This window comes from Chanos chanos, chromosome 2 (genome assembly GCF_902362185.1).
Source record: "Chanos chanos chromosome 2, fChaCha1.1, whole genome shotgun sequence".
NCBI classification, from domain to species: domain Eukaryota; kingdom Metazoa; phylum Chordata; class Actinopteri; order Gonorynchiformes; family Chanidae; genus Chanos; species Chanos chanos.
The window spans coordinates 31734082-31990811 of NC_044496.1; the positions used below are offsets into that span (position 1 = coordinate 31734082).

General features: G+C 40.8%; 8 protein-coding genes, 1 long non-coding RNA gene and 1 pseudogene across 11 annotated transcripts; 8 read left to right on the forward strand and 2 right to left on the reverse strand.

The window, feature by feature from the left end:
* The first annotated feature begins 6567 nt into the window (after positions 1-6567).
* On the forward strand, positions 6568-17179 carry gnaia (guanine nucleotide binding protein (G protein), alpha inhibiting activity polypeptide a). Its single transcript, XM_030766754.1, has 9 exons — positions 6568-6944; positions 11445-11487; positions 11702-11843; positions 14255-14412; positions 15055-15183; positions 15278-15407; positions 15520-15673; positions 15891-16097; positions 17121-17179. The coding sequence occupies exons 1-8, from the start codon at positions 6827-6829 to the stop codon at positions 16079-16081; spliced, it is 1065 nt and encodes a 354-aa protein (XP_030622614.1). The 5' UTR covers positions 6568-6826; the 3' UTR covers positions 16082-16097; positions 17121-17179.
* A 10057-nt stretch (positions 17180-27236) lies between these two features.
* On the forward strand, positions 27237-144970 carry magi2b (membrane associated guanylate kinase, WW and PDZ domain containing 2b). Its single transcript, XM_030794276.1, has 24 exons — positions 27237-27534; positions 45940-46056; positions 66916-67035; positions 85196-85411; positions 91621-91840; positions 94087-94166; positions 118212-118269; positions 118833-118954; positions 119262-119444; positions 120766-121274; positions 121363-121528; positions 129744-129775; positions 134194-134371; positions 135301-135342; positions 136037-136152; positions 136449-136641; positions 136767-136943; positions 139732-139917; positions 140058-140424; positions 141154-141319; positions 143216-143359; positions 143960-144098; positions 144348-144436; positions 144914-144970. Exons 1-24 carry the CDS (start codon positions 27237-27239, stop codon positions 144968-144970), a joined length of 3975 nt encoding a protein of 1324 aa, XP_030650136.1.
* Positions 144971-148873: 3903 nt separating this feature from the next.
* On the forward strand, positions 148874-151186 carry LOC115830199 (uncharacterized). Its single transcript, XR_004026022.1, has 3 exons — positions 148874-149025; positions 149133-149214; positions 149856-151186. It is a non-coding gene; the product is annotated as an uncharacterized LOC115830199 (long non-coding RNA).
* Positions 151187-153671: 2485 nt separating this feature from the next.
* Positions 153672-153938, reverse strand: mllt11 (MLLT11 transcription factor 7 cofactor). The gene has a single exon (XM_030766916.1). It carries the CDS (start codon positions 153936-153938, stop codon positions 153672-153674), a length of 267 nt encoding a protein of 88 aa, XP_030622776.1.
* A 17253-nt stretch (positions 153939-171191) lies between these two features.
* On the reverse strand, positions 171192-172166 carry LOC115804741 (protein ANTAGONIST OF LIKE HETEROCHROMATIN PROTEIN 1). Its single transcript, XM_030765243.1, has one exon. It carries the CDS (start codon positions 172164-172166, stop codon positions 171192-171194), a length of 975 nt encoding a protein of 324 aa, XP_030621103.1.
* A 21447-nt stretch (positions 172167-193613) lies between these two features.
* LOC115804742 (uncharacterized) lies at positions 193614-195182 on the forward strand. The gene is made up of 4 exons (XM_030765244.1): positions 193614-193653; positions 193783-193876; positions 194222-194309; positions 194436-195182. The coding sequence occupies exons 1-4, from the start codon at positions 193614-193616 to the stop codon at positions 195180-195182; spliced, it is 969 nt and encodes a 322-aa protein (XP_030621104.1).
* Positions 195183-204740: 9558 nt separating this feature from the next.
* Positions 204741-208377, forward strand: LOC115805268 (E3 ubiquitin-protein ligase Hakai). Of its 3 annotated transcripts, none has more exons than XM_030765804.1 (6): positions 204741-204767; positions 205521-205694; positions 205887-205987; positions 206339-206422; positions 206754-206827; positions 207230-208377. In XM_030765804.1, the coding sequence occupies exons 1-6, from the start codon at positions 204755-204757 to the stop codon at positions 208233-208235; spliced, it is 1452 nt and encodes a 483-aa protein (XP_030621664.1). In that variant the 5' UTR covers positions 204741-204754; the 3' UTR covers positions 208236-208377. The 3 variants fall into 3 exon arrangements, with proteins under 3 accessions (XP_030621664.1, XP_030621666.1, XP_030621667.1); XM_030765806.1 differs by having other exon boundaries at positions 207245-208377; XM_030765807.1 differs by having other exon boundaries at positions 204755-204767; positions 205524-205682.
* Positions 208378-221356: 12979 nt separating this feature from the next.
* On the forward strand, positions 221357-225609 carry actr6 (actin related protein 6). The gene is made up of 11 exons (XM_030766333.1): positions 221357-221591; positions 221678-221795; positions 221897-221965; positions 222245-222368; positions 222465-222600; positions 222784-222840; positions 222999-223097; positions 223319-223397; positions 223625-223796; positions 225118-225256; positions 225349-225609. The coding sequence occupies exons 1-11, from the start codon at positions 221524-221526 to the stop codon at positions 225476-225478; spliced, it is 1191 nt and encodes a 396-aa protein (XP_030622193.1). The 5' UTR covers positions 221357-221523; the 3' UTR covers positions 225479-225609.
* A 1612-nt stretch (positions 225610-227221) lies between these two features.
* LOC115804743 (synaptonemal complex protein 3-like) lies at positions 227222-229618 on the forward strand (annotated as a pseudogene).
* A 1717-nt stretch (positions 229619-231335) lies between these two features.
* LOC115804744 (E3 ubiquitin-protein ligase RLIM) lies at positions 231336-234046 on the forward strand. Its single transcript, XM_030765246.1, has 10 exons — positions 231336-231534; positions 231647-231701; positions 231779-232265; positions 232484-232644; positions 232765-232851; positions 233016-233130; positions 233236-233342; positions 233441-233562; positions 233785-233884; positions 233987-234046. The coding sequence occupies exons 1-10, from the start codon at positions 231362-231364 to the stop codon at positions 234044-234046; spliced, it is 1467 nt and encodes a 488-aa protein (XP_030621106.1). The 5' UTR covers positions 231336-231361.
* The last annotated feature ends 22684 nt before the right edge of the window (positions 234047-256730 follow it).

Below are 256730 nucleotides of genomic sequence, written 5' to 3' on the forward strand. Positions count from 1 at the left end.
CCTTTCTCCCCAGTATTTTGGATGGTGGCAGGTTAACTTAGCTCCTTTGATTTCTGCTCTCTGACTGTGGTTAGAATTAAACCAACAGACAACAAAGACCTATACAATTCTCTTCCCATCATAATCCAGACTCCATCAGTGAGGTGCCTGCATGGCTGGTTGGTATAGAATATAGACATTGGTCTTCAAATGTATTCTCTGTTCAAGCATTCTCTGTTCCACTTCACAAAGTCATCATCAACCTCTTTCCTTCCTCTGTATTGACACTGGTGGTGGGTTTATGATTCATAAAGCCTTAAGTAAATCAAATGTTGTTTTAACATTTTTTTTATTATGAGAGCTGTTATCTGAACTCTTACACATCTGTTCACAATATTGAACATTTTGAAGAGTACTGAAACTTTTTATCCAAGACAGGATTGTTTCTTAGCACACTGGTCAGTGAAGGCCAAAGTAACATTTCTGGTGAACCCAGGCGAGTTCATCAGAAGAGGGCAAATGCCCATAATGACACAATGACATTTTATCAGTCAGATAGAGATCAGTTAAGTAGTGGATATAGCGTCTAACAATTCACACTCCTATTAGTCCTCATCTTATTGTTCTTTTGAAGAGGAACAGTTAGACTAACATAACCAAATTAAAGCTGCAACTGAAATGCAATGTATTTTCCCAAAAATCTTAAACAAGCATGACAGCAAAAGCAGCTCTATCATAGAGACACAACTTAGAGGCACAGACTCTGTCCAGTTATATCCCATATATTCTTCTTTCAAGCTGGAGGTGTTTGTCTCCATAAGATTCCAAACCCAGGTCATCTGAGAGAATAGATTCAGTCACAGAGTATGCACAGGCAGTCTGACAGGGTATTCTCAACAAGGCACCAAGGAGATCAACATGGAAGCAGACATAGTCTACTGATGTATGCTTTGGAAAACTGCATCTCTAAGTGAGTTGTGTAACCAGTTCACTGGAACCAGTGCCATTTCAGGCAGGAGAGTGGTTCAAGAGTCTGCCACTTTTCTTGAGAGAACTGTCAAAGCCACCAGGACTTTCTGTGTTAAAAGTTACACATCATTGTTCTTAACATATTTCTCCCATTCGACAGAGGTTCGCTGCATTTTACATTTTGCTTTAATATAATTCACCTCCAACAAGTGGCCTCAGAGCAGAACACAGCTATCTAAGCCACATTCCACCACAGAGGAAATGTGTCTTAGACAGGAACATCATATTATCAAATTATCGTAGTATTATTTTCTCAGCCAGTACTAATGTCACAACAAAACAACCAGCATTTGTATACTTTCACTGGTATGGAAAGTTTTTGTAATGCTGGGCAAAATTTTTGATCAGTTTAATTTAACTGTATTTGCACTTCACAGTGTTTAGTGATAGCAACCCCTGCCCTCCCCATAAAAAAGCTCATTTATTGTGATAGTTCAATTCTGACAAAATGCAGGTGGCACATAGTTATTTTAAGCTACAGTGTAGGATGTGTAAACATGTACAGAACTTAGTTATGTAATGAAAATCACAAAAATCACAAATCGTGTCATAGAGGCTGCAATGGACTGGTGATCTATCCAGGGTGTTACCCTGCTTTTTGCACTATGAGCGCTGGGATAGGCCTCAGCATCCCCCGCGACCCTATGTAGGATAAGCGGCCTAAATAATGAGTGAGTGAGAGTGACTGTCATGGAGGTATGTGAAAATGCTCCTGCCATGACCAAAGGAAAAACTATGCAAACTTGCACACATTGTAATCTTCAAAGCTTAGAAATATTTGAAGGACAAGTCAGATACAAAACTATGTGCCGTTGGATCTGTTATTTAATGTCTAAATAAATAGATAAAATTTTGGAGGATGAATACAATTTCCTTTTTGTCTGTAGCCATTCTCCCTGTAGTGGCTACCAAACTTATCAACTATGACTACCAACAACTCTGTGCCGGCCAGATGAGGATAGCTCCCTCTCTATGAGTCCTGGTTCCTCTCCAGGTGTCCTCCTGTTTTGCCCAAAGGGAATGTTTGCCTGTGTAAGATTATAGTGACATCTGAACAGACATTGTTCAGGATAAGAGAACTGTTTAACCTGATGGTCGTATTACCATAGATACAAAGAAAGCTTCACACCTTTGGTGCCATGCTACAGTTGGAGCAAAGGGCAACTGATTAAGGCAAAATACAACCGGTAATGGGCAAATGGTAGCCATCACAGACAAAAGGGGACTTTAGCATTAACACCTAGATTCTGATTTGCATCAAGCAACGTTGTACACCTATTGTCTGTTTGCTTCATGGTATAAAAGGCCGATCACGGTAACAGTATTCTGAGTTAAGCTTCAGTGCAAGCAGATGTGCTGCCAGATTCCACCACCACCATATAAAGCTTTTCTCCAAGCACACTTTTGGTCCGGTTCGTTTACTTGTAAAATCGCAAGAAAATCCAACACCTGCCATTGTCACCTTTTGCTTGCTCTTGGTGTTCCTAGTATCCTGTAAAGCTGATTTGTGATGATATCTAAAAGAATTATGAAAATAAAACTGAATTGAGCTGAATTGAGAATGATCAGACTAACTCTTTGTTTCCGTTAGTTCTAATGGAGAGCTGTCCTTTACTGTCATCCTTTTCAGTCGTGTAAAAAAAGTGCATGGGATTAAAAATGTTTTGTCTTGCTAAATACCTGCACTGTCCTAGTTACTTTTCATAAACAAAAATATTTAGATATTTAAATGTACATTTGAGCAAAGTAAGATTGATAAGATGGTAAGAAGATTATACACTCTAGACAATGGGAATAATACAGGAATGCAGGCTCTTTTAAGTCACACATACATCTGCATTCCTACAGAGCTGAGAACACAGACTGTAAATCTCTCTGTGAAATGGACAGGCTCAAGACACACTGAAGAATGCCAGCTACACAGTGGAGAATTTATGAAAGTGTACTGTCCAGGCAGCTCTTCACTATCACAGAGACACAAAACAGAGACCTGTTTTCCTTCATTAAGTTCTGCAGTGCGACCTTGAGCAGTTGCTTTGCTATAGGCCACACAGGATTTCAGTGGCTTTGTCTCCTTCTTAATAGGTACATTAAACTAATGAAGAGTGTTTCATTCAACAGTGCATGCTCATTTTTCATATCCTAATTATCTGGGCATGTCCTTAGAGGAGCGGTTTGTTAATATAGTAATTCATGCACTTTTCTAGCTTCTGGGTGACATTAAACACCCATAATAAATGGCAGTAAATGACATATCTCAGATCTCTGTTATAAGTAAGTCTGTATTAGGTCTGACTTCACCAGGGTGTACTCACTCTCCTAGCCACTGAGTGGAGCTGTTGCACAGTGGATTGGTTATCAATGAGTCAGCGCTGTAGGAACAAACCTCATTATAAAAACACTACATTTTTGAAACGTCAACAATATTCAGTTACAGAAAAAGTCACACGATCCTGCAGATTCGCCCTATACAACATCAGGAGAATCCGCCCTTTCCTCACGCAACAGGCAACCCAACTCCTAGTCCAAGCGCTTGTCATCTCCCGCCTGGACTACTGCAACGTTCTACTGACTGGCTTGCCGGCCTGCGCCATCAGGCCGCTCCAGCTCGTGCAGAACGCCGCTGCACGCCTAGTATTCAACCTCCCTAAGCACTCTCATGTCACTCCGCTGCTTACTGCACTCCACTGGCTTCCGGTAGCAGCCCGCATCCAGTTCAAGACACTGGTGCTGGCCTACCAGGCCACAAGAGGCTCTGCCCCATCATACCTTCAGTCTCTTATAACGCCTTACACCCCAACTAGGACCCTCCGCTCCACGTCCTCCGGACAACTGACGGTCCCCTCACTCCGGGAACCCGGCAGCCGCTCCTCCCGACCACGCCTCTTCTCTGCCATTGCCCCGAGGTGGTGGAACGACCTCCCCCATGCAGTCAAGACTGCGGAGTCTCTTACCATCTTCCGCAGGAAACTGAAAACCCACCTCTTTAGAACACACCTGTCCCCCAATGCCTAACCTCCCTTCCCCCAATGCCTAACCTCCCTCCCTAGAGAAAAAAAAAAAAAAAAAAAAAAAAAAAAAAAAATTTACCTTTGTCTTGTATTTCTGTTTGTAAAGGTATCCCAGGGGCGCAATGCGAAAGGGCAATTTGACGCTCAGTCTTATTATGATCTCTGTTGAAGGTATTAGAAATCCGACTGATGCACCAATTGTAAGTCGCTTTGGAAAAAAGCGTCTGCCAAATAACTAAATTGTAAATTGTAAATTGTAAGTGATTAAATTCATTAGTCATTCGCGGTACCAAAAACCCTGACATTTGGCTCTCTCTGGCTCTTTAAGCAAGGAATGACTGCAGCAGGCAAAGGCATTGTGTGAAGTATGGGTGAGCAGCATAAGTGAGAGAGATGTGTGTTTATGCACAACACACACACGCACACACACACACACACACACACAAAATTGCACCCCTGTGGCTCCTGGTTCAGCAAGCAATGCTGTTCAAGCAGTGTACCAAGCAATCAGCTTCTCTAGCTAACAAGCCCAAGCATGTTAATGAGACACTGATTAAACCACTCTCCCAAAACTCAAGAGTATACGAACTTACACACAAACAAAACATACACAAACACACACTAACTTGCGCGCAAACAAACATACACAAATGGACACTAACTTGTGCACAAACATACACAAACAGACACTAACACATAAACAAATGTACACTAATACACACACGCACACTAACACATACACACACGCACACTAACTCACTCACAAATGCATATACACGAACACACACACAAGGTATCACACCATATGAATGAGAAATCACCGTAACAGATTGAATCATTGTTGATTCAGTTTTTGGGTGTGTGGAGAGAGTGTTATAACGCGAGCTGGTGAACTGAACAGATTTTCTAATGAGCACAGTGAGAATACAGGTAAACCAACTGATGTTCTGTGTCAATCAAACTTACGAAATCAGCAAAACCATATGAATGGAAATCCATCATTGCCAGGCTTGGCTTCTGCTGAAATGTACTTCAGATGATTCCATTTTTTGCTTATTCAAAACGAGGGGAAATTATTGGGATCTCATTTTTAAATGTTTCATAAATGGCTAACCCACAATCAGTGTAACACCATCTTACCCCACATTAGCACTCACTGGGGCTGGGCAGCACTCGCTCCCCTGTGGTTCCTTAGGAAAATACCTCACAATGGAGGAACTGGAAAATTTTGCCCTGTGCTTTGCATTTTAACTCCATTTGAAATGGAAATATATGTAAATTAATGGGATAGACTATGGCAACATGTCCAGTGCCAGTGTATGACTGCATAATCTTTGACTAGAGTACATGTTATTGTCATTGGGTGATTACTTGTAAACTTCTGAGTCAGTTTTTAGTCAGGCGTGTGCTTCATCTGTCTGTCATGATCTCAAACTGAATGATCATTTGCATAACATTTCTAATTTTGAAAAGATTTAAAAACTGAATATGATATCATATGCTGAAGTGGGGCATTGAAAACCTTTTGGGATGAAAATGTAGCTGTGCTTTTACTGAATGTTTAATTCCTGATTCTAGATTATGTGTCACTTTCTAAATCCTTCAGAGGCTAACATGGTGTTTCAAAGATACATAAGTCACATTGATAAAGTGTTTAACAAATGTTTCACATATATGAAAACAGAGAACTCAAATGGTTCTCACATGGCTGAGCATGAGGAAATCTTGATCAGCTGCTTTGCCATTCATTTACAGTGTGGAGTTACATTGTAAGATCAGATAAGATAAGATCAGATAAGATAAGATAAGATAAGATAAGATAAGATAAGATAAGATAAGATGAGGGCGGCAGTTGCTCCAGGGGTAGTAATACACAAAATAAATATTTAAATAATAGCACATCGCACATGTAGTACATAAATAGTAGGCTATGGAAACCTATACGATGAAACTGTCAGATGCCTATAGGAAATAGCGTTGCTCACTTAGAGAAAGAGATTACACTGCCTGAATAGGCATCATTATATCGTTCCAGCAGCCTGTCTGTGCATTTCAAGTTATTAAGTATGACATAACTCCTATAGACTCAAAAAGCTTTGTTAGAAGCCAGACTGGGATAGTTGTGTAGTCTAGTACGTTTGTTTGCCAAATTTCCTAAGTTACAAGATGCTGTTATAGCTTTTGCAGCACGTGAATACAATGAATGCACTGACTTTATTAATGATCTGTCCTCAGGCTTCAGTGCCATTCATTTGACCAGTTTTACAGACTTTGGTGAACAATCATAACTTCACAGATGTTACTGAGCTCTTTCACGAAGGCTTTGCCCTTCTTGGAATCCAGTTGTAAATTGTGGCAAATTAGGTTCTAGACTGCTGCCCTGGTAAGAACGGAAGTTGAGGATGGGGATGCCGAAAGCGCTAGGTCATAGTATGGGTGTGAATGCGCGTGGCCGAGAGAAGTATTTGCCTATGAACAGAACAGGAAGCTGCGTAGAATCATTAGCAGACAAGGAAGAGTCGACAGCTGAGGAGTAACCTGAATCGGCAGATGCCCTGATCCCTTCTCTGTGTTTCAAATTAAATATGAATCATGCAGGCGCTTGCTTGATTTTGAAATAATCGCTGTCAGCGTGAGAAACCCCAACAAATCTGGGTTTATTTAAAGAATAACTTTATCTCTACAAACAAGAGCGTGTATTGAAGTAGAAAAGTTGGGGAGAAATTTGGGGGCGCCTCCTTCGTTTTGCTTTCGTATGCTGTACTGCATGTTTTAATTTCTACATCGTCTGGAGTATACATTCGATAATGGGATGCACATTGAGCTCGGAGGACAAGGTCGCTCAGGAGAGGAGTAAAATGATCGACAGGAATTTGCAGTCTGACGGAGAGAAAGCAGCGAGGGAGGTCAAACTACTTCTCCTCGGTAAACCGATACACTGTAACGAACGTTTGTGTGTTTGTGTGGCTGTGACGGTCTTGAACATTTTAAATGAGAGTTTATGTTAGTCATAGAAAGAAAGTTAGTTATACAAAATAAAGACAATTGCGTTTCAAAGTCAAGTACTAAACAATTAACGTCATTCGGATGAGCTAACTTAGGTATCGGTTTACAACGCCCATTCTCATCGAAGGGGGAAATCAACTGGAAACTTTTTGTTAGCTGACTTGCTAACGATGGTAGCATTAGTTAATTAGAGGTTTATAGTTGTACACTTTTAACCGTTGTCCATTTGGCAGCTTCTTTTTAACGTCCACGGTTAACAAGATTACATGTCATATGTTGCTTTGAGTGACCAATTTTGTAGAAATAGCCTCGCGGCCAAAAGTGGCAATTTTTACCAGTTGAAATACGTTCACCAGAGATTTGGGTCAGCTTTTGGCTAGTTAGCATAATTGGGTGGTTTACGAATATGCCACTAAGCCTTTAGCCACACTAGGGTGAATCCGAACAAAGGGGTTTATCTTGACTTCAGTTACTGGCATCCGTATACGGTGGTAAGACCAAGATTTTGATGAACTAAAAATTTTCTCTTGTGCTTTAATGATAAGCGGCTTCCACTGTTTAAAGCGACACATCCCCGCATTTCCCCTGACTGGTTGAATTTCGCTGTCGCTACCTCAAATGCATTATAAGAGAGTGACATGCAAGACCATCATGTCAGTATCCCCCACGCCTCACTGCTGTAAATAATAATCTTGATCGTATTAAATTCCTAAATACTGATTTAAGCAAATATGGTTGTACTGGCTGAGTGAATTTACCGCAATTCCCTCGCCCTATTATTAGCCTACAGTTTGGGCACTGTTTCAGTGGATGGTATCTGTTATGTTTCACCTACATATCAGGTATCACACCTGAGATCCGTGTAATGTCTTGTGCTATTTTCCCTTCATTGACCTGATATCCTACTAACACAGAGTCTGTAAATCCTAGTTTGTTATTAGGCATAATGAATTATTTATCCCAGCCTCAGACTAAACAGATTATGTCATATGTTTGGTGAGCACAACTTTGCCCCCCTGAACACAGGCAGTGGATGGCATGTTTACCTGTCCAGTCTGACGTTACAGGTGAAGTGACACAGACTGACACTGTGACAGAGACCCCAGCTCTGCCAGAGAGCAGAATGAATGAAGAACCATTGACTCTTCCCAAGGGGTTGAAAGAACCGTCTGTTGAGGAAGTTGGGATCTTACGCCCTTCCTCCAGATGAAGACTCCTTTAACTCCATGTTGTTTTGCATAGCTCATGTTTGACTCTGGCCCTCTTTATCACCAGCTCTCTGATGTACTTGATTCAGGTGTGCTGTTGACATAAGCAAACAAGATTTGTCTAAATGATGTAATACTAGGTATCAGACAGACATAACTAATAACCTTGTATGTGTGTGCTATTATTCTGGAAAGAAGTTTTTTAATGCCTTTTCAAGGTAGGTATTCCTTCTTCTTCTAATAGGCCAAACTGGTGTGAACAGCCAGGAAATGTTTTTCTGGTGCATGTAAGGTTACCATACAGTATGGGAATGGACTAATTCTACAGGGCATTTCTTTCTGTCATAAGGGTATGATCAGCAGAAAAAGCACTTTTATTGTGCCAGCGTAGTGTAGTTTTGGAAGCTGTGTCACTTCGAGAATGATTTAGCCCCAGGAGTACATTTATCTCTTTACTGTGTATGTTTGTTTGCACGCCAGTGGTTGCTTGGTAACCAGATACAGTTCAGATCACCTAACCATAAAGACAGGAGGTAGGACCAAACAAAAGAAATAGTAGCATAAGTCCAGAGAACAGCATCAGTGGGTGGATCCCTGACTGACCCTGATGATATAACTGCTCTGAGTGTGGTATTTGGTGGAGTAGTGGCACTGTGTTCACAGCATGTGCTCTTTCTCTTCTTCTCTCCCCCCTCTCTGCCTATTCTGTGGAAGTGACCAATAAACGCTCTTACCCATACAGTGTCTCAAAGCACGTCATTAAATCGCTTGACAGGTTGCATCGACCAGTCATTTCATATTCTGCTTTTCCCCAGTAACAGTTGCTATGTCACTAATGATTTTCTTTGGTTTGCTCATATATGAGTAGCATGTTTTAGGCTTGGGGTGAGTACAGCAGAAGCTGTCTGGGGTTCAGTTTACAACAGGATTGGACTATTGGTGGAGGTGTGTTTTTTTCTGCTTAACATTTGATGAATAGGGAGTCAAAGCTTTTCTAATCGTGTTCAAATCAATTTAAATCATGTTCAAACTTTAAGCCATAGTGAGGAGGTGCTATTGGTTTGTTAGTTTCCAGTCCACTCATACTGACGCTGCTCTGGTTATAGTTTATGGGGTGAATTTGCTAGAACATTCTTATTTCATTTACAGTGCAGTTTACCCTCTGCCAAAGCAGGGCTTGATATGGTAATGAGGCCCTGTGTGAGTGTGAACCCATGCTGTTCATGAGTTGGGTGTGTATGGGGTGTATGTAACAGAACAGGGGCTGGAGTCTGTTGTTAAACCCCTGGTGACTCTTTTACCCCTTTTCCAGTGCAGCGGTGCCGGTGCCTAATCGAACACCGGGGCCACGCTTTTCCACTGACAAAATACTGGTGCCGGTGCCGAAAAGCTGGCACCGGCACTGCACCACAGAATTGCTGGTCTTAAAAGTTGGAACCGCTGACGCCAGAGGCTATGCAAATAAAAACCACGCGAGAACCAATCAGTTCAGCGTTTGATGTGTTTGGCACGTGACGTTCTCTAGAGAGGCAGGAGTAACAAAAAAAAGTCTGACCAAGATAGCGGTGGGCTAAAGGCTATATGTTGCATGAAAATATGTATACGATTAAAAGATGTATGGGCAATAATTTGTGTCTGTATCAACACGGGCTGTTGTTTACATGTTACATGAATGTAGTCGGACCCACTCACTCTCTTGGCTCTGGCTGGTGCAAATAGACCACTGCAGACCATCATTTGAACACTCTTTTAAACTTTTGAGCTAGGTGACAAGCTTACTATTTTCATGAATTTCGCCCCAGAGCAAGTTTTTGGGCAAAATTCGTGAGGTGTTTCACTGTGTGGAAGCCTAGCATAAAAGTAAAAAGCAAGCAGATGCGTTCTGTCCGACATTATTTTTTCCCCACGGAATTTACTCAAACTTTTGCTACGTAGCGTTCGGTTCCCAAACCTGTGGAAATGCAGGCCGGTTCTCAAAAGGCATCAAGGCAGCACTGGCTCCGCACCGGCACCGGCACCAGCACCAGCACCGTCCTAGTGGAAAAGTGCTATTTGAGGAGGAAGCACTTTGCTAAGAGACTGGTTTTCCTAGAGGGGTGTTTGGCACATGCTGAGGCTGTGTATGGAAGCATTGGTGCCATGTGTACCTTGCTGAAGAATGCTAATTGCTCAGTGTTTGTCCACTGAGACAGAGTGTGATCCAGCAGAGAGAGGTGTGGTCACAGAGGGAATACCTAATTAAAACTACAGCAACTCAGCCTAGAGCCACTGAGAGAGCTGGAGAGTCAGAGAGCCGGATAGTCATAGCTCTCGCAGTATGACACACTGTGTCCTCTCTTCACAAACAAAGCTCTCATGCTCACACAGGATGTGTGTTCGTCAGTGGCACCATAAACACAGACATATGTAATGGGTTTATATAGATCTCAGTCTGAACCCATTATACTGAATTTAGAGAGTGCTAATCCAGCCAGGTTGATGCTCCCATTGGCCCCGGGCACACTAAACCTTTGGCAGCCTGCACAGAGATATTTTCAACAGAGACCTGACTAATATGCCTGTAAAATCTGATGGTGAAATTCATCCATTTGAGATGATCTTGGGGTTCCCTGTGCAGTTCTTTAGCTATGGAGAGTCAGTGCTGGCCAGCGCACGACATATTGGATGAAGGATTGTCTTTTGACTGTTCACTGACATTCCTAAATTGGACTAATGTGTTTGTGTAACAAATGATATCGTCATATAGTGATATAGTATAAGTGTGACAGCCCTGCACAAGGTGCTCAAGTCAGGTAAGACTCTGGAATGTAGTGACTGTGCATCCCTCCATGGTTTAGATAGATGGGCTTAGATCCAATTGTCAGCTACCACAGAGGAATTTTTTTGTGTTTTATTGTCAGTTAGTACAGTACTGATTTTTGGTTTGTTGTCAGCAAGCACAGTGGAGTTCTTTGTTTTATTATTAGTTGATACTGCAGGGATTTTTTTATTTGGTCTCAAACCTTTAGTCACATGGAGGAAGACAAAACAGAGAAATAGAAGTTCTCTTTTGGAGGATCCACATGAAAGAGTGGGACGTTCCAATGGGACGGCCTGCACCAACACAGCCAACCACACACCCTCTGCACCGCTTTCAAAACATCTCCTTATCCTGTATGTCATCCTCATCCTGACATCCTGATCACTCTCCTGTTCTTTCACTCTTTTTCAGGTGCTGGAGAGTCAGGCAAGAGTACCATTGTTAAACAGATGAAGTAAGTTTCCTTTTTCATCTGCCCATAAAATTAACAGTGTGTTAGGAATTACAGAAATGTAGCTTGTACACAAAGGGTGCTAGAACAGAAAAGTTGCATTATTCCTGCTGTGTCATAATGGCTGAGATATTTCTGTGGTGTTCTCCATCATTACAGCCCATGTGACACTGTGTGAGGAGAACTCTGACATGCCCCTGTATTTCTGTCCCATTAGAATCATCCATGAAGCTGGTTACTCAGAAGATGAGTGTAAGCAGTACAAGGCTGTAGTGTACAGTAACACCATCCAGTCCATCATCGCCATCATCAGGGCCATGGGACGGCTGAAGATCGACTTCTCTGACCCTACCCGGGCGGTAAGGAACCATAGTCACATGTCTCATTTCAGCTGACACATACACAACAGCCACCGCTCTTCTATCACGCCACTACTGCATGTTGGGTTATAATTTTTTGTGTGTGTGATCATCAGTTGAACCTCATTTTAATGGCCTGTGTACGGGTGGCAGTGGTTTGCATAAGTGGAGTCAGTGCTATCTGTCACGGTTCTGTGACCATCCTCCATTATGTGAGCTGTTTTGGACTTCACAATGCAAGTGAAGGAGCAAAGACAAAGTTGTAAGAGTATATATCTAGTTCACCCTATATTGTACTATGCTGAGATATGGAAACGAATACAGACCAGTCAGGGTGGTGTTATGGTTGAACACATGTAAGTGGTCAGTGCACATTTTTTTCAGTCTTCTGAAAGCTGGAATTTCCACTTCATCCACATGGATTTATACGTAGTTTTTAGGCCTAAATCATTACATTTTCCCCACAGAGGCAAGAATTGTCATCCAGAGAAATAAATTATATTACTCACGGTTTTAAGGTGGTAAAGAGAGTTGTGATGCCTATGTGATAACATATTCATGAGAGTTTGAAGCCTCAGAAAACTGAGGAGCTCTAACAGGGCTGGGCTGACTGGTTAGCACTGAGTGTAAAGGACTGAGGAGTTGGTACTGACTGGTTAGTACTGAGGGTAAAGGACTGAGGGGTTGGTACTGACTGGTTAGTACTGAGGGTAAAGGACTGAGGGGTTGGTACTGACTGGTTAGTACTGAGGGTAAGGGACTGAGGGTTAGGTACTGACTGGTTAGGACTGAGAGGTAGGTACGGACTGGTTAGTACTGAGGGTAAAGGACTGATCAGGACCAAGTGTAAAGGACTGAGGAGTTGGTACTGACTGGTTAGTACTGAGGGTAAAGGACTGATCAGGACCGAGTGTAAAGGACTGAGGAGTTGGTACTGACTGGTTAGTACTGAGGGTAAAGGACTGAGGAGTTGGTACTCACTGGTTAATACTGAGGGTAAAGGACTGAGGAGTTGGTACTGACTGGTTAGTACTGAGAGTAAAGGACTGAGGAGTTGGTACTGACTGGTTAGTACTGAGGGTAAAGGACTGAGGAGTTGGTACTGACTGGTTGGTACTGAGGGTAAAGGACTGAGGAGTTGGTACTGACTGGTTAATACTGAGGGTAAAGGACTGAGGAGTTGGTACTGACTGGTTAGTACTGAGGGTAAAGGACTGAGGAGTTGGTACTGACTGGTTAGTACTGAGGGTAAAGGACTGAGGAGTTGGTACTGACTGGTTAGTACTGAGGGTAAAGGACTGAGGAGTTGGTACTGACTGGTTAGTACTGAGGGTAAAGGACTGAGGGGTTGGTACTGACTGGTTAGTACTGAGGGTAAAGGACTGAGGAGTTGGTACTGACTGGTTAGTACTGAGGGTAAAGGACTGAGGGGTTGGTACTGACTGGTTAGTACTGAGGGTAAAGGACTGAGGGGTTGGTACTGACTGGTTAGTACTGAGGGTAAGGGACTGAGGGGTAGGTACTGACTGGTTAGGACTGAGAGGTAGGTACGGACTGGTTAGTACTGAGGGTAAAGGACTGATCAGGACCAAGTGTAAAGGACTGAGGAGTTGGTACTGACTGGTTAGTACTGAGGGTAAAGGACTGATCAGGACCGAGTGTAAAGGACTGAGGAGTTGGTACTGACTGGTTAGTACTGAGGGTAAAGGACTGAGGAGTTGGTACTCACTGGTTGGTACTGAGGGTAAAGGACTGAGGAGTTGGTACTGACTGGTTAATACTGAGGGTAAAGGACTGAGGAGTTGGTACTGACTGGTTAGTACTGAGGGTAAAGGACTGAGGAGTTGGTACTGACTGGTTAGTACTGAGGGTAAAGGACTGAGGAGTTGGTACTGACTGGTTAGTACTGAGGGTAAAGGACTGAGGGGTAGGTACTGACTGGTTAGTACTGAGGGTAAAGGACTGAGGAGTTGGTACTGACTGGTTAGTACTTAGGGTAAAGGACTGTGTGCTGTGTGAATGCAGTCACCGGAATGATGACAGTTCTCATTATCCTGACACTGACAGGAACCATAGCTGCAGTGACAACAGGAAACATATTTGATTTAGACCAATGAGGAAATGATATGGGTGGGGTTATGCAGGGTGACATAGTGGAGAATAGGAAGAACGTGCCCAATTCTCGCTGGTGTTACTCCAGCGTTTGCACTATTTTCATTACACTCTCATTTTTTTCCCCCGTGCTGTCGCTCGCTCACTCACTCTGGTATGAATTCACATGGACTCACTCTAAACCTGACTGCCAATGAGGCCTTGTATGAAGACACTGTGTAGTGTGATTATGGTGGATGAGTAAGACTGTGATGTTGAGGCAGTTGTGTTCTAAGAGTGACAGAGACTGTATGTTGTAGGATGATGCGAGGCAGCTGTTTGTGTTAGCTGGCTCAGCAGAAGAAGGCTACATGACTGGAGAGCTGGCGGGAATTATCCAACGTCTGTGGAACGATGGAGGAGTACAGGCCTGCTTCAGCCGCTCCAGAGAGTACCAGCTCAACGATTCTGCTTCATAGTGAGTTTCTCACTCTCTCTCTCTCTCTCTCTCCCTGCTTGTCCCTCTTTCTCATTTGCTCCGTGCGGTTGTTCCCTGTGTCTCCTTGACTGAGTGGAATTCCTGTCCTCCAGTTAAAATGTATTTATTTGTTTTGTCTTTGTCACTGCTCAGGATTCAAATACGTATTATTCAAATTTTCCAAAAATGCAAATCCTTATGTGAGTGTTGGAAGTATGATGTTGTAAAGCCCTTTGCTTTGCATGAAATATAGATGAGAGATCCACCCCAGGCAACAGGTCTGTTCCATGACAGCCCCAAAATAGCCTTCACTCCAAATTCTTCAAAATAGACTTTTTAAATGACACATCGTTCCACTGGCGTTCAAATGGACTAACTGACCTCTCTGGTAAATAGACCACAAACATAGATAAAAAACAAAACAGAATGTAGAGATCAATTAAAATAGAGTAATATGTTTATAGCTGAGTTACTTGAAACCTACAGTCTGACAGCAGTCAAAAAGCATTCAGCGAACATAAGCTTTTTTCATACGCTGCAGAAAGGTTTCAGTAATTGAGCCTCTGGTGTTTCCTCCTACTCTTTCTTCTAATATTCATTCATTCATTCATTCTTACTCTTGGCCTCTCTCTCTTTGTTCAGTTATCTGAATGATTTAGACAGGATATCCAGTGGCTCGTATGTGCCCACACAGCAGGATGTCCTCAGAACCAGAGTGAAGACCACGGGCATTGTGGAAACCCACTTTACATTCAAAGACCTATACTTCAAGTGAGCACCTCCATCTGCATAAACAAATGCTGGGGCGCTGGGGGCGGGTGTTTGTATATGAAGCTCACTGTCTTCCTGTGTCTGTTTGTCTCAGAATGTTTGATGTCGGAGGTCAGAGGTCGGAGAGGAAGAAGTGGATTCACTGCTTTGAGGGTGTGACCGCCATCATCTTCTGTGTGTCCCTGAGTGACTATGACCTGGTCTTAGCTGAAGACGAGGAGATGGTGAGCAGGGCCTTTTCTTCCTATGTCTACAGACTTTATATCAGTGTTATATCAGTTGGTTCTGTTCAGCATGTTCTGACTTGTCTGAGTACCTGGGTTTGTCCCTCATCAGAACCGCATGCACGAGAGCATGAAGCTGTTTGACAGCATCTGCAACAACAAGTGGTTCACAGAGACCTCTATCATCCTCTTCCTCAATAAGAAGGACCTGTTTGAAGAGAAGATCAAGAGAAGTCCCCTGACCACCTGCTACCCGGAGTATGCAGGTAGGATACCCCATCACTTCAGGCCAGCACAGTGTACAGACAAAGGGACACTCTGTGAGTCAGCGCAGTGTACAGACAAAGGGTCACTCTGTGAGTCAGGGCAGTGCACCGACACAGGGACACTCTGTGAGTCAGTGCAGTGTATAGACACAAGGACATTTTCTAGGCCAGCACAGTGTATTGGACGGTGCTAACACTTTGTTGGTCTCTGTGTAAGGTTCTGACTCGTACGAGGAGGCAGCAGCCTACATCCAGTGTCAATTTGAAGACCTGAACAAGAGGAAGGACACCAAAGAGATCTATACCCACTTCACCTGTGCCACCGACACCAAGAACGTGCAGTTTGTCTTCGACGCCGTCACTGATGTCATCATCAAAAACAACCTGAAGGACTGTGGACTTTTCTAGAATGTTCCAGCCCTTGGTGAGTACAAGAATGTGTTAATGTGTGTTTGTGCACAGTGAGAGAGTGTGTGAGTGTGTGTTTGTACACAGTAGAGATGCTGTTCTATCACAGGAACTTTGCTGGCTTTTCCTTTGGAGGAATCCTGGATGATTCTGATTCCTGAACCATTTTTTAGTGGGGTTCAGGAAATATTGGGGTGACGCTTGCAGTAATGAATGTTGTTGATTCGCAAGATTCACAGAACAACCTAGGAGACTAAGCCCCATTTTTAAATGCCCATATGTAGCAAGCAAGAAATAGTAATAAACACCAGCCTTTTTAGAAGTGAGTCATCACAGCGTGGAACAGCAGAGGACATGAAAAGTGGTGGCAAATGAACCAGTGAGGACATGCAAACCTTACTTGGCATCTGTTTAGAGGAGAAGAAATGAAAAGGTGTATCAGCAAGTTTAGCTGAACTGGGCATACACCATACTTCAACACAGTGCCAGGAAAATTTTAAAGAAATGAAACAGAATAACAAGAAAAAAAGAAAAGAAATTGAAGACCAAAACTCTCTTTACCACTTACTTCTGATTGACATAATCTTCATGGTTGTTGTGGTGTGTTGGGAAAGTAAACAATGCATTTCGGTACTGTATAGATCCTCTTCTGGACAGTTCTGGAATGTTTTAGTTTTTAAAAAATTCCTGAACCTCACTGGAAAAGCACCTTAAGAAAGTGTTTGTGTTTGTGCTCAGTAAGTGTGTGTGTGTGTGTGTGTTTGTACACTGTGAGTGTGTGTGTATACAGTAAGAGTTTGTGTGTGTACAGTAAGACCGTGTATGAATGTGTGTTTGTATACGGTAAGAGTTTGTGTGAATGTGTGTTTGTTTACAGTCAGAGTGTGTGTGAATATGTGTGTGTGTATATACAGTAAGAGTGTGTGAATGTGTGTTTGTACGCAGTTATAATTACGAATGCATGTGTTTACTCCTCAGTTTGTGAGCAGTGTTGATTTCCATGTCTCTGAGCTGTGTGTTGTTTGGTTTCATTTGACAGGTTGAGATGCTGTGGCCTGATCCGGAGTTCAGCCACAAACAAAATGTAGTGTGTTACTTATCTCTTTTATTTATGTTCTCTCACCAATTTAAAAGGATGTTTTAGGAAAAAAGCTCTGTGTAAAATATTTGTACAACTGTAATTGTTGCTGGACTGTTTCCCACTGTTTTTATAATATTTTTACATTTTAACTAATTTTTTTTATTTCCCCATTCTTACGGTTTTTGGAATCATTGTCTTATGCCTATTGCAAATTTGCAGGTACCAGAGCTTTGAGTGTGTCTTTGCATTCCCTGTTGTATTGCTTGATCTGTGTCATCTGGGCTGTTGGATTGTACCTATAGATGTTGATTTTTAATCAGCTACCCTTAATGAAACCAAATCAGACCGTAAGATCTGATCGGCTAAACAAAAAGACAGAAACAAAAGAAAGTAATGTGACCTTTAACCTTTATCACTGGACATTGCCAATCCTCAGCAATTTTTGGGCATAATAACAGGACATAAATGAATCTTGTTAGCCTATAAATATGTTTGATGTTGTTTGGCACCCGGGAAACATGTTACAAACACGCTGTTCAAAAATCATGTGTAATTTTTCAAATATTAAAAACCTTCATTTTAGAAGTGAGAACGTGGTTGAGCCACACTTTGACTCTGATTGGCTGTGGTGCTTTGGCATGCAAAGCTCATCTGCTAAGCATGCAGAAGTACTGGTTCACACTGTGCTAAAGCTGTGCTTTGTCTCAATGCTGCAGCATTTACTATGGGCGTTTTAACAATGTAAAGGGAGGCTTTTTTTTATTTTTAAAAGGGTCCAAAGGATTTCACTCTTTAACTGTGTTCCCAGAGATAACCTTGAAGCTCATGTAGATTCTTGTCATGAATTCCCATGATATCCAAAGTTTTTACTCTTTCCAAAACCCAAACATTTTGATAGAGGAGGGCATAGTTGGTGTGTAAAACCTGTGCCAGACGTCTGTCTAGAAATGATACCTCATGTGAAACGGTTTCAGGAACTACCCCCCCCCCCCCCCATACTTTCATTGGATAAGAACAAATAATGTAATATCCACTATTTTGCTAATAAAAATATTGAAACAGAATCAAGCTGTATTTGTTTACATTTGTGTGTGTGTGTGTGTGTGTGTGTACATGTGTAACCGAGGCCTTGCATCACTGAGAATGTAATCAGGAGTCCATGTGGAGAAGTTTGTTTTATCCACAGGTATGTTTGTTGTGTATTTTATTTGTCAGATCAGTAATTAAATGATTGCATTGCCCCAGATTAATAGAAACAAGAGAAAGTGACTATGGCTTCATTTCACCTTTCCTACAGACCCTAAAAAACCCTCCCATCAAAATGGGTCTACATGATCCCAGTTGTTTCCCAGAATGTTTCCCTGGCTTGGATGTGAAGTTTTATTTGTATAGCAGTTTTTCATCTTGCATTGTCACAAAGCAGCTCTACAGGGTGTCAGACCTGACACCCCCGGTGAACAAGCCCGGGGCGCCAGTGGCTAAGAAAAACACCCTTTAGACAGAGATGAGAAGAAATATTGGGAGGAACCAAGATTCAACAGGGGGAACTCATTCTCCTCTGGCTGGCCTGAGGTGGTTAAGCCACTCGACAGAATATTCCAGAGATGAGAAGAAATATTGGGAGGAACCAAGATTCAACAGGGGGAACCCATTCTCCTCTGGCTGGCCTGAGGTGGTTAAGCCACTCGACAGAATATTCCAAAAAAGCAATAGAAGACAAAATGATCTATGAATGCTAGTGTCCTTAAAAACTAAAAATGTTAGAAATAATCTTAAAAGACAGTTCTGTTTAAGATTGTGGCGTGTCATTCTTAGTCGATGGAGTGCCCATTGTTACGCAGGTGCCAGCCACCACATGGCAGAGCTGGCAGACAAACATAAAGTAAGAGACGTGTGCATCATGCCTGTCCTCAGCTGAGCATGCAGGGAGAGTTTTTTCACTTACTTTCTGAGAGGTGGAAAGGAGAAAAAGAATGCTCCCTGAGACAACAAAACTCTATCAACACACAGTCAACTATCATGAGTGAACAAATCTCAGGTTATTATTCTCTTCTCTCAAACAAGAAGAACTGAAAATGAGGCAGTTCTGGAAAGTGATTCTAGTAGATGTTAAGGTAACCCATGAGAACAAGTACAAGATTTAAAGTATTTGACATTATATGTACTTCAGTATCAACGGTGCAAGTAAATGAAAAATGAAAAAAAAACCCAGTAGGACTTTTCCTTTTGTATTTTCTGTTTTATGTGTGCCTGTGAGTGGAAGTGAATGACTTTTCCTTGTTTCTGTTTTTATATGTGTGTACATGTGGAAGTGAATGACTTTTCCTTGTTTTCTGTTTTATATGTGTGTATCTGTGGAAGTGAATGACTTTTCCTTGTTGTTTTCTGTTTTATATGTGTGTATGTGTGGAACTGAATGACCTTTCCTTGTTGTTTTCTGTTTCATATGTGCCTATGTTTGGATGTGAATGAGCTGCATGACTGTCACTAAACATTAGGACAGAATCAAGTTCACCCAGGAAGTGTTTGAGGGCACATGGGAAGTGGGGAATAATGACCAGGGAGGTAACGGTTATGTCATTAAATGTGTAATATGGTAGTATTTGTCTCCCCTTAATGAACAGCACAATAGCCAGAACGATAGGTGATTAAGTGGCCATGACACGAGATAAGGCTACGAAATACTACACAGTAACTCAACAACTACTGCAGACAGACAGAAGAGTACTCAACTGATCCAACAAAAACAAAGGAGTCTGCAGTACTGATGACCCTTTGTCTGGCTATTCACAGATATTACAGCTAAGACTGTTGATCAGATGAAAAAAAAAGAAAAAAAAGAAATGCAATAACTGACTCGCTGCTCCCTTTTGTGGCAAAAAGAGAGAGGAACAAAGGAAATGCCATGACTGTTCTGTGACTGGTTGTTTGCCACAGGGCTCGTTAATTCTTCTTTTGCCTTTGTCCCTCTTAATTAAAAATTAATTTAACTTTAACTAACTCCACCAACACAAACACACACACACACACACACATTACAATCTCTCTACGAAATCTTACTTCCTCCCTTTCATCATCTTGCACTCGGATCTCGTACCTCCCACATCCACACATATACTTCCCCATTACTTCCACACAACCCATTGTATGCAATACTTGGTCTTGTCTTGTCTTGTTATGTCAGTCTGTCTGTCTGTCTGTCCGTCCACCTGCTTGGTTTTGTCATGTCCCATTATGGCCAGTGATGTCAGTCTGTTAGTCTGTTTGTCTGTCTGTCTGCCAACTTAGTCTTGTCATGCTTGTGTTTTTATGTGCCTGTCTGTCCTTTTGCTTGTTGTTGTTATGTCCCATCATTCCTCTATCTGTAGTTCTGTCCTGTCTGTCTGTCCGTCTATGAATTATGAGGGAGGGAGGAAGGGTGGGTGGGTAGGTGTGTTGCGGAGCGACTTCACTGAACGTACTGAATTTGCACTTGTTTAAAATAAATAAATAAAGTTGTCCTCCGAAGAGGGGGGGTGGTGGAGGGCCAAAAAAAAAAAAAAAATTAATTTAACATATTTAAAATATATTAAAAATATATGAATGCATTGCAAACATATAGTTTGCAGTCCTAAAAGGAGCCCACACACTTTGTGTAATACCTTTTCTAACAGGCTGTCGGCCATCTCATAAATGAAAAACTGTCAAAATAAGACTAGATGTATCAGAAAGTCACACACACACACACACCCATCATCATCATTTTCGGCTGCTTATCTGGGACCAGGTTGTGATGGTAGCAGGCTGAGGAGGGCAGCCCAGGCGTTTCTTTGCCCAGCCACATCCACCAGCTCCTCCTGGGGGATTCCAAGGCATTTCCAGGCCAGCCAGGATATATAATCCTCCCAGCGTGTTCTGGGTCTGGCCCAGGGTCTCCTCCCAGTTGGTCGTGCATGGAACACCTGCACAGGGGCGCACCTAGGAGGCATCCTGACTAGATGCCCAACACACACACGCACACCCACTAATATGTGTACATATATATATATATATATATATATATATATATATACACACACACATACATGCACACACACGGGCCAAAAAATTACATATAACACACGCACACATGCGTTGTGTTGTATATTGTGTATAATAAGACGACAACCACTGGTTAACCAACCAAGGGGCAGGATTTATTCTCTCCTGATCACAGCGTCCAGTCGACTGTGTGACACACAAAAACAGCAATACAAAAACTTCATAAAAGTGTTTGTCTATATATATATATATATATATACGCATGTAGATAATATGTGTGTGTGTGTGTGTATACATACATACATACATACATACACACACACACACACACACACACACACACACACATATATATATATATATATATATATATATATATATATATATATATATATATATATATGAGATGAACTGGTTTTGTTTTGTTTTTCTTATTTGCATTTTCTAAGAATTGTCTGGAAGAAGCTTGTGTCTGTGTATGAGGATCCACTCAGGTGCAGCGGTGTGTATCCACAGAATAATTCCACAGTCTGACTTCATCTAGGTCTTCATCTGAGTAACTTCTCAGATGAAGACCTAGACACTTCTCAGTCCACATAGGGTCTGGCTCACATGTGCAGTCTGAGTCACTGCGCTGGATCTTGGACAGCTGCGTATCTCTGAGCTTTGTCTAATGGAGTCCCACCATTAGGAGAAGTTAGCATAGAGAACAGATCAGTACTGGATCAAACACAGCTAGCTCTTGTATTGGTGGACCAAGACCCCAAGGACCACAGAGATCCCAATCACATGACATCAAAATCTAGGCCATTAAGAGCTGTTCCATCAGCCTTTTGCCATGAGAAATGTCTGGTCAGACACAGTGGTGTGCCTCATATGTCCTTGACAGGGACAGAGACAGAGATTGTGTCAATTAACTGCTCACATCTGCAGAGTGATGCATCCAATCACACTGTGCAGGCCACTATTCCATTGTTCAATGTTTCCTCTCTCTATCTCCGTCTCTCTCTTAGATGTATGATGTATGTGTGTTAGGGTTTAGAGCTGGTCCTCTGGAAAATGTTTAGTTTAGTATTAGATCGACATGTTGTGCCATATACATGTTGTAAATGCCAAGAAAAGTAAAAACAGGGGAGTTGAGCCTACAGGCAGAAACTGAAGTGTGAGCAGCCCGTGACACACACAGTGCAACATTGGACAGACCAATCAGACGCCGTCCTGCGGCACTGCTTCCGCACCACGGACTGGGATGTTTTCCAGATCGCGTCTAACAGCAATATCAACGAGTGCACTGAGCACGTAACAAGCTACAAATGCATTGACGACGTTGTACCGCGGATAACTGTTCGGACATATCCCAATCAAAAGCCGTGGGTTAACGGCGAAGTTTGTTCGGCGCTCAGAGCATAGACAGCAGCCTTCTACTCCGGAGACCCAGATGAATACAGGAAAGCCCGGTACATGCTCAAGAAGACAATAAAAACGGCAAAATGTCAATACAGGGAAAAGGTGGAGACATGTTACAGTGGCTCCAACACCAAACACATGTGGAGTGGACTAAGAACCATCACAGACTTCAAAGGAAAGGGCTGTAGCATGTTTCTCTTCCAGAATTCCTTCTATGCTCGCTTTGAGAACAACACCAAACCGGTCCTACTGCTAGAACAGGACAACTGCCCACTCCAGCTATCTCAGGCAGACGTATGTAAATCTTTCAGAAGGGTAAACATACGTGAAGCTCCTGGTCCTGACAGTATCCCGGGCCGCGCTCTCAAAGCATGTGCATACAAACTGGCAGATGTCTTCATGAACATTTTCAACCTTTCCCTGAAACAATCTGTAGTCCCCTTATGGTTCAAGAAGACCACCATCACTCCAGTCCCAAAGAAAACAAACGTGAGTTGCCTTAACGACTACCGCCCAATAGCACTCACCTCCATGGTGATGAAGTGTTTTGAACGCGGTCAAAACTCACATCACATCCACCCTGCCCACCACACTGGACCCACTCCAGTTTGCCTACAGGCCAAACAGGTCCACAGATGATGCGATAGCACTCGCACTGCACACCACCCTCTAAGACCTCGATCGGAAAAACACCTATGTGCGAATGCTGTTCATTGACTACAGCTCCGCCTTTAACACTGTAGTGCTGTCCAGACTCGTCACGAAGCTCCAAGACCTGCGCATCAGCCCCTCCCTGTGCAGCTGGATCATAGACTTCCTGACAGGCAGACCCCAGGCAGTAAGGATCGGCAGCGTCACCTCCTCCACATTAACAATCAGCACTGGTGCCCCGCAAGGATGTGTGCTCAGCCCCCTGCTGTTCTCCCTGTTCACCCACGACTGCACGGCCTCACAAAGCTCCAACACTGTCATCAAGTTCGCCGATGACACCACCATCATCGGCTGCATCACTGACGGTGACGAGTCTGCTTACAGAGCTGTGGTGAGAGCCCTGACATCGTGGTGTCCGGACAACAACCTCCTGCTCAATGTCAGCAAGACCAAGGAGCTGATCGTGGACTACAGGAGACTGCAGGGAGAGGGACACACCTCCATCCACATCGGGGGTACAGCAGTGGAGAGGGTCAACAGCTTCAGATTCCTGGGGATTAACATCAGCGAGGATTTAAGATGGTCACACCACACAGGAGTGGTCGTGAAAGCAGCAAGACAGCGGCTCTTCTTCCTCCGATGACTGAAAAAGGTTCGGGATGGACCCCAGGATACTCACCAACTTCTACAGGTGCACCATAGAGAGTATCCTGACTGGCAGCATCACGGCCTGGTATGGCAGCTGCACCGCTCACCACCGCAAAGCTCTGCAGAGGGTGGTCAGATCAGCGCAGTGCATCACCAGGACTGAGCTGCCAGCCATCCAGGACCTCTACAGCCAGCGCTGCAGGAGGAAGGCAAAGCGGATCCTTGCTGACCCCAGCCATCCCAGCCATAGACTATTCACGCCCCTGTCATCCGGCAAACGGTACAGGAGCATCTGGACCCGTACCAGCAGGTTCAGAGACAGCTTTTCCCCCAAGCAATCAGACTTCTGGATCACTGACACCACACATGCACACATTGCTTGGACCCTTAGACTGAAAGAGGTCTACATTACATTGCACTGCATACTCACTCAATACTGCACTGTTCATCTACCCAATCCGATACTGTGTACACCACAACTCTCTATGCTGCTGCACATGCTGTTGCACATGCACTTTAAGACTGTTCCACTCAGGACTGTTCATTCACTACGCACTCTTATACTCCTACTCTTATATCTCTTATATTTTTATATTTCTACGGTTCTGTACATTCTATTTATTGCACATGTACATATATATTCCCTTATATATCTCCCTATATTACCCCTATAATTACCGTTATTGTTCTTTCATTATTATTATTTTTATTTAACTGCTACACTTTGCAAGTTGAGCTGGCCCCGAGCCCAAGAATTTCATTGCTGATAATGATGTCCACATTGTTATCTAGTAAATGACAATAAAACTTGAAACTTGAGTATAGCTTAGATTTTGGGGAATATGTCTGACATTTTGATGAATGAAAATGCAAATGAAATCAAATTTTAATGTAAATCGCACACACACTGTGAACAATGAATTTGTCCTCTGCATTTAACCCATCCAACACACAAGTAGTGAACACACATACCAGACGCGGGAGCAGTATTCCTTGCGCCCAGGGAGCATTAAGGTTAAGCACCTTGTTCAAGCGCACACAGCCATGGGAATCAAACCAGCAACCCTCTGGTCATGAGCCCGATTCTCTAACCTTTAGACCACAGCTGCCCGTAAATCAGAGTTATGCCGGTGAAACACGATGTCTGGTTGAGCTTTTAAGTTTTTAAGTGACCTGTGAAATCAGAGGAAAAACATAGCTGTATCATCCATGAACACCAGTTTCTTGTCTGAATCTTTTAAGTGTCTGTCTCTGTGTGTCTGTCTCCACTCCCTCCCTCAGGTCACAGGTATCAGGCCTTCTCCTTCTTCTGTTTACCCACACCCATCTTCTCGCCACAGTCACAGCTACCTACATTTCTATTCATCACTACACTCTGCCTTTCTCTCCCTTGAGTCAGATATATTCATTTTTTGGAAGTGAGGCCACTTGGGAGTGGGAGAAACTCAGATCAATAATAAGAGTGAAGCGATTTTTAAAGTGTTTCACATAATATGAAATACTATAAAGCGCTTAAGATATATGCTCCAAATGCATTAGCATTTATGTGACTGTATTATTAACATGTGTGAGAATTGGTCACTGGAACTTCACTGTGATTACGTTTTTTTGGCCATGACTGATAATCTGTTATTACAATAACAAATACAGCAATAGATAATTGAAATACAGTGATTATAGTTATTATTCATGAAACTTCTGTGGGTGATAGGTAATAACTACTGGTCAAAAACAGATTTTGCTACGTGGCTGTAATAAGAAGGTCTTATGGTGTTTGAATGAAAATGATTGGTGACATCGGGAATGACCACTACGCACTGGCTTGTTTCAGATTTGACTGTGGTAATAAACAGTGTTGCCCAGTCTGGTAATCCAAATCTACCCAATTTTGAGATTAAAGTCCTACATCTACTTTTAAATCATGTCTAATCTACATTTAATACATATGGTCTAATAACATCTAATCTGTCATGTGTCATGTCCAAATTCATGTCCAATAAATGCCATTCTGTAATAGTCCAGAGGAAGAGAATGCTGGATTGTGTACACAGATATGCCTCTCACTCAGTGTTTCATGATGGATCATGAAGACATACGTCAGAGCAGAGGCAGGCACACCGGGCACCAGCACCATCCTAGTGGAAAAGAGCTAAGAGACATTGTGTTCCACAAACTTGAGGAAACCACTGGGCAGACAGCATGGCTGGAGCAGGAATCTTCCCTGTAACCTTATGTGACAAACACATAGCAATATAAAAGCCATTCCAATGCTGACCATCATTAACCTGTCCATTATCTCTCTGGTCAGGAGCCTTGTTCTGCATGCCCATAACAGCAGAATGAATGGTCAAAACCAATATTTCTGAGCTGGTAAAACACAAACTTCATTTGCAAGAGAGGTATCACTGAGAGAGTGTGTCTGGACGTGAAAGTGCTGCCTGTTTGCATTTTGTCATTCACGGGGTAAGTGTGGAAACTGGTTTCAACACCCTGTTTAATATTGTATGAAAAATCACCGCAGGCACTTGACAACGCTACACTGCGATTAAAAAGTAATGATAGCTAAAGATTTTCACTTCTTTTCTTCAGTTCAGATTTATGTCATGTTGAAAACAAACAAACCAATTAAGTCCTTCTTCACGTTTAAAATCTTTTGCGGAGCGCCGCTTTAGACCTTGAACTTTTTCCCTCTTCATTCGCAGTCGCGTATCCTCCTGAAGGACGCCTATTTTTGTCCTTGGATAAAAATATGAACATGAATTGCGAACACCACATGGACTTTCAAATAATATACTAAAACATACATTCTACAAATCGACTTTAGTTTGTCATGTCTATCACCGATGTCCTTATGATGTGTAAGTTTTTGATCACGTAACATCTATCACGCAATTCCTCCTGGTGTTTTTGTAGAGAGAGATACGGATTTTCGGCTCCTGCAGGACAGCCTGATTATGTGACATGCATCGGTAGTAAGCGCAGGAGACTGATCCATTCAGCGCGACCCAGCCGTGTATATATATTTTTAAATATATATGTATATACTTGCAAACGGACACCCTACCATCTCCTGATTTTTCATTCTTGGTTTAACCATCATCCCCCCTCCTCCAGACATCACATCCGGGTCAGCCGCCAGTCATTGCTCGTGTGAGAGACTGGTCCTCCGTACAATCGTTTACTGCAGCCCTCTATCAGCTGTGCTGCGTGCTACATGGATACTATACCCGCCGTCCAGCCATAGTGCCATCACGGGCGACTGGAACTGGTGTGCGACGCAACCATCCACACATCGGGATGAAGTTCGACCATTCAGGCACATTTTGGTAGGCTGGTTATTTGTCAGCGATGTCAAAGAGCTTGAAGAAGAAAAACCACTGGACCAACAAAGTCCACGAAACGGTCCTCTCCAGGAATAAAGAGGGGGAGCTGGGGTTCGAGCTGAAAGGAGGCGCTGAGAATGGCAATTTTCCCTATGTTGGGGAAGTGAGACAGGGCAAGATAGCCATTCAAAGCGGCAAGCTGTCCCAAGACGAGCTTCTGTTAGAGGTCAACGACACTCCAGTGGCCGGTCTCACAATCAGGGATGTGCTGGCCGTTATCAAGCACTGCAAAGACCCTTTCCGTCTGAAGTGTGTGAAGCAAGGTGAGGTTGTACTACAGCGTAAACATCATTGCGCTGCCGCTCGGCGAAGGCAATGTCTGGTAGAGCGACCCCGCTGTGCACTCCTCTGCTTGTCTAGGGCAGGCTACAGCAACACCAGTAATTAATTTATCATGCGATCACAGCGTCAGATGAATGTTGACGTTGACTTGATCTATGCAGAAGACCAAGTTTTTCGCGCTGCCCTGAGCTGTGTTTTAATTGTCGTAATAATTACAAGGTGGCTGCCGGGGTTGCAGTCGTAGTTTTTGTGTTAGTTACAGAGCAGTTTTATCTGACAGTGTCAGATAAAATGAAATGTGTAGCTTGTTGCTGAATTGCTGGGTTTATGTTATCGCACGCTAGAGGGTGTGCGCTCTACTGTATTCCGAGATGTCTAATTTATGCCCTTAAAACATGCCGGAAACATGCACATAATTTTGTGTGTTACTCTCCATTTGGTAAATTGTAGCTGCTGCCACCGTGAAAGCTGTGCTGTTAAACTGAATATGGAACAATGAGACGCATGTGCACAGATAAATCTATTGTCTGAAACAGCCTATTGCAAAAGGCGTAGTGGTAGGTACGTTTACTGCTGGGTACAATCCCATTTTATATGAAAATCAAATACTTCATGAAACCGTCCCCAGATCGAGACCTCATCTGTATGTCGGCCACACGTTTTAAATTGGTCAGATTCGGTTCAGCTCATAGTTTATGCGAGTATGTAGCGTGTAGTGAGAACGTGCATACATAAATGTCTGTGTGTCCAATGTATGGAGGAGAGGAGGGTGAAACACTGGAGGCAAGTGAATTACACGGAGACTAATTGTTGTGTACACACAGAGGCTGGGGGGCCTCAGAGGATCTTCCATTAATAACAGCTCTTCTGATTTTGCTATCTTCTGTAACCATTCAGAGCAGTTTGACAGCTCTGTAGAGAAGCTCAGTGTGTGTTCTGTTGTACTGGAGACTTGAGGCAGTTGTTTTGGATATGGACTGGGCCCATGACCACGGCACATGCTCCCAGCTCAGAGAGTGGAAATGCTGGAGTTATCATAATGACCGATTTATGTCAGTCGTTAAAGAAGTATCATCATCAGAAATGTCATCAGCTGGCTTCAGCACATATTTATTTGTGTGTTTGTCAGTCAGCATTCACAGTGCAATACAGTACAATACATCTCAATACATCACAGTAAAATACAGTACAATACATCTCAGGTCTTCGTCTGAAATACAGCACCATGGTGCCTAATGTCGGCAAATAACAACTGTTTCAGCGTAGCCTTAATGAAATGCAGCACAACCCTAATGATGACAGAGAGCACATAGATGGCTGGGACACTACACATTTCTTTTTTTTAAATCAAGTTTTATTATGTTTTCTTTGAATTCACTGGTTCCCTTATGCCAGTCATACACTCTGAATGATCCTAACTGTAGCATTCTAAACACACACTTGGGTATATGGATTCAAAGCCCATTTTTCATTCTTAATGTGCTTTGTTAAGTGTGGCATATGGATGCGGATGTAGGGACTGACATGGCATTAACTGCATTTGACGGTTCTGAACATATTTCCATAGGCCTATCTATAATTTCATATGTGATTGAGAGGCCTCTGGTCTGCTTCCCTGTGATTGATGGCTGTGGCATATGTTAACGGGGATTATGGGAATGAATATCAATGTGAGATAAGAAATGTGTGTCGCAGTAGAGTGTTGGACTCTTTAAATCTGATAAAAGAGGATGTGGACAGACATACTGTCAAAAAGACAAATGTTTCATAAGCAATCCCCGCCATTAAACCTGTGAAGTCAGATAACGTTTAAATGATAAACTCTGTTTTATATCCTACTCCATCTGCTGGGAAATGACAGATGTGTATTTTAATGGGATGAACATGATGCCTGTGTCAGTGATTTTGAGTGTGTTTCTCCACATGTCTTTGTTCAGCAGATCACAATGTCATCGTCACACTCTAAAACAAGCCTGTTTTTCAGAGAATCCTCAGAACTGGACTTTAAAGAGCACTAATCAGATTGATTTATGCTGATTTATTCAGTCTGTCTTTTGAACGCCTGGATTTGATGGACACCCCACATAACCAATACAATGCATTTGAACATGACTGTAAGTCGGGGACGTGAGTTGAAGTCTGGCCTCTTCCAGAATACAAGGGACAGGAAAGTGTGTGTTATTTACTCTCATGCTGTGGGCTCTCAATCTTCTCTCTCCTTCTTCTCCCTTCTCTTTTAAATTCTCTCTCTCTCTCTCTTGCTCTCTGTTAATTTTTATGATGTTCATTCTTTGTAGAAACATGTGCATGATGCTGTAGTGCAGGCTTGTCATTCAGGTTGACATTTTAATCTATAAGCAGTAGAGCGAAGCACAGGGCAGAGCACCAGAGAAAGAGACTGTGTCTCTGCTGTCAGAGCATTGCTTTTAATGACTGACAACAGTCCTCACTGGTCCTCATGGACCTCTTCTTTATTCACACCCCAGTACACTGCTGATTAGTTAGAGAAGCTCAGAACGCTGCTGATTGGTTAGAAAACCTCAGAACATTACTGGTTGGTTAGAGAACCTGAGAACATCACAGATTGATAAGAGAACTTTAGAACATCACAGATTGATAATAATAATAATAATAATAATAATAATAATAATAATAATACGTTTATTTAGAACCCAATAGGTTTATTTAGAGCCCAATATCACTATTTATAGTCTCAAAGGGCTTTACATGTCTATAACAAAGTAAAATCAAAATTATATTATGCATAAGTTCGAGAAAATAGATAAGAACTTGAGAACATCACATACTGATTAGAGAACTTGAGAACATTGCAGATTGATTAGAGAACTTGAGAACATCATTCTGGGAGCAAAAGTTGTATCAGTCCTCAGAGTACACTTTACATCATGAAATGGCATTGAATGGAAGGGAGGATTTCAAGAACACTGAACTTTCTTTAAATTTCAAACAGCTATTACTTGCACTATCTGTGTTACATTGGAGATGAAAATGTAGTTTCCCTAAATCTTACTGTGATGGAAATGAAGCAGAAAGTGAGAAGGTGGGATGTTATCATTTTGTGTTTTTGTGTAACATAGAGAGTAAACACACAGAGACATTACTGACAATGCCTGCAGCAAGGTCGGGAAAAACAGGCTTGGTTTCTGCAATTAATCACTGGTTGCTGTTGGGAGACATACCATGTTTAGTCTCCTGGAGCAAATGTCGTGTCAGCTGGTCAGTTGATCAGTTGTGTCAGTTGGTTAGTTGTGCCAGTTGGTCAGTTGGTCTTGTGTACGTGTTTTCACTGCAGTACAAACTGCTGTGCCTGTTGTCATTCTTTGTTCATTTCCTCAATAGGAAATCTATTTGAATTTGTGGACATCATTAAACATTTTACATTTTTTTTACACACACATAGTATCACTGACTCAGGTATGACTTGTGTCCCAATTAGTTTCTGTTTGTCATGAAAGTGAGCAGAGGGGGACATTTGAAATTAAACAGTTTACTTGCACTTTCAAACAGCAACATTATATCCAAATTTGACATGACCCTGCTGAAACAGATGATGGGAGGTGGTGACATGTGTTAGAATCGACTTGAATCCAGTGATCGCACACACACACTGTGAACAGTGAGCAGCAAATTTATCCTCTGCATGTCACCCATCCTTACACACCGGTAGTGAACACACACACCAAGCGCAGCAGAAGTGGGCAGCAGACCTGCGCCCGGGGAGCAATTATGGGTTAGGTGCCTTGCTCAAGGGCCGGTCCTGGGAATCGAACCGGCGACCCTTTGGTCACAAGCCCAATTCTCTAACCGGGTGGGGGAGTAGAGGACAGTAGATAACAGAGACAGACTCATATCAAATCACCAGTCAGCACCAGATCAGTGTGATACAGTCTCTTTGGTACCACTGAATGGAGTCTATAGGCGCTTTCACACCGGAGGAACTTTTCCATAGTTCTTAGAACTGTTGGAGAAAGTACCCCCTTTTTTGCGTGTTCGCACCGCAGGAACTTTGAACGATCATAGTTCTTAGAACGCTGTTTTGAGGGGCTTTTTTAGCTCCTACTTCAGGGTAGGTACTTTCGCGGCGCAATAGGAACCTTGTGACGTAGGTGTACAGCCATTGGTCCAGACGCAGGTATACGATGATTGCAACCGCCATTTTTAAAGATCCGTGCAAAATATAAAGTCTTAGAACGTATTTCATTTAGCTTTTGATATTCATGTCTCAAAATGTCTGGAATTGTAGGAGGGGGCACATAGTTTTATGTTTTATTTTACTGGTATTTTATATCCCCCAACAATGACCATTTTGCAACGTCCAATGTATATTTGTACATTGAAGAGGTAGCGTACACTCCGCTTCGGTAGGTGCTTGTGTGTCCGCTTGTGTGGCTGTGACCCGCATTTTAACCTAAAATACGAATGTGTTTATCCAGCTTACGATTTTAGGGCTGCGGCGGGGAAAAAGGAAAAAAAAAAAACCCAAAAAAACACGATGCCGCGAGCAAGGGTCAGGCACAAGCGCTATGCTAGCACCCGAAAAGTACTATGCCCATCATGTCATTCACTGCTACTGCGGTGGTAAATGCATAAATGCATTGGGAAATTATTTTTTCCATTGGACTGGGTCTATCGCCATACAGTTTTGTTTTCGTTAATGAGAAGGCAGTTATAGGTTATCTAATGTGCAATCAATATTTCTGTCATTCAAATTCAATAAAACTCATTAATTGTGTATACTGTAGTCTACTTTGTCGATTTCTTTTGCCGCAGTAATGGTTCTTTTTTTCCTTTTGGAGGTGTTTAAAAGGTCTTAAAAGTCATTAAATTTGTACTTCAAAATGTGCAGCTATCCTGGTTAGTCGTAAACAACAGCTCTTAGCTGCTGTACCGTCGGCCGGCTTACGTCACTTCAGCGTTCCTACTGGCGGTGCGAAAGCAAACAGAAAAAAGGCCCTAGAACGAATGTAGTTCTAGGGGAAGCTCCACAGGGGGTAGTTCCTATCGAATTAGACCCTAGAACTGTTTGGTCCGAAAGCACCTATGCAGAACCTTACTCTGGCTTTGAATGGTTCCTTACGGTACTGCTTAAGAACTGAACTTCCAGATCAGCTCTCCATATTATCTAGCATCTCATTGTTTGGTACAGGTTATAATGTATGATGTTGTATATTTGAAAATAAGACAAAATCAATGTGTTACACATCTATCATAACACAATCACACACACTGTTCATATATTTTATGGTTAGTGTTGGGGTAGTTACTCAAAAAAAGTAATTAGGTATGTTACCAATTACTTCTTTAAATTGTAATGGGATTACTTTACTCATTACTCCTCTTAAAAAGTAATTACACTACTCATACCTTTACTTTTGAGTTACTCTCTAAAACTACAAATTCTACTAAGAACACCCTTAACATTGGTAACACACAAGCTTAGCCATCTAACGATAACTAACATTGTACAGCGTAGCTAGCTACATTAATCATGATGTTATCATTTAGCTTCAGTGGTTACCTACAGGTAGTTTCTAAGGTAGCTAGTAATATGTTTGGTATCATCACTTGCCGACAGCGGCATTACCTGTATTTTTTGATTAAAAGTAACATTAAAGCTTTCCATAGTATTGCTTTGGTTGGCTACACCATATTTTCGGGTTCTCTCAAATGTAGCAGACATTGTCAGCTAGCTAACTAACCAGTCGTTGGTCTTGTCCCATTTGCAGTGAACTGAACGGTACTGGCCAAGGAATGATTAGCTTTGCTCAACACCACAGCCAGCGCGTCACGTAATGAACTATCATTTGCTATTTTATTTGCATCTGATACTGAAAGAGTTTTTAAGGTAAGTTTAAACTAGAATGTGTTTATTATTTATGTGTTTCAGAGAAGCTCCATGAGTGTATGGTATGTTATCTGTGCCTTACGGGTAGTATTGTGTGTCGAAGAGGAAGTAAAACTAATGAATCTGCGATTAATTATTTTACAGGAGCATGAGGTCATGACAGTTCTCTGATGTTTATGCCAGATTTTACATTCCAGAACATTCCCTATGCCACCAAGACTTGATTCGTGTGAATGTGATGTTGAGTGAAAGCATGCTTGTGTGTGTGTGTGTGTGTGTGTAGGTCTTTGCATTTTCTTAAGATAACTGGTTCACTTGAGACAAGGCAAAATAAGATAATAAATTATTCATTCATTCATTCATTAACAGAGTGAATCACATAGGGTAGTCCATGCTGAGAGACAAGATGACTTCCTTTGACTCAGTCAGTTTTGATTATGACTATCAATCACTTTGTTTTCTGATCTGAGTGATCTAATGAGGGGGATGTAGACATCCAGCCCAGAGCTGAATGGATAATTTCATCTCAGCGTTCACAGAACGGTAATCTGCCATTACCTTACACTGTGTTAAAACTCAAAACTGACTCAACTTCACCGTTAGAAAGGACGTAACAATGTTTTTGTCTGCTTTAGTACATTGCCAAAAATGTTTAAATGTTTTTTTTTTATACCAAAGCCCTCATGACCTGGCTCCTTAGTACTGGGTCTTGGGTCTGTTAACCTGGTACTACTGATCTGGACATGGGTGTAAGGACTTTCAGTGATCAAGTTAATGTCACAACTGATATGTTTAAAAATCTGTTTCTTTCACCAGAGATGCTACTGCACTGATAAACATACTGTACCACACAGAGCATGTAAGTCAAAGGAACACATCTGTGAACAGAGAGTTTGAACATAAGTGACTCCATCCCATTTCAAAACACCTGATTAATCTCTCTTAGACCAGATGTAGTGTTTACACTGTGAAAATATTGAATTGAAAATATGGTCTGAGAGGAACAATGATAATTCCAAACAAGGTCCAGAAATAGTCCGGATTCCAGGGAGAACCATAAGGCAAGACACACTACGTTCATTCCTAATATTTCATCAGAACTAACCAACACCCTGACAGCTTCCCACATCAAAAGGCCAACAAGACAAACCAACCATTGGTATATCATCATGTAGTGTTTCAACAGGCAGAGAAAAAACACATGCAGCTAGTTGTTCGGCATTGATGCCATGACCAATTCAGCCAGCGAGTGACTCACGAAGTGTAATATCAACACACTGAGGGAAATATTATCCAGAAAAAGGTAATGCAACTGGCATAGCCTCATTCATACTTTATATCACCATATGTTCCTTATGAAAGCACTCTCAAAGAAAAAAGAGAGAGAGAGAAAGATAGAGAGAGAAAGATGGAGGAGAGAGAGAGACAGAGAGAGAACCATATCATGAAGTTAGTAGTAATTCATGGTTATGCCTTTGAGAAAAGTGATAGTGAAGTGGCCTGGTGAGATACAGCTGTGTTACCACCCCCAGCCACCGGGGAGTGCTGTCAGTTTTAATTTAAACATGCTCATTACCCAGTTAATAAGCTTGCCTATAGTAGCCTGTTGTGTGTCCCATGTGTGCTGGAGAAGACTGCTGAGCCGGCAGAAGGCAGCGTCCATACTTTAACTCCAATATCTCAAGAGAAAGATCTTAACTGATCTGGTTTTCCATGATCTTTACTGGATCTGACAAAGAGTGTGGGGACAGTTGAAAGATTATGTTTTAGTGAAGTACTCTGCAGCAGGACATGGTTTTAAGACCCATACTGTCATCACCACATGACTCTGTCAAAACCTACAGCCACAAAGAGAAAGCAGTCTGACTTAATGAACTGCCTTTTTTAATGAATGAAAAGAGTGTTATTTTCCTAATTTGAAAAAGAATTCTTTCATCTTTTAAAAACAGTCCACGGTCGTCATGTTTAGGTGGAGCTGAATGACTCTGAATATTTAAAGGACTTACTGTCCCAATACCAGATGTGTCATTCTTTGTATCTGTGATACTTTGGAGAGACAAGGATTTCATAAGCAAATCCTTTCCCTAAAAATCTCTATTTCTAGGATCTGGGCAAATGCTTGAGTGCAAAACTGACACAGACAAGAAAAGATAACTAATTCAAAACTGACACAGGCAGGAAAAGATAACTAATTCACAGCTGACAGAAAGCTACGAAATACAGTGAAGCTACAATCTATAGAAGCTATAGACCCCAAAGCTCCATGACTTACCAGGTTAAGACATCGCAAGTATGTGGAAAATCATAGAGCTGTCCAAACTGGAGATTTCTCACTTTCACAGCCAGAATACTGAGCAGTTATACTGTGTTTATGTCAAAGAACGGCAGTGAATACACTGTTTAATTCATTTCTTTCACATTTATCAAGCATGTGAGTAAGTCCAGGCAGTGTCATTCATTCATTCTGACTTCATTCGTCTCAATTTATAAAAGGTGTGAACATACTCACAGACCAAGTGAGAACCATGCAGTGGTAACAAATAAGGCGCTTTCGCACCGAACAGTTCTAGGGTCTAATTCGATAGGAACTACCCCCTGTGGAGCTTCCCCTAGAACTACATTCGTTCTAGGGCCTTTTTTCTGTTTGCTTTCGCACCGCCAGTAGGAACGCTGAAGTGACGTAAGCCGGCCGACGGTACAGCAGCTAAGAGCTGTTGTTTACGACTAACCAGGATAGCTGCACATTTTGAAGTACAAATTTAATGACTTTTAAGACCTTTTAAACACCTCCAAAAGGAAAAAAAGAACCATTACTGCGGCAAAAGAAATCGACAAAGTAGACTACAGTATACACAATTAATGAGTTTTATTGAATTTGAATGACAGAAATATTGATTGCACATTAGATAACCTATAACTGCCTTCTCATTAACGAAAACAAAACTGTATGGCGATAGACCCAGTCCAATGGAAAAAATAATTTCCCAATGCATTTATGCATTTACCACCGCAGTAGCAGTGAATGACTTGATGGGCATAGTACTTTTCGGGTGCTAGCATAGCGCTTGTGCCTGACCCTTGCTCGCGGCATCGTGTTTTTTTGGGGTTTTTTTTTTTCCTTTTTCCCCACCGCAGCCCTAAAATCGTAAGCTGGATAAACACATTCGTATTTTAGGTTAAAATGCGGGTCACAGCCACACAAGCGGACACACAAGCACCTACCGAAGCGGAGTGTACGCTACCTCTTCAATGTACAAATATACATTGGACGTTGCAAAATGGTCATTGTTGGGGGATATAAAATACCAGTAAAATAAAACATAAAACTATGTGCCCCCTCCTACAATTCCAGACATTTTGAGACATGAATATCAAAAGCTAAATGAAATACGTTCTAAGACTTTATATTTTGCACGGATCTTTAAAAATGGCGGTTGCAATCATCGTATACCTGCGTCTGGACCAATGGCTGTACACCTACGTCACAAGGTTCCTATTGCGCCGCGAAAGTACCTACCCTGAAGTAGGAGCTAAAAAAGCCCCTCAAAACAGCGTTCTAAGAACTATGATCGTTCTAAGTTCCTGCGGTGCGAACACGCAAAAAAGGGGGTACTTTCTCCAACAGTTCTAAGAATACCGCAGATTTCCATCAAATGGGTCTGTTCTATCCATCATAATACAGGGATTCAGCGACAGTACAGCTTCCTGGGCTAGGTCAAGTGGTTAAGAAGTTCTAATCAAAAATGTCCTCTAGAGTTTGGCCTGTGGGTGGCACTAGAGACAATGATGGAATTACACCAAATTTGGTGACGGGACACCTTGGGCCATGCTCTATGATGTTGCCAAATTTCTCCATGATCAATTGACTACTTCTATGGGATCCTATTGAAAACAAGTGAAATTAGTTAAAAGCAAGATGGCCAACAAACAAAATGACTGACGGGTTAGGGTCATAATATTCCAGGTGGAGCTTGATACTGTCATGATGCACAAGAAGTTTGGTTGAAATATCTGCTCTTGTCAATGAGTTTTGGGTATTTGAGTACATTTCTAATGCTTGTCTGCTATAGCACCACCGTGTGGCCAAATATCATGAAACTTGGTGGGGTCCCAGGATGCACCGTCTCAATGATGTGTACCAAGTTTGGGATCAATTCACCCTAGCATTACTGAGATATGCTCACTTCCTGTTTGGGAGCCTTCGCCATCGAAATTCATTGGACAACAGCGGCCATATCCTTTGACCTAGCAAAATTCTTTTAACAACTTTTGGTCAGGATCCTCTATAGACGATGCGTACCAAATTTGGTGTTGATAGGATCAACGGTCTAGGACTAGTTCGCAAAAGTAGGATTTTGGAAAAATTCAAAATGGCGGAAAATCTGATCAGGCAGATATTGATGGGAATGGGCGTGTTTGGCATGAGCCAAGGATTCAGGGAAAAAAAGATCACAACTCACAACTCTAGATGGTCAAAAATGTACCTTGAAATTTTGCCTGTTGGTGGAGCTAGAGGGATGCATGGATTTACCCCAAATTTGGTGCCTGGATACCTTGGACTATCCTCTATCAGTGTGCCAAATTTCACAAAAATCCCCCAAAGGGTTATAGGGGCTGCCATAGACTCTCATTGCGGAAAGTATAATAACAATAAATATAGCGGCAAGCAGCAATGCCGGTACCAAGCAGCTGAGCGCCAGCGGGTAGAGGACTGATCAGAAGAAGCCCTGAGGAAGACAGCAGTCCATCAGAGTGTGAGCACACATCCCTTGGTGGGACTTTGGGGGAAGCCGGGACCCGGGCCCAGTCCGGAAGCTCCCCCCTTTAGGGTGCCTGAAATTCGGGGAAGAGCGCTGGCTTCCCTGGGGCCTGGAGGTTAGCTCCTGGGACTGAGTCCCATTGGGGAAGAAGGGCCCCGGTCCGGTCCGGAAGCTCCACCCATTAGGGTGCCTGGAAGTCAGGGAAGAGCGCTGGCTTCCCTGGGGCCTGGAGCTGAACCGGGGCCTGGAGCCACCCTCCGGAAGCAACGTCCCAGTTGGGAAGCAGGGAGTCAGGGTTGGTTGAAAAGCTCCCCTTGTCAGGGTGCTCGGAAGTCGGGGAAAATGGCTGGCTTCCCTGGGCCTGGAGCTGAGCCGGGGCCTGGAGCCACGTTCCGGAAGCGACGTCCCATTTGGGAAGCAGGGAGCCAGGGTCGGGTGAAAGCTCCCATCATCAGGGTGCCTGGAAGTCGGAGAAAACGGCCAGATTCCCTGGGGCCTGGAGCTGAGCCGGAGCCTGGAGCTTCCCTCCGGGAGCCAAGTCCCACTGGGGAAGTCGGGACCCAGGCCCGGGCCTGGAGCTCCCCCCAGCGGGGCCGCTCCGGATGGGCCAAGAGGTCACTTGGCCTGCCTCTCCGGAGCCCCAGGGCGCAGTACCCAGCGCTCCGTTGGTCCCCGAGCACCCGCTCTGAAGCAGGGGCCACGCTGCCTCCAGCATACGCCCGCTCAAATAAGCCCGACCCCCTGGAGCTCCAGGGAGCGAGGCAGGTGCCCAAGTCTCCCCTCACTTGGGTTAAGGTCAGTGGGCATGGATATCCTGGAGTAATGAATACTTCAGAACCTTTTGATGTGTTTTTCTGCTACAGTGCCCCCATGTGGCCAAATTGCATGAAACTTGGTGGATACCCAGTAGTCCCCCTCTTAATGAAGTGGACCAAGTTTGGGATCCATGCAAGTGTTGCTGAGATAGGCTCACTTCCTCTTGTAGAGGCTTTGCCATCAAAGTTCAATGGATGATAGCAGCCATGTCGTTTGTCCTAGCAAAATTCTTTATACAACTTTGGTCAGGCTGCTTCGGAGATGATGTGTACCAAATCTGGTGGTGGTCGCATCAACGGTCTAGGACTAGTTCGCAAAAGTAGGTTTTTGGAAAAATTCAAAATGGTGGACAATCCAATATGGCAGATGTTCAAGAAATGGATCCATTCTCTTCAGCATGACCCAGGCCATAAGGTGACACAAAGATCACCACTCTAGGTCAATTGGTTCAAAAGTTATAAGCAAAAATATATTGTGGAGTTTGGCCTCTTGGTGGCGCTAGAGCCAATGATGGAATGACACCAAATTTGGTGACTGGATATCTTTTACTGTGCTCTATGAAGGTGCCAAATTTCATTATGATCCATGAAGGGCTTCTATGGTGTGCCATTGAAAATGACTTATTCCAAGATGGCCGACAAAGAAAATGGTTGACGGCTAGGAGTCATAGTATTCCTGGTAGGGCTTGATACTGTGATGATGCACAAGAAGTTTGCCTGAAATATCTGCTTTTGTCTTGGAGTTATGGGCATTTGAATGCAATTTTTTATGTTTGTGTGCTATAGCGCTACCATGTGGCCAAATTTCATGAAACTTGGTGGGGACCCAATATTCATCATGTCAATGAATTGCACCAAGTTTTGCATCAATCCATCCAAGCATTGCTGAGATAGGCTCACGTCCTGTTTGGAGCCTTCGCCATCAAAATCATTGGACGACAGTGACCACACCCTTTGGCCAAGCAAAATTCTTTATACAACTTTTGATGAGGATGGTCTGTAGATGGTGTGTACCAAATTTGGTGGTGATTAGATCAACGGTCTAGGACTAGTTTGCAAAAGTAGGTTTTTGGAAAAATTCAAAATGGCGGAAAATCTAGTTATGCGGAAATTGACGACAATGGGTGCATTTGACTCGCCATGACCCAAGGATTCACCATGACCCAAGATTACGACTCTAGGTCAAGCGGTTGAAAAGTTATGAGCAAATATGTACCAAAAAAGTACCTTGATTTTTGGCCTGTTGGTGGCGCTACAGGGATCAATCCATGCAAGTGCTGCTGAGATAAACTCACTTCCTCTTTTAGAGGCTTCACCATCAAAGTTCAATGGACGACAGCAGCCATATGGTTTGTCTTAGCAAAATTCTTTATACAACTTTTGATCAGATCCCTCTCTAGATGAAACACACTCACTGTATTTAAAGTGTATTAGCCATGCATTCACACTAACACTAACTAGCGGAGATTGTTTATAAGGAGAAAATTTGTTGCCATATTGATTTTCTGCTAGAGCAGAATGGATTCACCAACATTTCACCTTACTCTTTTCTTTGGCATAATTGTAGCTAACACTCATGCTCTCAGTGAAGAGGACCAGGCTTTGAAACATATTATTGATTGCCTCGAAGTTTTACTCCACACAAAGTTGCTTGAAAGGCAGGAGAATTTCTCGCCCAAGGAGACTCCGGGGAGGGAGAGATGAAGTGCTAGACAAATGGAGGAAAAAGATGTGTGATGCACTAGTCTGTTACTGTAATAAATTACCTTTACTCCCACTGGAGGTCAGTGTAGTTTTTTTTAAAAAATAGCATACATACACTGAGAGAGCTCTTTCTTCACACACACACACACACACACACACACAGAGTGTAAAAGTGTAAAAGAGCTCAGAACAGTAAACTAAACTATGACAGTGTAAAAGAGTTTAGTTCTTTATTAAAGGTAATGCGGATGTGCATTTTGGCTGGTGGTTTGGGCACTGTTGACACTTGTTTTCAGACACATCATATAATCCAAGAGTGTTCCTGTTCTTTCAGGAGGCCTTAGATATGCCTCACAGATATTCACAGAACTCAGAGAGAGAGAGAGAGCACTAAATATATACAGTTAAATGACATGAGTGTTTTATTTAGACTCATGATGTCTGTCTGCCTTCTTGTGAGATCACCAGCATATGCTATGTTCATCTCAGTGCAGATGTCCTTGCAAGGTCAGGGAGTTCGCACGGTGTTGGCCTGCAGGAGGTGTGTGGCCTTAACCAGTACTGCTATTTGCCAATGTGTCCAAAAGCATCTAGATCATATGCTATCTTTGAAAGACACACTCTCACACACAAACCAACACACAGACACTCATAGACACAGGCACATGTTGTTCTTTTAGTAACAAGTAGGGGGAGCTGTAGTACCTTAGTATCCCTCAGACCAATAAGAAGGCAGGTTTCTCTGTGAACGGCTTCTCACTGGCAGAACCTTTTTCCTCGCGGTTGTCTCCTGGCTGTCAGCAACTCTCCGTCTCTCCTTCTCCCTCTCTTTCTCTTCTGGATTAAATTAGCAGCAGAGGGGAAGTCTCCATGACTGCTCCGTCCAGTCATATCCAGATACTGAACTGGAGCGTCTGTGACGAGGTTGGAACAAAGAGAGGACTGGTGATGTTTTCACAGGAAATAGCGTGGAAAAAAAAGACTGAGAGCTACTGCTGTTTGGATCACTGAGTCAGAAACGAGTTGCTGTTTTTGGTGGAAAGGAGGCAGGGGACAAGAAGGAGGGGGCTCTCTGCTGATTGGTGATATATTTTCTGGTTTGTCTTATTGAAACAGCTGCACAAGTTTGATTGATGTGCTTTTGTTCATGATGTTGTTGTGTGTACAGTGTGAAAACACATGGATGTTTGCTTTTCTGTGTGTCAGTGAATGGAGAGATGTGAGGATACATCTGTGTGAGGTGACAGCATTTTTTTTACAAGACATTGGTGTGATTGTACAATATTTTCAGTAAACGAGTATGTCAGCATGTTTATCCTCTTCTTGCGTATGAGAAAATGTGAATGTGTCTTTGCCTTGAATTAAATGGAATTGGGAATGTCAGTGTGTGTGTATGTGCATGTGTGCAGTGTGTATGTGTGTGTGTGTGTGTGTGTGCGCGTGCGCGCATGTGTGTCTGTGTTTCAGTCGTGGATCAGTGTAAGAAAGCCTCGTGAAGACTAAGTTTGTAATGGATTCCTCTGTGTGGTGGACTTTTGCTCTGTTTGTTGATGACAGGCATAGAGACAGAGGTGGTAGAAAAAAGGCAGGAGTGATGAAGGGATTTTTCCTGCCTCACAGATGTGTCCTCTAAAAGCCTCATCAATATGACTTATGGAGGTGAAAATGGTGGAGCTCTTTGTGGGTTGGTTTTTTAAACGTTCTTTGGGTTGTTCATGAATCTCTCTTTGTTTTTCATGAATCTCTGGTCATAATCTCTGAGGTCCTTGAAAAGAGCAGAATTGATCTACATATTTCTGACCTATCAGAGGCTGACGTTGGTCTAGAGTGGGATTGTCATGTGCGGATTGTCCATGAACGAATGATCTTATGTACTGACCATCCAGCTCCACTCTAAGAACCTTCATCAGCTTTTTACCCATGAGGGATTATGAACCAACCACTCTTTTGAAAAAATTTAAGGCATTTACTAAGATTATTTAAAAAACACACACACACACACACACACACTCACACAGTAAGTAGGTTTGAATTTAAACAGCATCTCCAGTTAAAATGGGACTTGACTGTTTAGTGATGATGCACAAAGAGTAAAAGTGTGGAACCTTTTGTCATTATGTAAGGTAAGGAAAGACCAGTGAAATTCTAGGTTAAGAACTGTCATACTGATGTCTGGATGGTCATACCAGTGGTATGAGGAAAATCTGGTTAATGGTCCTCTGTGAATATTAGACTTAATACTAATATCACTTAGCTGTGACCATAACCTTATTTCAGAACCTGAATCCAGTGAAATTACAGTTATCCTGAAAAACTCTATTTATAGCTCAGCGGTCTGAACAGTGAACCTAGAAATTATTCAGAATAACTCCTCATTAACCGTACATATAATAAATAACAGCATTAACGTAGCAAGTACAATAATACTCTTCGAATTCAATACCTCTAACTTCCTGGATTACCACATTCAGTAATTTGGGAATAATTCATCACGTACTCAAAGAGTAGGAATACGAACGTACAAGTTTATTACAACGATCAAATTCAAGCGATACAGAATGAATCTAATGTTGAATAAATTTGAAATCAGGTGGAATTTAGGCACATCCGCTATACACACACATACAACAGAATCTAAACTACTCACAAGACAACAAACAACTAACGGTAGACACTAACAACATCCTCAATGTATGAATGAACAGACCTTGAATGAGACTTCGTGTCGGTGCCGGGAAGGTCTTGCGTCGCGGATCTTCCGTAGCAGTGAGCCTGGGCCAACCCAGCTGGCACGTGACCGACCTTCAACGTTGAAATGTGGTTACAATAATGTCAGCTGTTGTTTTAACGTTGAATAAACGTTGAAACAACGTTTAATGCTAATGGTTGTAAAAATGTTAACACAATACTTAAAAGTCAACGTCGAAATTTCGACGTTGAAAGATCTGTATGTTGAATCGACATGTCTTCAACATCAAGCAAAAGAAAACTGTAACAGCTGCTTTCCCTCATATTTATTCAGGAAAGTGCCGTAATATTCTTTTCCAGGGAGTCTCATTTGATGACACTCAAGCTTTACTATTGACTTATTTAGATTTGTTTATTTTTGTGTTTATAGTATAGGGATAATAGTATTGCAAGTTATACACAAGTTGTATTACATATAACAATTGCATTGAAAACATATGACATGTACAGTAAATTCCTGATTCAGACAGTATTGTCATGTTGATCTAATTGCAAACTAGGTTATAATATTGTAGCGTCGGAGAGTGGTCGTTGGCCCCGCCCATTTTGCTCTGTTGGGCAAGTTTCACTGTTTGTTTGTTGTTAGACAACGTGTTTGAAGTAGATGTGTGTTGGGGGATGTTTACTGGTGTTTTGGGGATATCTGTCTCTATGTTTTAAGTTTTTATGTTACAGATAGTAATTTGGCACGACACCATTTTGGTGAAGTGTAGCCAGAGGTATCAGGCTGGTTGTTCTGTGTTAAACTAATTCAACTGACCTATACTAATAACATCATGTTTAGAGTATTTTAGTGTAATATATTATTTCTCTGAGTATGTATTCTTATTGTGCAGCATCTCACTGCAATGCAGTTAAATATACATAAAAATTAGATTCATGATGGAAACAATATTCATATTCTAGTATCATTAATTCTTTATAGAAAGACGTTGGAACAATGTTGCGTTATCTATGTTGATTCTGTTCTCAATGTTGACTCATTACCTTCACCGATGTTGAAAAGTAAGACGATGAAACACTGTCGCGATATCAACGTTGGTACAATTTTCAAAATCGAAACAAAATTCAGCGGTGATTCAACCTTGGTCCATGACTTTGACTCAGCTTTGAGTAAATGTCGAAATGCCGGCTGGGAATTCTTTGTGGAGACGAGCAGGACAGAATGGACGGACTAACATTACAGCTGATATAACCGGAACCCAACTGACACTAAGCCGAACTTTAGCGTATCGGAACTGAAAGCTGAACTGTAGCGAACTGTAGGATAGCATGAGGTCTGCTTTATACTACTTGCAGACGGGGGGTGCTACTATCCTTTTGGGGGTGTTTCTGCTTGAAAGGAGGAGACACTCCTTGGAATTTGGAAAGTATTAATTTGAGCTCAGTTGAAATAAGTTTACATAACTTTTCCCATTACAGTATACTAAAATTAATTTAGCTTACTTGTATCTGCTGCATTTTATGCTTCCGAACAAGACCAAATATGGTTTCTTTATCATTAAGAGCTGCACCGTTTCACTGATGGCCAGAAAATAAGCTGCTCGTGACTTGGCTCCTGGTTATTTTTAATTCTTAATGCGTGTTTATGACTATAGGAACGGTTATGACTCGATATGCGTATTTAGTTGAATATATCGTATGGTTAGTTTCATTTTTCTGTTGTTCTACATAGTTTGTGCCCGAGTGAAGCGATGCAGATGGTGCCTGTGGCATGGTCTGAATTCCATTCTCATAGGGAAACTATCCTCCCGAGGTGATCTAGTCTCCCTCGCAATCAAACATTATCAGCATTTGACCAAATGGGCTGGGGGTTGCTGCGCTAAAATGTCGAGCCTGGTGTCTGTTAGGTGTTACAGTGTGGGGTTTCTGTTTTGATGTGTACTGGTCCTGAATGCAGGGAGGCCTGGGCCATAAAAGAGAGAACTGGGATCAAAGGGGATAGGGATAGAGAGGCTGAGTGAGAACGATAGAAAGAGATAAGGAAGGGTGAAAAGAGGGAGAGAGTTTACACAACTGTAACTGTTGTTACTAAGGAACACTAAAGGTTTACAAATGTCCTTTTCTTTCTGAAAGCTGCACAGTATCTGCCCATCAGGGTGTAAAGAACCACAAAAAGAGTTTCAGTGGATTTGACTTTATTGAATCAATGAATCACTGATTCAGTTAATGACTCTCTCCTTGTACACTCTCTGATCACACCCAGTTCAGCTGACTGATTGGTTTTAAGACTTTTAAGTGTGCTGAATAGTAACTTCCCCAAGCTATGTGAGTGAGTTAGTTGGTTAGTAGGTCTGATTTTGGGAGATATGTTAGTGAGTTAGTTGGTTAGTAGGTCTGTTTGTGGGGGATGATGTGGATCCTCCTGCCCAGTGAGAGCCTCCACACTCCTCACAGAAATGGGGAGGAAGTGAATGCTTCTTGCAGGGAGAACATCTTCCTGTTACTTAACTGAAAAAGCTTTGCGTTGAATTGTTTTTGTTTTTTTCACAGGTGGCGTAGTTGACAAGGACCTCCGTCACTATCTGAACCTGCGTTTTCAGAAGGGCTCTGTAGACCATGAGCTTCAGCAGGTGATAAGAGACAACCTCTACCTCCGCACTGTGCCCTGTGAGTAACACGTGTAATCAGCTTGATGCAAAGCTAAGGTGTCATGTGTGACTCACGGGCTCTTTTTTCTTACTCTACACCTCAGTGCTGCTTTTAAGAGATGAAGGGCATTCATCATCCCCTGGTTCTGACCTGCTCCTGTCAGTACCTCGGTGATGTCATACGATTAGTCAGGTTCTGCCCTAACACATCGAACTCACCATGACCTCTCATCATCTGGCCATTCATTACCTCAGTCAGCTGTGCTATCACTGAACAGGACTAAATATACACAGTGGCTGGAACTTGATGGGGAACAAGTGGTCCAGTAAGGATGTTATGTGGTTGTTCATATTTCAAGTCATTAGGCATAAAACTAATTATTTTTTTCTCCCTCTGAATGTCCTTGTTACAACATCCAGTTAGCTGGTAATTGTTTAGCTAGCTTGGATCCCCTGTGTCTGAGCTGTATGTCTGGTTAAGCATTCAGCGCTAACAGAGCTAGCCAGCAGCACTGAGCTCACAAAGGTGGTAAGTGTTTTGATGGAAGACAGAGAGAAGATGTTGGTGGTAATGTTTTTGATGGGAGACAGAAAGAAGACATTGCTTGAAGTGGTTTGCTTTGTCAGTATATTATATAACCTCTGAAAAGCCATTCACTCTCCACCATTAAATTGCTTATGACTGAGTATGTTTTTGGCTGTTTATATTGAAGGTTTTGGACCTCTGTGCTGGTTACATCCTGAGGTTTCTTAGTGTTCTTTCCTTTTACAGTTTTTACCGAAGCTACAGTTTCACCTCTTTAGTATTAGCTTTGCATAAAGCAATGTCATAATTAGTTACTATAGAGGAAAATAGTCAAACCCACTCTGGATCCGTTCTCCAAAGCACCAGAAAAGAGCCCTCCCTGTTTGAGTGCTTTTACTCTGGCCAATCATGTTAACATATTCATTATTACTGACCATGTAATTATTGGCATATTCATCAGCAGCCTCTTCATAATCAGCAGTGATGCCTGGTCCACATCTGCTGTGACAGTATGTGACTTTGGTACTAACATGTGAATAATTTTCTCTTCTCTACATGCTCTCTTCCCCCTCTTTTTCCAGCCTCAGATGTTGCTTTGTTTCACTCTCTGCTTTACTCTCCTAACCTTTCTAATGCTTTCTCTTTATCTCTCCTTTTTTCATTCACTACATCACCCTTCTACTGACTCAGTCTCTCTCTCTCTCTCTCTGTCTGTCTCTCCCCCTCTCTGTCTCTCTCAGCTGCATTCCCTTTTCCTATTGTTTTCTCCTGTCAACCTGCCATCTTCCTTTGTCTTTCCGCATCTCTCGCTCCCTCTCTCGCTCTCTCTTTCTCTCTCTCTCGTTCTCTCTCTCTTTCCCTCTCGCGCTTATTTCCTTCTTCCCTCATATTGTGGTTTGCTCTATCTTTCATGTGGCTGGGAGGCCAGGACTCCAGCACTGTTCATCTCTCTCTGTTCACTCTCTTTCCCTTAGCTAGCCGTCTCACTCGCTTACTTTGTGTGCGCTCTCATTCTCAGGCAAGGGTTTCCAAGGCAACCAACATCTCCTCTCTGGCTCTGCCTTGTGTCGTTTCCCCTCCCCCTCAGTCATCAGGCACAAACACACCACAATTACCCAACGGCTGGATAAGATGATGGCTCTGAGTTATGCCTGTGCTGTGCGCTCCCAAATGCCTATGTCTGTACATCTATGTTTTTTCAATGTAGTGATAGGGAAGGTGAAGGAGAAAGAAAAAGACATGCAGTATGAGGTTTTACTCTAATTGTTCAGACCACTGTTCCTATTTATAGGAGTAAATCACAGGTCTGTGAATACACAGGCCAGTCTGAGAGCAGATTTCTGTTGTTGTTTGTGTTGATCCACTGTCTGATGTCCCTGAGGAAAAGCTTTTTTAACACATTGGCTATTTCAACCTAAAAATACTGCACTGTGGATTCCATGGGTATTTTTGGGTTGAAATCCCATAATGAGAATCAGGCTTTCTGTGTCACTCTGGGAGGGCTGTGATGTGATGGGTTGTACTGTCACCAGGCTGTCCTTGCTAAGAGTGTAGAAGGTGACCTGAGGGACAAGGAGGGAATTTGGTTGTGAGTTTCAGGTCTGGAGAGGAGCATGCTTTTGTTCTGCCAGCTGTGTGTTCCTGACATTCCCTATGGGAGCAGTAAGGTTTAACACATATGGGCAATATGCAGGTTTTCAGCTTCAGTTTACTTACTTCAGTGTATGGTTTTATGACGTACTGATTTCAAAGAATGCCATGGTAATGGAACACAATCTTAATTTCATCACTGTCACAGTCATTGTTTGATTTGTTGAGCATTGGACATACAGCCATGTATGTGTGTGTGAACCATGTGTGTATCCTCAGATATATCATCAACCAAAGTCTACATCGGAGCTTTGGCCGTTTAACCCTTCTATTATACCTATTTTCACTTCACAGCCTAAAAGCAGGACCGTGACAGTGTTGAGGAGTATTGGATGTACCCTGTTGGCATGGCATTTTGCTGAGATGTATTGTGCCATGTGTGAGGGTTAGAGCAGGGCCGAAGTGCTTATTATTCTCTGAAGTCAGAACTGACATATACCCTTTTTCCACTGACTGGTGCTGGAATTGCTGGTCTTAAAAGTTGGATGTTGTCACAGCCTGCTCCTCCATTTTGTTTTGTTCTGTCTTTGTGCTCCTGTTCTGTCTGTCTCCGCCCCTCACCTGTTCCCGTTTGTCTCATTATTAACCTTGTTAGTTTGAACCAATCCTGTTTTGCCCTGTTTAGTTTCCCTCTGTATTTAAGTCCTAGTGTTTGCCTTGTCCTTTGTCTATCGTTGTTTGTGTTTTTAGCACACTGTTACGCTGCACCTTTTTGTCATCGGTTTTTATTCCAGTTTGTACTTGTATTTTGATCTTCATTTTAAGTAAAGTCCTCCGTTTTGTCACCTTCATCATCGTGTCTCTGCACTTGGGGCCTGCACCACACCACCAGCGTGACAGATGTATGGGCAACCATTTGTGTCTACATCAACACGGGCTGTTGTTTACATGTTATACGAACGTAGTCGGACCCAGAGCGGTAGAAAAAACTCTCTCTCTCTCGGCTCTGGCTGGTGCAAATAGACTACTGCAGACCTTCATTTAAACACTCATTTAAACTTTTGAGCTAGGTGACAGACATACTATTTTTATGAATTTCGCCCACAGAGCGAAAAGTTTTAGGGCAAAATTTGTGAGTTGTTTTGCTGTGTGGAAGCCTAGTGTAAAAGTAAATTTATAAAAAGCAAGCAGATGCGTTCTGTCTGACATTATTTTTCCCCGAATTACCCAAACTTTTGCTACGTAGCGTTCGGTTCTCAAACCTGTGGAAATGCAGGTCGGTTCTCAAAAGGCAGCACTGGCTCAGCACTGGCACTGGCACCGGCACCAGCACCATCCTAGTGGAAAGGAGCTATCAGTGACATAGCACTCATCTCTGTGCCCTTCTCCCACACCTCTGACCTCAAAACTGTCTGACTCAGTGACTCGCACTCCCATCTCTTAGCTCTTTTTTGAGTGGTTTAGTGGTTTAGCTCTCGCTGACACAGAACTAAAAAGCATCAGACTCCAGCCGTATGTCCATAACTGCCCTCTCTTATAGAACTACCTATGAGCTCAGTTTCTCATGTGAGTGCGCATGTGTTTGCGTGTGTGATGGCATGTCAGTTTACTCTGTTTTCCTGGCTCGATTTTACATATAACTATACAGTCCTATCGGAAGTTGCCTTAGCAGTGTGCTAAATGTTTGAGTCCAACATTTATGGATTCAGTTTTATGGATTCAGTTTGTCTCCTGACTCTCAAATCATAAGAAGACTGTTTGTGTGGTTGAACACTGTGACTTTGTCTCTGAGTCATGTTGTCTGCTGATGCTTTCCTGTATGTGGACCACCTCAGATGGCACAGGCCAGACCATGACTGTGCATAGAGAAGTTGTGCTCCCAGCCCACGGCTGCAGTGTGTCAGCTTCTGTCCATCAACATGAGGAGTGACCATCAGACAAGATTAGGAATGCTATTCAGACTGCAGAGTGATGGAGCCATGGTGCACTGTGTGTTTCTCTCCGTCACACATTGTGGAGAAGACATAAGTAAAGAGCCCTTACAGCGGACATGGTGTTTCTTTGGCACTGACCTGGTCTCGATTAGGGTTTCACTTTAAGCAGTGATACTGTATTTGTTCTGAATCAGTGTGTTATAGAGTACATGGAATGTCAGAGAATGTGTCTGTGTCTGGAAAGGGAAGGTAGGACACAAAGGTGTTGTGAAGATTCACATTATGAGGGCCACACATACTGTGATCCGAATATGACAATAAGGAATAAGAAGGCAAACTGAACATGTTAGTACCTCAGTGTGAATGTATGAGCATCAGATAAAAAGAGTAGTGCATTCCTGTGTGCTCTATAGTTATATACTGTTGAAAACATTTTATGTACAACCAAAGATGAACTCTCTGTCACTGCTGTTTGATATTCGTATGAAAATTGCTAGTGTAGTTTGAAAAAAAAACCCCATGATTTTTAGATGGATTTCTCAAAGCCCTGAGGTTGTAGACTTTTTTTTAGCATAGGTTTTATTTGACTTCATTGTAAATGTTGTGTGTTAAGGCAAGGCATCTCAGTTACAGGGGAAAGTGTTTAGAGAAGGTTTGGCCAGGGGACATTATTTATGCTGTGGCATTGCTCTGTAAGGTGGTGAAAATGTGCTCCCCACAGGAGCTCACATATTCTGTCTTCAGGTCACACACGACATACTCCGTCTCCAAGTCACACACGCTAACATTCTCCATCTCCAGGTCACACACGCCTGCTGAGCTCTATGCATCACACTCTGGTACAAAACCCAGCACTGAGCTGTGCAGTGTTTAGTGTCAGTGCAAGATGGAAACACACACATCGCAGTCTTTATTTAGACCTGTCAGTCTTTATTTAGCTGTTAAAGGTGACACTTTGTGATTCATTTATGTAAATGTCTTGTTGAGGATAGCCAATCCAAATCGTAGCACATATGTTTAGCACAAAATGCTCCTGCAGTCAGAGGCTACAACTGCAGTAATGTCCTTCAGGTCAGTTCTTTTCCTCTGTGTGTTAAATCAAGGGAAAATCACACATATGGCTGCACGTCCTCCTTGATCATTGTCTTTCTGTCTGAAGCTTTGACTGACAGGATTCTCTGTGTTAAATGTGAACCTGATGGCCTCATTAAGGCAAAGTCTCAGTCTCTGTACAACCACTCTCCTCTGCATGTCACACAAAGATTTAAGGGGCAGGGGAGGAGAAAGACAGAGAGAAGTGTTGAATCGATAAGTGTAGAGACTGAATGAGAGAGAAGTGGATTTGTGAAGGCTTTGAGTGACTGACAGCTTGTTTGAGTTATGGCTGTATATCGTCTGATATATAGCTGTGTCTGAGATTATAAACATTATAACTAGTGTCAGACATATGCATATATTTTATACATTTTGTAGTCCTCTGTAAACTGTCTGCCTCCCTCTCCAGATTATATATTAACAAGGCATAAATCCTGTTACATTCTTTCCTCTCTTTCATAAAGAACATTTAAAATTTACTGTTACATTGTTTCCTCTTTCATGAAGAATATTAAGACAGCTGTACTGTTACATTGTTTCATTTCCATCATAAAGAACATTAGGACTGTTGTACTGTTACATTGTTTCATTTCCATCATAAAGAACATTAGGACTGTTATACTGTTACATTGTTTCCTCTCCATCATAAAGGAGGTCTGAGCCACTTTGTCCATTATGACTATCCTGTTTGCTCTAAATGAGAATATGATAAAATATTACTATATTTTCTCCATTGACTACATGTGCTATATTATGCATACTGTTACATGTTCCCCATGCTTGTTTCATACTACCACTAAACTCAGGCATCTTTCTACCCTAACATACATTAGCTGGGTGTTATTTCAACTCGCACTTTATATTTGAATTTATAGTTGAAATTTTGGATTGTGTATAGATACCAATCATTATTTAAATAATGGTAAACAGTCCTGAGAGTTTTTTTCCAGCTATTGGGGAGAGATCAGCCTTTCCTCTCTGGTCTGAGAGACAGAGAAGTCTTCAGAAAGGAGTGGATTTGATCCGAGAAAGAGACATGTCATATTGATTATTCTGTTTGTGCTCAGGCTTATTTAGTTCGCTGTCTTAAAAAATGAATGATGAGGATGTGTGGAAAGCTGTCTCCACGGACGCAGCAGTGCTATCATGTGACCGTAAGCGCCAGCTGTTTGATCGACAAGCGCTGTCCACTTTTAGTCCTCAGAAAGAAATTGTGTATATTTTGCATTGTTATTGTATAAAGTTTTCACTCTTATCTCCATGCACAGGATTATCCCATCTCTGTGCTATGTTTTTATCTAAATCCACCCCCCCACGCTTTCACATTCGTATGGTTAAAAGTATAGGACTGTCCAGTATTAGGGGAGGGGGGCACTGAAACCCACTGGGCTTTTGTGGACCTCCTCTCTGCAGTCAGAGTGTGTTTGGCAGGGTTGAGCAGGCTTATTGTAATGGCCCACTGGGTCGGCACCTATTGCACACCTGTCTGGCCAAGGAGGGGTCTCCTCTCTATGTGGTCCTTCTCAAGATTTCTCCCATTTTCCCATTTCCCTTTTGGGTTTTTGGGGAGTTTTTTCTTGCCCGCTATGAGGATTAAGTCAGGGTGTGCCGTCCTGTTTTGATTTTGACTGTTGTGGCCTGTAAAGCCCTTTGAGACTGTAAACAGTGATATTGGGCTCTAAATAAACTTGAAACTTGAAACTTACACGCAGCTTGCTGGCACAATGAAACTCTTTAATGGCCTTTCAGTTGGGCCGAACCGGGCTCCCTCAGCCCCTGGCTCTGTCAGCATCACTGTCATGGTGAGCTGGCCTGTCCTGGTGGACAACCACACAGCACACTCAGTTATACACTTTACTGTCATATACACAGTGTTTCCAGTCAACACACTCACAGAAATTATGAACATGTCATCTGCTTTACCTTCACTCAGCAGTCTGCAAGCCCAGACTGCTGTAGGTAATCAATGCTTCAGATGATCCTCTTGATAAACAAAAGGGGTATCATCTGAAGCTATTTTTGGGTTTGTTTATTTTGTATTTGTGTTACATGAATTTCAGCTTTATTGTGTGAACGTCACTGTCGTGGCTGAAAGCTCTTTTCTTGTCAAAAAAAAGCAATGTCACAACACCAAGCTGAAAGGGTGAGGAGGAGATGTAACCATATACAGTGTTCAGTAACAACGTTCGATTACCATATACAGCGTTTGATTACCGTATATGGCGTTCGATTACTATATACAGCGTTTGGTTAGCTGATAGTTGTTCTGTATTGCTTTGTTTCAAAAGTTTTACTTTTTCTAAAGCATCATGATGGAACATTTTTTCTAGTCTTTAACTAGAATGCTCTCTCTGAACGAGCTGTCTGTGACAGGCTCACAGAGCTCAGATGAGATGGTCTTTTTTTGCTATGTTAGGGTTAGCATGATGGATCTCATGTGGAAGCTGCAGACACATTAGTGAGTGAATTGGTGGAACATGAGTTCTCTCGGCGCAGTCATTACTGATTACTGATGAAAAAGGTCAAAGGAGGGAGGAGATGAGAAGACAAGGACCTTGAAACAGTTAGAAAGAAAGCGAGAGAGAGAGAGAGAGAGAGAGAGAAAGCTAGCGTAAGAGACAGAATTATTGAAGTGAAAAGTAAGTAATTTTGTTTGAGAGTGATGGATAAAGGTCTCTGTTATGTCCATGTTGTTCTCTGATCCTTTGTGTTTATTTTGCTGTTGTTCTCTTGTCTTGTGTAGTTGTTGTGGCTTTTTGATCACGTGTGGTTAATTGGTTGTTTTCTGATTGTGTGAGAGGTGTTTTATTGTGCAGGTGACAGCTGATGCATCTTCCCCATATTCAGATCAGTATGATTGTGTGTGTGTGTGGGGTATTAAGCTAGTCTGTGCCTTCTGGCTCTGTATCCATTTACTTCCACTCACCTCTCCCAGTAGTCAGCGATAGCAAAATCATTTAACTGCAACAAATGTCCAGTCAACATGGTTGGATTTTTCCTTTTTTGCTAATCAGTTTTTTTCTTTTGCAAAATAAGCCTTCCAGTGTTTCCAGGTGATGCTGACACCCCTGTCAGCCATTTTTCTTTGGACAGTTTAATTATGTTGATTAATAGATGTGTTCCTGTGAAAATAATCAATTATACCTTTAGTTCATTTAATAGTGCCCATTTAAGAGTCACCCTCCCATCTATACTAAAACACACATTTCACAGTCATCTGTACCAAACACACATTTCATAGACCTTGCACTCAAAAATGATTATTTGAGTGGCAGCCAAAAAAAAAAAAACTGATGTTTTTGACTTTTACTTTGGAAAAACTGTTTTGAGCAATTTAGCGAGTTGTGAGTGCTAATTTTGGACCCTATTCCAACAACAAAGAAGACACTAAGGAGATTGACAGGAGCCATGCCGTTTGCAAAATGTGCCATGCCAAAATCAAATACTTGGGGAACACAACGAATCTGAGAGCATACTTAGCAAGACACCATCTAAACTCTATCTAAAATTAGATTTAAAAAATTGCAATATATCACCTTGCTTACAGTATCGCAATTATATATATATAATTTATTGTATCGTAACCCCCGTATCAGGATACATATTGTATCATGAGATTCTTTCCGATACACAACCCTAGTCTTTCCGATACACAACCCTAGTGAGTTAGAAATCACACCTCAGTCTTTTATGATATTCAGACTTACCACAGCTTGTGGCTCTGACTATATCTGTTTTTTTTTCATTATTAAGACATTTCTCTCTATTAAGAGAATCGACATTTCTTCTGGGGATTTTCCTTCTGGAGAAGAAAGCATTTTTCATGGATTGTCCATATTTAGGTCTATTCATACACCTTAGGTAAATGACATTTTCAGCCTGAAACTTCTAAACCCCAATATGTCATGTTCTGTCTTACATAAGCCGAGCATGATCTCTCTCTCTCTCTCTCACTCTCTGTCTCTCACTTCTTTATCTGTGTATCTCTCCCCCTCATTTAATTTGGATATGTTCAGCGGCGGATTAGGTATGGGTGACATGGGCAGCTGCCAAGGGCGGCATCTTGCCAGGTGCGGCACGGGGCGCCTGCACAAAAAAATTTGGAATGGTGACATTGCACGATCGGTTTTCTATCACTTATTTGCATTTCATGTCAATGATATCATGACACCGTGTGGGTCAATAAACCTTGTCGGTGTATGGGCCCTGATTCTAGTTTGTGAGTTAGGCAGGCTACTGCCTGGGAAGGTCTCCCACTCAGAAGTACGAGATGGGGAAGGGGGCAGGGGTAGGTTGACCTGAGGTCTCTCCGTAGGAAGCCCAAGGTAAGGGGAGTGGGGACATCTATCAAATAGCGCACCTCTAACTTTGTACAGTGCTACTGCAATTAGTAAAATTAGTCACACTATGAAATGCTACCAAATAAACCACAATTCATGCATAATACTGTGAATATATAGTTTCACAGACATACTGTTGCATTTCTCTCTGGTTCTGAATAAGAATTACAGTTGGTGCAGAATGGTGGTTTCTTTTTTTTGGGGGGGGGGGGGGGGGGCGTCCGTCCAGGGCACCATAGAAGCTACAACTGTTACCGGATACATTTTCAGTTCGTAGTTCATTTGATTTGGGTATGTTTTCAGTTCATTTGTCAAGTCTTGCATCCTCAGTGCTTAACACACACTAAATGTCATTTTAGCCAAGAAAAATCAAAATTAAATGGACTTTTCTTGTTTTTCTTGTCCTCATGTTCACAGAAAGAAGATCTTGAATGGTGAGAGTGCTATAAAGTAGAGGACTGTCTCCAGTCAAAAGGCTCAGTTAATGTGATCGTAGGCTTGTACAGACCATCGGGCTGGTAGTATATCCTGATAAACTCTGCCATGGCATGATGAATATAATGAAATGGAATTGTTTTTCTGTTTATATTCATGTAATCCTCCAGTGCAGAGGTGAAATCTGTTTGTTACTCAACAGTTCTCAACAGTTCTGTTCTGCAGTGTGAGAATCTGGCTCTCACTACTGCTGGATTTCATTGGGCACAAATTATGGTCCATTCAATATTTCAATAGCTTTTTACAAATATTTTTTTAAAAAAAGGAAAGAAAAAACACCACCTAAATGTTCTCTGGTTTGTAATGTAGTGGCTCTGTGATAAAATTGATTGAGCATAGCTTTGACCTAAAGGAGAACTGTTGTCAAACTGCAGTAGCAGCTGTAAGTGACAGCTGAGGCAAAGAATGCAGGTTTCACAGACTCTCAGCCGCTGGGAAACATTCAGTCATCTGTGACGTCTGCTTGCTTTTAATGACAATTTACAGCCAAATGTTGTCATCTGTTGCTAAATGATATAATTTGGTATAAATGGTTTTGACAGGTGTCATGGAAAATGTATGATGCAGTCAGGCCTCCATTTACAATATGAGGATTTTTTTAGGATTATTGTTGAAGATACTGTTATTACAGCAGCATGTAAGGATACACCTCACACTCCACTTGCTAATCTGATACAATGGCAACATGACATTGTTAGAATAAACACCATCAAACATATCAGTTTAACAGAAAATATAACCAGAAACACTTTTCGCATGATTTTCCGATTGTTTAACTTTTCCCATGCCTCACGCAGATGAAAGTTTGCATTAGTACCTGATGTTTTATTTGGAGTTATATTAATGAGAATTAATGTAAGGAGGACTTCAGACCTCTGTCACACCTCGAGAGAGGGTCAAATACATGACATGATCTCACCTAGACCTCTGCAATACATGTCATCCTTTGTGCAGTTAGCACAAAGATGGAAAGATGGCTAGATGTTTCAGGAATTCTATGTATTTTTGGAAATATTTGGCAAATGGAACGTTTGCTGTGGCAGTCTTTGAGTCTCAGTAAGTGGCATGGTATTGTAGAGGTCCATCTAATGTGTACAGGGGCACCATCTTTCTGGGCTTTCAATACTTGTTTAATTACTGTATAGCCGTGTAACTACAGTTACTTTGTCTTTCTTTGGTTGGGGGTGTCATCAGTGGGAATTGCCTCTCTGGGAATCTGGGGGCAGTTAATGTAGTTGTTATGGGCAACTGGGGATGTGGAGGATGCGTGGCTTTGTAGGGTGCTAGTCTCAGGGCTTCTAGGCAGGTGATTGGTAGTGTGACTGTTCCTAGAGCTAATGGTCCTGGTCTGTGGTTAATTGCAGCGATTTAGTTTAGCAGCCTTTTCCTGCAATATTCCTGGGTCCAGTAGGTTGCTCCAGTCCCTGTTGCTTTTCAAGGCCTCGGTGAGGGTGCCCTGATGGTGCCTCTGTAGGATCTGTGGAGAAGTGTAGACCCACATCCTTACATTGCTGGTCTGATGAGAGTGGCTTACTCTTGTGTCTTCTTTTCACCTGGCTGGCTCCTGGTTGTTTCCTTCACTTATGGAGAGTCTTTGAAGGTGGTGCATAGTCTGGATCATCTTTTATATGGACCTGACAATTAGGCATGGGTGGTGTCTATTTTTTCATACCATCATACCTACCCATTTTACTGGGGTACACGGTATATGATGGTATTTGTGTTATTTAAAAAAAAAACCCAATACGGCTGCTAGTGATGGAAGTTGTTGCATGTACGACATTGTTTAGCCTACAATGCTGTGAGTCTAATATGTAGTTAGCCTACTTAGACAGGTCTTGTTGGGTTTAAATACTTATGGCACATAGAATAATGAATAGATAGGAAATAAGCGCCCTTGACCCAATGAGACTGCCGCGGCGGATACTGATCGGTGGACTAAGCAAAGATGATGTGCAGGTGGTGGTGGCAGACTGGCAGTTGAATAAAATCATGTGGCTAATAAACTGGTTTTGTAGTTGGAAGAAGTCATCTGATGATAAAGTTGTATTTGTCGATATTTTCATGATTCCACATCTAGTCATATTTAATTGATAAGGTAGGAGGATTTTGAGCGAAACTACGTTAACCATCATGCACTGTTAACTCAGGAATCATCAAAGTGTAAACAGGGTCACCAGTGTGAAAGCTGAGCGATAGGGAATTGCGGAGACAACTCCTTTTTGAAGAGTTAAAAAACCTTCCGTTCAACGGCACTGCACATCCTCATTGTTGCAGAACATACAACGTAATCACCCGCTATGGTGTATGGGAAACATAGTTAACCAATCTACTAACAGTAGCGTGAATGTAAACACATAAAATCATGGGCGAGATCACCGTGACTTGTATTAAATATCAGTCCTGTGCGTGAGTGGTCATCACAAATAATTTTTGTATTGGCTAATATCCCTGTTCATTTCATTGTAGATTTTTATAAAAATAAAAAATAGTACACGCAGCTTTGTCCAGATCAGCTGGCTCACCTTTATGATCAGGACGAAACCCAAAATACTCCCAAACAGGGGCAGAAGCATTTTTTTCACTAGCCCTACGTTATCTCCACCACTCAAAGTCGCCATCTTTATTACCAATAGACTAACCTCTGGTGGCGCCTACTGTGCACTACAATACCTCACCTCAATATGATCTCCATATCAGGATATAGAAAAAGAGAAGCATCTGTATTTTTGATGGTACTGACACTCATACCTTCGGTATTTTGAAATACCCCGGTATACCGTAATACGTTGATACCGCCCAACGCTACTGACCATCCTCTGGAAGGTGTTCTTGATGTGGTGTGTATATGTGTTTGTGTGTGTGTGTGTCTGTATGTGTAGTATGGCTGACTGTTCAATAGTGTGGATTGTCAACTCAACGATGTTGCAGACATTCAGGATCTAGGCCCATACCTACCAGTAAGGGACCTTAAAACTCATTGGTGCTATTGGGTTTCCGCAACCTTATTCCTGTACTATGGGTGATTCTCTTCTCTGGGGTCTTCTAGATGATGTGGCATACTGGATGATGTTGTGGGAGGTATTTGGTGGTAATTGGCCAGGGGTTTGTATTACATTTATGTATTGGGTAGAAAGTAGGTAAACACACAGTGGTTTTGTGAAAAAGATTAGGGTTTTGTGAAGGTTTAGCGTTTAGGGTTAGTTGAGGTTAGGGTTAGAGTTGACTTTAGGGTTAGGATTTCTTTCTGTACTTCATCTTATATCTGTGTTGTGCCAGTCTGGTGGTTGTTTTTCTTGTAGTGATCTTTGATTGCTTTGTACTAAGAGATCTTGTTAATTCTGATTTATTTTGTAGGCTGAGATGATTTTGTAGTTTTGCAGGATATTCATGTGTTATTCATGTGGAAGTTGTTTTTGAACCTTTGGTGTTGAGGCTTGAGAGGGTCCTTATGAGGGGCGGTATTTGCTCCATACGTCGGGTTCTTTTGTGCCCGGGTAATTTTCCCTGATTGTCCAATTCTCTTTACTTCAGAGGCTCACAGTAGTGTGTTTGTTGCCTCTTCAAAACCCTGCTGTCACATGCAGATCCTGTGAAATGTTAACAGCTGGGATTTCACAAGGCCCTTGAATATATGTTTTTGGTGGAAGCTGTGTTTGTGTAAGAGAGCGTGTGTGTCAGTCTCCTTGAAAAATGTTCAGCCTCATGTAAGTTACAGTTAGATTTGGGTTGGGGTAATGGTTTGGGATAAGACTGGTTAGGTTTAGGGGTAGCTTTCGGGTTGTTGTTGGGGTTGGGTTAGGTTTAGGTTTTGGGGGTACAATAGGATTTTTATGATGGTAGCAATCTCATAGGCAGGGGTGTGCGATATGTATCATCTATGATGATGTCTTAATTGTTGTTTTAACGATGTGTGAGCTGACATTATCGAGTATGTCACTCAGTTTTCAAAAACCAATCAAAAACACACCTTGAGAGTCCACGCATTCACTGCGCCATGTAGCCTAGTAAGATAGAAGCAGCATTGTAATAGTAGCGGGGGCATGCCAAGATGGTCGAGTGAGCATACGCTTTCCAACGAGCTCTGCAAACTATAGTTTTGAAAACAGTAAAAAACACTTGAATTTCTTATTTGCCAAACACTTGATATTTTACCTCGAAAACCAAATACAGCCAATGTAAAAGAGAAGTGGTAAAATGCTGAACCAACGTGAAAAAAGAAGAATTTCTGAAGATGCCAGGACTAAGCTAGACAAAGTTAATGTTGCTAAGGTTGGCAATGTACTAATAGACAGTTGTCAAGATTGTACCACTGCCTCCTTAACTCTTCCTGTAGTAGAAGACGAAATGGATGAGTTTCCACCACTGCCTATCACTTCAAGTAAACCCTGAAGAAAGTAATGTATGCACACAGCAGCTCTGAGCAAGCCAACTCAAGTGACATAATTGCCTCTCTTTTTGCGCTGATAAATACAAGGTCTGACAACATTGAGAGCATGGTCTGTGCAAATGCGCCGAAAATCAAGGGATTAAAAAAGACGATTGATTTTGCGTGTGCAGAAATTAAGGATATGAAAGGGAAAGTGAGAATGCTTGAGAAAAGAGCAGTAAGGGAGGAGGGACGAGTGGACAAATGTCAGTAAATGATCTCTGATTTGGAAAGATACTCCAGGAGATGTAACTTAAGGTTTTTTGGAGTTGAAGAATAAGAGAAGGAAAATATATGGCGAAAAGCTATTGGGATCTGTCAGGTTGTCCTGCCAGAGCAGAGGAACAGGCTTGCTGACACCATCGACACTGTGCACTGTCTCCAGTTCACCTCTTGAGTCTGCAGAGATGCTATATGGACAACTGCAAAGTCATCCCCCTTCCTGCGGGACAACAGCCTAAGATTTGCGGAGGATCTTCCAAAAGAGGATAGGGAACGTAGGAACAAGCTGTGGCCGTTGATAGAGAATGCTTGGAGGTGGGGAAAATAGCCTACTTTGTCAGAGGCTGTGCATTTATCAACGGATCCGAAGTCCCCTTCCCTCCCCGATGGCAATCTCATTCACTGAGTAATTCAAATAATGAAATAAGTTGGGTAGATTTGGCTTTTTCTTTTAATTGCTTTATAGCCTATATCTGGTATTAGGTTTTTTTTTTCCTTCCTTCTTAAACTATAAACTATAGACAAGACTCAACAGAGGCATTACTTCTATTGCTCTTTAATTTACAAAGCTATTACCTTTTTTTGATAGGCTTTTAAAGGCAGCAGGTGAAGAATACTGTATTTTCGTTTGGTTTATCATACTCTCATACCAATTTTACTGGTATTTTATTTAAATGATGCAGTACTCGGTCCCCCTATCTATTGATATACTTCTAGTTAACTGGTTGGTGACCACCACTACTTAATTTTTCTCTCGTTCATGAATAACCATGTCTTTGTCTATAGTTTCTCGTCATGTTAGGGGGTTAAGACAGAATTGTAAACGTAAAGCCTTGTTTTTATTTGGTAAACAACTTAAATCTGATTTTTGTTTCTTACAAGAATCTCATTCCACATCTGCCGATGTCAACTTTTGGAAATCACAATGGGCTATCGAAATTTCGTTTTCTCATGGCTCTGAGCGTTCTGCTGCAGTCACTACACTTAAGAACACTTTCAGTAGAGATGTTTTATGTTCGGATTGTGACTCTTTGGGACACTATATTTGTCTTGTGATTAGGTATAATAATATTACTGTCATTACTGTTAACGTATATGGATATAATACTAAACTTGGGAATGACAATTTACTTGAATCCTTAGAAAATAGAATTCTTCTTTGGCTTTCCAAATACCCTAATTCTTTTCTTTTAACTGGTGGGGATTTTAATATAACCTTTAAGAACGCAGTTGATAGATGGCCTCCAGGGTGGCTCACCTCTTTTCACACAAGCTTGAAAATGTTTATGAGGAAGCTTGACATTGTTGATGTGTGGAAAGAAAAATTTCCTAATGACAGATCCTTCACGTGGAGCAACAGGGCAGGGTCCAGGCAATTCTGCATTGATTTCTGGTTAATATCCAGTTCCCTCAATGAAGATAATATTACAATTAATTTCCTTACCAGACCCCTTACTGACCATAGAACAATTCATATTAACATCCAATTATTTGTACCTGATAATACCCTTGGTAGATCTGCTTACTCGAAACTAAATAACTCCCTATTACAACATGAAGTAGTTAAAGTGGAGGTCAGTAAATTAATTGCTCAGTGTTTGAATAAGGCTAAAATGGAGAAATCTCATAGTATTAACTGGGAGCTCTTTAAATTTGAGACAAGTAAATTTCTAAGAAGGTATGGGAGTTTTATTGCCAAATCTAGAAGAGCTGAGGAAGAAATCACCTCATTTTATCAACAGCCCCCGGACGCCATCTCAGAGGAGGATAAGCTAAATCTTTTAGACTTTCAGAATAAGTTAGATGACTTTTATCAGCAAAAGGCAGAGGGAGCCTTTGTAAGATCCAGGAAGAGATGACTTGAGGAAGGAGCACAAAATTCTGCATACTTTTTTAGGCTTGAAAAATATTCCAAAAACAACTCTATTCATCAGCTGAATATTAATGGTGTCGTCACTGATAATGCCAAGTTAATTTCAAATTTTGCTGTAACCTCTATAGTAACTTGTATAGCTCAAAAAAATAATTAAGAGGCCATGACTTTTTTTCTAAATTCAGTAAAGGGTTTGAAATCTATTTACATAATTTATAAAAATCACTGTGACGCCCTCTTGGCATATAGGAGGTGTTTGACTCTATTAACCTACTTAAGAACAATAAATCTCCTGGTACCGATGGCATAACTGCAGAGTTTTATAAATCTTTCTCAAGCCAGCTAGTCCCATTTCTGTTGCAGGTTCTCTCAGAAAGCATAGAAAATAATGCCCTAGCCTCACTCAAGGTCTGATTACACTGGTTCCCAAGCCTAAAAAAGATGTACTTCTCATTGAGAATTGGAGACCTATCTGTCTGCTCAATAATGATTATAAAACTATTGCTCTGATGTTTGCCAAGAGAATCAAAGCATCCTGGACACAATCATCGATGAGACGCAGTCAGGCTTTATGAAAAATAGACATATTTCTAATAATAGACTTTTCTAGGACATACTTGACTATCCTGAATTGGTATCTGCAGATAGTTTTATCCTCTTACTAGATTTCTATAAGGCCTTTGATACAGTAGAACATCAATTCATTTTTCACTCCCTAGAAAAATTTGGCTTTGGCGATTTCTTCTGTGAGGCTATTAAAACTTTATATGCTAATGGAAATAGCTCAATCAAAATGAAACATGGTATGACCCCTAGATTTGAACTGAAACATGGCATTCGTCAGGGGTGTCTGATCTCACCATATTTATTTTTACTTTGTACACAAATTCTCACAACCTACATTATCAACAGTGATGTACATCAGGGGAATTTCCATAGCTGGAATTTCCATAGCTGTTAGAGATGTCATTATTAGTCAGCTGGCAGATGATACCGCACTTTTTTTGAAAGATGTAAGTCAGATACCTGTTGCCCTTCATATAATTAATGCTTTTTCTCAGGCTTCTGGTCTACGCCTGAATATAAATAAATGTGAGCTGTTAGCTGTTAAGGACTGTGATGTACACACTATTTGTAATATCCCTGTAAAGGAAGAAGTTACATATTTGGGGCGATCTATTTCTAAAGACCAAAAATCAAGATGCTCTTTAAATTTTACTCCCATTATTCAAAAAAACTCAAAAGAAATTGATTCAGTGGTTGCTGAATCACAAAGAGATTTTTCCCTGAAAGGTAGAGTCTTAATTACTAAGGCTGAAGGAATATCTTAGCTCATTTATGCAGCTCTCTTTTTACATCTGGACTGTAAAATCAATAAAGCTATTGATTGGATGCTCTTTAACTTTATCTGGAAAAATCGCACACACTATATCAAAAAGAGTTATGAATGATTATGAATCTGGAGGGCTTAATTTCCTGGATTTTAAAGCCCTAAATAATACCTTTAAAATGAACTGGGCTTAGCATTTTCTGAAAAATCCTACTTCAATTTGGAGCTTTATTCCCCATTTTAAGTTGTAATTATAATGTAGATAGACTCTGTGTAAAATTATCTGTATTCCATAAGCAGGTCCTTCTAGCCTGGTCTTTGATATATAAGCACAAATTCTCAACACACAGGTTTCTTATTTGGAATAACAGAGACATTCTATTTAAAAACAAGTCAGTTTTCTTTGAGAGATGGGTTCAGAATCAGATTCTGCTGGTGGGTCAGTTTTCCAATGGGGAGGGACTATTACTCACTTGCAGAGAATTCTTATCTACATACAATTTCCCAGTAACCCCTAAGGAATTTGCTATAGTTTTTGATGCCATTCCAGCAGGCATCTTAATGCTTTTTAAGGATAAAACTAGGCTTGCACCCAGGTACGTAGCTTTCCCAACCCAGCTGACTCCCCAGTAGGAAAAATTTGTTTCTCACTACATCCCCCAAGTAATAATAGAGCCATATGTGCCCTGTTTCAAAGAGATGTCTCTATTCCATAACTCACAGCATATTGGAATCAGTTTGTAAATGATATATATTGGAAGAAAGTCCGGATGCTTCCTCATAAATACCTAATCGTAAATAAGGTTAAGGAGGTATCTTTCAAAATTATTCATAAATACTACCCCGCCCATCACTACATGCAGAAAATTAAAAGAGACACAAACTGCTCTTTTTGTGATGAATATCCAAAAAAAGTTTTACACCTATTTTGGCATTGTTGTCACACCAAGAAATTCTAACAAGACCTTTGCAGATTTATCCTTAATCATATTTTAAAGAATTTACATTATTATGGGAAAATGTGGTATTTGGTTTCTTCAGTAACCCAAGAAAAGAAGACAATTTTTAAAATAAATTTGATAATGATACTGGCAAAAATTTTCATTCATAAATGTAAATTTAGCAATAAAAAAACTTTTGTTGTTTTCCTGAAGGATGTTGAGCATTATGTGAAACTACTTCCTAACTCGACTAACAAAAAGGCTATCAAAACACTTAATATCTGTATGTTTTATTATATTTTGTCTAGTATGATATATCCCTGGCTCTTTTGTTATTGTTCTACTTGTACACTATCACTGTATACTGAATCTATTTTTTGTTCTTTGGTTAAAGAGAGAGAGAGAGAGAGAGAAAGAGAGTCCATGTAGAACAGAGCTATGTACACAGCTCTGGTGTAAAAGAAATAAAAGAGAGTAGGCTACAGAGGTTGAAAAAAGCATTGTAGTAGTAGTATAGTAGCATTGAAAGTGTATGCAGTGTGGGGGTATAAGTGCATATAGTCACTGCACCACAAATTAAGCTAGCGTAGCTGCATAAAAATAAAAAAAATGAGTGAACAAGCTGTTAAAGACAGCTCGATTAACTTGTTTCACCATCTGCAGACTGTTTGATCTCAGTAATACTTGCACTGGTGATTTCAATGTTTTTGTATTGTTTTTACTTGAATGCTTCAGTTTTAAGTAAACAGATAAGGACCTGTTTTCCTTAGGTCCTGTTTTCCTTAAATATGTTGATTCCATTAATATCATTAGTAAGCAACAATTAATATCCATTAACAAGAGTGAGCTAGTACAATATAAGACTTTTACAAACACATTTTGAAGGATGCAAAATGTCGTCTACATATCGTTAGACAAAATCCCCAGAAAATATCAAGATTTCATTTTTTGTCATTATCGCACACCCCTACTGATGACCAAATAAAGACAAACATTGGTATTAATGTTGAATAAGTTGACATGGAAATGACAGTAACTATTATATGTGCTTGATCCCTGTCCTGCACCTGCCACAAGACATCATCACACACCATTAACACTTTTTTACCTCAAAAATAACTAGCCGCATTCATTTATTGTGGTCCCTGAGTTTTATGTGAGCACTCAGACACATTGCTGACTCTGGCCAGCTTGAATGTCTGTGAGTGTGGTAAGGAGTGGGCAGAGCTAAGGCACTTAAATGTTGTCCTGACGTCAGTAAAGGCTCTCGTTTGTCTATCATTGCCTTACCTCAAGACGATGCATCTCCCTATACTGGACTAAACCTGTGGCAAACTGTTAAATGAGCAGGTGTTTACGAAAGAACAAGACCATTGAGGAGTGTTCAGTGAAGCACAAGGGTTTACTTCGATTAGGCCATGGTAAAGATGTTTTTGTCTTTTCCTGTTAGAAAGTAATAGCAGTTGTTTCTGCTCAGTGTAATACATATTCACATGTAAGTAGACGTACTGTGGTCATTGTGTGTGTGTGTGTGTGTGTGAGACTGACGTGAGCCGTACACATGTTGTGTGAGATATGTTGTTTTAAATGACTGAGACGAACAGGTTATAAAAATACTGAAATGTGAGGGCCTGGGTATTGAATTCAAAGCCTTGACTCTATCACAATTCAGCAGAACTATTTAATTCTGACGTTACATTTACCCATTTAGTCCAGAATTTTATCATTCACAACATATTCAAAGTGTTATTTATGAATGGCAATTCATGCATCTGAAGACCTATTTATTACTATAATATAATGATTATAACCTCACCTGTTACTCACAGTCACAATGGCACGGCTGTCTAATTATGGGTTGTGGCTTGAGAGCAACACATCACTGTTCATTTTGGACCAGTGGCTGTTCTGCATACAGAGTTTGTTCATAATTAAATCTGTTTGGTCAGGGGAAGAAGGAAGAGGTCCTCTTCACTAAAAATTGAGCTATCCAGTTTGTGGTTCCTATTCTTATTCACAAATTGCTTTTAACTATCTCAAACAATGACATGTTCGGACTCTTTTCCAAAGGCAATTCCTGACTCTTTTCTTTCTGTTCCCCAGGCACTACCAGGCAGCCCAAGGAAGGGGAAGTACCTGGGGTGGATTACAACTTTGTTAGTGTTGAGCGGTTTATGGAACTGGAGAAAAGTGGAGCTTTGTTAGAGAGTGGAACATATGAAGGTGAGCTCACACTCTCTTCTTAAAACTGGCATATAAAATGTCTTTCTGTTTAAGACTGAAGCTGTTGATCATACTCCTCAACAGCTAATCATATTGTTCTCCTCTTTGTCAAACATGGGATTATTTTATTTATTTTCATCTGTGGCATATACTTCGTTGGCTTGAATTAATAATAAACAAATGAATGTGTATAACACTTAGGTCAGTATAATTTCCCAGAAATTTTAAACAGTTTCAAACAATTTCATATAACACTTTGTGTCTTTGGCAGTCTTTGCACTACTGCAATGTTTGATATGTGATACTAGGGAGCACTAAAGGTTAACAAATGTCCTTTTCTTTCTGAAAGCTGCACAGTGTCCGCCTGACATTAGTATCATTTTAAAAAAAGAAGTTTCATACCAGTTATGTTTGTAGTTTAAACACATTATTCTGCTTGCCTTTAAAACAAACAATTTAATTAGTTTAAAAAAAAAAAAGAAAAAAATGAAGTGCTCAAAGCATATTTTCATTAACATAAGCTCTGACTAGCTCTTTGTAGAATTACACAATAACTCTCAATCCAGTCCAGTAGTAACGGATGCTGCAGTGCAGTAATGACTATGGTGACTACACTTCTGCGGTGATCTGTAATAACCTGTATTTATCAGTAATGACTACGGTGATCAGTTTTAACTAGGGTGATCAGTAATAACAATTAATCATAGTGAGCAGTGATAACTGTCCTGATTGGTAATAACACTGGTCACTAGTTTCATTTAAGACAAATACCGATTTTGATATTTTAGGATTTTAAAAATCTGGTAATGATATGTCAGCTGATACTCTTTTTTTTTCCTTTTCCCAAAACACATAACATAAACAAAGATTTCCCAAAGATTTTTTTTGTTATGTGAAGTTATTTAAGAGTCCTAGGTAACATGATATAATGCAGTTTAAAAATACACTTGTTTTATTGTCATGAACAAAACCACAACAAAATATATTAAAGTTTTGATAAATAATGCAGTAAACTCATACAGTGACCTAGAGTAAACGCTGCTGTTGAATGCCTCATATACTACATGTCTGCAACTGAGTCTTGCGACTTGGGGGTTTCACACTACACGTTTGAGAGAGAAGCCAGATAACTTTGTTTGGCTACCACCAAGCCATGTTGAGATGTCTCCCCTGGTTTAATAATTTCCAATGCATGGACTGTAACTACAGACATGGGAGTCGCAGATATATTTACCATTGCTTCATTTAGGCAGAATAAGTTAAACTTAATAGTTTAACTGCTCATTAATGTTAGCGTCTTCCACTGATAATCATGGCATTAGCTAGCTTTGTTTGTAACCTAATTTAGCAATGGGCAGCGTTACAAGCTGCTGTAAGCGATGTTCCTAGAGAATTTTTAGAGGTGAAAAGGGAGAAATGGTAGGACGGCTGCTTGTTTACTTGCTAGAGCTACCACACTGTTTCTTCAATAAATATACAGTCAACTTTGTCAACAGTGCCTACACCACTCAACTACTGTGATGTTATGGTACTGGCGTTCACGTTACTGCAGCAAAACCAGGCATGGCTGACATGAATGTCATAACATGGTTGGAGGATCCATTTCTAATATTCACATAGAATATATTGGTAAGACCAGTGTTAATTTTTACACATTTTTTAAATTTAGTCATAGTCTTAGTCTTTTGACAAAAATGTCCCTTAAATTCAGCTAGATATTAGTCATGTCATACTGGTTCAATTTAGTCAATTACTCACTGACTAAAATGGCATATCATTTTAGTCAACGAAAATCATGTTATTTTAGTTGACGAAATTACATTTGTCAAACTATAACACTTTAACTGTAGATTCTTTAACTTTATATGTACAGTCAGGTTCAGACTACACGATTTTAGCTTCGAGTTTCAGTCGCAGACAAAATTTTGAGATCGGAGACAAAAAACCCCAGTCCAACGCAAATCGCTGAGCCCTCCAAGACGCCCCGACATTTTCAAACATGTTTGAAATTATCGGCACAAAATCAGACCTACTCTTGTAGTTTGAGTGGTCTATGTCAACAAGACTCTAAAACAGCAATGAGCAATAGCCAGTTAGAGCATGAGAGGAAGCCAGGAGGATGTGGCAGAAGTAGGTACAAAACAAGGTACTGTGTACAGTTCTGCACATGCGCGAAATTGCATAATCAGAAACACAATTTATTGCCGCCCCATTTGTACCATGTGTTACACACTTGACTAAATGATGCTCGGGACAAGTGTTGTTTTTTTGGTAAGTTTTTCCGTTTATTCCGTAACGTCCAATAAATCGATATTCTCTCAACAATCTCCTCTCACCGGTTCGCACTCTACTCACTCGACAGTTTTTTCCAACGGATTCTACTACTCCAGCAGGTAAGTATAGCGCATGTGCGCTTGTCCGTAACCCTAAGCAACGGGTATGTGTTCAAGAACCGAAACATTTCTCATTCCCTTTACTCACAATCCCTTATACCCAAACTGTCCGTATTTTAAACAGTTGAACACAGCATGAAACAGGCAATAACTAAAATATCAGAATGCAACAACAAAGAGAAGGTCTACAAAATCCTGGTGGGGATACAAAAAAAATACAAATGGGAATACAAAATTACTATTAATGGGGGGGTGTGCCACACATGCATGTGTGAACATTTTAACGGAAACTGAACACTTGACGGATGTCAGTGAGATTACGTAACCAGAAACAGCGGGCAGTTCACAGCGAAAGTCTGTTTAAAGATATTTAATGCTTGTTGTAGCACAGACATGGAAACATTTCTATATCTATGTATATCTACTGAGTATGCAAGTGACAGTCGTCATTTTGTATGCTGCAGAGTATCATTTTTTCAAGTTCAGGTTTGTTGAATAAATCCCTGTGAGTAAGAGTATTTTGGAAAATCGACAAACTAATGACCGTGGTAGTAAAATAACTGCTTTACTCGCATTCGATTCAGTTTAGTAAAATGCATGTGTATGTGGTCTCTGTACAGACTTCAGACCCATTATATCTCTAAAATATGTCTGTTGCCACCCCTCTACTTACAGTGAAAAATAACAGGACTACATAGCAAGCCAATTTCACAAGGTGAGTAGAAGCTAACCTTGCTAGCTGTAGAAGCTAGCGTTACTGTTCAGGAAACTTAAGCAAACATCGATTACCTAAAGATTTTTTTTCTTAATACATTATCAAAGACAAATGTGATCATACACCAACACAGTGCTTAAACACACACAACAGTTCACCTAATTACACCATATCCCATAATTAAAGTGATGTAAAAAATCACACATGCATGGAACAGATCAGGCAGTGTCGTAAAAGAGATTAAATTCTGTGCATATGCTGATTTTAGCGCATGTGCAGACCTGATTGTGCTTCCGGGTACGGATGGGGCACTTACAGAGCCCCTACAAGTCCACGATTCATACCCGTTCTGCACATGCGCGTACTGATGTAATCGGAAACACAACTTCTTCCTGCACGATTTGTACCATGCATGTGTGAACATTTTACGGCGTTTAACCTGAACACTTGACGGGTGGCAGAAGGTGAGTCCCGTTCTGTACATGCACGTAACTACTTAATTGGAAAACCAGTTTGTTCCTGCACGATTTGTACCATGCATGTGTGAACATTTTAATCGAAACAACTGGCAGTTCCCAGCAAGAGTTTGTTTAAAGATATTTTTATTGGTTGTTATAGCACAGATATGGAAATGTTTCCTTATCTATGTGTTATAGAGTGAGCAAGCGACGGTTCTCATTTTGTATGCTTAGGATTAGCATTTTTGCGAGTTCCGGTTTGTTAAAAAAATCCCTATGTATAATGGGTATTTTGGAAAATAGACAGAATAACGCCTGTGGTAGTTAAAATAACCGCTTGACCCACATTCGATTCTGTTCAGTAAAATGCATGTCTATGTCATCTCTGTATAGACCTTAGACCCATTATATCTCCAAAATATGTCTGTTGGTATCCCTCTGCTAACAGCAAAAAATAACAGGACCACAAAGCAAGACACTTGGCTAATTTGTCACCAATTTCACAAGGTGAGCAGAAGCTAATCATAGCTTTACAGACTGGGGATCAGAAGTGTTCCGAACAACCTCACAGTTAATGTAATCAAACACATCGATTACCTAAGGATTTGATAGCTGCAGTGGTGTAGAATTAATCAGAAGTTTTAGCCGTATTTTCATACACTTTCAAAGACAATGTGATCATACATCAACACTGTGCATAAACGATATACATTTATTGACACTCAAAGTTATTGTTTATTAGATTAGATTACATTAGCCTCAACTTAATTATGCAGAGTACAAATACACAGCCTCACTTAACCACCGTCCAGCCAAAAGGGAGTGTGAAGTAAAGTCAGTGTCAAAAAAAGTAAAAAAGTTAAAGCATTTACTGCTGTATACACAGTTAAAACAACAATGTAAAAAATCACACATGCGTAGAAGGGATCGGGCAGTGTTGTAAAAGAGATTATGCGCTGACTTTAGCGCATTCGCAGAACGGATTGTGCTGCCGGGTACCGATTGTGGACTTACAGAGCCGTTTCTCAATATGCATTCTTCTCTGTACATGTGTTCTCGTGGACTTGTGAAACGTCATCAGTCACAGCCGAAGTACTGCTCCATTTCAAAATTCACTGTCACGGCCTGTGAGGCATGGGATACAGAATCTGGACCCAAAAGCAGACTCTTGAGAGATTGTATTGAAAAAGGTGATTTTAATGATCAAAAATTCCAGCAAAAACAGAAAACAGCAGGCAGTGTTAGCAGTAAATTCATAAACAGGCAAAAATGGGGATCAGGCAAAAGCGTGGTTTGAGTCCAGGCAGAGTTCAAAATAACAAAAGGCAGAGGTACAGAGGAGGGCAAAGCAGTAATCAAAAGCGAGCAGGCACAGGTCACAGACGAGGAGGGCAAAAACAGTCCAGGCAATCACAGAAACCAAAAGGGCAAGACAAGAGCAAAAATCCAGGAAACAGGCAGAAGTCAAAAACATGAGCAAGAGTCAGAAAAACATACATGAAAACGTAAGAGATCCTTCCAAAAAGTGGCAAGGATAATCTGGCAAGAAGTGAATGGTGAGACAAGGCTTTTTAAAACACAGACTAATGAGAGAATGGTGAACAGGTGAGTAGGGGGAAGGCAGGTGATTGGTGCAAAAACAAAAATGTGGAGTGGAACCCAGGAAACAGAACACAAAATGGGAGAGAGGGAAATTGTGGCTAAACAGTGGAAGGACCAGGCTGGATTGTGACATTCACATCTAGCCAAGAACAGATCAAATACCTGGATGTGTTCTCGATTCATGGGTTTTATCAAGGATGCATCAGGAAGTGTCCCTGGACATCGCTGAGTATCTTCCTAATACGGTGGACATTGCGCATAGGCTCGGTCCACAGGATGACAAGCAAACCCAACACATCATCACGCTCTCACAGGGATACGGTGTGGAGAGACGCCTGAACATCTGCCGTGCTTACACAGAACAACATAAAGATCTTCAGAGATTTGCCCCAGAAACCACAGGTGCCAGGAATAAACTGTGGCTGCTGGTGGTGAAAGCAAGAGCTGGTTTCAAAGGGGCGATTGCAGTAATTGATGGTAAAAAAGTCTCAATCAGCGCCTTGTCTAATGTAACCTGGAATGCATAGCAGATGATTTTTTTGTGCTGTTTTAAATGAAAGGCTAAGATTAATATTCCTCCCAGATTCAGGGCTGAATTTTGAAAATGATCAATGGCTCTGAAATATTTGGCTCATTTCTACTCTTCTTTTTGGCTCATTTTCTTCATGGAAATAAGAGAGTTGGGTAGTTATTCTGGTTTATAAAGAACTGTTAATTTAATGCTACCACACGTTTTTTGGTGTAACTTTGGAGTATTTGGCAAGTATTTATTTTCCTTATGATGTCTTTGTTCAGACCTACAGACCTAGTACAATCAATATATATGGATATGATTCCTGTATAGATAATGATATTCTACTTGACAAGCTGGAAGAAAGACTTTAACATTAAATAAAATATTACTTTGGATGATGCTGTTGATAGTTGGTCTCCATGCCAACCTACTTCTTCCAACTACAAATTGAGAACATTCATGGACAGATTTGATATAACTGATATTTGGAGAGAAAAAAGTCCCCAGAGTTGTATATATTCATGGAGCAACAAAGACACCTCCACACAGTCCAGGATAGATTATTGGCTCGTATCAAAGTCTGTGACTCACAATGACATTTCAATATATATACAGAATTACCCATTAACTGATCACAAGGTGATACATATAACACTCAACCTTTCCCCTGACTCAGATACCAATATAAAAAAAGCCACAAACTAAACAACTTCCTCTTAAAGTATGCTTTTGTGAAGGAAAAGATTAAATCCTTAATTGCTGATTACTGGTTAAAAGCTTTAATAGAGAATTTTTATTGCCGGAACTGGGAATTGTGTGAGTATGACCGTGGCGTCCTCTTAAGGAAAACTGGAGAAGAGAACATGAGGACTATGTAATCTCCCCACTCACTCACCTCTCTGGCCACCAGCACTTATCTGATCAGGACAAAAAGAATATTTAAACTTACAAAATGACTTAAATGATATCAATTGCATAAAAGCTGAAGGAGCCTTTGTTAGGTCCAGAAGGAAATGGATGGAGGAAGGAGAACAGAATTCAGCGTACTTCTTTAGATTAGAAAAAAATAATTCTAGGATGTCTTCTGTAACACAGCTGGACATTAAAGGTAAAAAAAAACACTGATGCTAAAAAGATATCCTTATTCTGTACTGAATTCTTTAGCAATGTATATAAATCTAGATACTCAGAAGATTCTGCATCCCTATTTCTTCAATCAACTGAGCAGTGCAATAAAATATCAGATAATGACAAACAAGATTATGACAATGACATTTTCCTAGGTGAAGTTAAGAAATGTACTAAGAACTTAAAAAATAACAAGTGACCCGGCAACGATGGTCTTACAGCTGAGTATTATAAAATGTTTAGTGAAGATATTGCCCCCTTCCTACTCTGTGTTTATCAGGAAAGTATTCATAATGAGGCCCTGCCCCCATCTATGACACAAAGTATCATTACCTTAATTCCCAAACCCAATAAGGACTTAAATTCTCTTGACAGTTGGCACCCTGTTAGTTTCTTAAATAATCATTATAAAATATTAGCTTCAGTTTTTGCTAATAGGCTAAAAAATGTATTAGCATTAGAGATGAAACTCGATCGGGATCGAGAAATTAACACATTACCAATAACTTCCGCTTAGTATTAGATTTACTACTTAGATTAGATTTACTAGATTTACTATAACAAGCTCATTGATAATAACAGGTTCATTCTTTTTTTAGATTTTTACAAAGCCTTTGATTCTGTAGAACACCCATTCATTTTTAAAGTGCTAGACATGTTTGGCTTTGGTGCATGATTCCCTAGCGCCATTAAGATGTTATACAAAAATGGTAACAGCTGCGTTAAACTAAAATATGGTACATCTAAATGATTCTGTTTATCGCGCAGTGTTAGACAAGGGTGCCCAGTCTCGCCATATCTGTTTCTCCTTGCTTCTCAATTGCTTGCGACCTTTATACATCAGAGTAACCTACAAGGCATATCAATTGCTGGCTGTCAAATTTTCATCAGTCAGCTAGCAGACAACATCACACTTCTTAGGGATGCTTCCCAGGTTCCTCAAGCTATTTCTCTTATAGAAAAATTTTCCAGAGCATCAGGACTATTTGTAACCATTTGTTTGTGAACTATTGGTGGTAAAAGATAATTCAGTGTCCAGTATTTGTGGTATTCTAGTCAAAGATCAAGTCAAGCACTTAGCGTTAACAGTCCTTAAGAGTGACAGTTTAAGATGCCTCATTAACACTAGAAGCGCCAAGCACCGGTCATTTGACCGCTGTGACGTCTTATTAGAAGCGCCGTGCTGGTTTGACCTACTTATACCTAGAAGCGCCGAGCAGCGGTCATCTGACTGCAGTGGCCCCAAAAAAAATAAAATCTTTGCACTCGGTCAAATTTCAGGACCCTCCTTTCATGACTTTTCCTAGATTTGTGCGTTTTATCACCCAGCATCCTTAAATTTTCAAAATCACCCCGGTACAAGCTAATTTAAAGCTATTTTTCTCCTATTTGTGTGAAACTGCTGCCAGCCTTGTGTTCGGCCATGTTGTTCCCTGCCTTTCAAGGCTGCGATTCTCTTTTCTCTCGCACTGCGTGAAAAGAGGTGTATTCGGCCTGGAATACTCCTGTATATTCCCGGATACTCCACAGATTATCGGCTGTATCCAGCAGTTTGCAGCTCTGTTACGCGGCATGGAATACTCCTGAATATGTACCGTGTTTTGGGGTCTGCCTAGAGCCCCTAGTTGCCATGGTGAATAATCCCTTGGGGGTGCTTGGAAGGGAACATTTGCACTTCACACCTTGGGCCACCAGGTATCCTGCAATTGGTCAAAAGTCTTTCTTTGGATTGGTGGAGCAATGTCTTGTCCCTCCTCTAAAACCCTTCCCCATTGGTCCATTGTGGGTCCCCAGAAATGAATTCATATGGTTTATATAATAATAATAATAATTATTATTATTATTGGTGGTGGTGTTGTTTTATGTTCATAGGTAGATTGTATAGATAGTCTGGCAAACAAAAATGAATTACACAAATTTTATTATAAATAAAGCAAATACAGTATGATATAAGACATATAAATTGACATATATATATATATATATATAATCAATGTACAATATATAACAGAATAGAATACATTAGAACAGAATATACTGTAATATCATAGTATATAATACAAATGCTTTTGGGAGCATAAATGAAACTCTAAATGTTGAGCATTCCCAAGAACAACCCAGCTTCCGCGGTCTCTATTCTGTAGCACCCCACACAGTGCAGACAACTCTGTGCTAGGCGGGAGGACCCACGCTGGCCTTCCATCCAAGATGGCGGCGTCCCCTTCAGAAATTATATCTACTGATGCGGTCCTCCATATGGCAGCCTCCTCCTCAGTTTAAAGAACACTAGCTCTGGCCTTGAGCAGATGCAAAACACAGTGAAAACAGAAATTAGATCACTGAAAATAGCAAATGGTGAAAAAGTCTAAGAACTACTAGGGAAATGATGTTTGGACTTACTCTTCTCCTCCTTTGCCTCGTTCGAGTGGCGATCCTGCCCCCCTCTTTGTTCTCTGGATTCACCCGGTAACTCTTTCGAATAGTCTCAATCGGTCTTTCAGGATGCTAGAGAGAAAAAAAAGCGGAGAAGAAAGGAAGATTGATTAAAAGTTCGTTTAGAATTCCAAGCACTGCTATGAAACAATCGCGACGATATAGTCTACCAACAAAACACGCTGTCCTACCTTGTCCGTGGATCATATCTGTGCGTGTCGTTTTCAGCATTATGCATTATCCGCACAGCTTCCTGTAGAAGCAAAATTAATACAAGAGTTAAACTCAACCACATTAAGGGATAAAGCAGATAAAGAAATGTGAACGTATCAGAATGCGCGGCAGTCAAAGACGAAAGCCAGAAGGCTACAGAAATAAACTTACCGAAACAGAGTTATTCCCCGCTCGTCTTCTTTTTTCGGGCAGACTGCTCTTGCGCCCCTTTGATGAGACTCCATCCTGTCCAACCGCCGAATAACATTCTCCATGAACGTTTACTGCTGTTCAGACATCTTCTTAAAAATGCATTTAACGGGGACACCAGTTGTTTGTTTTCGTTCGGACTCGCGTTGAAAAATTGGATATTCCCGGCGCACGAGTAGCCTCTCCACTCCGCTGTCCGTTCGAAAACTTAAGTGTTCTTTTGCAAGCCATCTTCAAAATACACACTATCGACAGAATACGGAGTACAACTTCTGTAATCCTTCAGTGACTCGCCTCTCCTTACCTTACTACAGGTAACCCCTTCACCAAAGCAAATTTCGCGCTGCAGTTGCACACAATGCTATTGGTTACTGTCACTCTACGCCATGCACGCACAGAAAACTGATTGGACAGGACTCAACCTTAGATTCTAAGTGGGTGGTTTGAAAACGGGGCGCGTCCTCGTACTGAGGAGAAACATTCCGAACAAACAAGCGAGAATCAACAACAAAAACTCCTATGCCCTGTAAACTTTTTTTTTTTTTTTTTTAAAGTCCTGTATCCTTTGTCCCGCATCCCTCATACTGAGATAATGTCCCGCATTTTCGCTGGTCGTTTGATTTTTAACTGTCAGAAATAAAAAATATATGGATCCATTATTTTACCCGCCCGCACATGAGCATAGTTTCTAATCTATTTTAATAGCGCTATGCCAAAAGCAGTAAAAATGCAACATAGGCGAGTTTTTTTAAAAGCCTTGCTTTCACCAAATGGCTGAGAGGAGAGCGTTGAGGGCGGTCGTCAAGAGTCTGTGGCGGCCGTCAATCAAACTGTGCAGCTGTGGGGCCGACGAATTTCTTTGCTATGACACAAAAACCAAAATTAGTAAAACTTTACAGATATGAAGATAAACGCTGTCAGCCGAAGTCATGGTCAAAAAGAAAGGAAAAAGTTCTTTTATCCCTTCTGACCATGCTTCTCATCCAGTAGAGATTTTGGCTTGATATAAAGATTTGCGTTGAAATTGTTTTATTTTATGTAATATTTTATTTTGAGCCTTATTTATTCTTATAGTTGGATTTGGTCAGGGGTTTAACTTGAAAGACTTGAGCTGTATGATGCCTGCTGCTTTGCTTAAGTACAGTTGCCTTTGATGGGCCTGTAATGGCCAATGCATGTTGGATGTCTATCAATGCAAGTGTATACAAGTGTTTCTTATACAGTTAGACTGACATTATATCTAAGTTTTACATCATCTCTCAGCATTAGTAACATGTCCCATATTGTCCCACACAAACTTACTACTTGTCCCCCATTTGGTCTGTCTGCATCTGGTCACCCTGTACCTTTGACCCCAAGTAAAGGACAGTTGCATAGCCATCAAATATGTAATTAATGAACCTCTCATTTAGACTTTTTTAAATTATGTTTTCAGTGTGTTTTTGTATGCTCCATTTGAAGAGTCCATCATAATTTAGCTGCATGACAGTACAGTGACATTAAAGGCTACATGGGCCTACCACTGCTATATTATACACCATGCAACACCTAAGAAGTTTGTGTGGTTATCAAAATATCGGCTAAATATTACATATAGGCTAACTGATAGAAAGTTACAGTCAGGAAGGGGGGCAGGCTTCTATGCCCAGTCCCACCTAGACCACTGACTGTTATTAGCATTTGAAAGGCCAAGCCATCAGCTAACGACTGTGGTCACGCGGATGCCTGAAAACTGCCGTCTAACAGCTGTATTCAGACATTTGCGGGAGTTTTCAGGTCCGCATGACAAAGTTCTGCGGGCATCCGAATACCTCCGGAAAACAGCAGGTTTAGCGGAAGTTTACTTTGTCCGGATATTTCTGAATACACCACTTTTCACGCAGTGTCAGCAGATGTCGCAAGGGTTCGCTCATACTAGTTTTCTGTCTTTTATATATACATATATATATATATATATATCAGGGTTTTATATATATCGATCCAGAGTTATAAGAGTTGTAAATTAATATTACATAATGTACAAAAATGACAACAATAATTTAATAATCACTAATTTTTGCACTAGCCTACTTGAACCGTGCGTAATTAGTCATCATATGACTGATAGTTTGTGTGTAGACTATGGTAAGCTTTATTCTCATGTCATGACATTACATTATTTTAGAGCTGCAACAATAATTTACATTATTAAAATACAAATATTTAGTAAAGCGGATAAACATATAATAAACGCATTTTTGTTTCATGTACAGGACCATAACTAATTATTATATGACTTAGATAGTTGGCAGGAATTTTGCGAATGCTAATTCATCCAATATAATACCCTATGCAAGAGACGGCACAGTATGGGTTGAACAAACTGCTGGCAACCCTCGGGGTAGAGCGTGAGAGTACAATATCATGAGAGAAACCCCAGGGCCCACATGTTATGCCAAGGACAATATTACAAGTCCATTGAGCAGTTCAGTGTGTTTGGTTGACACAGAAATGTGGTGAAAGATTCAGAAATACTCTGAAGCAGAAACTGATCGAAATGATGCTGATAAGTTCAAACTGCGGGTCTCCTTTGTTTGAGAGGTATTATGGGCGGTAAAAGCATGAACCCAGACGACTACTGGTCTGCTAACTTGGGAAATCCCATTTTCAGAGACAGATGTCTCGACAGAGATTCCAAGATATCGTGCGCTATCTGCGCTTTGATGACAAGAATACAAGGGCTGCCCACCTTGTGACAGATAAATTTTCCATATTAGATTTTCGATTAAGTATTGCTTCTTACACACCTAGTGAGAACATAACTGTAGACGAACAACTGTTCCCTATCAAGTCGTTACTGTGTCGTTTCACACAGTACATGGCCATTAAACCGGGCTAATTTGCTATTAAATTCTGGGTGGCCGCTGACATTGAAACAAAATACATGTTGAACGCAATTCCCTATCTAGTGAAAGATGACAGTAGGCCGGCAGTAGGCCGAAAATTTCTTCACCTCGTTGGTACTGGCAAACAATCTTTTGGTCTACATTCAAGGGAACTTCGAGTTGGTTGACAAAGTGATTCATGACACGGTTGTTAGGAGGGGGTTGGGATCACACCTAGGCTATTGTTCTAGGCTGTCGGTCGAATATCTCTCCACTTGAAATGGGAACACAAAACAGCGAGGTACAACCTTCCCTGATTGAACAGGCTGTGTAAAAGTGGTTACAGCATCCCGACACATAGGATACTAAAGAGCTCGAAAAGTACTTTGTTATCTATTTATTTACTTAGTACATTTTTCACTGTATACACGATCGCGTGTATCTATCTTGTATGATGTATAATTAATTCTTTCTAAGTATTGAAAAGACACAAAAGAAATTTAACTGCTGGTTGCAAGGAGATCTGTCATTAACAGGAAGAATCTTATTGACAAAAGCAGAGGGAATCTCTAGACTTATGTACTCAGTGCTTTCCCTACATATTGACGACTCCGTTGCAAAAAACAATCGATAAGACGTTACTTGAATTTCTTTGGAGGAACAGAACGCGCTATATTCAAAAATCTGTTATAATGAATACCAATTCACGTGGAGGTAAGAACTTTCTTGATTTTACATTTCTTAACAGCACATTTAAAATAAATTGGCTTGGGCAATTCATAAACACCCCATCATCTATTTGGAACTTTATCCTGCAACAAATTTTCTCCAAAGTTGGCGGTCTCAAGTTTCCTCTAATGAGTAACTACAGTATTCATAAAATCCCCATTATTTTGGCCAACTTTCATAAACAAGTGGTTTTAGCCTGGCCCTTAATTTGCAAGCATAAAATTTCTCCACATAAGTATTTAATTTGGAATAACAAAGACATTCTATACAAAAACAAGTCTCTTTACCTAGAAAATTGAGTGAACCATGGTATTCTGTTGGTTTCTGAACTACTAAATCAAAATGGTCTTCTCCTTAATTCTTATCTAAATTCAACTTACCAGTGAAACCCAAAGAATTTGCCACCATTGTTGATGGTATACCTCAAGGGGTTGTGATGTTGTTGAAGAGCCAACAATCATTTGTCGCTTCGCCAAATGTACCAAACTTGGACCCATGTAACTCAAGTATAAGGCAGATTTGCCTCTCACCCAGGATTAGTAAGAACAATAGAGCCATCGGGACCTAGGTCCAGGAAGATATTATGACAGTTCCTTATGTGATTTCCTACTGGACCGATTTCATTGGTGGCATGTCAGTGTTTGGACCCTGCCTTTAAAATATCTTCTAATAAATAAAGTGAGAGAGGTCTCTTATAAACTTATACATGGATATTACCCTGCTAAAAAATTTATTCTTAGAATGAAAAAAGATGTACATGATAAATATTCTTTCTGTGAGTGGCCTCCTGAAACATCAGCACACTTATTTTGGTTCTGCTACCACACTGAAAATTCTGGTCAGATCTACTAACATTATTATGTACCAGCATAATTAAGCATAATTTTGAATTTTCCTATAAGCATATTCTATTTGGCTTCCATGACTTCAATCCTAAGGAAAAAGATATATTTTATATTGTCAATTTAATCTTTTTATTAGCAAAATACTTTATACACAAATGTAAATATACTAATAGCAAGCCACTCCTCCCTGTACTCCTCTATGATATAAAAAGATATGAGAACACAATTCAAACCCAGACAAACCCTAAAGCTTGAAAAACTGTCCTCATCTTGAACTCTTTTCACCTCTGTGAATGACTTCCTTTCTATCTCTGCGTATTTTTCTTTCTTTTGTTATCTGTTTGATTGTTTACTATTTACTGTGCCAATGCGTGATGCATGTCCATACATTCTGACTATGGATGTACTGGTTATACAATAAAGTATTTAAAAAGATAGAATAAGCATAAACAAGAAAGTAAAATAACATGTAAGATAAAATAAACCCCAAGTAAAAGTTGCAAGAAAATAAACACTTTTCGTGTGTCTTCACTTCTTGCATGTTGTTTTGTGAGTATAGGGATAGAATACTCTGTCGGGGATCCCTCCAAGGTGACAGATCTTGTAAGTTGTGAACCCTTGTCTGCACTCAGTTGTGTAGTGTGAGCCCCAAGGTTGACAAGACATCAGATCACAAGAAAGAATGTTGCGTAATTTAAGCGGTTCTGTGATTTTAGAATTTTTAAAGTCGTGTAGTCTATGTTGTGTTCTTCCCAGACAATGCATGTGTGCATTCCTTGATTGTGCAGTTAGTTTTTGATGATTTCTTGTCAAATGTAAAGAACTGCCATTTGACCTTTTCCTCCCCCGGCCTGGTGGATTGTCTGTCATACCACACGACGATGAAATGGAAGAGCTGAGTGCAGATGATTCCTTAATGATAGCTCCCTGTATGCTGATAATGATCATGTGTTTTCCAGTGCTCCTTTGCGACAGTGAATGCATACCTGCGATTGGCCTACTTAAATCATCCATGTCCTTTCTAAAATGTTTAAAGGTGTAATAAGCGTCTCGCGATGTTTTCGTTTAGTCATATTTTTGTCAATAATATGATGAAATCAAATCTATCTCTTATATCATCATGGTGCAGTGTTTCATCTAGTCATCATAAATTGAAAATACCTTCGTCAACGAATATTTTTGTCATTAATTTCATTGACGAAATTAACACTGGGTATTGTTTAATGGCGATATTATGAAAATGAGATGCTAACAAATATCCCTACAGGATGCTGAAGTACGCATATGAAGCATATGAAGACTTATTACACCAAAATACGCAACTGATACATTTATATTTGGAACTGCAGATGAAGTTGGAGCCGCTTCTGTCACTGTCCACCATGTTTTTTGAAATTTTTGGCAGTTGGAAATCACCGTGTTGCATCATTGGATGCAGCACCTGACGAAGTGAGTTCTGGTTGTACACTGTAAATGTTCGCCAGAGTCGTACATTATAAGAGTAACTGTCGTGTACTGCAAAATTTTTATTTTTTGTGTACTGCATACTGCTTACTACTTTTATGTCTAGATTAGTATGTGAGTAGTATGTGGTATGCCATTTCGGACACAGCCTTGGAGTTGTAGCAAGTCGATGTCTGGAATTAATCTAGACACATATATTGTATGAAACAAGACACCATCTTCCGTCTCTCCTTTTCCTTTTTAATTGTCATTTATCAGCCATTTTAAACACCAGTATCAATTTATCTACAATTAGCTCATATTGGTCGATAATATCGGCACGCCAATTTATCGGTCGGGTTCTAATTTTCATTTATGCTTATGTCATTTTTTTACTTGCTCAGATACACTTAAGTGATTTTCGAAAGTGAATTCTAGTTAGTTTTTAGTAATTTTCCCAGATGCAATCAACAGAACAGTATGGACAGTTACAGGTCGGTCTTTGTGGGTTATGTTAATATCAGACATTGTCACAATCATGTTACTGTATGGTACTGCAGAAATGACTGATGTACTGCCTCACCATAGGGTTATGGCTTTCCTTTCTCCTTGACATTCAGCTAAAATATTCAAAACTAGCGCAGTTCAGCTTCCCAAGAGGCTATTGTCAGAGGTATGGACTACTTTCTGAGACAGGTGAAGGTTTTTTTGTATCTGTAAGAGGAAAGAAAAGATTGCACTCTGCGTTTTTGACTGAGGATTGAGGCCCTGCATCATGGTGATGTGTGTGTTATGTTCTGAGTTCTGTGTGTTTGTGTGTTCACATAGAGCTTTGTATGTTTTCTGTAAGAGCTTGTTGTGTTCAGTTAGAGCAGTCTTATGTTCATTTACAGTGGTGTTATGTTCATTTAAAGCCGTGTGTGTTCAATCAGAGATTTTTGTGTGTTCAATTAGAGCTTTGTGTGTGTTCAGTTAGAGCAGTAATATATTCGTTTAGAGTATTGTGTGCTCAGTTAGAGTGGTGTTATATTCTTAGAATAGTTTGTGTTCAGTTGGAGCAGTGTGTGTTCAATTGGAGCAGTGTCTGCTTAGTTAGAGCTCTGTGTGTGTTCAGATAGTGTGTGTTCTGTAAGAGCTTTGTGTGCAATCAGTTAGGGTAGTGTGTGGAAATTCCTGCTCTGTTGCTATAATTTAGGTCTGTTAGCAGAGCCCAGTTAGGACACTTACATTTTATTTATTAATTTATTTTATTTTAGTAACTTTATTTATGGCATGTAGAACATAAGTACAATACAAGTACAATGACAACCTCAATACTGTGCAATTCAAGTAAGGTTTCCTGTCCAAAATAGAGACACACCTATGAAGGTTGTTTACAATTTTTACTTAGTCTTAAACCATCAATTTCTTATAGAAAAAAAGTTATAGGTGAAGAGAAAAGGTAACAAAGCAACCGGGATTGAAATATTGAAGTAACATATGACACAATAGCATGAGGAGAGTATACAGGTAGATGAGGTTGAGGTATAAGGATAATAATTTAGTAAGAATGAAAATAGGAGATTGAGGAAAGGGCTAGAAAAGGTTGTATTTAGATAGAAGTATATAGAGTTTGTTGGCATGGGCATTTTTGACCTTTTTTATAAATTTTTTTTTAATAGAGAAAGTTCATTTTAAGTGCATTCCACAATGGGGGGGATTTGGCAGAGCCACATTTATGTATATATCATATGATAATATTATTAACTAGAAATTCAATATGTTTGTTCTTCAAGATGACTCCTAACTGGACAGTCTGGAAGGAAAAGAAATCTATATTTATGGATTTAGAGTTCAGTCAATCATGCAAGGACTTCCATAACTTTTGATCATATCACAATCGTAAAACAGGTGCTCTGTTGTTTCTGGATTTGTGTTGCATAGATGACAATTATCTACATCAACTTTAAATGTTCTGATTAATTCATTTGAAGGATGAATTCCGTTTATAGTTTTAAAATGTATCTCTTTGTGTTTAGGGGGAATTGGAAATCTTAAGAATTTTGTTCTAATAGCCAGTATTTCAGTTTTTTCATAGTTTTTAAGATTAAGCGTCCTCCTCGAACAAATCTCCATTTTGGATGTTCCATTAAAAGAACAAAATCTGAAAAAAAAAAAAACCTATATGTTGTGAACAGGTGCCTTGGACCAAACAACATTCAAGAAAGAAATTCCTGAAACATGCAATTTCTCAGCATTAAAGCACACGCCAGTTTTCTTTTATGTTTTTTTTTCATTTTTTTTTTTTTTTATTATTATTTTGGGACACCCAGAGAAGAGTATGAAGGGTGGGGAAGTTCAGTACATTAACAGCTCAACCAATGTCCCCCATACTCTTCTCAAGGCATTTTTTCAGTCTGTTAAACTACTGCATCTCAGAAATGGCCACTAAGTGTCTTTCTGAAAGGGAACATTAGCATTAACTATGTGCATTGTTTCTTTCTCTGTCTCTCTTCAGCTGTGGTACTGGTTGGTAATGATTAAGGTGAAGTGGTAACTTGGACTTAGACATGTTCTTCCAGAGAAGCAGTATGGAGACTGTGAGTGCATAACAAGGCTTTCTGCTGTCTGTAGATAACTTCTATGGCACGCCCAAGCCCCCTGCAGAGCCCACACACATGCTTCTCAATGTGACGGACCAGCTCCTGCCCGGTGCCCGACCCAGTGCCGAGGGGAAGAGGAAGAGAAACAAGTCCGTCAGCAACATGGAGAAGGACAGCATTGAACCTCCTGAGGAAGAGGAGGAGGAGAGTCCCATTGTCAATGGCAATGGCATTGCCATAACGCCAGGTCAAGCCAAAGCATCTGTTTTCTCAAACTCATCTTAACGTGTATATTTACTGTAACATGTGTATGTGTATTTGTGTGTGTGTGTGTGTGTGTGTGCTAAACAGAGACAGTCTTTTATGATACTGTATATTTTTCATTCTTCAGAGAGTACATTTTTGAGAAACTGTGGAAAAATATTTCTTTGTATCTGCAGTGTGGAGTAACGGATAAATCCTGTGAAGACATGAAAGAATTTATCACACTGGGCAGAGTTGTGTTTTACTTGTTGTCTTTGGCATGACGAAGTGGTGACTAGAGTCACAGTGGCCATAAATTTAGAGATAGCTCTTAAGTACTTTCAGCATTGTGTTTCCTTTGTGTTCAGGCAGATCCTTTTCCTTTGGTGAGAACATTAGAAGAACATTTTGAAAGGTTGGCTTTTCAGACTGACAAAAAGAGTCAAAGCATTTTACTGTCCTAAGCAATACAGATAATGCACATTTTGAGCTTGTAACATGTAACCTTATAATACTGTAAGAGATCTGTGAAGAGGACTTTGAGAATCTATTCAGTTTAGCCGTGTCCAGGTTTGCATGTCATTTTCACGTGACTCTGATGATAGCACACCCATTATGAAAAGAGCTAAACTGGTATTTCAGTCCCATCCCGCTGAAAGTCAAATGTTGCTTGACAAGTCTTGTTTATTTTCCATATTGATTTTGTTGGACACTGAGGAAAAGTATGCAGCATGTTTAGGCAATGTGGATGAGGGTTCATAAAGTGAAATTTCTGTCTTGGTTTATTCAGATCATAAAGATGTATGGTAAAGATGTGTAAGGACTGAGCAGCATGCCTCCTCAAAAACTTCAACCAACTACTGCACAGGTTTTTGCAGTAGAGACTCACAGTCACAAGAGTCTAATACCCCTTTTCCACTGCCGCGGTGCCGGTGCCTGTTCGAGCACCGGGGCCGCGCTTTTCCACTGACAAAATACTGGTGCCGGAGCCGAAAAGCTGGCACCGGCACGGCACCACAGAATTGCTGGCCCCAAAAGTTGGAACCGCTGACGTCAGAGGCTATGCAAATAAAAACCACGCGAGAACCAATCAGTTCAGCGTTTGATGTGTTTGGTATGTGACGTTCTCTAGAGAGGCGGGAGTAACAAAAAACGTCTGACCAAGTAGCGGTAGGCTAAAGGATATTTGTAGCATGAAAATATGTATATGATTAAAAGATGTATGAGCAACAATTTGTGTCTGCATCAATACGGGCTGTTGTTTAAATGTTACATGAACGTAGTCGGACCCAGAGTGGTAGAAAAAGACATTGGCTGTGTCCGAAATGGCATACTAACGTACTGCATACTGCATACTAGCCTAGTATACACTGCGTACTGCACACTACTCCACACGCTAGTATGCAGTATGGTACAATTACGAGACGTTTCGTGTAGTGCACTACACTACATTGCCATTGTCGCCGTCCGCCATGTTTTTTGAAAATTTTCGGAAAGTTAGAGGTTACCGCGTTGCATCATGGGATGCAGTAGTCGGCGAAGTGAGCTCGGGATGTATACTAGAAATTTTCGCCAGAGTAGTACATCATCCGGGTAACTGTAGTGTACTGCAAAATTTTTATTTTTCACGTACTGCATACTACTTACTACTTTTACGTCATAATTAGTATGCGAGTAGTATGTAGTATGCCATTTCGGACACAGCCATTCTCTCTCTCAGCTCTAGCTGGTGCAAATAAACCACTGCAGACCTTCATTTAAACACTCGTTTTAAACTTTTGAGCTAGGTGACAGACTTACTATTTTCATGAATTTTGCCCTCCAAGCGAAAAGTTATAGGACAAAATTCGTGAGGTGTTTCGCTGTGTGGAAGCCTAGCGTAAAAGTAAATTTATAAAAAGCAAGCAGATACGTTCTGTCCGACATTATTTTTTTCCCCACGGAAAAGCGTGGTAAAGTTGGTTTTAGATTGGGATATTCGCTGGATATTCGGTTTTAAGCTTTCCTAAATTCGGACACGACAAAGCACTCCAGCTTAATTACATGTTCGAGGGCATGGACTGTACACTATAATGTGGTGTGTGAGAAGCAAATAACAATTTTTGTTGTCACTATCGATTTTTATCCAAAAACAGCTTCACGACACGTTCATTATACCTCCAGTCGCTACGTCTGTGTAAGGGACCGTCTACAAATTACACATTTCATGGATGTTCGCCTTCTGACATAACAGTAGGTTTTAAAATATTCACTACAAATGAGAATTTCTTGAAAAGTCAAATTACATGGAACTCAGAGGGATTCTTTTCCTTCCAGAAAAATATTCACAAAATCAACTAAATGACCAATACACCTTTTCTCATTCTGATTGCTTACAGTGCGTAACATACTACAAGTGAAAATTTGAGGAAGGTCAACTTATATGGAGGCAGGAGTCGTTTATTCTTGAAAAATATTCACTAAAAATCAACTACAATACTTTTTCTCATTCTGATTGCTGTAGTAGTTTCCAATTACAGTGTCTTGCTTACTACAGTTGAGGTTTTTGAGAAAGGTCAACATACATGGAAGCAGGAGTCATTTATTCTTGAAAAATATTCACTAAAAATCAACGACATGACTTTTTCTCATTCTGATTGCTGTAGTACTTCACAATAACAGTGTCTTGCTTACTACAGGTGAGATTTTTCAGAAAGGTCAACATGCATGGAAACAGGAGTCATTTATTTCTGAAAAATATTCACTAAAAATCAACGACATGACTTTTTCTCATTCTGATTGCTGTAGTACTTCACAATAACAGTGTCTTGCTTACTACAGGTGAGATTTTTCAGAAAGGTCAATGTATATGAAAGCAGGGGTCATTTATTTTTGAAAAATATTCACTAAAAATCAACGACATGACTTTTTCTCATTCTGATTGCTGTAGTACTTCACAATAACAGTGTCTTGCTTACTACAGGTGAGGTTTTTGAGAAAGGTCAACATGCATGGAAGCAGGAGTCATTTATTCTTGAAAAATATTCACTAAAAATCAACTAAACGACTTTTTCTCATTGTGACTGGTGAAGTACTTCACAATTACATTGTGTAACTTACTACAATTGAAGTTTTTGTGAAATGTCAATTTACATGGAAACAGGAGTCAATTATTTCTGAAAATTATTCACTAAAAATCAACGACATGTCCTTTTCTCATTCTGATTGCTGTAGCAGATCCACTTTAGAGTGTCCTGCTTACTGCATGTGAATTTTTGTGAAATGGGAGCTGAACAGGGAGATGAAGTCAAGGACTTGAGGGTTTTTTCAGCCTGCAACCTGCACTGGCAGCCACCTCAAGCATAGGATCAAGAAGTGACTGTCTACTTTCAGGAATATGGCAAAGCTCTCCTGTTTCACAGGTGGCCTAGACAGGAAAACAGCAGTAGTTCGGTTCAATCAGTGGAACAGGAGTGAATTATTTCTTTTAAACACATTCAAAAAAGTAAATGACATTACTGAATTCCAAAGGCTGTAGTAGTCACTAGTTAGAGCATGAACCTTTCTCAAAAACCCCATCCATGGTAACTTACACACTCTCATTGTGAAGTACTACAGCCATCAGAATGAGAAAAAGTCATGTCTTTGTTTGTTACTGAATATTTTTCAGACATAATTGACCCCTCCTTCCATATAAGATGACATTTCACAAAGTTTTCACTTGTAGTAAGTTACGCACTATAGTTGGGAATTACTACAGCAATCAGGATGAGAAAATGTCTATTGGTTGATTTGTAGTGAATATTTTTCATAAATAATCGACCCCTGATTCCATATAAGTTGACATGTCACAAAAAATTGACTTGTAGGAAGTTACACACTGTAGTTGGGAAATGTTACAGCAATCATAATGAGAAAAGGTCATTAAGTTGAATTTTAGTGAATATTTTTCTGAAATAATTGACCCCTGCTTCCAGATAAGTTGACATTTCATAAAAATTTCACTTGTAGTAAGTTTTGCACTGTAACTGGGAGCTACTACAGCAATCAGAATGAGAAAAAGTCATGTCGTTGATTTTTAGTGAATAATTTTCAGAAATAATTGACTCCTGTTTCCATGTAAATTGACATTTCACAAAATCTTCAATTGTAGTAAGTTACACAATGTAATTGTGAAGTACTTCACCAGTCACAATGAGAAAAAGTCGTTTAGTTGATTTTTAGTGAATATTTTTCAAGAATAAATGACTCCTGCTTCCATGCATGTTGACCTTTCTCAAAAACCTCACCTGTAGTAAGCAAGACACTGTTATTGTGAAGTACTACAGCAATCAGAATGAGAAAAAGTCATGTCGTTGATTTTTAGTGAATATTTTTCAAAAATAAATGACCCCTGCTTTCATATACATTGACCTTTCTGAAAAATCTCACCTGTAGTAAGCAAGACACTGTTATTGTGAAGTACTACAGCAATCAGAATGAGAAAAAGTCATGTCGTTGATTTTTAGTGAATATTTTTCAAAAATAAATGACCCCTGCTTTCATATACATTGACCTTTCTGAAAAATCTCACCTGTAGTAAGCAAGACACTGTTATTGTGAAGTACTACAGCAATCAGAATGAGAAAAAGTCATGTCGTTGATTTTTAGTGAATATTTTTCAGAAATAAATGACTCCTGCTTCCATGCATGTTGACCTTTCTGAAAAATCTCACCTGTAGTAAGCAAGACACTGTTATTGTGAAGTACTACAGCAATCAGAATGAGAAAAGGTCATGTCGTTGATTTTTAGTGAATATTTTTCAGAAGTAAATCCTCTTTAGTTACTAGTAATTTCACTTTTTAGACAAATTCTCACCTGTAGTAAGTGATACACTCTAATGTAGAATGAGAAAAGGTAATTTTATGTATTTTTAGTGTTTATTTCTCTAAGAAACCTCCTGAAACAGAGAATTTCTTCTAAATATGCGTTGTGGGAAGTCAGTTACTTAATTTTGGAATCACTAGAATGTTGAAGAGGTGTACAGTTGATTTTATTAATTTTCAGTGAATATTCTTTTAATACCAACGAGCATGTGAAAAGGCAAACATCCATAAAATGTGTAATTTGCAGACGGTCCCTTACAAGGCCGCCGAATATCAAGCGAATATGCGAATATAAAACCAACTTTACCACGCTCCATGGAAATTACTCAAACTTTCGCTATGTAGCGTTCGGTTCCCAAACCAGTGGAAATGCGGGCCGGTTCTCAAAAGGCATCAAGGCAGCACTGGCTCCGCACCGGCACGGGCACGGGCACGGGCACGGGCACGGGCACCAGCACCGTCCTAGTGGAAAAGAGCTATAAGTTAGAAGCTCTGTAGATACAGATGCATGCTCATGGATTAAATTCTGCTAACAGGTTACATTCAAGCCTATACGTTACATTCACGCTAATAGGTTACATTCATGTTAATGTGTCATATTCATGCTAGTAGTTTACATTCATGCTAATAGGTTACATTCATGTCATGGGAAAAAATATATGCCTTCTAGTACTATAGACTTGGAGAAAGTGTGTTGGGTGTATACACCACTGTGGACCAACAGAAATATATCTGTATGTGGGCTGAAACAGGATATGTATTGGACTCAGAAATTGAAATTTATTTCAACACTACTGTGTGACCAGGGCCTTTCATAGCAGCCTGTGAAAAGTGGCACACATGTTGGGATCCTAATCCTGTTATGGGCCACATCACACAGGGCCCCTGTAGGATTCTCCCTCTGTCTAGAGACTCACATTTATTTTTAAAGAGCATATCACCTTCAATTCATCAGTGGGGTTGTTTGCTTCTCCTTCTCGCTCCCTCTATTTCTCTCTCTCTTAATATATATATATATATATATATATATATATATATATATATATATATATATATATATATATATATATATATATGTATGTATATATACACACACACACACCCCCTCTCTGTATGAATCAGAGGTCAGATTAGCCTTTCAATATATATATATATTGTGTGTGTGTGTGTATATATATATATATATATATATATATATATATATATATATATATATATACACCCCCCCCTCTCTCTGTATGACTCAGAGGTCAGATTAGCCCTTCAGATGGAAGGCTGACTCACAGCACTGCCTCGCACACTCACACACTCTCTCTCTCTCTCTCTCTCTCGCCCTTTCTCTCTCTCACATGCTTTATTCTCCCACAGAGTCGAGCGAGCATGAGGATAAGAGCACAGACGGCTCAGGGGAGGTGCCCCTCCAGCCATGCCTACCTGAAACTCCGACTCTCACCACCACCGATGCCCCAGAGGAAGATGGCGAGGCCCCAAAATCTCCCCAGGACCCCCAGGCAAATGATGACCTGGGGCCCCTGCCTGATAACTGGGAAATGGCCTACACAGACAAAGGAGAAGTTTACTTCATTGAGTAAGTCAGCTTCACAGTGTCCTCTGCCTGATGGACCGTACAGATCTTGAGGGTTATGTTCAGTGTGAAGGGCCGAGCTGATACTGGGAGTTATGGGCAAGTGGGTGTGGTACGTGAGAAAAGAGCAGCATTTTGTCTGGGCACCAGTAGTGAATATTTCCTTAGGCTAAGGAAATGCTTCATAAAGCTGTAAAAGCACAATTGTTCATTTGCACATATGGCCATGAGCAATCAGATTCTATGTTAGAGAGGGACTTGTGACTTTTTTTTTGCATGATATGGTTGTGATATTTCCTGCGCCAGTTATTCAGTTTTTTCCAGTGTATTAGTGATCAGCTCTTCACCTACTACATCTGTCAGGGTGGACATGTTAAATTTTGGCATGAATATCCAGAACAAACTGAAGTTGGTTGCTATTACATTTCTAAGTGAAACTGTTTTTTGTGTGGCATGCAATTTTCCTACACACACACACAAACACAAAATTTATTTTAACTGAATGCCGCAGACTGTTGAGAGTTCTGTTTGGCAGTGTTGGTATAGTAACCATACAACAATGCCCAATAAGAATTCTCTCCCCAATAATCAGCCACTTAAACATAAACAGCCCATACAAACATACCTACAGTACACACACCTCCATCTGTGTGATACCCACAGTCTTTCTCTCACACACACACACACACCCCTAACATAAACAACGTCTAAACACACTCCACCAACACAACATACACTAAATGCAGTCACATATGCACCAGTCACATAGACATCCACACAAAAACTCACACCCATCTACACTAAGACCTACACACAAACACCTACACATTAACACCCACACATAGTGTTGTATAAAATTGCCACTTTAGAGTGACACCATGGTAACCATCCGTCAGTCCTTGAACCCAATCATGTAAGTGATTAGTGAATTACACAGTCGTCTGACAGATACTGAACATACTGCAGGCAAACGCGCACACACACACACACACACACACACACACACACACACACACACGTCTGCCCCTTAATCAAATGTCTGCCCCAAAAACATTAGGTATACTCCATGCTCACACATAACTGTGGATCCATTTTACAATGCCGCCATAGTAACCATTCAGCAATGTCCAAACTTAGTCAAACAACTGTCCTGTAATCAAACAACTGTCCTGTAATCAGACAACTATCCCATGATCAAACTAATGTTCTTATCTGCTGTAAACAGTGATCTATGCCACTGGTATGCTATATACAACAGAGCATGTCTTTGATGTGATGGAATGGACTGTTGACAGACCAACATCCCAAACCTTGTATGATCCATGCCAAAAAAATAGACATAAAATCAACATAGTCACTCATGAGATGATGGCTCATATATATCGTAATATTTAATAATAGACAGGAGCCAGCTTGTATGGAACAGTAAAGTAAATCCTTTTACTTCCTCTTAGTGCTGAGTACATTTCTCCTTATGGTTAGTACATTAGTGTTGTGTGAGTGTAGTGGAATGTGGTATTAGTATATTGTTAGTGTTGTGTGAGTGTAGTGTTAACATAACATTAGTGGCATGAGTGTAGTGGAGTGCAGTATTAGCATATAATTAGTATTGTGTGAGTGTAGTGTTAATATAACATTAGTGGTCTGAGTGTAGTGGAGTGTAGTATTAGCACATTATTAGTGTTGTGTGAGTGTAGTGTTAATAAAGTGTTAGTGTTGTGAGTGTAGTGAAGTGTAGTATTAGCATATAATTAGTGCAGTGTGAGTCTAGTGTTAATATAACATTAGTGGTGTGAGTGTAGTGGAATATAGTATTAGTATATTATTAGTGTTGTGTTAATATAGTGTTAATATAACATTAGTGTTGTGCAAGTGTAGTGTTAATATAACACTAGTGTTGTGCATGTAGTGGAATGCAGCATAAGTATTTTATTAGTGTTGTGTGAATATAGTGTTAATATAACATTAGTGTTGTGAGTGTAGTGGAGTATCGTATTGGTATTTCCTTTGGATAAAAGCATCTGCTATGAATAAATGTAAATTTTGTATAATATTAGGGTTGTATGAGTACAGTAGTGTGTAGTATTAGTTACTGGTATTAGTTACTGGTATATTAGTGGTGCTGTGTGAATATTGTATGAGTATACTAGAGTGGGGTATTTCTCAGACTGCAGGTTTTTTCCAGGCTAGTGCTGTGTCATGTAGATAAAGCAGTATAATGTGTTTGTGTTACTGTCTTTTGTCCCCAGTCACAACACCAAAACCACCTCATGGCTCGATCCTCGTCTGGCTAAGAGGGCCAAGCCCCCGGAGGAGTGTGAAGACGATGGTAAGTCTGTTCTACTGCTTATTCCATTTGCTCTGCTGTCACAGATACTAACAGTGGTCAGTTTGTCGTTTGGGGCCCTCCTGAGCTTGTTCTAGGTTACTCAGGGAGTATGTGATTGTGTGAGTTTGATATGGATACTCAGGGAACAGGTGTCCAAGTGCAGGTGTGAAGAGTTACTCACAAAATGCAAGAGTGCACATTCAGCACCTGGCAAGCATAGGTGACGTTGATAAAGTCTCTTAATCCACGCTAATGGCTTGTCATAATAATTATCAAGTTTTCTGCAAAACACTCTGTGCAGTTTGTACTGAGAGAGCAGGACTGAAAATAGTGTTACTAGGCATATAAAATGTTCAAAATTTCACCCACTCTTGTCTTCTTTGTAAGATCTTTAGTATTTATAGAGTTAATTGTTAATGCACATTTGCATTCAATGTAAATTTGTATTCATTCGTATATTCTTTCATTCATTAGTTCCTTCCTTCATTCATTTTTTAATTTCATTCATTCATTCATTCGTTCATTGATCTTATGTAGTTCTGTAAAATGTTTGATTGTGGGTGTTTGAATGTGTGGTTATGGATGTGAAATATTATGATTTGATGCATTCCCTGTATTGTGCGAAACAGCCCTGTATTGCTCTCTAATCAAATTCTTCATCCTCATAGTCTTCTGCCAAGGGGGAATGTAATCTAATGGCAAACTTAAAATCAATATCTCTTTTTGCAGGCTATTTAAGTGGCTTTTTGTGAGATGAATACTAATATTGCTGTACCTGAGGATTTTCAGGTCTGTTTATAGTCACTGTAAACTGGACTGACCTGTATTTCTCTCATATGTAAATTTTAGTCATTAGACTTTACACTAATAATGACGATGAAGGAGGAATGATAGAGAGGTTCATCTGATTTGTAGCTTTAGGAATACCCCATTTGTCACTACAGCAATAAAACGTGTGAATTGGTGCATGTGTGTGTGCGTCTATGTGTATTAGATTTGACCAGATGTTTCCCTAGACCTCTCAAATGTTTTCCCATCTCTCTGGAGAACTTCGGAGACTGTTGTCAGATGTTTGGTGTCTTTGCTCTCTCAGGACACTCAGTCTGAACGATATCTGCTTCAGCTGTTGAGTCAAGACACAGAATTGTAACATGCATGAATGTGGTCACCAGATTACACACATACAACATACATTCACGCTGTTTCTGCTCACTCACATTCCAGACACACATACACATTCAGTCAAACATAGATAACCACGCAGACTGAAGAACAGAAAAGAACTAGAAAAAGAGACTTCTCCTGTGGTTGCCATAGAAACTGGAGGAGGAGGGTTGTGGATTTAAGGAGGGATGTTTAAGGTGGTCCAAACACTGAAAAAGAATAAGAAGAAACGTGAGAGCTTTTACTGTGCTTTGGCAGATGCATTCATTAATTGAAAGGATAGATGTCAGGTGCACAGTACTAGGGCTGTACCTGAATTCTGTCAATCGAATCGAATATGGTTGTTCAATACAAAGATTCGACTATACGTTCTTTTTTTTTCCACTGACAATCACTGACAATCAGAAAATCTGCTGGCATGAGTATCAGTGATAATTTTGACCACATTAACATAGTCAAATGCAACAGAGCCATGGGAACATATTTTTGCGCATTTAAAGATCAATAAAAGACAGCTGCATATGACGCAAGATTTGAATTGGCGTCAATTTGAATTGCCGACATAACGTCGGGCTACCATATGGATATGTCGGAATAATGAGACGGCCAGCGCACATGCATTTCTGTTTCAAGCTCTTATAGCCTAATTTTTATTTTACTTTAAACTTTAAAAACAATGTGTAGCCTAAATGAATAAACAAATCAAACAGTTTAAAATAAAGTCATGGCATTGCTAGCTATAAAATAATAATTTCTCGTCATCAACAGGATAGACTTATTAGGCTACTGTATTTTTCTTTCAGCATAATAAATAAATCTTAAGTGTAAATGAATAAATAAACAAATTAAACACTTGCTATTTAAGATTTGAAATCTTTAAGATGAAAAGGCAAACGTTTGTTTTAGGGTTGGTGCTAGATTGGATCAGCCGGAGGGACTCTCTGCTCTAAACTCTACACTGCTGTGATTGGTTGTTTCGTTGTAAGGCAACCAGAGCCATGTAGAGAGAGCTGCTGTGTCCAGAATCACTCCCTACTCACTACTCCCTACTCACTATACAGTGTTTGTTACATAGAACACTCACTAGGGGATACGGGCAGACAGCTGTTGATACATTTCGGACACTATTTGGATGTTACGCTACTACATAATTATGCACTGGATATTCTTAATGTTTTATCTCTGTCGCATAAACAAACGCCAGAACATCTGCACCTGATTGGTCTGTAAAGACTTGCCTGCAATGCATGATGGTCTTAGTGAGTCGATGTAGGGTACATCGATTGTACCCTACTTTTCACGATGTATTGTGGGATACTTTGAGTGAACTAAATAGGGTTCACTACACATTCGGACAGCACTACAAAGTGGCTGACTCACTATATAGTGCCCTATATAATGAGTAGTGAGTGGTTTTGTTTACAGGGAGAGTCGTGTCAGCGGAAGTTCAAAATGCTTGATTGTCATGTGGCTCACGTAGACTTCAGATAGTTCCAGGAAGTTCTTGGTGGGCAATATTAATGCGTAAATACAGAGAGACAGAACTGCGATTTTTGGTAATTAGTAGTCAATAAATGCATTGATTTTCAATATTTATATAGCATGCTGACATGTGTATGTAGTTACATCAATATATTTTTTTTAAAAAGTACAATTCGGTACTATTTGAGGATTAGTGTGATTTACAGTGGCAGCGGATGAGCTGGAAATAGGGGAAGCACAAACCATACCTTTAAATCTATCATTAATTTCAACCTGTCCCGTTATCCACCTAGATTAGCCATAAAAAGAACAATTCACAGGATAATTAACACCAGTTGCGTAAATAGAGTAAATGATCTGTTCCAGAGCCAGTGTGATCTGTTCCGGAGCCAGTGTGGAGTCAGTTTGCTATCTGGGTATCAATGTCATTTTGTGATAATATTATTTCTCTTTAATAAGTAGTCTAGCGTTTAATATACCACGTTCTTGTAATTGGTGGATAATTGTACCTTCTGCTCTCTGCCCGATGTCAGGGAATATTAATGGAAAATGCACTTGTCTGATTTGCAAGATTCTGCTGTTTAAATGCTCACGAAACACTGTGGATTGCCTGAGGCTTGTGTGCTATAGCAAGCTACAGCGTGAAATTGTTTAACAAAAATGGCGGTTATCAGAACAGTTACTGATAAAGTAATCCCTTAATGTCTATCACATGGTAGCTTTCTTGTGTTTCGAAATTAAAAAGAAAAAAATGGAACTAAAGGTATTGCAATTGATCTCAATTTCTCAGAAGAAAGTTTTAGGTTAGAAAAACTGAGTACAGTGAACTTAACTATGATGTTCCCCCGGGGTCAGTCCTTGGCCCTCTCTTTTTCCCTATTTACATGCTCCCCCTTGGCGACATTATTTGTAGTTATAACACTGACTTCCATTGATATGCTGATGATACTTAGTTTTTCTTACCTATCCAACACAATGACTGCTCTGACTTGGCTAACCTTGAAGCATGTCTTTGTGCTATTAAGGGTTGGATGTCTTCAAATTTCTTGATGCTTAATGCAGGCAAAACTGAAATGCTGGTCCTTGGTCCCCCTACGCATAAGCATCTTTTTAGTGATCTTACCCTAAGTTTTAACAACTGCATCATCTCTTAAAACTCTACAGCTAAAAACCTTGGTGTGATTTTTGACTCTAGTCTCTCGCTTGTCACTCATATCAAACTCTACCAAATCCTTTTATCACCTCTGTAATACCGCTAAAATTAGGCCCATGCTAAGTATGGCCAACACAGAAACTATTTTTCACGCATTTGTCACGTCTCGCCTCGATTATTTCCATGTTCTGTACTCTGGTCCACCTACATCTAGTATCAAAAGTCTTCAGCTTGTCCAGAATGCTGCTGCCAGAATCCTGACCCAAACAAAGAAGTTTGACCTTCATTGGCTCCCAATTCATTAAAGGGCAGATTTTAAGGTCCTCTTGTTGGTATACAAAATTCTACATGGGCTTGCGTCGGCCTACCTTCAGACTTAATTACAACCTATAACCTTCCTCGTACCCTGCGCTCTCAAGATACTGGAGTATTAGTCATTCCAAGAGTTAAAAAGAAGTCAGCTGGCTACCGAGCCTTTACCTTCCTCCGAAATAGTCTACCTTTAGAAATTAGGTAGGCTGAATAACTTTGAAACTGAATACCTTTAAAAACAAACTAAAGACTTATCTATTTTTCTGAAATTATGGATAATATAATTTCAATTTGACTATTATGTAGTCTCAGACTATCCCTGTAGGCTCTCCTGTCATAGTTTAGTTTAATTCCTACCCGTTCAGATGTAAAGCCCTTTGAAACTTTAAAACTGATATTGGGCTCTAAATAAATTTTGTTGTTGTTGCTGTTGTTGCAGCGGTCACTGGCCAACAGAATCACACAGCCCAAAAACACTCAACCCATAAGTTACATTTTTGTTTACGGTTAAGAAGTCTCGAATATGCACTCTATATCCATATAAATAACAATATATCAGAGAAATAGCTCTCTTCCTCATCATTGTGTAACGTTAGCTCGTACTCCAAAATGGATATCCTCATTTCACCACCTCCATTCACATTTTTCTTTTATGTACAGTGTGGGCCAAAAAAAGTGTTGTAGAGTTTAGACACAATTTTGGAACAGCCTTGTGATGTATTTGCTAAGTAAAATGGTTCTAAAATACAGTTTTTATAAGTTTCTTTTGTATTTCTCCTTTTTATTTCCTGATAGAAGTGGTGTCTCATTTGTAAGTATTTGTAGAAGTCCCTTTGTTCCAATTCAAAATTTTCTTTTAAGGTTTGGAAATCTTGTTGTTCGGCATTGGTCATGATAGCTCAGTAGGCAGAAAGTCCTTTGTTAGCCCATAGTTTAAATCTGTTTTTTAAAGTATTAGGAACAAACTCTGTATCAAAAGAGCACCATCTTAGAGTCTTTACAAGGCTCTTTAAGTTATAAGTTTTAATGACATCATCCCATATCTTCAGGGGTAAGCCAATCCATGGGTTAACTTCTTATCTGCTATCATTGCTTGCATTGGGACACCATTTGACAGTGAACTTTAAATGCCCTTCCAACGTGCTGAGTAACTGGGATTACACCAGCATATAAATGCTCTCAGCTGAGCGGCAAAATTATAATCTTTTAGAGAGGGCAGAGCCATTCCTCCCTTATTTTTTCTCAGTTTGAGTGTTTTATACAGTATCCTCTGTTTTTTACCTTGCCACAGATATCTTGAACTGATTTTGTCCCATTCAGGAAATTGTGTTTCAGGGATTTCTACTGGAAGTGTCTGAAAGAGGTACAGGAGTCTAGGTAATGCACTCATTTTCACTGATGCTACTCTTGTTTCTAAGCCTAAAAAAGAACTAGATTCCATCTAGCGATGTCTGCTTTTATTTTGGAATTCAGTGTTATTATTTATAGACCTAAGCTTATCTAAGTCTTTAGATAAATGTACACCTAAGTATTTCATTGAATTTGCCTGGCAGTCAAATCTCTGTTGTTTTCTAATGACATGTGGGGGATCATAGTTGTAGGAGAGTACTTGTGTTTTTTGTACATTTATTGTGTAGCCTGAGAATGACCCAAAAGTTTGGAGTGATGTCATCACAGTAGGAAGGGAAGAAGACTTGTAACCCTTTTTACTAGAAGTTATAAAATATAATAAAGGTTTTATGAATTACTAGGTGTGATATCTACTTTGGGCCAGGTTATCAGAAGTCACCAGGATTGACTATGGAGCCAGGAAAGACCAGACAATACACTGGAATCAACACTGATACAATATCTCTTTCTGGAAGTACAATGCTTCCTTTTAATGAAAGGATGTAAAGAAAACAATAAACATTTGTAAAAACACAATTAAGCTATTACCCGGGTAACTGGAAAAATAAACACAATTCTAATTCACACATAAGTCTCTAGATCCAAGATTCATTCAAGGTCCCAATTTCCCTCAGTCACAGATATGAGTATCATCCACAACTATCCAGTCGTTCTGTTACCACCGTGGAAGTAGTAAGTGTTCATCCTACCGCACTGCAGAGTGAGTTGGCTGTGTGTGAGTATGGACAAAGTCCTTGGAACCCGAGGTTTTGATCTTCTGCATGCAATTTGGATTTCTACTCCGTGGGGCTGTAGCTCACCATCAAACATCCAATCCAACGGTATCCAGGCTCAACTCCAGGGGGTTACAAAAAACCTGACCTATAGTGATTAAGGTCAGAACTCATATTCAAACATCTCTCATTATACTCTATATTACCTAAAGAATAAACAATTACAACTAATGAAACGTTAGTCATTGTAAAATCCAATTACTAACAAGAACACAGCATTTTCAAGTTTTGTAGAACAGCGGTTACTAAAATAACCTCTAAATCACAGTTAAAAAGAATATCAAAATGTTCTGTCCTTCTCAGGAAAATTGGCATGAAATGGCTACACCAACTTCAGGGAGAAAATGCGTGCCTTAAGGGTCTGAAAATCGCTAAACGTACTCCTCCTCTGTTATTTCGGATTTAAGCATCTCATTTTGGTCCATAGTGACTGAGGGAATATTAATAGACTGTAAGAAGGAATCAGTTTTACAGTCACTCTGATCGTGCGGCGTAGAGCACAAATGTTTGTAGTGGGATTCAAATTTACTTTGAATTTCAGGTAGTGTTGGATGGGCGGTGAATGGATGGACTTTATAAGGCGTAGTATGACTGAAGTGGGTGTCTTCCTGGGGTGTCGGTCAGAACACACAGTAGTCCGTCAAATGCAATTCAAACTTTACTTGATCATCCAAGCACAGCAAACACAGCAGGATAAGATTGTATGTATCAGTGTGGTCTGTAACAGGAGTAAACAGCAAAACCACATTTACGTTAACGTGACAGACAGGTGTTTACAAACAATAATTTATATTATTTACATTAATAATAGTCATATAAATATTGTGTTGTTAAAACAGGGAAGTTGCGTTGACGTTACAGTACATTAAGGAACGAATCCAGTCCAACAATGCCATCTAGTGGCGCTTTACGAATTAACAACAAGGCGAACGTGAAGCTCCAGGAGACCAAACAAATATAGCTACCAGGCTAGTTTCAATTCGCAACAAGCGAACATTTCACACACACAATAACGGCAGCAGCTGTGGCATGCCAAGTCTAAACAATGTACATTTGTACAACGGATAAGGAATTAACCGACGGCGATATGACATAAACTTGACCGCATCAGTTTCAGCGAACAGGCAGTAAACTCTATTTACAGCGACATAATGCGAGGTAGACAAGCTTTGCTACAAACCCCATGAACTATAGCAATACTAAATATATTGGGAAAGGGCCAAACTAACAATGAATATATCAATTAAAAGGGTAGAACTCATTTTTACGGCAATGACGCACACTTAACACGCGGGGCTTCTCCCGAGTACTTCGCTTTGGTATTCAATTCTCAGGGACTCACTGGAAAGTTCTGCGTGACGCACGCGCGGAGGAGCGGCCTTTCCAACAGGTAGTTTATTGTGGGCTGTGTCCGAAATGGCATACTAGCCTAGTATACACTGCGTACTGCACACTACTCCACACGCTAGTATACAGTATGGTACGCAATTATGAGAACTTCTGTGTAGTGTACTACACGTTTGCTATTGGTTGGGCTATCTGTTAAAATCGAACAACACATGACTACAACAAATATCTATCAAAAGTAGCCCTGTAAGAAAGCGTATGAAGACTTATTACACCAAAATATGCAACTGATACATTTATATTCGAAACTGCAACTACAGTTGAAGTTGAAGCCGCTTCTGTCAGTGTCCGCCATGTTTTTAAAATTTTTTGTCAGTTGAAAATCACCGCGTTGCTTCATGGGATGCAGTACCCGACGAAGTGAGCTCCGGTTGTACACTAAATTTTCGCCAGAGTAGTACATCATCCGGGTAACTGTCGTGTACTGCAAAATTTTTATTTTTCACGTACTGCATACTACTTAGGCTACTAATTTTACGTCAAAATTAGTATGCGAGTAGTATGTAGTATGCCTGTCGGACACGGCCGTGGATTGCTTTGGTTACAGGATCTAGTATTTTGTATATAGTTAAGTCTGCTTCTTGTTTTCGTAATTTTCTTTCTAATAATTTCATTGATTTGCTTCCAGCTGCATAATATTTCTGTTTCAGGAACACGAGCTTCCTCTGTATTTCTTGGGTGTACAGGTTATCAATCTCATGTTTTAATTTTTTAATTTCTTGGCTAATATTTTGTCCGCCCCGCTGATTATGTTGCTGTTGTAGTTCTTTTAATTGTGACTGTAGTACACTGAGCTTCTGTTGCCTTGTTTTTTTCATTAAAGAAGAAACTGCAATAATCTTCCCCCTCCACACTGCTTTACCTGCATCCCAAAGAATAGGCAGAGACACCTCACCATTATCATTCTGTTCCGTGTACAACTTAATCTCTGTCTTAATGTTTTCCTTAACTTGGGGGTTATTCAGTAAATCTGAGTTAAATCTGAGTGGATTTCAGTCCGCGATTTAAACGAAAGGAAATAAATATTGGGGCATGATTTGAAAGATCTACCACAATCAGCTATTCTATGCCTATCTCTTTTAAAGACGAAAAATAATCTTTTCAAGAGTAAACCACATGTGAGTGGGAATAATGAGTGTAGTCCATGCCTGTGGGAAAAATTCCCTCCATACATCTATATAATCCCATTATCCTGCATCAAATACTTAATTTGTTTAACTAAATACAGTAGGTATTGGTTATCTGGTTTTGAAGAGTCTAATTTAGGGTTAAGATGTACATTCAGATCGCCTCCACAAATAAGTATGCCCTGGGTTTCAGGTGCCATCAAATTAAAGATTTTTTTGAAAACACTGCAGTCACTTCCATGTGGGGCATATATATTTTAAAATACTCTTCAGTCCCCTCTATTTTACCCCTTATCAAAATAAACCTCCCTTCTTTATCTTTGATATCTGACATATGTTCATAATTTACAATACTAGAAATTAAAATGGCCACTCCTTGTCTATGGCCTGATTTATGTGATGAATTTTTTTTTTAAAACCTAACTTATTCAATTTAACATGCTCTACATCAGAGAGATGAGTTTCCTGTAAAGATGCTATATGGGCTTTATCTCTTTTCAATTTAGTAAGAATTTGAGTTTGTTTGACAGGACTGAGAACTCTGTTTACATTTCGAGATATTATTTTGAATTGATCTAGTCTACTCCGTTGCATAACCGTGATGTCTGTTGTTGATTCACACCTCAAATAAATTATATTTATCAGTATCTCCCTTGTTGCTTTACAGAACTGCGACTTGTAACATTTAAATGAACGAAAAAAACTTAACAAGAAAAGATAATATCCAAATGAACTTGTGACTTCCACATTGGTCCCCTGGTTGCGGAGCATAACAGAATTCGGATGACAAAAGAGCTCTGGAGGGTATGCCTCCCTCTCTCACTGGAGAAAGCGTAGTGGAGGGCCCTCAGAAAGCAACATTGCTTGCAAAACCAGTCCCTGTTTCCATTTCCATTTGAACCAAAATATTGCACTTTATAGTTTGTGGAACTTTTCCTCATTTATAATCAAAACAACATACCTGACCTAAAGTTCTCAAGTACATCAGTTACAACGGTTCATTATTTCAGTCAGGATTCATCTGAAAGAGGCAGTCTTCTAAAGGATTGCAGTCTCTCTTTGTAAGTTGATCGCATGTGCAATTTTCCACATCCGATCTATCCGCTTAACGTCTTCCAAGTCAGTCGCTGTATTCTGATAGTGAGTCTGCTTCCTCCACAGAGTTATACGTCTACATTCCATCACTGTAACTCACTCTGAGTCTTGTAGGGAAGAGAGACCTGAAGGGAATTTGGTTAACTTTCAAAATGCTCTTTGCCTCTGTATATTTTTTGCGGCCCCTTAGGTTATCCGGCGCACAATCATGGTCAATGCTGATTTTTTTCCCTTGCCAGTTAAGGCTTTTTTTGCCCATGCCAACCTCAGAGTTTCTTCCTTCGTTTTATAGCTCATGAATTTGATGACTATTGATCTGGGTCTCTTGATGCCTGTCGGTTTAGGGACTAAGGCTCGGTGTGCTCGTTCTATTTGGAGGTAGATAGAACACTCGAGTTCAAGTTGTGACTTCAGTAGCTCCTCTAGAAATCTCGACATTGTATTGTCCTCTGAGCCCTCCGGTACCCCAAAGATCCTGATACTCTGGCGCCTAGACCGGCTCTCTTGGTCATTCAGCCTGCTACTGAGTTGCTCCTGAATCTGTACCAACTCTGTGATTACGGCCTCCACATTCTGAACCTGTGTTTCTTCCCCTTCGATACGTCCTTCTGCTTCTTCAAGTCTCCTGTTAGATTTATTTATTTCAGCGTTTATGTCGTTGAATTGCCTCTGGTTGTCTTGTCTAAACTCTCTAATTTCACTTAGAATATTTTTGAGGCTAGCTTTCCCCATGTCAATCAGACCTATGTCTTTGATACTAACACTAGTTTCTTGTGAGTTAGCATTACTATTTTGGTCTTCTGTTTCGTTAAAATCAGGTCAGTTTGTGCTTTTCTTCTGTTTTCCCCTTGTTTCCATAATCATCCCATGGCTACTCATGTCAAAATTTAACCAATTAAAAAGACTATTAAAAGTTTCGGGGATATACTTCAAATCTTGTTGGGAGAGAGCCTCGCTTATACCGCCATTCGCTGGTCTGCTCAACCGGAAGTCCCAGATCTGTTTTTCTTGCACGTCTGCGTGGGGGCAAACCACAGTCTGAGGTCACATGGTACCATTCTCTCATTGATTTTGCACTTTGTGATGCATACCCCCTGAAACAATTAAGATTGATTAACATTTTAATGATTACGCAGGCTTAGACATTAATCTTCATAAAAATATGTTCTAATGCTTAAGTCCTTCATTTATGTTACACATTACTAATCAGACAGCTTACCCTCACAAGTGACTGGCTGGCTGACAACCTCTGTGCCCCACTCATCTCCTGAGACTGGGGGTCATAGAGAAACACGTTGCATCCAGGTTAATAAGTGGATGTTCCCTGTATTTTGGGGATTATTGCTGCCATGTCCAGCCAGGGACATACTGGAAGACGGCACAGAAGTTTTTGCATAGTAACTTGTACTGTTTCCAGTGATCACACTGGCATGATGACAAGTTGTCCTCTATCCCAAATGCCCATTGATAAGACTTGCCCTCATGTGTCTCCTTCCTCACACTGAAAATGCTGTCACTCAGATGAACCACATGTCTCTCAGAGAGAGAGCTGTCCATGCGACTCATGATGTGCTGCACAAGGTTTGTGGGTCTATCCCACAGGAATGGAGGGACATTGGCATTATATCGTCTGTACAACGATGATGACCTCACGTTACCTTCAGTGCACCTGAGTGTGAAACAATGTTGTTATGCTAACATATGAATTGTATACTGAAGCGCATTGTCTACAGATTAACACTTAGAAATAACATTAATAACATAACAAATGGTTAACTTACTTCCGTTGCAGTTCTGGGATATATGTGTGCACCACAATCTCCAGCATTTCTGACAATATACTGTCCTTGTAGCTCTCCAGGTACTTGTGCTTGAACGACTCATTCTGACGTTCAATGCCGTTGTTTGTTGTGATGGCTATATTCAGTATCTCTGCCTTAAAGACAGCAACCCATTTATTGAATAAATAAAACAAGTAAATTAAATAAAAATCAACAATTAATACAATTTATTACCAAGCAATTCAGTACAATTACACCATCATGAGATCACAAAGTGCTATGGATGAATTCCTGACTCTTACCAATCCTTGCCTTTCCCTGTCCTTGCAGGAGCTTGCTATGCTTACCCTTACCTCTGACAACCAGGTGTCTAAAAACCAGTTCTGAAAAGCATGGTCTTCTTTCCAGTTTGGGCTGTCCATCAGGGCTTTCACTGCCTCCTCATACTGCTCAGTGGTGTCTGCTCTGGCAGTTGCCCTCATCTTTGCAAGAGCATCCTCTTTGTTCGACACTTGATTGTCCTGCTTCCGTATCCCTTCTCCCCATGCCTTCTCTCTATGAAAGTTGCATAGCAGTGCGTTGGTCCTTGCAGAGAGAAAGAAAAAAAAAAAAGATATTTATATTTATATTTATATACGAGCACTACATTAAGGTAGATAAAAAGAATAAAAAATATGCAACACCATACCCTCAAACACAGATTCAACAGCCTTGATTTCAACAATGCTGTCATCAACCACAAAGTGGGCTGGCTTCCAGTCTGTGTTCCAACATTTGAACACCTCCAAACCCTCTTTGATGGCAAACCCACTCAGATGGAACTTGTGTAGCAGCACGCCATTTTTGAAGCAAGGCCCGCAACAGATACAAGTAGATGCTGTCATTCAGTTTTTACATTTTCACAATAACAATTCATGAAGTACAACAGTGCCTCCCACCTCCAGGTTCACCCAATCAATTTTGGAGTACTGAGTCTGGTCCCTGGCCCTAGCCGTTATATTTCTCAGATCCTCCTGTGGGGGGAAATAATGGCATCTGGAGAGGGGAGGTGGGCTGGTTCCCCTAAAAAGCTTAGCTCTTAGAAACTGAGCAAGATGCTGCTTCACATCACTGACCTTCCTCAGACCCTGCTTTGTGGGCTCTGCTACTCGCTGCTCTACTCTTACATCCACAGGCTTGCGAATTGATGCTTCATTTAAAAGTATCATAGTTGAAGCTTCATATCAAAGTATCATGTTTCACACTCCATAATATTGTATTTTAATAAATGTGCATTATGTTTTAGTACTTTATAAGCAGATTATTGTGTGGTGATTGTTTTATTACCGTTTCTCCCATTGCATGCCCAGCATGCGCACTTGGCTATGTGACAGCATAGCCAGTATCCCATACAATTGGATCTCTCTCCAAGGCCCTTCTCAGCATCTTGGAGCCTATCTTTTTACTCCTTTCCCTATTGTCAATCACCTAGCATGTATGTATATAGAAATCATAATAGTGATCATGTACAGAAATCCATGCTAAGACAATTTAACATTAGATGATATCCCGCACTGCATGTGGTTGAGTCTGGGTAATCTCTTGATCCCACGCCCAATCTTTCTACTTTTAATTTTCTGTTTACTCTTGACTATCCTAGCTCAATAAAATATCTAAAAAAGAGGGAAAACTAAGTATGTCCAGATTATTTTGTAGGCCCTATCACATCACTGCAGCAGTACAATTTATTAGACCAACCTTGAATTTAGGGAATGTTGCAATCTTATTGATTGATCTGGTGGCTGGGCATCCCACCTTTTTTGTGTCTTGCCAAAGAGATCTCTAGCTGCCAAAACTGTGGTCCACCATCTGCATAATGTAAGGGAAATTGTAAAGGAATTGAAGAATTGTTTGTGCTTAATTCATTTACATTTACGTTCTGTGCATACAGTCTTTACTAAGATCAGTTAACGTTGGTAGACTGTCTATGAACACTCAAGGCTGACATTGGAAAGTATGTGAAGGTGTAGGCAACACAGGTAAAGGAGACAAATGGATACTGCACAGAGGCTGACGTATTCCCATTTTATGAGTACCAGTTGTTCATTGTTGTCCATGTTTTCTATGTGAAAATATAGGACGAATCAGTACATTTCTAAATTAATTACATAGACCTAGATATTTCATAGTGCCTCGGAATGTGCTTACTCTCGTGCATGTCAAGTCTGTGTGTGTGTCATGCGTACACAGAGTAAACTCACCATCGTTTTAGCCTTTTCCTCGGCATACTTCTGCTTCTGGGTTAAGGCGAGGTCCTTGCCTTGATGGCAGGCAAGCCTTTTAGATCCCACAAACATAAATAGGATCCGAGTGAATTCAGTGGCTGGCATCCCAGAACCGCCACCCCATTGCCAGTAGACCCGGTTCGTGGGTAAAGGTTGCCAATCTGTATAACGAAGTGTTGGGGTAGTTACTCAGAGTAATTAGTTATGTTACAAATTACTTCTTTAAACTGTAATGGAATTACTTTACTTGTTACTCCTTTTGAAAAGTAATTACATTACACTGCTCATTACTTTGTATTTTATGTGGTAAATTGGGGAGTTTGTAGTTATAGACAGTAACTCAGAATCAAAGACAAACATCATAGTCGTTTCATTACTTTATATCCAATGCAACAGCCAGGTGCAAAGTATTAACACAGTTAAAGGCATAACTTCTCAGCCTTTAATTAGACAACAGTGTAGTCAATACTGGTTGGAATAGTCTACACAGTAAAAATGATACATCATACAGTGCCCAACTATGGGTAGTCTCTGAGGTAGCTAGTAATACGTTTCAGTATCATCATCAGCTGACAGCTGCGTTATCTGTATTTTGTGATTAAACGTAATATTAATGCTCTCCATATTATTGTCCTGCTTGGCTACACTGTTTTTTTTTGGGTTTCCGCAAATGTAGCAGACCTTGCTAGCTAGCTAACTAACCAGTTGTCGGTCTTGTCCCATTTAACAGGAGCTCCTGTTGATTATTTCCTTAATCAACTATCTCTCCTTAGTGACAGTGGGTAGTCATAGTATATCAACACAATTGAGGTGAACAGGTGCATTGTGTCACAGCTGCTTCTATGATCATGTATACACTGATAATAAATAACACCACTTGACCTTGTGACAAGCAAATTTATCAATTTTTTCTCATCACATTTTCCTTAATCAACTTATTCACTGATTCACCCACAACAGTAACGTTAGTTACCTCACTTTTAGCCAATTCTCCTCAGAAACCCTTTGGTTGGCTTTGCTTTCTAGCTAGCAATCATTTGTTCACTGTTAATTTCTTTACCTTTATCATTGTAATTGCGGTCCACAGAAAAAATAATAAACTTTGTCTGCGACTCCTCTGCCACTCCTTTAATAAAAGAGTGTAGATCGATGGAGTTGTTTAATTGTGCCTTTTTGACATTTGAGTTGCCATTCGCATGAGTATTTTAAAATCTCTGTCAGATACGGTGAGAATATCAGCTGTGATACAGATACAGCTGGAGCGTCAGCAGTTGCCTAACAACGTAACAACTAATCACAGCAGAGTGTCCCTCCTGCCGATCCAATCTAACACCAACTTTATTTCAGTGTCTTTGTGAGTGTCCGCATTGCTATGCAACTAACACGTTTCAAGTGGTTTACCATATTCGATGTTGTTGAATGATAAGTGAATTCTTGCATATAGAGTTTGGATTTAACTTTGTCAGATTTGCCCTTCAAAAGTTTGAAATGCCGCCATACGTGAGACTTCTTCTGAGACATGGTTATAGCCAGTGGGGTCTCTGGCGCGGAAAGTCTGGTGGGGCACAATAAAGTCTGTATTGGCAGCACCCGACTTGTCAGTGAAACTACACACAAACCTGCTCACTCAATGAATCCAAACAAACACACATATTAACGTAATACAGCACAGGACTTAGTGGAAGTGGACACAGGGATGTCAGTGGCCAGAGTATCAACGGCACTTGGTCTCATACAACCAGTTTTCTTGTAATACTACATCACGGTACAAATCTTAAGTTACCAAGCTATATGCCGTGGCAGAAACTTTCTTTCAAGTAATGACACTCCGTTCATTCTTTTTTGGTAACCCAACATTTATTGAACAATAGCAATACTCAAGCAGTAACATATTTAAGTTAATGATAGGGCAGAAGGGAGGTACATCATTCACGCAGACAATTACATTCACGGTACATGGATGACATTACACTAGCACAAGAATTAACAACACTACACAAAGATGAAGATGAACAATACACATACACTTCTGCTGTATGTGTATTCCTACAAGAGGGAAATATAATTGAACAATACACATACACTTCTGCTGTATGTGTATTCCTACAAGAGGGAAATATAATTGAACAATTACGAACTGGGGCTAACAACAGTCCATCGCACCAAGGCTGGGAAGCCCCGTCCATCTACTCCCGACACTCTACAATCATTGTGGTCTGCAACTGTAACACATCCAAAGCAACATTTCAGAGCAGGGAAACTCACTGCTTTCCTTAACCTACAGCCAAAATAACACGCCACGTAATAATGCAAAATGGACTCACCAGTGACTTTCGCTGCTTGAAAAGAAAAGATGCACGACAACCTTTCATCTGGGCAAACTTGTCAATAACTTTTCTGTCGAAGTCCACCAATCCATGAATGAATTCATTTTCAATTGATAGCATTGAGCAGTGGTGTAGTGTGTAGTAATTATGATTTTTAGCAGCAACACTGTTTCGTGTAAGGCATCCTGAAGGTTGTTTTCGTGAATTAACTGAAGCAGAGACAGTGTATTTCCCACAGGCAACTCAGAGTGATCGTACAGGGACTTCAACTCAGTTTCTAGCTTAACTTTATTTGCTACTGGCCAAATTTTGATTGCACATTCAGGTTCAGCACTGGGAAATGATTTGACAAACTTGCTGAAGAGTGTACAGTTGAAGTTGTAGAAGTTGTGCAGCGATAAGGTGGTCGCTTTGGCAAAATCTCTCCTCTACCTGCGCTACCACAGTGTCACAAGCCTCCTTTATTACAGCAGCAGTATTTAGTTTTCTCCATTTAGTCCCAGTGTTTGCTCTCTCCTCAGCTATTACATCCGCTCTCTCTCTCAGTCAACCCACGCTGTTTTTGAAGCTTTCCATTGCACGGTTGATTGTGGTTGCATCTACATCTCGTTTTTGCAGTATGTTATACAGAATGTCAACTTCTGGCATAAGCTTGTAGAAAAACTGCAAAACTGTGGAAATTTCTCATCCTCCAGATGCATGGAGAGGCCGTAGGCTTAACGTATGGTAACACTGCCCCATCCCGGTTCAGTACGTATCTTATCTAGACAGTCTTTGATATCCACACAGTTCTCTCAAACAGCATTCACTGTTCTGCTTTTGAAATTCCATCGAGTAGTCTCTGCTAGTGTGGCTGTTCTCTTTGGTGAACTGGAAAAAAAATGGCGAAAAGCAGATAAATCTACAAAGAACACTTTCAAATCAGATTTTCTTGCTGAGCACACCTGCTGCAGGGTGAGGTTTAGCTGGTGTGTGTAACAATGCACAAGTTGTGTATTCGGATAAAACTCTTTCATCAGTGTCTGAACTCCACTGATGCGCCCACTCATCACCGCCGCACCATCATAGGTTTGCGCTATTAATTTATCCATACGGCATAATGGCTCGAGGGTGTCTTTTATAGCATTGGCAAGACCAGAAGCTGTTTTGTCCCTCACCTCACTGAATCTCCAAAATCTCTCTTTCACTGTCGTTCCATTCATGTAGCGTAGCACAATTACCATCTGCGATTTGCAGAACACGTCTGTTGTCTCGTCTGCTTGAACAGCAACGAAAGGAGCCTCTGACACCTGCTTGGCAACCTCCTTCTGGTATACAATGAACATGCACTATAGAAATTCATTTTGAATAGTGGCTGAGGTGCCTTTTAAGTATCACTGTGAATCGTAATGTTGTCTAAGTCTAGAATTCCCCTCACACATTGTCTCAAAAATGCTCTGCTAGAATATAAAAATATATTTATTATTCCGCTTATTTATAATTCCCCAACTGAGCTGTTATCCCTGTGTATTTTTGTAAGTTTCTATCTGTTCTATCCTGTTGTTAAAACAACAACGACTGCTTTACTTGAAGAATCTTAGACTGATGGGTCTCCCACCGATGATTCGACTGGTCGACTTTCAGAGGGCAGCCCCACATAGTACTATAATGTTTAGTCATTTTTAAAGATCAGTTTTATCCTTCTTTATCTGTGCTTCCTATCCTGGCATGTTGTGTGTTATCTTTCTGGATTTATGACATCCTTTCAGAAGTAAAGACTCACCTCCCTTTACTATCTCACACACACAGGCCTTGCCATCTGCACACACTCATGGCCTGCACTGGAGCACTGGGCTCATCTCTCTGTCTCTTTGTCTCCTGTGCATTGTCATAATCCTGAGGGGTTTCTTTACATATAAGCACATATCTCCTGATATTGTCACACTGTGTGTGTATGTGTGCGTGTGTGTGCGCATGTGTGACGGAGCGGTCTTAGGCAAAGAGGCAGCAGGAGTCAAGTTGGTGGTTAGTGGCTGATCACCCAGTGAATTTATTTATGTGCCAACAAACAGGGAAAATTGAAGAAAAAGGAAAAACCAAACCAAATTAATAAAGTATATACACCATTGACAGAATTCCTGCAGGGGGAAACAAGACATAAATACTGCATCGGCTTTCTCAATTATTTCCTTACTCAAGTATAGAATTCACACACCTACTCACAACCCAAGTCTAAACCAAAATGGAAGGCTTTTATAGTTTAAAACAGGATATGATGTAAGTGCACTTTGCGGGACTTTTATAGTAAAATGCCTAAGCCTGTGACATACGGGTTTCCTTTTCATCATTTTGGCGATTTTCACACCGGGAAACATCAAACAGTTAGACAACAGAACTTACATTTAACAATCACACAGCTTACATTCAACATTTATGTAAGGACAACACAACATAACATAGTAGTTTAAACAGTAACATGGAGATAGTGGAATATGACAAAGTGAATTGTTGGCCAACTTAATCAATAGAGTTATGGAATATTTTGACTGCTAACGTTAATCTCTCTTTCTGATTCTTTTCACAACAGTAAACGGAGACATCGGACTAGACATGTTAATAATTAACCGTTAACTGACAACATTAACGGACCATTAACCGACAACAAGGATTTTGACCGATTAATACAGTTAAACGGTTTTAAAAAACATGTGTACACACACACACACACACACACACAAAAATATATATATAAATATATATATATATATATATTATATTATATATTCTTCTTCTTATTATTATTATGTTATATTATATTATTATATTATTATATATCTATTTTTTTTCTATATTCCCCCCCCCCCCCCCCTTGGACATCGGTGGGGACATGTGAGTTGGTATTCTCCACCACGAGTCTCACAGTCAACAGACTGCGCACCAGACTAACCCCACAGAATGTCAACCTATTGCTATTTCTGACTAAAAACTAGTAGACAAGCTGTCCGCTATGCTGAGGACTGGGGTATGCCTGGCTTGTTTATTTTATTTTGAGGTCTGAAAATGTGACCACCAGTTTCTGTTTTGTTAACCTGTTGGTTGTTTTCATTAATTAGCTGAGAGCGGAGGAGGAGGTTTTTGTTATAGTGCTCTCAGCGCTGGAGGATTAAACGTGTGTTTTCGTTTTGTTGAACTGTTTATACATTAGAAAGTCTGGCTATTATCTGCTACTTATTTTAAGTTATAGGCTATTATGCCGGTGACACACATGTAAAAATAAAACCCATCTTATGAAAAAAACAAACAGACAAACTAAAAAACATTCGTTTTACTGATATTTTTAATGGGTCACTGACAATCGTCCATTCTAAATAGTACATCTTGTCGGTTATGGCTGTTAATGGTCGGTTAACGAGCGTGGGTTATCGGTCAGAAAAAAATGTCAAAATAAGCATCCCTACATCGGACATCACATACACAACAAAATCACAATGACAGTGATCAGTAAAGATTTGGCATTTAATCTGATAAGAGTTTGTACTTAGTCCATGTTATGGTCTGAATATGTATGCTTGTGTGTGTTAACCCGTCCTTATGTGCAAACAGTTTATTCGTACAAACAGTCAATACATGACGGAGAATAAATCTGTCAAAGCGTGTGTGTGCGTGTGCGCATGTGCGTGTGCGGGGGCAATGATTTCTTCCATCCTTCTGGAGAGTGCAAAGGCCCTAGGAGCTATCACGCCTGCTTCTTCCATCACTAAAACTCTGTCCCATCTGTGTTACATGTCACTGAGTGACATTCAGTTCTATTAGTGTAACATGTCACTGAGTGACATTCTGTTCCATCAGTGTAACATGTCACTGAGTGGCATTCCGATCTATCACCGTAACCTGTCCCTGAGAGACATTCTGTTCTATCACTGTGACATTTCACTGTGTGGTATTCAGTCCCATCATTGTGACATCATCAGGCATTCAGTCCCATCACAGTGACATATCACTAAGTGACATTCAGTTCTATCACTGTAATGTAGACCAGGAGTGTGCATGTGCCCTATTAGACTGCACTAGGAATGAGGAGAACATGAGAAGTATGTGACTGTTTCAGCCTGTGCTGACCGGTGACTCTATCGCCTCTCTGTCACTGCTCTATCATTGCTCCGTCACTGCTGTGCTCTCGCTAGGATTTTGAAAGAGGTTTAAAGCTTGTTCTAGGTTACTCAGGGAGTGTGTGATTGTGTGAGTTTGATATATATGTATATATATAGTTTAACGGTAACGCGCCATCAAGATGGCTGTCGTTCTCTGAGCTCTTCCTTAAATTTAACTTGTTCATTTATTCACACTATTTTATGCAAGAACACTATAATTTTGAACGTTATGATCACCTACAATAGGCAGACTTTGGTCGACATCAGATCTACAAAGAATACGCATTTTATAGCCAAAAATTATTCAACAGACTCAGCGGGCTTCCATTTGTTTAGATTTAAATTGTTTAGCCTACCTGCTACACCTTGTAAACGGAGCTGGAGAAGGAAGCGGGGCAAAAGAGCTGGAGCACTTGTCAGGCAGAGACAACAGTAACAACGAGAAAACCCGTCGCCCTCTTCGAAGTATCCTTCTAACGGTTCATTTTCATTATAATGAACATCATAATGTTAAGAGTATATATATATAGATAATGTTAAGAGTATGTACTATGTATATAGCTGGTAGTGACATTTTTCCCATTAGTGTACTTTCACGCCCACGTAGCTCATTTCAGTCTAGAGTCAAACAGACCATATTTTGTTGCAATTTAGTTCCGATTCAACTGACTCCCTCCTCCTATATGATTACTGTAAGTCCGGTGATGCTGAAGTTTGGTTTTATCAATATCAGATCGCTTTCACCAAAGGCGTTGCTTGTTAGCGGCCTGATCAGCCTTGGCATGATGGGTTTGTGTGAAACTTGGTTAAAGCCAGACGTTTTTCTCCCTTTAAATGAAGCTTCACTCCCTAACTATTCCTGTTCCTATTCTGCTAGGGCAGCAAAGCAAGGTGGGGGTGTAGCTCTAATCTATAATACTAAATTTTCTCCTAACACCCTCATTTTCCCTTATTTTGACTCTTTTGAGTTGCTCTTCGTGAAGCAATCCGGTACTGCCTCATCTTTTCTCATAGCAGTGCTCTATCGTCCCCTCGGGCCCTCAATTACTAGATGAGTTTTCTGAATTTATCTCTGTTATTCTTACTTGAGTGGATAAAATCCTGATACTGGGGGACTTAAATATGCACATCAATAACAATTCTGATTCACTTAATAAAGCTTTTACAGCTATCATAGACACTTTTGGCTTTAACCAATATATCTACGAACCAACTCATTTCAGTGGCAACACTTTAGATCTTATTCTAGCTCGTGGACTAGATATCTCTGACGTTGTCGTCTCTCCTTACTCCACTGCCCTCTCAGACCATTTTCTTAATTCTTTCCAAGTAACTCAGGTTTTTTGACGGTGGAGTGGGTGGCCGCCTTGTGTCCCAGAGTGCCATCATGTCCGTATTACCTTTTAGCTCTCCCTTTTAACTATGCTGTAATAGCTAGTCTTGCTGGAGTCCCTGCCTGCACTCGGCACACGATGTATATTTTCCCTTAACCATTATGTGGAAATGAACATATAACAATGTCTCTCTCTCTCTCTCTCTCTCTCTCTGTCGAGCCACACATGCTACTCACCACACATGTTACTCCTGAGATACCACTGATCCTGACTTCTCCTGCCCTCTGGACTCATCCATCCTGGTGTTATCATCTTTCATCCCTCTGTCAGCCTCCTGTCAGCATCGCCATCCCCTTTGTTCATGCTCTAATTTACTTGCAATTGTAACTGCCTGCTGGGTCAGCACCTATTGCACACCTGTCTGGCCAAGGAGGGGTCTCCTCTCTCTGTGGTCCCTCTCAAGATTTCTCCCATTTTCCCCTCCCATTGGGTTTTTGGGGAGTTTTTTCTTGCCCGCCATGAGGATTAGGTCAGGGGGTGCCGTCCTGTTTAGATTTTGACTGTTGTGGCCTGTAAAGCCCTTTGAGACTGTAAACAGTGATATTGGGCTCTAGCCCAATAAACTTGAATTGGGCTAGAGCCCAATAAACTAATAAACTTGAAACTTGAACTCTTCCGTTTACTCCAGTTGTCTCTACCGTGGTTCGTAGCTGCCGTCGCATTAATGCTTCCACCACTGCTGTGCTCGCTGATCTGCTTCCTACTGCTCTCAACTCTTTCAATTATCAACAAAGATTTTTGAACAACTTCACGGACAGCATAAATTCTACCCTTCGTAATGTACTAGATACGGTAGCACCATTCACTGTAAAAAATAAGCGTAAACACTTAACACCTTGGTTTAATAATGAAACCAGCGCGCTGAAGCAGGTGTGTAGGAAATTGGAAAGAAACTGGCAGGCAACCAAACTAGAGGTTTTCCGCCTCGCATGGCACGACAGCCTGATAGATTATAAACGCGCTCTCTACACAGCCAAATCCGGGTATTACTCGAAAATAATTCATGTTAACAAAAATAACCCCAGGTTCCTTTATATACAGTATCTAAACTTACCCAGAATCACTCCCCTCAATCTAGCCTTTTAATGCAAACGATTTTGTTGAATTTTTCTCGCAAAAAATAGACTTAATTCGTTGTAATTTTAAAATTGATTTATCAAATCAGACTGCCTGCACGCTCCATTACTGCACCTAAGATTAGTCAGGATGTGCACCCTTTAACTCAATTTAACCCTATCTCTCTAGACGCGCTGTCCAAATTGGTGCACTCTGCTAAACCAGCTTCTTGCCTCCTTGATCCCCTACCTGCTAAACTTTACATAGAGCTTTTCTCGGTTCTCGGCCCAACAATCTTAAACACTCTAAATATGTCACTTAAGTCTGGTGTTTTACCCTCCGCTATTAAAACAGCCGTGATCAGGCCTTTACTTAAAAAACCGAACCTTGACCCCGAAGCATTAAATAATTATAGGCCAATCTCTAATCTCCTGTTTCTTTCAAAAATACTTGAAAAAATTGTAGCTGCTCAGCTGATAGCCCATATGTCCTCTAACAGTCTGTTTGAAATATTTCAGTCAGGCTTCAGGTGTTTTCACTCTACTGAAACCGCGCTAGAGTAACTAATGATCTTTTTTTAGCCATATGTTCATTAACTAGACCTTTAAACAGGCACATATCTGTATGTGTGCATGTGCTGGTGCTGCACTGAGTAAACCTATAACATTTTTTTACTGTTTTAATTCATATGTAACTGTGTGTGGAAATGTTTGGAGTTAAGGCAGGGCACTGCCATAGGCAAACTCAGTTTTGTCATCTGATGTTTAAATAATCTATGATTTAGTATGTCCTTCATTACTCATCAGGTTTTCTTCAGTTTGGTCCAAAACTAAAGCATCTGGAATGTTGCATAATAGGCCTGTGTTGTCATGGTGATATACTTGGCTTATGTTAATGGAGAGCTCTTAGTGTCTGATTTTAAGGTAAAGATTCAAAAACGACTCAGAGGCAATGTGGCAGTGTGCTACTCAGAGTCAGTGTCTCAGAGGCAGTGATTCAGAGGCAGCGACTCAGAGTGACTCAGAGGCAGTGAATCAGGCAGTGGTTCAGAAAGAGTGATTCAGTCTCGCACTCAGAGGTAGAGACTCTCATGAAAGTTAACAGAATTGCAAGGTCAGAGCTGCATTGTTGTTAGTGACTTCACAACATTTGGGTATTTTTTCTTTCCAGAACTTCCGTATGGCTGGGAGAAAATTGATGACCCTATTTACGGCAGCTACTATGTTGAGTAAGCTCATATCTTCACTGTTTGCTCTTCACTCTACACTTGACAGTGTTAATGACAAGTTTATGACTTTTTATAAAGGTCCATTGTTCTGAATGAGAAATAGTGACTAACTATACAGAGACACTTAGCTGTTACATACACAAGTGATTTACATATACAGACAAAAATTCTCTTTCATACACCCTGCTGCTCACACAGAAACACTTAAAAAATGTTTAATGTTCCTCGTCATGAGTTGGCCAGTGCTTATGTATGTGTTTGGGGAATGACATTTAGATTGCAACTGATACTTTGTTGAAGTCTAAAACTATGAATTTCCTGTCTTTAACAGAAACACCAGGTTTTCTGAGCAAGAACATTAAAAGATGATTTTCAACTCTTGAGCTGAGACCTAACAAAAAATACAGAGTAAAAATACCTCAAAACTAGAGAAAACAGAGTTCATGTCTAGATACTAAACCTCCACTGTCAGCTCTTAGATTCGCATTTGTCAGGTATGTTTTTTGCTTTGTTTCCCAACTCCCTTCACGTTTCCCATCTAAAATTCCTGTTTCTTTTCTAAGTCATATCAACAGAAGGACGCAGTTTGAGAATCCTGTTCTGGAGGCCAAACGGAGACTGCAGCAGCAGCAGCAGATGCAGAGTCAAGGGCTGTCAGCATTGCCTCTGCCAACTATGTACAGAGGTACCTTGTCTCTCCTAACAGTTTGTCCATGCGTCTTATATCCATGCATGTAAATGGTCCCCCATCAGAGTTCACGTTATATTTGCAATTCTTTATATGTGCCTCTGAAAACACTGATAGATAATTAGGATTGAATAGAATGGATAATTTGTCGTTTATGCATAAACAGGCTCTGGAGTGTTTAGATCTCTTTTGAGAAGCCACAAAAAAGTTCAGTGGCATGCTAAAGCTCTTTAGCGTGTTGACAAACCATTGTGTGTGGCTTTGAATGATTTCTCTATTAAATCTTTTGGTCTTGGATACCCAGAGAAACCTCCCTTCACACGAGATGCCACTCAGCTGAAGGGCACTTTCCTTACCACCGCCTTACAAAAGAGTAACATGGGCTTTGGTTTCACCATCATCGGCGGAGATGAACCAGACGAGTTCCTGCAGGTCAAAAGTGTTATTCCTGATGGTCCTGCTGCACAGGATGGCAAGATGGACACAGGTAAACCTTTATGGACACAGGTAAACCTTGAAGCATGAAGAGCTGACTAAGGTGTAATGCCACAGAAGAGAGTTAAGTGTGTAGGTTTATGTTGGTATTTTTGTGCTGAAGTTCTCTTGGCTGCAGCTTTGTGGCTGCACGACTGTACATGTAGTTTTACCTCAGGGGTCAAAGACTTGTTTCTGAGGGAAAGGTCTAGTCATGTGTGCTTATGTCTTTGTGATCACATTCCAAAAAAGGAAGTGGGTTTGTTTGAGAGCTATCTTAAACGCAAAACCAGAGGTTAACCAGTCTGTGGTTAAAAGTCTGAGTTTAGACTTAAACATAAAAGATTTCTGTCAAATGGTGGTTTTGCACACACCTGCATGTCTTTTGCTTTTGTGCTCTTATGCACTGTTGATAGGGTCTATTTTCAGAGAACTCAGCCCCCTGCCTGCGTCTCTGTCTCTGTCGCTTTCTCTCCTCAGGTTGTTTTAACCATTGAGACCTGTCATTAACAGCAAGAACTTTAGATTCTCTTTTTGTCCTCAAGAGACATGCCTTTATTCTGACCCTGTGTGTGTGTGTATGTCTGTATCTTCTGACCCTGTGTGTGTGTGTGTGTGTGTGTCTGTATCCTCTGACCCTGTGTATGTGTGTGTATGTCTGTCTGTGTCTTCTGACCCTGTGTATGTGTGTGTATGTCTGTACCCTCTGACCCTGTGTATGTGTGTGTGTGTATGTCTGTATCTTCTGACCCTGTGTGTGTGTGTGTATGTGTGTGTGTGTCTGTATCTTCTGACCCTGTGTGTGTGTGTGTGTGTGTATGTCTGTCTGTGTCTTCTGACCCTGTGTATGTGTGTGTATGTCTGTACCCTCTGACCCTGTGTATGTGTGTGTGCGTATGTCTGTATCTTCTGACCCTGTTTATGTGTGTGTGCGTATGTCTGTATCTTCTGACCCTGTGTATGTGTGTGTGTATGTCTGTCTGTGTCTTCTGACCCTGTGTATGTGTGTGTATATCTGTACCCTCTGAACCTGTGTATGTGTGTGTATGTCTGTACCCTCTGACCCTGTGTATGTGTGTGTATGTCTGTATCTTCTGACCCTGTGTATGTGTGTATGTCTGTATCTTCTGTATATGTGTGTGTGTGTGTGTGTGTGTGCGTGTGTGCGCGCGCACACACGTGTGCCTATGAGTATGTGTGCCTGTTTGTATTGTGTGTGTATGTGTGTGTGTGTGTGTGCGTAAGTGTATGTGTGCCTTTATGTATGTGTGTGTGTGTGTGTGTTTATCTGTGTGTCAGTCCTCCTATGTTCACTGCTGTCCTCTTTCATCTAGGTGATGTCATTGTCTACATCAATGACATTTGTGTCCTGGGCACCACACATGCAGATGTAGTCAAGCTCTTCCAGTCTGTGCCCATTGGTCAGAGTGTAACCCTGGTGCTTTGCCGTGGTTACCCACTGCCATATGATCCTGAGGACCCGTTGGCCAGCTCCTCCATGCCCCCCCTAGGTCTGGTCGACCACCCGCTTCTGCTCAATGGAAGAAACAGTTATGATAATTATATGGAGTATATGTCTTTGACTGGTCGACTGGTACCTGAACATGGAGAGGGGCTCACCCAGATGCCCCACCCTGGCGACACCCATCTTGATGGCTCCCAGCCACCCTCTCTCACCACACCTGCTGCTCTGCCTGACGATAGTGTTTCCATGGCGTCATCATCGGGGGCTACAGCCGGAGCCCATGGGATGGCTGAGTTGCTCAGTCTAAGCATGACCAAAGGAGCGGAGGGCTTTGGCTTTACCATAGCGGACAGCCCCATGGGCCAGCGCGTCAAGCAGGTGAGTCATGCCTCACTGCACTGTCAGCTGTGTGGAGGCTTTGTCCTGGAGCAAGAGGGTGTGGGCTGACTGTGGCTGTCTGATGTAGGTGCTGGAGCCACAGGGGTGCCCAGGCTTATGTGAAGGTGATGTGATTGTGGAGATTAATCAGCATGGCCTCCAGGGACTGAGCCACGCCCAGGTAGTGCAGCTGCTGAAGGACTGTGCTGTGGGGGTGGAGACCACACTCCTCGTCCAGAGAGGAACAGGAGCAGGTGAGGTGTCGCTGGGTTATTATGATAATAATAATAATAATAATAATACGTTTATTTAGAGCCCAGTATCACTATTTATAGTCTCAAAGGGCTTTACATGTCTATAACAAAGTTAAATCAAAATTATATTATGCATAAGTTCGAGAAAATAGATAAGTCTTTAGTGTCGTTTTAAAGGTATGGAGAGAGTTTGCCTCCCTAACTTCTGTAGGTAAACCATTCCAGAGGAAGGGAGTGGTAGGAAAAGGCTTGGTTGCCAGCTGACTTCTTTGTAACTCTTGGAATGACTAATAGTCCAGAATCTTGAGAGCGCAGGTGGGTTATAGGGTGTAATTAAGTCGGACAGGTAGGAAGGTGCAAGCCCATGTAAAATTTTATATGTTAATAAGAGGATCTTAAAATCTGCCCTTGCATGAATTGGGAGCCAGTGAAGGGAAGCCAGGACAGGGGTAATGTGATCAAACTTCCTCGTTCTGGTCAGAATTCTAGCAGCAGCATTCTGGACCAGCTGAAGACTACTGGTACTAGAGGCAGGCCAGAGTAAAGAACATTACAGTAATCGAGGCGAGACGTGACGAACACGTGAACAACGGTTTCTGCATCAGCCATACTTAGAAAGGGCCTAATTTTAGCAATGTTACGGAGGTGATAAAAGGCAGTTTTGGTTGTGTTCTTGATATGAGTGACTAGCGAGAGACTAGAGTCAAAAATCACACCAAGGTTTTTAGCTGTAGAGTTTTGAGAGGTGATGCAGTTGTCAAAATTTAGGGTAAGATCACTAAAAAGATGCTTATGCGTAGGGGGACCAGTCACCAGCATTTCAGTCTTGCCTGCGTTAAGCATCAGGAAATTTGAAGACATCCAACCCTTAATAGCACAAAGACATGCCTCAAGGTTAGCCAATTCAGAGCGGTCATTGTGCTGGATAGGTAAGAAAATCTTAGTATCGTCAGCATAACAATGGAAGTTAATGTTGTAACTACAAATAGGGTCACCCAAAGGGAGCATGTAAATAGAGAATAGAAGAGGGCCATGGACTGATCCCTAAGGAACATCATAGTTAAGCTTACAGTATTCAGAGGTCACATTATTAGAGTGGACACACTGCTTTCTCTCAGAGAGATAAGATTTAAACCAAGAGAGCGCCCGGCCACAAATGCCAATTTGATTTCTAGGCGCTTTAACAATATAGTGTGATCGACCGTGTCAAATGCTGCACTCAGATCAAGCAGAATAAGAACAGAAGTAGCACCAGCATCCATGGCTAATAAAAGATCATTAGTTACTCTAGTAAGCGCGGCTTCAGTAGAGTGAAAACACCTGAAGCCTGACTGAAATATTTCAAACAGACTGTTAGAGGACATATGGGCTATCAGCTGAGCAGCTACAATTTTTTCAAGTACTTTTGAAAGAAACGGGAGATTAGAGATTGGCCTATAATTATTTAATGCTTCGGGGTCAAGGTTCGGTTTTTTAAGTAAAGGCCTGATCACGGCTGTTTTAATAGCGGAGGGTAAAACACCAGACTTAAGTGACATATTTAGAGTGTTTAAGATTGTTGGGCCGAGAACCGAGAAAAGCTCTATGTAAAGTTTAGCAGGTAGGGGATCAAGGAGGCAAGAAGCTGGTTTAGCAGAGTGCACCAATTTGGACAGCGCGTCTAGAGAGATAGGGTTAAATTGAGTTAAAGGGTGCACATCCTGACTAATCTTAGGCACAGTAACGGAGCGTGCAGGCAGTCTGATTTGATGAATCAATTTGAATATTACGACGAATTAAGTCTATTTTTTGCGAGAAAAATTCAACAAAATCGTTTGCAGTAAAAGGGCTAGATTGAGGGGAGTGATTCTGGGTAATTTTAGATACTGTATCAAAAGGGAACCTGGGGTTATTTTTGTTAATATTTTGTTAACATCTACGGCTGTCCTAACAACAGGTCCTAAACTTCAGGAAAAACATATGATAAAAACTTACATCTTTTATCATCAGGAAGAATTCAGTCACTTACAAAAGAGAAGTAGAACCAATCACTGACACAAGGTCATGGTGTGAGACAGCAGACGGTGTTTCAGTCAGTACAGTACTGCAGGTGGACTCTTGGTTTCAACATTGAATGTCTTGGTGCAGTTTGACCTAGCTTGTCAGATTTTGTCTGAATTATGTGACTAGTAGTTGGTATATTGTGTCACAGTATTTACCAGATGAGTATGAGTGAAAGCACAGAATTCTGAGTGACATTCACACACAGCACAAATGGCTCCCATTTCAACATGGCACTCACTGAGAGTGACTGGGACATTAAATGGTCAATAATCATAATAAAAATAGCCTCATATGAATCTGAAATAACGGTATGCAAAGGCAGTGACATAATGCTGCACTGCAATGTGAGCTCTCTCTCTCTCTCTTACTTTCTCTTTCTTTCTCTCTTTCTTTCTTTCTCTCTTTCTCTCTCTCTTACTTTCTGTGTCCCTCTTTCCCTCTCCCTGTAATTAGATAGACAGAGCACACATGGTCTGTGATAGAAACACAGCACTCTCCTGTAAGGAAGACAGACACAGGAAGGGCTGAAGCCAAGTGCCAGACAGTCCAATCTCAGTGCCGGATCAGTGCCAAGGTCCCTGTGATTGCTGGCTGTGTTCACAGTTCTGCCCCTCCACAGTGCATTTGGGACCGGCAGTGGGATCAGAGTGAATCAGTCAGAATTTTAGACGGCCTTTGCAAACTGTTTTAAGTGACTGGATTATAAATAATCATAAACAACACAGTGTCTATTATATTATCACAATGTATATTATGTATGTGTATATACGGTAAATTTGCAAGTAGTGGCCAGGGCCATTATTTACCTCAACTGAAGAAAGAACCAGGCCTTTAATTGAGACAGGCAATTATTAGAGACAGGCCATTATGTATGATTTGTCCTTTTTGTAGTTGTGTGGTTTTTTTTTTGTAATATTGTAGTAATGTTTCATTTCTAATTTATCCTTACATACTACTTGAATATAGCCTTTACTATACTGTATTTAAAGGATAAAAATAGTAGGTCTACTACAGGCAGTTTGTGTCAGATTATAATGATATGGTGCTGATAATAAAGTTTAGCACACAGACCGCACAAAAGCAGATGCTTCATGGGCATTCAAAGTGCAGAATTTTCGCAGATTATTTTAATGTACCAGTATTATCTGAACTTGGGGAGAGAACGAAGAGCACAGTTATTAGGCGCTTTCGCACAGGAGGAACTTTTCCATAGTTCTTAGAACTGTTGGAGAAAGTACCCCCTTTTTCGCGTGTTTGCACCGCAGGAACTTATAACGATTATAACCGTACGTTCACACTGAGCGCGGCTAGAGCGTCAAAGTGACCGGAAGTCATTCATTTTCAATGAGAGCCAGCGTCTTTAAGCGGCGAAGAGCGTCGCGGCAAAGGGCGTCGCGGCGAGGGGTGTTTGGGCGTCAAAATACAGTTGAAGTTCGGTTAACTTTATGGTAATGAGATATGACGCGGTTGGGCGGCAACCAATAGAAACTTGGAAGTGCTCCGCTCTAGAGAATTGTAGAGAACACAACAGTATAAACTATTGTTCCCACAAAACTTTTGGTCCTAAGCAAAATGGAGGAGAAACTGATTATATCGGTGGTGGGTTTCCACATGTTGTACTGTAATGTAGGTTATGCACAAACGTTAGTGTTAATTAAAGACCAAGGCTAGTAAACGTGTCCTATAAACTCCATGCTGGAATTTGACCTAGCCTATCATTAACACAAAAGACACACAACAACAAAAAGCTTTTAAGTAGTGTTTTTCATTAGTTAATTTTGTTACGAAATATGTAATTAGCATTGTTTATTTATTTCTGTCATCGGTCGATTTCGCACCTTCACATTTAAAATATCTCATAAGGTTAACTTATAGCCTACTGGTGGTCAGTCAGCACAAAGATACCGCTCGACCTGTTTGTTTGCTTTATAGCCCCTTTAAAAACATTTGCATAACCAAGCTTTCCGAAGGAACTTGTACCCGCCTATTTCATCAACGGCAGAGCGTCCACAGTGTTCAACAGCGTCGTTGGCAGGGAGGTTTGGGCGACTCTTGACGCTCTCGCCGCTCTCAGTGTGAACGTACAGTAAGGCGCTTTCGGACCGAACAGTTCTAGGGTCTCATTTGATAGGAACTACCCCCTGGGGAGCTTCCCCTAGAACTACATACGTTCTAGGGCTTTTTTCTGTTTGCATTCGCACCGCCATTAGGAATGCTGAAGTGACGTAAGGCGGCCGACGGTACAGCAGAGATGTTGTTTACGACTAACCAGGATAGATGCACATTTTTAAGTACAAATGTAATGACTTTTAAGACCTTTTAAATACCTCCAAAGGGAAAAAATACCATTACTGCGGCAAAAGAAATCGACAAACTAGACTACAGTATACACAATTAATGAGTTTTATTGAATTTGAATGACAGAAATATTGAGTGCACATTAGATAACATATAACTAGCATAGCGCTTGTGCCTGACACTTGCTCGCAGCGTTGTGTTTTTGGTTTTTACTTTTTCCCCGCCGCAGCTCTCAAATCGTAAACTGGATAAACACATTCTTATTTTAGGTTAAAATGCGGATCACAGCCACACAAGCGGACACACAAGCACCTACCGAAGCGGAGTTTACGCTACCTCTTCAATGTACAAATATACATTGGACGTTGCAAAAATGGTCATTGTTGGGGGATATAAAATACCGGTAAAATAAAACATAAAACCATGTTTCCCCTCCTACAATTCCAGACAATTTTAGACATGAATATCAAAAACTAAATGTAATATGTTCTAAGATAAATGTAATACGTTCTAAGATATTTTGCGCGGATCTTTAAAAAATCATCTGCGTCTGGACCAATGGCTGTACACCTTCGTCACAAGATTCCTATTGCGCTGCGAAAGTACCTACCCTGAAGTAGGACCTTAAAAGGCCCCGCAAAACGGCGTTCTAAGAACTAAAATAGTTCTAAGTTCCTGCGGTGCGAACACGCGAAAAGGGTGGTACTTTCTCCAATAGTTCTAAGAACTATGGAAAAGTTCCTCTGGTGCGAAAGCGCCTATAGTTCTTAGAACGCCGTTTTGAGGGGCCTTTTTAGCTCCTACTTCAGGGTGCGCAATAGGAACTTTCGAAGCGCAATAGGAACATTGTGATGTAGGTGTATAGCCATTGGTTCAGACGCAGGCATAGATGATTGCAACCGCCATTTTTAAAGATCCGTACAAAATATAAAGTCTTAGAACGTGTTACATTTAGTATATTTAGTACAAGTGTACATTTAGTACACTTAGTCATGTCTGAAATGTCTTAAACTGTCTGGAATTGTAGGAGGAGAAACATTGTTTTATGTTTATGAGGTAGCGTACACTCCGCTTCGGTAGGTGCTTGTGTGTCCGCTTGTGTGGCTGTGATCCGCATTTTAACCTAAAATAAGAATGTGTTTATCTAGCTTACGATTTGAGGGCTACGGCCGGGAAAAAGAAAAAAAAAAAACACGATGCTGCGAGCAAGCATCAGGCACAAGCGCTATGCTAGCACCCGAAAAGTACTGCCCGTCGAGTCACTCACTGCTACTGCGGTGGTAAACACATAAATGCAGGGGGACATTTTTTTTCCATTGGACTGGGTCTATTGCCATACAGTTTTATTTTCGTCAATGAGAAGGCAATTATATGTTATCTAATGTGCACTCAATATTTCTGTCATTCAAATTCAATAAAACTCATTAATTGTGTATAATGTAGTCTAGTTTGTCGATTTCTTTTGCCGCAGTAATGGTATTTTTTTTCCCCTTTGGAGGTATTTAAAAGGTCTTAAAAGTCATTACATTTGTACTTAAAAATGTGCATCTATCCTGGTTAGTCGTAAACAACATCTCTTAGCTGCTGTACTGTCAGCCACCTTACGTCACCTCAGCGTTCCTAATGGCGGTGCGAATGCAAACAGAAAAAAGCCCTAGAACGTATCTAGTTCTAGGGGAAGCTCCCCATGGGGTAGTTCCTATCAAATAAGACCCTAGAACTGTTCGGTCCGAAAGCGCCTATTTACAGATTGAAATCTGTGGATATAGCAAATGATGCAATAGTTTGCAAAGAACAGTAATTCCACCACAAAATGAAATTGGTAATCGTTTACTATATTTATGTTGATTAGTGTTGATTATTATGTGAATTATTTGTTTTAATTGTTAATCAAGGAGGATAAAGGTTGTACAGGTTTAAATAATGACATGTTCAAAGGTAAAATTTGTTCCTCTGTTTCCATCTCACCAGCAAACATGTCCCTACTGTACCTACGCCATCTAAAATCAGACCTTTTTCCCTTTCCGTGACTTTTTTCCAAGTACCGTTAAGACGTGCTGAAATATGAAATAACTAATAGAAATAATGAAATAACGCCTAGGAAATAGGAAGGAGAGAGTTTTGGCAGTGTTGTCCCTGAATACTAATAATGGGTCATTAACACACATAGTCCTACAGTGACCACAATCCATGTGAGTTAGAACACTATTGGTATGTTAATATCTATTAAAAAGAAAGATTTTTTTTAACCCGGCCAGCATTTGGAACTGGCCTTTATTTGCCTAAACAGGCAGCACTCCGTCTATAATTTGAGACCCGGCCGTTATATGAGACCTGGCTTTTATTTGAGAATTTACGGTACATATGTGTGTGTGTGTGTGTGTGTGTGTGTGTGTGTGTGGATAGATAGATAGATAGACAGACAGACAGACAGACAGACAGATTAGATAGATAGATAGATAGATAGATAGATAGATAGATAGATAGACAGACAGACAGACAGACAGACAGAAACATACTCACTGCAGCGCCTGTTTAGCCTGTTTTATTGGTTTAGCCTGTTTGATTTGGTCTCATTGCTGAGGCAGATTCAGGACCATGGATAGCTCAGGCATCATTCCAGCTGTAGCTGTGGGTGCTGATCTGAGGACTGCCCTGATTCCACACACACCTCTAAATATCACAGGGAGCATGACCTGCTCCCAGCAGTCCTCTTCCCTCTCTCACATCTGAGTATCACACATCTCTCACACCTCACAGTGCTCTGCCGGCACCCTCCATAGCACTGATGGAGCAGTCAACAACAGTCCAGCTGAATTTGAGCACTGTATTAGAGAGAGAGAGAGAGGGGGAGGGAGGGAGAAAGAACAGGCACTTTACTGAAGCATGAATGAGATTTGGACAGTGATTGGCCAGGCCAGGACGGTGATGGGCAATGCAACTGAAGAGTGTTGTATTGAAATCTTAAGTTTGTTAAGGGGTCATTAGAAATGGAACAGGCATTTTGAACAGTTTGTCTGTTATTTAAATCCAGTTGTTACAGTATGCAGTTTACAAGCTGATAACCTGATTCCTTTTGTTTTGATATATGAAATGCTGTCTCTGGTGGTTTTAATGTTATTTTTAATGTTATAGCTGCACACAGTCATGAGTTGCACGTATTTACTATTTGTCGTAGAACCACCACCATCTCTCAACCTCACTTACACATGCACACGCGCGCACACACACACACACACACACACACACACACAGTTCAATTCCTTGTGATAAGTGTGAAATAGCAGTGTGATAAGGAATGCACCCCAGTGTTTGAATCGCAGCGTCATTTCATGACCAGTGGGGAAAATAAAAACCATGGTGTTTGTGCTCACATTTACAGATCTGATCATTTTCATTCTACTCAGGATGTCGAATTTACTTTGACAATGTTATTGTCTCCAGTGCATTGTAGTCTGTTCTGTCTGTTAAGGCCAAATTCCTGATATTTGACGGTTTTTCACTGACAGCTCCACACATGTGGCTTATTCTGCCAAGACGTATGATAATGAGTCTCCAGCTAATGATGCAACTAGATAGCAGAGAAATGCAACCCCACAACTCATCAGAGATATGGCAATACATGAGAAATAAAAGAAGAAATGAGAGGGAGAGACACTTTGGCAATATTGTGTGCATATTATGAAACCAGTTTTATCCATCTTTGTTGATGACTTAATCTTTTATGAAGTGGATGAATCTCTCTCTCTCTCTCTCTCTCTCTCTTTCTCTCTCTCTCTCTCTCTCTCTCTCTCTCTCTCTCTCTCTCTCTCTCTCTCGCTGTGACCACCCCCTCCTTTCACTCTGTCTCTAACACTTTTTGTTTCTTTTTCAGGTCACTTCTCTCCCTGGGATGCCTCTAAGCAGGTACATGTTCTGTGAAAGATTTTTATGGTTATTTCTCTTCCTTTTCTCTGGATTTTAACTGTGGCCTTGAACACATTTTTGCACTGAAACTGCCCCACGAACTCTAAGAGTATTAGAGAATATTTACGATGAAGACTAGTCACTAGGCACAGAATGAATGAGGTGTGGGTGTCTGTGTCTCCGTATGTGTGTTATGGGGTGAACATAACTTTCATGAAGAGATATGAATTCTGGTGTTGTGTCTCTATTTTAGTGGACAGTGATGTTGTGTCTCTGTGTTAGGGGACAGTAGTGGTGTTGTGTCTCTGTGTTAGTGGACAGTAGTTGTGTTGTGTCTCTGTGTTAGGGGACAGTAGTGGTGTTGTGTCTCTGTGTTAGTGGATAGTAGTGGTGTTGTGTCTCTGTGTTAGTGGACAGTAGTTGTGTTGTGTCTCTGTGTTAGGGGACAGTAGTGATGTTATGTCTCTGTGTTAGGGGACAGTAGGGATGTTCTGTAATTGTAGTAGTGGACAGTGGTGTTGTGTCTGTGTTGCACTTGTGATTCTGAAGAGACTCATTCAGTGGCTCATAGGCATTTGGGAGCACAGGATATAGTCCTGAGGCAGCACTCAGTGTCACGTGAAGCTCTCATAGAATCTAAGCGAGAGCTCTCACAGAATTTAAGCCAGAGATCTCATAGAGTTTAAGCCAGAGATCTCATAGAGTTTAAGAGCTCTCATAGAGTTTAAGAGCTCTCATAGAGTTTAAGTCACAGCTCTCATAGAGTTTAAGTCACAGCTCTCATAGAGTTTAAGCCAGAACTCTCATAGAATTTAAGCCAGAGCTCTCACAAAATTTAAGCCAGAGATTTCATAGAGTTTAAGCCAGGGCTCTCATAGAGTTTAAGAGCTCTCAAAGAGTTTAAGCCAGAGCTCTGCGGGGCCCTCTTGTACTAGAGTGGCTCATATGGTCCGTATGAGTTTCACTGTTTGCTCTTTTTTTCTTTTGAGTTCAGTTGTGCAGAATCTGATCTTTCTTTATGCTCTTTCTTTTTCTGTCTTTCATCCCCCCCCCTCTCTTTACCCTTCACACACAGATACACACTCACACACAAGGATCATATGGTCAAAAAAGACAGATTCACAGATTCTGTTTTCTGTTAGAGTTTATAAACAAATGTGCTGGGAATGGCTGGCTTCCTTGTCTGATTGTGACTGTACCCAGTTAGTGTAACACTACCCACATTGGAACTGTCCAGTAAAACTCACACTGGAAACACTTCAGCTATAATAATAATAATGCATTTTATTTGTTGAGCGCTTTTCATGATACTCAAAGACGCTTAACAAGCATAAAATAATCAGTAAAAGAATCATAATCATAAGAAAAATAATAAGAGAACATAAGAAACAATAAAATAAGAAATAAGAGTCAGAGGCACTTGACTAAAAAGTCGTAAAATCAATGCAATAAAAGGGTATAAGATGCAGTGTTAATCATAGATTAAAAGCAATTCGAAAGAGGTGGGTTTTAAGGAGGGATAATGATAGTTCAGCGCAGTCTCGGATGTGTTGGGGGAGGGAGTTCCAGAGGGAGGGGGCAGCAATGGAGAAGCTCTATCGCCCCAGGTCCGGTGCTTGGTCCTGCATGATACAGTCCTGCAAAAGCGGCGGTGAGGTCGAGGAGGATGAAAATGCTGAGGTGGCCAGAGTCTGAGGAGAGGAGTAGGTCATTGGTGACTTTGAGCAGAGCCGATTCTGTGCTGTACTGTGAACGGAAACCAGATTGAAATGGTTCGAATACGTCGTTTGAGCTGAGGTGGGCTTTGATTTGGGAGGTGACAACACGTTCCAGTATTTTTGAGAGAAAGGGGAGACTGGAGATGGGATGGAAATTGCACATGATGTCGGGGTTGAGTCCAGGTTTTTTGAAAATGGGGGTGACAGCAGCCAGTTTGAGCGTTTGGGAGACTGAACCAGAACTGAGGGAGGCGTTTATGATCAGTGTGATGAGTGAGGAGAGAACCAGGAGACAGTCCTTGATTAAGCTGGATGGGATGGGATCCAGAATGCAGTTGGAGCTTTTCATTCCCACCATGATGTTGGCCAGTTCCATTGGGGAAACAGAGGAGAACTGAGACAGGGGCTGAGTGGTGAATTGGAGAGACGCACTTTGGGAGCTGAGGAGGGCAGGGGAGGTGGTCAGATTTCTGTAAATGGTTACAATTTTAGTTTGGAAAAATGAAAGGAAAGAGTTACACTTATTGACAGTAAAGGTTTTGAGAATGTTGCCAGTGGGCTTGAGAAGATTGTTTATTGTGGAGAAGAAAGCCTTGGGGTTGTTGGAGCCAGAGTGTATGAGGTCTGAGTAATAGGTGAACCTGCCATTCCTTTTTTCAGTTTTATTCTGCGTCCACCTACACAAGTTTATATGAATATACAAATTAGGGTCCTCTCATTAACTATGGTCCTAAATACACCAGTAAATAGAATAGATATAAATAATAAAACATAACACACATTTGCAAGATGAGAGGCTGAGATTCACTGCTATTGGCTACTATCAGCTGAGATTTGTTGTTATTGGCTACTGTTGGCTGAGATTGGCTGCTATTCGCTGAGGTTGGTATTTACCTAGGTGAGACACAGCAAATGTCCTGTCATGACATCAGTATGCTCCTCTGAGCTAATGTAATAACAGTCTATTAAGCTGTTTGACATCTCACTCCCAATGGTAATACATGGATTTAAAAATATGTGAGTTATAAACGCTGTTGATTATTAGCTTATATAAACAAAACCACAGTGAAGCAAACTGTTAAAGCTGAACAGGGATGTGCAATAGTGACTCTGTATGTCAGGGGTGGGCAAATCCGGCCCTGGAGGGCCATGGTCCTGCTGTTCTTCTTGTCAACCAATTAAATATAGTCTCTGATTGGCTGAAGAGCATGCACACCTGTTATCAAAGTGAAAATCAACAGGTAGCTAAGAGGTGAAAACAAAAACCGGCAGGACACCAGCCCTCCAGGACTGGATTTGCCCACCCCTGCTGTATGTGCTGTGTGCTGTGTTTTATAGGGTGTAGCGTATATGTGCTGTGTTTTATAGGGTGTAGTGTATATGTGCTGCGTTTTATAGGGTGTAGCGTATATGTGCTGTGTACTGTGTTTTATAGGGTATAATGTATATGTGCTGTGTACTGTGTTTTATAGGGTGTAGTGTACATGTGCTGTGTGCTATGTGTTATAGGGTGTAGTGTATATGTGCTGTGTGCTGTGTTTTATAGGGTGTAGTGTGTATGTGCTGTGTTTTATAGGGTGTAGTGTATATGTGCTGCGTTTTATAGGGTGTAGCGTATATGTGCTGTGTACTGTGTTTTATAGGGTATAATATATATGTGCTGTGTACTGTGTTTTATAGGGTGTAGTGTATATGTGCTGTGTTTTATAGGGTGTGGTGTATATGTGCTGTGTTTTATAGGGTGTAGTGTGTATGTGCTGTGTACTGTGTTTTATAGGGTATAATGTATATGTGCTGTGTGCTGTGTTTTATAGGGTGTAGTGTGTATGTGCTGTGTTTTATAGGGTGTGGTGTATATGTGCTGTGTTTTATAGGGTGTGGTGTATATGTGCTGTGTTTTATAGGGTGTGGTGTATATGTGCTGTGTTTTATAGGGTGTGGTGTATATGTGCTGTGTTTTATAGGGTGTGGTGTATATGTGCTGTGTTTTATAGGGTGTGGTGTATATGTGCTGTGTTTTATAGGGTGTAGTGTGTATGTGCTGTGTGCTGTGTGTTATAGGGTGTAGTGTATATGTGCTGTGTGCTGTGTTTTATAGGGTGTAGTGTGTATGTGCTGTGTTTTATAGGGTGTGGTGTATATGTGCTGTGTTTTATAGGATTTAGTGTATGTGCTGTTTGCTGTTTTATAGGGTGTAGTGTATATGTTTCTGAAGCATGAACATAAGATTTGAATCACACTGACACTTGCAGCATCCTGTCACTATTTATGACACTTGTCCTGGTTTCATTAAAAGTCGGTGAGTTCGTCCAAAGCATAAGGTTCACAAAATCTTTTTACATGAAATCACCTCAGTGTAATGCTTTCATTCACAGTCTTCGTACTAACATTGCCTCATTTGACCCTTAAGTCTGTGAATGCATGTATGTACACAAAAACACCCTTATAAACACTTAAAGAAAAAGCTTTAGTGTGAAGACTGACATTAGGTTCAGTTATTTTTCATTTTCAGTCTTTTTGCTAATTTAGTTAACCAAGTTATTAATTTAGTTGGAGTTATAAAGTTTTCATACGTTATGCTGGGGGTGGTGTTGCTCAGCATACAGTGGAGAACAACTGTTAACCAACTGTCTGTATCCCTAAGACTCTGACCTGCCCTCACTGTACTCAGAACAAAGTGTGTGTTTGTGTGTGTTGCAGTGGGACCCCCAGGGAAGCCCCCAAAACAGCCTTTCAGCCCCTGCAATCCCACAAAATGTCTCTCACCTCACCCCAGTGCTCCACCACTCCTCCTTGCCAGACACAGAGGGTGTTTACCTCAGCAAACCTGACCCCTACGACCTCTACGAGAAGTCCAGGGCCATTTACGAGAGCAGACGTGAGTGACTTTGTGCGTCTCCATGTGACCAACCCTAAATGAGAATTATGAGCTCAGACCCTGAAATCCAATTGGACTGTTTTTGAATAAGGTCAATAAATGCCATAAGCTCCTCTCTGTAAATGAACGTAGTGTATGATCCCCAACAGAAATTATGCCTCTACTCTTTGTATTAGAAAATCACAGACTTGTTTTTCTGACTGGTTGTGTCAGATGGATGTGTTTAGGCTGTAATAATACTGTGAAAGAGATGTTTGAAAAGTACTGTGCCCAGCACAAATTTATCACAAATACCTGCTTTTATATGTCACTCAGTGGTCACAGTGGAAGAGTGCTTTGAGGATTACTCCATTCACTTACACAGCATTTTATTAAATCAGAGATGAAACAAAATAAAGCTGTGAGATTATAGACAGTATAAATATATGATGCCTCATATCAGTGATGATAGGGTTAGTATACTAGAATGGTCTGCTTTGCTTCTAGATTTGGATAGCAGAGTCTTGCCCTATATTTAGTCTGTCACTGAATATACAATCTGAAAGACCTGACTGATAGAGAGGCTCACGCCTTCTTCGTGAGAGCCTGGAGAAATGATCACAGCGGGAGGTTGAGACTGGTTATGGTGGAGAGAGGAGGAAGCTGTTTTGGTTATGGTAGAGAGAGGAAAAAGCTGTTCTGGTTATGGTGGAGAGAAGAGAAAGTTGTTTGGGTTAAGGTAGAGAGAGGAGAAAGCTGCTTTAGTTATGATAGAGAGAGGAGAAAGCTGTTTTGGTTATGGTGGAGAGAGGAGAAAGTTGTTTTGGTTAAGGTAGAGAGAAGAGAAAGCTGTTTTGGTTATGGTAGAGAGAGGAGAAAGCTGTTTTGGTTGTGGTAGAGAGAGGAGAGGGTTGTTTGGTTTATGTTTATTTTGTTTGGTTTTTTTTCAGAGCCTGGCCCTCTGCGCCCTGCCATTGGCTCCGATTCCACAGGCGAGTATTCTTTGCGGTGCCGTGATGTTAACACGGGAATCTGTGTGTTACACAAGAGGCACCGAGTGGTCCTTCGGTGATGCTTATATGTTCCTGTGTCTCTGTTCCCTGGGGTTTCTTGTCCTATATTTAGTTGAAAATGTAGGCCTTTCAGTGGCATCATATGTTTAGGCATTTTCAGTTTGCAGCTTGCAGTAGACAGTCACATTTCCCATGGCACATAGATATCAAAGCAACGTCACTGGAATAATACAAGAGCAAACAGGGTTGGGATTTGGTTTTGTTTTCTTCTCTTAATTTAATTAAATAGAGATTCCTTTCTGAAATCTAATTGTGCATGTTTTGATCATTTACACGAGGAATCTCATTAGAGTCTGGAAAAGGTTACAGGGGTCTCAGGGGACCAAGGGTGACCTTTTCATGCATGGCTCTGTACTCTGTCAACAGTTCAGTTAAATAAATGTTTGACAAATGAGGAGGCCCAAACTTGTCTGTTGGCATTTTGGGAGAAATGCTGCATATTTACCAGTACTGAGCCTTGTGAAAATGCACCTCAAGCTATGACATATATTTTCGTTTTTGGACTCCCATAATAAATAATGCTATTATTGGGTTTATCGATTTGCTTTGTATGGCTGGAGTTCTCTGTGGAGAGAAACGTGCTGCATTAATGAGGACTCCTATGCTCCTGCAGGGCCGGAGTACCAGGAAGTGGAAGTGCACCTGCTGCGGGAGAAGACGGGGTTTGGCTTTCGGATCCTGGGTGGAGATGAGGCTGTGCAGGCTGTGAGTGCGGATGCCCGTGACAAGGCTCGTATGCGACGGGCTGCTGCAGTCCTCTGTCATTTGTCAGTCCAACGTATCTGAAATGACCCCCCGACAGAACACCCCTCCCCGCCCCCAACATGACCTGTCTGACTAACAGTCTCTAAAGACTGAAGAAGAAGAGAGGAGCTAGCTAATGCTTGTATTTAGCAGAGAGCAAACGTTTATAGATATGACGCTGAGGGATGATGTAATGTGCTTTGGTTTTCAAGTAACACTGTGAGAGGCATTTTGTTCTGCTCATTGGTGTAAATTACTGTGCAATTCTTTTGTCTGTGCAGATTGTCATTGGAGCAATTATAGAGAACAGCCCTGCGGAGCGGGACGGAAGGCTGCGTGCCGGAGACGAGCTGCTGTCGGTGGATGGGATGCTTGTTGCCGGGAAACCTCATCGCTATGTTATTGACCTCATGCACGCTGCTGCTCGCAACGGTCAGGTGACACTCACCGTCAGAAGGCGGGTGCCCCCACAGGGTGAGAATCAGTTCTCCTGTGTGAAAATGCTGCTAAAGATCAGCCAAAGTCTGACTTGTTCTGTATAACTTTTCCAGTATTTGTTTTGTCATGTTTGATAGTTATTGTTTCTATTGTTTCTACAGCTCTGCTGTGTGGGAAAAATGAAGCGTCCAATCAGAGCAGCTCTCCCCGGGGTCATGCCGTGTGTCCCGTCAACCTCCCTCCCACCAATGATGTGGTGATTCACCGCAAGGAGAACGAGGGTTTTGGCTTTGTCATCATCAGCTCCCTCAACCGACCAGAGACCAGTGCTACCATCAGTTAGTGCTACTCACATCTGTTCTGTACCAGTATAATCATTCGTTCACAAAAACCTTTATCTATTCAGTCACTCCTCAATGACCTGTCTCTCTATAAAGGACCTTTATCTATTCAAGTTTATTTAGTGCCCAATACCACTGTTTACAGTCTCAAAGGGCTTTACAGGCCACAACAAACAAAACAGGACGGCACACCCTGACTTAATCCTCATGGTGGGCAAGAAAAAAACTCCCCAAAAATCCAGGTGTAACAGGAAAAAAAATGAGAGAAATCTTGAGAAGGGCCACAGAGAGAGGAGACCCCTTCTTGGCTAGACAGGTGTGCAATAGGTGCCGACCCAGCGGGCAATTACAATTTCAAGAAAGTACAATCAGAACACAAACAAAGGGGATGGCGATGCTGACAGGAGGCTGACAGGGGGGTGAACGATGAGAACACCAGGATGGATCGGTCTAGAGGGCAGGAGGAGTCAAGATCACTGATATCTCAGGAGTAGCATGTGTGGCTCAACAGAGAGAGAGAGACATTGTTAGATATGTTCATTTCCACATAATGGTTAAGGGACAATGTACATCGTGTGTCGAGTGCAGGCAGGGACTCCGGCAAGACTAGCTATTACAGCATAGCTAAAAGGAAAAGCTAGAAGGTAATACGGACATGAGGGCTCTCTGGGACACAATGCGGCCACCCACTCCACCAGAGTGAACCTGTTAGAGTGGGGGGAGGGGCAGGGACAGCATCCAAACAGCCCAGTTCATCAAACACTCTATGGCTGAGAACCCTCCAGATCTGCTCTTTTACCTAGTAAAGAGCTGTTAGCAAAGGCTTGGCTAAACAGATAAGTTTTCAGCCTTGACTTAAATATAGAGACTGTGTGTGAATCTGCAACACCAAGTGGGGGGCAGTTCCATAACTGTGGGGCTCTGTAAGAGAAGGCTCTGCCCCCTGCTGTAGCCTTCACAATTCGAGGTACATTCAGTCACTCCTGTCGTGCCAATGGTAAAGAGAAATCCTGGTTAATGGTTCACTGTGAATATTAGACTTAATACTAATATCACTTAGCTGTTACCATAACCTTATTTTGCAACCTGAACCCAGTGAAATCATATTCTGAAAACCATTTATAGCTCAGTGCTCTGAACACTGAACCTAGGAATTATTCAGAATAACTCTTCATTAGCTGTACATCTAATAAATAACAGCATTAAAGTAGCAGGTACAATAATACTCTTCGAATTCAATACTTCTAGCTAACTAAGTTCCTGGATCATCATATTCAGTAACTTGGAAATAACTTATCACGTACTCAAAGAGTAGGAATACGAACGTACACGTATATTACAACGATCAAATTCAAACGGTACAGAATGAATCTAATGTTGAATAAATTGGAAATCAGGTGGAATTAAGGCACATCCGCGATACAGACACATACAACAGCATCTAAACTACTTCACAAGAAGACAAACAACTAACGGTAGACAACAACAATATCCTCGTTACCGAAAGTACCTATGAACGAACAACTACGCGAGTATGAGGCATTACTCACAAGGAGGCACGCTTAACCAAAAGAACTGTCTGAGTGATGTTCTAGTGGAGTTACTTACACACTAAAGTGTAGTAAGGGAAGGAGAGAAAAGGGATGAGGAAGAAGAGCAGGCCCAGCCACGTTCAGGTATGAAAGACCGGAGTTACCAAGGTTGGCAGTAGGAGACCGTGAGCGAGACTTCGTGTCGGGAAGGTCTTTTAGCGTCGCAGATCTTCCGTAGCGGTGAGCCTGTGCCAATTCTTCTTCGAGACGAGCAGGACAGAACGGACTTACATTACGGCTGATACAACCGGAAATCAAGTGGACCTGAACCTTACCGTAGCTGAAGTGTAGGATAGGGAGTCTGCATTTTATCTGATTTTCAGAGGGGGTGCTATCCTTTTGGGGGGTGTCTCTGCCTGAAGGGAGGAGACACGCCTTGAAATTTAGAAAGTATTAATTTGAGCTCGGTTGAAATAATTTTACATAGCTTTTTCCCATTAAAGTATGGTAAAATTATGTTAGCTTACTCGTATCTGCCGCATTTTATGCTTCCGAACAAGACCAAATATGGTTTCTTTATCATTACGAACAGTACAGTTACACCGATGGTCATTCAGTTAGCTGCTCGTGACTTGGCACCTGGTTATTATTAATTCTTACCGCGCTTTTATGGCAATAGGAATGGTTATGGCTCGACACGCATACTTATTTGATAACGTCATGTGGTTAGTTTCATTTTTCTTTTGTCTTACATAGTTTGTGCCTGAGTGGACCAATGCAGATGTGGTCTGTGGCATAGTCCGAATTCCATTCTCACCAGGAACTAACCTCCCGGGGATGTTAGGGAGAACTGGGATCAAAGGGGATGGGGATAGAGAGCCTGAGTGAGAATGATAGAAAGAGATAAGGAAGGGTAAAAAAGAGGGGGGGAGTTTACACAACTGCAACTTCAATTACTAAGGAACACTAAAGGTTTACAAATGTCCTTTTCTTTCTGAAAGCTGCACAGTGTCTGCCCAACACTCCTTATGACCCGTCTCTCCATAAAGGACCTTTATGTATTCAGTCACTCCTCATGACCTGTCTCTCCATAAAGGATCCATGGCAGTTTGTGAACTTCAGGGTCTAGTCCCAAAATGAGGTGTATTTGTGTGTGTGTGTGTGTGTGTGTGTGTGTGTGCGCGCGCACGCGTGTGTGTTTCTGTTTTCAGAACAGTGTTATGTACTGATTTGGCTGTATGTTTTGTTTCCAGCTGTGCCACATAAGATTGGGCGAATAATTGAGGGCAGTCCAGCGGATCGCTGTGGGAGGCTGAGGGTTGGTGATCGTATCATGGCTGTGAACAGTCAGTCCATAATCAACATGCCCCACGCTGACATTGTCAAACTGATCAAGGATGCTGGCCTCACAGTCACCCTGCACATCATCCCAGAGGAAGGTGTGTGTGTGTGTGTATGTTTCTTTATGACTGCGTTCAGTATTGAAGATGTATGCATACGTGTGAGTAGCACATCAGAAAGTAGTGGAATTGTAAAGAATTCAGTTTAAATGTCTTTTTTGACACTGTGTTGATCCCAGATGTGAATGGTCCTCATTCGGGCCCTAACTCAGAGAAACAGAGCCCCATGGTGGCCCAGCGGCAGAGTCCCCAGACCCAGTCCAGCCCCACGGCTCAACAGAGCCCTCCAGCTCCACACCCCAGCCCTGCCACCACACAGCCAAACCCACAGATAACAGAACCAAGCCCAGGACCTACTGAGAGCAGCCCAGTAGTGACTCATGCCAGTCTGCCAGTGAGTCAGGCCGGCCTGGAGGCGCTGCAGTCCGGCCCATCAGTGAGTCAGGCTGCCCCCGTGCTGGAGCAATGTGTACCTGTGGTCCCCCAGGCTCCACTCAGCTCAGCACCAGTACCTCCACCAGCCCCACTCTACCTTCATGACAGCAGGTAAAGGGTACAAGACCCACCTCCTGCCTCATCTCAGCAACAGAGAGAAATTTACACTTTTATATAAATGTGAATTTATGTATCAATAGCAGAAGAGCGAAAGAGAAGGAGGAACTACCAGTTTCGATGCCTTGTGCTGGGCTGTGGTTTCTCTGTGTTTTGTTTTTTTGTTATCTGTGGTGTGTTCAGGAGAGGCCCTGAAAGGCCATCATCTCTCACCTTAATGAAAGCATACCTTTTCTCTCTCTCTCTCTCTCTCTCTCTCTCTCTCTCTCTCACACCACTTATCTCCTCATGTTAAATTATTTACCTGTAGATCTCTACCTGTTTAATAATACATTTCCCCACACCATGGGAAGGGCAATATGCCACATTCACAGGCTTGTCTCAGCTCTGCTCTGATTTATTCATTCCGAGAGGACTGCTCTGTAACTTGGCACAGTGTTGCTTTCAGGTATGATTCACTTAGCCTCAGATTCCTCCCACCAATCCCTGTATTGATTATACTGCTCACACCCTGACAGGTCAACAGGTGAGCACCAGAGCGGACCTAAGCATGGCATTTTAAACGCTGAATCACTCTTGTAATTGAATGTTTTTTTCCCAGCTAATAATCAGTTGCATGAAAGATATGTGTAAATGGGGGCATGTATGAATGACCTTTTGAACACAGCTTGTCCCACAGTGATTAACTGTTCTCCTTTCATTTCAATGTCTTGGACACAACAGGTCGGAGGTGAAAGCCAGACAGGATGTCAAACCAGATATCTGTCAGCCTCCATACACAGATTACCGCCAACCTCCAGTGGATTACAGACACCCTCCCACCATGGATTACCGGCACCCACCACTCATAGATTACAGACAACATTCAGTCCCAGATTACAGACCACAGGTAGACCTGAAAATTGAACTACACCTTCAGACACAAAGCCGCCAAAGAATACAGAGGCTTAACAGACTGGCCTTCTCCTTTCTGGGTGTTAGAGGCACCACCTGAACAAAGATACAGAATGGGGCTCTCAGTAATTCACATTAGAAATACAAACCCAACTCGGAAAAAGTTTGGACGGTATGGAAAATGCAAATAAAAAAAGAAAGCAGTGATTTCTAAATTTACTTTGACTTGTATTTCATTGTAGACAATATGAACACGAGATATTTCATGTTTTATCTGGTCAACTTCATTTCATTTGTAAATATACATCCATTTCGGCCATTCAGGGCTGTAACGCATTCCAAAAAAAGTTGGGTCAGGGGTAATTTAGGGCTAGTAATGGGGTAAAATAATTAAATAATTATGTGATTTGAAACCGGTGATGTCAGCAGGTGATTGTAATCATGGTTTTTATACAAGAGCAGCATCCAGGAAAGGTCTAGTCCTTTAGGAGCAGAGATGGGCCGAGGATCGCCAGTTTGCCAACAAATGCATGAGAAAGTTATTTAAATGTTTAAAAACAGTGTTCCTCAAAGAAAGATAGGAGGGGATTTGGATACTTCACCCTCTATGGTGCATAAAATAATTAAAAGTTACAAGGAATCTGGAGGAATTTCAGTGTGTAAAGGGCAACGGCACAAGACTAAACTGAATAAGTGTGCTCCCTCTCGCGATCCCTCAAATGGCACTGCATCAAGAACCACCATTCATCTATAAGTGATATGACCACATGGGTTCAGGATTACTATGGCAAACCTTTGTCAAGCACTACAATACGTTGTAACATCCACAAATGGCAGTTAAAACTTTACTGTGCCAAAAGGAAGCCTTATGTTCACGTGTATTGTGGTCAGACGAATCAGTATTTCAGGTCTTTTTTTGAAGAAATGGATGCCGTGCGCTCTGAAAAGTGCATAGAGATTTTGGAGCAACATATGCTGCCTTCAAGACAACATCTTTCCTAGGGACTTCCAAGCATATTTCCCACGCAAGACAATGCAAAACCACATTCTGCACACATTACAAAGGCATTACTGTGGAAGAAGAGGGTGCAGGTGCTGGACTGGCCTGCCTGCAGTCCCTCCCTGTTCCCAATAGAGAATGTGTGGCGCACTCTGAAACGCAAAATGCAACAACGAAGACTCCGTACTGTTGCACACCTTAAGACTTGTTTGCTGGAAGAATGGGACAAAATGACACCTGAAATGCTTCACCACTTGGTGTCTTCAGTCCCTAAACATCTTTTAACTGTTGTGAAAAGTAATGCCAACATAACAAAATGGTAAATACTTTCCAAGAATCAAAATTGAAATGTGTTTATTTGGAAAAAACAATACAATTCATGAGGTAAAACATCAAATAATGTGCTGTTGTATTGTTTTCAATGTAGTACAGCCCGAAGCTAATTTACAAACTGCTGTTTTCCGTTTTAATTTTAATTTTAACATACCGTCCCTGATTAAGGGTTGTATTAGCCCTTGTCTGAAAACCATTTAAGATGAAGTCAGCCCATTTGGTGGCTCACACAGAGACAGAGGTTCCTCTCCCACACCACGAATATCCAGTCGCTTGTCACACTGCCAGAGACCCTCAGCTGTTCTTGAGAAAATATTCTGGAGGCACTCCATTCAGCAGCAGCCTGTGAGCCTAATGAGTCATGCCCAATGCAGTCACGCCACAATGGCCCTGGGGGAGAACTGAGTCAAAAATATCAGAATATCTCAGATGCTTACAGAAACAGACTGTAGGTCCAGATTCACACAGTCAATAATTACTCAACCAGTGTCAATTATGAGAGTGTGCATCATGAGGGCCAGTGTTTAGGCAGTGACTTCATTGTGTTATGATTTTCAGGACTTTGACTACTTCACAGTGGAGCTGGAGAAGAGTGTAAAAGGCTTTGGCTTCAGTATTCGGGGTGGGAGGGAGTATAAAATGGACCTGTTTGTACTCAGGCTGGCGGAAGACGGGCCTGCCATCCGAAACGGACGCATGAGGGTGAGGAACATCCATCATATTACCAAAATAAATAACACCTCATCATATTACTAAAATAGATAACATCCATCACATCATATTATTAAAATAAACTACATGTCACGTCACCAAAATAAATAACGTCCATCATATTACTAAAATAGATAACATCCATCATATTACCAAAATAAATTACATCCATCACTTTACCAAAATAAATAGCTTCCATCATATTATCAAAATAAATAACATCACCAAACTAAATAATATCCATCACTTTAGCAAAATAAATAACATTCATCACTTTACCAAATAAAATTACCAAAATAAATAACATCTAACACATTGCTAAAATAAATAATGTCCATCACATACTCAGAATAATACCGAAATGTTTTCAGTTGCAGCAGAACATCAGTTGCATCTTAAACTCAAATGTACAAATCTTACAATTTTTGTTTTCTAATTGTGTTGATGGTTCCCAGTGGGAGCAAGTTACATAATTGAATTGCTTGCACAGAGCAAGTTGTGTAATTGCACTGTATTTGCGCCTTAAAGGGAAATATTTGTGGGTATTTAGTGAATGTTGCTTCATCGTTGTTATTTACTGTAATTGTGCAGGTGGGTGATCAGATTATTGAGATTAATGGCGAGAGTACGAGGGACATGAGCCACGCCCGGGCCATTGAGCTGATCAAGGCAGGAGGGCGACGGGTGCGTTTACTGCTGAAGAGGGGAACAGGACAGGTGCCTGAGTATGGTGGGTTTCCACTTTATCTCACAAACCGACACTCATGCATTCAGCACTGAATTACTGCAAATCAGTATCTATACACGCAATTTTAATTGCTGTGAAATGTCTTCAACAGAAAATATTTAGGACATTAACTCCTTTAATCAAATAGCTTGTCGCCTGTCCTTCTGCCTGTAACTAACACAAATATATAATTATTTCACCGCTGCTGCTGTAAGTCTAAACTGCTGTAGTATTTTCTGTCCTGCTCTTCAGGAATGGTAGCGCCCAGTCTGCCCATGTGCATGAAAAGTGACACTCTAGCTTCTCCCTATTTCTTCATAATGGGACACTCTAAAGACACGGTTTGTGAAAAAACTGCATGTCTCTCCAGTTTACAGCTGTTTTCACTGGGAAATGTATGTGTGTGTTTATGTGTGTGTGTGTGTGTGTGTGTGCGCGTGTGTGTGCGCGCGTGTGTGTGTGCGTGTGTGTGCGCATGTGTTTGTGTGCATGTGTAAGTGTCTGCACAGGTTTGTGTGTGTGTGCTGGTATGTGTTTGTGCCTGTGTGCATATGTGTGTGTTGGTATGTGTTTGTGTCTGTGCGTATATATGCGTCTGCACAAGTTTGTGTGTGTGTGTGAGAGATTATTTGTGGCTGTGGTTGATGCTGGTCATGAAAAGGGCCATCTGTGTCTCTCTGTATACTGTGTGTGTATGTGTGTGTGAGCGTCAGCGTGAGTGTGAGCATTAGCATGAGTGTGTTTGCTTGGCTTTGTGGGTAGTTATTTGTAAGTGTGGTTGTATGCTGGTCATCAATAGACTTTGTCTCTCTCTGTAGACAGTGCCCCCTCCTGGAGTGCTGTCTCTCCAGCCCCCCCTGCCCTGTCGGAAGTAGCGATGTGTTACTAGCTTCCACTCTCTTCCATCACCCTCATCTCATCCAGACTCACACTCTGGACTCACACTGCCTCTTCCCTGTGGAGACATTATGTGATGGAGCATGAGCAACACAGGATGCCCCCTTGTGGCCAGTTAAACGCACGCTAATATCTCATGGAACAGAGGGTGGCAGGTCCATCCAAAAAAGCAGAGCTTCAGAGTGGCAAGGGCTGTACCAAACAATAGGGCAGGGGAGAGAGACGAAGAGTTGTACATTCTCAGACAGAGGGGATCCCGTGTGCTTGCTGTAGTTGGTTTCATATGTCTGAGATTGGATGACAGTGTGGCAGCATCAGTGATGGACCAGCAGCCAGTAGGCCAGATTACAGATCACATTACTGGCCAGATTACTGGAAGTATGGTTTGCACTCAGGAGGTTCCAAAGGTGGCCTGCAGAAATGTGGATCCCAGCACTGCAGACTCTGAGTCCACACAGGCCAGATCAGACCCTGATCCCGGCTCAACCTGGCCCAATCCATGCTACCTGACAAACAAGAGAAAAAACTCTTTCTTTTAATAAGGGATAAGTCATTAATTGTTTGTTTCTTTCTGTTTTTACCACTTTAACTTGTCTCAGTCCAGCCTCTAAAATGCAGTTGTGTCATCAGAGAAGACAATACAAATGTATGTGAGTAGCATGAGAGAACTGTGCTTTGCTACGGGTCATTTTGGCCAAGACTCTACCACAGACATTGCCAAGCACAGAGAGTAAACTCTAATGAAACCATCTCTGTATTATGGGAATAAAATTATTTCAACAGGAAGCAGAATACTACCTGTCCATCACTTTTTGCACACCGGACATAACAGTCCATCCACATTAAAGCTCTTTTCCTCAGAGACTGCAATTACAGTATCTCCGATATCACTGCATACATTTTTAATTGAGTGATAAAATCTGGAAACTTTCATGTCAAAAACACTCTAGGTTTTCAGAACATTTTTTTTGTTAGCTGAAATACAGTCCATAGGCAGAAATACATTTAGATCATAGATAACCCTGAATCACATTACACAGCTGAATGGCCAGTGACATCAGTGACATGTCTGAACTGTGTGACCCCTGAAATGTCCCCCCTGCTGGACTCTTGAGTGTGTGTCGGTAGTGCCATGTTCTCCCTGAGATGGTGCTTGGTGAACTGTATCACTGTGGACCTGGCCTCCCCCACGTCCACCTCCCTTACTGTGAGCACTGCTCTTGTAAGACTCTGGACAGGTGAGAATGCAACATGTTTGAGATCAGTTATTTTACATAAAACAGTTACTATTCTATCCATTCTACTTCATTTGTTTTATAGACTAGGAGACATTTCTCAGAATATCATGGATAGCTTCAAAGTTGGACATGGAGAAGTGGTCCAAAAAAGCAAAAAAGTATGTGGTAGACACTATCTGCGTCTTACTGTGGGAATGTTTAGGCAGCATTCTATTGGGTTTTCAAACTTTTTGTGGGACCACTGAAGTGACCATCACAACACTCATCCCACCATAGTCAGGAAAAGAGGTGAAAGAAAGAAATCACTTCAGAGCACTGGGAAGACAGTAGTGTGTGTGTGTGTGTGTGTGTGTGTGTGTGTGTGTGTGTGTGTGTGCACCAGCAGTGAGCAGGGCCCAGCTGTTTGGGACAGAGTGCCTTACTGTCAGGCATTGGTACAAAGAGCAAACTCAAGTCACAAAAGATGATATTTGTCAGTGATACAGATGCAGCTGTTTTATCATTGTCTCATGCAAGAGAGATAAATCTCTCTTTGTGTTTCCTTTTAATCCATTTGTGACAATATGCAAAATTCATAGTTTTATGGAAGAATGGATAGTGTAATCAAAACAAAAAGCTATGTCATTTAGCATGGCTCATGAGAGTAATTGATACATTGCTCTATAATTATCAGGCAATATTATAAAAAAAAAAAAATGAAACCCCTGTTTTTATGCCTCATTATGTCTATAGCAACACTCCCAGTTTGAATGGATTAACATCAGCCGGCTGTTGGTGTAAAGGTTTGGGTTGGAGGGTGATAACCACGTTAAAGTCAAACTCTCCGCTCATATGCAGCAATGAATCACAAGCCAAAGCCGGCTGAGAATATTCTGAAATATGCTAGCACCCACAGTCAGAGAAATGACATGGAATCTTACATCAGACTCATGTTTTTCAACATGTGGCCTGGGCCTAAATGTATGAGAAGTTTCAGCAAAAGACTGAGTCAGGATTACCTTTTCTCTGTAATTATACAGGTAAAGACACTTACAGAGACTGAGAAGAGCTGATCCCAGATCAGTATTCTTTGATATAGATGCTGAGAACACTGGGGCCCTGATGTAGCTTTAGCTTGACATTTAGTATACGTGAGTCTGGGGTTGGCAGTGAACGTCGCACTGGTTGACGGAAGAAGTAAATCAGCCCCCTTATTGGACCGTGATCATCGTTTACATATTACAGCATCAGTTTGATAAATATTGACTGGATGAATTAAACTGAGGAGATAGCTGCACTAAGTGTCTGATACAGAGCCGAAATGGCATCTTATTGTTGTTACAGAACCCTAGATCTCTATTTTATTTTATTTTATTGAAGAGAGGCTGCTCACACTAATGGTCTCATAAGAGCACATCTCTGTGTTCTAGCGTTCTAGCATGTTTATTCTTAAACTAAACCTTTCTGCTCCTTTGCGACTACTAGTGTGTCAATGAAGTTGTTGTAAGATATGGAATTGACCTGAGAAAGTCGCAAAGCCATTTGTGGGGCACTCTTCTCTGAATTTTGTGGTAATCCTGCTGGAAGACAGCAAAAGAATCCTTTAGATTGATCTGAGTGCTGATATGCTCAAGTGAGATGTGTTACAAAATGTGGCTGTAGAATTCACACAAAATACTTGAAAGGTATATTTTGTCATTAATAGTTATTAATGATTACCGGATAATATTCTGCCCAGCATATTTTTTTTTATTTGTGATAGATTCACTTTTTGGCTGCAGTGTGCTAAATTTAATAGTGGTTTACATGGAGAGAGAGAGAGTGAGAGTGAGAGAGAGAGCGCATCTATTGCACAGCTCATAGCTTTTACTGTTGAAGCTGTATCCTGCCTGCTGTGAAAAAAGAGAACATATTATATATATCGAATCTGTGAAAGATGGCACGTACGTGGGCCCAATTCAGATGGATATAACTGTGTAGTGTTAGATGTGTATTTACCTTGTACAGCTGTACTCCTATAAATATGGTTAAATGTATCATTGATAGTTTCAAAGATTAAAGTGATCAGATATTTTTATGAGATGCAACCCTACTGATATATTCAATTTTGCTAAAACCTTGTTTACTGTATGATATTCTGAAATATTGTCAAATAAACTTATGACATGGTGTAAACTTCTCATTTTATTGTTCTCATTATACTTCTATATGGTTATCCGAGCGTGAACTATTGTCAGCAGCACAAAGAAAAAATAAAATTAATAAAATAGAAAGTAAACGTGGATGTTCATAAGAGTATGAGTATTTATTAAAAAATCAAATGCATTTTTGGTCCTCATTTTACAGTGTTCATAAAGAAGAACCAAGATATCTGACTTGGAGGGTTGTTGAACTCGTAATTAATATGATCACTTTTTGATTATTATCTGTATTCTTATCACCAGTGTTTAGGTGTTTGAATAAGCCCAGAATATTTATCTATAATTTGCAGAGCAATGTGTTATAGTATGGTTTATTGACATGTAACCAGTTAACGTAGCTTATTTTCTCAGTGACCATTGAGTGTAGTAATTCTCCTATCCAGGTTTCGGCGCTATCGCATTTAAAACCTCCAACAACAGAGCAGTTTTGTTAATGAGGCGGAGGCACGGTGACGAAGTGCTTTTTTGTTAGATGGCGAGCATTATACTGTAAACTGAAAAAATGTCAGGAAAACAGCGAAACCTTCCATCGTGGATGACTTCGACTAGTGTTAACAGAGAAAGAGAAGAGAAAGACAGAAGACGGTCAAAGCGGAAGGATAACCGTTCAGCGAGGTAAAGCAACGTGTCCTTAAACAGTATTCTAGTAGTAATTTCATATTCTGTCCTGATGCAAAATACACATTTACAAAAAGAATGCAATACAAAACTTGTGTCACCAGAGTCACACTGTACTGGATGAATGAACAGGAGCTAGTGCAGACAGCTGTCAGTCTCCTCGCCGAAGTAACGAACCAAGAACATGTGAGTGACGAAGTTCGAAAATGCAGATTACGCAAAAGAGTTTAATGTGTGGTAAAATGGGGGTCTGTAAGGTGCCATGATAAAGAACATGCATGACACAACTTTTGCTGTGCACTGTTCTAACCGTGCAAACGCTCAAATGAGTTGAATTCGTGGCGGCAGCATGGCGCAAGAAGGTCTCGGGTTCGATTCCTTTCTGTGTGCAGTTTGCATGTTCTCCCCGTGTCTGCGTGCAAAGACATGCAGGTTAGGTGAATTGGAGACACTAAATTGCCCCTAGGCGGGAATGTGAGTGTATTTGTCTGTGTGTCTGCCCTGCGATGGACTGGCGACCGTAGCGCTGGGATAGGCTCCAGCATCCCCCGCGACCCTTATCATGATAAGCGGCTTAGATCATGAGTGAGAGTGAGTTGAATTCTTGTTTTTGTCTGTTATTATTATTGTTGTTGTCGTTCAGCTCCTTCTCTCAGTTTAGACTGTAAGCAAGTTTGTCTAGTAAGTTTTCTTGGGGAAAAAAACCCAAAACAAACATAGAGTAGAATGTAAAGTAAACCAAGTATAATGAGATACACTGTACCATACTGTTCCTTTCTCTGACCAGTGCTGCTTACCAACTGCAAGTCTTGTTTGCTGTAATACAGGTCCAGAAGAGCTCTGTGGCTGATGAGAAGCTTCCTCCAAACAGTGATGGAGTGATGGGAGGGAAAGTACTGGAAACTGAGGCCATGGAGGAGACATCAGACTGTGATGCATGTGTAAAATTACATGTATCAGAAGCAGATATGGACATTGCTGAGGTGGAGACCTTGCCTTATATCAGTAACATGCAGAGGAAAGACAGAAGGCAAGGTTCAAACACAGACTGTGACCTGACATGTTTCTGAGGACTCAGGGGGTCTCGAGCAGGACCAGTCACAGAAGGGCAGTGCTAACAATGAGGCTCTGCGGCTTGTCCGAGCAATCTTTTTCTCCTGACACATCACCACGGAAATGACTCATCGGAGTTGAGACAGGGTCTAGCTATGGTTTACCGGCACAGAACTACACTAGTTGGCAGAGGAGTGCTGATCCAGTAATCTGTACACATCCAGTTTTCAGAAAGTCTACAAAAAGAGAAACATAATCAATTTGTCGTCAGAGATTTGGATAGGTGGAAAGTTATACTTGTGAGGTAATGTGTTTGTGATTCAAGGATCTCAAACAGCACAGATTGAGGTACAGGGTTATTTTTACCAGCACATCATTGACAAGAAGCTCTGACCACTTGACTGTACAGGTGTAACACATTTTTACATCTCGCAGACTCTTGATAGAATGTGTGGTGCTGAATCTTATTTGAAGAGAAGGAGCAGCCTTTCCTTTAACGTTATAGAACGGTCTTATACTACACTAATTTATGGTTTTATTAGAGGCGCTATTTGTGTCAGCAAAGAATTTTTGTTTACGTTGTTTTAAATGCCAAATGATTATCCTGAATTAAAATAAGTCTTGCCAGCACAAAATCTATTGAGTAATGTACCAAGATGTCTCAGCGGTTAGTAACAGTGACCAGTAGGCAATTTGTCGGCAGATGAGGGGGGATGCCATCCCTCTTGTTAGCAAAATGACCAAAATGGAACCCCCTTGTTAATCTGTCATCCCCCTATATTCTCTATAGAGTCAGTGACCATTGGACTATCACCTCTGTTAAAAAATAACAAATCACCTACTGCCAATGACTGTAAAAAGTACATTACATTCTCAGAGCAAGTGCGACGAGGCAGCTTCTACATGAACCATCTGCGATACTGTTTTTTTGTTGTTGTTGTTGTTTTTGAATGAATGTATCAAAAAACGAACTATTTATTTATGACAAGGCAGTTGTCAAACTGTAACGAAGGGCAAACTATACTTGTTAGGTGTGGAACATAAGTTGCATAATATACGTTGAATTTAAAAGATGTTCTATGTTCATAACGCTGAGCTGACCTGAAAGTTGTATCATTAACCTTCAAGAGTAGAGCTGTTTCATAAATTATTACTGAATTAAGCCTCTAAACCGGTCCTGGATTGTCTCCCACATTTGCAAGGGGTTTTGCTTACATGCACGTGATTCTTTTTATTTTTGTTGAAATACCTACATCACTGTACAGACACAGATCAAAAAAATACCTATGTCACTGTTCAGAAACAGCCTAAAAATACGTATTCTTACCATACCTAATTTTTATGGCACCTCCATGATCCATTTGGTTTTAAGTGTCTCTGAGGAACTCTGGGAGCTACTGACAGACCATCTTTGCAAAGATCTTTGCAACCATCTTAAATGTTTTTTTTGTACTCTTTGTTTTTTTGTTTTGTTCTTTGTACTCTAATGCTGGAAGAACTGTATGTATAACTCCTTAAGCATAAAAAGTAAAGAGCCACATATGCCAAAGGCTATAAACTCATATTGCCATGATGATTTTTTTTGTTGTTGTTTTGGATTGAATGTTTTGCTCTTATCCTAAATTGCACTCCCTTGTGAGGAATTTCTCTTATCAAGATGTCCTACAAAAATAAGTCGGACCAAAAGATCTGAGAGTAGAGAGACTCCAGCAAACCAATAGATCCAGCAAATCCAACAAACAGCTCAGAATGGTCTCAGAATTCAAATCTCTGCTCTTCCATTCTCTAAGTGGCAACAACGAGACACAATCAAGACAAACAGATTCCACAGCATCGTCAGCCTTTTTTGAAAACAGAGCTGTAAGGTAGTGATTCCCAGCCTGGTCTTTAGGACCCCTGTCACTCCACATGTTTGTATCCTCAGTTTATAACGGCCGCTAAATGACAATTAAAAAAAGAAAAGGAGAGACGATGTTATGAATGTTGTCATTGCATAGTTTGTCCTATAGAGGGCACACAGAACTCCATGTCAACACACATGCGAAAACAACAAATGTCAACAATCGGCTGACCTAAGCAGAGTCAGGGAGTAGCCAACGACAGAGATCATCTGTGTTTGTGGTAAGTTGATAACTGTCACGTGAAATACATTATTCAAATAATAATAAGCATCCCCCATTACTCCTCCTCTTAGCCCAAATAAGCTTGACAACATTTATGTCAGCCATGCCTGGTTTTGCTGCAGTAATGTGAAGGCCCGTACCGTCAGTCAAGCATCAAAGTATTTGAGTGGCGTAGGCTAAGCTGTCGACAAAATTGATTGTAGGTTTATTTATTAAACAGTGCGGCAGTTCTTGCGAGTAAACAAACAATGGCATTGTTATTTCTCCCTCGTCCATTCTAAACATTTTCTGGCAACATCACTTACAGTAGGTTATAACGCTATCCATTGCTAAATGAGGTCACCCTCAAAGCTAGCTAATGCCATGTCTATCAGTGGAAGACCGCTAATGTTAATGTTAAACGCGTTTATCTTTCTCTGCCTAAATGAAGCAATGGTAAATATATCTGCGACTCGTATGTCTGTTGGTGCATTAGAAATTAATAAACCAGAGGAGACACAAATAAACATGAGCTGAACAAGTATCTAACAGGCTTGGTAGCCAAACAAATTTATCTAGCTTATTAAAAAAAAAATATATATATATATATATATATATATATATATATATATATATATATATATATATATATATATATATATATATATAATTTACTTTTATTCATCAAATCTTTAATATAATTTGTTGTACCTTTGTTCAAAGTACTATTTATGGCGTCAAAACAAGTTTAATTTTAAACTGCCTTACGTCTCATTATTTTGGTGAGGAAAAAAAAGAATATCGGCCAATATATCATTATCATTTTTTTTAAATCCTCAGATATCAAAATCGGTATTGGTCTTAAAAAACCTGTATCGGTCAGGCTCTAAATTAAAGTTTTAACATGACTGAGTGGAGAAGCACTGATTTACAGGGGAAAGTGTTATTGAGTTAAACATACATCAGATAAAGTGTCTTAAAGGAAAGGTCTATTGAAACACATGGAACCAAAGAAATAATGCTTTATGAATATATTTTCAAATATGTATGTTTTCACTTCCATCTGTAACATTTCATATTGTCTGGTCTCTCTGAGCAGTGATGTCACTTGGTTGTAAACGTAGCAGATATCATTTGATGTTTCCTAGTGTTTTTATGATGATGTTCCAGTTGTTCAAAATCACTGATTAATCATCTTTAACACTGATTAAAATACTGATTTTCTGATTTCTTTTACAGAAATACAACTTGCTTATGTTTTTTTTTAAGCTGACTGTGTCTATATAATTAAATCAGTGGATGTAACATAACTGTCTGTCACAAATGCCAGAAGATTTAAGTACCGGATCTACTTTAACACAGATTACAATATCACACAGCTGTGTCATTTTAGTATAGACTTTACCAACCAGACTGAGTGGATGTGAAGTCATTATGGACAATATACATGGGATAAAGTGTGAGAAAGAGATTTGGCCAGTGAAGACATCACAGGATCAGATTAAAATCCAAGGTGTCAATACGAGGGATGGGCTCCTTCCAGTAGTTGAAAGTGGTGAAATCAGACAATTCCATCTCCTCCTCCTTCTGCTCTTGATGGTTTGGGGAGCTCTTCTGTGTCTTTGTGTGCTGAGTGCATTTGACTGGTTTTGACTCACACAAGCCCAAGTCCTCAAGTTCTGAGAGGTCAAGCGCTGGAATGGGCTGCCTCCAAAATAAGAAGGAGTCATACTGGTTGCTAGCAGTGTCCAGCATTTTCATCTGCCTATGAAAAACAGAACACTCCTAGGTCATTTCAAAAGATTCAAAAACATACATATCGTACTAAAGAGCACTTATGAAGGACTGGTATGTAAATCATATGATATTGCTGAGAAAGCATCTGTACATGATGTCATCAGTAGTAATGTGAAATGTTCGGTCTTTCACAGTAAATCTCAAAAGAAGTATTGTAAGGAGTATTTTATTTATGTCATGCAAAACTATTCAAAAACAATCATTCTGATGAGTGGTGACACGCCAAGCAAAACAAGCCGGTATTCCCACAGCACTCAACCTGCCTCACTTTATTTTTGGCCACCAGTGTCTCATACTCAAGTATTTTCAGTTAATGTCTATTCTTAGTTGAACACGAGCACTTGGCACCATTTAAATAATTTGGGGTGCAGTTCAGTCTTCATACACTGAAATGAAATACAGTGGAGAACAAACATTTTGAGTTAAAGGTCAAAAGGTTCACAAACGTTGCATAAATGACCATGTTTATTCTCACTCTTACAAATCTCATTTTGAAATGTGACACTGAAAATCAAGCTATTTTAACCGTAGTTAACAGAGTGGGTTCTCGGAAATCTACCAATACATACTGGAGCACAAAATAAGACAGTGATTCCAGAACAATTTCAGGAAATCTAATTCAAGACTCCACATGGGAAAGACACTCAAAGCTGAAATTAGAACAGATATTTACAGACCAGTACTGAATTAGTGATAAACTACCTTGTCATGCTGTGCTTTTAGGAGATGAGTAAACATTTGCCAGGCCTGATTAAAGAAATCAGTTACAGTTTAGCTATGTCTTTACTGAATAGTTCAAAGGCTTCCGTCGCAACATGAGTTTGATGCTGTCAGTACACACCCATTACATTTTCCAAGAATTCAGGGTCACTAGCCTATTGTACACTGTCCATTTGAATGGTCGACTCGAGGGTACACGCGACCACACATGCATTTGAGGGATGAAAAAATCTAATCAGGGTTACATGACAAAATTTAAGAGAAAGATCTCATTGTAATGACGGTGCAAAATGATTAACCCAAAAAAATAACCATACACGTAATCTATATGAAACGGGCAATTTGCGCTACTCATTCCAAATAGGATTATTAAAAGCATACTAACAGTTTGATGGTTATCTCTAAGCAGTCTTCCACATTTTAAAATTCGAAGAAGTCGTACTGCTCAAATTGCACAGCCGACAAAACCATGATTTACCTAATCGCACATATGAGGCTTCGTGAAGTGTGACCCAGGTATGCTCGCATTCGAGAAAATATATCGAATTATCAGAAACCTACCAGGGAACTTTGGTCTGCAACGTGTCTACTAAAGTTTCTCGGTAAAATCCGCTATTGAGCTGCAATTGATGCTGGAGCTGATGCTGTCTAAATCGTGATGCCGTTGTCTCTATGTATATGCGCACTAACAAAGCCGGCAACTCGGAGCCTCTATCTCAGCCCCACCCAATCGTCTGTTACAGGCCCGCAGTAAGGATGACAGTATTTTACAACATGAAAAGACCGGTCATTTGTCATAAAAGGACGGCCTTTCATACAACGCTCATGGATAAATCACAGAATCGAACGGTTATTTAGATAAGGGAACTGGATAGGGAAAAAAAGGGAGGGGGGAGGGGGGGCTATTCTTATATTATTGAAGACAGCGATGACTAGTAACGCCATACATAAATAAATGATCCATCTAAGCTTCCAGTAAAATCCACCATATGAATTTCTTTAAAATAACTCCTTATCCATCCATATCGCCTTGTATATAATTTAGATTTGATCATTCCCGAAGCTGATACCGGTACTTGCAGCATATGCGATTCAAACTTGAAAATTACCTTCTGCTTCAAATCAGGGCAGCTCTAGTGATGGATAAACATTTTTTTAAGTTTCCCACGCTGCACATCCGAGACTAAAATGCTACATTTGACCGTTTATTTGCAAAGAAAAATATGTAGTTTTTACCGCAATAATAGTTGAAGGATTTCCAACGCGTAACAAGACCACATGTAGACCATGTCCCATTACCCAACATTTAACTGAAAATCATTCTTTTAAAATCATTGCACCACTCATGTGCACTAAAAAGAGTATTGTACCCCATGACCAGAATGGACAATGGGCGTTGCCCAAACATACTGAATTCCACTCCACAATAGGCTATCCAAAGGTTGGTGTGAAAATGTTTGCCCTCCCGAGCAAATAATTGCTTTTGGAATGTCAGAACAACGTTAGAATTTAAATAATAGTATTTATGCCTGTGTGGGTGCTCGCACAAATCCAACCAAATGCAGAGCTTCTTCCCCAAAGTAGACATGTTTCTACTGCTCGGCAGATGGAACGCTGATCTTAGCACAACCACCACGAACCTAACTGCTCTGGCGACCCATATCCTGTGAGAGCGCCACTTGATTTACAGGTACCCTGTTACATTTAAAGAGTTTCAGATACTTTTCCTTGCACGTAAATAAATAAACACGGAATAAGTAAATAAAAGAATAAACTGATAAAATAACCAGGGAAAAAGAGACTAAAAGAAAGAATACTTTAAAAACGCGTACTAGATGTTTTCTCCATGTCCGCTGTGGACATACGTGACTGGGTAAGTGTGACAGCTCTAAGTGTGAAAGGGGTCTGTAATGGTCAAAATCCGAAGATGACCAGGTTTGTAATGCAAAAACACTGATACATGGCATTACATCGTTATTATGTGGGTCTATCATACTCCATGAAATAAGTATCCACAGACATCGATTTTCAGAATTCAGTTGTCTCGCCATACAGCCTAAGGCGTTCATTAATAACACTGCTCTTGTTTCAGTCAGAATAAATTTCCTGTCTGCAGGTCTCTCTTGAACCTTCGACAGAGAAAAAACGGTTTACTCTGATTTCCCAGGCTCATTTTCAATTCGTCAGTTCATTGTAGTCGTGGAGTCTCTTGGAGGATTAATTATTTTAAATCGTTGATTTCTGCTTTTTCCCTATTTTAATGCTTGTGTTACTTTTCTGTTCCAAGAATGACCAACCGCTAACACCCCTCCTTCTCTCCCTCTGTCCCTCCCTCTCCCTCTCTTTCACAGGGTACATATACCCGTAATCATGGATGGAAGTAGAGTTGATTTTTAGTGTACTTATACTTTTTGAGTATTTTTTTCTAAAAACTGTGAGTTTTACTTCTACTTAAGTGTGTTTATCTGAGGTATTTTACTTCGCTATTTACTATTTAAATTGCCTCCGGTACAGAGTAAAAAAAAAATCTCCATGATCTACGCCAGGAAATAACGTAATCTCCTATGTCAAGACAGCAAGTCCAAGCCTGGCGAGAGGGGTCTTGTATATTTAGACTAGTTATTTACTGAAGCTGTAGTTCATTTGATGTATTTGCTCAATAAAGTTATTAAGAGAGAGAGAGAGAGAGAAGAGAGAGGTCTTGTAAATCCACAATTCAGTCCGGCCCCGTGTTCGAAATGCTCACTTGTTCACTCACTCACAATGTAGTGTTTGCTACATGGAACACTCACGAGGGGAAAACGGTTGACTGCTGTTGATACATTTCGGACACTATTTGGACGTTACGCTGCAACATAATTATGCGCCGGATATTCGTAATTATTATCTTTGTCGCATAAACAAACGCCAGAATATCTGCACCTGACTGGTCCGTAAAGACTCTGGCTGTGTCCGAAATTGCATACTACATACTACTCGCGTACTAATTTTCACGTAAATGTAGTAAGTAGTATGCAGTTCGTGAAAAATAAAACTTTTGCAGTACACGACAGTTACCTGGATGATGTACTACTCTGGCGAAAATTTCTAGTATACATCCCGAGCTCACTTCGCCGACTACTGCATCCCATCACGCAACGCGGTAACCTCTTAACTTTCCGAAAATTTTCAAAAAACATGGCGGACGGCGACAATGGCGGTGGCGAGTCCAGCTCCGAATATAAATATAAGTATCATTTGCATATCTTGGTCTAACAAGTCATATGTTTTCTTTTCTTTGATAGATATTTGCTGTAGTCGTGTGTTCGTTTTTATCAGAACAAATAGCTTAATCGATAGCGAATGCTAGCAATCCTTTCATGACTGTAAGGATAGTTAATAATAGCGGAGTTTTCTGTCAGTTATCGCCATTGAGTTAACTTCCAAAGCGGCAATACGAGCTAGCTGGGTACATTGTTAAATTAATTTGGACCGCAGACTTCTACATCACACTGAGCTCTTGAGAATTCATGTAAGATAAATGTTCCTATGATCATGTAGTTGCCATAGCTTGGTTTTGGTTGCCAACCGTGCTTTCGAACACGTGGCACTGAGGCGTTAGTGGTGGAATAGTGAAGTAACGTTAGCCAAAGAAATCTCTGAAATTGTGGCTGTAGCATGGAAACTGTTAAGAAAATTTCATTTTGGACTTCTTCTTTGTAGGGACTGATGATGACACGGCAGCCCTCATCAGCTGGCGTGTTTGCAACGAAGAGAAATTTACAGGACGCAGGCATGCAGCTCAGAGAGGGTTTGAGTATGTTTGAGCCATTTGATGTTGGCTCAGTAAAGCATTACATCTACGACATGTAGTCAGAGAACTGTTTGTCATCCTTTGTCTTGCAGAGAATTTATGAAGGTCCATACAAATGTCCATATGTCTTTATGAAAAACAGAAACCCAGGAACTCTTACATCATTACATCTCTGGTGTCCATATCACAAGACCATGAATGTATTTGCATGCAGTTATATATGAATGTAAAGGTATGATTTTTTCAGTGGTCCACTTGCTTCTGTTGTTCTGCAGGCGTTGAAGGCTCCCAGGACTTGGGTGAGCACGGAGGGTGGAGAGACCACTGCTGCATCCTGGAAGTGGTATGGGCCCATGGATGAAGTGCTAGGGCAGAGGCCAGCAATACGTCCTCCTGTCCTAGTGGACTCATCTGCCCAGGATGTGGAAGTGGTCTCTACCCCTCCTGTGCAACCAATGCACTCCCCAACCCCGCCAAAAAGAAAACGGGGTATGGAGTGGGTGGACATATTGCACAGTATGCAGGACAGGGAGGAAGAGAGGGAACGATTACATATAGAGAGAGAAGAAAGGAAAGAGAAAGAAGCACTTGAAAGAGAGGAGCGAAAGGAGAGAGAGCGGGTAGAAAGAGAAGAAAGGAGAGAAAGAGAGAGGGTAGAAAGAGAGGAAAGGAGAGAGAGAGTGGAAAGACAGAGAAGAACGAAGAGAGAAGGAGAACCAAGAGAGGGAGGAGAGGCTGTTTCATGAGATGAGGGAGTGGGAAGACAGACGGGAAAGGGAGAATAGGGCTAGGGAGGACAAGTTACTTGATGTGCTCAAAGTTTTACTGGAAAATAAAAAAAACAGTAAAATCATTTCATTTCTGCTCATTCATATGATTTAGACAATAACATTAATAGCTAATAACTTCTATAGGGCATTTTCACAAGTTGTGAATATAATAGGATTATTTTAGTGAGAGATTGTATCCATCTATTTAAGATGCAGTAGTGCAATACAGTGTTTTTAGTGCTTCCAGATGGACAAATTGAAATATATTGTAGATCAAATGTACATCCTGTACATTTTTTTGTTACAAATGAAAACAACATACATAACAATTAGACTTGATTACATATTAATTAGTAAAACATGGAAAGTAGATGTATGTCTGTTCTGTAGATGTGTATCACATGATGTCCAGCATATTAAAAAAAAACACAAACATTTGTTGAAAAGATGTGTACCATAGATACATCAGAGACAACAGAGATTTGTTGAGAAAGCAAGGCCTGTTTAGTTGAAAGCCCACTCACCACGTCAAGGTACAGGCCACGAGTAGGGTGTTAGTAAGACAGGACAAGGTTAGTAACACATAACAGACAAATCACAGTAAGTATAGAACATCATACTCAGACAAAAAGCAAGTCTATGAAACAACAATTGAACTATATATGCCAACTATACACAAAGAAGAGGGGCAATGATGCCCATTGTCCGCGCCTTTCCAGGGTACAGACCATGTTAGGTCAGTAGTCATGGTGTCTTGGTGCCTAAATATTTGCAGAGGGTGCAGACAGAGAGGCAGCCAGTCTGTTTCTGAGGTTATCCCCAGGTTCAGCAACAGACTGATGCACCTCCCCATCATTTTCCGCAGGGTTATCCTCCGGAATGTCTGCGGGCTCTACAAAATCTCCGTTTAAAAAACAGAGGTTGTGCAGGAAGGCACAGCAGGACACGACCACTGGGGCAAAGGTTGGCTTTACCTATGTGTACAGACACAATCATGCTTGATGGTACTCACTGTTCAGCATACCTGCTCAGAAATCACCACAGGTCTCATGGGTAGCACACTGACATTTATGCATACTTAATTTTTGTAAGCATATGCACCTAGTCAGACATACATATGTCATAATTTCTTTACCTCAAGGGCCTTAAAGAAGATTGATCTCCACTGGGTCTTCATCATTCCAAAGGCCCTCTCTACCACACCCCTGGCTTTTGCCAGGTGCCTGTTGTACCTGGCCTGCACAGCATCCTGGACTGGCTCACGGTACAGGGTCATCAAACAGATGGGGGCAGCAAGGCAAGGATAGCCCCCATCGCCTGTGATGTACCAGCCAGGTGGGGGGTACAGCCGCTGCACATAGACTGAGCTCCACCTGAGGACCCGGGCATCGTGAACAGAACCAGGCAGGCCGCTAAAGATGTTTAAGAAGCTGCCCTTGTAGTCACAAATGGCCTGAAGCTGTATTGAGTGGAACAGCTTCCTGTTGAAGTAGTCCTCTTTGTATTTTGAAGGAGGCTTGATCCCTTGGGGCTTTGAATAGACGGACAGTTTTTGTTGGGGGACGGCTTGGGTGGGGTTTATATTTGCCCAGAGCGCAGTACAAGCTAGAACCGCTACAGCATAACGTTTGCTCCTAACAACAAAAGCTAACAAGCTAAAGCAACTGCTTATTGTGCTGCTAAAATTTCTTTATTGTACTTACACCAAGCTCCTGCTGTACAAGTAAAGTAATTACTGTTGTTCTCATCAGCGCAGTATTTCTCCTGCGCCTCCTTGCCTCACTGTTAAATTTAATTACCGAAAGGTAAGACATATTCACGCCGAGAAGTCAATTTGTTCGTTCCTCGTTCCTTTGAATACCAAGAGCGCTCTGCCCTGACAGCAAGTCTGAGGTAAAAGCTTGTAGAATGTTCTGGTTAAGTGACAGTAGTACACTACACGAAACGTCTCATAATTGCGTACCATACTGCATACTAGCGTGTGGAGTAGTGTGCAGTACGCAGTGTATAATAGGCTAGTATGCAGTACGCTAGTATGCCATTTCGGACACAGCCTCTCTGCTTTCACAAGAAGGCCGCAATGTATGATGGTTTAAGTCGATCGATGTAGGGTACAGCTTCTGTACACTACATTTCACCCTGCCTTGCGACGATTCTATAGCGCACTATATAATGTTGTAAAATTTCAGTTGAGATTTCCAACAGCACTACAAAATGGCCGACTTATTGTATAGTGAGTGAGTGTACATTTCGAACATAGTACAGGGTTCGTGTTACCGCTCTGCGTTGTGTATCATACTGGAATCGAACTGGCGACCTTCGGGATGGGAGGCGGGCGTGCTAGCAAGGAGGCTAAAACCCAAGGACATTAGCGTGAGTCACTAGTACGTCTCTGAAGGTGTCGGGGGAGTGAGGTATACTCACTGCGCAGCACTCTACTCGCTGGCTACCGTTACATTGGAAGCACGATCCGTTCTGCTCACACACGAACTGATGTAATTGAAACACAACTTATTCCTGCACGATTTGTACCACCTGGACGCACAATGTGGCGGCGTGACAAGTAAGAACCTTATCAGCTCTCAACACCAAAATTTTATTGGATGCATTTTTACTATAGTTGATAAAGTTTGTTTGTGTAAATTGTTGAAGAAAGTTCTTTAATTCATTAAAGCATGAAATTGAACTTAAATTGCAAAAAAATGCCTAAGCCTTTTCCAAAAAGACCTAGAAAGGAGGCAAAAAGCAACTTTTCTGCTAGCAATCACAACTATGACATGGGGTACAGTGTGCAAGTGAATCACGAAGAAGAGTTTCCTCCATTGCCCGTGACACCAAGTCAGCCCCCGGTTGCCAAAAAGCCTACAATTTCTCATGTCCTTACTGACAGTGCTTTGAAATCTGATAATGCCGTTTGCACGTTGGCCAACCAACTCCAGAAGTGATACGATTGAGAAAATGGTGGAAACCGTCCATATCGAAATAGAAGACATGAATAAGAAGATTACCTGCACTGAAAAATGTGTGGAGAGAATTGAGGAAACCACCTTGAAATGTATGGATTGCGTATCCGACTTGGAACGTTATGGTTTGCGGTGGAATTTAAGGCTCTAAAGCTTCTACCGGAAGCTGAAAAGGAAAACGTGCCCGCAGAGGTGATCACTGTATGCCAAGAAGTACTACCATCTGAAAGAGAAAAGCTTCCTGATGCCATAGATGTCACTGATCGAGTTGGGAAACTGCGCGAAAACGACCCGAAGCCCCGCAGTATCATTCTAAGGTTCATCACCTGGTGGTACAGGGATGCAATATGGAAAGCGGCCATGAGCAGCATTTTCCTTCAGAGCAAGGGGTTGCACTTCACTGAGGACTTGACAAAGGAGGACAGAGAAAACAGACATAAACTCTGGCCTATGATAAAGAGTGCACACGAGGTGAGGAAATCAGCCTACTTTGTGGGGGGAAGAGGATTCATGAATGGTTCAGAAACTCATCCACAGACATGAGTAACTGTTCATTGCTGAGGACACCATAGGTTTGGTCTGCTCTGATTTCTCAGGTTCACACAAAGTTCTAAATTTATCAGGGGGTACATTCAGCACGCTTTCCTTACTGTTCAATTTTTGTATTGTTATTGCTTTCTAATTATTAAAGGAAATATATCTAATGGCTCAAAAATATATAGCCTATATATGTAGATAAGAAAGGCCTTTATTCAATTGCTCGTGAAGTTGTTTGCCTATGTCTTTTTCTCATTTCTTTCTTAAATGACAAGAAATACATCCAACTTTACTTATGCTAAAGTGTTCAGTCAGATATGCTTAGTTACATTACTAAACTGGTGTTGGTCCCGATGCTACGACTCTTGTTCAGTCTATCTCAAAGTTTACTTAAATAATAACTTTCACATTTGTTTGTTTACTGCTGTTCATATTATTATGTTAACTTTATCCTTTGTATCACTTAACGCTAGGGGATTACGTAACAGTGTAAAATGTAAAGCTTTATTTCTTTTTGCTAAGCAGTTTAGGTCAGATTTTTTCTATTTACAAGAATCTCTTTCCATCTCAGATGATGCCAGTTTTTGGAGCTCTCAATAGGGTAACTCCATTTGACTCTCTCATGGTACAGAACACCCTGCTGGGGTGGCTCTCTGAAACGACAGGTTTAATGGAGATGTCCTACTTACAGAATGTGATTCAGCTGGACAATTTATATGCCAAGCAATCAAATCTAGTCTTCATAATGACCAGTGTTTATGGATATAACACAAAATTGGAAAACACCTTATTCTATCTATAGAGAACATATTAGGCTGGCAGGCTGGTTGGATAAATTCCCAAATGCCACTTTATTGTTAGGAGGGGACTTTAACAATATTTTGGATGTCAATATGGATAAATGGCCTTCAGGCCAGTCAAATAGAACCAGCACTAATCTTAAAGCTTTTATGGAAAGATTTAATCTTGCAGATATCTGGAGAGTAGAATATCCTAATAAAAGATCATTTACCTGGAGCAATAAAACAGGCTCAAGTCATTCAAGGATAGACAACAAATGATGAAGTTAATAAAGAGGTCACAGGTCTCATCTTATATTTTTGGTAAAAAGCTAGAGAAGAAAAACAATTTGGAATTAATTGGGAACTTTTAAAATTTGAAGTTGGTAAATTTCACATTTATTTTTATAAAATGTGGTAGTTTCGAAGCCAAATCCAGAGGAGCAGAAGAGGCAAAGGTAGTAACAGGGATCTCCTGTTTATCACATAAAAACCCAGATACATTATTAGAGGAGGAAAAAATGGAACGAGCTAACCTGCAAGTTAAACTAGATGAATTGTACAGTCAGAAAGCAGAAGGTGCATTTATCAGGTCTAGAGCAAAATGGCTTGAAGGAGGGAAGCAAAATGCACACTATTTCTTTAATTTAGAAAAACATCATTTCACTAATAACAATATTAATAAACTAAATATCAATGGGGTTATTACAGAGGACTTCAAAGTAATATCAAGTTACTGCTGTAACTTTTATCAAAATTTATACAGCTCTAAGTTTTGCCAAGCATCAGCTGATATCTTTTTGAACTCTCTGGCAGTTAAATCTATTGATACGAATGAAATGGAGTTATGTGATAAACCCGTCTTGCTTGAGGAGAAAGCAATTAATCTCCTAAAAAACAACAAATCACCAGGTACCGATGGACTGACTTCAGAATTTTATAAATCATTTGCTAATGAACTGGCTCCTTTTTTATTTGAGGTTTTTACAGAATTTATAGAAAAAGAATGTCTCCCAGCCACTATGAGTCCGATTTGTTTACTCAATAATGATTACAAAACATTCGCTCTGCTATTGGCTAAAATACTTAAGATGGTGTTGAACTCAGTTATTGAAGAAACACAGTCAGGTTTCATGACAAAAAGACATATTACAAACAGCTTTTTTCTACAAATAATAAAACTCTTTATAAGAAAGGTAATAATTCTGTTAAACTAATGGGTGGTACATCCCCTAGATTTAATCTGTCTAGAGGTATTAGGCAGGGTTGTCCCATCTCCCCGTACCTCTTCCTCTTAGTGGCTCAGCTTTTGGCAGACCATATTAAATCTAGTGCTGTGAATGGTATCTCTCTTATTGGTAGAAAATTAATTATAACTCAGCTGGCAGATGACACCACAGTATTCTTGCAAAATGAAAGCCAAATTCCTGTCATCATTGATGTTATCAAGGAGTTCTCAAGGGTTTCTAGTCTGTACTTGAATATAAATAAGTGTGAACTAATGGCCATTAAGGAGTACTCTGAATCTCCAATTAAAATGAAGTATCATATTTAAGAATATCAATTAATAAGGATCAGCAGAGGAGAATCTCCTTAAATTTTAGTCCTATTATGCAAAAAACTCAAAGAAAATTAAACCAATGGCTCTCAAGGGATCTCTCGTTAAGAGGTAGAGTATTAATTACTAAGGCAGAGGGTATCTCCCACTTGACATATGCAGCTTTGGTTCTGCAACTTGATAAGAAGACACTACAAGAGAGTGACAAAATGCTCTTCAATTTCATATGGAAAAACAGGACACATTACTTGAAGAAAACAGTTCTCGGTGGGCTTAATTTTTTGGATTTTTATAGATTAAATCGCACAATTATGATAAATTGCCTGAAGCAATTTTTCCAGAAACCCTACCTCCATTTGGATTATACCTCTCCATGTATTATCTAAGCTGGGTGGCCTAAATTTTTTCCTTGTTTGTAACTATGATATTGATAAAGTCCCTGTAAAAATGTCTGCTTTTCATTGCCAAGCTTTCTTGGCATGGTCTCATCACTCATTTATTATCTAAGCCACTTATCCTAATAAGGGTCATGGGGGGGTGCTGGAGCCTATCTCAGCGCTCATAGGGCAAAAGGTGGGGAAACACCCTGGGGCTCCTAGGGAGAAAGGCAGGGAAACACCCTGGACAGGTCACCAGTCCATCGCAGGGCAGACACACAGACAAACACACTCACTCATACCTAGTCTCCAATTCACCTAACCTGCATGGTTTTTGACTGTGGGAGGAAACCCACGGGGAGAACATACAAACTCCACACAGAGAGGACCTTGGCTGCCCAGCCAGGAATCAAACCCGAGACCTTCTTGCTGTGAGGCAACAGCACTACCCACTGTGCCACCCCACTGTTGTCATGGTTTCTTATCTACAAACATCATTTTTCAACTCACAACATTTTCATATGGAATAGCAAGGACATTTTATATAAAAACAAATATCTCTTCATGGAATATTGGTTTCACAATAATATTGTGTTGGTAGATCAGCTGTTTAATAGGGATGGTCTTGTCTTTACTTATGAAGAGTTTCTGTCAGAATATAATATCCCTGTGACACCTGGCGATTATGCAGAAGTCTTTGGTGCAATACCCTATGGAGTCTGTAGGCTGTTTAAATCTCAGCCAAGGCTTATTGTCTAACAATTGCCGATGTTATCTCCGACAGACACTCCCATAGGTAAAGCTTGTTTTTCCAGTCATTCTGGTAACAGCTCTATTCTATAACAGCTCTATTCCAAAGAGATATTGCTACATTACGATAGATGATTTCATACTGGAATCAATTTGTGGATGACATGATGTGGACGAAGGTCTGGCTTTTACCTAATCTGTACTTAATCACCAATGAAGTTAAGGATATTTCTTTTAAACTCATCCATAAATTCTATCCAGCTAAAAACTATGTTAAAAAAAAAACTTGAAAGAAACATTTACATGAATTGTAGTTTCTGCCATTAATGTCCAGAAACTGTTCCGCATTTATTTTGGCACTGCCTAATTATGAAGAATTTCTGGCAAAACTTATGTGCCTTTATCGCTGAAAAAATTGATGAAAACTTCATCTTATTTTGGAAGAATACATTGCTTTGTCTCCTGGACAATAATGCACAGAAAAACACTTGTTGGTGTATACATGATTAATCTTATTATTATATTATGGCCAGATTTCATAGACATAAATGTAAAGTCACAGGTAAGAAGCCATGTTTTATTGCATTTGGTGGGGAGTTCAGGCAATACATTTATTCGGCTCAACATTCTTCAAAAAGCAATTAAAACTGGTCGCTTGTGCTGCGTTGGAGATTTTTGTGTAGATCCTTGTTTCCCCCTGGCGTTGGTCTGTAATGTTGAAATATCTTCCTTTATTTATTTTATTTTACTTTCTTTTGTTTGTATTGTGTATTGTGTGTTACCCTTTGTACTTATTGGGTATTGGGTTGCTGTAAAAATAATAATAAAATATCGAGACAAAAAAAAAACAAAAAAAAAAGATTTGTACCACGCATGTGTGAACACTTGACAGACAGCAGACAGCAAGTTTCGTTCTGCACATGCGCGTAACTATTTAATCCTGCATGATTTGTACCACGCATGTGTGGACATTTTAACTGGAAACAACTGCCAGTTCCCAACGAGAGTCTGTAAAGACATTTAATGCTTACAATAGCACAGATTTGGAAACGTTTCTACATTTATGTGTTATAGAGTGAGCAAGTGACACTCGTTATTTTGTATGCTGGGGATTAGCATTTTTGCAAGTTCTGGTTTGTTAAAAAAGAAATCCCCATGAATAATGGGGTTCTGGAAAATCAACAAAATAATGCCTGTGGTAGTTAAATAACTGCTTGACCCGCATTCGACTCTGTTCAATAAAATGCATGTGTATGTCGTCTCTGTATAGACTTTAGACCCATTATATCTCTAAAATATGTCTATTGCTATCCCTCTGCTAACAGCGAAAAATAATAGGACTACAAAGCAAGACACGTAGCTAATGCGTCACCAATTTCACAAGGTGAGCAGAAGCTAACCATAGCTTTAGCAGTCAGGAATCACGAGTGTTCTCAACCACACAGTTAACTTCATCAAACACATCGATTACCTAAGGATTTGATAGCTGCAGTTGCGTAGAATAAATCAGAAGTATTTTCTTACATTATCAAAGACAAATGTGATCATACACCAACACTGTGCTTAAACGATATACATGTACTGACACACAAAGTTATTGTTTTTCAGATTAGATTTCATTAGCCTAAACTTAATTATGCAAAGTACAAGTACACAGCCTCAATTAACCAGCGACCCGGGGCCAAAAGGTTTAAGCATTTATTGTCGTATGCACAGTGAAAACAAAGTAAAAAAATCACACATGTCTAGAATGGACCGTACAGTGTTGTAAAAGAGATTAAATTCTGCGCATGTGCAGAACGGATCGTGCTTCAGGGTATGTTGTGTTACGTCAGCGACAATAAGAAGTTTCTGGCCACAATAAGGTTGTCGGTCGCTCAGAATTCTGGGAAAAATCTCATCAGGAAAAAAGTCCATGGGGGGTGTTCGTCGAGTTTTTTTTCTGGAAATCCATCACAGCTATAACTATACAGGTACATTAAAGTATTTACTGACATCTAATTTCATCGAAATTTTACAGTTGCTGTATCAAGTGAAAAAATACAATAATATGGACAGTGACTGCTACAACACGAACAATGCAGATGTAATACAGAGTATATATCTCTGCTATCTGGGAGTATCATTTTTAGAAATGGATAAATAAACCAGTATACAACAAAATAGACACCTGTCGTGCTGAAACTGAAATACAAAAAAAAAAATTATTCAACTACATATGTGAAAAAAATGTTTTAAGAATGAATTACTTTTTTTCTTTATTTTTTTTGTTTTCTTTTTTACACTTAATACCAACAGCATAACAACCTATTATGATCTTATTAAAGTGTCTGTATAAAGATATGTATTATGTTATGTACATTATATTAAGCTATAATCATCATGATATTATCAGAAAAAATATCTTTACTGAGGCCTGAATAGCCTTTGAATGGTAAAATGGGCAAAGAGGTGCCAAGGGAGTGAACAGCATTGAGTATTAATGTTCTAGTCAGTTGTTTTGGCTGTCTTGCTCGGAAAAACAATAGCTTCTGTACCTGTGATATGGGGACAGTTACAAATCTACAGTAATCTACTTAGCAGCATATGCTGACCCAGCAACATACAGTTGGCCTATGATAATTGCTTATTGTAAATTATGTGACTGGGAAAACAAAACTTGTAAACCCTCAACATGGGGGTAATTTATACTCTACATTGCATTGCCTTTCAGAAATTGTGCAGATATTGAGACCTGAATTGCCTTTGTAGTAACCAGGGTCTATAACGTACCAAGCCTTTAACATAAAGTTGGGCCACAGTAATCACCTGCTCACAAACTTCAAATTGTGTGGCTGGGAAAACAATACTTGTGCCCCTTCAGTATGGGGGTAATTTGAAATCTACATTAAATGACCTTTCAGAAAATGTATAGATATTGAGGTCTGAACCGCCCTGGAGGATTCTAACTTTTCCCCCCTCACCTGGCTCCTGGCACTGATGTCATTAGGCGCTTTCGCACCGGAGGAACTTTTCATAGTTCTTAGAACTGTTGGAGAAAGTACCCCCTTTTTGGCGTGTTCGCACCGCAGGAACTTAGAACGATTTTAGTTCTAAGAACGCCGTTTTGAGGGGCTATTTTAGCCCCTACTCCAAGGTAGGTACTTTTGCAGCTCAATAGGAACCTTCAGGTGACGTAGGTGTACGGTGATTGGTCGAGACGTAGGTACACGGTGATTGGTCCAGACGTAGGCGTACTGCATGCAACCGCCATTTTTAAAGACCCGTTTGCCGTGCAAACAGAGAACCGAAAGAACAAGAAGAAGTTAAAGAACACTGCAGCAAGGATCATACAATGGACAAAAACTCAGAAAAATGGACCGACGGCGAAGTTCAGGCTTTGCTGAGCCTTTATTCTACGGAGGAAATTCAGCGCGATTTTGACGCCTCCAAGCGAAATATTAAAATTTTCGCTAGCATTTCCTCTCAGCTGGCTTCGTTGGATATCCACCACACAGCGAAACAGTGCAGGGAGAAAATCAAGAAACTCAAGCAGGACTACAAGAAAATAAAAGACCACAACAACAAAAGCGGGTCGGACCGAAAAACAAGCAAATGGTATGGCACTCTGGACAGTATCCTCGGCCACAGACCGGCATATGCGGGAAATGCAAACACAAAGGATTCAGCAGTCGGGCTTTTGGAGGCCATCGCCAGCGGTACAGAGAGCTGCAGTCTGCCGGTGGAAGCCTCTGCAGAAGGTTAGTGGCTCCTTGTATACTCAACGTTTGAAAATACTTACTTTACATTAATAGTCTTTACATTAATAGTACCACATGCAAGAGCGCAGAGTGGGTTGCGTGCTCTACCGTTTGCTAAACCTAGCTATATGCTAACAATCACATAGCTGACCAGTACCATCTATACTTGTTTCTTCGGATTTCTATTATGACCTTGTGTGTGTTATTCCTTTTGTGTTTTCACACAGTTGTTCAAAAATGTGATTTTGACCCTGAAATGTTGATTGGTTTTAGAGACTGTGCCAGAGTCCACGACGTTGTGCGAGGCCAGTTTTACCAGCGATACCCCTACGACCTGCAGTACCCCAAGTCGTCCCAGCTCTCCTCCACCCGCTAGACCAGGTAATGGAAACGCATGTAATGGAATTGTCTGTTCACCTGTGTCATTTCATAATCACGTATGTGTTTGGTATTATGATCACTATAGGCATTATAATAATAATCACTTTGGGATGCCCCCCCTCCCCCTTTTGTTTGGCAGGAAAGAGAAAAAGGGGTGAATCCAGCGTCCTATGCTTGGTTAAGGACATGTTGGAGCAGGAGCAGGAAGACCGTAGGCAATGCCAAGCACAAGTGCAAGGTCTTGTCGAGATGCTAAAGGAGCAGAGTGAGAGAGAGGCCGAGGAACGTGAGCAGCTACGGGCAGAGGCTGCAGAGGCGAGGCGACAGCAGGCTACTTTTCTTGAGGGCCTCGTGGCGATCATGAATAGGCTTGTGCCAGGGGTGCAAGGCCCAGTTCACCCTGAAGTGGACTGACCAAAAGTGGACTGACCCCTTAATTTATTTGGTTGTTTGCACTCTTGTGGTATGCACTCTTGTTTTAACACTTACCTTATTTATTTGTTTATTTGCGTGATTTGCATGCACTCCTGTTCTTTTTTTATGCACATACTTTATTCTTTTGCACTCTTGTTTGCACAAACTTTACTGTTCTGTTGTGTTGCACAAACTTTACTGTTCTGTTGTTTTGCACATGTTCTTTTTCTATGATTAAGATTCAAATAAAGGTTTGTACAGAGATATGCTGTGGTAAAGTTATTTGTGCAAGTACCCATACTACAGGTAAAGTCATGAAAGAAGACAAAGCACACAAAATTTGAAAACATTTGAAAACACTTTAATCTCTGTATCTGATGCCCCCAACAACTAAAGACACACACAATCATAATAACTCTAATTTGAGAGTTATACATCAGCCACACAGTTAAGATGATGCATCAAGGTTGCACGCACTCCAGTTCCTTCAGTCTCTGCGATGGGGGGCTGCAGTGGCAGATCTGGCTGGGAAAAAGGGATAGGTACACCCCACTCCTCTCTGTACTCCTCATCATGGCTCTCGCAGAGGTTGTGAAGTACACAGCAGGTTAGCACCATAGACTTTACTCTCTCAAGACTGCAGTCATTGCGCTTCTGCAAACATCTCCATCTTCCTTTGAGCCTGCCAAATGTGTTTTCAACCACAACCCTTGCCTTGCTTGTTTTGTGGTTGAATACCTCTTGCTGTTGAGTGAGGTGGCCATTGTCCGGAAAAGGCTTCATGAGCCAGCTTGCCAGTGGATAGGCTGCATCTCCAAGGATGTAGTGGCCAATGTCTTGTCCACCAATGCTCCTGAGTTGCTGTGAAAACAGCTGTCCTCTCTCAGCCAGGTCCCATAATGCAGACAGACGCAGAACTCTGGCGTCATGCAAGCTGCCAGGTTGCCCAGTGTAAACGTTCCAAAACAAACCTCTTCCATCAACTACTGCCTGCAATACAATGGAATACCAGCCCTTACGGTTGAAATATTCTGTGTGGTATTCCTGGGGAGCCACAAGAGGGATGTGTGAGCCATCAATAGCCCCTACACATTGTGGTAACCCCCACCTGTGCTCGAAGTAAAGAGCCATTTCTTTCAGCTTCTCCGTGTTTGGCATCTGGATGGTTTCAGGCAACAGGATCTCTTCAACAGAGGAGCAGGACTCTTTCACGCAGTCACAGGCAGTTGAAATGCCCACTCCAAACAAATGTGAAACAGTCCTATACTCGGCATTAGTAGCGAGTTTCCACAACGCCACAGCAACTCTTTTTTGGAGTGGCACAGATACACGATAATTTGTATCCATTTTCTCCAATGCAGGCTTCAGGCGGCGACAGATGTATTGAAATGTTTCCCTGGACATTCGGAAATTTTGTATCCATTGGTCGTCAGTAAAACCGGGAACAACAGTTTTCCACCAGTCGTCAACTCTCCTCTGGACCCAAACGGATGGTGAACAGCGTTGTGCAACGATCTGCAGCAACGTCTGAAACACATACAGTACATTTTTGTTGTACATCACATCCTTTGAATTTCCTCTGAAATGTTTTTTTTCACGTGACATAAAAGTACAAGCTAACGATAAAGCTAATTACCCGTTTCCTTTGTCTGCGGCGCTGTGTTCTTCTCACAACTTCGTTGATCTGAAGTACTGCCAGTTCTCGAATGAGTTTTCGCCTCTTAGCTCTTTAATTCTTTTAAAAACCCTCTTTAATTTTATGTTTTAACTGAAAATATATGTATTTGACTTGTGGGAAGTGTTCTCAATTTAAAGAGTAGTTCTATGAGTCAGTTTTTTCTGGTTCTTGTGCCCCAAATCAGCAGCTTTGAATTTTTTTTTTTAATTTTATTTTTATTTTGAAATTCATGCTAAATTTAGCCGTAAATGCTAATTTCCGGTTTTCTGTTATTGGCGCTAGTTTCACACTGCATCCTAGACTTACAGGTCTATCTGCAGTCTTGCAGACTACAAGATATGCCCGCTTTACTATATGACACGCCCACTTCGGTACACAACACACCCCCTGAGAATGACGCGTGTTAGGCGTAACCCTAACCACTTGGGCCGCTTGGATCGCAGTTATATCCGCAGTCAATGCGAATAATCCGCAACTCGGGCGTGACGAGTCATGAAAATTAACATTGTGATTAATAGTGGACGGCTTGTGGGCGTGTGAAATAAAACATCATTAATGAGGAAAATATTAATTATATTCCCTAAAATGTGAACATATTTTAAGTTTCATTTTTCATCAGGCACGAATTGGCACACTAGACTCTCATTGCGCCATTTGCGGCGTCCATTTGTCCTAAGCAGAAATGGAGGCAAAAAATATCCGAGAGAAATTTAAAAATGGAAGGGCAGAAAAAGTTATGTGTGGGAGCGATTTAGTGAAATACTTAACCATGACAAGTCAAGTGCTGGATATGTCTTATCCAACAGCTGCGAAACGTAAATTTTTTTCTATCTAGAAATAGGCCCACAGACCAACATAACATCCGAAAATAAGGCATGTACTACTCACAATACGCTATAGACCTATTTATCAACCTAAGACATGGTACATCGAAATACTACATACAGAAGTAAATGTGAATACTCCAAACAAGTACACTAGTTTGAAGGGTTTAAAGATATTCAGCCTGTGTTCAGACTATCGTGGAAATAGCTTATGCTACCTGTTTCCATTTTTGTTTCACCAAAAAAGAACTTTTACTGCAAATACAAATATATGTTTATTTATTTAAAACCAGCCTTCTTCAGTGTAATATGCTATGACATTATCACACTTACATGAATCCCACTGAGAAATTATGGTAATGTGTGATCGGGTGCAGGTCTCTAAATTGAAGAAAATAATTTGTTCAGGTGGGTGGCACGTGGATGATTTATGCGTACATGCGGATTTGGATGACGTCAAAGCCGATCCGCACATCACTACTAACCAAAGCCCTAACTTCACGTGATGTATTTGCTCAATAAAGTAAAAAAAAAAAAAAAGAAACTCTGGGAAAAAAAACACAGCCCTAACCATAACTATAGTAGGCGTGTCGTGTAGTACTGTGGGTCTCCAGACAGACCTACTTGGACCAGGCAGTCAAATGAAATGTATGAAGGCTCGTTTCCACCACATTAAAAAAAGTTTGCTTAATTGCAACTTTATTTCTTGGAATTCCGACTTTATTTCTCCAAATTCTGACTTTCCCCCCCTCACAATTCTGACTTTATTTCTTGCAATTCCGACTTCATTTCTCGAGTTCTTTTCTAACAACCAACAAGTAGCTTGAGCCATCACTTCTGCTCCCACTTTAATGGTTCAATGCAACGCGTGCACAGTAGCAGACAGGAGCGAAGGCAAGAATGGCTGCGTATGCTTTGTCCAGGTATTTTAATATTTCCCTCGCTAAACCGCTCCCTAGAACAGCCACTGTCCAATTCCATGTTAGCAGCTGTGACTAGGTGCGGGAGGCCTGTCAGGCTTTCAGAGCAAGGGAAACTGCCGAAACGGTGTGCATGGAACCTGCAAGTCCAACAGCAGATATCCTCAAAGTTTAGAGGGAGGTGTTGTAGGCTACTTTTCGCTTTTCTGAAGCCAAAACGCTAGAGGAGAAATGTCTATGGATTAAACAGTGTGGAAGACTCCTGTAAGTGAGGTCTTCCACACTGTTTAATCCAGGTTCCACTGCTATGGATTTTTGATATAGGCTGTGAGCAGATGTACTGATGTCACCCGTCTAAACGTTTTTTTCCTCAAGTCATGCAGTCCTCACTTGCGTACTTGTGTATGGTTAAATACTGTATCAGTTGTACCTCTTTTAGTTATATGGAGTACCAGTGTTTTCCTAATTATATGTTCTAAGATGGGAAACGTTTCAATTGTTTTGATTCAATTCCACCAAAGGTGATTTGAAATTAAAAATAACATGTTATATACATGCTCTTGCCCTGTCTGCATTGTCTGGGAAAGGTGCTAGACGACAATCTATCTGCACCTTGCCAACCACACAGTAAAAAAAAAAGTAACTAAGTAACGTTTATTCAAAGTGAATTGTAAATAATTTACTTTTTCCTTTTATTTGAGTAGATTTTTACACAAGCAATTTTACTTTTACTTAAGTACAATTTCACCATAATAATAGTAATTTTACTTGAGTAAAATAATTTACTACTCTTTACATCTCTGCCTGTAAATACATGGCGGACTCATTAGTCGTTTTCGTACATTAAGGTAACCACGATAACTATTGACAAACACACCTGATTTCCTCACCAGGGGGGTATTTCAGAAAGCGGGTTTAGTGAAAACTCTGAGTTTGTTAACCCTGAGATGAGGGAAACTCTGGGTTTTCCGTTCCAGAAAGCGAGGTAACTCAAACTCTGGCTCAGTTACCGTGGTAACTGACTCTGTGAACCTAACCTGCTCGCTGGCAGGTTTTCTTCAACAAACCCTGAGTTTCTCCCTAACTCCTCCCTCCGGCTGAACCTGAAGCAGCTGTCAAACATGGCATGTCCTTTCGTCGCTAACCCGATCGATGTTGGAGCCAAATTAATTCGCCTTAATTAATTAATTAGCCTTATGTCGGGAGAGGTTTTTGAGACCCCGATTAGATGTATTATCATTCCCTGATGACTACGTAATCGAGCGTTACCGTTTTTCATCACAATCTATCGTTTATCCGAACAATCCGGCCTACATCTCTAATATTAGACACCGTGGACTTCTTGCTCTCAGATCGGAGCAAATTATTTGCTCTTCATTTTTTTTCTGCCGACGGGAGTTTCCTTTATAACACTGGCGACGCCGAGTATATCGGGAAAGCAACTGTTTGTAGAGCCGTAAAAAAGTGTCCCTTGTACTTAAACGGCTACTGCACATTTTTCTAGTGTCAGACCTCTAAGGACCATCAAAGAGGAATTACACAGGATTGCAGGTGACTTATGTAGAATCATTCAGTTGAAGTTAATGATGATATTTTAAATTATAAAATGACATTCTGCTGCGACCTCACACTGAGATCAGTCGTTAGTTTTTATGTTGCAGGGTTTCCCAGTGTCATGGGCTGCATCGATGGCACACAGATCCCTATCACTGCTCCTTCAGTTAATGAAGCAGAATATGTGAATAGGAAGTCTTTCCACAGCATTAATGTGCAGGTACACTGACTATTGTCTTACAATAACAAAGACTATACATCACAGTATATTGCAACTAATATATCTTATTCTCTGCACTGTCAAGATCATATGTGATGCAGTGCACTTTTTCACAAATGTTGAAGCCAGTGGCCCGGCTCTGTGCATGATATACAAATGTATCATTAGTGTACCCTGACCAACAGATGTGCGCATGGTAAGTAAAGCTTTGCATAAATATCATTCCTTGTGTCCCTCTTTTAACACCCTTAAAATGAATCCACTGTATAATTACAGGAGAGTCTGATGGCCACCTGCTTGGTGACAGAAAGTACCCATGCCAGCCCTCTCTGTTGAGCCCTTACCCTGACCCTGAGCTGGTCCCCCAACAACGTTCCGGTGTAGCCCACTGCAGGACTAGAGCCCGGGTTGAGATGACAATAGGCATGCTCAAAGCCTGGCTCCAGTGTCTGTGTAAGCTCAGGGTAACCCCAGAGACGGCATGTGACATTATTTTGCCATGTGTTGTTCTCCATAATATTGCCACAATTAGAGGAGAGCAGCACCCTGCCGCACAAATGAATGATCCTGAGGAAGACAGTCCCATCCACCGTGCAGATGGATGGAAGAGCCGTCTAAGAAAGTTTGCCAAAAACATTTCACAGATTAATATACCACCACCCCCCGCAGTCAAACAAAGAAAAATCAGTCACATTTTATTTGATCTTCTTTATTTACTACAAATGCAAATATTACTATATTTAGATTGTTCCAACAGTTAACAATTCACCTGTGACCATGCACCCACCTCTAACTGGTGTTCCAGTAATTGAATTTCAAGATAGGCCTTTTAATCTGCCACTGCAAGTGCATCATTTCTCAGTCAGTTTTAGCCATTTTCCTCAGGAGATGCATTTTATACAACTCCTTAATCGGTAACTGAGAAAACATAAGGATGACATTAAATTCTACAGTTCTACAAGCAGAATTAACCTGGCATTTATTGAACATCTCACTGTGTCAATCTGTGCTGTGGAGGTTGATGGACTCTCCTCCCGGTAATGCCCAGTCATGCTCTGTTAAAAAGGATAAGAACGTGTCATCCCTTCAATGTGCATTTTAAACTCAAACTTCCACACAAGAATGTAAAAACATTTAAATGGGGAGAGAAATATCAGTAGCTACCATACATAATATTAGTGTAAACCACTGTAGGCCTTTCTGAATCCCTCTCTGTGGCAGCAGACAATGTGTCTTCATCATCATCCTGTGATGAAGAAGAGCATTCTGTTTCAGTATACTACTATAATTGGCAAAATCTCTGGGAGTATTTACAGCCCAAATGTTAATCTGCTAAGCAGGATATTAGGCGAGAGGACATTTGTGTGTCTTAAAACAGCATTCTGTTGGGGGTTAAAGCTACTCCAAGTTGAAATAGCCACTGAATGATATTAATTTGTTTAATATGTCAAATTTGATTAAAACCAAAATGAGGTACAATCATGAGCCTATGGGCCTAAGCAAAATGTGCCTTACCTGTTTGAATCTTTTTATATTTAATTTTCAGCGGCTGCCAAGTGCGCTTTGTACCCATGGGATTGCACCTAAAAGAAAATAGAATTTTATTCAGTCACATTCTACCACTTAAAAGAAAGTGTGGTTAAATGAATAGACTACTGCATTCAAACTTACGCACTGACTTGGGCAGCAATTATCTCCCACGCCAATTGTCTCACCTTTGCTGATGTAGCTGCGTTGCCCCCCCTCTTTTTTTTTTTTTTAATGTGCTCATACTCGCCATAAGCAAGTCTCAGAACTACTAACTGCAGCGGGGTGAAGTAAACCGACTTTTGTTTTCGCTGGTTGACATGGTGAATCGTAGTATCAGAGCTCCATTGATGATGGCTTTTTACAGTTGTCATGCACACGCTTAACTCAGAGTTAACATACTCGAGTTGATTGAGCTATCTCAGATCAGCTTTTCTGGAACCGAAAACTTGGAGTTTCCCAACTCAGGGTTCATCAACTCAGATTTCAGGATTAGACTCAGAGTTTGTTAAACCTGCTTTCTGGAATACCCCCCTGGAAGCATTACTGAGCCATGTTATACTTTTGACTATCCTGGTTTTTCTTTCCTGCTTGTTTGGACATTCTCTTGGATTCTCTATGATATTGTCTCTGCCCCTGATTGACCTGGGGGGTATTCCAGAAAGCAGCTTTAACAAACTCTGAGTTTAATCCTGTACTCTGAGTTGATGAACCCTGAGATGAGTTTTCGGTTCCAGAAAAGCTGATCTGAGTTGGTTCGATCAACTCTGAGTATGTTAACTCTGAGTTAAGCTTTTTAATTATAAAAAGCCATCATCAGTTGAGCTCCGATACTACGATTCACCATGGAAACCGGCGAAAAAAAAAGTCGTTTTATTTCACCCCCCTGCAGTTAGAAATTCTGATACGTGCTTATGGCAAGTATGAGCACGATTTCAAAAAAAAGGGGGCAACACAACTGCATCAGCAAAGGTGAGACAATTGGCGTGGGAGAGAATTGCTGCCCGAGTCAATGCGTAAGTTTGAATGCAGAAGTCTATTCATTTAACATTTAACCACACTCTCTTTTAATATTATGGGTGTAAGTGGTGGAATGTAATTGAATAAAATTCTATTTTATTTTAGGTGCAATCCCATGGGCACAAAGTGCACTTGAAGCGAAAATGAAATATAAAAACATAGTTCAAACAGGTAAGGCACATTTTGCTTATCCCTATAGGCTCATGATTGTACCTCATTTTGGTTTTAATCATATTTGACATATTAAACAAAGTAAAAGTCATTCAGTGGCTATTTCAACTTGGAGTAGCTTTAACCCCCAACAGAATGCTGTTTTAAGACACACAAATGTCCTCTCGCCTAGTATCCTGTTTAGCAGATTAACAAGTTGTTGGTACTCAATGCTCCAGAGATTTTGCAAATTATATTAGTTTAAAGTATACTGAAACAGAATGCTCTTCATCACAGGATGATGATGAAAACACATTGTCTGCTGCCACAGAGAGGGATTCAGAAAGGCCTACAGTGGTTTACATCTTAATATTATGTATGGTAGCTACTGATATTTCTCTCCCCATTTAAATGTTTTTACATTCTTGTGTGGAATTTTGAGTTTAAAATGCACATTAAAGGGATGACACGTTCTTATCCTTTTTAACAGAGCATGACTGGGCATTACAAGGAGGAGAGTCCATCAACCCCCACAGCACAGATTGACACAGTGAGATGTTCAATAAATGCCAGTGTTGGATTTTCTTGTGAAGTAAACAAACCGGACCAAAAGCGTGCTTGGAGAAAAGCTTTATTTGGTGGTGGTGGAATCCAGCAGCACGTTTGCTTGCACCGAATCTTAACTCGGACAACTGTTACCATGGTCGGCCTTTTATACCATGAAGCAAACAGACAATAGGTGTACAATGTTGCTTGATGCAAATCAGGATCTAGGTGTTAATGCTAAATTCCCCTTTTGTCTGTGATGGCTGCCTTTTGCCCATTACCGGTTGTATTTTGCCTTAATCAATTGCTCTTGGCTCCAACAGTAATGCGGCACCAAAGGTGTGAAGCTTTCTTTGTATCTATGGTAATAACGCATAAGGTTAAACAGTTCTCCTATCATGAACCATGTCTGTTCAGATGTCACTATAATCTTACACCAGGTTAATCCTGCATGAAGAACTGTAGAATTTAATGTTATCCTTATGTTTTCTCAGTTACCGAATAAGGAGTTGTAAAAAATGCATCTCCTGAAGAAAATGGCTAAAACTGACTGAGAAATGGTGTACTTGCAGTGGCAGATTAAAAGGGCCTATCTTGAAATTCAATTATTGGAACACCAGTTAGAGGTGGGTGCATGGTCACAGGTGAATTGTTAGTTGTTGGAACAGTCTAAATACAGTAATATTCGCATTTGTAGGAAATAAAGACCAAATGAAATGTGACTGATTTTTCTTTATTTGACTGTGGGGGGTGGTGGTATATTAATCTGTGAAATGTTTTTGGCAAACTTTCTTAGACGGCTCCTCTATCCAGGACATCTGCTGGGTGGATGGGACTCTCTCCCTCAGGATCATTCATTTGTGCGGCAGGGTGCTGCTCTCCTCTAATTGTGGTAATATTATGGAGAACAACACATGGCAAAATAATGTCACATGCCGTCTCTGGGGTTACCCTGAGCTTACACAGACACTGGAGCCGGGCTTTGAGCATGCCTATTGTCATCTCAACCCGGGCTCTAGTCCTGCAGTGGGCCACACTGAAACGTTGTTGGGGGACCAGCTCAGGGTCAGGGTAAGGGCTCAACAGAGAGGGCTGGCATGGGTACTCTCTGTCACCAAGCAGGTGGCCATCAAACTCTCCTGTAATTATACAGTGGATACATTTTAAGGGTGTTAAAAGAGGGACACAAGGAAATGATATCTGTGCAAAGCTTTACTTCCCATGTGCAAATCTGTTGGTCAGGGTACACTAATGATACATTCATATATCATGCACAGAGCCGGGCCACTTGGCTTCAACATTTGTGATCAAGTGCGCACTACGAAAATGTGCAGCAGCCATTACAGTGCAAGGGACACTTTCTTACAGCTCTACAAACAGTTGCTTTCCCGATATACTCGGTTGTTTTTGGGATTGTAGTTCTTTTTTTTTCCACGTGGGGTCCTCAGTCTGAGTTTTGGTTCCTGTTTAGTTCATTATTGTTGTATTGTTTGCACCTGTGTCTTGTTCTGTCTGTCTATTTAAGTCTTCTGTTCTGTTTAGTTCTTTGCTCAGTCTTGAGTTGTTACCCTGTGTGCAATTCTAGATCAAGCCTTCTTGTAAGCCCTGAGTATTTTCTGTGTGTTTTCTTGGACTGCCTTCCCTTTGCTGAACCTGTTTTGTTTGACCAAGATTCTACCTGCTGTTTTCCCTGGTGTTGACATTGGATATCTTCGCTCACTGATTTTGACTTCTGCCTGGATTTGTTTTCTGACTTTTGCCTGACCCCCTTGGATACCTCTGCCCAGATTTGCCAATTAAAAGAAACCATCTTACTCAAGCACTTTTGCCTTGCTCTCTGCCCTTGGGTCTACCACTTGGTGGCACAGGGGTAAGGCTCTGGGCTTCCATGCCAAAGCCCGGGGTTCAATTCCCAGGTCAATCGTTACACGGTGTCTCCAGTGTTATAAAGGAAACTCCCATTGGCAAAAAAATGAAGAGCAACGCAAAGAATTTAATGATAGATTGTGATTAAAAACGGTAATGCTTGCTTTAATGAACAATTCCAGTGTACTTTAAACAATATAGTTTTTGTTTCTTACTTCATCAGTCAGCCACTCAGATCTTTGCAGCTTTTGAAAAGAAGAACCATACAACTTATATGGTCCAACAACCACTTCCACCTTCTCATTGTCCTTTGCAGCCCAGAGGATCATTACTGAAAAAAAGAGAATTTGTCATAAAAATTCTGTTGAGGAACAACTAGACAGGGCCAACGAGCCACATACAATGAACAGTGTGAAATGAACATGCCAAACTGTCACACAAAGAATGAATAGGAAAGGTACAGGGGGTGGACATAACTGCAACACCTAACAATATATTAATATCAGATTTGTTTGATAATGTGTACATAGGCATTATCTTGGATGATGGGAACATCATGAAGGAACAGTGCTTCCACCTGGCACTATACAATGGTCTCATATTCCTTGGTCATTATCCAATCATGCAGTGCAATAATCACCGCCGTAACGCAAATAGCCAACTTGTGACCAACAGGTCAAAAAAGCCAACGGCCCAACATGAAATGAACACTGAATCATAGCCAAACCACCGCCATACAAAGAATGAACTGGTGGGGTAGGCCAAACTGACAACAAATGACCAACTGGTCAAAACTACCAAAAAGAGCATTGTATCTACGACACCTTCTCCTTGTGTGCTTGAATCTACATTTGATGGGATTTCCAGTGCACGGTTCCCAGTAATTCTGGTTGTTTTTACCTCAGCTTTTCTTTTTGGGGGGGGGGGGGGGGGGCAAACTAAATAACAGAAAGCATATGAGAGGCTGAATTATCTTGGGGCAACTTGTGGCTTCTTCTATATGGTTTTAAGTGACTGACGTTGTATTTAGTCTTCAAGGTTGCCCCTTCAAGGTTTCTTAATCTAACAAATTTTCCACAGACCCTTTCAGTTATGTAGGGTCAAGAGAAATCAGGTTTCCATTCTTGCTCCTTTCCTTCCATGCTTCCTCATATTCAGGAGAAGAACCTCATCCCCTACGTTGTACACTATGTCTTTGTTCTTCTGGACCCTTTTGACCCTTCTGGTTTTTTTTCTCCAAATGCTCTGTAACTATGTTGCTCTGGGAGAATGATGGTGAAGAACTAAAATAGAAATCAATTAAGAACAAAATGGCAACATGATTAGAAGTGAACGAGTTGTTAAAGTTTTTAATGTACTACAATGTAGTGTAAAGGAAACAATGAATTTTTCAAAAAAAGATGTGCTTCGTTTTAGCAGTCAACTATACCTAAACCAGGATACAAAAATGTTTGTAGCAAAGTTATTTTGAAAAGTAATAGTATCACTTCGATGGCCTTAAGGTTAGAGTAGCGAGCTTGTGACTGAAAGGTCGCTGGCTCGATTCCCTTGAGCAAGACATTTAACCCCCAACTGCTCCCCAGGTGCTGCAGCCTTTAGCGCAGCTGCCCACTGCTCCAGGTATATGTGTGTGCTCACTGCTCAGATGGGTTAAATGCAGAGACCAAATTTCCCATCGGGGATTAATACAGTATCTCAAAAAAAACCCCCTCATCCATACAAGAGTATAACTGCACTGAGCATAGGCTAAAATTAATTGTCTGTCAATTCCATTTGCAAAATTTGATAGACACAATAGAGTGGTCAGTGACCATCTGAAAGTGCAAGGCCCTATTGTTTTCATAAGGATTATTAGGAGCCAAGCAGCAAAGCTGCTGGAACCCTATTGTGATTGTTAGAATTTTTCACTATTATTATTATTATTATTATTATTATTATTATTATTATTATTATTATTGGGGGCCAAGCAGCGAAGCTGCAGGCACCTGTTGTAATTGTTAGCAAGATCCACTATTTTTATTATACTTCGTCACATGCAAGTCTATGGCAGCCCCTTGAACCTTATGGTAAAAAGTTGTGACATTTGGCACATTGATCGAGGATAGTCCAAGGTATCTAGGCCCCAAATTTGGTGTCAATCCATGCAGCCCTGTAGGGCCACCAACAGGCCAAACTTCAAAGTACATTTTTGACTATAACTTTTGAACAGCTTGTCCTAGAGTTATGATCTTTTTTTTTCTTTTTTCTGCTGAATCCTTGGGTCATGATGAGTCAAAAGCACACACTGACGTCAATTTCCGCTTAACTAGATTTTCCGCCATTTTGAATTTTTCAAAAAACCTACTTTTGCGAATTAGTCCTAGATCGTTGATCCAATCTCCACCAAATTTGGTACACATCATCTACAGAGGATCCTGACCAAAAGGTCTATAAAGAATTTTTCTAGGTCGAAGTATGTGGCCGCAGTCGTCTAATGAATTTTAATGGCAAAGGCTCCAAACAGGAAGTGATAATATCTCAGCAATGCTTGTATGGATTGATGCCAAACTTGGTACAATTCATTGACATGATACATACAGGGGCCCCACCAAGTTTCATGACATTTGGCCACATGGTGGCGCTATACTAGGAAAACATCAAAAAATGTATTCAAATACCCATAACTCCAAGACAAAAGCAGATATTTCAGCCAAACTTCTTGTGTATCATCACAATATCAAGCCCTAACTGGAATACTATGATCCCTAGCCATCAGCCATTTTCTTTGTCAGCCACCTTGGAATAAGTCATTTTCAATGGCAGACCATAGAAGACCTTCATGGATCATGATGAAATTTGGCACCCTCATAGAGCACAATAAAACGTAACCAAATTTGTTGTCATTCTATCATTGGCTCTAGCCATTGATAGATTGTCTGCCATTTTGAATTTTTCAAAAAAACTACTTTTGCGAACTAGTCCTAGACCGTTGATCCAATCACCACCAAATTTGGCATGTATCATCTGGAAACAAGAAGTGAGTTTCTCTCAGCAATGCTTGCATGGATTGATTCCAAACTTGGTCCACGTCATTGCCAGGGGGATTGCTAAGTACCCACCAAGTTTCACGAAATTTGGCCTCATTGGGGCACTATAGCAGAAAAACGTAAAAATATAGTAAAATATCAATTACTTCAGAGAAAAGCAGATATTTCATGGAAAATCCTTGTCAGTTGGTAAAGGACTGCTAGTTAGACGAGGCTGGTGTATATAACTGTATCCGGGAGGACTAGCTTCATTTAATGCGACATACTCATTTGGTCCAAGTTTCTGTTAAACACAGTACATTAAACTCCTGATCAGTCATAATTTCATTGACAATAAGCGCTTTAGGTGTAAGAGATCTAATATTTAACAGTCCTAGCTTTAGATCAAAGGTGCTGGCGGTACATTCAGTATGATTTAAATCTATGTTAATTAGGTTACTAGAACAAGTTCTCTGAGTGTTTCTACATTTTCGTATAGGTCGGGGAACAGACACAGTCTCAATATAGTTTAACCTGGGTGACGACTCTGTGCAGCTAGCAGACGGTCAGTTTAGCCTGCTTTTCTGCTCCCTGGCCTTGGCTCTGGATTGTCACAGATGAACTGTTCTGAGACTATGCGCTATGTTACAAGAAATGAGAGCAGCACCTTCCCGAGTGGGATGGAGTCCGTTCCGCCCTAAAAGGCCAGCCTTGCCCTCAAAACTATTCCAATTGTCTATAAAGCCCACATTGTTGTCAGAACACCACCTGGACATCCAGCAGTTCAGCGACCACCTGCTGTAAATTACATCGCCTCGCCGGATTGGGATGGGGCCAGAGCATATTACTGCATCGGACATCGCCTTCGCTAATTTACAGACCTCTATGATATTACTTTTAGTAATCTCTGATTGATGAAGGCGTGTATCGTTAGCTCCTACATGAAAAACTATCTTTGAAAACTTATGCTTAGTTAACACTTTAAGATTACTTAAGCTAACTGAGGCTGCTGGTGCCCCTAAAGGTCTAGCTAATTTCACGTGACGTTGAATGGAATCTCCTATAACCAGAGCTTTTTCAGGTTTCTCAGCGGGTGTTTCACTGAGGAGGGCAAACCTGTTTGACACGTGAAGTGGGGAGGGGTGTGTCTCTCGTGGGCTAGCCTTAGCGTTAGCTTTGGCTTTGCACTTATGCCGCCGAGTCGTCACCCATTCGCCCCGCTGTGAGGGCTCTAGTGCCGGAGTCGGGGAGCTCTTCTCTGACTCTTTCTGAGCCATCCAGATTTTCCTTTATAGGAACTAGGCTATTCTCACTCTCACTAAGCCTCTCTCTAGCATCTGGATGCGCATCTCTAATGCTACAATCTTCTCCGTCAGGGAGCTAACTAATGTACATTTAGCACAAACAGAGCTGTTATTAATGACAGAGGAAGAATGGCTAAACATCCTGCACTCGACACACTGAACAAGCTGAGTATTTGCCATAGTGAGTGTTTCACGTACCTTAGTCGGAGATTTAATTGGTATTAAGTTAGGCATTGGTATTTAAATTAGGCAGTTCACTCGTAGAGCAGCTGCAGAGTCGAAACCCCAAGTAAAATGTCTTTGTAAAGTCCAAAGAAATCCGAAACTAATAGCTTAGTGACATATCAGTTGTTGCATGTCGCGTCTTGGATATCAGGGATGAGGACAACGCCTGAGTTTATACCACTAACCTATGTGCATTATGCATGGCCTTCCACGTACCTGTATCTAAACAGATTCAGAACATAGCCTACAGCATACAGTAGCACAAGAAGATTGTCATTGCTGACTGCTTGACAAACATGCAGTGTAATCAAGAGCTGACACCTGTCATTGAAGATCGTCTGTAGGTTTCCAAAACTGACCACCAGGAAGCCGGTATGTAAGCCTACTCATAGTGGAAAAACAGAACAGTCTGGCCGGTGCCTATTTTCGGAACTGGGGGGTATTTCAGAAAGCGGGTTTAACAAACTCAAAGTTTAATCCTGAACTCTGAGTTGATGAACCCTGAGATGGGAAACTCTGAGTTTTCGGTTCCAGAAAAACTGATCTGAGTTGGTTCGATCAACTCTGAGTATGTTAACTCTGATTTAAGCGCGTGCATGACAATCATTAAAAAGCCATCATCAATGGAGCTCCGATACTACAAATCACCATGGCAACCGGCGAAAACAAAAGTCGTTTTACTTCACCCCGCTGCAGTTAGAAATTCTGATACGTGTTTATGGCGAGTATGAGCCCATTTTCCAAAATGAAAAAAGAAAAAAGGGGGCAACACAACTGCATCGGCAAATGCGAGACAATTGGCGTGGGAGAGAATTGCTGCCCGAGTCAATGCGTAAGTTTGAATGCAGAAGTCTATTCATTTAACCATTTAAACACCCTTTCTTTTAATATTACAGGTGGAAGTGGTGGAATGTAATTGAATAAAATTCAATTTTCTTTTAGGAGCAATCCCATGGGCACAAAGCGCACTTGGCAGCCGCTGAAAATGAAATATAAAAACATAGTTCAAACAGGTAAGGCACATTTTGCTTAGCCCTATAGGCTCATGATTGTACCTCATTTTGGTTTTAATCAAATTTGACATATTAAACAAAGTAAATATCATTCAGTGGCTATTTCAACTTGGAGTAGCTTTAACCCCCAACAGAATGCTGTTTTTAAGACACACAAATGTCCTCTCGCCTAATATCCTGCTTAGCAGATTAACATTTGGGCTGTAAATACTCCAAGAGATTTTGCAAATTATAGTAGTATACTGAAACAGAATGCTCTTCTTCATCACAGGATGATGATGATGAAGACACATTGTCTGCTGCCACAGAGAGGGATTCAGAAAGGCCTACAGTGGTTTACACTAATATTATGTATGGTAGCTACTGATATTTCTCTCCCCATTTAAATGTTTTTACATTCTTGTGTGGAAGTTTGAGTTTAAAATGCACATTGAAGGGATGACACGTTCTTATTCTTTTTAACAGAGCATGACTGGGCATTACCAGGAGGAGAGTCCATCAACCTCCACAGCACAGATTGACACAGTGAGATGTTCAATAAATGCCAGGTTAATTCTGCATGTAGAACTGTAGAATTTAATGTCATCCTTATGTTTTCTCAGTTACCGATTAAGGAGTTGTATAAAATGCATCTCCTGAGGAAAATGGCTAAAACTGACTGAGAAATGATGCACTTGCAGTGGCAGATTAAAAGGCCTATCTTGAAATTCAATTACTGGAACACCAGTTAGAGGTGGGTGCATGGTCACAGGTGAATTGTTAATTGTTGGAACAATCTAAATATAGTAATATTTGCATTTGTAGTAAATAAAGAAGACCAAATGAAATGTGACTGATTTTTCTTTATTTGACTGCTGGGGGTGGTGGTATATTAATCTGTGAAATGTTTTTGGCAAATTCTCTCGGACGGCTCCTCCATCCAGGACATCTGCACGGTGGATGGGACTGTCTTCCTCAGGATCATTCATTTGTGCGGCAGGGTGCTGCTCTCCTCTAATTGTGGCAATATTATGGAGAACAACACATGGCAAAATAATGTCACATGCCGTCTCTGGGGTTACCCTGAGCTTACACAGACACTGGAGCCGGGCTTTGAGCATGCCTATTGTCATCTCAACCCAGGCTCTAGTCCTGCAGTGGGCCACACCGGAACGTTGTTGGGGGACCAGCTCAGGGTCAGGGTAAGGGCTCAACAGAGAGGGCTGGCATGGGTACTTTCTGTCACCAAGCAGGTGGCCATCAAACTCTCCTGTAATTATACAGTGGATACATTTTAATGGTGTTAAAAGAGGGACACAAGGAATGATATTTGTGCAAAGCTTTACTTACCATGCGCACATCTGTTGCTCAGGGTACACTAATGATACATTCGTATCTCATGCACAGAGCCGGGCCACTGGCTTCAACATTTGTGAAAAAGTGCACTGCATCACATATGATCTTGACAGTGCAGAGAATAAGAAATATTAGTTGCAGTATATTGTGATGTATAGTCTTTGTTATTGTAAGACAATAGTCAGTGTACCTGCACATTAATGCTGTGGAAAGACTTCCTATTCACATATTCTGCTTCATTAACTGAAGGAGCAGTGATAGGGATCTGTGTGCCATCGATGCAGCCCATGACACTGGGAAACCCTGCAACATAAAAACTAACGACTGATCTCAGTGTGAGGTCGCAGCAGAATGTTTATAATTTAAAATATCATCATTAACTTCACCCTTTATGATTCTACATAAGTCACCTGCAATCCTGTGTAATTCCTCTTTGATGGTCCTTAGAGGTCTGACACTAGAAAAATGGGCAGTAGCCGTTTAAGTACAAGGGACACTTTTTTACGGCTCTACAAACAGTTGCTTTCCCGATATACTCGGCGTCGCCAGTGTTATAAAGGAAACTCCCGTCGGCAAAAAAAAATGAATAGCAAATAATTTGCTCCGATCTGAGAGCAAGAGGTCCACGGTATCTAATATTAGAGATGTAGGCCGGATTGTTCGGATAAACGATAGATTGTGATGAAAAACGGTAACGCTCGATTACGTAGTCATCAGGGAATGATAATACATCTAATCGGGGTCTCAAAAACCTCTCCCGACATAAGGCTATGCGAATTAATTTGGCTTCAACACCGATCGGGTTAGCGACGAAAGGACATGCCATGTTTGACAGCTGCTTCAGGTTCAGCCGGAGGGAGGAGTTAGGGAGAAACTCAGGGTTTGTTGAAGAAAACCTGCCAGCGAGCAGGTTAGGTTCACAGAGTCAGTTACCACGGTAACTGAGAAAGAGTTTGAGTTACCTCGCTTTCTGGAACGGAAAACCCAGAGTTTCCCTCATCTCAGAGTTTTTACTAAACCCGCTTTCTGAAATACCCCCGAGGACAGAACACCAGGGCGAAAACAAATACTTAAATACATAGAACTAAATGAGCTAACAAGAAACAGGTGGGCTAGAGTAAATAAAACAAACCAGGAAGTAAAACACACATAGCCTACATAAAACTACTATCAAAATAAGAATTCTGAGGGAAGGGGAGTGTTGGGTTGTGACACTATTAAACTCTTCCAACAGATGAAGTTGCCAACTGAAGACATTTTGCTGTGCCATGTAAACTTTGGTGCACATTGGATTCTTGTGGTCTGTGTTCTCAAAGCACATAGCTTTAGTGCTCTTGCTTTGCTTATTTCCAAAAATTATTGCTAACAATTATGAAACTATTACCAACACAGAAATACTGTAATATGTTTTTCCTTTTTGTTGAATTGGGGGACCATACATAATATTAACCACACTTGAAATGTATAAAGATTATTTAAGGCTTGAGCTCAGAAATTCAAAGGTTTATTCAGTCAGGTTTCTTAACAAGCATATTTCATGAAATAAAGGACACTAAATGTGTTTTTACAAAACAGTGTCTAGTAGTTAAGGATTGAGCAGTGTTCTCAAAATGTTTTAATAGCCATCTGTATGATTACATAAAAATATTCTTAGATTGTCGAAATGACCAAGAAGATCATCGTAGTGATTGAGCCTCTTGGAAAAGAAAGTTCTTACAAACAAAAAATCATGCAGAACTGGAGGTAACACTGCTTATGAAGAAGATTCATTTGCCCCCTTCTCTTCCTCCTTTGCAATACATTTACCTTTCTTGTACATAATTTGCTGTGTTGCACCCACATGTTTGCATGTGAACATTTATGTTGTTTGATTTATATATATATATATATATATATATATATAGAGAGAGAGAGAGAGAGAGAGAGAGAGAGAGAGAGAGTTTGCTTTTTGATATATAGTTGACATATATATATATATATATATATATATAGTTTGCTTTTTGATTCGCACATTTGCGAGTGAAGTAAACTGTTTTGTAACTTTTTACACATGCATTTTCATCTTGTTTTCCTGTTTCAATGGCTTTAACATTTAATTTACCATATAGCACATCCTGATAACCTTTAAAAAAACAGTTTGACAAAATCATAGGGGGGACATTTACACGTGGGAAAATAGTACAAAATATTTATTTAAGCTCAGTGCAGTTTACAGTGTGTTCAGTACTTAGCTATTCAAGTATGGCATCAGACCCTCTTGTACATCCCTGTCCTCCTCTTCCTCTAAACCCTGTGATAGTGCTACCACGGGCTCTGCTACTGCTTCTGCAGGTGCATCACACTCACTCTCATAGGCCTCTCCATGACACTCACAAAGGTTATGCAGAACACAGCAAGTCAGCACCATAGATTTCACTAGTTTAACATCACAGTCATTTCTTTTCATGAGACAGCGCCACCCTCCCTTCGGTCGACCAAAGGAATTTTCAACTACTACCTGTGTTCTGCTGATTTTCTTGTTGTAGATCTGCTGTTCTGCCGTCAGCCGTCCAGTGTCGGGGAATGGTTTCAAGAGCCAGTTCTGCAAGGGACAGGCAAGAGTCTCCTAGGATGTAGTAGCCAACATTCACCCCACCAATGTTCCTGGTGTAAGGAAAGTGGTTGCCACGGCAAGCCGACTCCAACAATGTGGACAGTCTCAAAACCCAAGCATCATGCAAGCCCTAGGCATTGCTGCAAACACATTCCCGAGAAGTCCCTTTCCATCTACAACACCTTGAAGGGTTAGGGTGATAGGCGCCAGCTTTTACGGTTGAAATGGTGAACAATAGTGAACACCAAATTTCTCTCGGACATCTCTTGTCAGAAATGCCTCCTTCTGTCAAAAAATCAAAATCGAAATCCTAGAAGTATGATCGTTATCTCACGTTAAGCGTTTTCCTCTCCATTGACGCCCATTATAAGGACACAGCTTAACGTGACTTAATGTCCCAAAACAGCGGTCAGTGACCACCAAATGTGTTTGACATCTCACATGTCATAAGCACTATCTCCAATCAAAAAAGCAAAACTGAAATTTAATGAAAGGAGTAACGCGTTGGAAATGATTTAAGTGTTTATTTGCATATAGAATGGATAAGTGAGATCCGATCTAAAGTGGTCGCTCGAGACACGGATTCTAAAGCCAGGTGTAAACGGACGTACTTAGAGCTGTCCACTTGTGATCGGATCACCAAAATCGGATCTTAATGCAAGGTATAAACGGGGCCAAGGCGTCACTTTCTCCTTTTATTCGGGGTATTTGTGAGCTCGGAACCCCCTCTAGTGGAAGCAAGTAGTAGGTGTATCTTGGCTAAATCCATGTTTATAGATATGTAAAAATTTGATTCTCAGGACTACAGAGTTATTTAACAGCACTGGGCCATTGCATTAATAATCTAGGATCTTAAACGACATAGAAGTTGCATCGTCTGACTGAATATTTATGGTAGTAACTTTTAAAATTTAAATTTTGAAATTGTCCGTCATCAGACATACTTTCGGCTGATGACCCATCTACCCATGTGCACGAGAAGGATCTAATTAATGTCTTACTCATGAGGTGATGGTTAGAAGCAGAACTGGCCAAAATGATACGAATTGCCTCCCTAGCCTATTTAGCAGCCTACAAAACCATGATGTATGTGTCCTTATGCCCAGGAGTGCATTAAAGGTTTGTAAGTGTTTAACAGTGGGCTGAAGTACATCGCACAGCGTTGCGATAGTCATTGCGGTGTAAAAAAGGTGTTTTCTGTGCAAGGACACTTTCTTACGCCCTCCCTCCCTTCCTTCCTTTTTTCCTTCTGCAGTGTAAACTAGCGCAAATAACAGGGAAACTGGAGTGGCTAAACTTAACATGAATTTCAAAATAAAAGACATTTTAAAGCTGTTGATTTGTTAAAAAAAAAAAAAAAAAGAACTTTAAAGGCCCACACACCATATTCAGAACGTAGAGACTCAACTCAATATGTCTTGCTCAATATGACAAACAAAACAAAAACTTCTGTACCCTCAATATAGGGGTATTCTATAATCTATATTACTGTACCATTAAAAAATGTGCAGACATTAAAGCCTGAATCGCCTTTGTAGTAACCAGGGTCTGTTATGTACCAAGCCTCTTACTTACGGTAGGCCTAAAGTAATCACCCACTCACAAACTTTAAATTGTGTGGCTGGGAAAATAAAAACTTATCCACCTCAATGTGGAGGTAATTTCTAATGTACATTGCAGTACCTTTCAGGAAATGTGTAGCTATTGCGGCCTTAATTGCCTTTGAGGTAACCAGGGTATGTTATGTACCAAGCCTCTTACTTACTGTAACCTACAGTAATCACCCACTCACAAACTTCAAATTGTGTGGTTGGGAAAACAAAAACTTGTGCCCCTTCAGTATGGGGGTAATTTCTAATCTTCAGCGTGTCACTTTTCAGGAAATGTGTAGATATTGAGTCCTGAATTACCTTTGTAGCAAGCCAGTGGCCTGATGGTTAGAGAAGTGTGCTTGTGACCAAAATGTCACTGTTTCCCAAGACCAGCAGGAAGAACATCCACAGCCTTGGGAAAGGCTCTTAACCCCTGGGCACTGTTCCCGTGCCTAGTGGTTGTGTGCTGACTATCGCTCACTATTGGTGTGTGTAAGGATGTGCTAAATGTAGAGTTCAAATTCACTGCTCACAGTGTGTGTTCAGTCACAGAGATTTAATATTTAATTTGATTTCGTTTTAGTCATCATAGGCCAACTGTATGTTGCTGGGTCAGCATATGCTACAAGGTATTTTAATGTAGATTTGTGATTGTCCCCATATTACAGGTACAGAAGTCATTGTTTTTCTGAGCAAGACAGCCAAAACAATTGACTTTAGAACATTAATATTCAACGTTGATCACTCCATTGGTGCCTCTTTGCCCAGGTTACCATTCAAAGGATTTTCAGGCCCCAGAAAAGAATTTTTTTCTGATAATATCTTGATGATTATGGTTTAATATAATGTAACATAACATAATACATACTCTCATACAGATGCTTCATTTTAATAAGCCTATAACAGGTTGTTAATCCTGTTTGTACTATTTGTAAAAACTAACAAAAAAAGAATAAAGAAAAAAGGCAATTCATTCTTAAAACAGAGGAATTTTTTCACATATGTTATTTAACAGTTTTTAAGTATTTCACAGTTTCAGCACATGACAGGCATCTTTTTGTTGTTCACTGGTTTATTTATTCATTTTTGAATATGATACTCCCAGAAAGCAGTAATATATACTCTGTATTATGTCTATGTTGTAGCAGTCACTGTCACTATTATATATTTTCATTTGATACAGCAATCGTAAAATTTCGATGAAATTATATGTCAGTAAATATTTTCTCGTATCATTGTAGTTATAGTTGTGAAGGACTTCCAGCATAATACTCAACGAATGCCTCACACGGACTTTTTTCCTGACGAGATTTTTCCCAGAATTCCGAGAAATCTACAACCTTATTGTGGTCAGAAACTTCTTGTCACTAATGTAACGTACTCCTCCCCTATAGCCGGAAGTGGAACCGCACCATGAAAACTGTCCTCGTCTCCTCTTAAGCGTCCTTCATAGTAATATATTTTTGAAGTTGGTGAATGATGGAAACCTCACGTTCTAATTCACAGTTCGTTTACAAACGTAAGTGATGTTTTTAATCATCTGATGTATGCATTCGGTTTATTCCTCTTTATCTCAGTAAGGCAAAAAGCACAAAGCTTTGAGCGTTAGCTGCCAACAGTGACTCTTAAATGCATTGTTTTATTATAGTGTCAGATGAAGACACGACGAGACTGATAAAGCTGCGAGCCGCGAATGAAGCTCTTTTCACAGGGAGAAGAAATGCCGCCAAGCTTGGCTGGAGGTTAGTTTTATAGGAATCATGTTTGGTGACTGAGTGAAGAAATATGCACGGTCTCGACAGTCCACTGCAATACATCTCCTTCCCTCTAACAGGCTACAGTATTGAAATCGTCCACGCGTTGTTCTCTATTACAGCAGCTTAATCACCCGGTGAAAGGCATGGGCAGGGTCATGCTTGATTCATTATAACACATTCTTTATTTTCCAGGACGTATTTAGCAAATAACTTTCGAGTGCAAGTATTTAGCACTGTACACATGAGGCAAATCTAAGGCAAAATTGTTTATCAATTGGACGGATGCGTTTGCTCCTTAACAGTAGTCATGGTCCCTTTGTTTTTCTGCAGGGCAATCCTGAAGGAGATGGGTCTTGAGAAACAACTTTCAACTGACCAAGCATCTAAAAAATGGGACAATATGAAGAATAAGTACAAGGTTGAAATAAACAAATTTCCTTAATTTTAGAGTGCTTTTTTATTGCACAGTATAACAGCTAATTCATGGAAGGGGCAATTTAACCTTCTTTTACCCCTAGACTGTTATTGTATTTTCTGTCTGTAGGAAATGAGATATCTTCCACCTGAAACAGCTTCCTGTTGGCAGTGGTTTCCCTTAATGCATGAGGCTTTAGAGGGCAGACTTGCAGGTAGTGCTCCAGTCTTGTCAACTTCATCACTGGGTAATGACGAGGAATTTGCCCCAACCGCTGTGAAGAAAGCTCGTCGGTCACAGGGCAGGGTCGATGGTTTGGATTTCTTGGGGAAGATGGATGAGGGCACAGAAGCGGAAGTTGTGCTGCGAGACAGGACTGTGATGTCCTCCGAGGGATCGCCATCGGAAAGTGATACGGCTCTGAATGGAAGAGTGACGATGGAGAAAAACGAGTTTGCGTCAGACAGGCTGAGAGACAGTCTGGAGATGGAAAGAATCACCCTGAGACGGGACAGACAGCTGCTGGAGAGGGAGCAGGCTGAGCTGGACAGAGAGAGAATGATGCTGGAGAGAGAGAGAGGCCTCATAGAGAGAGAAAGAGCAGTGATAGAGAGAGACCGTGCTCTGTTGGAGAAAGACAGAGCAGCAGTGGACAGGGAACGGGCGTCTGTGGATCATGAGCAAGCAGTTTTAGAAAAGGACAGGGCAACCTTGGACAGGGAAAATGCTGCCCTGAGCAGAGAGAGAGAGGCCCTGAGACATGGCAAAATGATGGGGAAGATTAACTTGACCTCACTGGAGGCTGACCTACCGGAGACACTCGAGAGGAGGGAGAAATTCATTTACCTATTTGAGAGGCTTATTGAAAAACTTTGAACATTCATCCAAAACCAGTGGAGTTATACAAAAAAGTGCACACTAAGTTTTGCAGGAGCGTTTCCAAAAAAAAAAAAACCCACTTGTCAAAGCATATGATTTTATTCTGTATAATTTCGCTCTGTGCTGTGCCTTTTCTGCAAACAAACAAAAAAAACCCCTGCTTGATCTTGTTCAGCCAACAGCACAGTTATCCTCATTCAGTATGCACACAACATGTACACAGTGCTTACTGCCTGCACATTGGCATGGTGTGTGTGTGTGTGTGCGCGCATGAGAGAGACTTTGTAGAGCTGTGGTGTATGTTCACTCATAAAAAAAGTGTGTTTTACAGGTTGTGAAGCTGTCTGCTGGCGTGCCTGATTTGGCTGGTGGAGGCCTTGATAATTAGCTGATGAGTGGCCACAGGTGTGATGGTGTTGAACTTTAGCAGATATGTGCCTGATGAAATCTAAATATTTTCTATCTGCTCTCCTTCATATCAATTTAATGCTGGGCAGTCAAAACTCAGTCAACAACTGTGCCTGGAGGTTTTTGTCCAAACTATGTGCAACACCACCTAAGAGAGGTTACGTGATCTCAATTCCAGATGAGTAGAGGGGGACTAATTAAAGAAGTCAGGTACTGTAGAGCAGGTTTGAGTCAAATACCTGTGAACAATGCGGCTATCTTTTTCGTGAGTTTGACTCAAGTTTTTAAAGTAAACAGAAATCCTCTGCTTGTCAGCTCATTTTTTTAGATTCACAAAAGCCTCGTTTTAATGTTTAATTGCAGATCACCTAATTACCAACTCATGCTCAAATTTGAGTAACATTGTTTGGAAAATTACAACTAACCAGCTCTGAGACTGGGTTTACAGTGAGGTAACTTCTCACATCACATTACACCACGTTAAAAGGTTACCAAGACAATCCACGGTTATTATTTCATTGCCTGTTTAATTGTAAACAGAACATCCTTGATACTAACAACTCATTTACTGACCATATGTCATAAAAAGCAAGGTTTTTTTTTTTCCTTTTGCTCCCTGATAACAATAAACAACCACCGAGAAAAGCTTGTTCAAGTCAAGCTGAATAAGTGGAATGTTTTTTGCAGAATTAATGGTTAAAATCATTTCAGTATGCCATTAGCTGCCAAAAAGCTTAATCATTTTGTGATGGAAGAGGATGCTTTGAAGGCTTAGGGTGGAAAGAAGGGTGGATATGTAAGGAACACATTGGGCTGTCTCCTAGTCTATGTGAGGGTATACTCTGAACACAGATCCACTGCCATGGTCTGTGAATGTGATTCTAATCCTGACATTGCAAAGCTACATCTGGGTTACAGCCCCTAGATGTGTACTCTGAGCTGCCCAATTAGTTCATATAATTTCAAATTTCATGTATCCAGTTTCAAGTATCCCATCATGCAGTGTGATCAGAGACTTATGGACAGGTAAGAAGTAGAACACTTGCAGAAGGTGGAGTTATGTCTCTGTGGGTGGAGCCAGCGATGCTGATAACACCATGCATAGACCTTGAGAAGTGGAAGTGGTACACACTTAGCATACGCCAACATGAATGAAAGATTTCAGAAGTTCCTTGCATTTTGTTGTACTTATTGTAGTGAATAAATAAACAAACCAAGCAATGGGATTACTCACTTGGACACTGGCAGTAAACAGCATCAGTCACCAAAGGTATTGAATACTTAAAGTAAATCGAGGGCAGGGTACAACCTGTTCTACAGTATAGTTCGCCTTGTTCACAGTTGATGTTTCAGGCCCACGTCCCCTGTTGGTCCAGTGGTATGGCCTCAGGTGCAGTGTTTCCTGCCCCTGGAGGTCAATAGCACTGCAAGTGTTGGATCCCTCTCAACTCCAGTGCGCCTGATTCAACTCATCCGCTAATTACCAATGCTGTGCTGGGTGTTATGACCCTGAGTCATAAATGGGCATTATTTTCTGTGCTGCTATTTTTCTCCCCCTGCCTGTGTGTGGTGCTGTTTCCTCCCCTGTCTGGTGTGTTTTCCCCGTATGTCTCTCTGTGTCGTTAATGTGTTACTCTGCAGGTGGCGATCGGGGATTGGCCCACAGTTGACGGCGCCAGTTTTAAAAAGATGCGCCACCCAGATGCCGGTTGCCTCTCGTTTGTCCTGGCCACTTTGACCGTGTCTTTTCGTTGTGATTCAGTAACTCGTTGTGTGTGTTTTCCAGAGAGATTTGTTGTATAGTTTGTAGATCTTTATTTGTGTATTTGTAATTTTTGTTGTGATAGGTATTTGTTCGTTGTAAAATATTGTAGATAATTTTCGTATTAACAATTCGGGTAGTGGTAGGGGACGTGAAGCCATTTTTTGTTCACTCTCTTCTCCTGTTTTTCGTTAGGGAGTTAGGGAAGGTTTCTGTATTTTCTTTTCTTTTATTTTCGGGAAGTAGTTTATTTAGTTTGGAAAATATAGATTGTTTTGTTTGTTGTTTTGGCCGCGCTCACCCCCGAAGCTTTTTACTACTACTTGTTGTAAATAAATCACTTTTTGAATTGTATTCGCTGGCACGGGTTTTCAAAGGGAACAGGGAAAAGGGGGGGTCACTTTTGTTATGCTCGGTAACCCCTAGGCTGGGCATAACACTGGGGCAGAGGGAGGTGAGCAGATCAGTATTCCTCCAGGAGCAAGGCAGAGAAACTTTGCTCAAGAGAACACTGGAGACACCTCACTCCCAAACATGTGGGGGTGGAGCATGCAGTGTCCCTAACAGCCAGGCCCACAGGATTTCCCATGATCCACAGCTCTGTGTAAAATTGTGGTGAATATGCAAAGTGTCTCTGTCCTGCAATACTGGGGTATCTGCAAGTAAGGAGCTTCAGAGAGGACAGTATGGTTTATTTACGCACAGGTTAGTGGTACTTTCTTTTAAATTGCAAATGTGGCCAACAAATCTTCCTATTTTGTTCTTTCAGCTGTTAAAAATCCCTTTGTTCTGAGATGTTTTCATGTAATATGTGAGACGGAGAAATTCAAAATCAAGTTAGGAAATCAATGAGTCAGGAATTATAACCACAAAATAAAATTTACGCTGCGAATTTACTACTGCCCAAAGAGAGTGTCGAATCATACTCTAATGAGTCTGGAAACTTAAGTTGTCTACTAAATCTTATGTGTATTTGGCCACCATTGTTTGACTGTCAGTTACATAAGGTAATACTGACTCTTGGATATTCAGGAGAAACCATAGAAAGCTACATGTCAGTATGGGAATGAGAAATGAGAGTCACTAAACAACATAACGCAGCCATGCTGATAGCTGGAGAAGTTCAGAGAAGCCCTGTCAACTAATCGACATACAGAATGCTTTAGAATGGCCAGTGCCAACATGTACGGCCAGTGTAGACTCAAGACCGGTACAGACTGAGATGGGTCATTCTGCTGTAGCTCTATATAGGTTATTGGTCATTTTGAATGCACATGTCCATATGGTATCACCAAGTCATGATGAAATCCAAGTCGTTTTTCTTTACAGGATTTCTGAAAAAGTCACTGGTTTTTGTCCTAGTCATGTTCGTTTTACTTGCAACTAAACTCCTGACAATGAATTCTGAAAAGAACTTGGACAACACTGTTGGTGAGTTTTGCAGGAGTGCTCATCGATGGTACAACAGTTTCTGAATATGTTATTGGTTCAAAAATATCAGACAAAATCGGGCAGGCCCCCCTAAATGCCCTATATATACACTGTTTTTACTTTTTATCATGTGTGAATGGCAAACAGTGCTTATGTTAAATTAGTGTCCTGGAATATAAATGGTTGCGGAAATCCTGTGAAAAGGAAAAAGGTACTTTTATATTTGAAGCACAAACAAGCTGACATAGCATTTATTCAGGAGACACATCTAAAGGATGACGAGGTGAAAAAATTTAGAAGAGACTGGGTTGGGCAGGTTTACTATAGTTCCCTTTCTAGCAAACAGAATGGACTTTAAATTTTGGTGTACAAAAGGTTGACCACCTCAGTAGTTAAGGACATTAAGGTCACTAGTGGCAGAATTATTTGTGTTGAAACCATCATAAATGGCATGCAGCTAACACTGTGTTATATATATGCTCCTAAAAAAGATGATCCATCCTTTTTCCATGAGGTTAACAGTATTTTGGGAAATGCACAAGGGCAAATAATTTTGTCAGCAGATTTTAATCAGGTTTTAGATGGGGTGCTCAATAAAAGCAGATATTCAGGGTCCTCAGTACCAAAGGATAGGGCTGCCATTCACATGCTTATAGAGGACAATGGTTTGATCGATGTATGGTGATTAGTTAACCCAAGGGAAAGAGAATACACATTTTACTCACACTGCCACAAGTCCTATTCAAGAATTGACATTATTTTGATTTCTCAGAACCTAGCTCGTGCTGTCATTGCTAGGAACATTAATACAATCTCTCTGTCAGATCATGCCTCTGTCGAACTGTGTATAAATATAAATGCAGACAAACGTAGACGAAGCAGATGGAGAATGAATACAACTCTGCTACAGGACGAGACATTTGCTAAGGCTCTTGTGGATGATCTGTTATCATTTTTTGAGATCAATGTTGGTAGTAAAGACAGTGTGGCGATAGTTTGGGAGGCATCTGAAGCCTACATCAGAGGGCAAAATTATCGCACAAACTTCCAGGAGAAAAAGAGAAAGTATAGGTAAAATTAAGAAACTCGAGACAGAATTAAGTGAAATGGAAAAAGAATTGGCCAAACACTATTCTGAAAGCCTATTTAAAAATATTTGCAAATATAAATTTGATAATCACGAAATTTACAATAAGAAGTCAGAATATGCTCTGTTTTGACTTAAAACAATGTTTTATGAATCAGGGGAGAAAACGGGCAGGCTATTAGCCAGACAGCTAAAGGAACAAAGCCTCTCCCACATAATCCCAGCGATAAGAACAGGGGGCTTTCTTGTGACATCCTCAAAAGGAATTAATGATACTTTTAAAAAATTCTATGAGAATCTGTATAGATCATCTGGTACTCCAAATAAACTGCGCTGCAGCAATTTTTTACTAATATACACCTTCCAAATTTATCTTCTGAGCAAGCAGCTTTTCTCGATGAACCGGTGACACAGGAGGAGGTGAAACATGCTATCCTGACTATGAAAGCAGGGAAATCACCTGGAACCGATGGACTCCCTGTCAAGTACTATAAAAAATATATAGATATAATTACTCCAATACTAACAAATGTATTCCAAGTGGCTTTTCAAACTGGTTCAGTTCCACCAACACTTAACGAAGCACTTATCTCATTGATTCCTAAGGAAGGTAGAGACCATACAGATCCTGCTAATTTCCGACCAATCAGCCTCATTAATGTCGACAGTAAAATATTGGCGTTTTGTGGCCAGTAAAGTACTGGCTCTAAGGCTTGAAACGGTTTTGCCATGCATTATACATACTGACCAAGTAGGCTTTAGAAAGGCTAGATCCTCTACTGATAACCTACGAAGGCTTCTACACTTAATGTGGTTAAACTCTTCAAGCATGGTGCCAATGGCGGCCATCTCACTGGACGCTGAGAAGGCCTTTGACAGGGTCGAGTGGGATTTTTCATATGCGGCCCTGTCAGGGTTTGGTTTTGGTCCGGGGTTTAGTGCATGGATAAAACTAATGTACAACAATCCCAAAGCTGCAGTTATGACAAATGGTCTCATTTCCTCATTCTTTAATCTTTCCAGAGGAACACGGCAGGGATGCCCCCTCTCACCACTCTTATTTACAATTGCCTTGGAACCTTTGGTGGCAGCCATACGAGCACACCCAGCCATTAAGGCAGAGGACGGTGGTGGGAGTCAGCATAAGCTAATGCTTTACGCTGATGACATTCTGCTATTGACTAGTGATCCCAAAAATTCCCTACCGCCTTTAATGAATACCATTCATGACTACTCAAAGTTATCAGGTTATCAAATCAACTGGAACAAGTCTGAAGTGATGCCAATATCCAAACATTGCCACCCACAAGTAACAACACAATATAAATTTAGATGGATCCCAAAAGGCATGGTATATCTAGGTATCAAGCTTAGTCCAGACCTAGGTGAGATAATAACATTGAATTTTGAACCACTCCCTCAAAAAATTAAAACAAACCTTGGGGAAATGGGAGAAACTAAATTTGTCCTTATGGGGCAAAGTAAATGTTATTAAAATGATAATAGCCCCCCAGTTTAACTACATATCCATGATGCTGCCACTCAGCACACCTGATCACATTTTTAAACAATATGAGAATCTCATTAGAGACTTCCACTGGGCAGGGAGGAAACCCAAATTCAAGCTTAGCAAGATGTGTGCCCCTAAAGATAAAGGTGGCCTTAGCCTACCAGATGTGAGATTATATAGCTTGTCATTTGAAATGACTAAGACAGCCATCCACTGGAGGGAAAGTACATCTGGTTTGGATTGGGTCACTATAGAGAAGAGTCTTGCTGCACCATTTCATCCTATCAGTGTGATATCCCAACATTTGAGTGACACAAAAAAAGAAATCAATCCAATTATTAAACATTCTAGCGAGGTCTCGGGCGAAGGTACATAAAATGCATAAGATCTCACATTACAAACAGCGCTATGCCTCACTTTGGTTTAATCCAGAAGTACGAATAGGGAAGCAGAAAGTGTTTTGTAAACGGTGGCTAGACAATGGAATACATACAATCAGTGATCTTTATAAAGATGGTACATTTATGTCATTCTCTGAATTAGTTCAAAAGTACAAATTGCAAGAGAAGCAAGATTTTTGGAAGTATTTACAAATTAGACATTGTATCATTAGTAAGTTTCAGTCAGATGATGTAGATCATCCAATTGTTAAATATCTTGAAAACCCATTCAACCCTAAAGCGTCAACATTTTACCACAACTCAATTTATCTAATTAGTAGTACATGTGATAATTTGAGGATGATATGGCAGAGAGACCTTAATTGTGAAATTGACAAGGACGATTGGAAACAGATTATGGCCAATAATGGTAAATATATTAGGGAAGCTAGAGGGAATTTATTCAATATAAAATTTTGCACCGATATTACTGGACACCATGTAGGCTTTTTAAAATAGGATTAATAAATAGCAGTACGTGCTGGAAATGTAAACAAGAGATGGGCACCTTTCTCCATCTTATATGGGAATGCTCTAAGGCCAAACCATTCTGGGATGAAGTGTTGGAATTTTTGGAGACATGGGTGGGACAAACTTTACCGGTATCCCCACGCTTATGCCTTTTGGGAGATAAAACAGAAATACCAAATGTGACAAAAAGTGCATATTCAGTTCTGATGGTTGGGATAGTCTCAGCCGCTAGAATTATACTGAGACATTGGAAATCAACCACGCGTCCAACACTTCAAGAATGGAAAGTGCTAATGAGCGAAACAGCATCATATGAGGTTATGTTGGCTAGGATGGGGGGGAAAGGTTGCCAGGCATTGGAAATTTGGGATTATTTTATGGTTCATTTGACCTCTAACTAGAAGCTTGAATGTATGAATTGTTTTTTTCCCTCCCCTCCCTTCCTCCTCTGAAATATTTAAATACCAAAATTCCTGTGTGTTTAGTATGTACAACTTTATTTTCCTTTAACCAGGAGCACTTGTTTTTTTTTTTCACTGTTCTGCCATACCACTGTCTGACTTGTTTTTGTGAATGTTGTGCCACATGAGCGGTTCTGTACCATGTTTAAAATAAAAACTTAAATAACAAAAAACATTGCTGTTGTAAATGGTAACTGAATTTAAATGATGTAAACAGATAAGTATCAATAGGGATGCTTCTGGAAAGTCTCATGTCCAAGTCTGGTTTGGGGGTGTTTTTTTTTTTTTAAGGACATCAGACGATATTAAGACAGCCTTTTGAGACATACATATTGAGATTTCCAACTAAACATTAACAACTGAATGATTATTCCAGTGTGCAAACCTTTTTATATGCAGTGTGTCTTAGACTGAGAGAATTTCATAGGCGTTTTGTGGTCTGTCTGATCTGGACTAACCTTGCAGACCAAACCGGAAAACTAAACAGTACCAGGTCCTTTAATATGTCGTCTAGTCGTGAGTATTAATCTAATCTAACTTTCCCCACGCTACTTTCCATTCCTTCTAATAGCAACTGGTCATAGCCTGCGATAGTGCCCACTGCCTTTACACTCCATATGGTATTCATGAGCTGATGCCCGAATCACTGCCTGATCACCCGAACCACTGATAGAATTTTTGCACTCCATTGAGAACGTCTCTCTTATGGCATCTTTTGATGACGCAGCAACAAAGTAAAGTAACAAAACTAATTAATGCTATACATGAGCATCAAAGCATAAATATTAAGTGCAGCACTCCACTGTGGTGATTTACTGACAGAGCCGCTCTTTTAATAGACTTAATGAAGAAGCAAGGAAACTTACAAGTCAGCTCAGCAGTTCATACATTGCCACACTTCGCTTCCGAGACAACTGGGTGTTTGTTGGGAAAAAAGGAATTACGGGTCCAAGTCCTAATGAAGACGTAAGTCAGACCGTTAATGAAAAACAAAAAACAAAAAAACGGCTCGACATTCATATCTCGTAAATATACCCAGCAAGACAATATAAAATGCTTTATAACACAGCATTTTAATGTTGAATAACGAAGTATAAATTCAATATATATATTGTTCATTGGCAGCACATAAAGAACAACAAGAAAACCAACATGTACGACAACTGGCCGGGAGATACTAGAGACAAAGGGTTGCGTTCCGCACAACTGGACCATTGCTTTCAGTACTCATTCACCTCTCACCCTAAGATAAAAAATCACTGAATTATACTAGTCATAAAAACGGAGACGATCCAGGCTTTGATAAGTAACCCCATGAGATGAGATGAGATCCATTCTCTTCTTTGCGTAACCAGCAGAACGTGAAGGGAGGGTATACATCAGTCTAATGAGGTGGTGTGTCCAACCTTAAAGGTTACTAGATGATCTAACCATTTATCTGCTAACAAACGTTGGTTGTATGTATGGACATTTGCCAAGTGTTGCAAGAATGGGAAGGCAACTGATCCATTTGCAGTTTCTGTCTAAATCTGAGTTTTGTTTAATACCATACCAGTGACAAATGTGTCAAACGTGGCTAAATTTAGAAACAAAATACTAAATATGCTCAGAAAACAAACATTAGGTTGATGACATTTTCCCGTTTTGGATAAGAAAACTTTTCACCATTTTCTAAACTTCTTTCTCCTCCATGATTTTTGTAAGGACAACTAAGAGTGTAGTACCTCGCCACTTGCATTATATCCTAATAGTGTATGCGTCCATGGATTTGAGGCAGGCGATTTGAGCAGTGGTGCGGATCTGGATTTGTTCGAAGCTGTGCTTTTCTACTGCACTGTTGTCAGCACTGGAATCTCTCCTATAATGGCTATGATGACTCTTGTGTAGATATAGCTGCTCCCAGATCAGTAAAAGGGGACAACATCTAACAGGGTGTTGAGCTCCGAGGATTCCCGCCCACTTGTGCAATATCCCATCCCAGGGTGCATTTCGTCAAGTCATGGACCAAAATGGTGAGAAAGCCCCAGATAAGTCTAACAGTTTGCAATACAGTGCGTGTTTTAATTGTATTGAATGTAACGTCGTGCACGGACGCACCTGCTAATAATAACCAGGACTAGGAGGTTCCAGAAATGTGTTTAGTTCGTCATGAGTGCTTTTACAAGGACCTAATCACTGTGCTTCGGATTGCGGCCTGTAGTTTCTGTGAACTGTAGTAGCTGCCGAAATTGTATCTGCATGTTTAGCGCAACAAATTTTATCTAACCCCTGAGAATCCAGTGTAATCACTGAACCATAATCTCCCTAAGGTTTGCTTGTTAACGACGATGTAATAATATCGCCACTTAACAAAACGAACAGGACTTTCAGTTTGCGGCGGCCAGGAGTGTTCCCGCTTAACGTAAACCATATTTGCTCTCGGACATCCTCTGTTTTAAGCGGCGGTCCAACTCTGTTGATATTTTTGCCCGTTAGAATATCTTGCTCGTCTAAATACTCTCTTAAGGGTAGTCTGTACCTTAAACTTTGCAAATTTGCCTCGTAAAAATTACCCTGTCGAAGCGTCAACCTTGTGATCGGTACGTATTTAAAGGGATTGCGTGCCATCTAGTTGCTCACTGAGTGTTCAGCCACACATCAGTCTCCACACTGACGCTGCTTTGAGTAGCCACAGACCAGTGTTTTGCTGTTTTCTGTACTGATTTCATTTTCATATAAACATCATTAGAGCTGACCAGTTATTTCCATTTTGTCGTCCGTTACAGTAGACAATGATCTGCAAGGCACTGATGGTTCAGGGTCTCTTGGAGGACCCGATGTCCGTAAACGGATCCCCATTAAGCTACTCTCTAAACAGACTATACAAAGTAAGCCAGTTGCTAGGCCTCAGCGCCCAACCTCCAGGCTACCCTCCAAAGCACAAAGCGGTGGGGATGACGGTATGTCAGGTTTGATTATGTATTGTAGTGTATTAACCAGCTTCAGCTGAACAGTGGATTGCCAAAATACAACATGTCTTAATGCTGCATGACAGCTCATCAAGTTATTGGTTTAGTAACTTGTAAAATTTCTCTTTATGATGAATTTCGTCTTTCATACATAAAAAATTAGCTGTTCTTTGTGACTTACAGAGAGCTTCAGCTATAAGCAGGAGGAAAGGTTTGAATGCAAAGCTGGGGATGCCTTTGGTAGCCAACGGAGATTCCCTCAGCCCCTGGTCTGGGACTATGAGGTGTGGGATGCTGTACTTTTATGATGGTCACAGCATTGGCTCAGTATGGCAGTGTTTTGTTTCCCTCTTTGACTTAACTTCAAAAGCTGTGGATACAAGGACACACGCCCAGTGGAGTCCATAGTATTTTAGCTCATCATCTGTTTTGATATTAACATTTTAATTTAAACTGCCAATACATTTTTTTTAGTCATCATAAACTAATGATACTAAGATTATAAAACATTGTTTACAGTCTGCAAGAATCTGAAGGTATATTTCTGAGTGTTCCATACACTGAACTACAGAAAAATGACAGACAATGTTCTGTTTTGCTGAATGTGTTCTATTAATGTAACATTATTTTCACAGCTCAATTTGATTGGTGAAAAAGATGACAAACCTGCGCATTTCTGTGACAAATGTGGCCTGCCTATAAAGATATATGGACGTATGGTAAGAGAATGTTTCTCTTTTTTTCCAAACTTAATTGTTTTGCATCTGCAATTAAATTCTTTCTCTTACTGTATTGGATGCTCTCTTCATCTAAATTACTTCACATGCTTTCTTTTGCTGTATCACTAATCAGTTACACTGACTGCTACTCTGTGTAACTTCTCAGCCTTGGTTGGACAAGTCAGGAGCCTATTTTACAGCCTGTTGTTTTCCCTGGTGTTTTAAATGCCCAACATTAATGAAATGTGCTGTGTGTACCTCACTTTAGATGAGTGTCGTCTTTATTTCTGGTTATATGTTAACTGACTGTCCTTTGGTCTTATTTCCACAGATTCCATGTAAACATGTTTTCTGCTATGATTGTGCAGTGCTCTTTGAGAAGAAATGTGACAAAATGTGCCCAGGGTAAGCTAAAGATCTCTCTCTTTTTCTCTACCAACCATTCTATTTTTTACTCACTGTATACCACAATATTTCTTAGATGTACCTGACTATTACTTTACTGGTTTTAAAGCCTTCTGGATGCATGTGTTGCACTGTAATGACTGGAACATCATTAACCAATATATACACTTGGTTATACAGTAGTACACTCATTTGAGAGAGTTTTTTTTACACTGTAATATCTAGAAGTAGTAACTGTATAAAATATGCATCACACATGAGTTGGGTGGTTGACAGCCAAAAGTTTATCTTCTCATTTTGCTCTAATTCTAGACTTGTTTTATCTGTTTATTGTATGCTTGACTGCTTAAATGGTGTTGTGTTAATGACCACTCCATTTCCTTTACTAAATCCTAAGTTTAGTGTGTCTCTCTACAGCTGCACAGACCCAGTCCAGCGCATTGAGCAGTGCCAGCGTGGTTCCCTCTTCATGTGCAGCATTGTACAGGGCTGCAAGCGTACCTACCTCTCCCAGAGAGACCTACAGGCTCATATCAACCACCGCCACATGAAGGCTGGGAAGCCCGGGGGTTCACGCCCTGGACCTCTGCACCCAACCCCAGCCTCTGACCCCCCCGACCGCTTCCGCCTGCCTCCACCCCTACACCTGCCCAAATCGCACACCCTGATCCCTCCACCTCTGCCGGGCCACGAGGCCTACAGCCAGCAGCTGCCTGCCTCCCCTTCCTCCTCTGACCTGGGGCCTTCCTCTCGACCACTTGTGCAGGAAACCTTCCGCATTGCCACTGTTACCACGCGCAAGCACAGCAACCTCATCACTGTGCCCATTCAGGATGACTCAGGAAGCTCTGCCCCCTCCCCTCGTGAGCACCTCCCCCAGAACCCTCCCGGCCCTCACCATCACCCTGGTGACTACCCCGGCCAGCCAGTGGTGTCACACCCCCATCATATGATGGCCCCACCCCAGCAGCAGCACTATGGGCCCCCACCGCCTCCGCCTCCCCCCCTGAGCCATCCCATGCAGCATCCGCCACAAGGCACTGCTGCACCTCACATGTACAACCAGGCCCCGCCAATGACCACAGGACCGCCACCAATCAACCCTCCGCCAGGACACATCATTGGGCAGATGCCTCCCTTTTTGAACCACCCTCCACCAGGCCCTCTTCCCCAACATGGTGGCCCGCCCGTAAGTGCCCCTCCTCCCCACCACTATAACCCCAGCTCCATGCCACAGGACCAAGGCACTCTCAGCCCACCCTTTAGCCAGCCTGGGGGGTTGAGTCCAGGCATGTGGCCAGCTCCACGAGGCCCACACCCGCCCCGCATGCAGGGCCCACCGCCGCAAGGCCAGATGACTGGTCCACACCACCCCGATCAGTCCCGCTACAGACCCTATTATCAGTAAGAGAATGGTTCACACAGACAGTCTGAACAGAGAATTTGGCATGTGTTTCTCACTCTGAGTCCACTGCTAGAAGGCATGTGTATGTTTCTTTTCTGTGTAACTTGATATAATGTGTGATTATAATGTTCTTGTAATAAACATGTTCCTTGTACATAACAACACTTCATGGCTGAACTGTGATAAGCCAGTGATTGTCAGTGGTTATGGATGGGCAAAAAAAAAGATCTGATTTGGTATAGATCATTGAGCGGGCCCATGTTAAACAGTTTTGAGCAGTCAAGTTAAAATTTGTGGGGTTTTTCCACAGCATTTAAATGTTTAGTGGATGCTCATGTCCTCTAAAGTGATTTGCACGGATTTCTTTGTATTTCATAGACTTCTGGGATGAACTTTGGATTCAGTGCCTGCAGATTCACAGTTGTCTGTGTTCTCTGCCTCTGTAGTGCCCAGTGGTTATGTCTGTTTAAACAAAACAGGAAATTTAAATGGTTTTGATGTGTGTAATTATTATTTGTCTTTTTTATGACTACTGTCTGAATCCACAGTTAAACACATGCAAGTAAAATGTTTAAAGTGTATTTAAAGTGACCTTTAATGACTAATAGAGAGAAATTCTTACATTTATTTGCGCTCCTGCACAGTCCTCAGCATCATGAGTGCGGGTGCTCTGACGGACCCACAAGTCGGAGGGAGCTTTGGAAATAGTCTTGTGATTTCACTTTTATGTGTTAAAGAAGAACAGGGGGGTATTCCAGAAAGCAGGTTTAACAAACTGAGTTTAATCCTGAACTCTGCGTTGATGAACCCTGAGATGGGAAACTGAGTTTTTGGTTCCAGAAAAGCTAATCTGAGTTAGTTCAATCAACTCTGAGTATGTTAACTCTGATTTAAGCGCGTGCATGACAATCATAAAAAGCCATCGTCAATGGAGCTCTGATACTACAATTCACCATGGCAACCGGTGAAAACAAAAGTCGTTTGAAATATAAAAACATAGTTCAAACAGGTAAGGCACATTTTGCTTAGGCCTATAGGTTCATGATGTACCTCATTTTGGTTTTTATCATATTTTGCCAATAATAGTAGTTTGTACTGAAACAGAATGCTCTTCTTCATCACAGGATGATAATGAAGACACGTTGTCTGCTGCAACAGAGAGGGATTCAGAAAGGCCTACAGTGGTTTACATCTTAATATTATGTATGGTAGCTACTGATATTTCTCTCCCCATTTAAATGTTTTTACATTCTTGTGTGGAAGTTTGAGTTTAAAATGCACATTGAAGTGGTGACACGTTCTTATCCTTTTTAACAGCGCATGACTGGGTTTTACAAGGTGTCTATCAACCCCCACAGCACAGATTGACACAGTGAGATGTTCAGTAAATGCCACGTTAATTCTGCTTGTAGAACTGTAGAATTTAATGTCAACCTTATGTTTTCTCAGTTACCGATTAAGGAGTTGTAAAAAAATGCATCTCCTGAATAAAATGGCTAAAACTGACTTAGAAATGGTGTACTTGTAGCGGCAGATTAAAAGGGCCTATCTTGAAATTGAATTATTGGAACACCGCTTAGAGGTGGGTGCATGGTCACAGGTGAATTGTTAGTTGTTGGAACAGTCTAAATATAGTACTTGTTGCATTTACATTTGTAGGAAGTAAAGAAGACCAAATGAAATGTGACTGATTTTTCTTTATTTGACTGTGGAGGGTGGTGGTATCTTAATCTGTGAAATGTTATTGGCAAATTATGTCTCGGACGGCTCCTCTATCCAGGACATCTGCAGGGTGGATGGGACTGTCTTCCTCAGGGTTGTTCACTTGTGCGGCAGGGTGCTGCTCTCCTCTAATTGTGGCAATATTATGAAAAAAACAACACATGACAAAATAATGTCACATGCCATCTCTGGGGTTACCCTGAGTTTATGCAGACACTGGAGCCGGGCTTTGAGCATGCCTATTGTCATCTCAACCCGGGCTCTAGTCCTGCAGTGGGCCACACTGAAACTTTGTTGGGGGCCCAGCTCAGGGTCAGGGTAAGGGCTCAACAGAGAGGGCTGGCATGGGTACTCTCTGTCACCAAGCAGGTGACATACATTCGTGAATGTATCATTAGTGTACCCTGAGCACCAGATTTGCACATGGTAAGTAAAGCTTTGCACAAATATCATTCCCTTGCCTCCCTCTTTTAACACCTTTAAAATGTATCAACTATATAATTACAGGAGAGTTTGATGGCCATTGATGATGGCTTTTTATGATTGTCATGCACGGCAGAGCCGTTGAGAGAGTTGTGACACTGATTGATCTCGCCGCTACGCGATCACGTGGTTCATGTACACCTTCAATAGTTCCAAACAAACCACGCGCTGTCAAGTTCTCTGTAGGACAGACAGCACTGTAAGCGATATCAAACGGTAAATATTAAAATATTAAACCATTTGTGTGTATTATTAACTGCCTTTACACTTACTGTCTATATGTTAATGTCAGTTTGGTATGTGGAGTGACAATCAGTTTATCATTTATTTATATCATTTTTGTTTTTGGAGGGAAAGAGCTCGTTCATGTTAACATACATTAAGTTAGCATACCTTACATAACGCAAGATCCTGGAGTAGATGGATTTAATTATTTAGCGTGAATCGACCTCCCTTCACTTTCCTGAGGATTTCAAATATTAAACAGGTTTGGCAGATACTAAGCATCAGTTATGTTCTTGTTTTCGTAATATTTTTCTGCATTGAGCAGACACAAAAAGACACTACCCTACATCACTTACCTGCATTGTCAAAGATCAAACATTTGATGTTGGAATGTGTTACTGAGTGGGCATTCAGTCTGTTGGTGTCCAGGTTTCTGATGAGACGAAAATGGCAACCCTAGCTCCACCACGCATCACTGATATTATTTTAAGACTTTCACATACAACATAACAATGTACCATAACAAATAAATATCAACGAATGCCAATAACTGCTCAAATTAAATAAGCGAGTTTGGTCAATAGTGCAAAACATACAAGGCAACCAACTGCATTCAAGAAAACAATTGTAACACATGTTATGGCCCGGCTGATGAGACCACAACATAAAAAGGAGACTGACAAATATTTAGGTTTTAAATAAATAATAGAATTTATTAATTTATCCCCCTGTTAGCACCACAGCCTCTGCACTGCCACTGCAGGACTAGTGGGGGTGCTGAGGGTTGTAACACCTCCCTCCCTAAAAGGGCTCCTTCATTGAGACCTACAACAAAACACAAAAAGACCTCCTGTGACCACTCCAGTCATACCCCATATCCCCCTTTTCCTCTGCATCCTTGCTTCTGCTGACAAGGGAACACACACACTGAAATTACAACGCTGTCTAAAATTAGGAGCACAATCTAAATTATCACCCTCTGAATGCCCAGCTCTGTGAGCGTCTCAAAGCCCAAAGAGGGAACTTGGACCATGGCATTACTAGTGCCTGAGACAGGAATGCCCCACCTCTCAAATACAGTGATAAAGAGAAATCATGACACATACATACTGCTTGTGGTATTGGTATTTATAAGTGTGACGGAGCCGTCTTAGGCAAGGAGGCAGCAGGAGTCGAGATTGTGATTTTGTGACGAACACCCAGTGAATTTATTTTTGTGCCAATAATAAATGTGAAAAAAATGAAAGAAAAAAAAACAAACCAAAACGTATTTACACTATTTACACTATTCACAGTAGAAAACAAACAAGACATAAATTCTTCAATAATTTTTCTCTATCACACTCCAATAACCACAACAACCAACCAACCAACAACATCCCACCCCGTCTAAAACAAAATGGAGGGCTTTTATAGTTAAAAACAGGATGTGACGTATGCGAACCTCCTGTGGAGTTCGCGGGACTTTTCGTTTAAAATACCTGAGGCTGTGACGTGCGAGTTTCTTTGGCATCACTGCCACAACCTCACCTCCAGGAAGCATCAAACAGGTAAGCGAAGCTCTTACAATTAACAATCCACAAACATTTATACATAGACAACATAACCTAACGTAGCATTTTTTTAACGGTAACCGGAGGATAATGGAATATGCGAATGAATTTGTTGGCCAACTTAATCGGAAATGATATGGAATGATATAGAACGCTAACGTTAGTCTCTTTCTCTATTATTCACAGATCAATCAACGAAGACATTGGACATCACACACACACAACAAAATCACAATAACAACAATCAATAAATATTATACTTAAACTCAGTCCGTGTTGTAGTGAATGTGTATGTTTGTGCGGTGAATGTATATGAACAGTTCGTGCCTGCAAACAGTCCATACGTGACGGAGAGTTGATCCGTCACATTCCCTCCCCCATCTCCAGCTGAAGGAAGGGCCTTAGGTCTCTTCCTCAGCAGCTCGGGATAAACAATCAGCAACGTGGTTGGATGTGCCAGTCCTGTACTTTACTGAGAAAGTAAAAGGCTGCAGGGACAAGTACCACCTTGTGATGCGGGAGTTGGAGTCCCGCATCTTATGCAACCATTGGAGTGCTTGGTGGTCCGTCTCTAAAACAAAGCTCCGTCCTAGCAAGTAATATCGGAAGGAGTCTACCGCCCACTTGACTGCCAGACACTCCTTTTCAACAGTGGAGTACCTCATCTCCCGGGGAAGCAGCTTCCTGCTGATGAAAGCAACTGGCCGTTGGTCACCCCCCTGCTCCTGCAAGAGGACAGCTCCGAGGCCCACCCCTGAAGCATCCGTCTGCACAATAAAGGGCCGGGAAAAGTCAGGGCTCTGAAGAATAGTGTCCTCACACAGCGCCTCTTTCAGGTCCCTGAAGGCTCGGTCACACTCCTCCGTCCAGCACACCTTCCCTGGCACTGCCTTCTTGGTGAGATCTGTCAGGACTGCAGCTCTGGACGAGAAGTTTGGAATAAACTTTCTGTACCAACCCACCAAGCCCAGGAAAGATCTCACCTTCCTTTTGGTGGTCGGGACCGGAAAGGATCGGATGGCCTCCACCTTCCCCAGCTGTGGCCTGATGACACCCTCACCAATCACATAGCCCAAGTACTGGACCTGTCGATGGGCCAAGGCACATTTCTTGGGGTTGATGGTGAGGCCTGCGGACTGAATCAGATGAAGCACCTTCTGGAGATGTGTTTTGTGGTCCTCCCAAGATTCACTAAAAATGACCACATCATCCAGATAGGCAGCTGCAAAATTGGCAGTCCCCTCCAGTACTCTATCCATAAGCCTCTGGAAAGTTGCTGGCGCCCCCTGCAGGCCAAATGGCATAACAGTAAAATGATACAAGCCAAAAGGTGTCCTAAAAGCAGTCAGCTCTTTAGCCTCCTTTGCTAGTGGAACCTGCCAGTACCCCTTCGCCAGGTCTAAAGTGGTAATGAACTTTGCCTTACCCAGCCGCTCAATCAAGTCATCAATGCGAGGCATTGGATAGGGGTCAAACCTGGACAGAGCATTGATCTGACGGAAGTCAATGCAAAAACGAATGCTCCCGTCCTTCTTGGGCACCAGAACAATGGGACTACACCATTCACTGCTGGAGGGCTCAATTATCCCCATTTCTTTCATTACCTCCAGCTCCTCCTGAAGCACAGGTAGCAGTCGCTCTGGGATCCTGTAGCACTTCTGGCGAACAGGAGCATCTTCTTTAAGGTGGATGTGATGTTGCACCAAGTTGGTTAACCCTGGCTTCTCCTGGAAAAGCTCAGATGGCAGAAGAGCCCGCAAGTCCTCCTGCTGCGCTGTTGTCAGGTGGGACAGGTCCACAGACTGATCTGGTTGGTAGGTGGGGAAGTACTGCTCCTGAACCTCCTCTTCTTCACTGATCACTCTGACCAGAAAGCTGCTGGTGCACTGCATCTGTTTGGCACTGGAACTCTTTGAGTAAGTTCACATGGAACTTCTGATGCGTCTTCCTCCGCTCTGGCATGAACAACTCATAGGTAACTGGTCCAATCTTCCTTGTTACTTTATAAGGGCCATGCCACTTGGCAAGGAGCTTGCTCTCATGTGTGGGAAGCAATAACAGCACCTCTTGTCCTGGTTTGAAGTCTCTGGTTCTGGCCTTTCGGTCATACCAGTACTTTTGGGCTCTCTGGGCTTTCCTCATGTGGTCTTGGGCTAAAGCTGTCATTTCCTCCAGCCTCTCCCTCATTTTCACCACATAGGCCACCACCGTCTCTCCACCCGCTTTTGGTTCCTCCCAATGCTCTCTCAACAGGTCTAGCGGGCCCCTGACCTGTCGGCCGAAGAGCAGCTCAAATGGAGAGAACCCTGTTGATGCCTGAGGAACCTCTCGGTAGGCAAACAGAAGATACGGCAGCCACTGGTCCCAGTCAGCCCCAGTCTGAGAAACAAACTTTCTCAGCATACTCTTCAGGGTTTGATTAAACCTTTCAACCAAGCCGTCTGTTTGGGGGTGGTAGGTGGTGGTCTTAATGCCCTTAATGCCTAGTAGTCTGTACACCTGCTGTAGGAGCTTCGACAGAAAATTAGTGCCCTGATCTGTCAGCACCTCTCTTGGCAAGCCTACTCGGGAGAACAACTGTAAAAGTGAATTGGCTACATGTCTGGCTTTGATGTTTCTGAGTGGGAAGGCTTCAGGGTAACGTGTAGCATAATCACAAACTACTAAAATGTATCTGTTCCCTGATGTGCTTCTTTCCAAAGGGCCAACAATGTCCATTCCTATTCTCTCAAATGGAGTGTCTATGATGGGAAGTGAATGTAAAGGGGCTCGTGCAACACCTCTCCCAGAGGTTAACTGACACTCTGTACATGTTTTACAGAAGTCACTGACATCAGTGTACATGCCTGGCCATACAAACCTACTACTTATACGAGCAAGTGTTTTGTGCTTTCCTAAGTGACCTGCCCAGGGGATTGAGTGTCCTAAATGCATGACTTGGTGTTTCATGGAGGAGGGTAATGCAAGCGCTTCTGTCTGTCCTTTCCGCTGGTAAAGAATTCCTTTCCTTACCAGGTACACCTCTTCCTCTAGACCTGCCCTCCTCTTCCTCTCGCCATCTATCTCAGACACCTTTTCAAACCAAGATTGCAAAGCTGGATCCTGGCCCTGCAACTCAGCAATGTCTTCTGGGATTTTAATATCTAGAGGAGGATCAGGCCTAGGCAAAGACTCAACTCTACTTGTCTTAGGCTCCCCTGCAAATTTTTCCCTCCGTCTCTGAGCTCTGGTTTTAGCCAGTTTAGGGGGGTCTACCTCCAACTCCACACCTTCAAAGGGAAGATCTTTAAAACCGTCAACTGCAGCCTGTGATCTGGTTCTAACCACATTGCAGGACTGTGACTTAGGCAGCAAATCAACCAGGATAGGTACATCCTGACCTATGACCACAGAGTACGGCAACTTAGGAGCGAGAGCAACAGGCATAAAAAATGTTTGACCATCAACCGTAAGGTAGACCTCAGTAGTAGGGTAAACTTTCTCGTCCCCATGAACACAACGCACTCTCACCTTAGAGCCACTCCACTCCTCTCTGGGTACCAAACTTTCACAAACAAGGGTCTGGGAACTCCCTGTATCAACCAAAGCCCTTTCCTGCTGGCCATTAACAAGTACTGAAACAGTGTGACCACTAGCCCTGTTCGGCAGAAACCACTTGAGCTGGCCTAGGCACAGAACACACAAAAGACTGCTTGTTCTTTCTAACCTGGCAAAAAGGCTTGGTGTGACCTAACTCCCCACAATAAAAGCATCTCACCTCCTGTTTGTATGCCCTATCCGGTGGATTGGTGTAGGGTGTGGGTGTCTTGGACTGAGGTTTACTACTTGTGTAGGTTCTACTGACGGCAAGACCTGGACCCCCTTCACCCCTTTCAGACTTATGCTTGGCCTCTTGCTCCCGGCTAAAGGTCCTTCCGCTGCCTTTTCTGGCTGAAAGGAAGACTTCGGCCAGCTGTGCGGCCTTCTCTGCTGTCTGTGGGTCATGCTCCTTTATCCAGACTTCCATCTGAGGGCTAACCATCCGGAGGAACTGTTCCAGGATCATCATTTCCGCCATTTCCTTCACCGTTTTCTTCTCGGGCTTGATCCATTTGAAGAAGTTCTCCTTCAGGCGCACATAGAGTTCCCGTGGCGTCTCACCCTGGTGAATGTCCATGGCTCGAAACCTTTGCCGGTAGGTCTCTGCTGTGATTTCGTATTTTGCTAAAATCGCAGCTTTGACCAGCTCATAGTCCTCCGTATCTTCACACTCCATGGCAACATAGGCACTACGGGCCTTCCCCGTCAGTAAGGGCACGAGGCGAATAGCCCAATCCTCCCGGGGCCAACGGCAGACCTTGGCTATCCTCTCAAAGGTAGTGAGGAAGTGTTCGATGTCATCATCTGGAGTAAGAGGATGAAGCTTGGGTTCTTTGACACCAAATGGGGCCCTGCGCAGCTCCTCCCGCTCTGGGGCTGACTCATGCACTGAATCTGCTTCCTCACTCTCCTCATATACTGGTGTTCGCCGACTTAGTTGCGACTGTAGCTGATGGAACTGGTGCTGGAGGCTCTTCCATCTTTGCTCCTGTCGGGCAGCATCTCTGTTGAGGCGTTCATCTCTGGCGGCCTGTCTCTCCATGAGCATTTGCAGCATTCCTGCGAGCTCTGAGACAGTAGGGACTGAGGAAGACATGGCCTCAGTAGTGCTTGCTGCAACTGTTTCTTCCTCCGAATCATCCGCCATGGCACTGCTTCTTAAGAGCATGCCCCCCTCCTGCTTTGGCTTAGGCGGCATCCCACTTCTGACACCAATTGTGACGGAGCCGTCTTAGGCAAGGAGGCAGCAGGAGTCGAGATTGTGATTTTGTGACGAACACCCAGTGAATTTATTTTTGTGCCAATAATAAATGTGAAAAAAATGAAAGAAAAAAAAACAAACCAAAACGTATTTACACTATTTACACTATTCACAGTAGAAAACAAACAAGACATAAATTCTTCAATAATTTTTCTCTATCACACTCCAATAACCACAACAACCAACCAACCAACAACATCCCACCCCGTCTAAAACAAAATGGAGGGCTTTTATAGTTAAAAACAGGATGTGACGTATGCGAACCTCCTGTGGAGTTCGCGGGACTTTTCGTTTAAAATACCTGAGGCTGTGACGTGCGAGTTTCTTTGGCGTCACTGCCACAACCTCACCTCCAGGAAGCATCAAACAGGTAAGCGAAGCTCTTACAATTAACAATCCACAAACATTTATACATAGACAACATAACCTAACGTAGCATTTTTTTAACGGTAACCGGAGGATAATGGAATATGCGAATGAATTTGTTGGCCAACTTAATCGGAAATGATATGGAATGATATAGAACGCTAACGTTAGTCTCTTTCTCTATTATTCACAGATCAATCAACGAAGACATTGGACATCACACACACACAACAAAATCACAATAACAACAATCAATAAATATTATACTTAAACTCAGTCCGTGTTGTAGTGAATGTGTATGTTTGTGCGGTGAATGTATATGAACAGTTCGTGCCTGCAAACAGTCCATACGTGACGGAGAGTTGATCCGTCACAATAAGGAACAAAAGTATATCAAAAGTAACAATATAACAAAACTGATAGACCATTTTTTTGTGAGGATTTGTCCTGCTGGTCTTGTAACGAACTCAGGCCTCTCACCTAATCTAAGTCAGGGAGACATGAGTGGATAGGAAGAGGCTGTCATCCGCTCTCTGTGGTTTGCACTATTGTCTGAGGTCTTACAGCAATGACTACATCTAACATTTTATAGATCAACTGTCATACCATGGTTGGCTGTGCGGCATTTGGATGCACCAATCGGTCGGAGAAAGGCATGCGGATGTATGGCTTCCCAAAGGAAACAGATAGAAGAAAAAAATGGTTAGCAATGGTCAGCAGAAGCAACCTGACACTAACAAGAGACTACAATAACAGAAAACTGTGTCAAGTAAGTTATGCTTAAACAGGTGAAATAGACTAATTACTTGTGGTTAATATTTCAAAGGGTTTTATGCTTTTACATGTAGAGCAAAATTAAATTCCAACTGATCCTTACGGGGTATGTCTGGAATATGTGTGGAAACTGAACTTGCAAGCCTCTCTCTGCAGGCACATTTTGAGGAGGATCAATTCGTAGCCACAAAAAAAGGCCAACTGAAGTTGAGGGCTGATGCTGTACCCACCATATTTGTCCATCGCCCTAGGCCTAAGAGGAGGAAGGCCCCATCACTGAGAATGCCATCAGCATTGGTAACAGTTACTGCAATGGGCATGTAGTGGGGATGTGGAGGGGAAATGAAACTGTAAAAAAAGCAATAAAAATCCACTTCACTACAGGCACAACAGGCTACAAAACACTCCAGGAAATGCAAATTCCACTACCGGATGTAAGAACAATACAAAGGAGGATGCAGCACATTAAGCCGGAGCCAGGAGTATTAGGGGAGGTGTTTCAGATGCTGAAGCTGAAGGCAGATGGTTTGACAAAGATGGAGAGGGAGTGTGTACTTACTCTGGATGAGATGGCCATCACCCTGAGTGTGAAGCTGCACATGGGGACAGGGAGGCTGTATGGGGATGTGACACTACCTGGTCACACAGGAGCTGCAACCCATGCCTGCGTGTTTATGCTGGCAGGAATCACCACATGGTGGAAACAGATAATAGCATACCACTACAGTGGTAATTCCACTGATGGGGCAGTATACCAGCCAATCATACTTAGCATCATGGAAACAGCAGCTTCTGTAGGGCTTCACGTGGTGAGTATCGCGAAAGACATGGGTAGCCCTAACAGAGCGATGTGGAAGTCCAATCAAACATCGGTCCCACATCCAGTCCAATCACACAGGAGGCTATACTTCATTCCAGATGTCCCACATCTGGTAAAGAATCTGAAAAGTGCCCTGGTCCGTGGACAGATTTTCATGATTCCACCAGATGTGGTTGAAAAGGAGAAACTTACCTCCAATGAAGTTTCCATTGATCCATTACAGGATCTGGTAACATTTCAAGAGGGGATGGCTTTAAAAATTGCTCCAAATCTGTCTGGGAACATACTTCAGCCCAGCCACTTTGAAAAAATGAAGGTAAGCTCTGCGACGCAAGGCAACAAGTGCTGGGCTGAGGTACCTGGTGGAAGAGGAACAATGACCCCAATCGTACCTCACAACATCTTGTTTCCTAGAGCAGGTTGACCACTGGTTTGACCTTATGTCCTCACACCATGTCGTCACAGCCCTGAGCAAGTTCATACCGGAGGAATATCAAAAGGCCATCAACTTCCTACAGGACATGATCCATCTATTTCGTGGCCTGAGGATCGGTCGTCAGGGAAGCTGGAAACCAGTACAAACCGGAGTGGTGATGGCTACGTCGACAATACTGGAAATCCAGCAAGACATGCTGAGCCAGGGACACAAGTTTGTGTTGACCAGCAGATTCACTAAGACTGCCTGGAAAACGCCTTCAGCTGTGTTAGACAGAGGAATCCTGTCCCACCTCCAGTTGAGTTCTGTTATGCACTGCGAGCGATTACTGTTGGACAGTTCCTGTCGACAGTGAAAACTGGAAGCTACCAGGAGGATGATGGCGACCATTTAGTGGACTTCCTGGACACAAATGAAAGCTTCCGTAGCCCTGGCCTTAGAGTGGAGGAGATGATGGAGTCAAGAGCAGCACCTGAATTGACAAAAACAGACGCCTGTGTTCTGTACCACCTCGCAGGATACATTGTTAAAAAAAGTCATCAGCAACTCTACAGTTTGTGAGAAATGCTAGGTTGCTATTACAAACGACAGTGAGAATCCTGATGGAGAGCACAGTATTTTACTGTGAATGAAAGGGTTCAAGAGGGGTGCTCTTTACCAGCCATCAGATGAAGCCTTTGACCTTGTCTGTAAAGTAGAGCAGCTGTTTAGGCCAAGGACAAGAGCTTCCCTCATGGAGCTCCCCAATGCAATGGCATTGCTGGAAAGAGAGGCCAATGTCCTGGATAGCAGGCTTCCCTCATGCCACGATCTGAAAAACAAAATTACCACCAGGTACATCAGGCTGAGGTTACACACAGAGTCCGAGAATATCAGAGATGCAAGGAGGGAAAAGTCAATTGACCGTGGGTGTCTTGGAAGCAAGAGACAGAGCAGAAAGACCATGAAGACCAAATCTCCTCCAGCACCTACAGCAATGACAACCAAGCCACTACCAAGCACCTTGCTTGTTGCCATGGACGTACTTGCTCTGTCTATTCCTAGCTCACCTGCAGCTTCAGCTTCAAGCTATGCAGGGTCGGTGAGCCTAGTTGCTCAAACAGCCTCATCATCGCTCCTAAATAACCACCAGCCAGCCTGGTCATTGCTCTGCTGGCCTCACCATCGCTTTGGTTTACTGTGTGTTTTGTAGCTTTTATTAATAAGTGTTTGTATGTTATTTTAATAACTTTCCCATTTTTATTTAAATGTTTTCTATCTTTGATCATTACTGTATTAATGACAGGTAATGCATTAAATGTTTAAAAAAAAATCTCTTATTTTATCAACTTACCGCTGGAAGTGCTTGGCAAGCAATGAAAATGCATGGGGTTCTATGCCGTGAATGTCGATGTTTGGAAATATTGACCGTCCCCATGACCCGGAAATTGGCCAGAATTGTGTCCGCCATTTTTTACAATGGTCCCCTATGGGAGTGTCGCAACTCTTTCTCTCTCAACGGCTCTGATGCACGCGCTTAGCTCAGAGTTAACCAAACTCAAATCAGCTTTTCTGGAACCGAAAATTCGGAGTTTCCCATCTCAGGGTTCATCAATTTAGAGTTCAGGATGAAACTCAGAGTTTGTAAAACCTGCTTTCTGGAATATCCCCCCCCCCCCCAGTAGTTATATATATATATATATATAATATTATTTTTTTTTTTACAAATACATTTGTTATCGATTCAGGCCAGAATTGGTTTGAACGATCATTGGGTCGCTTAGGAATTTAAGATAATACCGGAACTACTGTCAGGATTCTTGTTTCAGTCGGTCGTGAATGCAAATGGACACGAAACACCGATTGGCCACGCAGCGGCGCTTCACACAAACTGAGGCGTTACGAATGAACGTGCTTTGTTTTACATATTTATTCAGACACGCGAAGTTGATTATCGGAGTTACCAAAGTCACATCGTAACTATTTGCTGCTTTTAAGTTACAAAATATTTTTGTAGTAAGACTAGCTCTTCATCTGCGGTCCATTTATGTAGCTAGTTTTCGTGAACTCCACTGATTTTCAAAAGGCGAAAAATGACAACTCTTGTTCTGGACAATGGCGCCTATACGGCTAAGATCGGATACAGCCACGATACAGTCAGGTAAGACTACCTTCAGGACGGTCGATGATATTGTTTCATGAGTTAGCTTACTCTTGGCTTCGCTAATCTACTGGCAACTTTCACAGCGTTATCCCGAACTGCCAGTTCCGATCAAAGACGTCCAGGCTGAAGACGTTCACCGCCAATCAGCTAGATGAAATAAAAGACCCATCTGGACTGTTCTATATCCTTCCGTTTCAAAAGGTAATTCATACAATAAGAATTCAAGCTGGAAATAAGGTGGAAAGACAAAAGGGCTAAGTGTTTATGTGCCCATGTGTATGATTCATACGTTATCCATACAGGGATATCTGGTGAACTGGGACGTGCAGAGAAAAGTATGGGACCACCTTTTCGGAAAGGAAATGTACAAGGTAGTCCAGACTACATCCTGCAGAAATGAATGAACAGTACTTGCATTTTAACCTCGAGTCAGCTGGTATTTTCAGATGCGTTGTTACAAAAAATCCGTTGTGAAGATTGGAATAATTCAAGTCTACAATGGTGGTGAAATTATGGTGCTCATGCCGTGCTTTCACGTATTAGGTCATCTTAAATGAATTAATAAAAGCGTTAATAAGTCACGTAAAACCCATAGCATGTAGGATAGCTTTTGCCTCTACTACTCAAAAGTGTTCTCTGCTTGTTTACAGGTGGATTTTGCAGATACTAGTATAGTGATCACAGAACCCTATTTTAACTTTACATCAATCCAAGAGTCCATGAATGAAATTTTGTTTGAAGAATACCAGTTCCAAGCAGCACTCAGAATCAATGGTAAGTCATATGCTGTTTAGTAGTTTTGTGCAGAAATTAGTTGTCTTACTTGATAACTCTCAGCCCTTTTGTGTTTGTACATGTTTCTTGTTTCAGCTGGATCCCTAAGTGCACATAGATACTTCCAAGAGAACAGCACAGAGCTGTGTTGTGTTGTGGTTGACAGTGGGTTCTCCTTCACACACATAGTTCCTTACTGCAGAGGGAAGAAAATGAAAGATGGGATTTGTAGGTCTGTTTTAAACATTTTATTCCCATTATTCCCAAGATGTATTGTGGGGTTATTTGCATTGTTGTGTGTGTGAGAGAGACAAACAAAGAGACACACAAACAGAGATAAAGAGAGAAAGACAGACGCAGACAGAGAGACTGTGTAAATGCAGAAGGATTGCGTTCATCTGTTTTTTCTCTACAGGATAAATGTTGGAGGGAAGCTGCTCACCAATCACTTGAAAGAGATTATATCATACAGGTAATTAAGTTACCAGATCCAGTGAAACATGTTGTGAGGGTTATAAGAACAACACTCATTAACTGATAATAATAAAGAAATTCAAATGTCCATGGTATGCGCAGCTGTGAGTCTTAGTTCCTGGACACTTGAGAAGAGGTCATTATCTCTAATTGCAGACAGTTACATGTCATGGACGAGACTCATGTGATAAACCAGGTGAAGGAGGATGTCTGCTATGTGTCACAGCACTTCTACAAGGACATGGAAATTGCACAGTAAGTTTCTTGCTGCTTTTTTACACCATAGAACAGCAGTGTACAGAAAGTAAACTGCAAACTTAAATTCTAAAGAAGCCTTTTCAGAGACAGTATGTAAGTCAAAGTGTTTGTTGTAGCAAAGCAAAATGAAACCATGCATACCGTGGTATTAAAGGCTAATCGTTTTTTTTTTTGACAAAGGGAATGTGACTTAAGAGGGATCTGTCTTTTCTCTGTAGGTTAAAGGGAGAAGAGAACACAGTGATGAGAGACTATGTTTTACCAGATTTCAGCTCCATCAAAAAAGGGTTCTGCAAGGTAAGAAGCATCTACGTAAGTACATGTGACATCTTCACTTGTTGAACCTTGAACAATTCCAGAAGCAATGTTCATTGAAGCATGAAGTTCATGAAGCATTTTCAATCACAGTTTTTATATTGTATTTTTAATGTGTTTGTCACAAGACTAATCCTTTCTCTTGCTTCAGGCATACAATTTATCAGCATTACTGTAATGTTTTCTGTTTTTCTTGATGGTGGTGGTAGCCTCTGGAGGAAATGAGCTTCAGTGGGAAATATAAGACGGGAGAGCAGATTCTGCGACTCACTAATGAAAGGTTTGCAGTTCCAGAGATGCTCTTCCACCCATCAGACGTTGGAATCCAGGAGATGGGCATTCCTGAGGCTCTAGTAAATTCCATCAGCAACATGCCAGAGGGTAGGAGACAAAACTAAGCATCTGATCATTCCACTGTGTTGTCCATCCCTGCCCTACATGCTGAAAATTGTTTAAACCAGGGGTGTCCCCGACTAAGAAATTCCATAGTCAAATCAGATTCATCAAGTCTTGTCTATAGTCGACTACTCATTGAGTCACGGCTTTTTATTTATTTTTTTTGCTCATTGATCCGTATTCTCATTTGCGACATTGGCTTCCATTTCCAACTGACAAAAGAGCTGAAACACTTAGAATATAGAAGGCCCATAGCTTACAGTAAAAAAGAAGCCAGAGCAAGTAGGTACAAAACTTTTCTTCTGCACTCAGAAACAACTTGATAATGAAATGACAAAAACTGAAATGAGGCCACTGTCAAGTGTCAGCATATCAAACATCAAACAAAGTGTCATAAAAATGACCATAGCAAAATAACACATGCCTTGGATTTTTATTTTTTTTAAGTTGAATCCCTACAAGTTATAAATGACAGGCAATATGGACTAAACATTAACATAAAACGAGCATTTTAATGCCATGAAGTGCAGAACAATGTCAACGCAAAGTAGAATAAAATGTACAACAACATTTTGGATTAAACAGAATTGGATAAACCTAATAAATAACGATTAACTGGAGAGAGCTGAATATGCAAGCTTGCCACCATGTCCAGGAGTTGGTTGCATGACTTCCACATCTGTCGTTCCTTGCCCCGGCTCACCCTTGCTTATGTTCCTAAGGTATTTTAATAAGTTATCAGGGGTGCATGTTCAGGTCATTATTGTTAATTTCTGTTTATTTCTAATTAAATCAGAGTAGATTTCTTAGGCATATAGTGGAATTCTGTGCTCTTCCGAGTCTGTGTCTGACTTCTTATTTTATGTTCAAATAGCACTTTTATGTTCAATTGTACCCTGCTCCCTTGCAAGTCAGAAGAAAAAATGAGAAAGAGAGGGAGCCAGAGACGACAACATCAGCATTTCATCCTGAAGCACGTCACATCCTTGTTTCATAACCACATTTTGTGACGAACGGACTATGAGATTGGCAGTTAAATTGGGCTCCTTAGATAGAATTGTTGAATAGTCGATTATTCGGGGTCACCCCTCGTTTAAGTACTTTTTACAGTCAAAATTTTCTCAAAGCAACTTTACAGCAATCAGTGCCCAAACCCCCAATGAATAGTGGCAGTTTGAAATAGTTTAGTTTCAGATATCAGAAATATGATCAAACGCTTACGTCACGATGAAGATCACAAAGAACACATTCATATGTATGTTCATAACATATTAATGTTAAATGATAAATATTGTTTTATGCCCAGAGATGAAGCCCCACTTCTTCAAGAACATTGTCTTGACGGGAGGCAACACCCATTTCCCAGGGTTTCGGGACAGGCTATATAAAGATGTCCGCTCACTCACACCTACTGACTTTCAAGTGTCTGTTGTGCAGCCACAGAAGTAAGCTGAAAAAACTGCTGTATGCTTTCTCTCTGAACTTAATTTATTTGTATTGTTTTGTTCAAATATGCAATATTATTTAATGTCCTCAGCCCTATTTGCTATGCCTGGGAGGGAGGACAGCTCTTGGCAGAAAACCCAGACTTCGAGGAAATGGTGGTCACTCGAGAGGACTATGAAGAAAATGGACATTTCATATGTGAAGAAAAATTTGACATTTAGTAATCAAACTGCCATTATTCATTGGAGCAAGAAGTCACTGTTTCATTGCTGTGCTGAGGACTGGCGGCAAAGTAATGTTTTTTTTTCTGATTTTGAATTTGTCACCAAGCTTTATTGTTGTCAAGTGGTCAAGACTTTTGTATAAACTTTCGTTTCTATTGTATTGTGAATACTGTATACAAGAATGGGTACCATATAAATATAGCCTTCAAACTTTTTTCATGCTCAGTAATAGATGTGTCCATGAAGGTTGCAGTTTATAAAACATACACGCTTTGTTCATGCGCTAAAAAGTACAGCTGCACGCGTTCTTAATTCTGGCAGCTAAATGCACCATTTCCCCGCAGTCTGACACAGAAACGGGAAGCTTAAAGCAGTGGCGTTACATTCTGGAAAAGTAAATAATCAAACGCGATTCTGGATCCTCCGAGTTGCGTTTGATTCTTAACTTTTCCAGAGTTATAATTTGGTTTGCGAAAGACTTAAAGCTTCTCAGGTACAGCAAGGTGAGCAACTGAGAAACTCTGATAGATAGACAACTGTCTTAGTAATGACTGAGAAAGAACTCGGGGGAAGTTATTAAAAATACAACAGACTCATTTCGCACAATGAAGGTCTGAACTTCAGTAAAGTCTGAGAAATTAGGTACCTCACAGACGCGTAAACTCACCCTATTCGTACAGAGAAGTGTATGAGTAAAGGTAGGGATTGTCAGGACATGTTGTCAACGTTATTATTTAGTCGATTGAATTTCACTTTCTTTTCTGAGTTCGCAGGAGTGTCCGTTACCTTCAGCTGTCGCTGGATTTCGGCAAGATGCTAACATTGCTATACTAATACTGATCGTCGGGCTAGCTAGCTACCAATCATATAACAGTTTATCTAATCCGCTATAAATTGCCTAAGTGGCGTACAAAGCGTTTAACTACATCTTTTCCAGAGCCGGCGTCAAAGGAGGGCATTCACCGGCCATTAAGGTTTTTTTTTTTATTAAGGTTTTTTTTTAACACAAGAAACCTGCCAACTCTTTTGAGAACGATGACCTTCATTTAAGTGTGGGGTGAGTCGGTGAGAAGAAGGAGATTAAACTTAAAACCATAGTGACTAGACCTGTACAGTTTTGCCCTGTGTCTTCAGGAATGAGGTCCAGACAATGCTGGGAGGGGTTTGGAGGTAAGAAGAATTTGCTAATTCATCTCACCTACTGTCAGGAAAACACTTTATCCTCAATCTTTTCTTGTCCTTTAAGTTTAAATTTGAGAGACAATGCTTGATAATTTTTTTAAAATTATAATAATAATGTTAAAAAATGCCCCCCCCCCCCTCCGCCCCAAATTAGTCATTGTACCCCCCTGGCAAGCCAGGCATTTGGCGCCAAACTTTGCGTTTTAGTAATTAATTTATATTCATCATATTAAGAGTGAAAACCTTTTTGCTCAATGAAACTGGGTTGGTGTGTTGTTTGTTGACGGCAAACTCAAGTATTTAAATCATAGTTCTCGAACGGCAGTTTATGGCGCGCCTCCCCGCGGTTAACCTAATGCCCTTATCAGATTTGTTCCTGCGCTGACTGAATCTTCCTCATAAATGAACAGCGTCCTGCCGGTTCGGCTTATTGTAGATTAGCAAAAGGTGTTATTTTACCCTGTTTTTCACCGTGCAGTTTGACAGCTACCCAATTTAACCTTAATTATTCTATGACGTGCAGTTCTTACGTAATTTAATAACATTGCTTTTAAGAAAATGGCTGCTGCAAGGAGAAAACAGAATAAGAAGACCAAGCAGATGGCAGATTCCACTGATTTTAAAGCTTTTGACTTCGATGTAGAGGCAGAAGACAAGAAGGGTCTGAGTGGTTCAGAGGATGAAGCAAGACAGGGTTCCTTTTGTGATCTGTGTTAGATAATGGTTTGATGGTGTAAAATAATTCTACAAACTTGCCATGGACAATGTTGGATAACTTCAGTAAGCTACTTTATTGCTTTATCAGGTGACCAGTAACTACAGCAATGCAAAACTATATGTTGGAACAGCCTGACACCAGTTTTGACCTTGTGCCCCACAATGTCTTAATTTTTTCATAATAAATTTTATCTATATTTTTTTTGAACACAAGAAACCTGCCAACTTTTTTGAGAACGATGACCTTCATTTAAGTGTGGGGTGAGTAACTTGCGTTGGGGGGGGGGGGGGGGGGGGTGTCAATGAGAAGAAGGAGATTAAATTTAAAACCAAAGTGACTAGACCTGTACAGTTTTGTCCTGTGTCTTCAGGAATGAGGTCCAGACAATGCTGCAGAGGTTTGGAGGTAAGAAGAATTTGCTAATTCATTTCACCTACTGTCAGGAAAACACTTTATCCTCAATCTTTTCTTGTCGTAGATAATCTTTTAAGTTTAAATTTGAGAGACACTGCTTGATCATTTTTTTTAAATTATAATAATAATATTAAAAAATATATATTAATTGAAATATACAATGAAATTGACATTAATTATTTATTAATTAAGGTTTCCTTAGTTTTCACCTGAATTATTCAGGTTTTTCAGAAATAACATACACTGTCACATAAACATCTCAGTCAAACAGCGATAGCCTAATCAGACGGTCTTTTAATTAGTAACCTGAATAAGATATGCGCAAACCCATGTTAAATGGAACAAACAGTCATGTAAACATTGTTTGTGAATTCCTCCATTCCATGTGCATACTGCGTTTGGGAAAACCACACATGTATTGTGGATTTATTAAGAGTACAATGCAGAATTATACCGAACACATAATACCTGCAAATGTCACTTTTTGCTGTGTATAAAAATAGTTCGTAAACAGAGTAAGGTAAAGCTGTGAATCAGCATACTGTGCGCATGTAAACGTAACTGATGTTTCTTAACTGACATCAGCAAGACCATGCAGGCTAAGAGGAAATGCCTGGAAACTCTCACCAAAAACTCCCTGAAGGGAAACACTCAGAAGATTGAGCAGCTTTGGAAGAGCCGGTACTGTCAGAGGTAAAAGAAGACTTATATTATTGTGTTCACCTCATACTTGGAGATAAGTTCTGACAGAGAGACCTTGGACTCTCTTTAGTCTGAATGTAATAGTAATGCATTTGTCAGTGTGCTGATGTTTCCTCAGAGAAAGACTGATACAGGACTATTCCCAGCAAGTCTTCTCTGTGCTGCAGCAGTGGGAGATGGATGCACAGAAGTCTGATGAGCAAGAGGAGAAACTCAATGTCAGTCTGAAGAAATCTCCACATTTCACCCTAGCACCTGGTAACAGTGGAGTGCTGTTCTTAGGCATGCTTAAATGTAATGATTGGTACCTCACAAACCTTAATGTTCCTGCCCTGACTATACATACTATACATCATTAGGCTGTGACAAGCCTTTGTTTGTTGTGAGACTCTCACAGCCTAATGATGGCACTTACAACCGCAGCACTGACATATCAGGCTTGTTTGTTGTCTCATGCCTCCTCAGCTATGCATGTGTTGTGTATATTCATTATGAAAGTCACTTTGGAAAAAAGTGTCTGCCAAATGAATAAATGTAAATGGTTTTCCTACTTGGCCAGAATTTGTTTCGCCAGCAACAGAAACTCTTTCAGCAAGCCAGAGTTGTGCAGAAACAGAAACTGAAAACCGTCAAAGATCTGTATGATCAGTTCATTAAGGTGAGAGGCTTTTATAGGCGTGCAGTGCAGTTGAAACACGCTCATTTTAAAATCTCCTTTTTAAAATTTATTTTGGTACCTTTTGACAGAGGTTTTTAATATGGCCTGTGTTGCAATTATTGTAAGAACATTTTATTCATTTAACTAAAGATAGACTTGCCCTGTAACCAAAACCTGGACTTACACACTTCTTTTTATGGAATTGTCAGTCTGTAACTTTAGTTGTTCAAATCCAGATGTAATTCATCCACCTTTTAGAGCATCTAAACACAAGAACCATTAGGTCACTAGTGTAACATTAGGCCCAGAATGAAATTCTACATCAAGGTAAATCCCCAGACAAATGGTTTCTCTCTGTAGTGTGGTCTTACTTCTTTACTTTGCATATACCATTTGTCTGTCACACTAGCAACAGCAGGAGATGGCCACTGTGCGCAAGTCCCTACAGTCCATGTTGTTCTAACCTTATCAAACCACATCACTCCTGTTCCTCTCCGGAGTTCACTGCAACCAAAGCAGAGAACCATCTGTATAGTTTTCCTTGTCTATGTGGTATTCATTTATTTATTTTCATACTCACCGAAATTCTTGTTAGTGTTGTGTGAATACCTATTAATATGCGAAAATGTATTTTTCCTATAGCCAATCAAATTTAACCAAAGTTGTAAGCAGTGTGTTCTAGAATAAATATCCTGAAATCCTTGGGACAGATTATAGTCATTTCTTCAGTTTAAAAAAAAACCCAAAAACAGCCATGATACTTGAGACCTACTCTGATGTACTGAGCAAAGTTTTGTGGTTCTGTGGCATTTGGGTGCATGCCAAAGATGCCTGTACCACTGTATGGACTGTAAATATGGTGTTTCACAGAGCTATGACCTCATCCCACGCCAGCATACCTGACACAGACAGCCAAAGACAAGCAGAATGATCCCATTATGGTGACTGTATTTGGTGTTAAGATCAGAGCCCAGGGTGCTCTATCAGAAACTGATTCAGTGGTTCTATTCTTCAACCCAAAGAGGGAGTATATCTGAGCTTACATCCAGATTATTCAGGAACTCCTTTTAGAACATAAATGTGGTCTATGCACATTCTCAGGTTTACAGAGGCTTTAAGGCTTTAATCACAAAACAGAGATGTTGGTAATGGGAAATACATGCCACAAAATTATCGTTAACAATAAAGACAAGGTAAACAACATTGTTAGAAAATGTCAAGAGCATTAGGCTATATGTGCTTTATGTAAAGTTATCATTCAAAGATATAGAATGAGAATGAGTATCGTTCATAGATACTCCATCATACTAATTATACATAAGCCCTGTGGCTGAATATGATTATGTCTTTAAAACGATCATCAGAGACACTGATAGATGGCGTGGTTCTTTTCACTTTGCCCCCCAATCCCCAACTCGTTCGACCCGATTGCAAGAGAATTGGATGAGAAATGATCAGGTCTACTCCTTGTGTGGGTTCAGCTTCTAGATTTGTCTTTTGCGGCAAGGTCATTTTACTCAAATTTTAACCCAATACATCCTACATGATATACTATCACTGAAGAGCGCAAACCGTGGTACTACAGCAACGTCCTCAGGAAATGACGAACTTCACGTTGCAGTGTCAGGACGGATGTGAGCATTCAATACACTGGCGCCGGTTGAATAAACCGTTCAAAATGAAAGGAAAGGAAATGTTTTTAACATTTTAGGCTTGTGTGCTTCATCGACGAAAGGTAGCTGATCCATGGTAAGGTAGAGTCTTTACATTTTAATGTATTCGCAATCGTGCAAACGTTGTAATCGCAAAGTTACTTATTCTGCCCCGTGCTAACTAATAACTCGTTCAGCTAAGTAGTTAGCTACTTAGCTAGGTTCCTGCTCTTGCACCGATCTCGCAATAAGTCATAACAACGGAATCTGTGACGATTGGTTAGCAAAGTTCGAAAGGATTGTCGGTGACCGTAAATTTTCTGTCACTTAGTTACTTTTGTTTACTCTGATTTGGTAAGCGACCACACGAGTGAATCTAGATACATTTATTGAGAATGATTTACTGAGCAGACATTTCAAGGCTTTTTGAGATAAAAGGCCAAAAGTACATGTTAATAATCCAGAAAACTAATCTTTATCGTTTTAATTCACAGCTTATGAGTCATGAGAGTGTTAAGTGTGTTTTCTCCGACGACGACACAGATCGAGAAGAAATGAATCGTACCCCAGAACACGTAGAACCGAGCAGTCCTCTCCAGGGTTTGGGAGAGCAGGACACGCCCGAACCTCTGAATCGTGCTTGTCTTTTGGATGAGAGCGATTTACTCCTTGAAGATGAAGGATCCCCCGATGAATTCCCTCCTGACGTGGTCCCCGAGACTCCAAGGTATTACTCAGAGCTATTAGAATTTTATCGGTGTGTGGGGTTAGAGTGGTTCATGTAGTGTGGTTAAATTCTGTGCTTAGTTTAGTGATTTTTATAGTGTTTGTCTCTGTAGCCCCTCCTGCCGTAGAAGAAAGCGACGTCCATGCGGGGATGGGGATCAAGGAGTGGTGAGTAAGATACTGCATTATGACTTTCTCTTGAAGTGTAGACCTCCAGAATCTCTGATTCCTCCCCTACTCCTCAGAAACCCCACTCAAGTACCGAAGCCAGACGACACAGTAAAGAGAGCCTCAGTGACCCTGCCGTGACTCCCAGTTCTTACCGGAAACAGAAGCGCAGGAAGCTCCCGGTGTCAGCTGCAGGGTCCAGAGGTGACTGGAGTCAGAGCTCCCGCTCAGAACACAGTGGATTTGTCCAGGCTTCATCTCTTCTGTCTCAGTCTGACTTTGCCTGGCTGGAATCTCCATGCCCATCTACCCCTTATTCTTCTTCCACCAGCTCTTCATCCTCCTCCTGCTCCAGAGCCCACCTGTCTCCAGAGGAAAGAGCAAATATTGGTTGTGGGAGTTCACGTAAAACATCTCTGGGAAACTCTCCCCTCAGGAGAAAGAAATGCAGAAAGTCTTCCTCTACCAAGGGCAGGTCCAGGCCTTCTGAACCTGCTTCTGCTGTAGAGACAGAGAGCTCTCTGTTGCCCAGCACAGAGGAGGGTGAAGTCTTCACAGAAACAGGTACTGAATCTTCACATGGATTCAGACACAGTCTTCTGTACCTTTGCCAGAGTTGAACAAGAGTGATAAAGTAATCTTCTCATTTTTATGTGTGTTATCAGAGCTTGTTTCAATGTACAGGTAACTGCTAAACTAAAGGAGACACCCACACATGCCAATAAGAACATTTCTGAGGCAGGAATGTCCTGATTCCTGATGTTTTTGTATATTTTTCACAGCAGCAGAGGGACAGAATAGAGATGTGCCCCATGCTGCTTCAAAGCCCCAAGACATGATAGTGATAATTGATGATGATGATGATGACGACGATGATGATGTTGAGGCCATGGTCCGGTCTGCACAAATGGCTGAGGATGAGGCGTTTGCACGAAGTCTTCAGGTGAGAGATTCACTCATGGAGTGTGAGTGAATCACACTGTGTCACACTGTGTTTATGGTCAGAGTCAGAGTCAGGCACAGGTCTGTGCAAATGAACTCAGCGAGTCTCACTGATTTACAGGAGCACTTTGATATGGAAGAGAGACTGTACCAGGAGGAAAACAGAGCACAAGTTACACAGCCACAGAGTCATTCCCACACTCACCAGGTCAGTTTTTTACCCACATACTTTTCACTGGTGTCATCTTACGCTTTATTCTCACCTGTGAAAAATGCACTGTCTTTGTGTCATTATTCCTGTAGTGTTTGTAGTTGATTTCTGTATGCAGTTTATTCATGCCCATGTGTTCTGATTTATGTTCATCTCTCTAGAATGTTCCCTTTGTGGAGGGCTGGATCTCTCCTTGGGGCTCAGTCATGGGCGCCAGCCTGAATTCGGCGTTGTCTGACATCTCAGTGCTACCTCGTATATTTATTGGACAACACAGTAAGTCATTCTGTTACAGGCACATCTGTCCCTCTTATAACACAGGGCACAGATAAAGTGTCCAATTAATAATTCTCTCTCTTACATTGTTATTAATTTTTCCAGCACAACAATCAGGGCGTTCTCGAGGTCAAGCGCGCAGCTCTCGGTGGAGAGGGAATCGTCACCTGTCTTTTGACATTTTTGATGACAGCCAGGGAAACAACTATGAGGTTCAGCTCTGTTCATTTGCCCTTTAGCCATGCATTTCTCGCAGTGTTTCTGCTGTGTGGTCTTTTTCTGAGGTGTGTGTGTGTTTCTCATATCTCAGGCTCTTCTGGCCTTTGAGGAAAACCAGGGGGCTGTTGTGACAAAACATGTTCTGGGTGAGGGAGAGATTGACAGGTTCCCCACTAAAGCATTTGATCCTGCCCACAGTGGTGGAAAGACAAAGTAAGTCCGCCTAACATTTGACCATAACTCTTATCTACTCATACTCTTGTCACAGAATTACTTGCTCTGGTCTATGATCTCTTTCAAAACTTTTTTCATTTTATGTTATGACACATTTATAGTATACATTTAGTGTCATTTCAGGGTGTTTTTTTTTCTTTTTGCAGAGTTGTTAATGTCTCTTTTGTATCTGTATCTGTGTGTGTGTATGTGTGTGTGTAGCTGCCAGATTTGTTTCTGTGATTACACAGAGGGTGACAGGCTGAGAATGCTCCCATGTCTCCATGACTACCATGTCGAGTGTATTGACCGCTGGCTAAGTGTATGGAACCTTTTAATGTCTTTATCCTTATCATAATCAATATCACTGAACCCTGGGTTAACATGGTATTTAAAGAAACATATTTCTCTTCTTTTCCCTCAGGACAGCGCCACCTGCCCAATCTGCCGGACAGATGTGACAGAATGTGCTTCTTCCACTTAATTTTTGACCTCAGGACAAATTGTCTACCTCATGAGTTTACAGTGTCAGAATCTGTCTGTGAAAACACTCTCTGTAGTGGCACTGTAGATACACTCATGATTCCTATCCTTTGCCAAAAAACACCCATTTTCAGTATTGCATAACATGTTTCTTACACTCAGTGTAAAGACTTGAACTGTTTTTCGGATGCTGAAAATCATTTGTAACTGTTCTCTGCAGCACTTTACAGCTCACTGTCCTTTTACAGACTGGTGGTTTTTCTTTTGTTTAGTAATAAATGTCTTTTTTTATTATTTATTTAAGTGTTTTTCTGAGTCCTGAAATTAGCTCTTTAAAGCTTTCTCATGACACACAGCCATGTTTATTCTGTGTAGACAAACCATAATGGGAGCCAGAATAGTTCTCACTCCTTCCTTGTCTTTAAAGGTGTATTTTATAGATCTGCCAAAGAACAACCTTAGTTCGGCTTAGTTCAACTCACTTTGATGTGTGATAGCGAGTCTTTTCAATAGCTCTATACTTCCTGTGGTAGTTAGCCATGGGTGATATAGTCCTATTGACTCGCCTCCCTGATTTTCACTCTGCATTCTGTCCTATCCCAGTTTCTTCATGTCCTCATGCACAATTTAGGCGGCTGGACCTCCAATAAAAAACTTCTGTTCCATGTCTAAGCCCATCAGCTCACAGTATGATCACAGAACTGTTAATACGCTACTTTGTTACATCTACTAGCTGGCTCAGCTTCATTTACTTTCGTGAAGACTGAGAGATTTGGCCAACAATGATCCAGGAAAGTATTTCAGGGGGACTCAGAAGGTGCTGCAGAGAAACGCTAGTCCACCGACACAAAGACCAGAGTTTGACTGCAGCTCTCTGCTTTGCTGGCTTGGCCAGGCATCCATACAAACACAACTGGTGGGGTTTGCACTCAAATCAGTTCCTGCGTAAGTGACTCATGGATTGGTCAGGGCGACAGACTAACAGTGAGCAGATCTGAGAGGCATAGAACAAACCTTTACATGCTTTACTGCTTTCCAGAATCTGCTGAAATGAAGTGTTCATGAACTCCATGTGTGCTGGCAGAAACAATTCCCTTTTTAAATTTGAGCCATAAAACTGGGAAGTTCACAAAATATTTCAGAAGGTTGTAAACACAGCATATTTTTTATGGTCCACACAAGCAAGGTTGCACAGATACATCAATACACATTGATACAATCCAGTTTTTCAAACCCCTAGTTGGAACAAGATCCTTTTCAACTGTAACATTACAGATGCATCACTGATGTCAAAGACACCAAAGTGATTCAAAACTGTAATGGATCTTTGAAAGCTTAATTGTGTCCACAGTGTTTCAGAGTGTGTGTCAAAGCATCAAAGACACAGGGCTGTGACAAACGAAGCCTCTCAAAATATCTGAAGGTATTTCTGCCATCACTGAGATACAGGACCCAGAAAAACAACAGCACAATGGATACGTTGTGTCCCCCTCCCTCCTAATTCATTCAGGAAACTAGCAATTTTTAACTTCTTTCAGGGTGGAAACCCCTTTCAAAGTTATAACTAAAAAAAAAATCCTGGTCACTCCACTTGCATGGCTCTTAATTGCTGGCATCTTAAATTCTTGCAGAAATTACTTATTCCCACAGATCTACTGGTGGCCTGCGAGCCAAATCTGGCTCAAGAGTGACCTCCAGTGGCCCAGAGGAGATAACAGTTAAACTCAATTATACAACAGTTAATTCCATGTGAGTAATTTCATTGGACAAGACACATTCCTTGAGTGCTAATATATGTAGTGTACTGTCTTTCTGTCCTTGTACATATGAGAAGGGGAACTGGCAGTGAGTGTGAACACCTTTCTTCCATTAACACTCTGAGGATAGTTGTTTTGTTGTCCACAGGTTTATTAATGCAGAAAGTGTGAAACTACAATAAAAGATGAAACTCAGTATTAATGGTCTGAAGAACTGTCGTTAATCACCTGGTACATGTGTCAGTTATCTGCCACAACATTAAATAAACTTCACAAATATTGCAAAATGTCAACAAAAATGCATAGGTAAGGATGAAATAAACAATATTACATTACAGACGATGCCACGAAAAACAGAGGATGAGAGCAGATGTAAGTGGATTTGTTAGAGCGTTCATCAACATGTCACACAGTACTGATTGAACAAACCTCCTGGTTATCCTTACTTCCTGGATTTGACTTCCAGTGGCATCACTGCGCTTTCATTTCTAAATGCTTTCCAAAGTACACCACTAGGAAGTGCTAAAGAGACAAAAAAGACTTTATTACAACTGTAACAGCACATGTAGAATTACAGCACTGGGGCGTTTTCCCATATATATTACTCCACTTTTCACCATAATAAGTAACTGTAAATATTTAAATGTACATAATTTTCCAAAAACTGCTGGCCCATGAACAAGGCCACTCAATCAGTCAGGTTAATGGCTATTTTCTATTCATAACTTCAAATAAACACACTGAAGAGAATATGAACCAGTGACCACTGGCATGGTGGGCTGACACTTCATCCTCACAGGCCTTCAGACCTGTGCCTGAAGACTACTAGCTCTGTCCCCTGTCCATCTCCTGAACCTGGGTTTTTGACTACCTCAGTGTGGGGACCTTGAATTATGAATAAGTAATGTGTTGGCCATTCACATCGCAAGAAATGTTTGGACTAAATACTCTCTAGGAAATGAACCTTAGTCCCATGTATCACATCATGAATTTCTTTTCAGAGGTATTAAGTGATAAAAGAAGATGTTGGATAAGTAGTCTCATGTTTAGAGATGCTCTGGGCCACTTTAGTGGGGCACTGTCCACATAATGTGTGAGTGAGGGGTGCAATGTAGGGCGAATAAAAAATTACTGTCATGATAACACACCACTCTTTTTTTGCTTTTATACTTTCCAACATGAGTGAGCAAAATATGTACAAAGCATTAGGGTTTTTTTTTTGAGTGGGTATGGTTCAGGTGCAGTAATGTCCTCCAGTGTCTCCTGAATTAGGAAAATAATGGACATGGCTGAGGAAACTCCACCATGCAAATCCTTTGGCCCCACCACGTCCATGGTTTTGTGAAATCAGGACATCTCCTTGCCCTTACAGTACTTATCTTTACTCCAGTAGTGATTTATAGCTTTTAGCTCAGAATAGATCAAGGAGTAGTGAAATTTGTACATTGCCAGGGGTACAATAAAAACAACAACAATAATAATATTTAAACAAAACCAAAATCATTTACGACATCTTTGGTGATTACTTGTTTTTCAATAATCTTTTAAGATTTACATGTAGCTTGAATTCTTCTAAAATTATGGGAAGTTAGCTTTGGAGCCAGCCCAATCTGTTTTAGGAATATGAAATTTCCTTGGTATAAGATCTAATTGTAAAATATATAGGACCTTTATATAAATCCTCCAACTCATCCTGTCTAAAATGAACCATCACATCAAATATATCAGTCCTTACTAAATATCCCATTTTTTCCCAATTAAGTTTTGATACCTGTCCAAAACAGTTGTGTGTAAATGCAAAGATAGATCAGATGTAAAACTGCGTCTTTCTCTGGTGTGTTGAACTCATAGTTGCATGCTGTGTCTATGTGGCACCCATATGTTTCAAGTTTATTTAGAGCCCAGTATCACTGTTTACAATCTCAAAGGGCTTTACAGGCCACAACAGTCAAATCAAAACAGGACGGCACCCCCTGACTTAATCCTCATGCTTTCACTTTTTTCACTTTTTTTAGCCAGAAGAAGAAAAAGAAAAAGATGATGGAGCTTTGCTGCTTGGCCCCCAATTTAACTAGTGCCTCCTATTTCTTTCAAAAGTTGTACTTACACAAGCATCACTTTCTTAAACATTAAGCTGGTATTACTGCTATTTTTCTGGTACTGCTTTATTTATTTGTTTTATTTATTTGTCTTTTTTTTTTAAAACTACATCGAGAAGAGCCATGGGAAGTTTCATTGTACCAGTATCATTCTATCTTATTCTAAATATTGATTTACTCTCTCTCTCTCTCTCTCTCTCCATATATATATATATATATATGGAGTGATTCACAAATGTATCATTAGTGTACCCTGAGCACCAGATTAGCACATGGTAAGTAAAAGCTTTGCACAAATATCATTCCCTTATCTCCCTCTTTTAACACCCTTAAAATGTATCCACTGTATAATTACAGGAGTTTGATGGCCACCTGCTTGGTGACAGAGAGTACCCAGGCCAGCCCTCTCTGTTGAGCCCTTACTCTTACCCTGAGCTGGGCCCCCAACAATGTTCCAGTGTGGCCCACTGCAGGACTAGAGCCCAGGTTGAGAGCCCGGCTCTAGCGATTGTGTAAAGTCAGAGTAACCCCAGAGACGGCGTGTGACATTATTTTGCCATGTGTTGTTCTCCATAATACTGCCATAATAGAGCAGCACCCTGCCGCACAAATGAACGATCCTGAGGAAGACAGTCCCATTCACCCTGCAGATGTCCTGGATGGAGGAGCCATCCGAGACATAATTTGCCAAAAACATTTTACAGATTAAGACACCACCACCTCCTGCAGTCAAATAAAGAAAAATCAGTCACATTTTATTTGGTCTTCTTTATTTCCTATAAATGCAAATGAAACAATTACTATATTTAGACTGTTTCAACAACTAACAATTCACCTGTGACCATGCACCCACCTCTAACTGGTGTCCTAGTAATTCAATTTCAAGATAGGCCTTTCTAATCTGCTGCTCCAAGTACACCATTTCTAAGTCAGTTTTAGCCATTTTCTTCAGGAGATGCATTTTATACAACTCCTTAATCGGTAACTGAGAAAACATAAGGATGACATTAAATTCTACAGTTTGACATGCATAATTAACCTGGCATTTACTGAACATCTCACTGTGTCAATCTGTGCTGTGGAGGTTGATGGACTCTCCTCCTTGTGATGCCCAGTCATGCTCTGTTAAAAAGGATAAGAACGTGTCATCCCTTCAATTTACATTTTAAACTCAAAATTCCACACAAGAATGTAAAAACATTTAAATGGGGAGAGAAATATCAGTAGTCATACTGAATTTAACCCTATCTCTCTAGAAGCGCTGTCCAAATTGGTGCACTCGGCTAAACCAGCTTTTTGCCTCCTTGATCCCCTACCTGCTAAACTTTACATAGAGCTTTTCTCGGTTCTTGGCCCAACAATCTTAAGCACTCTAAATATGTTTCTTAAGTCTGGTGTTTTACCCTCCGCTTTTACAACAGCCACGATCAGGCCTCTACTTAAAAAACCAAACCTTGACCCCGAAGCATTAAATAATAGGCCGATCTCTAATCTCCCGTTTCTTTCAAAAATACTTGAAAAAATTGTAGCTGCTCAGCTGATAACCCATATGTCCTCTACCAGTCTGTCTGAAATATTTCAGTCAGGCTTCAGGTGTTTTCACTCTACTGAAACCGTGCTTACTAGAGTAACTAATGATCTTTTATTAGCCATGGTAAATCACACTACACTGTTAAAGCGCCTGGAAAACCAAATTGGCATTCGTGGCCTGGCGCTCTCTTGGTTTAAATCTTATCTCTCTGAGAGAAAGCAGTGTGTCCATTCTAATAATGTGACCTCTGAATACCGTAAGCTTAACTATGGTGTTCCTCAGGGATCAGTCCTTCGCCCTCTTCTATCCTCTATTTACATGCTCCCTTTGGGTGACCCTATTTGTAGTTACAACATTAACTTCCATTGTTATGCTGATGATACTCAGATTTTCGTACCTATCCAGCACAATGACCGCTCTGAATTGGCTAACCTTGAGGCATGTCTTTGTGTTATTAAGGAATGGATGTCTTCAAACTTCCTGATGCTTAACACAGGCAAGACTGAAATGCTGGTCATTGTTCCCTCTACGCATAAGCATCTTTTTAGTGATCTTAACCTAAATTTTGACAACTGCATCATCTCTTAAAACTCTACAGCTAAAAACCTTGGTGTGGTTTTTGACTGTAGTCTCTCGCTAGTCACCCATATCAAGAACACAACCAAAACTGCCTTTTATCACCTCCGTAACATTGCTAAAATCAGGCCCTTTCTAAGTATGGCTAATGCAGAAACCATTGTTCACGCATTTGTCACGTCTTGCCTCGATTACTGCAATGTTTTTTACTCTGGCCTGCTTGCCTCTAGTACCAGTAGTCTTCAGCTGGTCCAGAATGCTGCTGCTAGAATTCTGACCAGATCGAGGAAGTTTGATCACATTACCCCAGTCCTGGCTTCCCTTCATTGGCTCCCAATTCATGCAAGGGCAGATTTTAAGGTCCTCTTACTAACATATAAAATTTTCATGTTTAGGGGTCATAACATTCCAGTTAGGGCATGACTGTCTGACTTAATTACACCCTATAAACCACCTTGCACCCTGCGCTCTAAAGATTCTGGACTATAAGTCATTCCAAGAGTTACAAAGAAGTCCGCTGACAACCGAGCTTTTTCCTACCGCTCTCCCTTCCTCTGGAATGGTTTACCTACAGAAGTTAGGGAGGCAAACTCTCTCCATACCTTTAAAACGAGACTAAAGACTTATCTATTTTCTCGAACTTATGCATAATATAATTTTGATTTGACTTTGTTATAGATATGTAAATAGTGATATTGGGTGCTAAATAAATTTATCATTATTATTATTATTATTATTGTTGTTGTTATTATCATTATTATTATTATTATTTTTATATTCAGATGTAAACCACTGTAGGCCTTTCTGAATCCCTCTCTGTGGCAGCAGACAACGTATCTTCATCATCATCATCGTCCTGTGATGAAGAAGAGCATTCTGTTTCAGTATACTTTAAACTACTATATTTGGTAAAATATCTGGAGTATTGAATACTTACAACTCAAATGTTAATCTGCTAAGCAGGATATTAGGCGAGAGGACATTTGTGTGTCTTAAAACAGCATTCTGTTGGGGGTTAAAGCTACTCCAAGTTGAAATAGCCACTGAATGACATTTACTTTGTTTAATATGTCAAATATGATTAAAACCAAAATGAGGTACAATCATGAGCCTATAGGGCTAAGCAAAATGTGCCTTACCTGTTTGAACTATGTTTTTATATTTCATTGTCAGCGGCTGCCAAGTGCGCTTTGTGCCCATGTGATTTCACCTAAAAGAAAATAGAATTTTATTCAATCACATTCCACCACTTCCACCTGTAGTATTAAAAGAAAGTGTGGTTAAATGTTAAATAAATAGACTTCTGTATTCAAACTTACGCATTGACTCGGGCAGCAATTCTCTCCCACGCCAATTGTCTCGCCTTTGCTGATGCAGTTGTGCTGCCCCCCTTTTTTTTGAAAATGTGCTCATACTCGCCATAAACATGGATCAGAATTTCTAACTGCAGCAGGGTGAAGTAAAACGGCTTATGTTTTCCCCGGTTGCCATTGTGAATCAGAGCTCCATTACTGATGGCTTTTTATAATCATCATGCACGTGCTTAACTCAGAGTTAACATATTCAGAGTTTATTGAACTAACTCAGACCAGCTTTTCTGGAACCGAAAACTCTGTGTTTCCCATCTCAGGGTTCATCAACTCAAAGTTCAGGATTAAACTCAGAGTTTGTTAAACCTGCCTTCTGGAATACCCCCTGAGCTAGGCCTGGTCTGTTTATTATATCACATATTGTTCTTCTTAAGTTTTATTATTATCACATATTGTTCTTCTTAAGTTTTATCATTATTATGTGATTGATTCAGCAATCATATTGTTCTTCTTAAGTTTTATTATTATGTGACTGCGTGAGCAATCACATATTGTTCTTCTTAAGTTTCATTATTATTATTATTATTATTATGTGACTGCGTGAGCAATCAGATATTGTTCTTCTTAAGTTTTATTAGGGGTCCAAGCAGTGAAGCTGCTGGAACCCTATTGTGTTTTTCGGATTTTTATTATTTTTATTATTATTATTATTTTTCTGCCCTAAAACTGTTTGCACAGCAAAAACTGTAAGGGTTAGAGCTACCAAACTTGGCACTTAGGTTCCTTTGGTCAACCACTACTCAGGCAAGAAAACTTACCCTGATTGACCACATGGTGGCACTACAACAAGCCAAAATGCATTTTGGGCTCTAACTCTTGAATCCTTTGGCCTAGACTCAAAATTCTTTTCCCCCTGATTCCCTGGCTCCTGATGAGCAAAAAAGTCAATTGGACCATTGTGTTCTGCCACATTGGATTTTCCGCCATTTTGAATTTTTTGTAAAACCTTTAAAATTTATCTTCTCCTGGACGGTTTGTCCGATTTGCATGAAATATGGTACACAGCATCTTCAGACCCATAACCAATTAATTTTTGGGGTGTGGCCTCAATTCATATAATGAGGTGTAACTCCTGAATGCAATGTCCAATCATCACAAAACTTGAGATATGGCATCTATGGGTCATGAGGCTTCAGCCTACCCACTTTGGTCTAAATTTGCCAATAGGTGGCGCTATAACAAAAAAATGGTTACAACTCCTAAACCTCTTGCCTGATCAACTTCAAACTTTGGGTGCTTTGTCTCGGTGAAAAGTCCTAGTAACGCCTACAAGGTCAAGTTGATGGCTCAAACAAGATGGCTGCCATCAGCCAATCAAATTTCAGCAGCCCTTAAAGTAACTTAACTATGAGCTATCATTATGAAACGTTGTAGGATTGTTCAGGATGTGTCAAAGAGCAATCTGCATGAACATTTTTCCAATTGTCCAAATAGTGGCACTATAGAGCAATGCGAAAGATGTGCAGATTTACCCAGGCACCAAATTTGGGGTCAATCCATGCATCCCTGTACCGCCACCAACAGGCCAAAAATCAAGGTACTTTTTTGGTACATATTTGCCTATAACTATTGAACCCTTTGTCCTAGATTCGTGATCTTTTTTCCCCTGAATCCTTGGGTCATGGCGAGTCAAATGCACCCACTGCCGTCAATTTCCGCCTAATCAGATTTTCCGACATTTTGAATTTTTCCAAAAGCCTACTTTTGCGAACTAGTCCTAGACTGTTGATCCTATCACCACCAAATTTGGTACAGATCATCTCGAGCACACTCTGGCCAATAATCATCAAAAACATTTTTTGCTAGGTAAAACAGTTTTGCCGCTGTCGTCCAATGAATTTCAATGGCGAAGGCTCCAAACAGGAAGTGAACATATCTCAGCAATGGTTGCATGGATTGATGCCAAACTTGGTACAATTCATTGACATGAAGAATACTGGGGCCCCACCAAGTTTCATGAAATTTGGCCACATGATGGCGCTATACTAGGAAAACATCAAAAAATGTATTCAAATACCCATAACTCCAAGACAACAGCAGATATTTCAGCCAAACTTCTTGTGCATCATCACAGTATCAAGCCCTAACTGGAAGATTATGACCCCAAGCTGTCAGCCAGTTTCTTTGTCAGCCATCTTGGAATTAGCAATTTTCAATGACAGATCATAGAAGCCCTTCATGGATCATGATGAAATCTGGCACCCTCATAGAGCAGACTACGAGGTATCCAGGCACCAAATTTAATGTCGTTCCATCATTGCCTCTAGCGCCACCAACAGGCCAAACCCTAGAGGACATTTTTGCTCATAACTTCCTAACCTTTTGACCTACCCCAGGAAGCTTTACTGTCCCTGAATCCTTGCATCCTGATGAGTAGAACGGACCCATTTTATGGAAATCTGCCACATTGAATTGTCCACAAAGGATCATGGTTGATGTAGTTCATAAGCCGTCCTTTAGTCGATGTAAAAATAAATATAAGAATAAAATAAAGAAGTCTAGCCCTATTTAAATCATAAAATAGTAACAAAGACCAAAGAAACACGAGTGCTTGTAAATATTGTTCTAATACTACACAGCACAGCAGGTACCATATCCTACTTGTTTAATGGTGTTATGTTACTACCAGCTGCACCATATCAAGCTGATAACGTATGATATGTAGGCTACAATAATATTCAATTTGATTATGTTTAATTTATTTTAAACAATTTTCCTGTAACCAGTTTATTTAGAGCCCAATATCACTGTTTACAGTCTCAAAGGGCTTTACAGGCCACAACAGTCAAATCAAAATATGACGGCACCCCCTGACTTAATCCTCATGGCGGGCAAGAAAAAACTCCCCAAAAACCCAAGAGGGAAATGGGAAAATGGGAGAAATCTTGAGGAGGACCACAGAGAGAGGAGACCCCTCCTAGGCCAGACAGGCGTGCAATAGGTGCCGACCACGTGGGCAGTTACAATTGAAAGTAAATTGGGGCATGAACAAAGGGGATGGCGATGTAGACAGGAGGCTGACGGGGGATGGAAGATGATAACACCAGGATGGATCAGTCCACAGGGCGGGAGGAGTCAGGATCGCTGGTGTCTCAGGAGTAGCATGTGTGGCTCGACAGAGAGAGAAAGAGAGAAAGAGAGAGAGAGAGAGACAGAGAGAGAGAGAGAGAGAGAGAGAGGGAGAGGGAGAGAGAGAGAGAGAGAGAGAGAGAGAGAGAGAGTTAGATACACTGTCAGATGTTCATTTCCACATAAAGGTAAATATACATCGTGTGCCGAGTGCAGGCAGGGACTCCAGCAAGACTAGCTAGTACAGCATAGTTAAAAGGGAGAGCTAGAAGGTAATATGGACATGATGGCACTCTGGGACACAAGGCGGCCACCCACTCCACAGTCAACAAACCTGAGTGAACATGTTAGAGTGGGGGGGCGACAGCATCCAAACATCCCAGTTCACCAAACAATCTATGCCCGAGAACCCTCCAGATCTGCTCCTTTGCCTAGTGAAGAGCTATTAGCAAAAGGCTTGGCTAAACAGATAAGTTTTCAGCCTTGACTTAAACATAGAGACTGTGTCTGAGTCTCGAACATTAATTGGGAGGCTATTCCATAACTGTGGGGCTCTGTAAGAGAAGGCTCTGCCCCCTGCTGTAGCCATCATAACTCGAGATACCAACAAATAGCCTGCACCTTTTGATCTAAGTTGGCGTGGTGGATCATAAGAGACCAGGAGTTCGCGCAGGTACTGTGGTGCAAGACCATTTAATGCTCTATATGTTAATAGTAAGATTTTATAATCAATACGAGATTTGACTGGGAGCCAGTGCAGTGTGGATAAGATAGGGGTGATGTGATCATATTTTTTGGTTCTAGTAAGAACTCTGGCTGCTGCATTCTGAACTAACTGTAGCTTATTTATACATCTATTAGAACACCCAGACAGTAAGGCATTACAGTAGTCTAACCTAGAGGTAATGAAAGCATGAACCAAGTTTTCAGCATCTTGAAATGACAATGCATTTCTTATCTTGTTAATATTTCTAAGATGAAAGAAGGCTATCCTGGTAATATTATCTACATGAGATTCAAATGAAAGACTGGGGTCAATAATTACACCAAGATCTTTTACTGCCGCACCTGATGAAAGAGAGGCCATTCAGAGTAACTATGTGATCGGAAAGCTTACTCCTAGCTGCATGTGATCCTAGTACAAGTACTTCTGTTTTTTCAGAGTTGAGTGAGAGAAAGTTCGTAAGCATCCAGTGCCTAATATCCTTTAGACATTCCTCAATTTTGTTAAGTTGGTGTCTCTCATCTGGCTTCGCTGAGACATACAGCTGTGTGTCATCAGCATAGCAGTGGAAGCTAATACCGTGTTTACGAATAACATTACCTAGAGGTAGCATATATAAAGAGAAAAGCAGTGGACCTAAAACAGAACCTTGTGGGACTCCAAACTTTACCTCAGTATGTGCAGAGGACTCACCATTTACATCAACAAACTGATAACGATCAGTCAGGTAGGACCTAAGCCATAAGAGGGCTGTTCCCTTAACTCCAACAACATTTTCTAGTCTATCAAGGAGAATGGTATGATCAATGGTGTCAAAAGCTGCACTGAGGTCAAGCAGCACAAGCAAGGAGACACAACCCTGATCAGAGGCCAGTAAGAGGTCATTTGCAACTTTAACCAGTGCTGTCTCTGTGCTGTGATGAGGCCTAAATCCTGACTGATACAGTTCATGGATGTTATTCTTATGTAAGTATGAGCATAACTGCTGTGCTACAGCCCTTTCTAGGATCTTGGAGATAAAGGGGGGGTTAGATATTGGCCTGTAGTTGGACAATGCACAGGGGTCAAGGTCAGGTTTTTTAATTAGGGGTTTGATAACTGCTAGTTTAAAACATTTAGGTACATAGCCAGTACTAAGGGAGGAATTGATTATTTTTAGAAGCGGTTCGATGACTACTGGCAGTATCTGCTTAAGGAAACGTCTAGGTAAGGGATCTAGTACACAAGTTGGTGATTTTGATGAAGAAATTAGTGAGGTCAATTCGGTCGCCTGAAGGGGAGTAAAACATTCTAATCGCTGATCTGATATAGTTATATTGTTATCTACAGTGTTAGTGATCAAATTATCTGGTTTAAAATTTATAGCCTGGATTGTTTGCCTGATATTTTCAATTTTGCTGTTGAAAGGGTTCATAAATGCGTCGCCACTGAACATTGATGGTGTGCCTGTTTCCGAGGTGCTCTTATTCCCAGTTAGTTTTGATACGATATTAAATAAAAATCTAGGATTATTTTTGTTGTCTTCTATTAGGGTGGAGAGATACATTGATCTAGCGGCACTAAGAGCTTTTCTATAGCTCAGGAGGCTCTCCTTCCATGCTAACTGGAATACTACCAATTTAGTTTGGCGCCATTTACGTTCTAATTTTCGAGTGGCAAGTTTTAAGGCGCGTGTGTGCTCATTATACCAGGGAGCTAGTTTTTTCTCTCTGATTATTTTCCTTTTAAGTGGGGCCACATTATCTAAGGTGTTGCGGAATGTTGACTCTAAAGATTCAGTTGCCTGATCAAGTTCTGTGGGGTGTGACATTGTTCCAGTCAAAGTTGATAACTCTGGGAGATTATTGATAAAGTTCTGTGTAGTAGCTGGCGTAACGTACGTTTATTATGATAGCGTGGCGAGCTGCATATATTATTACTAAGAAACATTTTGAATGAGATAAGATAATGATCTGAGATTGTGGAAATGTGACTATACTTCCTACATTTAATCCGAGTGTTAGTATAAGATCGAGGGTGTGGTCACCATTATGAGTGGGCCTTATGACCGTCTGATTAATCCCTACTGAATCTAGAATGGACACGAATGCTGTTCTCAGAGGGTCCTGTGGGTTATCAAAATGAATGTTAAAGTCTCCGACAATTAGAGCTTTGTCTAAAGAAATAACAAGGTTTGAGATAAAATCTGCAAATTCACAGAGGAATTCAGAGTACGGCCCAGGCGGTCTATAGATAATAATTAGTGTGATAGACTGGGTATTTTTTGTGGCTACATATGTTATGTTTGTATAAAGAACTTCAAACGCATTGAATTTATGAAGAGGTTTTTGTATGATGCCTAGGTTATCATTATAAATAACTGCAACGCCTCCTCCTCTGCTAGTTACACGAGGCTGGTGTATATAACTGTATCCAGGAGGAGTGGCTTCATTTAATGCGACGTACTCATTTGGTTTGGTCAACTCATTCTCTGCGACAATCTGCTACTTGGTACTTGAAGGAAGTAAGAATGACAGGGTGCAGATTTTGAGCATGTACTTAAAATAAAATGTAAACTATAAAAAAAAAAAAAAAAGTCGGGCAGGTTTTTGTTACGTTTAGTGATGTAGCAGTATTAATTTTGTGGTATATAAATGTTTAACTCATTAAAAATGTAGCCAAAATCTAACAGTACTGTTGGTTAGCTAAAGCAATGTAAATCTGGTGTTATGCAGTCAGTGATCGGCGGGCCGTGCATGCTATGTAGCTTGCTAGCTGAATTGAGACGGTCTTTTGCCCAAAATGTAACTGAGCTCATCGTTGTTGTGCCTTTTTATGTATCTGTTATTTGCTTGTACATTTTGCTCTCTAAGCCATGACGAAGCCCAATATGAGAAGCTGCCCTGATTGTGGAGCAAGCAACAGCACCAGACGGAAGACATGTGAGCTGTTATGTTTGCCACCTGAAAAAAAGAACTTTAAAGAAAAAGAAAAGGCAGTGAGGACAGGCAACTGGGGTCAGAACACCCTAAAACACCGAAACGGTGCCAGAGTTTTGGCCTCAGCCCATGTGGCAGTAAGGACTTTTTTATTTTAGTACTTTCATGATTATTATTTAATTTTGAGTGGGTTTAGGTTGATGTGTTAGCAGATACTGGTCTGCACCTAACATTCCAGGAAAATTTTGAATATGTAACATGTCAATGTGTAAAAGAAGGCATGTTAACATTTTGTGTAATTTATTGTTCTTATTTCAGGTGAGCAAGCTTGCTGCCTTGGGCTGCAACCCCATTTTGTTGGGAAGAAGAAGAAGGGGGTGCATACAGTGACCGGCTGAGACGATCAACTTCATGTGCCCCGGAGGGGATGGGCCCATGAAATCCTTCTTAGAAAAAATGAGAAGGGCCCATGAGTACATTGTTCAAAGTAAGGCAAAGCCTTTTTTTTATGTAATTATGCTTTGGAGTGTGCCGTCATTCAGAGTGATATGCTGACATGTATTATTTCAGATTCTCACAGGATACAATCAGCAGAAGCTCCCACGCCTCTTTCCCCTCCTTCTTCTTGTCCTCTCCCCCCTCCACAGTCTACCACTTCTCTCAACCCTCTTCTCCTCCTCATCCTCCACACCCTTCAATCTTTCTCTCCCCATCTTTTCCTCATCCCCCAATGGACTCTGAGGAGGAGACCTATACCCTTACCCTCATCCCTGTCCCCTCATATCCAAACACCCAACTACCACCCTCACCATCTCCCGCTCAACAAAACATGAACAAAAGTAAGTATTAGTACTGATTATTTACCCCCACATTTTAGCTAATGTGTCAAAAGTCATCCACCCCTGTCACAGTTGTGCCCAGACAGGGCTCCCCCACTCCCAGACCCCCTACATCTCAGCCAGAGGAAGAAGAGTTTGTGTTTTGTTTGTGTGGTTACATTACATTTTAAATATGGACTGTGGATGTTTTTTTTAACCTTTGGGATACTGGATAATAATAATAATAATAATAATAATAATAATAATAATAATAATAATAATAATAATAATAATAACACATTTTAATTAAATTCGCCTTTCAAGACAGCCAAGGTCACTTCACATAAACAACAAAATTATAAATACACAGAGGTGGACAAAGTACACAACCCCATTACTTGAGTCAAAGTATAGATATTCCTGGTCAAATATTACTCCCATACAGTTCAGTTCAATTTTTACTTGAGTAAAATTTTTAAGTTGAGTTTACTGGAGTACTTGTTTTTAAAATACTTAAGTATTCAAAAGTACATTTTCTTTTTAATGTTGACACATTGTTGTATTCTTGCCACAATGCATTTACAGAGCCTAATGATTCTGAAACAACCTACGGAATGCACTGACTTGCTTGTAGAACCTGTAGAATAAAAAAACTTGTGGGATATGCTACAAAGCCAATAGAAACACATTGAATGCTTCCTCTATAGAAGACAGTGTATAGCTTCAGTTAAACAGGCCCTAGGTTAACTCAGATTGGGCTCAAAAAGGATAAACATGTCATGATGTTGTAGGCTAGGTTAATTTTACTTCTACTACACAGCTTTGCCTGAAATGTGAAACAGCTGGATGACCCTCGTCACTGCTTGATTTCTATGTGAGCAGTGAGCACTACATCACAGCCACCTACGAAAAAGGTTAGGTGAGCACAACATGTGCATGTGTAATGGAAGCAGTTTGAAAACTGGTTGATTTCAAAAATCTCAAACATGGATTTAAGATATGACCATGGGTGCTCTGGTAAGGAACCTTTATTACTCTTTATTTGCTATAGTAGCAGCCATTAGTCAAACCGCATTTTAGAAAAGAAAATTCATCCACTGTCTTCAAAGCTATGCTTCAAAGTAATGGGTAACAAGAACCTTCATAGAAATGTAGTGGAATGAAAGGTACAATATTTGTATTTCAAATGTAGTGGAATAAAAATCCTAAGTTTCCAAAAAAAAAAAAAAACACTCAAGTAAAGTACAGATACTCGAAAAATGTACTTAAGCACAGTACTCAAGTAAATGTACTTCGTTACTGTCCACCCCTGCAAATATTAAATTAATATATATTGATAGGTATATATTGTGGTCCATTTGTCTATAGGGATTGGTATTGTGCTGTCTTCAGATGCTAGAGTCTGTATATCTGGGATAACTTTTTTTGAAGTTTGAGTGATTGTAACTTTAAGTAGAGTAGAGGCTATGATTGTTAAAATTCCGAGTGATGATTTTTTTTTTTATGACTTCCTTTAACTGGATGTACTGGAAGTAGCAGTGGTCAGGTATGTTGTATTTTTTTTTTGGATGTGGTCGAAGGTCATGAGCAAGCCATCATTGAGTAACTGTCCCAGGCTGGTTGATTAAGAACATGGGATTATACCATAATGGAGTATGGATAGATTGTGAGAGACTGTAATGGAGAATTTCATTTGACTTCCACCAAGTGGTTAGAGTGGTGCTGATAGTGTTGTTTTTTATAACAGGTGTGAGTTTTTATGGATTTATCTATAAATCGGAGATTTTTTGATGCTCAATTCTTTAGCTGAAGTATATCCAATGTCTAGCCAAGGTGGATTGGTGTTATTTGTCCGGTGGTGGATGTACAGTAATTGGTGTGAAAGGAAATAGTAGAAGAAATTTGGAGCCCCAGGTCCTCCATTTTGTATGTGCTTTTGGAGAGTAGATAATTTAATTTTTGGTTTTTCCAGTAGAATATAGTGACTGCACTGTTGAGAGAGGAGAACCAGCCCAGGGGTGGGGTGACAGGGGTCATGGCAAAGAGGTAGTTTATTTTTGGGAGGATGTTCATTTTAACAATTGAAATTCAGCCAATTAGAGATAGTGGTAATTTACTCCATCTTTCCAGACTGTCTTTTATTTCCTCTACTAGGAGGTTGAAGTTCAGTTTGAATAATTTGTTTAGATTTGGAGAGATGTGGATTCCAAGGTACATAATAGATTTTGCTGTTCGTTTGGAAAGAGGGACCCCAGCTTCAATATCCCAGTTGAGCTTGGTTATAGGCAGAATCTCTGATTTTGTCCAGTTGATGAAGTCGCCGGACACCCTACTGTAATTACTGATCAGAGTTTGGACTGCTGGAAGTGAAGATGAGGTGTTTGCAATATATAACAGAATGTCATCGGCATACAAACTGATTTTGAGGTGCATTGGTTATAACAGATGCAGTGGGTGAATTGTATAGTGTTTTAATCCAACTGGTGAAATATGGCCGGAGTCCAAGGTGATTAAGGGAGGTGAAGAGAAAGGACCAATCTACTCTGTCAAACGCCTTTTCAGCATCAAGTGTCGCTACAAAGAATGGTGGTTTGCTTGGAGAGGTGCTATTTTTATAGAACTTGATCAGGTTTAATAATCTTCGTGTGTTTTCTGAGGAATGCCTTCCCTTAATAAAGCTGGTTTGATCTATGTGTATTAATGATGAGATTACTGTCATGGTTAAGGCTATTTTGTCAGCCTATTCCTTATGTTTCTCGTGTTTCCCCTTCCCTGTGCTCCCCCTGTTGGTTTGTCTTCTCTGTTGTGCGTGTGTTGTGGGCGTGGCCTCTCTCTCGCTCTCTACACTTCCAGATTGCCTACACACCTGCGATCAGTCACCTCATAGTATTTAAACCCCGGTGTTTCATCCACTTGTCGCCAGATCGTTGTTTCAGCCTGTGTGGTAGAACTCGCTTCTCAGTCTCTCATTATATTCTATTGGTTTTTGTAGTTTGCATATCAGTGTTTACCTGCCTGTTCTTTCTCGAAAGGATTACCTCCGTGCCATTCCGCATCTCCAGTGTGCCCTTCGCCTGCCTGTCACCCTTCAGCTCCGTCTCCTTAGTCCCACTACTCCGCCTCGCTCACAGCTCCACTCTGCAACCTCGCTCATCATCCGCTTCCTTGCCTGCTACCTTCATTTCCTCTGCCTGTTTCCATCTCCATACTACAACTTGTCAAGAAACTCTCCTTCATTCTAAAACCAGAGTTGTGTTCTGCATTTGGGTTTCCTTAGTTGATTGTCACAATTACAGATTCCAATCTGATTGATAAAACCTGGCTTATAATTTTTATGTCTGTTGATTCCAAAGATATGGGCCAATAGTTGGAGCATGGGGTGGGGTCCCCATTTGGTTTTGGGATAAGTGTAATATAGGCAGTGTTCATGTGATGGGGAATAGTGGTATTTTGGTGGATTTCAGATATCACTTTAAAAAACAGAGGTGAAAGGACAGGCCAGAACTGTTTGTAAAATTCTGCTGGGTGGCCATCTGTTCCAGGTGATTTATTGTTAGGCATGAGATGGAGCGCTCAGCTGATTTCTTCTAGGTTGAGAGGTACCTCTAGATTCTATGCTTGGGTTTGAGTTAGTTTAGGTAGGGAGACATTCCTCAGGAATGTTTTGGCATCTTTAGGTGAGGTGCTCTGGTCTGAGGTGTAAAGATTTGAGTAGAAAGATCTAAAAGAGTCATTAATTATGGAGGGGTTTTGGGTTGTATTTCCAGATGGGTCTATAATTGAGGCAATGATAGATTTCTCTGTTTGTTGCTTTAGTTGATTTGCTAAGAGTTTACCTGTTTTACTTCCAAATTCAAAATGTTGCTGTCGGAGTTTGAGGAGAATACCTTTGGTTTTCTTGTTCAGTATGTTGTTTAGTTCCTGTTTAGTTTTCTGGAGTTCCTTCATTACTGAACCAGTAGGTGTATGCGAGGCCAAAAGGTCCAATCTCTTCACCTCTTTTTGTAGGTTATGCTCTTTTGCAATTTCTTCTTTCTTTTTGTATGCACAGTATGATATTATTTTCCCTCTCATGACTGCCTTTGCAGTTTCCCATAGTGTACATGCTGTTATTCTAGGAATGTCATTGATTTCGATAAAGGATGCCCATTCGTTTTTGAAGTAGTCGTGGAATTCTTTGTCTTTAAGTAATGAATTATTGAAGCATCATCTAGGTGGAGGATGGGGTTGGTGTTCTGCTAAAAAAAACAATACTAATACAGGCATGGTCAGAGATGATGGCTGGGTCAATTATTTTGTGTGTAATGGAGTTGTTCACCAAAAAGTAGTCTATACGGGAATATGATTTATGGTAATGTGAATAATGAGTATTCTTTTTTACAGGAATTATTCAGTCTCCAGATATCCATCAGTCCATAATCTGACGTATACTGTTTAAGTAAGGATGAAGAGTGGTTAGGTTTATTAGAGGAGGTTGCATCATTTAGCTTTCTACCACCTCTGTCACAGGTGTGCCCACACAGCTCTCCTCCTCTCCCAGACCCACTACCTCTCTGAGGAAGAAGGGTAAGTTTTGTTCTTGTGGTACATCCTATTCAACAAATTAAATGTGCAGTGAATGAAAACAATTGCATACGCAAAAGTAGGTGTCTTTTGGAAGATGTGCACTTTAGATGGTTTTACTTGAGTGGTTTTCCCTTTCTGAAATAAACAATTGAATTTACGGTAGCAGACTATTGCCATTAACACAGTACAGAATCACAGAAAGCAGCCATGATAGTAGCAGTCAACCATCTCTGCTTAATTTGAAATGCACTCCAAGTGTATGCAAATGTCCACATTAAAATCATGCAAGAGTTTTTTTGTGTATGTATAAATGCAATTCTTTGATAACAGCATTATAATATTTTTTGGTTTGGACCAGAACCAGACACATCCAAGGAGCAATACAAACAGAACACTTTTTGGAGAACAGTCCAGGTTTCCATAACCCCTCTTATTTTAAGTAACCATGAAAAATAAGTAAAAAAAACAAAACAAATAAAGGATTGCTCACTAACTTATCCACAAGTTGCTGTATCTGAGTAATTATGTTTCACAAACAAAAACTAATTTGGAGACAAGTTAGACAAGATTGCAGATTACCACATTTTCTCTTCCTGTATGAAAATCAGGACTCGTATATTCACCTGGAGGATGTCAAAGCCTCTTTGTTGTTTAATAATCTTTTATTTTCTGCATCATTTTAGGCTGCAGAAAATGTTCAAAGCAGCAGATGTTCCAGTATGAGCGAATTACAGACAGAAGAGTAAAGGAGGTAAGATACTGAAACTGACTGAGAGAGTGAAATAGTAATGCATTTACCAGTAATTGCTGAAATTCTTAACACTTGTTCTTGCTTTTGTATGTGTTTGTGTGTTCGTGTACACGTGTCTCTGGGGAAGACAGGAGGTAAAGGTCAGCTGACCGCCTTGCGCCTCATGGTAAATACTCAGCACTTTGGTCAGCTTTGGCTGTTTTAACAAATAAATTTACTTACTTTCTTACTGGTTTAGTACCAGGCTTCTGCAAAACTGACCCTGAGTAACTTCTTGTTTTATGATAACCCATTCGTATAAAATAATGATGAATAATCATGTGGTATATGCAATGATCTTACATTTGTTTGCATTCATGGTGTATTTCAATAGGAAAACTTGGGAAGATACCTGGGAGCCTGCCAGCAATTTTGATTACATTTAATGTGTCAATTACATTTAATTTTTTTTTTAATCAATATAAATCAATATAAAAATAAAGATTTGTTTATTTGTTTTATTTCAATTTTTGCTTTTTATAATCGCCTTTTTCATTCAAATAAGCAAGCAAATATATACATTGGGGTGTGGTACAAGTGTAGATACATCAGTATGTTCAGATTAAATGACACAGAAGCAAGGGTATGTCCAGACAGTGTTGAAGTGAAGTAATAAATGTAGGGACAGTTGTTCAAATTATAAAGCTTGACTGACCAACACAACAAGATGATCTTGAATGGGGTCAAAATATGTCCCTCAAACATCCAAAATTACAACACATCTAATCCAAATTACAGCCACTCTGGAGCTGTTGATATTTGAGCTCAACACTCAATCAAATTACATCTCTCCCTTCCATTCTCCTGAAGCAACATGATTGGCTGGAATTATTTATGGCTCAGATTGTTTTCCATTTTGTGGGAGAAATAGTTTCTTTGGTTTATCAGAACATAAGTTACGTAATCATTTTTGTGTGAGTTAATCAACATCATTTTTTTCGTTATCAGTAATCATTTTGTATTAAAAATTCATAAATATATAATCATTTATATTAAAGTAAACGTTTGAAGTTCTTTTATAAAGATGTGATCTGTAAATGGAAGAGTAGAAAGGTAATTTGAGTTTGTCTCAGCAGAGAGTGCTGATGGTCAGACATTCAAGGTTACATGATGTGAGCCTTTTTTGGAGAAAATGAGAAGACTGACTGTGTTGGAATATAGCAAAGGGCACTACGATAAGATGAAATATAATTTATTCTTTGTATTCTCTAACAAGCGCTCATTAATTTCTGTTTATTTATCAATGCAGGTGCTAATGTAAGACAGCATTCTCACTTATTTTTGAACTAGGCCTAGCTCAAGGTGTCAGTTTCTGATTATGTCATTAGGAAATTATGGTGTCTAGCAAGATAGGCAAAGAAGATGGGACTGTCTTGACTACCACTGAAAAATCTTTGATATGATTTTTGTATAGCTATAGGTGCTGTGTGTCTATTAGTTAGCCACTCACGGGACTGGCTCCATTCGTTGTATGCTGCTTTGAGTTAATGCAATAAACATATACTGCATCGGACCTTGAAGACTTTTGATTATTTATTTTGAAAGTAAGTGAACAGTCTGGTGAGAATATTAGCCATATCTGGCCCAGGCTGAGAATTCTCTCCCACAATTTACAGAGCCAAGACTTTATAGGCCTACGAACACCGCAGAGTTTTTTTTAAAGCACACATGGTTTTTTGAAAGCACACGCTGATCGGTCAGGTAGAGGGCCATGACAAAAATTTGAATCTGACAAAAAGTGTATCGGATTACACTCGCGGACACTACCTTTAACTTTAGCCAACAGAATGTGTCTGCTGTCTGCAAGAATCTATATGTAGCCTAGTTACGTCACCGACGTTTCAGGAATCCCATCGATGTCTGTTGAACAGCCCTGCACGTTCAAAACTGACACTAGAAGAGTACCTAGAGCATCATAGTTTGAAGCGTAGGGACACTGACCAAGTGGTCGTATTTAGGCGCTTTCGCAACGGAGGAACTTTTCCATAGTTATTAGAACTGTTGGAGAAAGCACCCCCTTTTTCGCGTGTTCGCACCACAGAAACTTAGAACGATCATAGTTCTTAGAACGCAATTTTGAGGGGCTTTTTGGACTGGGTCTATAGCCATACAGTTTTATTTTCGTTAATAAGAAGGCAGTTATATGTTATATGTTATTTAATGTGCACTCAATGTTTCTGTCATTCAAATTAAATAAAATTCACTGTGTTTGTCGATTTCTTTTGCCGCAGTAATGGTATTTTTTTCCCCTTCTGGAGGTATTTTAAAGGTCTTAAAAGTCATTAAATTTACTTAAAATGTGCAGCTATCCTGGTTAGCTGTAAACAACAGATCTTAGCGTGATGTTGCTATACCGTCGGCCGGCTTACCTCACTTCAGCGTTCCTACTGGCGGTGCGAATGCAAACAGAAAAAAAGCGCTAGAACGTATGTAGTTCCTATCAAATGAGACCCTGTAACTGTTCGGT

Coding starts and splice junctions, on each gene's coding strand:
- gnaia (XM_030766754.1), top strand. CDS start 6,827: ATGGGATGCACATTGAGCTCGGAGGACAAGGTCGCTCAGGAGAGGAGT. Junction 11,488..11,701: donor ACCATTGTTAAACAGATGAA/GTAAGTTTCCTT, acceptor CTGTCCCATTAG/AATCATCCATGAAGCTGGTT. Junction 15,408..15,519: donor TAGCTGAAGACGAGGAGATG/GTGAGCAGGGCC, acceptor GTCCCTCATCAG/AACCGCATGCACGAGAGCAT.
- magi2b (XM_030794276.1), top strand. CDS start 27,237: ATGTCAAAGAGCTTGAAGAAGAAAAACCACTGGACCAACAAAGTCCAC. Junction 27,535..45,939: donor TCTGAAGTGTGTGAAGCAAG/GTGAGGTTGTAC, acceptor TTTTTTTCACAG/GTGGCGTAGTTGACAAGGAC. Junction 136,153..136,448: donor GTGCGGATGCCCGTGACAAG/GCTCGTATGCGA, acceptor TTGTCTGTGCAG/ATTGTCATTGGAGCAATTAT.
- mllt11 (XM_030766916.1), bottom strand. CDS start 153,938: ATGCTGGACACTGCTAGCAACCAGTATGACTCCTTCTTATTTTGGAGG.
- LOC115804741 (XM_030765243.1), bottom strand. CDS start 172,166: ATGTCCAGGGAAACATTTCAATACATCTGTCGCCGCCTGAAGCCTGCA.
- LOC115804742 (XM_030765244.1), top strand. CDS start 193,614: ATGGAAACCTCACGTTCTAATTCACAGTTCGTTTACAAAC. Junction 193,654..193,782: donor TTCACAGTTCGTTTACAAAC/GTAAGTGATGTT, acceptor GTTTTATTATAG/TGTCAGATGAAGACACGACG. Junction 193,877..194,221: donor GCCGCCAAGCTTGGCTGGAG/GTTAGTTTTATA, acceptor GTTTTTCTGCAG/GGCAATCCTGAAGGAGATGG.
- LOC115805268 (XM_030765804.1), top strand. Junction 205,988..206,338: donor CCCTGGTCTGGGACTATGAG/GTGTGGGATGCT, acceptor TTATTTTCACAG/CTCAATTTGATTGGTGAAAA. Junction 206,828..207,229: donor TGTGACAAAATGTGCCCAGG/GTAAGCTAAAGA, acceptor TCCTAAGTTTAG/TGTGTCTCTCTACAGCTGCA.
- actr6 (XM_030766333.1), top strand. CDS start 221,524: ATGACAACTCTTGTTCTGGACAATGGCGCCTATACGGCTAAGATCGGA. Junction 222,601..222,783: donor ATGAAAGATGGGATTTGTAG/GTCTGTTTTAAA, acceptor TTTTCTCTACAG/GATAAATGTTGGAGGGAAGC. Junction 222,841..222,998: donor AAAGAGATTATATCATACAG/GTAATTAAGTTA, acceptor CTCTAATTGCAG/ACAGTTACATGTCATGGACG.
- LOC115804744 (XM_030765246.1), top strand. CDS start 231,362: ATGAATCGTACCCCAGAACACGTAGAACCGAGCAGTCCTCTCCAGGGT. Junction 231,535..231,646: donor GTGGTCCCCGAGACTCCAAG/GTATTACTCAGA, acceptor TTGTCTCTGTAG/CCCCTCCTGCCGTAGAAGAA. Junction 231,702..231,778: donor GGGATGGGGATCAAGGAGTG/GTGAGTAAGATA, acceptor CCTACTCCTCAG/AAACCCCACTCAAGTACCGA.